The sequence below is a fragment of the Delphinus delphis genome, chromosome 3 (genome assembly GCF_949987515.2).
Source record: "Delphinus delphis chromosome 3, mDelDel1.2, whole genome shotgun sequence".
Taxonomy (NCBI): Eukaryota; Metazoa; Chordata; class Mammalia; order Artiodactyla; family Delphinidae; genus Delphinus; species Delphinus delphis.
The window spans coordinates 92,353,258-92,641,615 of NC_082685.1; the positions used below are offsets into that span (position 1 = coordinate 92,353,258).

The following is a 288,358-nucleotide window of genomic DNA, read 5'->3' on the forward strand; positions in this document are numbered from 1 at the left end:
TGATTTTACTTAAATGAAATAGTATTAATATTTCAGAATTTCAAATAGAACTTGATTAAAACATGGCAGTGGTCCCAAGATCTTATCACTAAAAACCACTCTTTGAATTATTGAGAACCACTTGTAGATACATATCAAGAAATTTCCTCTCTCATAGTTAAATTTATGCGTTCCAAAATAATGTGTCTCTTTATAAATATAAGACCTACATATAAAATTAGAGTGGAAAAAGTACCCTTTACAACTGTACAGTAACTGTTCCTCACTACAAAGTATGTCAGGTTTGTTTGGCTTTTAATGATAAATGTGAATTCTGGAATTATATAGACCAGGATTAATTTATATCTTGTTTGTCTTTTTTTAAAACTTTGGTGCTAGATAACTAGTTATACTTAAAATGTCCCTAAAAGAGTTTAAAATACGAATGGACCTTATTTAAGACAACTAAAAAAGATGGGGAGTATTGCTTTATTCTATGATTATAATTATATACTATGATTATTTCTACATAATCTTGTTTCCGTATGTGATTCTTGTACCATTTGGTTTGATTGATATGTAACCTGAAGAAAACAACACAGATAATAGTATGAAATGAAATTTACTTAATTTTGTGATTCCATTTCTTAGGACCCATGATATATACCTAGCCAATGATGTGGAAATCCCTTAGCCCTAAACAGAAAAGGCTGGGTACAGTAAGGGCTTCCTTCAGACAAGAGACAGACAACCATGGTTTGCACACTGTATTTCCTCCTCTTCAACAGTGAGGCCACTGCCTATCATTAACTGTAAGGTATAAATGGCCAAATGTAACCTCACAGTATTCATATCAAGTGAGCTAAGCATTAGAGATACATTATCTCGTTTTATCTGCATGATTTAAAAAATATAAAGTAGTTATTACTATGTCTTCTGTTGTGCAATGAAGAAATTGAAACTCAAGTGAAAGCCAGTGTTGTTTTTTGAGATTTTTTCCTTCCTGAATCCAAATAGAAGAGCATAAGATGCAAAATATTGCATTCAGGTGTGCTGAGATAAGAATATAGGCCCCATTCTCATAAACTAGATAATTTGATAAAATCTCTTACTGTTGTTTCCTTATCTGTAATATGTACAGTATAAAATCTCCTCACCAGAGTTCCTATCATTTCAGAAGTACTCAAACATTTGAGTTATATTTTCCCACCATGTTCCACTGTTTCTCAAATACTTGCACTAATATTTGGTTAAGATTATTATCCAAGATAGGGGTAAGAGATTAAGCGGTACAAACCATTGTGTATGAAGTAAATAAGCTATGAGGATATATTGTACAACATAGGGAATATAGCCAATATTTGATAATAACTATGAACGGAGTAGAACTTTTAAACATTGTGAATCACTATGTTGTCCACCTGTAACTTACGTAATATTGTACATAAACTATACTTCAATTTAAAAAAAAATTAAAAGATTGTGACCCATTTAACAAACATAATTTAACAGTTAACATATTCCAAACTATGTGATGAGATAGGACACAAAAATAAGTTATATGTCTTATCTTCAAAAAATCCTATTAAGGTAAGAGAAAAGTTTTAAAAACTGTGATAAAAAATTCATAGCCAATACTTACTGAGTACCTTCCATGAGAAAAACACTTAAATTCCAGCATAAAAACCAGAACAGGAAAAAAAAAAAAAAACTATGCAAAAGACACATCTGACACAGGACTATTATCCAAAATATACAAAGAACTCTTAAAACTCAACAATAAAAAAAACAAACAACACACTTAGAAATGGACTGAACAGACACCTCACCAATTAAGGTATACACATATAAATAAGCATATGAAAAGATGCTGCACATCATATGTCATCAGGGGGATGTAAATTAAAACAATGAGATACCACTACATACTTACTAGAATGGCAAAACTTCAAAACATTGATAACGTGAAATGCTGATGAAGACATGAAGCAAAAGGAACTCTCATTCATCACTGATGGGAATACAAAATGATACAACTCCTTTGGAAGACAGTTTGGAGGTATCTTACAAAATGAAACATACTTTTAGTATACAGTCCAATAACTGTGCTCCTTGGTATTTTCCCAAAAAAGTCGAAAACTTATATCCGTATGTAAAACCTTCATATGTATGTTTATAGTAGCTTTATTCATAATTGCCAAAATTTGGAAGCAACCAAGATGTTCTTTAGTAGATGATTAGAGAAATAAACGTGATACATCCAAACAATGAAATACTGTGCAGTGCTAAAAAGAAATGAGCTGTCAAACCATGAAAACACATGAAAGAAACTTAAATTCATATTACTAAGTGAAAGAAGCCAATCTGAAAAGGCTACATACTGTATGATTCCAACTGCATGACATTCTGGAAAAGGCAAAACTATAGTCAGTTAAAAGAACCATGGTTGCCACGGTTTGTGGGAAGAAAAGGATAAATAGCCAGAGCACAGAGGATTTATAGGGCATTGAAAATACTGTATATGTTACCAGCATGATGGATATATGTCACTATGCATTTGTCCAAACCCATAGAATGTAAAATATCAAGAGTGACTGTAATGTAAACTATGGACTTTGAGTGACTATGATTTGTCAGCGTAGGTTCATCAGATGTAACAAATGTACAACTCTGGTGGAAGATGTTGATGGAGAAGACTATGCATGTGTGAGACCAGGAGATATATGTACCTTCCCCTCATTTTTGCTGTGAACCTAAAACTGCTCTGAAATAATTGTCTTCATAAAAGATTCCTGTCTCCATAAGAGTTTACATCGAGTACATGAGACAGTTAAAAAAAAAAAGTGAATAAATACAACAAAGAGATAAATTTAGACACTGAAAAGTATTATGAAGTTTATACTGAGTTAAAGTCAAGGAAAACATCTGTGAGGAGACAAAATCTGAGTTAAGACATGTAGACCAAGGAGAATCCTCCAGGCATACAACTATTTAGAGAATATCACTGGAAGCAGGGAAATTAGGAACTGTAACGATCCTAGTGGAGATGAGCAGAAATAATGATTGATGTGCATCATGGGTGTTCAGGGAGAATGAAGAAAGGCATCATAGGGGAGGTAATACTTAAATAAGATCTTTAAGAAGTTCACCTACAGAAGAAGGGATATGCCCTTCACTTTTAGAACTGATGCAAACTCATGTGGGTACCTGAAATATTCTGGGGTGGGAAGCAGACAACAACAGATGAATATTATTATGCATAAGGGAAAGTAAATTAGGCCATACAGTGAAGTACTACAAATTCTATAAATAAGCTAGTGAATGATTTGACAAAGGGGCTGGTATGAAAAGAACTGTGATTTTGAAGTGTTAATCTGGCAGCGGCAGTGGTAAATATTGGGTATGTGGAAGGCAGGACGGAAAACAAGTATAACAGAAAGGTATTGAATTAGTCTGTGGGAAGATGATGAGTATCCTTTTCTGGAGCAGTGGCAATAGAAATAAAAAGGAAAGAACACATTAGCTAATCTTTTAAAGGAAGAATTAATTACAACTGGCTTTGAGAGTTGCATCTGGTTTTAGAAGACAACTTGGACAAGGCTGTTAGATCACGACAAAAGAAACAAACTGAAAAAAAAGAATGAAGGATCATCAAAGTTAAATATTCTACCAAATAATCTAAGAGCAGAAAAAAAATGCCACTTTTGTCAATTAGGAGGTTATAGATAATCTTTAATGCAGAAAATTCAATTGTATGTTACAAAAGGATTGGGATGATATGGAAAGTATGAAAAGAGATTATTGATTGGTAGTTGTTCCCGTTAGTCAATGATTATGTCACACAACATTTTAATTGGCAGAGTAAAGCAGATTGTACTTCAGAATATGAGCAGGCCTCATCCAATCAGCTGAAAGCCTGAATAGATCAAATAGAATGACCCTTCCCCGAGTTAAGTGAATTCTTCAGCTGACACCTTCAGACTTCATCTACACCATTGGCTCTCCTAGGTCTCAAGTCTGCTGGACCACACTTCAGACTTAAATTTACCAGTCTTCATAATCCTGTGAGCCTATTCCTTATAATAAATAAAACCAATCTTTCTCTCTTTCTCTGTCTTGATAGATAAATGTACATGCCTATGCATATATATGTATATGCCTATGTATATGCATGTGTATATGCATGTGTATATGTATGTGTATATGTATATATATAAAACACACATCTTATTGGTTCTGTTTCTCTGGAGAACCCTGACTGATAGAGATTTAAGCTTATTTTCATATATTGACTCTAAACATTTCTACAGTAAAGTTATAAATATGACCTTGCTAAACCCACTTGTTTTGAAATTTGATTACTAAAAGGTTTATTCACTGAATTCCTATAAAATCACATCCAAGTGGTTTGCCCTTGGGAAATACATACACACACACACACACACACATACACATTCAAAATATGTAAAAGTATAGCTACGGGAACCTTGTCAAGCAGTATCATGTAACCAGTAACCCCTAGTACTGTCTGTGACATGTACAGTTGCTCAGTTGCTACTCAAAAGTCACAACTGCCTGGAAGTATGTATCATCATGGCTCTTCAAGAGACAGGATTCCTGTGTGTCCTGACCAATCCATGCTACATTGATCTATCCTTTCTGACCAATATATGAACCCAAAGTGTAATTTCAATTGATTATATGAGAGATTAGGAATCATGTCCTCCAAAGAACACTCAGAATAATCCAAGAGGTCTAATTTAATGGAGGTGATGACTATGCATGAATTTTGGTTATTTTAACACAGTTAACAGTTGGAAATCTTTGATCAAAATAAGTAATTATATACAAAATTATATGAATGCAAATGACATGAAAAGCCATGTTACTACTCATAAAAATGGTCATTCTAAGTAGTAGTATGCACAAATGATTGAATTTCAATGGTTCCAGAAAAACACATTCAGTTGATGGAAATGGGACTTTTATAGCAGTGATCAAATTGAATAGGTTCTGTATGCTGTCTTTTGAAGCATAAAACCCATTCATAATTATTCTGTTGCTAACTGCCTTTTTCTTTATTGATTCACCACTTCTGTCAGAGTATTTCTGTATTTACTCAAGATTGACTTGTACTATATTTTTATGAACAGACTTAGTAATGCACCATACAAATATATTTACACAGTTTTATAGCATTAACTATTGTGCTTCCTGTTTTTTGTAATTTGCTTTGATTATTCACTGTAAGTGAATATCCTTTTCTTTGGGGAGATTTCTGTTTTGATTTATTTCTTCTTTGGGATATGTCTCTTTCTACTATCACATTAGTACTTTTGATTCAAGAGCTTAATGGGAAGTGTGGATATTCTGACCTAGGAAGAGCAACTATGAAGTAGTTTGGCATTGATTACAAAATCAATCGAGAAACCAACAAATCACTTTAATAATTTTCATCTTCCAAAAGGCTAAGTGTGTAAATCATGAGAAGGTAGTAAGCTTTTGCCCTGATGGAGATTAAAGAGCACATCAGAGGAAAGTGAGTTGCCATCTAGCTGAGACAAGTCCTAAAGAAAAATTAAAGGGAGAGACTTGAAAATGTGAATAAATTATATCATTAAATTTTGGTCTTGTGTACTGTTCTCTTCAATTCTGATATTAAGTTTTGAATTGGACATTAGTTTTAATTTTGTTGATTCTCACCAGTGTATTTCCAAAATGTTCAGATGGATAGAATTATTTTCTAAATTACTTACTTTCAATGACTAAAATTGATTAATTTAATATTGGGTACTTCTTTGTGATCTTCATTGTTGCAGATATTAAGTAATGATTTTGAACCTGTACTTTCTAATGTCCAAGTCTATTGGATAATGAAGTGAGTAGACAGTGTATCTTTAATTATTAAATGCAAGAAAGAAAATATTCAGTGAGCTATAAATTACCTGCCATTGTTATTACTTCAAGGTACTATTCAGTATACAAGCACTCAAGTTTTAATGTATTGTGATACACAATTTTTTGTTTACTAAGAAATTGCAATGGAACAATATTCTTTTTTTATAAAATGTGCAAATATATTTAGGTAATTATTCAAAAATTTTGGTGGTTGTTTAGTACCATCAGAAAGTACTTTCAAAGGTTATTATCACCATTGAGAATACATCAGGAAGCTTTTTTCTCCATTGAATGTTAGGTAGCTAAAGGAAAAACCTTTTTAATTGTAGCAGTTAGAGATATATGGGCATGTTGTACTTTTCACAGTTTGAAATATGAAAGCTTAAGTAATGAAGGAACGAAAGTATAAGAATTTTTGTGAGATAATGCTAATTTGTTTAAAGGTATTCATGTATTGGATTTGAATTATAAGACAACATGATACATAAGAATTGACACAGGAGTGAAGTCAACAGAATGGCAGATGATAAGCTTCCTTTGGCTCTCCCCTTCAATCTACAATGAATAAAACATCCAACATCCACAACTCAACAAAGGTGCCTCTGCCCAATGCACCAGGACACCAGAGAATTCCATACACTTGTACACCTAAAGGCGGGTGACTGGAAAACGCAGAGGAGGTGGAACCGTGGAAAACAGAAGAGATGGTGCCTGCCATCCCAGCCCTCCGCGCAGAGCAGCAGAGCCTGCAGCCCCAGAGAACATGACTCCAGCCTCCTGGCCACAGTGGTGCCCACGGCTTCAGGTAACTGGGCAACAATGGTGGTGGGGCATGGGACTCCGTCCCTCCAGCCACTGAGGTGCCAATGACTCTGGCCCCCTGCCCCCTCCACCCACACTAGCAGAGCCTGTGAACCTTACAAATGCCAGACAAGGCAGAAGGACCCAGGTAATTCCATCTCCCACACTCCCCTGTGGAGGTGGAGCCTGTGAGTCAAGGGATCCCAGACACAGTGGGAGAGCCCACCATTCCAGTGTCCTAGGCAGCGATGCCAGTGACACTGGCAGCAGAAAGGCACCAACAGCTCTGAAGGCACAAAAAGCAATAATGCGGCCATGGCACAACCCCTCCGACAGAGGTGGTGGAGAGTGCTGACTCTCATATATCACCAGAGGCAGCTCAGAAAAGAGAAACCAAACCTTCTGCTATAGCGCCACCTACTGGAAAACAAGAAAAGCCTCTAATTTCTAACCTATTGAATCATTAGAATCAGATAGAAAGGCACTGTTGCATCAGATATGTCAGCAGAGGAACAACTCGTGAACTCATGAAGAATCACAGTAACATTGTACCACAAAAAGAAAACAACAATTCTCCAGAAACCAAACTTAACGTCACGGAATATCGCATCATGGAATATCGAGAACTCAAAATAGCTGTCACGAAGGAACTTAGTGAGCTACAAGAACACTTGGGCAGTTCAATGAGCTCAGGAATAAAATTAATGAACAGAATAAATACTTTACCAAAGAGACTGAAACTCTATAAAAAGAACCAAATAAATTCTGGAGCTGAAGAGCACAATAAATGAGATGAAGAATGCATTAAAAAGCATTGGAGGGACTTCCCTGGTGGCACAGTGGTTAAGAATCTGCCTGCCAATGCAGGGAACACAGGTTCGAGCCCTGGTCCTGGAAGATCCCACAAGATGCAGAGCAGCTAAGCCCATGCGCCACAACCACTGAGCCTGTGATCTGGAGCCCACAAGCCACAACTACTGAAGCCTGTGGGCCATGACTACTGAGCCTGCCCACCTACAGTCCATGCTGCACAACAAGAGAAGCCATCGCAATGAGAAGCACACACACTGCAATGAAGAGTACCCCTGCTCGCCGCAAGGAGAGAGCCCCTGTGCAGCAATGAAGACCCAATGCAGCCAAAAATAAATAAATAAATTAGAAAAAAAAAAAGCATTGGATACAGAACAGAGTATATGGAAGAGAGAATTTGTAAGATCAATGATGGAAATCTAGAAATGATACAAGTAGAAGAGGAAAGAGAAATTAAAAAAATATTTAGGAAATTGTATCAGAAGTATCTAACTCTTTTAGGAAGGGCAACATTAAGGTAAAGGGTATCCCAGAAGGAGAAGAGAAGAAGAAGATAAGCAGAGAGTTTATTTAAAGAAATAATAGTTGAAAACTTCCCAAAACTGGGGAAGGAACTGGATGTACAAATCCATGAAACTAAGAGGACACATAATTACCTCAATGCAAAAAGACCTTCTTGAAGGCATATTATGTTAAAATTGTCCAAAGTCAATGGCAAAGAAAGAAATTTAAAGGCAGCCAGGGGAAAAAGAATGGTAACCTACAAAGGAACCCCCATTAGGCAATCCACAGATTTCTCGGCGGAAACTCTGCAGGACGGGAGAGAGTGGAATGACATTCTCAAAATACTGAATGATAAAACTGTCACCCAAGGTTACTCTGTCCAGAGGAGTTATCATTTAGATATGAACGAGTAATACTTTCCCAGACAAACAAAAGCTGAGGGAGTTCATCAACACTAGACCTTTATAAGAAATGTTGAAATGTGTTCTTATACCAGAAAAAGGAAAAAGTACACAAAACTTTGAGTAAGATGATAAATGACAGAACCAGAAAATTACAACCTTTAATCAGAATAGGTTTTTAAACACATTATTATAGCATAAAGTTTAAAGGGAGAAAAAGGGAAAAAAATCACTATAGCTACTTCAATTTGGTAACAAATTCCAAATATAAAAGGGATAATTTGAGACAACAAAAACGCAAAAGGATAAGAGGAAAAGGATGGAACCTGTATAGGTAAATGAAGATAAGATGCTGTCAGCAGAAAAAGGACTATTTTATCTATGAGTTGTTTTATACAAACATCGTGGTAATCACAGGTCATAAATCTAGAGCAGAGACACAAAACGTAAAAAAAAGAGGAAACAGAAAAACGTGATAGAAAAGCACCAAAGTAAAATGGCAGACAGAAACACAAGGAAAAAGAAACAATGGAGATATAGAACAACCAGAAAACAAAAGATGAAATGGCCATACTAAGTCCTCATCTATTAATAAGCACCCTAAATATAAATGGATTGAGTTCACCAATCAAAAGACAGAGTAGCTGGATTGATTAAAAAACAAAACCAAATTATATGCTGCCTTCGGGAGACTCAACTCAGCTATAAAGGTAAAAATAGGCTCAAAGTGAAGGGATGGAAGATGATCCTCCTAGAAGATGGCAGCCAAAAGAAAGTGGGTATAGCCATACTCATATCAGCCATACTCATATCAGACAAAATAGACTTCCAGCTAAAAGAAGTAACAAGAGACGAAAATGGACACTATATAATGATAAATCAATAAGACAAAGCATAAAAAGACATAACAGTTATTAATATATATGCACCTACCATAGGAGCACCAAAATATATAAAACAATTATTACCAGACCTGAATGGAGAAATTGACAGCAACAAAATAATAGTAGGGGACTTTAATACACCACCTTCATTAATGGATAGATCATCCAGACTGAAATTCAACAAGAGTAGCCTTAAATGAAACATTAGACCAGATGGATTTGATAGATTTGTGTAGACTATTTCATCCAAATAAAGCAAAATACACATTTTTCTTAAGTGCGCATGGAACTTTATCAAGGATAAGCCATATGTTAAGACACAAAACAACCCTCAACAAATTTAAGATTAGAATCATATCAAGCATCTTCTTCAATCACAATGATATGAAAGTAGAAATTGAATACACGAAGAAACCTTGTAAAATCACAAATACGTGGAGACTGAACAACATGCTACTGAGCAGTTGTTCAGTAGGTCAATGAAGAAATCAAAGATACATGGAACAGCACAGTCAACTAGCAAGATCTACATGTTACATATTGAATAGCAACCAATAACAGCAAAATAAACATTTTTCCAAAATGAAATATTCACCAAAATAGCCCATAGCTTATATCATAAATTTGAAGAATTGAAAGTATAGAGAGTGTCTTTTCTGTTCATAAAAGAATCAAATTAAAATAGAAAGACAACAGGAAAATCTCTATAAACACATGGAATATTTGTAAAAATCCAATTAGAAAATGGGCAAGTGGCATGACTGGACATTTCACTGATGAGGATATGCAGTTAACATATAAACATATATAATGTCATTAGACATTAAGGAAATACAAATTAAAATCATAATGAGATATCACTACTTAGCTATCAGAGTGACTAAAATAAAGAAGAGTGAAAATGTCGAATAGTGGAAAGGAGTAAAGAAACTGCGTAACTCTTACACTGCTGGTGAGAATGTAAAATGGCACAGGCACTCTAGAAAATACTTTGGCAGTTTTCTATAAAACTAGAGCTGTAATTACAATTCAACCCAGCAATTGCACTACTGGTTGTTTATTCCATAGAGATGAAAACTTGTGTTCACACAAAACCTCTACATGAATATTCATAAGAGTCAATCTTATTTTTAATAGCCCAAACTGGAAACAGCCCAGGTATCCTTCAAGAGTTAAAGAGCAAAACAACTGTAGTAAATACATACCATGGAATATTACTCTGCAATAATTGAGAATGAACTATTAATATACACGACAACTTGGATGAATCTCCAGAGAATTATGTTGTGTGAAAGCCAATCTCAAAAGTTATATAATGTATGGTTCTATGTATGTAACTTTTGAAATAAACTTTAGAAATGGAGAATGTATTATTGGTTGCCTAGATTTAGGGAGGATAAAGGAAGGGCAAGAGCGTATGGTTACAGAAAGGCAAAACTGGGATCCTTGTGACCAAGGAACTGTTTGGTATCTTGGCTGTGGTGGTTGATTCAGAAATGTACACAGGTGACAAAATTGTATGGAACTAAACATGTGCATGTGTGCACACAAAAGCACAGGCAAATAAGAAGTGAAACTAGGGAAGTGTAAATAAGATTAGTGGATCGTATCAATGTTAGTATCCTATCACGATATTGTACTAATTTTTCAAAGTATTACCAATATGGGAAGCTGGGTAAAGGGTACACAACATTTCTTTGTATTTTTCTTAAGATGGCATATGAATTTCAAATTAACTTAAGAAAAATGTCAACTAAAAATGTATGATGAGATACTTAATATTTTAATATTGTTTTAAGTGGTATCAAAATTAAAATCACAGGACTTCCTTGGTGGCGCAGTGGTTAAGAATCCACCTGCCAATGTAGGGGACACGGGTTCGATCCCTGGCTGGGGAAGATCCCACATGTCGTGGAGCAACTAAGCCCGCGCACCACAACTACTGAGCCTGCATGCCACAACTACTGAAGCCTGCTCGCCTAGAGCCCGTGCTCTGCAACAAGAGAAGCCACTGCGATGAGAAGCCCGCGCACGGCAACGAAGAGTAGCCCCCACTCTCCGCAACTAGAGAAAGTCCATGAGCAGCAATAAAGACCCAACACAGCCATAAATAAATAAATTAATTAATTAAAAAAATTAAAATCACAGAGGCCCACTTAAAATATGAATCTAAATATGCCATTCATCTTTTTACAATTTAATTAGACTCTAGAAAAAAATGCCATACATTTTTATTTAATAAGTCTCCATATCTGTCTGATGCTCTAGCTTCATTGTTGTCACTCAGGTTTTATATTTATGATGTTCTATGCATTTACATCATCCTATGCTTGGCTTTTTTGGATGCATGATCTCTGTTTGAAATGCTTTTCCATCACCTTTTCACCTGCTGAACTCCTTTTTACCTATTTAAATTGATTTTAGACTGTGAAAGCTATCAGTGACTCTTTCACTCTTTCCCCTTATCCCCTTACCCTCTATGTTTTTATAATACCCTTTCCACATCTCTCATTGCACTTATTTCATTGTATTGTAAGTGATCTATTTAAGGAATCTATTTCAGTCCTCCTACTCCACCTCATGGGAACAGAGATTAGACATCCCCAGAACTAAGCAAGTTGACATATCACATATATTCAATAAATATTTATTAAGGAAACAGGAGTTTTAGATTTAATTTTAAAACATTCCTTCTAAAATTTTAGTACTGTGAGATGCAAAACTTCTCTTTGCATACAATTGTTTCTGCATAGTTTCATCTCTTAAAGCAATTTAAATGACTTAAAGATTCATGTTTTACAGTCTTTCCCTTATGGTCTTGATGGTATGTATTGATAATTACTTACATTCGCACCAGGAGATTACAGTAACTAATAATTGCTAGAGTTGTGTTCTTCCTATGAAATTATACCCAAGCATCCCTAAGGAAGAAGAGCCTTTGAAAGTCATATGTTCTAAAGTTAATTTTTAAGTTTACTTTTACAAACCTGTCAACTCTTCATTTCAGTCTATCTCCTAGTACACACGGCAGTTATATTCAATGTATTGATATTAATTTAGATCTATAGCTGCCAGAGTATTTTTAAGTGAGCATAAGGAAGTGTGATATAAAATTTTAAATGTCCCAAATTGGAATCAATAAACTTTGGTCAAATCCAGAAGCAGATTAATAACTGTGTGACCTTGAGAAAATCAATACTTTTGAACCCATTACTTCATTAATAAATTTATGGTGCACCTCAAAGTATGTTTTGAGGATTTAGTAACCTGAAGATATGAAAACCTGTGCTATTTAATAGAAAAATAAATATCATTAGATCCTATAAATTTCACATTTTTTATAACTTATGATGTTATATGTATATGATTTTGTATAAATTAACTGATATGTTGTACATATGTGTATACTGAAGCACTATAGCTCTATAGTACTCTCAAAATAAATGCTTAACCCTTGTAAAGCACACAAATACTTAGAATGTATGCATGATGTAGCTTTACTTTGCCAAGTATTATACATTCATTTGGGGAGATATATTCAAAATATTTTAAATAAGATGTAATGATTAAAATGCAACTTTTTAGTTTTATAAAGTATTCATAACATTTTAATTCTATGTTATGTGCATACTGTATGTTTTTGACAATCCTTTTTTGTAAATTTGTCAATGTGCTGATGCTCTGTTGTTAGGTGCATATATACTAAGGATCATTCTGTCTTCTTGGAGGATTTTCCCCGTTATCATTATGTATGCCCCTTTTTACATACTGCCCCTGATACCTTTCTTTACTTTGAGTTCTGCTTTGTTTGAAATCAATATATCTACTCCCATTTCTTTGGATTACTGTTAGCATGTTATATTTTCCTTTAACCACTTTTAATCTATATTTGTCTTTTTACTTTAAGTAGGACCCTTGTAGACAACATATAGTTGTGTCTGTTGTTTGATTCACTCTGACATCTATCTTCTAATTGGTGCATTTAGACCATTGACATTCAACATGATTATATAGTTGGATTAATATCTACTGTTACAGTTTTCTATTTTTTCCCCTTGTTGTTTGCTCCTATTTTATCTTCCACTCTTTCTCTGCCTTTTGTGGCTTTAATTGAGCATTTTCTATTAATCAATTTTTCTCTTTTCTTAGCCTATCAGTTGTAGTTATATTTCTTTTTCATACTTTAAAAATTTTCTTTCTTTACTTCTTTTTTTTTAGTGATTGCCCTAGAGTTTGCCATACACATTTACAACTAATCCAATTCTACTTTTAAATAACACTATACTGCTTCATAGGTAGTGTATCATAATAAAATAATCCTAATCCCTCCCTCTTTTTCCTTGTCTCATTGCTGTCATACGTTTCTCCTATACATAAACATACAAAAGCATACATATCAAATACAATGTTGCTATTATTATATTAAAAAACTCTTATCTGTTGTGTCAGTCCCAGCCTGTTGATGGTGATGCTCTCAGCTAGGAATGCCTGAGGCACTTGCCTGGGCCCATATTACTCAGAGGGAACACCACACACATTTCCCCCACTGGGGCCAATACTATGGCTGGGCCACCCCTTCTGTTTTCTATTATGATGCATATTATGTCACAGGACACATTTCAGCAAAAACCATCGGAGAACTTTTTGGAAAAAGATTGATTACTCAAAGGTCTTAGAGAATACATGGCATGTCCAAGGGTCACAGAGTGAGGTTGTGAGGAAAAGAGTGGTGGGGGGAAGGGGGGAGAGAGATAACATGGATTTAGGCTCCACTTTTATTAGGATCTGAGGGTGGGTTGTCTGGGTTTCACTGTATCACTCATTACTGGCCAATCTGTAGCATAAGAGGTGGGAATTTGAGCATGGGAGGGTGGAGGTGGGGTCACTGGAGTGGTGGCCCAGGGTTTTCTGAAAAGGAAACTTCCTGGGTGTGGAGGCCTAATTTCTTATCTGGTTGTTTTGCTAGGAGCTGTGTCATACAGCTAGCCATGTATTTATTCAAGACGGATGTCTTTTGAAATGAATGCCTTGGCAATCAAAAGCTTAGTGTCAGGCACTTATACTACATCTTTAGATTAATTAAGAAAAATAATTTTTTTACCTTCACTTATTCCTTCACCTGTGTTTTTTCTTTCTTTATGTAGATCAAAGTTTCTGACCTATATTATTTTCCTTCTCTCTAATGAACTTTTTAATTATTTCTTACAAGGCAACTCTATAGATAACAACTTTCCTCAATTTTTGTTTTGCTGAGAGAGTCTCTATTTCTCCTTCACTTTTCAAAGATAATTTTGCAGAGACCAGAATGCTACATTGTGTTTTTATTTTCTCTTAACACTTTAAATAATTCACTCCACTCTTTTCTTGGTTGCATGGTTTCTGAGAGGCAGTTGGATGTCATTCTTATATTTGCTCTTCTTTAGGTAAGGTTTTTGTCTCTGGCTTGTTTCAGAATCTTTTAATTTATATTTGATTATCTGTAGCTTGAATATGATATGCCTAGGTTTAGGTTTTATGATATCCTGACAGGTGTTCTCTGAGCTTCCTGGATCTGCAGTTTGGTGTCTGACATTAATTTAGGGAAATTCTCAGTCATTATTGTTTCAACTATTTCTTCTGTTCTTTTCTCTCCTCCTTGTGGTATTCCCCCTAAATGTATGTTTACACCTTTTGTAGGTATCTCATAATTCTTAGATACTCAGTTATGTTTCTTTTTCAGTCTTTTTTTTGTTTGCTTTTCAGTTTTGGAGGTTTCTACTGAGAATTCTCAAGCTCAGAGATTCTGTTCTCAGTCATGGTCCAGTCTGCTAAGTTCATCTTCATAAGCATTCTTAAAGTCATTTTCCATTTTTGTTGCAAGGTTTTTGATCTCTAGAATTTCTTCTTGGTTCTTTCTTAGATTTCCATCTATCTGCTTACTTTACCTTTCTGTTCTTGCATGCTGTCTAGTTTATCCATTAGATCCCTTAGTATGTTAATCATTGTTCTTTTTAAATTCCTGGGTTGATGTTTTCAACATCCCTGCCACATCTGAGACTGGTTTTGATGCTTGCTGTGTCTCTTCAAAATGTCTTTTTGCCTTTCAGTATGTCTCTGTCTCTTCAAAATGTGTTTTTTGCCTTTCAGTGTGTCTTGTAATTGTGTGTGTGGTGTGTGTGTGTGAGAGAGAGAGATAGCCAGGAATGATGTAATGGATAAAAAGGAACTATTGTAATTAAGTCTTTAGTAATGTTGTAGTAAGTTGTGGGGAGAGAAGCGTTCTACAGTCCTATGATTAGGTCTCCATCTTTTAGTGTGTCTTTGCCTCTAGAACGTGAACTTCACATGTGCTTCTCAGTCCCTCCCCACCACTTTTAGGATTGGCAGGAAGGCTAGATTTCGCTAGAACTGAGTACTTCACTTTCTCCACATGGAAGAATAGAATCAGCTGGGTTGGATGTTTCCCTTCCCCCATGTCAATTAGATGCTGATGAAACTTCAGCAGTTTTGGCTTTGGTTAAATAGTTTCTCCTGAGTGCAGGCCTTGTTAAGAAAAACAGAATGCTCTGGGATGTATCAAAATGGTTCTCTCTCTCCCGGGACAGAAGCCCGAGGGAATTTTTCTCCAATAATCCCTTTGAGAACCTGTTAGAACTCGAACAGGTGGAACTCATGAAAGTGTGGGTGGGGTCAGTGATGATTGGGTCTCCCTGGAGTTTTTAAGTCTCCCACTGAGCCTTCAGCAAGTCTTCAATCACAGTTCAGGTTTCCCTACCTAGGAGCTGGTTCCCATGGTGTTTTCTGCTCAGTAAGTTGTGATTGTTTTTTTTTCTTTTTATTTTGTATTTGCCTGTTCTCTCCAGTTTGGGGGACAGCAGTTTGGTTAATGACTTTACTTCTCTTATGGATCTAAGAAGAGTTGTTTGTTTTTTAGTTTGTTTAGCATTTACTTGTTGCTAAGCGAGAGTGGCCACTTCTAGGCTTCCTACATGCTGGACTGAAAGCCTTGTTTCTTTTTCAATAGTTTAAACACAATGCTGATATCTAATAATATTTAACAATACTAAAACGTTAGATGTGCAAGCATTGATAGAAATGAAATATAGCATTGATAGATTATGAATTTGAAAAAGTATATTCAGGTTTGATTCAGACTGGTATCCCTGAAGACATCTCCAGTGAAGCACTTTCCCCAGATCCGTGTGACTTTAAGGTTGAAACTTTGGTGAATTAAATTCTCGTTATTGCCTTGTGTTCTGAAGTTATGGTAGTGATTGACAGATGCTTAAATTAGGTCCCCAAACCTGCAGGATACACACAATAATGAAGTAAAAAAAAGCGTACACTTTATGAGCAAAATGATCTCCTATTTATTTAGTATGAGAAAGATATTTAATCACTCTAAAATTTGTTTTCTCCACTTTCAAAATGGAGTTACCTAACTTACAGTATTTTTACGAGGGTTAAATTATTTATGATTTAGAAAGTACCTAGCACTTAATACATTATTTTATTTTCCTTTCTTGTCTTATGTTAATGTAGTGCTTCCCCAAATTTCCTGATTATCTGTAGTACTGATATGGTTGTTAAAATCTAGATTCCTGGGTCTTACCTAAGAGTTACTAAATTAGAATCTTTAGTATATCTGTAGTGAGATTCAGCAGACATGTGTTTCTTACAAAAGTCATTGAAGAGACACATCCTATTAGGTCTCAGCTGAGCACAATCTGACCTATCTAATACAAAGAGCTAGAATATCTTACCAATAAAGAAACTCATCCAAACCTAGATTTGGTGAATGATTTCGGATTCATTTGCTTTTTCCATATGTTGGTTATCATAAGAGTGTACCTTTAGTTTGTTTACTTAGTGGAATTTTGGCTAAAGAAAACGTTTATGTAAAAGTTGAGGACCATCTGATTATTTTCTGGAATACAATATGAGAAGTGATTATACTGAAATGTCTTCTGGGGAAAGTGTTGCTCATCACAACCTTCTTATTCCATAATATGAACCAATGATTGATAGTTTTCAAGTAATAGGTCATGTACTTTTGTGACATAGAAACTAGATTGTTTTTAAAATATTTATGTAATTCTATTCTTATATTCCACTCAAAGGAAGTCTTATTACAGAGACACTCAGATACATACTCACATACAATAATACATATTAAAACCCCAGCTCTGATATTTGCAAATTATGTGACCATGGACCAATTATTTACCCACTTAGAGCATAAAATTTAATATGTCAGAAATGGAAATCAAAATAACTATATTAAAAAGCTATTTTGAGTATTAGATCAGATCTCATTCTTATATACCTGGTATAACATAGATGCAGTTCCTTGCTCCTAGATTTCAAATTAGTTCAAATGCTTGAGGGTAGTTTTGCATGGAATTCTACTGAAATACACCTAAGGGCTTTAAACCTGTACAGCTCTGTAAAACACATTCCAACTTCTGCTCTATTCATATCCAAGCTATTGAACAGCTTTTTCCACAAATTTGTTTATCCCATATCTATGAGAGATAATTCAGAATGGGATTTAAAATAACAAAATAGAATTTAAAACTAAGTTATATAAAATAAAGGAAAACGTAAAATAGGCAAAACTGAAAACTCTTCTGTTTAAGCAAAAATTGCTGAGTACCAAGGAAATTGATTCAAAATAAGCAAATTCAAAGATGGAAAGTAGATTCAAAGGTGGGAAGAGATGCTTTAAGCAATTGAAGTAGCAAAAATTCTTTTTATGTGTGTTTAAAGACAAAAATTGGAGGAGGACCTTCAAGATAGTGGAGGAGTAAGACATGGAGATCACCTTCCTCCCGTCAAATACATCAAAAATACTTCTACATGTGGAACAACTCCTACAGAACACCTACTGAACACTGGCAGAAGACCTCAGACCTCCCCAAAAGCAAGAAACTCCCCACGTACCTGGATAGGGCAAAAGAAAAAAGAATAAACAGACAAAAGAATAGGGACGGGACCCGCACCAGTGGGAGGGAGCTGTGAAGGAGGAAAGATTTCCACACACTAGAAGCCTCTTCGCGGGCGGAGACTGCGGGGGGCGGAGGGGGGGAAGCTTCGGAGCCGCGGAGGAGAGCACAGCAACAGGGGTGCGGAGGGCAAAGCGGAGAGATTCCCGCACAGAGGATCGGTACCGACCGGCACTCACCAGCCCGAGAGGCTTGTCTGCTCACCCGCCAGCGCGGGCGGGGCTGGGAGCTGAGGCTCGGGCTTCGGAGGTCGGATCGCAGGGAGAGGACTGGGGTTGGCGGCGTGAACACAACCTGAAGGGGTTAGTGCACCACGGCTAGCCGGGAGGGAGTCCGGGAAAAAGTCTGGAACTGCCTAAGAGGCAAGAGACCATTGTTTCCTGGTGCGCGAGGAGAGGGGATTCAGAGCACCGCCTAAATGAGCTCCAGAGACGGGCGCGAGCTGCGGCTATCAGCGCGGACGCCAGAGACGGGCATGAAACGCTAAGGCTGCTGCTGCAGCCACCAAGAAGCCTGTGTGCAAGCACAGGTCACTATCCACACCTCCCCTCCCGGGAGCCTGTGCAGCAGCCCGCCACTGCCAGGGTCCCGGGATCCAGGGACAACTTCCCCGGGAGAACACACGTTGGGCCTCAGGCTGCTGCAATGTCACGCCGGCCTCTGCCGCCACAGGCCCGCCCCGCACTCCGTGCCCCTCCCTCCACCCCCCCACCCCCACACCCCCCACCCCACCCCGGCCTGAGTGAGCCAGAGCCCCCGAATCAGCTGCTCCTTTAACCCCGTCCTGTCTGAGTGAAGAACAGACGCCCTCAGGCGACCTTCACGCAGAGGTGGGACCAAATCCAAAGCTGAACCCCAGGAGCTGTGCGAACAAAGAAGAGAAAGGGAAATTTCTCCGTGAAGCCTCAAGAGTAGCAGATTAAATCTCCACAATCAACTTGATGTAGCCTGCATCTGTGGAATACCTCTGTAGACTAGGGGTTTGCTCTATACGACTGATAGTTTCTGATTTATATGTTTATTTTAGTTTACTTTTCACTTGTCACTGGTGGAGTTGTTTATTGGTTTGGTTGCTCTCTTTTTTTCTATTTTAATAATTTTCTTAAATTTTTTTATTTTCATAATTATTTTATGTATGTATGTATTCTTTTTCTTTTTTGTTCCTCCCTTTTCTTCTGAGCCGTGTGGTTGACAGGGTCTTGGTGCTCCAGCCGGGTGTCATGCCTGAGGCTCTGAGGGAGGAAAGCTAGGTTCAGGACACTGGACCACCCCAGACCTCCTGGCCCCACGTAATATCAGTCGGCGAGAGCTCTCCCAGAGATCTCTGTCTCAACACTAGGACCCAGCTCCACTCAATGACCAGCATGCTTCAGTGCTGGACACCCCATGCCAAACAATTACCAAGACAGGAACACAACTCCACCCATTAGCAGAGAGGCTGCCTAAAATCATAATAAGTTCACAGACACCCCAAAACACACCGGATGCAGTCCAACCCACCAAGACAAGATCCAGCCTCATCCACCAGACCACAGGTACCAGTCCCCTCCACCAGGAAGCCTATACAACGCACTGCATCAAACTTACCCACTGGGGGCAGATACCAAAAACAACAGGAATTATGAACCAGCAGCCTGCAAAAAGGAGACCCCCAAACACAGATAAGTTAAGTAACGTGAGAAGACAGAAGTACACAGCAGATGAAGGATGATCAAGTGGGTTTTATCCCAGGAATGCAAAGATTCTTCAGTGTATGCAAATCAATCAATGTGATACACCATATTAACAAATTGAAGGAGAAAAACCGTATGATCATCTCAATAGATGCAGAAAAAGCTTTGACAAAATTCAACACCCATTTATGATAACTCTCCAGAAAGTAGGCATAGAGAGAACTTACCTCAACATAATAAAGGCCATATATGACAAACCCACAGCCAACATTGTTCTCAGTGGTGAAAAACTGAAACCGTTTCCACTAAGATCAGGAACAAGACAAGGTTGCCCACTCTCACCACTATTATTCAACATAGTTTTGGAATTTTTAGCCACAGCAATCAGAGGTGAAAAAGAAATAAAAGCAATCCAAATCGGAAAAGAAGAAGTAAAGTTGTCACTGTTTGCAGGTGACTTGATACTGTACATAGGGAATCCTAAAGATGCTACCTGAAAACTACTACAGCTAGTCAGTGATTTTGGTAAAGTAGCAGGATACAAAGTTAATGCACAGAAATCTCTTGCATTCCTATATACTAATGATGAAAAATCTGAAAGAGAAATTAAGGAAACATTCCCATTTTACTATTGCAACAAAATGAATAAAATACCTAGGAATAAACCTACTCAAGGAGACAAAAGACCTGTTTGACAAAAACTATAAGACACTGCTGAAAGAAATTAAAGATGATACAAACAGAGAAATATACCATGGTCTTGGATTGGAAGAATCAACATTGTGAAAATGACTATACTACCTAAAGCAATCTACAGATTCAATGCAATCCCTATCAAACTACCAATGGCATTTTTCACCAGAACTAGAACAAAAAATTTCACAATTTGTATGGAAACACAAAAGACCTCGAGTAGCTAAAGCAATCTGGCAAAAGAAAAATGGAGCTGGAGGAATCAGGCTTCCTGACTTCAGACTGTACTACAAAGCTACAGTAATCAAGATAGTATGGTACTGGCACAGAAACAGAAATATAGATCAATGGAACAGGATGGCAAGCCCAAAGATAAACCCACGCACATATGGTCACCTTATCTTTCATAAAGGAGGCAAGATCATACAATGGAGAAAAGATAGCCTATTCAGTAAGTGGTGCTGGGAAAACTAGGCAGGTACCTGTAAAAGTACGAAATTAGAACACTCCCTAACACCATACACAAAAATAAACTCAAAATGGATCAAAGACCTAAATGTAAGGCCAGACACTATAAAACTCTTAGAGGAAAACATAGGCAGAACACTCTGTGACATGAACCACAGCAAGATCCTTTTTGACTCACCTCCTAGGGAAATGGAAGTAAAAACAAAAATAAACTAATGGGACCTAATGAAACTTAAAAGCTTTTGCACAACAAAGGATACCATAAACAAGATGAAAAGACAACCCTCAGAATAAGAGAAAATATTTGCAAATGAAGCAACTGACGAAGGATTAATCTCCAAAATATACCAGCAGCTCATGCAGCTCAATATCAAAGAAACAAACAACCCAATCCACAAATGGGCAGAAGACCTAAATAGACATTTCTCCAAAGAAGATATACAGATTGACAACAAACACATGAAAGGATGCTCAACATGACTAATCATTAGAGAAATGCAAATCAAAACTACAATGAGGTATCACCCCACACCAGTCACAATGGCCATCGTCAAAAAATCTACAAAAAATAAATGCTGGAGTGGGTGTGGAGAAAAGGGAACCCTCTTGCACTGTTGGTGGGAATGTGAATTGATACACCCTCTATGGAGAGCAGTATGGAGGTTTCTTAAAAAAACTAAAAATAGAACTACCATATGACCCAGCGATCCCACTACTGGGCATATACCTGAGAAAACCAAAATTCAAAAAGAGTCATGTACCACAATGTTCATTGCAGCTCTATTTACAATAGCCAGGACATGGAAGCAACCTAAATGTCAATCGACAGATGAATGGATAAAAAAGATTTGGCACATATATACAATGGAATAATACTCACCCGTAAGAAAAAATGAAATTGAGTTATTTGTAGTGAGGTGGATGGACCTAGAGTCTGTCATACAGAGTGAAGTAAGTCAGAGAAAAACAAAAAGTGTATGGTAACACGTATATATGGAATCTAAAAAGTAACACATATATATGGAATCTAGGGGCAGAACAGGAATAAAGACTCAGATGTAGAGAATGGACTTTAGGACATGGGGAGGGGAAAGGATAAGCTGGGACAAAGTAAGAGAGTGGTATTGACATATATACACTACCAAATGTAAAACAGCTAGTGGGAAGCAGCTGCATAGCACAGGGAGATCAGCTCGGTTCTTTGTGACCATCTAGAGGGGTGGGATAGGGAGGGTGGGAGGGAGACGCAAGAGGGAGGTGATATGGGGATATATGTATACATATAGCTAGTTCACTTTGTTATACAGCAGCAACTAACACAACAATGTAAAGCAATTATACTCCAATAAAGATGTTAAAAAGGAAAATTGGATCAGTATTCTGGTTATGAATTTATAAACGACTGTAGAAGTTCAAATAATATAGGAGAATATATAAAGAATTTATTAAAAACCACATAAAAGTTACATAGAGCTAATGTCTACTAACTATTTTATATTATGAAGAGTTTAATAGAGGAAAAGCAAGGGTATATTATGTTCTCGGGACTCAGGGCACCAAATGATCAGATGTTAGCTATGGGTGATTTTCAGATTGTGGCTTTGGTTTATTATTACGAACTTGTATTATCAAATATATTAAATAATTAACTAAATAAATAGAAGTGTGCCATTAATAGACAAGGTATAAGCAAGTGGAAAGAACCAAGGATTGTGATTAATAGGATATCCAAGAGAGAATAGTCATACTTTATTATTTTAGTTTATATTTCAATGATTACTTTTTTTAGTATAAAGAAAATTGAATATATTCAATAATGTGTTCACCTCTGTTTTTACATCCATTTTTAAAAAATTGATTTTATTTATTTTTGGCTGCCTTGGGTCTTTGTTGCTGCGCGTGGGCTTTCTCTAAATGCGGCGAGCAGGGGCTACTTTTCATTTCAGTGCACGGGCTTCTCATTGCGGTGGCTTCTCTTGTTGTGGAGCACGGGGTCTAGGCACGCGGGCTTCAGTAGTGTGACACTCAGGCTCAGTAGTTGTGGCTTGCAGGCTCTAGAGTGCAGGCTCAGTAGCTGTGGCCCACGGGCTTAGTTGCTGGGTGGTATGTGGGATCTTCCCGGACTAGGGCTCAAACCCACGTCCCTTGTGTTGGCAGGAGGATTCCCAACCACTGCGCCACCAGGGAAGCCCTATAATCCATTTTTATATACTTGCCTATTATTTGATTCTGTAAATTAACCTCACCCAAGTCCTTAAAATCAGGAATGACATAAACATAAATGAAATGATAGTACATTTGAGAGAGCTGGTAGATTCAGATTCAGAGATCTTTCTGTAGAAACAATTTCTCACCAACTGTGCTTTTGAATCATAGCTTTGTGTTGAATAGATTCACCTTGTGAAATTGATTATTCTTTATGCTATTCACTTCTATCACACTAAGAAAGCAAAGCATTTTATTGCCTCCTCTCTTCATGGACAGACCCCAGGCCCAGGAAATTGTGCCCTTAAGAAGCGTGATAATTTGTGGAGAGCCCATGCCTTTCATAACCATTTTACTAGAACTTGAGGAAATTCACATGGGTGGAGTATAGAGCAAAAGACAGTACATGTTAAACCAATAATGTTGGATTCAAAAACTTTCTAGAAAAGTTACAATCTGAATAAAATAAACCTTAGGAGAGAATTGGCCTCTAAACATCCTTATCCTGGTTTAATGATTACTATTGAGTTTGACATTTTTTCAAATATTACATGGCCCTTTTCATTCTCTCTTGTCTTTTACCTCTCCATTGTTTGGTTGGGTTTTTTGTTAAATGTTTAATAATAACAGATTCTATTTTTTTTCCATGAAGGAGCATTTTCTAATTATATTCAAGTACAGTCTTTTTATTTTTTTTGTCATTTTGGCACACTTTGTGATAAGTGAGATGGATACTATGTTTTCATTTTAAAATCACTGTTGTGGACCTGTTTGTTTCTGTACTAAGGACACATCTATTGTACACCTTTAGAGATGAGACAATTTTAAAGGTACTTCAAGTTAGATATTTTTCTTGGTTACATCAAAAAATATTTAGATACTTGCTTGAATTTGTCTTTTGACTCTGAGTTATTAATATAGGTTAAGCATTTTTCCTCATTTAAAAAAATTATCCCTGCATCCTCAAAATTTTTGGAAAGTGCTAGAACATTTTATTTATAGCTAGCCTTAAGATATCAGTGGAATTTAAACTCATTTAACTGCATTAGCAAATACTAAAAAAGAATGTTGCATTTAGACTAACTAAAAACTATATCACAGTGTTGTTAATTTGTAACATAAGCAGTAATATATGTTCCCATAGATAGAAATCTACAGAGAAAATAAAATAGGACATTTACTGAAATTAGAATATTTATCAAAAACAAATTGCATTTCCTTACGTGTTTAGTGAGATTAAATGTTAATGAAATTCTCCCTTTCAAATTATATCCACAAGGCAAATATTAGATAAGACCATGTTATCAAGGATAAAAAATTATTGAATTTCTGGTTTTACACTTAATCTGGAACAGAGATGTAGGTCAATGGGGAAAAAGGGTATTTAAGATGTTACTGTTGCTTAGATAAAGTGATAGTTCATTCAAAGAAATAACCTTGTGCACACTTGGAAAAAAAGTGATTTCTTTTCATCCCAAATGCCAACTGAACTGTAAAAGGTGACATTTTGAGAGAGAGCTGGTAGATTCTCATGATAAAGGAAAGTAAGAATGAAAATGGATTTTAAAAAAAAACTGTCAAATTGTACTCTTCCATTGCTTAGTCCAAGCTCTCTGGAGGCTGATTTTTCTTATTATATTTTCAAATGTTCTGGTTTACTTTCATTCAAATTGTGTAAATGATTTTCAGTTGAATTAAACATATTTTTAGACAAGGGTTCTTGTTAAGAAACCTTAGTAAAATGGAAACATGGAAACCTTTCCTACCACCAACCACCATCTGCTGTGATCCAAAACTCAGTCTGCAAATTTCTGACAGCAGTAATGGCAAAATTCTAGTCTAGATGAATTTATGTTTCCCTGAGAGAGAGAAGTTTAAACAGTGATGTTGGATATTTTTGCATGTGGATATTTTGCAATATGTTCATTTTTTTTTGATTCGTACAAATGAAGATGAAGGGAATTCACTAAAATCTGAATTGTCAAAGAAATGATATAGATGACAATAGAGAATTATCAAATTAGAAAGTGAAGTTTATCCTACATTTGACTCCTGGGATTTACACCAGTTTCATTCTTAGCCAGATAGACAGCCTACTGGTTTTATTACAATTAAAATAAAATTTGCCTTGAGTCATAATTTATTTTGAGGACAAATATTATTTAAAGCTATATCTATTCTTTTAAAATGTATGCATTGAAATGTAGTTGTTAATATTTGAATCCAGCATAACTGAAACAGGACACAGTTCTAGGGGTAATAAATTATAATGATAGATAAAAAGAAAGACATTTGGCATGATACAGCAAGAAATATAGATACATACATAGATAATTTTCAGACTAAAATACTAAAATAAAAGCATTTATGTTGACACTCACTTTTGGCTTCCCAAGTGGCATTCTAATCTATGTTTGTTTCTCTTAAACAGATGGAATCTCAAAAGTTCCTCTTACCCATTCAGCCATGTGACATTGTGATCACCCATTTTATTGGCAACATAATTGTTAACTCATTATGAATATTCATATAACTTAGTTAAGTAGAATCTTATATAATTTGCAATTAAATTTTATCTATCTTATGTTCAGGGTCCAACCAAGAAAACAGAAGTCACTACAAATATTTAAATGAAAGGAATTTAGTATAAGGCATTGATTGCACAGGTAATAGAACTACTGAGAAGCCAAGCAATGGACTGTGAGTCACACCAGAAAATAGTAGATGGAAACAACAGGAAGCTACTGCAGGAACAAAGGGTCACAGAAGTGTTATTGAAGCTCAGATTAGAATCACCTGGTGAAAACTAGAAATCCAACCACCTGTCTGGCTGGAGGAAGAGCCATAAATGAGATGGGATAGGAAGCAGAGAGAAAGGGGAGCCACTTTGACTTCTGTCAACTTCCACCTTCCAGTTCCCTGGCAGTGTCTCCCACTACCATAGGAGTGAGAAGCCAGCTGACCTGGGAGCCTGTGTCTGCCTTGTGCTGGAATCTCAGGCTCATGCAACTTCCTTATGCCTTCTAAACAGGCTTGAGTCTGAAGTTTTATCAAATATTTCCATTTTATAAAATTCTTTTTTCCTGAACACACACAATATTATGTCTTGGTATGCCAGATGACATCACATAATTGTGACAAGCAGTTCAATTCACATTGTTTAGGTATCCCTTAGTCAAGCATTAATTTTCTCCAGGGCTGATTAGCTGTAAGGTACTGGCTAGTGGCTGATGGCGTGACTGTACCACAAAACCCTATGGATCCCTGAAACAATTTTTATTTAGAATTTTCAAATGCATTTATTTACCACAGCCACTTTAAGCACCATTAGAAGTCTGAGTGTCCTGATATTTTGTAGAATAGCCTGGAATTACTTCAAAGCTTTCCCTTATTCTGTGCCCCTTACATACCTAGCAACATCGTGGGTTCTCTGATAAATGGGTCAGAGCAAACTGTATGAATGTAGAATATATTGACTCTGAAATCCAAAGAATCCAACAGTCAATGCAAAAACCTGTCTTTTATTTTAAAGGGGGACATTCTGACAATACTCAGAACTCTGCTTCCTTAGGAAGTTCACTGATTAGACAGGTACCTGAATTTGTACAGGATGTATCTGACATATATGTGTCTTACTCTCATTCTTGCTACTTCTTATTCACTGTCTATTCAAATTCTATGTCATTTATACTATTGGATTTACTTCAAGGTTGAAGATCAAGGAACAATGGGATTACTGACTAATCCTATACTGAAATTCCTTACTATAGAGTTGGATTATCTTAACTTTCTTTTTTCTCATCAAGAGGAATTGTAAAAAGTCCTCCAGGAGAACATGGAAGTTGAAAAACAGATTGTAACACTTTTAACAGTTATGGAGCTAGTTTCTTAAAACAGGTTATTGAACTATAAGATATCCGAAGGGAGGAAAATGTAATTACCCCGATAGGAGAAAGGATTGGTTTAAAATGAGAGATATTTTAGGCAATGAGTGAGAGAGGTCAATAGACTGCTACACGTGAGACTGCAAATCCCAACATAGATTTTGTAGTTTACAGACTGTTGTAGAGTTTAGATTTCTTTGTCTCTCACCTCTGGACTCAGATTTAAAGGGCTCATGAAATTAGGTCAGTCTTATTTAGGTCATTTCTCTTTTGATTGGCCGAAAGTCGAGGGATCAAATCAGTGCCCTTAATTACTGCTGTAAAATCCCTTTTACCATGTTATGAGTGATATAGCTATAAATTTCACCCACACTTAAGGGGGAGAGATTATATGTATAAGAGTAAGGGTCACTGGGGTCCTTTTAGTAGTATGGCTACCACAGCTTCATTCCCTCTTTGCCATTCCCCCTTGAGATAAAGTTATAGATGTTTCCCTTTCAAATCTGTTTGAAAAGAATCACCACATAATAATTTGTGTTCTCTTATTACCTTACTGTGCTTTTGACCTTCCTCCGTGATTGAATGTAGAGGCTACATGCTAGTATATTCATCTGGACATCAGCATGGCACAAGTTCTGTGACATTTCAAGAAGGTCAGTTCTGCCAGGGATTATGGATGACATGTATTTAAATGTCAAACATTCACAAGGAGATTAGGAAGGGATGTCCCAAAATAAGATTCATTTATTTTCAAACTGATTTATCCAGTTTCTCCTGATTGGCTACTTCTGGTATTGCTTGGGAAGAAGCCTGAAATGAAATGAGGTTTTTAAGAGTGTATATAAGTAAAGTTCTTTTTGAAAGAGATATAAGCCAGGGACAACAATATATACTTAAAAAAATTCATTCCATTTTTATTTTTATTTATTTTTTTATAATTAATTTTTATTGGAGTATAGTTGGTTTACAATGTTGTATTAGTTTCTACTGTACAACAAAGTGAGTCAGCTATACGTATACATATATCCCCTCTTTTTTTGGATTTAGGTCACCATTTAGGTCACCACAGAGCATTGAGTAGAGTTCCCTGAACTACACAATAAGTTCTCATTACTTATCTATTTTTAGACACAGTGTCAATAGTATATATATATATATGTCGGCCCCAATCTCCCAATTCATCCACCCCTTCCTTCCCCATTGGTATCCATACGTTTGTTCTCTATGTCTGTGTCTCTATTTCTGCTCTGCAAATATCCACAAATATCTGCTTTCCACATATATGTGTTAATATACGATATTTGTTTTTCTCTTTCTGACTTACTTCACTCTGTATGACAGTGTCTAGGTCCATCCACGTCTCTACAAATGACCCAATTTCGTTCCTTTTTATGGTTGAATAATATTCCATTGTATATATGTGCCACATCTTCTTTATCCATTCGTCTGTCTATGAGCATTTACATTGCTTCCGTGACCTGGCTATTGTAAATAGTGCTGCAATGAACATTGGGGTGCATGTGTCTTTTTGAATTATGGTTTTCCCTGGGTATATGCCCAGTAGTGGGATTGCTGGGTCATATGGTAGTTCTATTTGTAGTTTATTAAGGAACCTCCATACTGTTCTCCATAGTGGCTGTATCAATTTACATTCCCACCAACAGTGCAAGAGGGTTCCCTTTTCTCCACACCCTCTCCAGCATTGATTGTTGATTTTTTTATGATGACCATTCTGATCAGTGTGAGGTTATACGTCATTGTAGTTTGATTTGCATTTCTCTAATAATTAGTGATGCTGAGCATATTTTCATGTGTTTGTTAGCCATCTGTACGTCTTCTTTGGAGAAATGTCTATTTAGGTCTTTCACTCGTTTTTTGTTTGGGTTGTTTGTTTTTTGATATTGAGCTGCATGAGCAGTTTGTATATTTTGGAAACTAATCCTTTGTCCATTGTTTCATTTGCAAATATTTTCTCCCATTCTGAGGGATGTCTTTTCATCTTGTTTATGGTTTCCTTTGCTGTGCAAAAGTTGTTAAGTTTAATTAGGTCCCATTTGTTTATTTTTGTTTTTATTTTCATTGCTCTAGGAGGTGGGTCAAAAAAGATCTTGCTGCGATTTATGGCAAAGAATGTTCTTCCTATGTTTTCCTCTAAGAGTTTTATAGTGTCTGGCCTTACCTTCAGGTCTTTAATCCATTTTGAGTTTATTTTGGTGTATGGTGTTAAGGAGTGTTCTAATTTCTACTTTTGAACTTTGGGACATTTTTCAGTCTTCTCTATATGACCATTTGCTGCCCCAAATTTGTAAAACCTCTCAAGTTGCTACAGACCAGATTAGTAGTTGTTTTTCTTTAAGATTCCTTAGGATGTCAGAAATCTGCTCAACATAAAAAGGGGAATCCTGACACTGATGTAAAAATATGTTCATAAACTTTCAGGTCATAGTTTCTTGTTACTAAAATAACTTTAGTGCCTTTAAAGGCTTAAGCTAGACAGAATATCCTTTTCTTATTTTTGAGATATGGGGACCTTGGAAAAGACCTAAAAGCACCCAATACCTTGGTTTATTAAGTGTGGAGTTAGAATGGAGATAGGGTAGAGATATTTAGAAAATATATGAAAGGACCTGAAAGAGTGTAGCTGAAGGGAACAAAAAATTTTTTGGAAAAATTTTTGTTTGTCTTACGTAGGTTAGATTAATTGGTTGGCCAGCTCACACATGAGGAGCTCAAGAATAGAACAGCTACATTTTTTAGTCTTAAGTGTCATGAAAGGAAGGAGATGGGCCAGTAGTACTGGTGGGTTTAAAAAGAAATCTCTCTCTCCACAGTCATGTGACCAGTTGCCATCACATTATTTTAAAGTTGTAAGAAGCTGCAGTAGACCACTCTTTCAGTTGGGTAAAATAATCAAGACATTAGTTAATGGGTTTATACTATTGCAATTCATATTCTTATCTCAAGGGTAATAACTTGAGTAGAACAATGTGCACATTTTCCACACATTTAAATATAGACAAACTCATAAACCATATTGTCTGACAAAATACGCATTAAATTTTCCCACTTAGATACTTAGCAGTATTTTTTCAAAGTAGGCATGAATCATTTAAAATAAAACCTTGCTGTTTATTCACTAAAGCTATCAAATTTGCTCCCAGACTTTGCTTTGAATATGTCCTTTTACTCTGCTGGGTGCCAAAACCAAAAGTGGTGAGGATTTTTCAATAAAGCAAAGACAGAGAGAATCAGATGCTTATTCATAAAACAACCAAGCAAAACAATCTGTATGAGCAGAAATACATTGCTGGGCCGGTTCACAGTCCAGCAGAGCTGAGACAAAGCAGCCAGGTATGGCAGAACTCCCACTGAGGTGGTCCTATTTTAAGCAAAGCCCAGAGCTTGTGAAGAGAGCCCATTTTTCTTCCTATTTTGATTCAATAGAAACAGAACAAAGCAGATTCCAGTTCCATCAGCGAATTAGATAGAGCTGAACTGAAGGGATTTTACTCAGGCAAAATATGACAGAGCAGGCAAATGGAATCTTTGAGAGAGGCTGATAGAAAGCAAGAGGGCCAAATTATTTAAAGTTTTATTTTATTTTAATTTCCCATTTGATTAAAATAGATTTCAAAGTATCCAAGAGAAACAAATGAAACATTCTAAGATCAATTTGAAATTTGGTGGAAGCATGCAAGGCAGAAGTTCAAACTGCAAAGCCAGACAAGAACAACTTAGGTTTTATAAAATCATTTAGATTGTCTAAATTCTAGTTGCTAATATATTGTAGAGCTGACTAAACTATGTGTTGCAACTATTTTCATTTTCCAAGTGTTTTTTACTTCACATACAATTGTTATAGAAATTTTTGTTAAGAAAATTTTCTTCCAAATCAGTATTGGTGTGTGTGGGGTTTTTGTTTGTTTGCTTGTAACTTTTTGAGGATTCTCTCTCTAGGCATAGATTAAAAAAATTTTTTTTCCAAAGTTAACACTAGCATGTATGCGTATCTTTTAAAAGTTGGTAACTTCAATTTAATGCAGTTACAACCTTAATTTTTTCTTTTATATATTTTAGATATGAAAAAGGCTGAATATATTCTTAAAACTGAAAGTTTTGACATGACTCCCTTGGGAGAAATAGACAGACCCAGATCTCAGGCATCTCCTGAAATAAGCAGCAAAGAGTCTCTTCAACCCAGCCCTGTTTGTGGCCCAGAGCCTTGAGCACTGGTCCTAGTCAGTGGCCCACACATTCATTTCTCTCTTGCCAAAAGTTTGAGGGTTTGCCATAGTCTCATGGCTCAGAAGGATATCTTCATATAAAAAGCCAGACATAGGCATAAAATCAGGAAAAAGTATATTAGCTTCATTGTATTTTATTATTGGCTTCCTGGGAAATAATAAAACAAAACCAATGCCAGAATAACTGTTGGCCCAACATTCAAGAAATTATTTTTAAAATGTATCTTGGTGAAATCAGTAGCAAAGCTATTGGATTTGGAATTAATTTTGAACATTTGATTAATTTGCTTCTAACTCTCCTGCACACTAGGTGTCCTTGAAGAGATAACAGGTAAACATATAACGTGCTTCACTTGCTACAAAGGGAAATAAGTCTGATTCATGGAGAGTGATTGTAAAAAGACAATATTTTACAGAAAGTGGTCAGAGAAAACCTCAGTAAGAACATGGCATTTGGGCAGAGAGCTGATGAAATCCGAAGCCTGGAGAACGCATTGTAAAATGTCTGGAAGGGAAGATTCCTAGAAAAGACAAAAGCAAGTTCAAGGACCCTGACCTTTAACACTGTTAGTAAAATCAAAGAATGCTTAGTAGGTTGTTAGTGCTGAAGATGAATACATGAGGAGAACAGCACAAGATTTGGTTAAAGGATGACAGTACATGATAAATATTTTTATGTTAATAGATATTTCTTCCTAGCACTGTTATCTCAATTTAAGTTAAAAACATTGGGAAAAAAGGGAAAAGTGAAGTGCTGGAAAATCTAACTTTGAATGTCAGGATATGCTTTCTTATACAAATTATACCTATGTCTCCTGAACTCAGTATACGCAGCTGAAAACTATTCAGAAGTTTAAATGAGGTTTTCTGTCTCTATTTCCTGATTTAAAAAAGTATCAATCCAGCAACATCCCTTCAATTCTTTTTGTAACCCTGTCTTACTTGTGATGTAACTGACTTAGATCAAGATTCTCTGGTCATTCTTTAATAAATTGTCTTTCATGTGATTTAGCACAGAGTATGCATTTCTATAACTTCTTTAGACCACAAACATTTCTGTAAGATTTTATGTGATAATGATAAAGTTTGTTCCAGTGATAGCATTATTAAAGCAAAGAAGTATTTGAAAACTTCTTTAATTAAGGCTGTGTTTCTTATTTTCACTTTTAATTACACTAATATATATTTGGATTTTTAATTTTTTGAAATAATTTCAAAATCAGAGAACATTTACAGGAATAGTACCAAAAAACTCCTATTTACCCTTTACCCAGCTTCCCTAAATGTTATCATTTTACTACATTTTCTTTATCATTTTCTCCCTGTGTGTGTGTGTGTGTATAAACATGACCCATTTCTGCGTAAGTGGCAGACATGATAATTAAATATTTCAGGGCATTTTTCCTATAAAAGGAACATTTTATGCATAAATACAATAGAGTTATCAGTTGCACACAACAATCATTTGGTCAAAGAACAAGGTAGTTATTCTGAAGAATATCTCAACTAGGGTTTCTCTGGTGTTTCCTCATTATTTGACTCATGTGATACGTTTCTTTTTGCAAGGATATCACAAAAGCAATGCTATGTTTCTCAGCAAATAATATCAGGAGACACACAATTTTGGATTGTCCTATTATGGTAGTGTTAATTTTGATTGCTTTGCTTAAGCTTATGTAGGTAGGTTTTTCCAACTGTAGTTTACTATTGTTTCCCTTTGTATTAGAGGGGAGATATTTTAATACAATGTAGATATACTATTTCTCATCAAACTTGCACCCATTCGTTTTAGCATCTATTGATAATACAGTCCCCATGGCTTTTGAGTTTTTTGAGTCTGGCTCGTGGGACAGACACTGTCCATGGCCCTCGTCCCTCTGTGAACCTTGTGTACTGTTACCTCTCATCCTTTTGGAAGGGTTTTCTCCAGACCCTAGTGGTTTCATCACAGGCATGCCCTGATCAGTGCTTAAACAAATACTCAAGTGAGTCTCTCTGAAGACTTCTGGGTTCATTCTCTGCATAGCTCTGTCCTCTCTGATACTCTGTCCCAGGAACTGTGGCCCCCTTAACTTTCCCCGGATTCCCAGCTCAACTCAGGGCATCCACTAGGCTGCAGCCGGGCTCTCACTCCCTGTACCTGGAAACTTCATACACTGGATCAAAATTGTAGCGTTTACCTTATTTCCTCATCTTTCAGGGATTCCTTTTGTTGCCTGGTGTACAATATCTTGCTTACTGTTGTCTCATGTATTTTTTTCCACATTTTGATTGTTTCAGAAGGGAGAGTATATCCACTCTCTATATGCCATCAGTTTATATGCCCTCTGGCGTCACTTGCCTCCAGGAATCCAACGCTTGCCTCCAGGAACCCAACGCTCCAATCCAATCCTCTCTCTCTCCAGATTTCAGGTTAGTTTGTTACCCTGTGATTTCAGATTTCTGATGTTTTCATGAATTTGAAATTTTCCCAGGGGGAAAGACATCCTTTCCAGCTTCCCGCATTTCCTGAGACCAGAAGCCTCTAGGTTTTTTTTAAAAAATAGAAACATTAATACAGCTTTTAAATGGAAGAGAAAGCATAATGGAGACTCAAAGAAGATGAGCGAGTCCTTCTATTTTCTTGGAGATAAACAGGATATCTAACATTGGCTAAGTCCATTCTTTTGCTCTCACATCTTAGAAAATTTCTGTAGAGCTGACAGAAGGATAAGTTACAGCAATAAATCAGGCAAAGCACTTAATTAGCACCCTTTGTAAACAACTCAGAGTGACACAGCCTTTCTATAGCATATCATATTAGCCTTTCAATTTAATGAGCTGCTAGAGTATATTAAAATTTGCAGTATGCCAGTTTATTCCTTTTAATTGAATAATTATTTTAAAGAATGTCAATTTTATTCTCTTGAATAAAAAACAATAGAAACACTGTTAAGTACTGTTTAAAAAATATAATAGTAGTACAAGTACTTCATAGCCAATAAAAAAGGCAAGGGTAAACCTGTTCATAGGTAGGAAAACAGCAATGCCAATTATGCAATTGTCTCTCACTCCTTTTAATTAAATTCCTAGGAAGGTAAAGGCAAACATAAAAGCAAATTTGTAGCATCTTTGGAAAATTAATGGAAGACCATATGAAATTGGGAAGAAATTTATTTAACTTTAGTGTTAATGTGCTTGAGTTAAATTATTTAAATGCTGTTATTCTATAAAGTTAGATTTATGTTTGAATCTATTTTAATAGTCATTGAGAAAAAATAAAACTTACATCATATCCAAGGGAAATTTTTACTTGACCCGTTTAGTATGCTTTTATACACTCAAGGTCAAAATAAAAAGTGAGAAGCATTCAGTTGTGCAAAATTAATGAAAAGTTATTAATAGTTTTCTTCCTATATAATTTGTGAATCATGAAAGTATATATGATGCATAATTATATGGGTTATATATGTGTCTGCTTTATTTTAACTAAATATACACTTATATAGGGTCATTAGTAGTAAATGTGGTTCTTTTTTGTTTTAATTCCTTTTTATGATCCTCTGGTTATCATGTTTTTGCTGCAAATATATTGTTTTAATCATAGTCAACTGTTTTGCAATGATAATTCATCTCATTTTTTTAAAGAAAGTGTTGCTATTTGCTAATTTCTCAAAGATATTTAAGTAGATAGTTCACTGCCATCATCCTTTTTCCTTTACTAATTCATGGTGTTTCTGCACTACAGTTAGGGAGCTGAATCAATGTTACTGAGATAGACAGTAATTAAATAGAGTAAGGTGAAGCTACAACAAAGGCCTCCAGATCTTTCAAATAGTATTTCTGACACCTGTTACAGTAATTTATTGAGCAATATGATGAGGGTTTAAATGGCAAATACCACATTTCACCAGTTTTCCATCTTAATATTTTTATGTGTGATTGGATTTTCTTTCATAATGTGTTCTTATTATAGCCTTTTTTTGAGTTTTCTTTCTATTTTTAAAAAACTGATTCATGCTTATTTCAAAATTCAACTAATAAAAGTGAAAAAAAAAGAGTGCTTCAGAGTCACATAGACCGTAAGGCAAGGAGAGGTAATATTTTGCCTGATAATTCCTCTGTAAGAAAAGAAAATATTGTGAATAAAGTAACTTAGTTAATTTTGAAGATTCTGAAAAAGGCTAGAGTGTATATCAAATTATTATTAAGTGTAAGATTTTTCATGAAATGGAAACTATGTCTTTCCTATTTCCTTGTATCTCTCCATATAAGTTTTCACTGACTAGTTATTGGAATGAATTTCTTTGTCCATAATATCATGACACTTCTCCATTGAATGGCATTTGTAATTAATGACAGTACTTGGTTTGTGTTATTGTATGATTCTAATTTGGAATGCTGATTCAGCTGTGGTCTAGGAGAGTTACCTAGAACAAATGAGTTTACTTACAGAAACGTTAGCATCAGTAGATTCAAAATTCAGATTATGAAATCTATTTCAAAAGATTATGTAAATGAAATGAATTAATGTATTTTAGGGTCCAGCATGATACTTTGAATGGCATGGTTCTCAATAAGAGTTAATTGTTTCTCCTGCTTTCCAAACTTTACTCCATAGCATATGCATAGTGTGAAAATCCAGGCTTATTCTTTTAGTAAAGAGAAAAAAAGTCAGGTTCATTCCTCCTCTTCTCAAGCTCCAGGTGATTCAATCTATTCAAGGTTCTCCATTGCAATACCTTTGTTTCTCCTACACACTTTCGCTGATATGTCTTTACCTTCAATCAAATCTCTGTCTCTGCTTCCAAGTTCATATTTCCTCCATGAATCATTCTGAGTACCTTGAAATGCCTTTCAGCAGATTTGAGCTCATTGCAGCATGGCTTTTAGACATGTAATTCATTTTTCTTTGTATAATAATTATTATTTTTAAAATATTTACATTTTGATATTGAAGACTGCATATCAATAATAGCCTTTGTTCAAAGTGTAGGTTAGTGACTGCATTATTTTAATACTTAGCAGTGAATATCCCCATAAGATACTAGGCAGATAAAGCCTTTATTGCTCATCACAAAACCATTTCTTTACCTCCTGCATTATAGGATGCTCTCATTCCTTAAGATCAATAGTTTGAATTATAGCCATATTTTGTCATCAAATGCAAACTAAATCTTTTGGAAGGGATTCAAGGGGATATGCAGTCAATCCTCCCAGTGTTCCAGACAGAGTGGGACAATAAAGATGTGCTTCCCATCCTCCCTGCCCTCAGAAAATTACAAAGCACGTGGGCTTACACTGTGGTTCTTAGCAAGAGGTGTGGCATGCCACAGTTACTGGGGATCAACCACAGGTTGTTTTCTGCCCATGTTCAATAATGTGCAAGTGAATGGCCAAGTTACCTCATACTGGATTTAGAATTATATATGATTTTGATCAGTAGACATGGATTTGATTATAGCAATGTCTTTTGTCATAATAAGATAATCTGGCTCTATTTTTAATCTATCCCAGTGCTATGGATATATAATATCTATCACTGAAGGTTTTCATTGTTTGTTCTTTTGTGTTACTTTTTACAGTCTCTAGACATTTTGTCCTATCCCAATGGGGCTCCCAAAGACTACTCTGCAGTCAGGTTTTCCAGTGTCTCTATAGTACAACACCTTATATCAGTTTTGTTTCTTGTTTATTTCTCTTTAATTTTTCAATAAATAATGTCTTAGTTTAGGCTACCCAGAAGCAGACCTTGAGATAGAGTTTGAGTAAAATTTATTTTTTGAGAAATGATTCCAGGAAACATCAATAAGGTAGTGGGAAAGAATGATAAGAGAAAGAAGGCAACATAGGGGGACAATTGGAGTTCATCCAGCTGGGGAATTGTGGGAGATAGAGAATGCATCTTAGAGTTATATCAATTAGGTTAGAAGAAACTACTGTATTCAGCCACTCACTCCCATCACTCCTTAGTTGAGCCCTACTTCTAAGGGCAATATCTCTCTGACACTTTCGGCTTGTTGTGATTGAAAGTAATTGTACTCCTATAGCAAGAAAAAAAAAATCAAAAAGTCCCTCAGACAGTTTAGATGTTCTACAGGGGCAGCCTCTATTGAAAAGTTGTAAGTGTGGACAGGATATAGTCAGGGCAACAGTATCTGCCACAGTGTCTATTTGATACTTAGTGATTATGTGGGATTAGAAAACGTTCGGATTATTTAAGTTTTAAATGTCGAACAAGACATGAGCATTAAAGGGTTAACTGATGATATTAAATACTATAAAGAGTTTCTTAAAGAATACATGAATCAGTATAATATAAAAAGTACAGATAAATTATTTAAGTTCAAAGATATGACAATTGTAGGTGGGAAATGAAAGGAATAAAAATAAGAAAATGCAGTATATTTTTTGATTGGCCAATGTGGTGGAAAACAGATGGAAATCTAAACTTTGCAACTTTCACAGCCTAAATCATTGAGTTTTTAATAGCAATATACTTACAAACAAGTTATTTTAACTCATACAAACCCTTTCCTCTTGGGATAGTGAGTACTAAATACACCTTGAATTGTGTGTTGTGATGAGTTTATCTAATTTTATTTCGGTGGGGGAGGAGTGTTGTTCCCGTATGTGTCATATATTCTTATCTTTAAGGGCTGACAGAAAAACTGTTTTTACATACTTAAGAGAATTAAAATTCCATAGCAGAAATGGCCAGAATTATGCTAAAAATACTTGAAATATTCTTCCCTCCTGCTGTTTTTCTTTCTACATGCATATCTTAGAAGTCTTTGTTTTTCATTAGATGAATCTATTTGAAAATTTAGAAAAATGCAAAAGCCACATACCCATGTAACTTTAAAAAATATTGAGATTTGTTTTCATAGTGTAGGCAGGTTAATTAAAACAGCAATACAGAAATATTATACTTGTTATTCCAAAAGTCCTCCTGACTTTGTGTGAGTAGAGGTTTGTTCAAATGACCTGATTATTGACTACACATAAACACATCAAAGCCTTATTAAAATTTAGCTCTGTGCTTCTGGACATACATTTCAGAATCTGTGGCCTTGGAGATCATGGCCTATTCAGCCTTTTATGGCTGAATAATATCTATTATGTAGGTAAACCATACCTCATTGAACCAGTTCCCTACTGACAGACATTTAGATGTCTATGTTTCTAGTATGCTGCCATTATAAAAATGTTTAGTGAATAGCCTTATGCATACAACTTTGTAAAAAAAAAATTACTAGAAGCATTATTGCTGGCCTAAAGTGTAAAATGTATATGTGATTTTGCTAAATATCGGCAAATTTCTTTCTATAAGATTGTACTGTTTGACATTCCATAGTCTTGGCAATGGAGTATGTTATCAAAAGTTTGGATTGTGCCATTTTGATAGCAAAGACTTGACATTTCAATGTAATTTTTTGTATCTTATAAGAAAACTGACCATGTTTTCATATGATTAAGAGCTATTTGCTTTCTTTTCTCTGTAGTCATTATGTTTAAATCTCTAACCAATTCTTCAATAGAGTTGTTGGCCTATTTAGTTTCTATTTTAGAAGATATTTAAGTATTAGATGGAGATATAAATTATGAATTTTTTCCAATTAGTCATTTAAAAACAATTTTTATTTATACTGGTTTGATTTGCCATGTTTTGTTTTATTCTTCATATTTTTAAGTAATTGTGTCAATTTTTCCTTTCTTGTTTCTGAATTTGTAATCATAGTTAAAGTTTTTGTCTATTTTGAGTCATAGAGTTATTTACTCACATAATTTAACTAGTACTTGTATATTTTCCTCTTCTTTTTTTTAACGTTTAAGTTTCTCCTACATTTGACTCTATCTTAGTGTTTACCAAGTGATGTTTCTATATAGCTATTTTCATTCTTCTACGAATAGTTCTCCCAAAACTTTCTATTAAAAAGTCAACATATTTCCCAACTTATTTAAGATGACACCATTTTCATGTATTAAATTTTCATTTTTTTTAATTTCAGGTTTTCTATCCTTTCCAATAACTTATCTGATAATTTACATAATAACAGAGTCTTTGAATGAAGGGCAAAGTTGTCCCCTCACTTTCCTCTACCTTTTTCCTCTTCTTTCTCTACTGTTTTCCTGGCTATTCTTGCTTGCTTTTTTTTTTTTTTTTTTTTTTTTTTTTTTGCCGTACGCGGGCCTCTCACTACTGCGGCTTCTCCCATTGCGGAGCACAGGCTCCGGACGCGCAGGCTCAGCGGCCATGGCTCACGGGCCCAGCCGCTCCACGGCATGTAGGATCTTCCCAGACCAGGGCATGAACCCGTGTCCCCTGCATCGGCAGGCGGACTCTCAACCACTGCGCCACCAGGGAAGCCCCTTGATATGATTTTTAAAAGATTTTTTTTTTTTATTTTACTTTCTCATTCTGATAGTTCATTATTAGGGCATATAAACACAATAGATTTCTGTATATTAATCTTGTATACTGCCACTTTACTGAATGCATTTATTTTTTCTAATAGTTTTTGGATGGAGACTTTAGAGTTTTCTATATAAATTATCATATCATCTGCAAATAGAGACAGTTTTACCTCTTCCCTTCCAATTTGGGTGCCTTTATTTATTTATGTCTGATTGCTGTGGCTAGGACTTCCAATACTATGCTAATTAGAAGTGGTGAGAATGAGCATCCTTGTCTTGTTCCTGAATTTAGTGAGAAGCCTTTCAGCTTTTCATCATTATGATTAGTGTTGGCTATGGATTTTTCATAAATGGCCTTTATTATATTCAGATATTTTCCATCCATACACACTTTTATTTTCATGGATGGATATTGAATTTTGTCAAATGCTTTTTCTTTGTTTATTGAAGATTTTGTGATTTCTAGCCTTCCTTTTGTTCATGCGGTATAGTACATTAATTGACTTGCAAATGTTGAATCTTCCTTGTGACCTTGGAATAAATTGAACTTGACCATGGTTTATGACCCTTTTTATATATTGTTGAATTTGATTTACTAATATTTTGTTGTGAATTTTTGCATCTGTGTTCATCAAAGATATTGACCTGTAGTTTTCTTTTTTTGTAGTGTCTTTGGTTTTGATATCAGGATAATGGTGGCCTTGTAGAATAAATTTGGGAGTGGTCCCTCCTCTTCAGTTTTTTTGCAATAGTTTGAGAAGTGTAGGTATTAGTTCATCTTTATATGTTTGGTAGAATTCCTCTGTGAAGCTATCTGGTTCTGGACTTATGTTTTTTGGGAGTTATTTTTTTAATTACAGATTGAATTTCAATATACATCATCAATCTGGTCAAATTGTTTATTTCTTCTTGATTCAGTCTTGGCAGATTGTATGTTTCTAGAAATATGTCCATTTCTTCTAGGTTGTACAATTTGTTGACATATAACTATTTTAATATTCTCTTATGATTTTTTGTATCTGTGGTATTGTTTATTTCTCCTCTTTCATTTCTTATTTTGTTTATTTGGGTCCTCTCTCTTTTCTCCTTGGTGAACCTGACTAGTGGTTTGTCAATTTTATCTTTTCAAAAAAACCCAGTTCTTGGTTTCATTGATCTTTTCTGGTTATTTTGGCCTCTATTATATTTATTTCCTCTCTGATCTTTAATATTTCCTTTCTTCTGCTGACTCTGGGCTTTGTTTTTTTTCTAATTCTTTTAAATGGTAGGTTAGGTTGTTTATTTGAGATTTTTCTTGTTTCTTGAGGAAAGCCTGTATTACATAAACTTCCCTCTTAGAAATGCTTTTGCTGCATCCCATAAATTTTTGGAGTGTTGGGTTTCTATCCTCATTTGTCTCAAGGTATTTCCTGATTTCCCATTTGATCACCCCCTAAACTCATTGGTTTTTTAGTAGCACATTGTTTAGTCTCAACATATTTGTTCTTTTCCTGTTTTTCTCTGTAGAGTCAATTTCTAGTTTCATACCATTGTGGTCAGAAAAAAAAATACTCACTGTAATTCTATCCTCTTAAATTTATTGAGACTTGTTTTGTGGCCTAGCATGTGGTCTATCCTGGAGAATGTCCCTTGTGCGCTTGAAAAGAATGTGTGTTCTGCTGTTTGGGGATGGAATATCCTGTAGATATTGATTAAGTCCTACTGGTTTACCATGTCATTTAAGATCAAAATTGTGTTATTGATTCTCTGTCTGGATGATGTGTCCATTAATGTAAGTGGGGTGTTAAAGTCCCCTATATTATTGTATTATTTTCAATTTCTCCCTTTATGTCTGTTATCATTTACTTTATATATTTAGGTGCTCCTGTGTTGGCCTGCATATATGTTAACAAGGGTAATAATCTCTTCTTGTATTGATCCCTTTATTATTATATAATGCCCATCTTTGTCTTTTGTTGTAGTCTTTGTTTTAAAACCTATTTCATCTGAAACAAGTATTGCTACCCTTACCCCTTGCTTTCTTGTCATTTCTGTTTGCATGAAATATCTTTTTCATCCCCTCACTTTCAGTCTATGTGTCTTTAGCCCTGAAGTGAGTCTCTTGTAGGCAGTGTACAGATTGGTCTTGTCTTTTTTATCTATCTTTTGATTGGAACACTTAGTCCATTGACATTTAAAGTAATTATTGATAGGTATGTACTTACTGCCATTTTAGTACTTGTTTTCCAATTTTTTGGGTAGCTCTTCCATGTTCATTTATTTTTCTTTTTGTTTCTTCCTTTATATTTTACTTTAGTAGTATGGTTGTGTTCCTTTCTGTTTTTTGTGTATCTGTTGTAGGTTTTTGACTTTTGATTACTGTGGGGTTGATATATGTTGACCCATAATTATATCTACTTATTTTAAACTGGTAGTCATTTAAGTTCAAACACATTCTGAAAGATAAACATTTTTTATTCCCCTCCCCCACATTTTGTGTTTTTAATGCTGTATTTTACATCTTTGTGCTTATCCCTTAACTGTGTATTGTGACTACAGTTGCTTTTATACTTTTGTTATCTTTTAAACTATATACTGCCTTTTAAAAGTGGTCTCTAATCCTTACTATATGGCTGCCTTTCCTAGTGGGATTTTCCCATTCCTGTAGATTCTTCTTTTCCATTTAGAGAATACCCATCAACATTTCCTTTAGGGTAGGTTTAGTACTGATGAATTCTTTTAGGTTTTGCTTGTCTAAGAAGTTCTTTATCTCTCCTTCTATTCTAAATGATAATCTTGCTGAGTTTCCTGGATTGCACATTTTTTCCTTTCAGTACTTTGAATATATCATGTCACTCCCTTCTGGCCTGTGATGTTTCTGCAGAGAAATCAGCTGATAGCCTTATGGGGATTCCCTTGTATATGACTCTTTGTTTTTCTCTTGCTGCCTTTAGAATTCTCTCTTTATCTTTAACTTTTGCTATTTTAATTCTGATACGTCTTGTTGTGGATCTGTTTGGGTTCATCTTGTTTGAGATCCTCTGTGCTTCCTGTACTTGGATATGTTTCCTTTTCAGGTTTAGGAAGTTTTTAGCCATAATTTCTTCAAATATATTTTTGATTTCCTTCTCTCTCTCTTTCCTTCTAGAATCCCTATAATATGGATGTTGAGATGCTTAATGTTATGCCAGAGATATCTTAGATTACTTTCATTTTTAAAAATTTGTCTTTCTTCTTTTCTAATTGGTGATTTCCATTATTCTATCTTCCAGTTCATTTATGCATTTTCTGTATTATTTATTCTGTTATTCATCCTTTCTAGTGTGTTTTTTATTTCAGCTATTGAATTATTCATTTTTGATTGGGTCTTTTTAATATTTTCTAGTCCCTTGCTAAAATGCTCAGAGTTTACGTCAATTCTTTTTCCTAATTCAGTTAACATTTTTATTACCAATGTTTTGAATTCTTTATCTGGTAAATTGTTTATTTCTGTTTCATTATTTTTTCAGGGGTTTTCTCTTGCTCTTTCAGTTGAGAGTCATTCTTCTGCCTTTTCATTTTACTTAACTTTCTGTGCTTCTGTAAATCTAGATGAAACAGTTACCTATTGTGGTCTTGAAGGGGTGTTCTTAAGTGAGAGCATCCATATACAGACTGCATGTGTCCAATGCTTTTGATGGGAGGGGTGGATTTGATGTGGATACTAGTCAAATCTTTCCTTAGAATGTGCTGTTAGCTATCACCTTGGTAAGGGGTGGGGCTGGAGTTGGAGGGGTAAAGCCAGTGCTGGGTGTAAAGTGGGACTTCCTTTTTGCTCAGTGGCCATTAACACCACTGAGTGTGGGTCAAGGGTGGGTTCAGATCCCACATTTGGAGCAGAAACCATGAGGGTCAGGCTTGGGCTGGCTTTGTCTGTTTCAAGTGTGTTTTTTCGCCTCTTCCTGCGCTGGTACTTTTGCCCCAGAAAAGGAGAGTGCTGAAGCAAGTGGGGCCCTTGAACATATAGAGATCTGATGTGCTGCCTGGGTAGACATATGTGACTCTGTTGAAATGCAGCACATGGGTGCATCTATTCTGCAGTTGTGGCTACCTCAGATCCAATGTCATGTGGTGGCATGGTCTGAGGAGAGCTGGAACATTACTCAGTTTGGGCTGGGGTGCCTGGCAAGGTGGTCACAGAAAACCAGGCAGCTGCTACTGCAGATCTCTCACTTCCTTGCCTGGGGGGCTAAACCCCTTTGTCTCTCACAGATGATCACTGTCCCCAGCCTCCAACACTCCTGCCCTGTTGTGGCAATGCTCTGCAGGGGAGGTGGGGCCGGTGTGGTGTTTCTCTGCATATGGGCGCAGGGGTGACCTGTGTATGAGCATCTGCTGTCAGAAATCTAGGCTGCTTCTGGACCACTGCTTGAGTAAGTGCCAACAATAGCCACCATAGCCCCACCTGGGCTCCTCCTCAGGACCGGTTACCTCTGTGTCCCAAGGTTGAGACTTTTCCCAGGTCTTGGCTGCCCCAGATCTAGTGTCACACTGTGGCATAGAGTGAGTGGAGCTGAAGCATTTGCTTGGTTCAGGCTAAGGTGTGTAGTAAGATTGTCATGGGAAACCCAGTAGCTACTAGTGCAAACCTCTCTCTGCCCTGCTATGGGGGTAAGCCAGCGTATGTGCATGTGCTCTTTGTGAATGGAGTCCAGGCTTCTCCAGCCTTTCTGTCTGTCCCAGAGGTCCTTCAGCTAGCTAGGGGGGCTTGTCTCCTCCACCTAGGACCCTGAGAATGGGACACCCAGTCTGGTTCGACCTACTCACTCACAGGGTGGTGACCTACTCACTTCCTTTTCTTTTGAATCCCCTCCCAGGGACACAATTCCTGACCTGATCACTTTTCATCCCTTCCTACCCAATTACATATCTTTCTTACAGTCTTAGTTACACAGAAGAACCTTCTGCCAGTTTCCAGTTAGTTTTCAGTGAGAATTGTTCCACATATAGATGTATTTGTGATGTGCTGATGGAGGGAGGGGTGCTTTATGTCCTTTTGCTCTGCCATCTTGATCTCCTTTTCCTCAGGGTTTTAAAACCTGGACCCTAAGAGTATTTGTAGGTGACTCAGAGGCTCTCAGAACTTCTCTTCCCTCTGATTGAAAGTGGCAAATTTTGACTGAAGTAATCAAAAAGCAAAAAAATTAATTGGAAAATACATTACCCAAAATTCAAATATATGTAAAGAGAGAAAAATAAGCTTTAAATTGATTTTTGTAAGTTTGTAGCATTTGTATGAAATTAATAAACCTTAAAATTTAAAAACATACTAAGACATAGGAAGATTTGTATTAAAAACAAAACAAAATAAGCATGCAGCTAAACTGGACAGATATCATAAATTAACAGCAATAATAAAAAGGCTAAACATGCTAACTTATATATCATGTTTCCTTCATTTTTACTGTAATTTATTAATACAAGTTGGAAATACTGGTTATTGGTGTTTTCTTTTTATTAATAATATTGGAAAATTTGTTAATGCTAAGTTTTAGTAAAGCTTTTTCAAAGCTTGAGATTCATGAGATGTTAATTCAAGATACCCTGATAGTTCAAATGTTGAAATTACTAAAATAGGCAACAAAGAACATTCGCATACTGATGGAGCATAAATTTCTTAAAAGCCTACTTAAAATTATCAGCTTTTTAGCTCACTTTCCTTTTACTTTTAAAGTGCATATTTACCTTGTTAAACACTGTGTCAGCAAATGGTATTTACTAATATGAGTCACGCTATGGACCTAAAGACTGAATCTGATCGATGGTTCATCTGTAAACAAGACAAGGCTATCAGTAATCTTAAGACATGGACATCTTCTATATTGGCTTCTTTTATTACAGTCAGATGTACAGCCTACTAATGGGAGAAAGAGGGCATAAATTATTGGTTAATGTTAGTGTTTGTGAACTACCCAATTTAGAACTGTATATTAAAATTGTATGACACTGAGATTAGATGCTCCCTCTGCAGGTTCTGATTAGAGGAACCGTCATAGCATTTAACTTATTTTGCCTTATGCAGTTACCAGTTTGTTTGGTCTGCAGTTTGTCTTTTGATCTGCTTTTAAAATCCATCTACTTTCTGAAAGCTTTCAAGCTAAGGTGTTTTTTAAAGGATGAATCGTCTTTTGATCTACAGCCCCATGTGCCAGGAACATTTGTTTACATGCCACACAAACTTCTTTGAGATATTAACAATGAGAACTCAGCATCTATCGTAGCTGTCAAAATAAAGGGGTGAGGTGGGGCAAGAGGGATTGTTGAAAACACAATTTGGAAGAAAAGGAACAGGAATAAACTAACACATCTTTATCTTTTTCTTCCTTGACTCCATCAATGTATCTTCACCTACAAAAGCTGATTCATATTGTTTCCTTTGTTCTCAGTTACTTAGTGTACTTTCCTCTCTCCTGCACTCTTCCTCTCATAAAATACTTCATCTTAACCTTAGCATAAACATCCCTCTCTAGCAATTCAAAATAACAAACTTGATATCTAGCTCCATTCATACCTCCTTTTATCCTATTGAGAGAAAGACGTATCTGTTTATTTTTGAGAATGACCCTAAAGGTCTAGGATTTCAAAGGTCTAGGATTTCATACAGCTAATTCAGTAGTACCAAAAACTTTCTGTGAAATTTTAACACAAATACGATTATTCTAATAAATAAGCTATTGTCCTGGGTAGATAACATGAAGCAAAGCACAGAATAGAGTGTTGATTTTTGTTGCATTACTTTTGATTAAAATAAATCATCAGCAATTTTTTTTCTGTTAAAAAAATAACTATTTTTTCAAAGAATAATATTTTCCCTTGAGACCAGATTCTGGAAAGGATTCCTTCTTTCCTATCCCATAGAATAAACTTAGAAAATGATTTTTTATTCTATTCTGAACTACCTCTTTATTGAATTTGGCATATTACTGTGTTTTGATCTATCCATTGTGAATACCAGGATCTCAATACATACTTTAGCTAAATGCAAATATTTAAATTTATCCTACCATTTTCTCACACACACAGATACACACTCATGTACACACATGTGTGTGTTATGTGTGAGTAGCTTTTAAATCTTTTGCAGTCTATACATCATATTGTCTCTTCTGGGATATATACCTCATCATACCTGATAAATGAACAACATATTTGTTGAATGGATATATACATTTATATATCAATTACAGTCATTTCAGTAGAAACCTGATTTATTTGTGATGGTCTCAGTCATTACTGGATAGAACAAAAATAACTTATCCTTTATTTTTTGCCTTACACTTTTTTATAAGATATCAAGAGAAATACATGTTAAACAAAATATAGAGCATACATAGTAATTAGATATTTTCTTAATTTTTCTCATATTCCTTAACTAGTACAGTTTTCTTCAAAATGACTTAAAAAGCAAAAAAAAATCAACTGCATTTTAATAAATATTTTACATAACTCTGTGAGTGAATAAGACATTAAGAGGGTTTTCTTAAAAAATAACACTGCTCATATTAGCCTTTTCTTCTAATGCTGTCAAAGATGACTTAACGTCAATTAACATTGCACTTTTGACTCAGAACTTGTCAAATATTTCATTTTATCATCTCTGAACTTGCCCCTAGACATAGACAGAAAAATAGGCAGCAATAATCATTAAACATAAAAGGCGACACATTTTCTTGTAAAGAGCAGAATGGCATAGGGTAATGGGTCGGGGCAAGCACATAAGTGGTTTAAATATATTGACAGTTTGCTTTTAAGGAATCAACATTCTTCAGCATTTGCCAGCAAGAACCAGGCACTGTGACAGGAGAACAAACTGGCAGATGGACCCTTCTTTCTTTATACAAACCAGAATAGAATGAAGGAAATAAAGAGAAAAATATGTAGAGTTAAAAAGACAGATACTCGACTTTAGAGATTAAATAGATCATGTTTAGCAATTAGGAAAAAGGATATTTGCACAAGGCAAACACTTACTTAGGGAACCTTCAAGTGGGAATCAGAACCCTAAGGATTCCCTTGTACAAGGCCTTGACAATCAAAATCAGTGTTAGTGCTTCTTGTCTGAGGGTAGGTATAGCTAGGGTGAAATTCCCTATCATGGGGAAGACTTCTCCACTATTTGGCCTGTTGGCACTCAGGTTTGTTTGTTTTATGTTATATATTTGGGCTTAAGAAATTTTAAAGAAAATGTAATTCAGGCTTTGAAGACAAACAGAATGTATCCCATCACATTCTGATATTTGCCAGCTGAGATATCTGAGGAACCTCAACCATATAATGGGGATCATGACAGCATTGTAACTGCCCCTCATAGGAAAATATATGAGATGGCATCTGGAATATTCAATAAGTAATTTCTTTAAGTATTTGAATCATTTCTTCTTGCTATCCCTAGTATTCAATTTTGTAATGTATATTTCATGATATTAAGTTAAAAAAATTCTATAACATAAACAATTCATACAGCTTGTCACCAGAGCTTCTGATTCTTCCCAGTATGGATATTTTTCTCCAATAGTCTCTTTAGTTGAAGGCAAGGGTAAGGATAATGATCAATATGCCTAAAAAAGAGTAGGTCAAAAAATTGTGCTATGGTTGTAAGCAAGGAAACTGAGTCACTTAGACTTACACTCTTATATATAAAATATGAGTAACCACTGCTTTACAAACAAAAATAGCCATTTCAGTCACAATGAATAAGCCTTTGTGAGTTCCAATAGAACCTTAGCCCAGTGAATTACAGGTCATTGAATTAATGACATCCATAGTCTACTGTTTAATAAAATGGATGGTAAATAAATGGAAACAGGTAGTTTAGGCCCAAATTTTCAATGTGTCTCATATGTCTAAATTTTCATGTAAAATCTGTCATCTTTCCTTATTAACTTGTTTCCCTTACTGGTACTGAATCCGTTCCAATCCTTACACACCAGTTATAAGCACCTTTCCTTCAGATGAGCTAACTACATCATTCGTTTTGATTTTAAATGACAACAAAAATAAGTTGGCTTATTTTTGTAATATATTGAATATGCTTTTTTAAAAAAACTTAAGTAAAATATTATAGTAGATTTGAACAGACTCTAAGACTCAACCTAGTTAAGTAACCACAATGTACTCAAAGGATCTTACATGTAAGGAGCACTGTAGTAGGTAAGGGCCTCAGTGTTGTAGCCATCTGAGAAAAATTAAGGATTGTTTAATACTCTTTCATATTTCTGATAAATTATAAATGAACTAATGAGCAAAACCAGTCAGAGATTCACCCAGTATTCACATCAGCTGTTAAGATCTTATGTGAACTTAAATGCCATTTCTGAACAACAGTTCTCACACACAAAAATAATGTATTTGAAAGGCCTTTGCCAAATGGAATGCATTAATATATGTTTCTATTGAGTTTTAGAGCTCAGAAGTAGATTAGTCATAATCTTCAGTAAATAACTTACTAGTGTATTCAGTGCATGTATAATGTTCTTTACTGTCTTATTTTAAAATATTTAAGAATATAATGTTGATATCTGCAGGTATTTTACCTGTCATCCAATCTAGAATTAAAAATCATACCAAAAACTGATATCTGACTGTTGGATTCTCCTCTGCTTTTATAGTTGGCTCCTCTGAAACCACTATCCTGAATTTTCTGTTTATCACTCTTTTGTTTCAATATGTGTGCATATATATATATATATAGACACGCATATATATACACACACATATAGTAAAAAAATATGATATATAAATACATAGTTTGTCATGCGATATATGTTATGGTATATAATATATGATGCATATGTCAAATGTATATAAAATATATAATTTCTTTTATAGATATGAAAAAATTGATATGATATAGTATAAGTGATATGAATATATAAAAATTTATATAAATATGCTTTATTGTATATGCACATGTTTTATTATATGTTTATCATAGATCACATATGTCATAAAATTATATATATATGTTTTCTTATATATCTACAAACATGTAAACAGTCATTTCATTTGTTTTGTACTTATAAAGAGGCTGTCATATTGAAACAATCTTCTGGAACTTGATATTTAGACACTAGTCACCTATATTCGACAAGTATTTAGTCTTTTATTTTTTCATTTTCTTTTGATTTATTCTGCTGCTACTTTCTCAACTTCTTAGGTTGGAGACCCAGTGTGCTGATTTTCATCCATATTTCTTTCATAGTATAAACATTCAGGACTATAGATTTCATTCAAATCATTATTTTCTTTGTTACAGAAATTCTGATATAATGCTTTTATTATAATTCATTTCTAGATGGTTTGGAATTCTAATTTCTTATTTAATTCATAAGTTACAGTATTTTTAAATTTCCAGATATACATTTTTACATTAAATTTGATAGTCCATTGCTGGATTTATTTTTAAAATGTAATCTGTTAATCTTTGTGTTTTAAAACTCTTGTTTAATCCATTTTTTTCTTGTTGCCCATGAGTAGCTTCTCAGCAGTCTTCCCAGTTATCTTACTTCCTTCTATTTATGAGAGAATTAAGAAATGAATGCTATATTTTACTGTTTTTATATGTTAAGCATTATCTAAAACAGATTTTTTTCTTAATAGCTAAAATAGTCACTGTTTCAGAGACTATTTTAAAACTAGTTGAAACTCATACTTACAAAACTACATTGACTCCTACATTTTATGAGTAATAGGGCTCAACATTTAGTGGATTTAAGAATTCTTAAGATGTGGTTCTTATCCTCAAGGAGGTTACTATCCAGTTAATGTTCTCAATCCATGCAAATCTCTTCGAAGTCAATCTTTTTTAAAAGAGACCTCAGCAAACTATTATATTGAACATCTGTCAAATCGGTTCTCATACGCATCATCGTCAACATTATCGTCCTCCACAGTATTCTCTGACTTTCTCTGAGCTCCCTGGAGTGTGAATGTGCAGTGCTATTTATGCTATTAGAATATTAATCACAAATATAATATTCAACTTATGGATCCTGGATATCTTACTCATACACTCTTTCTGATTCTTTGCTCTTCTTTAATTATATTTCTATCACCCTAATCAGACTTGGGGAATTGAAATTAATACTAACTGTGCTCTCTGCTCAGTGAGTTAAGTGGCTAGCACACTGTAAGGACAGTAAAGTTAGCTAATTATGTCATGCTTAAAGCACCAGGGAAATTTGTACTGTTTTGAAATCCAAATCTTACCTAGAAGAAGGGACGACTAGAGTGAGGCTGACTCTGAAATTGGCAGGGCAGCAGCAGTGACTGATCTTATCTAGGATGGGGGGTTGTTTGGTCAGTTTTGTGCAAGGAAAGTATTTGTTTTTGTCAGTTTTCAGACCTGGTTAGACAGTGGTTTTGTTTTTGTCTTGATCCATCATGGTCACAGAAGAGCCTTGTCTGATGATGATGTTTTATAAAATTGTTTATGTCCAACAGAAGAACGCCAAGACCTGGTCATGAGTGCCAGACCAGCTCCTTGCAACACCAAGGCCTAGCTGATAGGATGAGGCCAAGTTGTGACTGTCAGTGATGCTTTTGTGACTGTCAGTGATGCTTTATCACCTATCAACTAAAACTTTATACATTCATTCCAAAAGTACTGATTGCTAATCGAGAAGTCTAATACACATTGATCAAAACTGGAAATAAGTTCTTAACAAATGCAACTGTTTTATTTCATTGTGTTCATAGTCAAATAATGGATATAAATAATAATGTTCCAAAGCAAATATGATAATGCAACTGTGTTATTTGCAACAAAAGAGAAGTAAATGATCGTATGGTAACTTATAAAAAGGGACCTAATAAAGTCTGGAAAATTACCAAAGGTTTCCCAGAAGTTTCACTTGATTTGAAATCTAAAGCATGAAAAAGAGTTAAGTAAACAGAGAAGGGGGTAGAGCATATCTAAAAAGGGAGAGGGAACATATCTTAAAGCATTCTGTTTCATGATAGAGTATGCTGCATACAAGGACTGAAATAAAGCTTTTGTAGCATGATTGGAAAGCGTAGAATGTTGATGTGAGATGAAAAAGGAGTCTTAGGTGGGATCAGGTCATTTAGGGACTTGTAAACCACACTCAGGAATTTCATATTCATTGTAAGAGCAATGAGAAGATACTGACATATTCTAGGTGGGATTCTAGGTTAGCTAATGAGATTAACATTTTTGGAGATATCATTCCTAATTCATAATCGACTGCAGTTAGAATAAAAATTTTAAATATGATGTCCTCAAACCATTGGAGAATGATTCCCTAAATCAAATAAAAAATTATTAGCTTTGGCTCAAGGTGTTAATAAGGGTTCTGTGATTAGGGAAGTGCTGGAAAGAGACTGAAGTTCTCCAAGCACATCATAGTTTATGTATATAAAATAATAGATTCTGTGCATTTCAGGTGAAAAGTTTTTCCTAGAGACTAAGACATACCAAAGACAGTCTAAGAAAAAAATGGATGTACATTACTAGCATCACACCTTTCCTAGGTCCTCCTGGCCTTTTTTTTTCTTTTTTTCAAGTAAGACTTACCCCATATTCTTTGTGATTGACTTTATGTGGTTTGTCTTGGTCCCTGCAAACAGGAACCATATTTTGAGTTCAGAATTCTCAGTAAGAATTGAATGTGCCTTCACTTTGGTGTGCCCTCACTGACTCTTCTAAATATGGAAACGTTTATCCCATTTACTGAGGTTGGTTTTAAAGTTATCTCTTATATGAGAATGTATAGAATATTTCTTGATTGAAATACAGGAGGTTCTGTATATGTATCTTGATTACTGGATGCTTCCCTGTTTTCATTTTGATGACACGTCTTGACTTCCTGTGTGATTTCTAACTTACTTTACTTTAAAGCGGGAACCTGGCTACCCTGAATCCAGGCTGTTCACTTTACTTCTGAATGTGAGTACAGCATTGAATGTTGATTTGCGCTGCCACGGATGTTATTTCCAACCCTACACTGGCCCTCTTGAGCTTGCTTCACTCATTTCTCTGTGATCCACCAACTCAGATTTATGGCATTACAGCAACTATTTTTTCTATCAAATGTTGTTCTCTTATTTTTAGGTATTAGTCAGCACTTAATTCAGATCACTTATTATGGACATGGAAACTCCAGACAGTATTATAACGTCGGAGTTTTTAAAAGCACTGGTTTTGGAGTAACTCTGAGATGAGGATTCTGGTTTTTCTACTTTTTCTTGTATTACTTAGATAAGATGATTAGCCTTACTTGACCTTGGTTTTTAAAGTTGGGATAATAAACATAGCAGTAACAATAGTACTGAGGAACATAGTTATAAAAAGAATAAATTATAAAGATAAAAAATGTAAAACAGGGCTTCCCTGGTGGCGCAGTGGTTGAGAGTCCCCCTGCCGATGCAGGGGACACGGGTTCGTGTCCTGGTCCGGGAGGATCCCACATGCCACGGAGCGGCTGGGCCCGTGAGCCATGGCCGCTGAGCCTGCGCATCCGGAGCCTGTGCTCTGCAACGGGAGAGACCACAACAGTGAGAGGCCCGCGTACCGCAAAAAAAAAAAAAAAAAAAAAAAAAAAAAAAATGTAAAACAACATGCCATTTTTAACCACCTGTACTGAAAGTACACCATATTCTAGGTAAAAATCAAATTGAAATTCGATTGAACATAGTTTGTCAAATATTATCTTTACTCTGATTCTGTCACTAACAATTAATCGGATTTCAAAACAAATATCTCCCTTGACCAAAAGAAATACTCTATTAGTAGATGTTTTTCTATTCTACCCCGTTGAGATAGAAAATATTTTTCACAGTTAATAACTGCTCACTTTAAAAAAATACATATTTTGCAATCCAAATAACATGTCAAGCTACAATTCTTCAGTAATAAAAAATAACATTCTCACATTTATTTTTTTGGAAAATGTAAAAAGCTGAGTATTTCATGTGATTTTTTTTAAACCAAACAAACAAACGATGCGTGCATAAGGGCGTCATTTGGACACTCAGTCCAATAAGGCTTCTTGTTTAACTACAACTACAAGGCCTACAGAATGTGTGATAGGCTCTAATCCTGCGGATTTCAGTTAAATCCATCAGGCTATACTTGGGTCCATTCTCCTGTAGGGTGTGTACTGGACTCCCATTTTTGTCTGCTTAGCGCTGTAAGATTGCCAAAAACTCTGCTCTGCTTTTTAGTGGATTTCTGCTTTTTTTTTTTTTTATGTGGGCCTCTCACTGCTGTGGCCTCTCCCGTTGTGGAGCACAGGCTCCGGACGCACAGGCCCACTGGCCATGGCTCACGGGCCCAGCCGCTCCGCGGCATGTGGGATCCTCCCGGACCGGGGCACGAACCCATGTCCCCTGCAACGGCAGGTGGACTCTCAACCACTGTGCCACCAGGGCAGCCCGCTTTCTGCTTATTTGATTATGCCCTTTACATCCACATATTTAAGTCTGGTTCATCGTTCAGTAGGAAAACCAGAGAGTCTGTCCCATTTCTCTGTGCCTCGTCCCTCTGTCTCTAGACTGTTGGACCCTCTATTCAAGGTTTTGGCAGCCCTGAACTCCATTTTGTGACTCCAGTAAGCTAAGGCTGGCCAAAAGATCCATGGCCTCTCTGCTTCACAGTTTGGCTCCTTATTTGGGTTCTCGGCCTCTGGCACTACACCTGTAACAGGCAAATATAGACTTGAGGAAAACAATGGCTCTCTAGTCTTAGGTTTCCCTTTCTGTGGGATCTTAACCCTTCAAGCCCTGGTTTCCATAGAGGCACACGAATGCTTTCATTTATAAGTTATCTGTGCAGTTGAGCCTTTAAATAATGCTGGGGTTAGGGACACCCACCTACCACCACGTCAAAATTCACCTATAACTTGTCATCTGCCCTTTGAACTAGAGGTTCCTCCACATCCGCGGATACAACCAAGCTTAGACCGTGTAGTACCATAGTATTTGCTATTGAAAAAAATCCGCTATTTACTGTTGCAAAAAATATGCTTTAAGTGGACCCAAGCAATGCAAACCAGCGTTGTTCAAGGGTCAACTGTATATTATCCCACTTTCCTTACATGTTTTCAGTGGAGGGGTCAATCATCACAAGTAACTCCATCTTACCCAGGAGCAGCAGTATGGTTTTCTCCTCTTACATTTATCCTGCACCTTCTCTTTTCCCCATTTTCTAAGCATACAATATGGAGCAAGAGCTAAAAATTATGTAAGATTACAAGAGATGTAAATTAACAATTAAAAAAATCTAGTAACTCATGATTCTTTCTGGGATGTTCTGGCCTTAAAATTTTATGAGATTTCCACATTTACAATTCTGTTTTCCAAATGTTTTGAAATTGACAATAATGATCTTAGTGCTTTGGTAAGCTACCCGGTCCCAACTTTTCCTCCAGCTTTCACTCTTTTCTCTACGTTGGTTTTTCATATAAATCTGCATAGACAATGTAATACAAACAGGAGTATGAGAACATTTTTAAAAACTTTCTACTCTGGCATTCATGCAAATTTAGTGAAAATCTATTATCAGCTCTTTTTTCTTTTCTGGTAAGAAAACTCTTTTAGTATACATTTCTGAATTAAAATTGTATAGAAAGGTTAAGATTCAAACAAATTAAAATATTTGGTAATGGTCCCAGATTCCTAAAGTAGGTATATAAAGGGAATACTGCCATGGAAATTTTTAACTTTGCACGCATAAGTAAAAAATACTTGTGGTTATTTTAGCATCAATCCTGTCATGTTTTACATATGGCAATAGAATTTGCAAAAGAATATCCACTTTTACCTAAAAAAAACCCACTATTACTTTGAGAGATAATAATACTAGATTCTGGAAATTGCTCACATAACAATTAGCTAAATTTGCCTTCCGATTTGTGAATAATATTTTATGAAATAAAAGAAAAAACTGAATTACTATTTGATCTAAACAAACTGTACACTAAAGTTAATGTTTACCATCTGAAAAAATACCCTTGATTAACGATTAAGTCATATATAAAAATGTTATTTCTGTTATTCCATGGGATTATATGTGAGATTTTCCATAGAATACTTATTACCAGAACAAAATATTAAAAGTGCTTTGACATTCCAGAGTGTGGGTGGAGGAATGAATTTATAAAGTTAAATGATTTATAAATAATAATCAGAATATTTCACTTAGGCCGTATATTTGACCAAACTTAGTAATATAAAACAGGTATGGGGGACTTCCCTGGTGGCGCAGTGGTTGACAGTCCGCCTGCCGATGCAGGGGACGCGGGTTTGTGCCCTGGTCCAGGAAGATCCCACATGCCGCAGAGCGGCTGGGCCCGTGAGCCACGGCCGCTGAGCCTGTGCGTCCGGAGCCTGTGCTCCGCAACGGGAGAGGCCACAACAGTGAGAGGCCCGCGTACCGCAAACAAAACAAAACAAAACAAAAACAGGTATGGGAATGTGAGTCCTGCTACAATAATTAAAATATCACTAGAAATCACAGGATCAAGAATTTGTTACTTATGAATATAAAGTAAGTTTTGGTTTTTCTTTAATTTTTTTTTTTTTTTTTTTTTTGCGGTGCGCGGGCCTCTCACTGTTGTGGCCTCTCCCGTTGCGGAGCACAGGCTCCAGACGCGCAGGCCCAGCGGCCGTGGCTCACGGGCCCAGCCGCTCCGCGGCATGTGGGATCTTCCCTGATCGCGGCACAAACCCGCGTCCCCTGCATCGGCAGGCAGACTCTCAACCACTGTGCCACCAGGGAAGCCCAAAATAAGTTATTTTTTTAAAAGACTGTCAAACTTTTAAGAAAGCTATTAACTGACACCTTTGTTCATAAAGTGGCATTTGTATGGCTTAAGAGAGGGAATGCACCTGATTTTAAATCATTTATCAGCACAATATTTTAAATTTTCCAGCCTCATTTCTCTTGGTTAAAAAAAATGTATCTAATCCTAAAATGAACACTCTTTTGCATTTCCCATTTATTTGTCCCCTTTAGATGACATTTATAGGCAGCAACTGTGTGCAGTATCTGATTATCCATTTTTAAATGGCAAATTTTATGGCATGCAAATTACATTTTAATAAAAATAGCCTATTAGGACTAAGAGACTGTATTTATCTGTGATAGAGAATAATCCTTATCTTATTTTGAATCAGATGAATTTTATATCATTTTTACTTGAAATATTCCTCAATGTGTGTATTTGATTTCTTTTTATACTCTAAAGAAGGCTTTTTGAAAATTTAGAATACTGTAAATGCCTCTTATTCTGGTACTTAAAAAATTTAGAAGTTTCTTCTTTCTTTACATTGTACTCAACAAACAAGTAGACTAACCAGAAAAACAGTGTCATTTCTTGACTTCATTATTTTTAATTCCCCCTTACTTCAGAAGAAATATAGGTTGATCCACATAGCCTACATATTTTGCTTCATACAAATACATCAGGTCTTTAAAATGTTCTTTGTGTTTTATTTTTACTGGAAAATATTTCAGTGGTTAATTAGGATATTGATATCACACACCCATTTTAATTAGCTGTATCCTTTGAGGTGTTGAGTAATTTTACAAAAGACAGATACAGTCTGTCTACAAAGATTTTAGAAGATTCTCTTGTCATTCAGAAGAGTTGAATGATTCTTGAGAGCTTCATGGAAAAGATTATAATACAATGATCCCTTTTGTGATACCATGCAGCAAAGGCTATGAGTAACTCTAAACTAACTATGCATATGACATTTTGATTAAAAAATAAATGTGAATGAAAAACTGCCTCCATTTGCAGTATGTGACAAATTCCTGCCCAATTTAATCCTGACCTAATACCATAAATTCACTTTTCCTTTAATGATCATATGGGAATGAGTTCAGGAAAATCAGATTTCAACTGTGGCAATCCCATTACTTCAAAAAAAATTGTTTTAATTGCTTTTTATTTTAATTTTAAACTGCCACCACTTTTTAAAAACAAGTATTCTGAATTACAAATGATTCTATACATCTAATTAAAAAGGCAAAATACACCAAGTGGGAGGCAACATGTGTGCTAATGTTTAATTGAGCATACTGTACATATGAATTAAATATATAATTCAAAGGAATTTTACTGTGTATACACAATTGTAGCTATCACCAAGATCAATATATAGAAAATTCCCCTGAGGTAAACATTATGAACACCATATATTAGTGCCAGCAGTTAATGAACTCATACAAGTAAAATCATATCATACATAGGCTTTGATTTTTGACATTGTTCACTCAATGTTTTATCTAGTGATATTCACTCATGTTGCACCAGTAGTTTTTTTTTTTTTTATTGCTGTGTAGTTTTCCCTTATGTGAATATACAATTTGCTTATACCTTTTATCATTGATGGTTATTTCCAGTTTGGTGTTAAGATAAATAATTCTGCTCTGAACGTTCTTGCATAAGTCCTTGGTTAGAATGGTTTGTCATAGGGTATACCTTAGCTTTAGTTGCTACTGCCAAACATGTTTGAAAAGTGATTGTATCAAGTTATACTTTCATCACCAGTGTAACAATGTAATAGTTGATTCACATCCTCTCTACTACTTGTTACTTTCATTTCTATTAATTGTATTCCATTCATTTGGGTGCAGTGGTATCTCAGGAATTTAATTTTCATTTACCTAATGGCTAAAGCACTTTTTCATATCCTTATTGGCTAGTTGGATATCCTCTTTTGCTAGGCATTTGTTCAATTTTTTTTTGCTGCTTTTATTGTTTTTCTATTGGTGTGTTTTTCTTGTTTAAAAAACACAAACAGGGCTTCCCTGGTGGTGCAGTGGTTGAGGGTCCGCCTGCCAATGCAGGGGACATGGGTTCGTGCCCTGGTCTGGGAAGATCCCACATGCCGCGGGGAGGCTGGGCCCGTGAGCCATGGCCGCTGAGCCTGCGCGTCCGGAGCCTATGCTCCGCAGCCGGAGAGGCCACAACAGTGAGAGGCCCGCGTACCGCAAAAAAAAAACACAACAAAAAACCCACAAACATTTCTGTCACAGTCCTTTGATGTATATATGTATATCAAAAATTCTATCTCAGCCTGTGACTTGATTTTTACTTTCTCAAAGATATCTTAGAATGATTTGGTATTCTTAATTTTAGTGACACCTGATTGACCATATTTTTATGATTACTACTTACTGTGTTTTGCTTAAAATAAATATTCCTCAGTATAAAATCATAAAGCTAATTTCTTATATTCTTTTTCTAGAAGGTTTATTATTTTACTTGTATGTCTAGGTCTATGTTCCATCTGAAATTAGAGTTTTATTTGTTTCTTGAACGTGAGGTAATGGTTATACAGCTGACCCTTGAACAAAGCTGGGGGTTAGGGGCAAGGTCCCCCACAAAGTGGAAAATCTGCATACTGCTATCTCTGCCTCAAAAACAAATGAATTGATTAATGATTCACCCAAAAGCAGGAAGCTGGAACTGTTTGGTTAGAATCAGGACTCAAACCCTAGTCCTTTTGATTCTATGTATTGTGACCTCTATTCAAATACAAAAATTTCTCCACACCAGTCAATTTAAAGATCTGTAAAATGAAAGAACAGGTACTAAATTTACTGAAAAATCTCCATGTAAGTGGACCCTTGCTGTTCAAATTCATGTTTAAGGGTCAACTGTATTCATTTTTTCTACATATTGTAGTAGGCAACCTCTAAGGTGGCCCTCAATTATTCCTTCCTACTGATATTCATGTCCGTATGTAATTCATTCCCCATGGAATTAGATGGAGCACTGCAGAAGTAATAGGATGTTGCTTCCAAGATTTAGCTATAAAAAGACTGGCCTCTGTCTTTAATGAGTTCACTCACTCTATTTGGTGCTATTGGTGTGTTTGTAGAGCATTTCACCACTGTCATGCTGTCTTTATAACCACGGCTTTATAAAAAGTCTTGGTATCTGTTATTATAAGTCCTCCAACATTGCTTTCTATTTTAAGATTATTTTGATTATTTTAATTCTAATTTCCATGTTAATTTTAAAATTCAGCTTGTCAGTTTTCACAAAATTCGGGTGGGATTTTGATTGAGATCACATTGAATCTTTCAACCAATTTAGGAGAAGTAATATTTTTTACAATGTTGAATATTCACAAAAATGAACCATAGAGAGTTACCTTCATTTTTAAAGTATTTTTTCAACTTTCTATTAGCCATTATTTAAAAATTGCAGAGGTCTTACACAAATTTCATTAGGTTTGTTCCTTATATTAGCTCTCTTATACTATTATAATGATATTTAACATTTAAAAACATTCACTAGTATATAGCTATACAAATTATTATTTTATATTGAGCTTTCATCCAGTATTCATGGTAAAAATACTTACTGATTCTAAGAATTTCTGTATTTTGCCATTTTGCACATATGCAATAATCTCTACACCTATAATAAAATTTGTGATTATTAGCCATTTAATTTTTTTACTTACCATCTTTAAACTTCTATTTCTTACAGTGTACATCACAGTGTTACTAATATATGTGCATAAAGATTTATATAAAAATATATTGATGGATGTTGCACGTTGAATCATTCCAAATCCATTCCATACACCTTGCTTGAGAGGCTGGGAAATCAAAAAATGTTATTTCAAAGACTCCAGTGCTGCAGGGGCTCTGGAGGCACTCACAGATTTGCCATTTATGGTGGTAACAGCACCAATAGTTGGCAATATCATGACTCAATTTCTTTATCTCTGAAACAAAGCTTTGGGTGTCGCTATTCTAACCGCAGATTTACCTGTAGGATAAGCAACAAGAATAAGTGTTGAGAGCAATGGGTTACTGAATTTGGCATCATTTTAGTCCTGGTCTCACTAGTAGTTGCTATCAGGGTCAGTTCTCCATTTTTTTTTTGGAACTAGGTCAATAATTTCAGTTGAGAGTTATTTTCAACAATTTCAGTATTTGCTGGTACCTATTTTTTGCATCATCATCATTATTATTACTTCAAATTCCTGTAGTAGTTGTTTCTTCTACTCAACCCTGATTAATAAAGTGTTTTATATAAGAGTCACTCAAATAAATTAATCTAGGATTAGTTATCTGGTATGATTATATTTGAAGTTAATGATGACCCCCAAATCATCATAATTGAAATTATCCTAGCAATTCTTAATCCTAGTGGGACAAAATTTTCCTAAAATTTAACGAGTGGGCATTTGCCTGCTTAGTGGATTATTATTGGAATGAGGAATGTAGGAATTCTATGAAGTGGGTGCTACAGATTGAATATTTTTTTGCTTCCCTAAAATTTACATGTTGAATTCCTAATGCACAAGGTGATGGTTTTAGAAGATGGGTCTTTTGGGAGGTAATTAGGTCATGATGGTAGAGTCCTCATGAATGGCATTAGTGCCCTTAAAAGAGGCCACTTATCCATTCCACCATGTTAAAGTTCCCTTGTTCCCTCATGTGAGGTTGCAGGGAAAAGAGAGCCATCTAGGAAGCTGGCCCTCACCAGACACTGAAACTGCTGGTACCTTGGACTTGCCAGCCTCCAGAACTGTAAGAAATAAATTTGTTGTTTATAAGGCACCCAGTCTCTAGGATTTTATTATAGCATCCCAAATGTACTAAAACAGTGAGATAGCTGCTTCTGACTACAGTGAAGAATTTAGATAAAGAAAATAAAAACATTCTGGACTTTATCAATGAAAGTCACAGAGAATTAATGAATTTATATGACTACTATAAAAAAATCTAATAAATTTTGTACCACGGGATCAGTAAAATAATAACAAAGAGTGTCTAAGACAGAGGGTTGCTAAAATGTATTGTAAGCAGACTGTGTTTTCCAAAGGTGACTACAAAGTTATCTTCTATTCCATATGCTCTTTTGAAATGTGACCTTGATCATCCCATCAAAGGAGAAGTTGATTTTTCCATCCCTTTGAAGATAGGTAGGCCTTGAGACTGCTTTGTCCAATAAAGTAATGACAGAAATGATCTTTTGTCAGGTCTAAGTCTCTATAAACAAGAATTCTTTTACATTGCTGTCAGTTACTACAACTTAAAGAGTTGTACGATAGTTCAAAGGCAATAAAAACTAAAATCAGATCACACAGAATTGTGTCACCTTGGTATTGTAAAGTTTTCCACTGAAGTACAAGTAAGAAGCCCAGGCCATTCTGGTGACCTTGTGACATTCTGGGATGGGGGAGAGAGAGAGAGAGAGAAACTACCACATGGAAGAGCAGAAACACCACACATTTTAGTGAAGGTACCAACTTGCATAATCCAGCCCAGTCAAGCCTCAGATGATTGATTCTAGCACCAACTGCTATATGACTAACATTGTATGAGACCCAGTGAGTACAGTGCAGCTGAGCCCAGTGAAGATGCAGAACCACAAAACTACTACCTTTTTTCCTAAGCTGTTAAGTTTTTTGGTGGTTTGTCACCCAGTGATAGAAGAATGAAAATTGTTATGAGGACTGGAGTGTTGGTGAACAAAAACCTAAAATATGTGGCATTGGTTTTGTGACTGGATCACAGGAAGTGGCCAGGAAGACCTTGAGGAAACTGGTGTTAGAAGCTGGATAAATAATGAGGAAATTGTTATTGGAGTCTGGATAGAGAGCTGCCTGCGTTATGGAGTAGTAGAAAGTATAGCAAAATGGTTGCCTTTTGTAGCTTGGAAAATAGAAAATGTACTCAATGAACTGGTGATTCTGGCTAAGGGTAATTCCAGGAAGAGTGTTAAAAATGCCAATTGATGTTTTATCTGTATTTGCTGAGAAACATACAGATGAATTCAAGAAGGAACTACCCAGTTGTTAAGCAGACTTTCTAGGACATATAAGGTAGCCTGGATGCTTTCAAGCCAAAATGTTCTCAAAGTAAGAAATGGCCTCAGAGTAAAAATCAAATTCAGGGAACTTCCAGTAAAATGTAGCCTCAGAGAAGGATTAAATTAAGGATGTTGCTCTAAAATTCTTAGTCAAAACACTGGAAAGGGTTAAGGTGACATCTCTTATGTCATCTCAGCTGGAGAAAAATGACTTTTGAGGAACTTATAGACATGCTTTCTAGACTTTTTCTGCTAGGAAAATTGGCTTCTAAGATCATGAAGCTGTCATGCAATAGTAGTTTAACACTCAGTCCACAGATCTTATTGAGAGGAGTCAATCTTGAAGAAATTTGTGAGTGTGACTTTGGTTTTATAGTAGGAACACCAATAAGATTCATAGGATGATCACAAAGATTTTAAGAGAATTGGGTCAGGGACAGCATCACCAGCTGGGACTGAAAGAGGCAGAGACAATTGAAAATAAAACAGTCCCCTGGGCTCACAAACTTCAAATGTCAGGAAGCAGATTTAGAAAGGTACTCAGCTGCAAACATGAATTGTTGATCAAAACGAAGGTTAACTCAGAGTGCAGAGTTAAAATCAATTTCTGAGAGCAGAAATGATCTTAATCAAGGAACTTGTGACATATACCTAAGCAGAGTCTATAATGTCTATGGGCCAGTGACTACCATGTGCTTCTATGCTCCCTATACCTGCCTTACCAACATATGTTGGCTGAATGTGGGAGTTAGATAACTTAGTTACAGGCCTTCAAATATAAACAGCCAAACCCCCATATTCTGGTCTTGTCATCTAATTTAATTGAAAATGTTATCCATAGGCTTTCTCTTTTATTCTTTTTTAAAAATAAGGGAATTTGTGGAAGTTTACCCTCCCAAACAAACAAAACAAGAAGAAGAAACCTATGCATTTCCATACTTACTAACAGCAATATTCTATGTTGTTTAACATATGAGTTCCAAAGAATTCCTGGATATCCAATTTGATTTTTTTTAAATTGGAGTATAGTTGCCTTACAATATTGTGTTAGTTTATACTGTACAGCAAAGTGAATCAGCTATACTTATACATATATCCCCTCTTTTTTGGATTTCCTTCTCATTCCACTTGGATTTTTTAGGCAATTTTCTTTTAAAAAATATATGTTCATTAGTGTGTAATCAGAACTTAACGTTTTAGACTTTTTTATACCACATAAGAACCTCATGAGAAAGTATTAGAGATGTCACCTTAAATATTTATGATCCTTCCAACATCTTATCAAAGAATTTTATCACACATTTTTGATCTAAACTTTGCCGTAAGTCTGCATTCTACTAGAAACGCTCTGGATTTGATCTTTACCCTGAGGCTATTTCTTACTGGAGATTATTTTGTTGGCTGAAAATACCATTCAGAGGATCATAACTAAATTTCTGAAGCTTTATCTTGGTTTTATGAAGTTAATTTTTGTTAATATGTTTCTCTCAAATGTAGAAAACATACATGGCTAAACATGACCTTCATTCTTTGGCAATTACAGACTCCAAATTTTAGAATCCATTTTCCTCCCTGAGATCTTCATATCCACTTTTCAACTTGTTATTCGTAAGTGGTCAGGTTAAGCTGAGAACAGTATTTCCTATTATGAATGACTTCTTAAATTATATAAGAGGTATACTCTTACCAAATTATATCAGAACTTCTTTTTCAGGTCTACCCTTTTGAAGGCCTGTCACAGAATATATGATAACATGGAATTCATAAGCTTTTAAATAAGATCTAATTGTTAGCTACATGACTTTGGGGAATACATTAATAACTCAGTATCTCTATATCAGAATAATTTAAATATAAATGGTTTCCTTTTGGAATTTTCATAAGATTAATGATATAATGTGTATAGAGTGGCCAACAGAACTTATGACATAGGAGAGGTTTCAGTAAATGAATTCCCTTCTGTATTCTCCTGGTTCCCTTTTAAAGTTTTGATTAGGAAAGCATCATCTGTGCATGCTACGTGGCTGAAAGATCTGTAGTATATTCCCACAATACCCCAGCCATCATTCAGAGATTTTCACTATATTTTAACCCTTAAATTCTCCCTACAAATTATGGCCCCTTCTAATACAATACTATGCATCACCCCTTGCTATGGATGGTAATTCATTTGTCAATTGCTGTACTGGCTTTTGAGCCAAATGAAGAGGTTTAAAAATTAGATCACAAAAAAAAAAATTAGATCACTTTGCCTCACCATAAAGATTCTGATTCGGTATGGATGGAATGAGGCCAAGATTCTGTATTTTTAAAATATTCCCTAAGTGACTCTGATACATAATCAAGCTTTATACATAATAAAGCTCTTTCCTGGAGTCTGAATAATAACATCACTCTAGAAAAAGCATTAATAGGAGATGAACAGAAAGCAATTGTGATTCATAAATTAATAATAAGATACTATTGGCAAAAATATACATTTGAGATCCTGAGATATAGCTCATTTTTCTTAGGCTAATAGTTTAGTATTATTTTAAGAAAAATAAAAACAGGTACCACTGGACTTGAAGACCTGAACATTTATTAAAAGTTATGAAGTATATACTTTATATTCCAGGTCTTTATTTTCCCTGATTTGATTTTCTCTAATTTATTGGTACAATATTCAGCTTTTCCCTTTTTTTCCTTAGATAACAGAGTAACCAGGAAATCTAAGAAAAGACTTAGCAATTCCCAATGAAGTATATTGTGCTAAAGGAGCTATATTGCTAATGGAGAGATTATATTAAATAGATTTGTATGTATAACATCTGTTGAAAGATTAAACTTTTAAAAATGACTTCCCCTTTCTTAGTATTTTTATAGTTTAATTGAATCGTATTCCGAGAATAAAGTTTTAATTTGGGTAGTTTCTGCTAACACAAACATTAGTCATTTACTAACAAGACTTTTTTTTTTTTTTGAACTATGAACATAAAGGGTACCTTAAGCTTTTGAGCTCTGAAAATTTTGGTTTTCATGTGTTGTGGGAAAAAAATGTATGATTGTATTGCTGTTGCTATTCCTTTGGGTAAAATAAACTGGGAATGGTGGCAAATGCTGTTATGTTGTTCCCAGAACTGCAGGGTTTTGATTTGGAAATCGGATCATGGAGATTGCCTTAAATGAAACTAAGTGGTTATTTGGCAACACAGGCTGGCCAAGCAGCTTGTTCTGTCTCTTCTGTCAATAAGTTATTTTGAGAAATGCTTCTAATTTTCTAATCAAAAATTATAAAAATAAATTAGGAAAGCATAGGGAAACCATTGGAGTTATTGGAAAAATTGTATAAACTCAGGATAATTAAGAGAATGATCCCAGTTTTTTTTTCCACTTCAGTTCATTGCATTGTAATCAAAAAGAAGATGGATGGATAGACCACTAACTGTCAATAGATTTTGATCTATAGATATATTAAGAAGATCTTATAACTTGTGATGGAGATAGAATATGTAAACATAAGTAAGGATTCAATAGTTTATCTAAGAGATGCCCAAAGTGTCAGTGGTCATAGAAAATAATACTTTAACTGGGTGTCAAGGAAACTTTCAAGGAGAATAAGTTATCTGTGGAAGTAAGGAATTGGTAAGATTAAGTCAATTGTAATATCATATTCAAGGTAGGTCAGTGGGCTTAAAAAGATGAAGTATGATGATAACCACAATCTTAATTTAGTTCCTTTTATTTTTTTCATTCATGTATCCATGATTGTTATATAATTAATCATCTGTAACCTGTACTATGTGTAGATGATGATCTTTATTCTTTCATCTATAAATAATAATAAAGATACACCAAAAATTTGATCTAATAATGCAATTGCATTTTAGGAAAATATGTAAAAAGATAACCCTCTAGTATTTAGGTAACTATATTTAGGGATGAGATTAAAATCTAAGTGAATTTATTGTACGCAATTGCCAGTATAAAGAAGAATGATCTCCTAACGCCAAGGAGAGGCATTTAATGGCATCACTCAGAGAATCATTGCTGCTCTCATACCAGTTGAAAATCTGTCACATTTCATTTCTCAGCACTAATTAATTTTATTTCAAAAAGATTTACAAATAACATAATTTAACTCAGATGATGTACTGTGAGCATATCAGTTATTGGTGAAGGCAAGGAGTAAATTTGTGGATAATGGATAAGTTCCATCGGTAGGTATTGAAAACTTTTCAAGATTTTAACAGTCTCATTTTGCATGCAGGTGGGCAATTCTGGTGCATACTTAACACCCTTTTCCTAATTTAGTTGAAGTTTTAGACTTTCTTCAGAAGCATTGTTTTTCCAGGAATATTTAGCTTCATAATCATTTCGTGAATTATGAAGCAACATTCTGTACATTTCACAGCTATCAGGTGAAGCAACATGTGACCACAGACAGCAGTCATCAGTCACAGGTAGGGAAAGGAGGCTGTCACAGAGACTCTGGAGTCAAGGCATCCTCAATGGTCCTGTGGACTTCAGCCACATTCATTAGCAATTAATTTTCATATCTAGACATGGCAGATGGCGAATTGTTCATCAAACAGTAAATACAAAAACAATTTTAAAAGTCAGTGAACAATAACAGCAGTAGAAATAGTCTTTAGAAAAGTTTTCCAAGCAAACTGGACTCGTGATTTTGAAGGTCCCATTTTATCCAAACCAGGCTAACCATAATTTTACACAAAAAATACTGTTGTATTGAACACTACTATGTTGCAGGGACTCTGCCTTTTTTATACATCATTTCAATTACTTTGCACAAACAGCAAAGTTGATATGATTTTTAATTTACAAACTTGGTTTGCTGCTATGAAGAGAAATTGATTAGTGCCACATGACTTGGATGTTAATTCAGAATGGTGTTTGTTTCATTCTTCAGGCAATATATTGTTTCTTAATATCAGTATATTAGAAAAACAGTACATCTAGATAAAAGAAATTATTTGGAAAGGAATAAATTACAATTACTTGGCCCATTACTCATTTTATCTGGTTATTTTTCATGAAAGAACACAGTTTAAGGTTTTTATGCTTTATTAAAATCAGTTTTCTACAAATGATAACTTTGAAATGGAATAAGAGTGAATGATTTAAAAATATTGAATCTGCTTTATTCTGGTGCAACATTATTCTAAACATTAAAGGAAATAATCCCCATGTTGTAAACATTTCTGTGGGATTTTTATGTATCACAGAGCACTTCCAAAAATAAATGAGCTTTTCTAAAAGTATATAACATCTTGAAAGGCTAATGCATTTCTTGTTGCTGTTATTTTTTCCCCCACAAAGGAGCTTAGCAGGGGGAATAACTACTTTGGAAGTTAAGTAAGGATCTGGAAAAATAAGTTAGAATAGGTTTTCAAGTCAGAAATTCATCACTGAAAATAATAATTTGGAGATGAGGTCAGAAGCCTGAGTTTTTTGGAACTATATCTTAAGAATATAACTCCTACTACAGGAGTTCCTCCTTTTAAAAGACTGGTAAATCAATAGGTAAAAGGAAAGCAGTGTAGGGAAGATGGATGACATGTCTTTGTACTGGTCCCATAAAAATGTGGCTGGAAGAGGATTTTGTGGGCTGTGTGAAGACAGCCACTTAGCACTGTACCTCCCAATTGTAGAGACTTTGTGAAGGCCTTTATGTATATCACATGTACCAGGGGGATGTAGACTGATATCCTGGCTCCTGTCCTGAATGCACACTTCTGTGGGATGCCCACTCCCATATCACTATGTCTCTTTGTTTGGCTGCACTGTCTTTATCCCTAATCCTAGAAACAAAAGACAGAAATCATGAAACAACATTATAGAATAGAATTTACTCCTGCTGGTTACTAAATTAATGCTAGCAGCAAACTGCATCAGTTAAATCCTAGACCCACCAGTTAAAAACTTGGATCTATGGATAACCCATTTTTTTTTCTCTAAACCTAAGTTCTTTTATCTGTAAAATGAATGTTACAATAAGCCTTGAGTAAAATGAATGTTACAATAAGCTGTGATAAAGTTTATTTGTAAGAATTAAATAAAATTAATGATACAAAGTATTTAACAGAATATAGGATACCCAACAAATGCAACATAAATGTCAGTTTCAATATAATTATTTCTGACTTAAGTTTTCTTTTTACTACATGGCTACCTCGTATAGAATACAAATTTGTAGAACCATTTTGGACCCTGGAATTCTGACGAGGTACAATCTAGATGTGTCCACTAAGTTTAGATATAATTCTCTTAAGTGATGTAGACAAGTTCTTTAAATCATAACTTTAGTAATAGTAAAGGATTAGCTGAGATTGACTAAATCAGTTCTCTAAAATAAGAACTACATGCATTTTACCACACTCTTCATTTGATCATATTTGTATGCTACAAATTCTAAAGTCTATGGAACTTGATTTTTTCCTTGATAACTCACTAAAGCGATTTTAACTGTGAGAAGGGCTTCTCTTATAGAAACCAAACCTACTTTCTTAAACCCTCTGTTGACCCTCTTTCCAATGCTATAGTTTGTTCTTCCCTTAAACTTCTCTGAATCAGTCCCCTTTTACACACCTTTATTTCTGGCTTGGATTGTTATTTTTCACTTAACAGTTCACACTGAATAGTTTTTATCAATTATGTTATTAAAGTATGTCCCCCTCCTCATATTCAGTAAAATGCAGGCTACTTTCTTTATAGTTCTCACTGTATCTAAAATGTCTCTTTTCTTAATTTGGGAAATCTACTTCCTGTGTGTGTGTATATGTGTGGAAGGATTTCCCCCTGTGACCTTACCATGAAACTGATATTCTTTCATTATGATTGCACTAATTTTATTTTCCCATTAGGCAGACAAACCTGGACACTTTGAAACATTTTATCAGATACTAAAATGGAGACAATGTGATGGTGGTTTAATTTTTAACCATTCGATGTTTAGTATAATTTAGAGGACCAAAATTGCAGTTTAAAGGGGGAATTTTTATTATAGCACTTGAGAAATTAGTGATTATTATCAATATTGTTTTGTTCTTGGGTGATTCTAAATTCACATTCATGATCACATTATCAGTTTCCACCAGTTAATGTTGAGAAAAACTCAACATTAATCATAAATATTAAGGGGTCTGTATAACATGAATGTAGATATAGAACAAGAAGAAATGTTGAGGCACATTAACATAAGCTGTCTTTGAAAGTTAAATAGAATAGGGTACTGTTATTAAAATACTTATTTTTCATCCCCTTACTCATTTTACTTTCCTCCTTTTTGCCAAATTTAATGCTACATTTCCTGCGCATTATAATTGAAAAATAAAGTAGCAACTTAATTTGGAGGAGAAAAGTAATGTCACTTAGTCATAATACATTCATCATCAAAATTCCTGTGTAGCAGAATAAACTCTTGAAGTCTACTGTGGGTAGCACATGAAAAGACATGGCTTCTCTGCTATATTAGGTCTATTACCAAAGGAAATTACTCAATTGTTCACTTGAGTGTTAACAAAATTCTAAATAGTTCATATAGGTAAAACGCAGGTTTTTAATCTGCACTATAGGTACAGAGCTGCTGTAGATTCATCTCAACACATTGTAATCTATAAAAAGGATTATCCAGGAAACATTTTAAACAAAAGGAAGATTTGGCAAATATAAAGATATACTGCATGAATGATTTATATACTGAATTACAACTCTTACAGTAATTTAAATTATGTATATCTATACATTCATTCAAATACATATAGCTAATACTGCAATTTCAAATTTATCTGTATACATGCATACAGATATACACATAAAGATATTGATAAATATTTCAAATTACAATACATTGAAATCTGGGGAATTTATTATGAATGTTAGCTGCATCATTGAGGAATGACAGCACAGTCTAAGTGATTTTGCTCATGATATTATAGCAGCCAGAGGTAAAGTTTGAACACAAATCCAGTCTCGTACTCTAAATCCTATGTTCTTTCACCACGGAGTGGCACCTGTGTAATAGAATTAAAGACCTTGAAAGGGTCCTTAGAGATCATCTGAGTTAGACTCGTGCCTTCATGCAAATCTAGCTACTCATAACTGATAGGTCACAGGTATCTTCTTGAATTTTCCTTATGCTTCATCTCCCAGTAGAAATCTTTCCTTCAGTTCCAATTCATTTACTTATTTATGGCTCCCAATGGTTATGAAGTATTGATACAATGAGACAGAAACAGAGACACAGAAAACAAACACTCCTAAGTTTATATTTTCTAATCAGCTTAATTCCTTTCATTAATGTTCCTGGGTCTAACCCTTTTACAGAACAGTCAAAATGTTAAAAATTATTAGTGTGTTTTTTTCTGATCATTAACTATTATACTTTGTTTTTTCTAATGTTATTCAAATTCTTACAGCAATTTTTAATCAAATATAATCTCTAGCTTATAGGTTGTCTTGTTACACCTTTTTCATCATGAGTAAGCATTATAATTTTTTTTTAAATAAGGTTATCATGTTTTCTCTAATAAATTGAATTCTGTTTTATGGGATAGTAATTTTTTGGCTTGCCTTCCCAAATATTTTGCATATTTATTTTGGCAGTGCAATGACAAAATTAAAACAAGAAATTCTCAGGAAAAATTGTTTTATGAAACTAATCAATACCTGTCTAGTTAAATTATGAAAACTATGGGTAAGATCCAAGTGATTTTTCACCTATTTAATATTTTAAGCATTTTATTTCATTGGCATTTTTAGTGAAAATACTAAATGGAAAAATTTGTAAGATTTTGCTGAACTGAATTTTATTTTCCTTCTCCTTTATTCAAGAGATGATAATGACAGTATTTGAGAGATTTATTCTTTATATATTCACATAAACTTTTCAGACGCTCAGTTACATTTTGTGTTGCTGACTAAATTTTTTCCTCCTATTATTTGCTAATTGCAAAGAAAAAAAACGATACAGTGAAGATATCTGGCTGTCATCAACTTAATCATTATGTGAGTGAAATTGGTTTTCTTAATGATGAGACAACCTTAAATTCTTCATCTGCTGTTATGATAAAAAATGAAGCACACAGACTCATGTATGTTTTCTATGTTTTAAACACAGGTCTAAATTCCAAATTACAGAAAATAGAAAGGATAGAGGAACAAAGTAAACTATGCAAGGAGAGATAACCTCAGACAACACTAAAATGTGGAACACTTTAAACAATAACTGCCTGGACAATTCAAAAAGTTCTCATAGAAAAATGGTGGCCACATCATTCATGAACTATAAATATCAATGAAGGGAACGTGTATACCATCACCTATTTTCCATGCCTACAACATAACTATCCAGACTTCAAAGTACATGTAGTGAATGGGGAAATAAAGCACAGAGTAAGTTTCTAAACTTATTTAAACACTTTCAAAGAATGAGTTTAGGATTGAGCATAATAGAGGAGGCTATCAAGGTCCTCCTGGGGAAGACCCACAAATCATATTAACGAGGGTTCACACCAGGAGAAAGTCCAGTCTGAATTAGAATTTAAGTAACAGGTCTGAACTCTGGAGGATCACAGCACTGGCTATTGGATGGACAAAATAAAAGGACTTGGAAAATGTGCAGGAACAAATGCAGCAGTTTGGGGAGGTATCATTTCTGGGGGGCAGAAAACCACATTGTATGGGTAGCTGTCCTTTTGAGGTGTGGTGGTAACAGAAAGGAAGTAAGCCCTACAGAAACTCGGCAAGTGTCACAGAAAAAGAAAGCTTGCTGACTAACCTCCCCACAAGTTTCATTTATGTAAAAACACAATTTAATTAAAAAAAGTGAAAGTTTAAACTACAAAGCAGAGTAGACAACGGGATGTTAAAAGACTTACTGGGGGTAACAACAATCATTCAGTGTTAAGTTGGGTGAAGACATTTTTTACTTCTGTCTCTTTATCCACGGTTCTGTGTTATGAGTTTTATGTTGTGCTGTCACAAAAAAATGAAGCCAGAAGTTTGAACTATTCTTAGGGTCTCATTCACTAATAAAAATTCTCTACAGCATCTCTTCAAATCAAGGGGTCTTTATTTTCCCCATTTATTTTCCCAGGTTTTTTATACAACTTCTTTAAAATTTAAACCTCCTCTCCTTTGGAGGGGAAACTCTCCTAACATAGTTAGAATAGTAGATAACGAGGTAAAAGTCAAGTGTCTATACCAAATTCGAATCAAACGATTGCTGTTATACCTTCCGTGAGTCTTTTAATATCCTATTGTCTACTTTATAGTTTAAACTTGCCTTCTTTTTTTTCCCATTAAATTTTGTTTTTGGAGATGTTTTGTTTAGTACCTTAGTGGTGATGATATCATGAGTTCATGCATATGTCCAAACTCATCAAGATGTATACATTAAATGTGTGAGGTTTTTTGTTTGTCAGTTATAGCCCAATAAAGGCTTACCTAACAACCACCCTGTACGGTAATTGAGGATTGATTCTGTTGGCCACACTAGATGGTAAACTTCTTGATAAGTAGAAGAAGCTTTAATTCTTTCAAAACCTTTGAAGCAATTTGTAAGTATACTATACTGTGGAAGACACAATACCCAATATCCTTACATACGGCTTCATAAGAATTTTTATTTAGAGAAAAGGGAAGGGCTATAACAGATCTTTTAATTCTTTAAAATAACATTTGGGGGTGGTGAATACAATTTATTCTGGATTTTTGTGCAGCTGAACATTCATTAATTATGCTTTGTGCTTCATCAGAATGGAATGATTATGGGTTCTTAAAATTATTCTAGAGGAATAGTTAAAAATGGGCTAAAATTTTATGCCAAAATCTTCTTCAAAGAGATTTACAATCAGTATTTAAATTAGTGCTTATCAAGTTTTTAAGTGTCAGAATTTTATAACATTTAAATTTTAGTAATTATTTTAAAATGTACTGAATGTTACCTTATGGTAACTTTGTTAGAAAATATGGTTGGTAATATATAATCATAGATAAACTTCAGATTTGTAAAGCTACATTTTATTACTTCATCCATATTTTTAATTAGTTGACAAAACCTTATTTGGGCCTAAACGTTCTCATTCCTATATTATGCTAAACAAGGTTTTCTTGGTAACCATTTAAATTGTGAATTTCTGAATTTGAGTATTTGAAACGCAAAGATCTCTTCATTTTATTTAATTCTCTACCCAAACTTTTAAACAGTTTGGGAACTAACTGGAAAAATACAGTTTATTTCTTATAAAAGGGAATTATGAGATTTTGGGGTCATTTCTAAGATAACGTATAATAAAGTCCTTGAAAACTTTATTTGAATTGATTAGGTTATGGAGGCAGCAAACCTGCTTAGAAATCTCCTTGTCTCTGACTTAGTGATTTATGCTGAATATACATATTTCAAATTAAGGCAATTTAAAACAATAGATTGAAGCTCACAGTATTTTTTCTTGAAAGCATTTAAGAATCAAAGTTTCCTTTTTATCTCTAAAACAGCATTTTCCTGTTTTGTGTGTGTGTGTCTGTGTTATCTCTTGTATCTTAGATCCTTGACCATTTTTTCTTTTTCCTTAACATCCTTTAGATATTGCTCTAATAGGAACCTTTTAATGGTCAACTCTCAGTATTTGCTTATGCAAAAATGTCTTTTTCTTCTTCCTTGAAAGATATTTGTGAAGCTGTCATTTCTGCCAAGCTACCATTAAGAGCTTCTCTTAATCTTTAATATTACAAAATGTCACTACAATGTGTTGAGGTATGGATTTATTATGTTTTAAACCATGGTTGGGATATGTTGAGTTTCCTAAATTGAAGGTTCATTTCTTTCAACAATTGTTAACATTTACCCCTTCAAACATTGTCTCTTCTCTGTTTTAAATATTACCTTTTTTCAGAAGTCAAATACGCCTTCAGACCTCTCACTGTAATTTTGATGTTTCATAACCTCTCATATTTGACACCTTTTTATCATTCTGACATCCAAAAAAACAATCTTTTGTTGCTGATCTTTTCTTCTGTGTCTGCTTCATTGTTTAACATTCATTGAGCTTCTAGTTTATAGTCCCTTTTTTGTTTCTTTGAAGATATTAAGTGTTCTTACTTTATGTCCCATAATTGCTAATTTTAGTACCTGTTGACTTGCTGGTTCTGATTGTGAAATTCATTTTTTTCCCTCTGATTTTTACTTACAGTGCTTTGTTTCCACGTGAATTTACGTCTGTGTCTGTATGAGAAAAAGGGTGGGAGGGAAGGGGAGAGGATAGGAATTCATAGTTTTTACATTTTATAGGAATGTAATAAGGCCTGGATTGAAAGTCATACTTACTTAGGTGATTTGCATTTGTTTCCATAAATATACACCTTAAGAAAGGAAGATCAATTTAGACCAAGTCCTTGGCTTGCAGTGGGGAAGGAAGGGGTTTTTCAGATCTGACAGGTCATATGAATCATAGCTAGGTACCCATTTGAAGGCTGATTTATAGATTCTGAGAGAGAGTCTCTGGTATTCCCATCTCAAGTATGATGGTCAAAATGGGCACATTTCTTCACCTTCCACCCCCTTTTGGTGGATCTTCTCCTAGTTTATATTTGCTGGAATTGGCTTTCTGGGAGGACCCAGCTTTATGCAAATTCTCTTGGTTCTGTCTTCCTGTTTTGATTGGGGCTTAGGCTTGCCTCCTCTTCCCTGTGTCCTATTAAAGAGGAAAATCTAGGCAAGTGGAATTTAATACGGGTTCCCTGGGCAGCCACCCAGTACACTTGTTCAATTTCTTCTCTACTTGAGTGTAATTTTTGGCCTCTGGATATTTCTCTAACTTTTTGTTGTTGTTGTACAGGATAACTAGATGAGAGATTGCCAAACACTGAAGGCTCCGTTGTGTTTTTACATTTATATGATTCTAGAAGACCAGTTCAGCTGAAATTGGTGAACAAAACGAATAGCAATTAAAGCAGCTGATTCAGTATTTATGTTCACTAACTTAACAGCTGAAATTATATTTGTCATCCATTCCTGCTTTTTAAACTATTTTTGAAAGAATATATTTTTATAGCATTTTATTGTTTTCATACCCAAGGATAAAGCACATATGATAATCATTATTCTGAGAGGGGCTAACATTTAAATGTGGTTGCAGATTTTTCCATTTATATTTTTATCATTAAGAAGCATACTTTACCCTCAAGTAAAGTCCGCTTCCCTTGATATGGGAACTTTGCCATTTATAATCAGACTCTGGAAACTTCAGTTGCCTCAGAGGTAATTGTTTAATGAGACTAATCCATGATCCTTTGACAATGTGTAATTCAAATTACTTTAAATACTTTTTAATTTAATGGTACAATTGTGCAAACATAAGGAATGCTACTATGCAGTTTTCATGAAAAAGAATTTGCCTTTTTTTTCTTCATTTGTTTTCTTTGCTTTTGAGTAAAACTGAGGAAGAATTCTGTAGAATTTTTCAGGGTTTGTCACATATGTTTCCCATATTTTTAAGGTATTTCTCACCACTCTTGCCCTCAAATACCTGACAAACCTAATGCTAATTATTTTTGTCATTTTTTTTTGCTGCAAACAAGAGTCATTATTGAAATTCCAAATGATAGGAATTTGGGTATGTTAAAATAAATACTATAATTACCGTCAGGAATGTGAATTGATCTTTTTGTAATAGATACATTATTTAGACGCCCAAAGAGAATACAATAAAGTAGCTAAAGAATAGAAAAAAAGTCAGATCTTTGTCTCCAATACCAGGTCTTTTTCTACTTAAGAAAGGCTGCTTCTCTAAATTCAGTGATGTCAGTTATACATAAATTAATGTTAAAATAATCAATGCTGCTAAACTGGAAAAGTAGGTTTTTTTTCCTGTCTAGTATATTATATTTTTAGCTGTGTCTCATTTAAGGGGGATAGGCATAAAAGTGAAAAAAGGAAAACTTCAGCATTTTCTTCTAAGACATTTTTCCCCAAGTCAGATCTATATTGAAGAAATACTTTGCCTTATATTATAAAATAGCCATTTTTATCTTTAAAATCTTTACAAACTTCATAGAGGTATTCTTTCAGATATTTCTATATATTACATGCAATTTAATTTCCAAAATAGTTTTGAATTTTAAGCATGAGGTGATCTTAATTATTTAATGTAAGTAAACTCTTAAATCTTAAATAAACAATTTAGTATAACATTGTTCAAAGGAGTTACTCTCTTTGAGTCTCAATCTTCTCATTTGTAAAATGGTAAAATATCTAATTGAAAAGTACCTATTAACATTCCTGAAAATAATTGTAGTCTTTATTTTTAACCTGCCTGAATTCCTATCATTTAAAATTTTGACAGTTAGTCTTGCAGTCAGTAAAATAACACGCAAAAATAATAAGTTAATCAGTAGTTTTGGGCAAAGGGTGGTGGGAGAGGCCTTAGGGAAATGTGTATAAAATATGTCCTAAAAATCATACAGCACAGGAAGATTCTAACTACATACAGCTTACTCTAATCATTGAAGTTTAATCAAAAAGAAATCATGAAGTTCAATTTCCACTTTATTTACTTAATTTTTTTTCTTGGATTATTTGATAAGAAACATTTTAGAGAGAAGTTGAACAGAGATATGACTACAGTTGTTTACTTTTTGTTGATCACATACTGTACAGCTTTTTGAACTGTTTTCTGAAATTGCAAAAATAAAAGCAGTTTTCTATTACTTACTGGTTCAGATGAGATTTTTAGCCTGTACAATCTTGCATAATTTTCTTATAACCAGATGAGGAAAATTTAAAAGTTTGATCAGTTACAAAATTCTCATTGCAGAAACTATGCTTTCACTTAGGGAATGAAATGGCTAATTTAATTGTGTGAAACCTGTCTTTCTTTTTCTATATTCAATTTGCACATTAACATAAATTGTCTCCTATACTTTCACAATTCTCATAAAATCCTTGACGATTTGAGCATATCCACCTTGTTTTGAAAATGAAGTGGCCAGGCACTTTAATATCGATGGGTTTGCTTCATATTCCACAGTGTCCCATTTTCGCAGCATTAGATTACATTTCAACATATGAATCTAACCACACAGTGATTACAGTTAACATTTAAACTGAATCTTCTACGGACTTCCCTGGCGGTCCAGTGGTTAAGACTTCTTCCACTGCAGGGGGTCTGTGTTCGATTCCTGGTGGTGGAACTAAGATCCCACATGCCACGGGGCCAAAAAATGAAAAAAAAAAAAAAAAAAAAAAAACCCAAAACCCCAAAAATCTTAAACTGAATTTTCTCATGTTAGTAGGGGGAAAAAAAGAAGTCAGGTAATCTCCAAACTAAAAACTGGCAGCAGTGTTATCTGTCATTAAAGTCTCAAATCCATCTCACTGGTAGTCACAATGTTTACCATGACAAAGAAGTGTACTCAGCAGTTGTCTGTATTTTCATAGTACTGATGCTTAATTTATTGCATCCAAATCTTTTTATGTAACATAAAAATGTGAACTATGGAAATACAGGCCAAGAATCCTAGAATTCAGCAAAGAAGCAGAAGGTGTTTCTACGATATAGAGATAGATGGTACATGAGAGTTACTGAAAGGAGGATGAGAATAATTAAGTTTCACTGCTCCTGAGGGACTTGGAAAGGCACAAAAGGAAAATCTTTTTCTCTTTTAATTCCTCTGAATATTTAAAAGCAGGTATATCCAATTTTAGAAATTTACCCTTGTCAGCTAATTTGAAACCACCCAGACTCTTTGGTATGATGTACTTGTTATTTGTGAAGAAGTTTGATGGATTGCAATTTTTCATTGTTGGTATAATTGTTGTTTTGAAGTCATTGTGTTTTTTTGTGGGATTTTATCCTTTGCTGAGGAAAGTACTCCTGGATTAAATCATTAGTCTTTATCTTGCTTTATCATTAGAGAAAAACAGACAAAAATTAAATTTAGGAATATCTGAAATCCAAGCTCCTTATTGTTGAATATCTATATAATACATATATTTGTATCTATATCTGTATCCATATATATATAACCATATTCCTATCTAATATATCTATATAGTGCATGGGTGCCCAGTATGACACTGAAAATTGTTACCTTGACTGGCATCTACCCTGACCTTCTCACTCAGAATTAGCTATTTTGTGATATTTTCCTTACATCATGAGGTAGTAAGAAGCAGTCACTCATGTGATTAAATTTTGGACTCCAGGGCTTCCCTGGTGGCACAGTGGTTGAGCGTCCGCCTGCCAATGCAGGGGACACAGGTTCGTGCCCCGGTCCAGGAAGATCCCACATGCCGTGGAGCGGCTGGGCCCGTGAGCCATGGCCGCTGAGCCTGCGCATCCAGAGCCTGTGCTCTGCAGCGGGAGAGGCCACAACAGTGAGAGGCCCGCGTACCGCAAAAAAAAAATAAAAAAATAAAAAATAAATAAATTTTGGACTCCAGGTCCAGACTACCTGAATATGAAAACGGAATCTTCCACTGACAAGCTTAAACCCTCTGTACCTTTTTATTCTCATCAGTGGCAGTAACAGTATATATATATATATATATATATATATATACACACACATACACTGTCAGGTATATATATATATATACGGTTTTATATATGGTTAGAAATAATTCTTAAATATAGATAATAACACGTATATCACTGCAAAATCAGGAAGAAATATTCAAGAATATTGTGATATTAGAAGTCAAGGCCAACACCTATCCTGCTCAATGATTATTGAAACTTAGTTCATTTGAAAAAAGTGTGTTATTAATGGGAGTATAAGACCCTTCATGGGGCTGAATACCAGCTTATGCCAGCCAGTCACACCAGTAGGCCTGTGTAGTTCAAGGAATGCTTTTGGTTCAATATGTGGCATTTTTAGTGAGTTCTTTTTAGATGTTTTGTTGAACACAGGGTTACTTAAAAATTGAAAGGCATTTCATTTAGAGAATTTATTATGTACCAATTTTTTGAAACAGATTTAAGCATATTTTGTTAAAGGGTAGAAAAGGAAAAAGAAAATTAACACATTAAAGATTGCAATTTCATTACATTCAATTTATTAGACCATCTTTCCATTTTGTTCTAAAAAGTAATTAATATGCCCTTAATGAAGGGATTTAGACAAGATGCATTTGGTAATGTGTACCATCATAAGCCTAATTTTCATGAGGTAATATATTCATGTTTATTCTGAAGTTTCATGCTATCTCCTATATCTGACTTTTAATAAACTACATATATCAAGCTCTAAAGAAGTTATTTATGACCTATAAACTAAAACTAATTTGTTAATCTTTCTAGCCTCAAAATCTCCTTTATGACAAGTATCTCATTTATATGGTGAGTACACATTACCAATAGCATCATATTCTAACAATAATATATTATTAAAGTCACATAGGATTTTAGTCAGAATTAAATATTTTGCATACAATAAAATATAATACATTAACCATAAGTAAAATATTTTGTATGTGTATGAATTCAAAGAAATAAAATAACATATATTAAGAAATGAAGTCCAGACAGCCGTTCTTAGGGTTGCTATCAAAATAATACAATCCTGGGAGTTAGTATAGCTGGGGGTAGGGAGGGAAGGATGAAAGAGACTATATGATGAGTATCTGAGGCTCATAATATTTGATGTTAAGAAAAGTACTCAAAAATCAAAAGGGGAATTAGGAAATATATTGAATTTGTGGTTAAAACCAAGAGTTTCCCCTAATAAAATCTTATAAGTTACAATTTCTCTAAGCTCACTATTTCAGTCAGTTTTTAAAATCTGGTTTTAAACTGTATGAGAAATTATTTACTATTAAATTCACTTACACTTAATTTGGGCATTATATGCTAATGATCACTTAAGTGTCGAGAGATTCTTTCTCTCTCTCTCTTTCATTTTCTTTTCCTACACTGAAAAATCGAAATACAGTACCGAAGTCTTGACTATGGCAATCATTTTGGATAAAGATACATCTAACCTGAAAATTAATAACTAAAACTTAATTACCTGGGAATAACTGAATTCATCCTATGTAGTGGGAAAATATTCTTTGTTTACTAAACACATACGTCCAGAGAAAAAATATATGTGAAATCTAATAGTTCTGTTTAGGGTTTTCATATCTTTGAGTCTTTCTTACTAAGCAGCAGATTAAATTCTTCAGCCAAATGATACCTGAGAGAACTGCCTAGGCTACTAATATCTGATCAGGTTTGGTCTTGCTTTCCCACTTTTATGTAAGTGATGCTGCTTTTTTTCACAAACTACTCTAATTATTATTATTATTTTTTTAACATCTTTATTGGAGTATAATTTCTTTACAATGGTGTGTTAGTTTCTGCTTTATAACAAAGTGAATCAGCTATACATATACATATATCCCCGTATCTCCTCCCTCTTGCATCTTCCTCCCACCCTCCCTATCTCACCCCTCTAGGTGGTCACAAAGCACCAAGCTGATCTCCCTGTGCTATGTGGCTGCTTCCCACTAGCTATCTATTTTACTCTAATTATTATATTTGTCTCAGTGTGCTAAACTGGTCTGAGCAAGAATGCTCCTCTAGTCCCCCATACCATCTACTGACTCATGGTTATGTTCCTAGAATTCTTATATTAGTGGCTTATTTAGGCTTGGGGTATTTGGCAAGAAATTTCTCTAATCTTATGCAAAATTAATGCCATGAAGGTTTCAGAATGCTCCTAATTCATTAAAGACACAATTACCAGTCACCTTCTATACAACACTGTTAATCTGTAGTATAACAACCATAGAGTTCCTACTTTCAAGGAGTTCACTACCTAGTGATCTTTCAGAATGTGCTGTCTGCTGGCTGTTTTGCAAGCAGAGGATGAAGATAGATAAGATAGAAGCTGAGCCTAATTGATGAAGGATTAGAAGGGCTGTAGTGGGGACTTTCCAGGCAAAATGTATGAATGCATAAACACATGAGATTTCATGATGTTTCAGAGAAGGTGAAGTTTGACAGCATTGTCAAAGAGAATCATATGTAAGGATATATATATCAAGCAGGAACGTAGAGGTGATTCAGAAAAGTTCTATTTGTGTTGACCTCATCTGGACAGATGAAGAGAAATAAATCAGGCAGCTGCCTGTGCAAGTGGCATTATCCAAAAAGTACTGTGTTAAACAGAGGCTAGTTACATAAATAGACAATAAGCAAACAATAATAAATGTGTACATATAATGAAAACTGTGGTAAATGAAATAAACAAAAATAATAGAGGATAATAGTCTGGAAAGAGATTGAAATGATCAAAAGGAATAGAATTCAAAGAATCGGGTCTGGGGTTGTGGGAATGAGGACATAGTCGTGGAGAACAAGAAGTAAAACTGCTCTCAGGTAAGAGTGGTTGATACACTCTAGGAACCGTTAGAATGTTGCTAGAGGCTTGTAGGATGGTGAGTAATAAGGAAAGTGGCATGAGTTGGAATTGGTTACCAAGATTGGGACTGGAAAAAACAGGGTAAGGAGCTGGATATGATTGTTAAGTGCAATATATGAAAACATTTTCAAACTTATTAGTTACCAGGGGCTACCAGAGTATAACTAAATAAGATCCAATGTTTTGTCCTAAGAAAGTAACAAATAGGGCTTCCCTTGTGGCGCAGTGGTTGAGAGTCCGCCTGCCGATGCAGGGGACACGGGTTCGTGCCCCGGTCTGGGAAGATCCCACATGCCGCGGAGCGGCTGGGCCCATGAGCCATGGCCGCTGAGCCTGCGCATCCGGAGCCTGTGCTCCGCAACGGGAGAGGCCACAGCGGGGAGAGGCCCGCGTACAGCAAAAAAAAATTTTAAAAAGTAACAAATAGTATTATTCAGTGTCATTAATACTGTGAGATAAAACGTGCATTCTCAGCCAGTTAGTGTACATGTAACTGGTAAAGTATTTTGAAGGGAAAATTGGTTGTAGTTATCAAGTGTACATTCTTTTCAGTCAGTTTAAAAAGTTTATGGAAACTAATTAAGAATAATTGTCACAGCTTATCTATTTCACCTATTAGTATAATTGAAAAGTATTTTTAAATGTATTCACCTGTGTGGAAATATGTCTAACTCATTTCTCTTTACTATTTAGATTATTTCCATATGTATAGACTAAATATATTCATTATTTAACTTTGTTTAAAAAAGTATGTATTTCTGCATCTCCAAGTTATATAAACAGTATCCTCAGAAAGCAGTCACAGTAAGCTTAAAATGTGTCCTGCTTCTATCAATACACCTACTGAATTAGTGTCTTTACAGTAGTGACCTGACAAGAGCAATGTTAGGATACTTCTCATTTGTTAATTACTTTATATTTCTTATAATTTATTTCTCCTTGTGTTTTTCTAACTTTTCTTCAGACATTAGAGTTTATGATATAATAAACTATTTTTTTAATATAACTAAATTAATCAGATTAGAGAAATGAGATTTGACTGATGTGTTATAAAATCTAAGGATTTTTTTGGCTGGCAGTGTCAGTAAAACATACTGACACTCACACAGATGAAAGGCAGAACTATTTGTTACTTACAGCTCTAAACCAGAGAAGGCTGCCAGACACAATACATAGTGGGTAGATCCAGGGACAGGGTAAAAGGTAAACTTGAGCTTTAGAAATCAGCTTATATATGGTAGGGGGTGGGTTGATAAGGTTTCCTGGGCTCCCTGTTAAATGGCTAATTTGAAAATTTGGCAGGCTCCTGGGCATAGGAGTTGTCCCTGGCGCAATTAGGGCTGGTGAGTAATGGCTCCCTGAGTATAAAAGCCTGTTAAGGTAAGTATTTGGGGTGTGGATTTTGCTGTTCAAGAAAGGAAACTGACTAGCTTTCAGCCATGGCCCCAAAATTGCATAAGATGATGAAAAAACATACACAGAAACAGAGAAAACAAAAGATAATGTTATCTGTGGAGTTTAACCCAAGTGCAGACTATTCATTCTCGAGGAAATGAGATTCTAGTTTCTGTCTTTCCTTTTGGAATCAGTGATGAATGACCCATCTAAACTACAAGCCTCCCTAAGTAAAGGTTCTGTGGTGAAATATAGTCACCATTCATTACAAAACACTATAACTATTAAGCCTAAAGGAATTATGTCCAGCTGTTCTACGGCTTATCCTGAGGTTGTATGGAAGCATAGACTGGTTCAACGGAGGGAGGAAAATGGTGAATGAAGTTTAATAAAACACCAACTGGAGACTATATGAACAAAAGGTGGGCTTTACTGATACTCATAGTATTCTCATAGTATTCTCTCTTACTAATGCTTTATTTCAGAAGGAAAGGATTTAGAAGGTTACTGAACATTCTTCATAAAAAAGAGTATTCCTATTATTTTTAGAAGAGAACAGCCATTTTTGGCTATTCCACTCAAGCCATGTCTATTTGTTTTGCAATGATATAGTTTAATAAGTGTCTTAGAGGTAACAAGTTTTTACCTGCCTATTTTGGAAGAACTCAGCATAAACAATGAATTAGACTTGATTCTGACATACAGAAGACAGGGTAATATGCTAAACTACACCTTAAAGAGACATTAAGCAAAAATCTACACAGAGGGACTTTCTACAGAACAAATGACCTGATTTCTGTATCGAGTTAAGTGTAAGGAAAAAAAAAAGATGGTAGAAAAGTATAGACTAAAGTAAATATAAGATATATGTCAATCAGTCATGTGTGAAGTTATTTAGATCCTGATTAAAATGAACTGTAAAAAAAATCAAAAGGACTTCCTTTGGAATTGGACACTTGAGCACACTAAATAGATATTTGATGATGTTAAGTTGCGCATGCATGTGTGTGTGTGTTGAAACCATTGCTTTGTGGTCATGTTGAAAAACAGTCCTTATCTTTTGGTGATATAAACTGAAATATTTGAAGATGTGGTACAAGTAGATCAGCATTGGCTTTTGAGTTGATAGTTACTGTATCAGTGATGGGGTTTCATTATGCCATTAGGTTTACATGATATATGCTTTTGAAATTCTCCATAATAAAAGTCTTTATTGTATTTCTAGTGTAAAAGATCAGCATAGATGGGTAAAACTTTGTCAATTTCATGAGAGGAACAAGTGACTAGTAAAGCATTGATAAAGTGAACCAAACGTAGCTGTCTAGGTAGAAGCTGGCCCCAAACCTCAAATGTAGCCTTAATGTAGAGTCAGGGAGACTCTATATGGCAAGAGAAATGTGTTTCCTTTCCATGGAATATTTTATTTTATAAATAAAATATTTTATAATTTGCTTCGCTTTAGAAGGGCAAAGCATCTTGTGAAGTTTTTTTAAGGACTTGAACAGAATCACTAGTTACCCAAGAAAACAAAAAGTATGTAGGAGACTTCCTAGAACCTGTGAAATTACTCTATCTTTTTGTACAGCTCTGAAGATTGGCATAATGTTTACTTAGGCTCTTCAGATGCTAGCTAGATATTCTGACTTTGTATTTCTCTTGTCATGTGATAATTTAAAAATTTTAAATAAACAATTCTATTAAAATAATGCAAAGCTAAGAAATAGTAGTCAGGTTATACAAAACAATTGAAAAGATAAATATATTAAATTGTTTCAGTTAAAGTTAAAATTCTGGTCTAGCCTGTCAACAACTAAAAGTTACTGCATTTTACTACTACTCATTGTATTTGGAAGACTTCTGACAGCCTTCAGTGTTACCTGCACATGCTGACAGCACACTGCTTTGCTTGGTGTCATTAAATTAACAGAATCAAAAATAGTATCTATCTTTAGTACAAATCAATACTTTAACTATCCTCCTCTAGTTGTAATTTTTGAATCCATAACTCCAGTTTGACTTTGATGGCAGGTCCTTGGTAACTTATAAAAAAACTTTAAAACTTTTATAGTGTTGGTATATACACTTTATTGAATTTTCACCTTATTACAATACCATATTCACATCCATTTTTATATTAACAAAAATATAAGCCTGTAATTAATTTTCAGAAGTTAAGATGTCTGTTTCAAAGAAAACTAAAATGAACAATTGTCATTATGAGGAACAATAAGGATAAATTATTCTTATTTGGGATAGGGTTAAAATTCTGCCTTCTACTTTTGTTGATAGGGTAAAATGCCTCCAAAATAATAACAGAGGAGAGTAAACCCCACCTGATTTCTAGAAAAAAAATAAGAGGATAAAAATATAAGATGTATGGTAGAAAATTGCCAGGGAAAGCTGTCACAAATCCTTACAGACCAATATGGATAAAATTGCATGAACTCTTCCGGCTTCAAAGTACCTTGAAATCTCCAACAGCCAATTTAAAAACTACCTTCGGTCTTCCCTGGTGGCGCAGTGGTGGAGAGTCCGCCTGCCGATGCAGGGGACACGGGTTCGTGCCCCGATCCGGGAAGATCCCGCATGCCGCGGAGTGGCTGGGCCCGTGAGCCATGGCCGCTGAGCCTGCGCATCCGGAGCCTGTGCTCCACAACGGGAGAGGCCACAACAGTGAGAGGCCCGCGTACCACAAAAAAAAAAAAAAAAAAACAACAAAAAAATTACCTTCATACAATCACCTTCTTTATTTATAGTAAAGACTGATGTATTGTATAACTCTTATGGACTTGACATCAAATCATTCAAAATCCTGTTAACTGTTATAAGGGCACATACAAACTAAAAGGCTAATTCTCCCTGTTGAAAATAAGGAAAGAGATTTCAGCCCCCTTCCTTTTCTAAGAGCTTTACATTAGAAAACATAATTTCTTTCTCTGTATCATTGAAATGTATGTAAATCTTTTTAGAGCTAAATAAGCCTCTTGCCATTTTTTTGTTTTGTTTTTGTATTTTTGCATTCTCAGACCATGCTGTTTTATTGCCCAAAATACATATATACACAGGTACAGAGTTTGCAACTCTTTCCTTTTTACTTCAAAGAATAAAATTTCTTCTAAAATCCAAAAGATGCATAGATTAAAATACTTCTGTAATACTTTAAACATTCAATGAAATTCTTTCAAAATTATCTTATGTACCAGTGGTATGATGGCCAAGATGCAGAACAGCAAGTGAAAACAATGTGCAACTCTTGTAAATAAAACTCTGTGTGAAGGGCACTCTAATATTATAACCTTTTAAAATTACAAGTGAGGGGTGCTTTTAAGGTAAGCACCAAGACTATTTCTGTTTAAGGACTGAGGATAATACATTACCAGAATCCTTGACAGAATACCGTACACCACCAACTATCTTTTTTGCCACAGTTATTTGTAAAGAGTCTAAAATATTCCTCCTTACCATACTGTCGCCAGCCTAAAGAAATCTGTCATGTAACAGAATTTATTCTGCATGTATTTAGAATCTAAATAGTTTGGGTTTGGGCTAACCATATGTAAAGTGTGTGAGATTTTAAATGTAGACTTTTGACTTATTTTGGCTGCCTACGTGTGAGTGCTGTTTCCTGGTTCTAGATAAATACAAACCATCTGGTATTAAGAGATGAATGATATCAAGATTAAAGTTGTGTTTTCAGTAGTATTTGCATCAAATTTGCATAATTCATATTCTGAACATAACTGTGAATATGACGTGGCATGGTCAGACTGAGAAAGTCTTTGAATGGGGCATTTTATAAGTACTTTTTTTGAAACATAAATGTTTCCCTTTTAAAAGTATATGACAGGAACTTAGTAGTGAGGAGGTTAAACTAATTTTGTATTTTAAGTAACAGGATCTAAAACCAGATTGACTTATAACATACTTTGTTAGTGAAAGCAGAGTCAATGTGATAAGAATATTAGGTAACTTCTTCCCTGATGTTTTGTAATTTCTGTAATTTTTTAGGTCAGCATTTTCTTTTTTCTACTACAAACTTCCAACTTTTGGGGGAAGCATGGTGAATGGCTTAAAATCGGAATAGTAAATAAATTACTCATACTCAATAAATATTATTGCTCTATACATTTTTCAGTTTCAAAAATTTTGATGACAGTGACTGTCAACTTCATGGAACATTCTGGAGGCTGCTTTCTTGTTTTTTTCCTTTTGAGTTGTTCCTTGGTGATTTCCTGGATTTTAGTGTTTTTTATTTTCCTGGTTTTATTGAGATATAAATGACATATAGTACCATAGAAGTTTGAGGTGTTCAGCATAATGATTTGATGCACATCTATTATGAAATGATTACCACAAGAAGTTTAGTTAACAACCACCATCTCATACAGATACAAAAAGATAAAGAATAAAAAGGTTTTTCCCTGTGATGAGAATGCTTAAGATATATTCTTAACAACTTAGATATATGCTATAAAGCAGCATTAACTATAGTCAACTAGTCAACTTGTTGTATATTACATCCCCAGTACTTACTCATTTTGTAACTGGAAGTTTGTACCTTTTGACAGTTTTCCTCCTATTACCCCCCCACCTCTGGTAACCACAGATCTGATCTCTTTTTCTATAAGATTACTTTTCTTCTTTTTTAAAAAATATTCCACATATCACTTAGGTCATACAGTATTTGTCGTTATCTCACTTATTTCACTTAACATTATGCCCTCAATCTGCACCTCATGTTTATGCAAATAGCAAGATTTCCTCCTTTTTAATGACTGAATAGTATTCCAGTATGTGTGTGTGTGTATATATATATATATATATATATATACACAAAACTTCTTTATCCATTCATCTTTTAGTGGACACTTAGTTTCTATCCATGTTTTAATTTTTGTAAATAATGCTGCTATGAATATGGGGGTGCAGGTATCTCTTTGACTTGGTGTTTTGTTTCCTTTGGATATATACCCAGAAGTGGAATTGCTGGATCATATGGTAGTTCTATTTTCAGTTTGTGGTGGTGAGGGGAACCTCCATACTCTTGTCCTAACTGGCTGTACCAATTTACAATCCCACCAACAGTGCACATGAATTCCCTTTTCTCCACATCCTTGCTAGCATTTATTCTCTTGTCTTTTTTTTTTTTTTTAATGATAGCCTTTCTGACAGACGTGAGGTGATACCTCATTGTGGTTCTGATTTGCATTTCCCTAATGACTAGTGATGTTGAGCACCTTTTCAAGTACCTGTTGGCCATTCATTTTTGTTCTTTAGGAAAATGTGTATTCAGTCCCTCTACCTATTTTTAACTGAATTGTTTGGTTTTTTGCTATTGAGTTATATGAGTTCTTTATGTATGTCAGATATTATCCCTTACCAGATACATGTGGTTTGCAATTTTTTTTCCATTCCATAGTTTGTCTTTCCATTTTGTTGATTCTTTGCTGTGCAGAAACTATTTACTTTGATGTAGTCCCACTTGTTTATTTTTTATTTTGTTGCTTGTGCTTTAGGTGTCATATTCTGAAGGTGGCTTTCTTGATTGTTTGTAATAGCTTCTGTTGTTTCATTTAGAACCTTATACTACATGCTACAACAATACTGAACAGAGTTACATAGATACTGACAAGAGTATTCTATAAATTCTTTTTTTGCATGTTCCTTTTAAATTAAATATTTATAAAAAGATGTTATCTACTTTGTTAGTAAGTCTTTACATATTGCCACAATACTCAAGAGAGATAAAGAGATGCTGTTTTGCATGTTCTTTTAAAAACATTTTTAATACTCCTAAAAAGATTCTCTTTCATGTTGGGGGGAGTAGTTTATATTTCATTAGTTGTATAAAGATTCCTATGGGGGTAACAATTATACAGCACATCTTTCTAATTTATTGCAGGGACTTGGCTGGCCAGCTCTATAACCTACCTCTATTGCTTTGTAACAATTATAGATTTTAATGTTTCATGTTTGTTGCTCAAACTCCAGTCCCATACCTTTCCTTCTTGTTAAATGAAAAAAAATCTGGAATAGTTCTGATCCATAGTCAGGTAAATACTTTATTACTTTGTACAGAAAAGTAATCATCTTCAACTTGTTTAATTCTTGAGATGTTTTTGTTAATAGTGGAAATGGGGTTATCATTCAAATATTTTAAGAGCAATTTTTTCAGATAAAATGATAAATTTTTGAAAACATGGCTTTTCAAAGACAAAGATTTATTTAACAAAACTACACTATCACTTGCATTGTAAGAACTTCTATTACAAGTCACGTTTTGTAATGACAACAATTTCAAAGAGTACGAGAACATAAATAAAAGCTATATAGGGCTTCCCTGGTGGTGCAGTAGTTGAGAGTCCACCTGCCGATGCAGGGAACACAGGTTCATGCCCCGGTCCAGGAGCATCCCACATGCCGCGGAGCAGCTGGGCCCGTGAGCCATGGCTGCTGAGCCTGCGTATCTGGAGCCTGTGCTCTGCAGCTGGAGAGGCCACAACAGTGAGAGGCCTGCTTACCGGAAAAAAAAAAAAAAGCTATATATTGTAATTCTAATATAAATGTCATTGAAATGTTACTACAGATAAGTTTGTAATCAGAGGTGTATGTAGGCATTTCACCTTCTTTTATGGACACTGTATCAATTCAATGAATTCTTTTTTAATGAAATAATTATGCAAAATAAATTGTATAGGATAATGAATATATAAAACAGATGGTCCTGCCTGTCATCTTATATTTTATATCTTTAAATGGCTTCATGCACTATCAATCCATTTAAAGCACAGAGAGGGGTAACCATTAAACAGTTTTCCATTCTTCTTCACTAATGATACTTAAAGGCATTTAATAACATTTGCTAATTATGTAATGCCAATCCTTCAAAAATAATGTATCAGTTGGGAGTATTTCTACTTCATTCCTTTTGTTTCCGGACAGCATTTATTGAACTGGAATGATCATAATTGGCAAGTACAATGCATTGGCAAACGCGTTGCTAGGGAATTTCTTTAAATGTCAAAAAATTTACCTTCTGCCTGGGGAAATCAAGGAAGTCAGTGGAACTTGTGTTAAAATTGAAGTAGTTAAAACTTTCTGTAATCTTGCTTTTGCCACATTGTGCAAAGCGTGATAGCCTTGTCAGAATGATAAAACTTTGTGTCATTCTATTACGTAACTACTTGTGTTATTCCTTTAATCACAGTGATGTTTTAAATATAGCATCACGTGTACATGTCAAGGACAGAGCACAGGGAACTCTGCCCAATGTTATGCAGCTGCCGGGATGGGAGGGGAGTTTGTGGGAGAATGGATACATGTAATATGTATGGCTGAGTTGCTTTGTTGTGCACCTGAAACTATCACAACATTGTTAATCAGCTATACTCCAATATAAATTTAAAAGTTTTAAAAAAGTGATGTTTTACTAGACAAACAAAATTTCTAAATGAAAACCTTAAATGTTATGAATAAAGAGGCCAATAATAAAAACATAAAATAATTGAGGATATCAAGTTGGCTTTAAATAATCAAAATAATAAATATAATATTATGTATTTTACTTTGTACCTATTCTGTATTTTTCTACTTAAAAATCAGAAAACAAATTTTAAAATATCCACAATAGAGTAGAGTAACAATCAAATCTTTGCAATAAACCCTTTAAATATATTTTGTCAAAATGTGCCCAAGAATTTCTCATTTTCACAGAATAGAATTTGATTTAATGATAGTTCACCCTAGTAAAACATTTTTTTTGACTTTGAGAAAATATTCTTTTTTTTATTAATGTATTAACTAACAAATAAAAGGATTCCTACCATTGAGTTAATTAACACATTTCTCACCTCATATATTTACCTTTTTTGTTATTGTTGAGAACACTTAAGTCTACTCTCTTAGCAAATTTCAATTATACAATACAGTATTATCAACTATAGTCATATTATACATTAGATCCTCAGAACTTATATCTCTTATAACTTAAAGTTTGTATCCTTTTACCAACCTCTCCTTATTTCCCCCTCCCCCAGCCCCTGGCAACCACTAATATGCTCTCTGATTCTATAAGTTCAGTTTTTCAGATTCCATATATATGTGAGAACATACAGTATTTGTCTCTCTCTGTCTGGCTTATTTCACTTAGCATAATGCCCTCCAGTTTTACCCATATTGCAAACAGTAGGATTTCCTTCTTTTGTAAGGAATAATATTCCATTATATATGTGTTTTGTGTGTGTGTGTATATATATATGTGTGTGTGTGTATCACATAAAACAATTATTTTTGGTGAGAGCAACTCTCTGGGCAAAATTACAGTCTTCTCTTTTTAAATATTAGTATTTTGTCAAATGTTAAAGCACATTAGTACCTGTTACCATGGCAAGTTAAAGCAGCACTGAGTAAGGTCCTAGGTGCCTCTTGAATATTCTCATCTGCTTCATATATTAAGATATCCCTCATTTGCAGATTCATTCTTCAGCATTATTTTTGTAGAAATAGTAGTAATCAGTTACCTACTACTCCTTCCATAGTAATACAATTTTAAAGGAATGGCTATCTAAAATTAAAATGTAAATATATAAATACACAAACATAAAAAGTATACACCATAGAGGACCACATAATTGTTTTACTTTCCTAGGCTTACGAGTTCATTTAATTCAGGTTAGCACAACATTTTTCATTACCAGTGAAACATACAATAACTGATTAAAATGATATAAATTGTTTGAGGTATTTTAATTAGAACTTAGTTTTAGAGGCATATGCCACACTTGATGTGGAATTCTGTATAGACACATGTACAGGTAGGCCCACTCATGCACAATTGCCTCACCATTTAAAATCTCCTTCCATTAATGTGAATTAAAAAAAATAATAAAATCACCTTAAATGGTATGATTTCAGAGAAATTTGAAAAAGTGGATTAGTTTTCTATTGCTCTGTAGCGCATTGTACTAAACAAAGCAACTTAAAACAACATATTTGTCTCCGTTTTCTGGCACAGCTTTTTTTTTTTTTAAACATCCTTATTGGATTATAATTGCTTTACAATGGTGTGTTAGTTTCTGCTGTGTAACAAAGTGAAACAGCTATACATATACATAGATCCCCATATCTCCTCCCTCTTGCATCTACCTCCAACCCTCCCTATCTCACCCCTCTACCTGGTCACAAAGCACCTAGCTGATCTCCCTGTGCTATGCAGCTGCTTCCCACTAGCTATCTTTTTTACATTTGGTAGTGTATATATGTCCATGTGACTCTCACTTCGTCCCAGTTTACCCTTCCCTGTTCCCGTGTCCTGAAGTCCATTCTCTACATCTGCGTCATTATTCCTGTCCTGCCCCTAGGTTCATCAGAACCATTTTTTTCCTTTTTTTTAGATTTCATATATATGTGTTAGCATACGGTATTTGTTTTTCACTTTCTGACGTACTTCACTCTGTATGACAGACTCTAGGTCCATCCACCTCACTACAAATAACTCAATTTTGCTTCCCTTTATGGATGAATAATATTCCACTGTATATATGTGACACATCTTCTTTATCCATTCATCAGTCGATGGACACTTAGGTTGCTTCCATGTCCTAACTATTGTAAATAGTGCTGCAATGAACATTGTGGTACATGACTCTTTTTGAATTATGGTTTTCTCAGCGTATATGCCCAGCAGTGGGATTGCTGGGTCATATGGTAGTTCTATTTGTAGATTTTTAAGGAACCTCCATACTGTTCTCCATAGTGGCTGTATCAATTTACATTCCTAGCAAAAGTGCAAGAGGGTTCCCTTTTCTCCACACCCTCTCCAGCATTTATTGTTTGTACAGTTTTTGATGATGGCCATTCTGACTGGAGTGAGGTGATACCTCATTGTAGTTTTGATTTGCATTTCTCTAATGATTAGTGATGTTGAACATCCTTTCACGTGTTTGTTCACAATCTGTATATCTTTTTTGGAGAAATGGCTATTTAGGGCTTCTGCCCATTTTTGGATTGTGTTGTTTGTTTTTTTGATATTATGCTGCATGAGCTGCTTGTAAATTTTGGAGATAAATCCTTTGTCAGTTGCTTCACTTGCAAATATTTTCTCCCGTTCTGAGAGTTGTCTTTTCGTCTTAAGTTTTCCTTTGTTGTGCAAAAGCTTTTAAGTTTCATTAGGTCCCATTTGTTTATTTATTTTTTATTTCCATTTCTCTAGGAGGTGAGTCAAAAAGGATCTTTCTGTGATTTATGTCATCGCGTGTTCTGCCTATGTTTTCCACTAAGAGTTTTATAGTGTCTGGCTTTACATTTAGCTCTTTAATCCATTTTGAGTTTATTTTTGTGTATGCTGTTAGGGAGTGTTCTAATTTCATTCTTTTACATGTAGCTGTCGTTTTCCCAGCACCAGTTATTGAAAAGGCTGTCTTTTCTCCATTGTATATTCTTCCCTACTTTATCAAAAATAAGGTGACCAAATGTGCATAGGTTTATCTCTGGGCTTTCTATCCTATTCCATTGATCTATATTTCTATTTCTTCTTTTGTGCCAGTACCATACTGTCTTGATTACTGTAGCTTTGTAGAACAGTCTGAAGTCTAGGAGCCTGATTCCTCCACCTCTGTTCTCCTTTCTCAAGATTGTTTTGACTCTTCGGGGTCTTTTGTGTTTACATACAAGTTGTGAAATTTTTTGTTCTAGTTCTGGTGAAAAATGCCATTGGTAGTTTGATAGGGAGTGCATTGAATCTGTAGATTGCTTTGGGTAGTAGAGTCATTTTCACAATGTTGATTCTTCCAGTCCAAGAACACGGTATATCTCTCCATCTGTTTGTATCATCTTTAGTTTCTTTCATCAGTGTCTTATAGTTTTCTTCATACAGGTCTTCTGTCACCTTAGGTAGGTTTATTCCTAGTTACTTTATTCTTTTTGTTGAAATGGTAAATGGGAGTGTTTCCATAATTTCATTTTCAGATTTTTCATCATTAGTGTATAGGAATGCAAGAGATTTCTGTGCATGAATTTTGTATCCTGCTACTTTACCAAATTCATTAATTAACTCTAGTAGTTTTCTGGTACAGTCTTTAGGAATCTCTACGTATAGTATCATGTCATGTGCAAACAGTGACAGTTTTACTTCTTCTTTTCTGAATTGGATTCCTTTTATTTCTTTTCTTCTCTCATTGCTGTAGCTAAAACTTCCAAATCAATGTTGAATAATAGTGGTGAGAGTGAGCAACCTTGTCTTGTTCCTGATCTTAGTGGAAATGGTTTCAGTTTTTCACCATTGAGAATGATGTTAGCTGTGGGTTTGTCATATATGGCCTTCATTATGTTGAGGTAAGTTCCCTCTATGTCAACTTTCTGGAGAGTTTTTATCATAAATTGTTGTTGAATTTAGTCTAAAGCTTTTTCTGCATTTATTGAGATGATCATATGGTTTTTATCCTTCAATTTGTTACAGACAATTGTGTATCACGTTGATTGATTTGCATATATTGAAGAATCCTTGCATTCCTGAGATAAACCCCACTTGATCATGGTGTATGATCCTTTTAATGTGCTGTTTGATTCTGTTTGCTACTGTTTTGTTGAGGATTTTTACATCTATGTTCATCAGTGATATTGGCCTGTAGTTTTCTTTCTTTATGATATCTTTGTCTGGTTTTGGTCTCAGGGTGATGGTGGTCTCATAGAATGAGTTTGGGAGTGTTCCTCCCTCTGCTATATTTGGAAGAGTTTGAGAAGGATAGGTGTTAGCTGTTCTCTCAATATTTGATAGAATTCGCCTGTGAAGCCATCTGATCCTGGGCTTTTGTTTGTTGGAAGATTTTTAATCACAGCCTCAATTTCGGTGATTGTGATTGGTCTGTTTATATTTTTTATTTCTTCCTGGTTCCGTCTCAGAAGGTTGTGCTTTTCTAATTTGTCCATTTCTTCCAGGTTGTCCATTGTATTGGCATAGGGTTGCTTGTAGTAATCTGTCATGATCCTTTGTATTTCTGCAGTGTCAGTTGTTACTTCTCCTTTTTCATTTCTAATTCTATTGATTTGAGTTTTCTCCCTTTTTTTCTTGAGAAGTCTGGATAATGGTTTATCAATTTTGTTTATCTTCTCAAAGAACCAGCTTTTAGTTTTATTGATCTTTACTCTTGTTTCTTTCATTTCTTTTTCACTTTTTTCTGATCTTATCTTTATGATTTCTTTCCTTCTGCTAACTTTGGGGGTTTTTTGTTCTTCTTTCTCTAATTGCTTTAGATGTAAGGTTAGGTTGTTTATTTGAGATGTTTTTTGTTTCCTGAGGTAGGATTGTATTGCTATAAACTTCCTTCTTACAACTGCTTTTGCTGCATCCCATAGGTTTTGGGTCGTCGTGTTTTCATTGTCATTTGTTTCTAGGTATTTTTTGCTTTCCTCTTTGAGTTCCTCAGTGATCCCTTGGTTATTAAGTATTGTATTGTTTAGCCTCCATGTGTTTGTATATTTTACAGATTTTTTCCTGTAATTGATACCTAGTCTCATAGCGTTGTGGTCAGAAAAGATAGTTGTTACAATTTCAATTTTCTTAAATTTTCCAGGGCTTGATTTGTGACCCAAGGTATGATCTGTCCTGGAGAATGTTCCATGAGCACTTGAGAATAAAGTGTATTCTGTTGTTTTTGGATGGAAATCCTATAAATATCAAATCCATCTTGTTTAATGTATCATTTAAAGCTTATCCTTATTTATTTTCATTTTGGATGATCTGTCCATTGGTGAAAGTGGGGTGTTAAAGTCCCCTACTATGATTGTGTTACTGTTGATTTCCCCTTTTATGACTGTTAGCATTTGCCTTATGTATTGAGGTGCTCCTATGTTGGGTGCATAAATATGTACAATTATTATATTTTCTTCTTGGATTGATCCCTTGATCATTATGTAGTGTCCTTCTTTGTCCTTTGTAATAGTCTTTATTTTAAAGTATATTTTGTCTGATATGAGAATTGCTACTCTAAATTTCTGTTGATTTCCATTTGGATGGAATATCTTTTTCCATTGCCTCACCTCAGTATGTGTCCCTAGGTCTGGCATGGGTCTCTTGTACACAGCATGTCTACAGGTCTTGTTTCTGTATTTTTTCAGCCAGTCTATGTCTTTTGGTTGGAGCATTTAATCCATTTACATTTAAGGTAATTATCAATATGTTGTTCCTATTACCATTTTCTTAATTGTTTTGGGTTTGTTATTGTAGGTCTTTTCCTTCTGTTGTGTTTCCTGTCTAGAGAAGTTCCTTTACATTTGCTGTAAAGCTGGTTTGGTGGTGCTGAAATCTCTTAGCTTTAGATTGTCTGTAAAAGTTTTAATTTCTCCATTGAATCTGAATGAGATCTTTGCTGGGTAGAGTAATCTTGGGTGTAGGTTTTTCCCTTTCATCACTTTAAATATATCCTGCCACTCTCTTGTGGCTTTCAGACTTCTGCTGAAAGATCAGCTGTCAACCTTCTCTTGTATGTTTTTTGTTATTTTTCCCTTGCAGTTTTAATATATTTTCTTTGTATTTAATTTTTGATAGTTTGATTAATATGTGTCCTGGCCTGTTTCTCCTTGGATTTTTATTGTGTAGGACTCTCTGTGCTTCCTGGACGTGATAGACTATTTCCTTTCCCATATTAGGGAAATTTTCAACTATAATCTGTTCAAATACTTTTTTCAGTCCCTTTCTTTTTCTCTTCTTCGGGGACCCCTATAATTCAAATATTGGTGTGTTTAATGTTGTACCAGATGTCCCTGAAACTGTCCTCAATTCTTTTCATTGTGTTTTGTTTATTCTGCTCTGCAGTGGTTATTTCCACTATTTCATCTTCCAGGTCACTTCTCCATTCTTCTGCCTCAGTTTTTCTGCTATTGATTCCTTCTAGCAAATTTTTAATTTCACTTATTGTGTTGCTCATGATTGTTTGTTTGCTCTTTAGTTCTTCTAGGTCCTTGTTAAAAGTTTTTTGTATTTTCTCCATTCTATTTCCAAGATATTGGATCATCTTTACTATCATTACTCTGAATTCTTTTTCAGGTAGACTGCCTATTTCCTCTTCATTTGTTTGGTCTGATGGGTTTTTACCTTGCTCTTTCATCTACTGTGTGTTTCTCTGTCTTCTCATTTTGTTTAACTTACTGTGTTTGGGGTGTCTCCTTTTCGTAGGCTGCAGGTTCATAGTTCCTGTTGTTTTTGGTGTCTGCCCCCAGTGGCTAAGTTTGGTTCAGTGGGTTGTGTTGCCTTCCTGGTGGAGGGGAGTAGTGCCTGTGTTCTGGTGGATGAGGCTGTATCTTGTCTTTCTGGTGGGAAGGACTGCATGCGGTGTTGTGTTTTGCAGTGACTTTTTTATGATTTTAGGCAACCTCTCTGCTAATGGGTCAGGTTGTGTTCCTGTCTTGCTAGTTGTTTGGCATAGGGTGTCAAGCACGGTAGCTTGCTGGTCGTTGAGTTGAGCTGGGTCTTAGCATTGAGATGGAGATCTCTGGTTGTGCTTTTGCCGTTTGATATTACATGGAGCTGGGAGGTCTCTGGTGGACCAGTGTCCTGAACTTGGCTGTTCCACCTCAGAGGCACAGGCCTGACACCTGGCCTGAGCACCATGACCCTGTCAGCCCCACGGCTCAGAAGAAAATGGAGAAAGAAAGAAAGAAAGAAAAAATAAAATAAAGTAAAAAAGTTATTAAAATAAAAATAATTATTAAAAGTAAAAAAAATTAAAAAGTAAAATTAAAAAAGAAAGAAGAGAGCAACCAAACCAAAAACAAATCCACCAATGATAACAAGCGCTATAAATTATACTAAAAGGAAAAACAAACAAAGCAAAAGAACAGACAGACATAACCTGAGGACAAATGGTAAAAGCAAGCTCTACAAACAAAGTCACACAAAGAAGCATACACATACATACTGACAAAAGAGAAAAAGGAAAAAAATGTATATGTCGTTGCTCCCGAAGTCCACTGCCTCAATTTTGTGATGACTCATTGTCTATTCATGTATTCCAGAGATGCAGAGTACATCAAGTGATTCTGGAGATTTAATCTTCTCTGAGGCTGCTGGGATAAATATCCCTTGTCTTCTTTGTTCACACAGCCTCTGGGGTTCAGCTTTCAGCTTTGGATTTGGCCCCGCCTCTGTGTGTAGGTTGCCTAAGAGCGTCTGTTCTTTGCTCAGACAGGACGGGGTTAAAGGAGCAGCTGATTAAGGGGCTCTGGCTCATCAGGCCGTGTTGAGGGAGGGTTACAGAATGCAGGGCAAGCCTGTGGCAACAGAGGCCGGTGTGACATTGAAACAGCCTGAGGCACACCGTGTATTCTTCTGGGGAAGTTGTCCCTGGATCACGGCACCCTGGCAGTGGCGGGCTGCTGCACAGGCTCCCGGGAGGGGAGGTGTGGATAGTGACCTGTGCTTGCACACAGGCTTCTTGGTGGCTGCAGCAGCAGCCTTAGCGTTTCATGCCCGTGTCTGGGGTCCGCGCCGATAGCTGCGACTCATGCCCGTCTCTGGAGCTCGTTTAGGTGGTGCTCTGAATCCCCTCTCCTCACGCAACCCGAAACAATGGTCTCTTACCTCTTAGGTCCAGACTTTTTCCTGCACTCCCTCCCGGCTAGACATGGTGCACTAGCCCCCTTCAGGCTGTGTTCACGCCACCAACCCCAGTGCTCTCCCTGCGATCCTACCTCTGAAGCCTGAGCCTCAGCTCCCAGCCCCCACCCGCCCCGGCGGGTGAGCAGACAAGCCTCTCGGGCTGGTGAGTGCTGGTCGGCACCGATCCTCTGTGCAGGAATCTCTCCGATTTGCCCTCTGAACCCCTGTTGCTGCGCTCTCCTCCGTGGCTCCGAAGTTGCCCCCTGCCCACCCCCTCTCTCCATCAGTGAAGGGGCTTCCTAGTGTGTGGAAACCTTTCCTCCTTCACAGCTCCCTCCCAGAGGTGCAGGTCCCTTCCCTATTCTTTTGCCTCTGTTTTTTCTTTTGCCCTATCCAGGTACGTGGGGAAGTTTCTTGCCTTTTGAGAAGTCTGAGGTCTTCTGCCAGCATTCAGTAGGTGTTCTGTAGGAGTTGTTCCACATGTAGATGTATTTCTGATGTATTTTTTGGGAGGAAGTTGATCTCCATGTCTTACTCTTCCGCCATCTTGAAGGTCTCTCTCAGGCACAACTTTATTGGATCCTCTGGTCAGGGCCTCTGGAAGCAACCCTGAAGTTGTCTGCAGGGCTGTATTCCATTTTGGAGGCCAAGATTCTTTTTCAGGTTCACATGGTTGTTGGTAGAACGGAGTTCCTTTCAGTTGTTAAAAAAAAAAAAAGAAAGAGAAAAAAAAAACAGTGTTCCCCTTTTGTTGGTGGCTGTCAACTGGAAGTCCTTCTCTCTTCTCAGGGATACTCACAGATCCTTGTCACATGATCCTCTCCCTTGGGGGACATTCTCACAACAGAGCAGCTCCCTTCTTCAAGCCCAGGAGGATATGTCAGTTGGCTAAGATAGAGTTTTATGTAATGTAACATAATCAGTGGAGTGACTGGCTGTCCTATCACTTTTACCTTATTCTGTTGGCTAGAAGTGATTGACTGGTAATCCTTAAGCCAAGGGACAGGTATTATAGAAAGGTGTGACACACTGGAGTTGACATTTTATTGTGTCCTCCAGATGAATGAAGGGATATGTTTATTAAGTACTTAGTATGCATTAATTATTTGAAATGAATTATTTCATAGATATACACCTGATGAATAATGGCTTCTGTTCTGCATCATTAGTATGGTCACAGTTTTTGTAAATTTTCCTTTTTTCTCATCCAGATAATTGTCAGTTTCCTTATAAGTTAAATGCTACTCAAAGAGCATTTATGGTAGAGGAAAAACAAACTTCGATTTTGCTCTACAGTATTTAAAAATGATGGGAAAGTTAGTGAATATAAAAATGCATTTAAAAGATTCGTCATGACCTTGTTAAAAATATTTGTTTTCTTTTATACTCCATTTATAATTATTATCAAATATTGGTTATTTTCCCTGTGTTGTACAATATATCCCTGTAGCTTCTTTTATACATAATAGTTTGTACCTCTTTTTTTATTTTTAATTTTTATTTTATATTGGAATATATTTGATTTACAGTGTTGTGTTAGTTTCAGGTGTATGGCAAAGTGATTCAGTTATATGTATACATACATCCTTTCTTTTTCAGATTCTCTTCCCATATAGGTTATACAGAATATTGAGTAGAGTTCTTGTGCTATACAATAGGTCATTGTTTATTATCTATTTTATATGTAGTAGTATTGTATTTGTTAATCCCCAACTCCTAATTTATCCCTCCACACCATGTTTCCACTTTGGTAACCGTAAGTTTGTTTTTGAAGTCTGTGAGTCTACTTCTGTTTTGTAAATAAGTTGATTTGTATCATCTTTTTAGATTCCACATATAAGTGATTTTATATGGCATCTGTTTTTCTCTGACTTCATTTAGTATGATAATCTCTACATCCACCCATTTTGCTGCAAATGACATTATTTCATTCTTTTTAATGGCTGAGTAATATTCCATTGCATATATACTATATCTTCTTTATCCATTCATCTGCCGATGGACATTTAGGTTGCTTCCGTGTCTTGGCTATTGTAGACAGTGCTACAATGAACATTGGGGTGCATATATCTTTTCAAAGTATGGTTTACTCCAGATATATGCCCAGGAGTGGGATTTCTGGATCATATGATAGTTCTATTTTTACTTTTTTAAGGAACCTCCATACTGTCCTCCATAGTGGTTGTACCAATATACATTCCAACCAACAGTGCAAGAGGGTTCCCTTTTCTCCACACCGTCTCCAGCATTTATTGTTTGTAGACATTTGATGGTGGCCATTCTGACCGATGTGAGGTAATACCTCATTGTATGTTTGATTTGCATTTCTCTGATAATTAGTGATGTTGAGCATCTTTTCATGTACTTTTTGGCCATCTGTGTGTCTTCTTTGGAGAAATGTCTACTTAGACCTTCTGCCCATTTTTTTGATTGGGTTGTTTGTTTTTTTGATATTGAGCTGCATGAGCTGTTTGTATATTTTGGAGATTAATCCCTTGTCAGATGCTTCATTTGCAAATATTTTCTCCCACTCTGTGGGTTGTCTTTTCATTTTATTTATGGTTTCCTTTGCTGTACAAAAGCTTTTAAGTTTTATTAGGTCCCATTTGTTTACTTTTTCTTTTATTTTCATAATTCTAGGATGCGGATCTGAAAAGATATTACTGCAATTTATGTCAAAGAGTGTTCTGCCTATGTTTCCTCTAAGAATTTTATAGTATTCATTCTTACATTTAGATCTTTAATCCATTTTGAGTTTATTTTTGTGTATGGTGTTATAGAATGTTCTAACTTCATTCTTTTACATGTAGCTGTCTAGTTTTCTCAGCACCACTTATTGAAGAGAATATCTTTTCTCCATTGTATAGTCTTGCCTCCTTTGTTGTAGATTAATTGACCTTATGTATGTAGGTTTATTTCTGGGCTTTTTATCCTATTCCATTGTTCTATATGTCTGTTTTTGTGCCAGTACCACACTTATTTAGCTTTGTAGTATAGTCTGAAGTGAGGGCTCCTTGTTCCTCCAGCTCTGTTTTTCTTTCTCAGGATGGCTTGGGCTATTCAGGGTCTTTTGTGTCTCCATACAAATTTAAAAATTTTTTGTTCTAATTCTGTGAAAAATGCCATTGGTAATTTGATAGGGCTGCATTGAATCTGTAAATTGACTTGGGTAGTATAGTCATTTTGACAATATTGATTCTTCCAATCCAAGAACATAGTATATCTTTCCCTCTGTTTGTGTCTTTTACAATTTCTTTCATCAGTATCTTATTGTTTTCTGAGTACAGGTCTTTTGCCTACTTAGGTAGGTTTATTCCTAGGTATTTTATTCTTTTTGATGCCATGGTGAATGGGATTGTTTTCTTAATTTCTCTTTTTGCTCTTTCATTGTTAGTGTGTAGAAGTGCAACAGATTTCTATGTATTAATTTTGTGTCCTTCAACTTTACTGAATTCATTGATGAGCCTTAGTAGTTTCCTGGTAACATCTTTAGGATTTTCTATGTATAGTATCATGTCATTTGCAAACAGTGACAGTTTTACTTCTTCTTTTCCAATTTGGATTCCTCTTACTTCTTTTTCTTCTCTGATTGCCATGGCTAGGACTTCTAAACTATATTGAATAAAAGTGGTGAGAGTGCACATCCTTGTCTTCTTCCTGATCTTAGAGGAAATGATTTTAGCTTTTCACCATTGAGTATGATATTATCTGTGGGTTTGTTATATATGGCCTTTATTGTGTTGAGTTAGTTTTCCTCTGTGCCCACTTTCTGGAGAGTTTTTATCATAAATAGGTGCTGAATTTTATCAAAAGCTTTTTCTGCATCACTTTAAATGATCATATGGTTTTTATTCTTCAGTTTGTTAATGTGGTGTATCATACTTTTGATTTGTGGATATTGAGGAATCCTTGTATTGGATAATACAAGGATTGGATAAATCCCACTTGATAATGGTGTATGATACTTTTAATGTATTGTGTGATAAAAATATTAATATTATTCCACGGAGGAGAAGTGTCAAGAAAAATTTATGCCTTTAAAAATACTATATTTTGTCAAAGTTATGTGTTTATTAAATAAATTTGAATTTATTTTAAATATACTTGAATATTCCTTTTTAAAGTAAAATTTGAAAATAACTTTAATCCTCTCTAAGCAAGACAAGGAAAGAATTTACTTCTATCTTTATCTTTTAAAAGATGTAAGTTGATGAAATTTGTTTTATTGCAAGATCTCTGATGGCTTTTCAATATATGAGCAGTTTTACATGCAATCCTCTATGGATCCCGAATTAGTAATGATTGCTTACTGTGGTCTGAAAGTCTGTGTTCCCCCAGATTTTATCAGTTGAAACCTAATCCTCCACATGTTGGTGTTTGGAGGTAGGGTCTTTGGGAAATGACTAGTTTATAGGACAGAGTCCTCCTGAATGGGATTCATGCCCTTATAAAAAATGCCTGGGAGAGATCCCGCCCCTCTTCCACCAACTGATGTTCCAATGAAAAGACAGCAGCCAGTGAGGAAGCAGGGTCTCACCAGATATGGAATCTGCCTGCGTAATGATCTTGGACTTCCCAGTCTTTATTTATGTGAGAAATAAATGTTAGTTGTTTGTAAGCCACACAGTCTCTGGTATTTTTGTGACAGCAGCCCAAAGGATGAAGATATTTCTTGAAACTATTTGATGTATATTAATTCATGAATATATAGATGGTAGTTCCCTAAGATATCAGAGTAACTACACATAAATCCTGCTTGGAAAGGAGGATACCATGAATTTGTCATATAGTTGCATTTATTGATTCATTTTATGTGGGATAAGGAAGAGACTCTTATGAGGAAACTTGTAGAAAACAATACAGAGATATCTCTTTGATTAAAGCAGACTTAAAATCACTTCAGTATAAGGAGCAGGAAAATTATTGTCCTTAATTGATTTTGTTCTTTGATTACTTTTCTAAAATATTATGCACTCTTCAAACTATATAGCTTTATCTTAATTATGTATGTTTCTAAATTCCTGTTTTAAACCAAACAAGAATATAGTTGCAAAGCATCCTTAACTCACTCACAATAAATTTTATTGTATATACCATCAGAAGAGAGGTATATTCTGACATGAGAAACCTAGTTGAAATCCTCCAACCACCCATTAGTAACACATAGTAACTGTAGTTAACACATATAGAAAAGAATAACCTATTAAATGTTTAAAGTGACAAAGGACACTGAAGAGGAAAAGAAGTTGAATTATTTCTAATTTATGTTACTTGTAGCAGTTCTTGATACGGTGGTGAGAGATATACAAGATTATAATGAGATTTTTATATTACTATAATTTTTGTTTAAGCTTTAGAATCTTTTGTGAATCAATAATGGAATTTTGGTTGTAGTATTAAGCATTAGCATGCTTTCCTTGAAAGCAAGTTATTATAAATTCAACTGAAGTTTAATTGTCCAAAATTGAGCAGCTTTCTTGTCACCAGATACGAAGATATAACCTTAGATTCAAAGAGTTTAAGAGTAAGAAGAAAATTCTGATTGTTTCAGATTTTATAAATATATTTATATGATTTCTTTTAAATTCTGTATTCTAATATCCAGATATGTATGTCATTTTGTGTAAAAATTGAAATGAAAAGTAATAACATTTTATTCAAATCATTTTGTGTATTATAAGAAAGGAAAGTTATAAAATAATAAGAAAAAACATAGTTTGATTAAAATATTGGGAAGAAAGCACTTTAAAATGTTGACTTAAACATTATTTGACAATATAAATAGCTTTCATTTTAAAATTTGACTACTTAAATTTGACTACTAAAAGGAGTTCTTTGTCAGAGAACTTAAAAAATTAAAAGGCTTTGCCAAAGGAATATTCTAAGAATTGTGTTATTCACCTTTTCTTCTATAATACAAGGTCTGTTTTTACTCCTTTTATGTTTGCTTGAACTCTAGGTAAAGGAAAATAGCTTTATTCTGACAAAAATATCAGTGTTGAGTTTTTCAGTAGATAGCTACACTGGTGTAATTAACTGTAATGTGTAAAAAATTACTGCATTCATCACAGATTCATTAGTATAGTTTTACACATATTTAATGGGTTTCTTTACAGTATTATCTTAGAAGATGATAAAAGAATGCCAAAACCATTTAAAAACATCTATGTAGTTATACTATTTAGAAGCTTTGAAATACAGAAATGTAAATAAAGAAAAGATTGGTATCTTTAACAGTCAGTAACTGCCAATTCAAGTTTTTGGGGCTATATTTAAAAGATAATAAATTTTAGAAATAGAAAATTTTATCTAGAAAAATAAAAAGGGACCACCACTCAGAAATTATAATAAATATTTTAGTGAACATATTTCTAGATCTTTTTCAATAAATAATATAAATTTATATAAATTAGATATAAAATGTCCTTAGGCAACCATATATAATGGAAATCCTTTCCAGATAGGGTGTGTTTATTTTGCATCAATTAATATAGATTCATGTCATTCTTTCTCTTTTCTAGATAGTCTTCTTTGGTATGGAGATACATAATTTATTTTATCAATATATTATTGATTTATTTTTAGGTCCCTTCCAAGATTCTACTCTAAAACACTACTGCAGAGTGCATCTTTACATACAAAATACTACTTAGGCTTCAGATTTTTACCTGTAGCCAAAGAAAATATGCAGACTAGTATAAGCAACAGAAAACTGTAAGGCAAATAGATTGAATTGAAACATTATAAATTACCGCACTTCCCCTTAAGGAGTGTTTCTGTGTTGTTCTGGCACGTGATAAAGGTAATAAAAAAAAGTAAACATATAAGTTTTTCTGCAGGTTCTGTGAATACTGAAGGGTGAAATTATAGAGAAGGACTGGAATTTCTTTTAAAATGACATTGTGGGAAGCAAGCCCTTGTAACTTGTTAATTAAACGATCATCTTAGCTTTGGGGGAGGAGTAAGTGTTTTTTGTTTGTTTTGTTTACATTACTGGCTAGTGGAGCTGAAGCATAGAGATGCTCACAGGTGCTGAAATAAGTGTGTAGAGTTGGTATTGAATGGCCATAAGACAAAGCGGAAGCGATGCTCCTGGTGGAGCTGTCAGTGGAAGTGTTTGGGGAAAGTAATTGAATATCGTTGTCTCCTGGACTTGTTCTCTATTTACTTCTATTTTTAATGTTATGCTCTAGTTCTCCATGTTTCTACTGTAGTTTTTAGGAAATTTCCTCAACTTTAGTTTCCTCTTTTTTTTTTTTTTTTGCTGATTTTTTAAAAAGTCTGTTCTATTAATTTATTTTTCAAAAGCTCTTTTTTAGGTTGAACATATTCCACCTCTTTGCTCTTTGTAAAAATTGACTGGCTCTTTGTAAAAAAAAGCAAAAGCTTTGAATATTCAGGTTTGTTTTTAATAAGTATATGCTGCAGCTTTAACACACAACATGTTTTTAGAAAGTTAACAGTCAGTCAGAGATAAAAATGTAGTTCATATCACAGAAGATTCAAACATTGTGAGTTTAATTTCCTCCCCTCATTCAAGAGTTAAATTCTCTAGTTGAAAAGCAAAGTGATTGAAAACCAATACAATATTCTGGTTCTGAATATTTTTGAGGAACCTTGGTTCAAGAGTGGTGGAGAAAAGTGAAGACAGAGAAAACTGACATTTTTTCTCATTCCCCAAAGGTATTTTGTAAACCCAGCAGCTACAGATAATTTAAAGTTTAATATTTTTGACTATAGATTTAAAAATGTAATTACTTGTTTTTCTCTCTTCTCCCTCGGAATTGTTTTGGCAATCGACATTTTCTTCAGTACTACAAGTTTTGTATTACCCTTTAGGGCAGCTATGTGGAATTGTTACAGGTTTTGTAATTAGCTGTGGTTGTAAAAGTCAGATATTCAGAAGTCAGAACTCACTGTCAGAGTGCACAACTGATGAAAGTACAAATGCACGGAGAGAACAAATCTGTTGCTGTAGCAACCAGTCCTCATTCTCTACCAAAAGAAGAAGAACAAACAGGAAACAAGTAAAATCTCTCAAGTTTCGAGTTAAAAAGATAGCTATTCCATATGGAATTATGGATACAATCTTTAAATTCAACATTTTAACCAATAATAAGTGACAGCAATGGTTGTATTTTTAAACCAACCCATCAGAAAAAGGACATAGAAAATAACTTCTAAGCTTCTGAAATTGTATGTTTTAGGACAATAGAGATTTGCTTACTTTCAACAACAGGTTTATTTTGTTTGAATTCCATTAAAATGTATTGAGAATGTGCGTGAAATCATTTTTCTCTGAGGGTATCTGATGCCTCCTTGGAGGTTCAAAAGCAGTCTCCACTGATGTAGTATATTGATACATTTTCTTCAACCTCAAAAGACATTTCATGAACATCTTTGTGAGGACTAGAGAGAAATAGACCTTTCTTGAGTTACAGATAAGACTCCTGGCTTCCAGTAATCCAATAAATCTAAGGAAGAAACCATACATACAAACAAATAAAAATGTTCAAAAAGCAGAATCAAATATGATAAAAATACAGAGACAGTAAAATAAGTAAGCTTTATGTCAAACTGCATTTCAGAGGGTAGCACCTAAAAAGTACATACAGTCATGGTTGGGTGTCCATAGAGGATTGGTGCCAGGACACCCGTGGATACCATATCTCGAAGATGCTCAAGTGCCTTATATAAGATGGCATAGTACAATCAGTCCTCTGTATCCATGGGTTCTGCATCCTTTGATTCATCCAACCCTCTTCCATCTACAGTTGGTTGAATCTGTGGATGCAGAACTGTGGGTACAGAGGGCTGACTGTATTTGGAATGAAGTTCCAGGGAACCACTGTATGAAATCTTCCTTCAGACAAGATTGATTTAGAGGTAGCTGATTTCTCTCTTCTGATTAAACTAGGAAATGTCCAGAACAATATGAAAGTTTAGTGTACATCGGATGAAGAAGTAATGGCCTGATGGAAAGAGAAAATAAGTATTTCCAAGCATATTATCTGGTTTGGCAAAGGGCTTGGAAGTGAGAAAGGAAAAATTATCTGGGTGGTTATTTGAACAAGTATATTTGTTAAAAGTTGAGAGGCTGGAAAAGACAGGTGGGATCACAGGAGTCCTTCAGTTGAAAGCTCTTCAATAAGCAGTTGTGAAACTATCAAAATTCCTTGTTTTCTTTAGAAAAATAGCTTTTCTAATTTTCCAAGTATCTTAGCAGGATCTGTATCATTGCTATCTATATAGAGAACACTATTAATCCGAAATTGTTTTGAAAATTCACAACTCATTAGAAAATGACTTCTAAATTGCTGTGGTAGAGTTTTAATACAGAGAAAAAGTTAAAATATAAAAATTTCTACAGTGTGTGTTTGTTACCTGTTAGCACTGCCTCAGTATCTTTTATCTAGGAATACCTGACAGAACAGCATTTAATGTTTAAATCCTATTTTGTTTGTGTACCTTAATAACTTATGAAAATAGGAGGGTGCTATACTGGATACTTAGTCATATGGAAAAAAATTTAAGTGATAATTTCAAACATGCGTATTTATGTGGATTTCTTTAACGCACATACATGGTACCTATTATGGTGATCACAGTTAACACCTCTTGCTGTCAGCCTATTTTTCTTTATATTAATCTGTTGTGTAATAATCTTTCCACATGTTTCTTCTGTCAGAGCTTGTTGACTTCCTATGAACGGGAACTCAATTCCTTCTGGAACATCCCATCGCATATTTCCAAATTTTACTGTAACACACATTTAGTCCTCAACTATTCTGTATCTTTTATAAAACATTGACTTCTACCATAAGCATGATTTGAATGGACATTTTTTGTAAGTCAGCCTATAATCAGCTTTGTTATTTAAGGCTGGATAGATCATTTTTATATCGATTCATTTCCCATAAAATTTTACTTTGCACACTATCCTGTAATATTATGATCTAATTCCTTCCTGTCTTCTGCAAGTCTTCACTCACCAAGTGATTTCTAAGTTATTTTCATCCATTATTTCTTCTTGATTTTTGAATCATGTCTGGGAACAGTTCTATGTATACATAGACTAATGACAATGATAGAAGAAAACAATTTATGTGACATTTATTATGGTCTAGGCACATTGTTATAATTATATAAACTGATATATACAGGACCCTGTAAGAGAGGTAATCTTATTGTTCCCATTTTACAGATAAGAAAACAGATGTATAACTGGGGGGTTTACACAATTTGCATAGTGTCACACAACTAGTAAGTGGCAGAACCACGATTCAAAATCAGGCATTTTTGTCTACAAAGTCCTTTCTTTCACCACAATTGTATGTTACCTCTCATGTGTGAAGTCTCTTTCAAATAATAAAAAAAAAGCCAAGTCATAGTTACCACAGATAGAAATTAATGTTTTTCAAATAGTAGTTTATGGCAAATAGTAATAGTAGCAAATAGTTCAAAAAGTGCAGTTAAAGGTACTAAAATATAAAACATTTTCCTTTCAACTGTGAGCTCTCTTTAACTGCCATGTTGTATTTTATTTGGTATTTGATGTCATTTTAAGTAAAGAAAAATTAAAATTTTAAGACATTAGCATTAATTTTTAGTGTTCATTTTTATATTGTGCAATGACAGTTTCAGTGCAAATATAAGAGTAATTTGTATGTGAAATAACTAAAATTATATGATTTTTTTTAGCTCATCATACATGTACCTATTTCACTGTTACTATAAAAAATGAAAGTGCACAAGAATAACAAAGCTTTTTATTTCACTTTTGCTACAAGTTAGCATATTTTATTAAGACTCTACTTTTGTCTTACTGATGAGTAAGGAAGGACTGAAAGAAAGAGTAACTCTGGGATGCCCAATCTTTATTTTTCATTCTGTTATCATTCTTCAGTCTAAGTGGTTATTTAGCTAATACAAGGGAATTGCAAGTAAGAAAGAATGTAAGTTCCATTGGCTGTTTGTGTCTGTTAGAATGCCTTTGCCTTCTTTCTGTGTTTAAAGCAAGTGCTGGTTGGAACAGGAAGCATGGCCTCTTGAGGCTGTCATTGTCTGTGCTTGCTCAGTTGTGGAGGTAAAACGCTTCCTTTATTCTTGTTTTGATCTTCCTGTACCCCACACATCACTGTTGTACCGCAGTTGTGTTCATTCTTGTAGGGCATTGGGATTGCTATATGTGAATGGGGTAGCAAGGATGAGCAGACAAATGCACTGTACGTTATCTCCTCTGCTTATAAACTTGTTCCATTTTCTTACCTGATTTCATTTTCGAAACACACATTCAAAGATAACATTGTCAATAATTGCAAAAGGTGACAGCAGAGAATTAAACTGAATGTGAATCCCAAAGAATGTGAGCCCTATAAGATTGTACCAGTCATGCCTAGATCCTCTGTTTACTCAGTTTAATTTAACTTTCTTAGTTCTTGCATATTGTACCTCTTACAATTTTTATATATAGCTTTTGAATCATGGTATACACATAGACTTGTACATTAAATTATTAATAGTGCTTATATTTTGAGGTGATAGAGATGCCAGGATCTTTATGTTTATATGTATGATCATATCCATTTATGTGTCCATATATATATATACACCCCTACACATATACATATATATATTCACATACTATAGCATTATATCATACATATATGGGCTTGATCATTTGCTTATTGTGATTGAGGAGCATGGTAAACCCACTTCTAAAACACTTCGTTATATGGTCTCAAAAGCAGATTTTAAACAACAAAAGAAATACTGTGTCAATGTTTCAAAACAGTCTTGCAATTTAAGTAAGGTAATATCTATTTGACAATTGCCTGCACATCATTAAGATCCAGCTTACATATAGCCTCAAAAACATTTATGCTGCTGATCCTATTATTCAGGTACTTTTGTTTTTTCCTGGAACAAATAGTTACTTGACCATGTTCAAATGCACTATTTATGGCAAAAATTTAATTATTCATTTATCTTTCTAAATTTAGACTGTATACTCAATGAGGCAGGTTCTGCTTCTTATTTATGGTTCAATTTTTAGAAGCTAATGTGCTTGCTATTCCAAAAAGGTGATCAGTGCAATTTAATATTGAATTAATGAGTTTTCTAAACATGAACCCTAATTTTTAGATTTTTTTCTTAAATACTATGATAGATATCTGCACATTCAACTGTATGTGGTTGGGTTTCAAAAAGCGTTAACGAAGAATTTTGCAGAAAAACAGCAGCCAAAGAGTATTCAGAAGATTTCTGCTCTGTTGGAAATAGGTAGAGTTAGACATCTGTACCTCCTCAGGCCAATGTAAGGAAACATCTGTGAAGCACATATTAAATTGTTTTCTAGGAGAACCAACCAACAAACAAAATCTACCATATTTTCAGCCAGAGAGAAATGGTGTAGAGCCAGAAGAGAAAAAAAAAATAAATTTACAGAGTCAGAGAATTCTAGAAATGAAGTTGTGATGTATTAGTCTATCAACACCATTGATGTCATGGTGATCTTTTTGGATACCAGAATTTACCAAAGTGTATTGCTTACCAAGATCCAAGTGCAGATTGGACTATTCAATAGAATTGCAAAGTTTGCCAATTTTTCATCTTAAACTTTAATCAGTTAAACACAATTTTGAATAGAAAAATCCAAAAGTATATAAAGTCTCCTGTGTAAAATAGGAATGATTCAGAAAGGACTATGAAAAATTAATTTTTTTTAACCTGTTGTCAAAAACCTGGCCATCTCTGTTCTGACAAGGAGGATGAGATCAGCAAAGGCAACACTGACTGAAGAAAGAAATGAGCTGGATGGTACTTGAAATTAGATCTCTTATTGTTTTTTAATCTTTATTTTCTATATGACTTATTTCCAACAAACCCCACCCCAGCTATAAGCACCATAACCCTCTCTGTTCTACTTTTGTTTAAAAAAAAAAAAGTTTAACCTCTCCAATTTCTCTCTCTTAGACTTCATTCCAACATGGGCTAGAACATTCATCATAAACCTTTTAATTCATTTAGTTATTTTATTTCCACTATTCTTACTAGTCAGGTGGTAATTATCTTTTATAATTTTAGTTGATTATATAATAATTTTAGGTTTAGAGAAATATTGTAAAGGTAGAACAGAGAACTAATTCCCATATACCATTCACTCAAGTTTCCCCTAATGTTAACAGAGCCATGGTATTGAGAGATTTGTCAAAACTAGGAAATTAACACTGGTACATTACTATTATCTAAAATTACAGAATTCATATTTCACTAGTTTCCACCAATGTCATTTTTCTGTTCTAGAATCCAATCCAGGATATTACATTTCAGGTAGTCATCATTTCCTTAGTCTTCTCTGTGACAGTTTTTAATGCTTGTTTTTCATGATCTCGAGAGTTTTGAAGAGTGTACTGGTCAGGTACTCAGTTTGGGTTTGTTTGATGTTTTTATCATGATAAGGCTGGAGGTAAGGTGTTTTGGAAAAAATCCCACAGAGATGACTTGTATGTCTTATTTTCTCATATGACTTATTATTGTGACATTAAACTTGATCACTTGGTTTAGCTCTTCCAACTTTCTCTACTGTAAGGTTCCTATTTTTGCTTTTACTCACTGTATACTGTGGAAGCAAGTCACTAAATCCAGACAGTTATTAAAGGGGAAAAGAATTAAGTTCCATCTCCTAGAGAGTAATTTTCTTCAAAAATTATAATTTTTCTGTAAGAAAGATTTGTCATTTCTGCCCCATTTATTTATTTATTCAATAATTTATATAAGCATGAAATTACATACAGGTATCTTATACTTTGGGTTACAATCTATTATTCCATGACTTTTTGCTCAACTTTTCCAGCTTTGGCCGTTGAGAACTATTTCAGGTTGCCTCCTGCTTCCCTTTGACCTGCCTCCCAAACTTTCTTTGGCACTACAAAATGTGGGTTCATAATGGTCTTGTCTTGCTCAAGTCTAGGAATCAGCCAGGTTCTGAAGGGCTTTCATGCCTTTTATTGAAGAATGGCTTTAGAAACCCAAATCTGGGCTCTCAGTGTGGTTGATGCTACTGGGCTATCACTGCTTCTAGGCCCTCTCAGCAGGCAGTGCTCAAATTATATGCATAGCTCCTAACCTATGTATACACACATATCTATATTATCTGTATCTCTCTATGTATATTAAGCTAAATATGACTTTATACTGCTATCTCAGATTCTAATCCAGCACCAGTGGGTTCACTGTGACTTATTTATAACTTCCTTATCTGATAGTGAGATACCTGTCCCTCATTAGCTACAATTTATTGATTTTGTTCAGCCCTAATATACTCATAACATAGTTTTAGAATTGAAAATCCATACCCCTAGGAGAAGTAAGGTTATGAAATAGAGTAATGTTTATGTACAGTTACTTTTTTCTTTGGTCTCACAGTTTCCACTCCAAATACCATCCTGCAAAATTACTTAGGTCAGCTCTTTTTTTCCCCCACCACCTTCAGTGAAGTTGCCATACATTTGCAATAAAATTATATTCATTTGCCCTAATGTGCATTCTATTCTTGGACTCTCAAATTTAGTTGATCTTGTTTTTTTTTTATTTGCATATATTAAATTTAACTCTTTGTGATGTACAGTTTCTAAGGGTTTTGATAAATGCATACCATCAAGTATCTACTACTCCAGTAACATACAGAACAGTTACATCTCCCTAAAATCTTCTCTGCACAGCTCTTTTGTAGTCGCCACTGTGTCCTCTACCCCCAAACACAGGCAACTGTTGATCTATTTTCTGTCAACATACCTGCCTTTTCCTCTTGGATCTGGCTTCTTTCACTTAGTAAAATCTACTTAAGATTTATTCATGTCATTGAACCAATTAGCAGTTTTTCCCTCTTACTGTTTAGTAGTATTCCACTATTGTTGGTGTATAGTAATGCCAGAGATTTCTGTGCATTAATTTTGTATCCTGTAGCATTACAAACTTCATTGATTAGTTCTAGTAGTTTTCTGGTAGCATCTTTAGGATTTTCTATGTACAGTATCATGTCATCGGCAAATAGTGACAGTTTTACTTCTTTTCTGATTTGGATTCCTTTTATTTCTTTTTCTTCTCTGATTACTGTGGCTAGGACTTCCAAAACTATGTTGAATAAGAGAGGTGAGAGTGGACATCCTTGTCTTGTTCCTGATCCTAGTGGAAATGCTTTCATTTTTTCACCATTAAGTATGATGCTTGCTGTGGGTTTGTCATATATGGCCTTTATTATCTTGCAGTAGGTTATCCCTATGCCCATTTTCTGGAGAGTTTTTATCATAAATGGGTATTGAAATTTGTCAAAAGCTTTTTCTGCATCTTTTGAGATGATCATATGGTTTTTATTCCTTAATTAGTTAATGTGGTGTATTACATTGATTGATTTGTATGTCTTGAAGAATCCTTTCATCCCTGGGATAAATCCCACTTGAGCATGGTGTATGATCCTTTTAATGTGCTGTTGGACTCTGGTTGCTAGTATTTTGTTCAGAATTTTTGCATCTATGTTCATCAGTGATATTGGTCTATAATTTTTGAGATATCATTTTCTGATTTTGGTATCATGGTGATGGTGACTTTGTAGAATGAATTTGGGAGTACTTCTCCCCATGCAATTTTCTGGAAGAGTTTGAGAAAGATTGGTGTTATCTCTTCTCTAAATATTTCATAGAATTCCCCTCTGAAGCCATCTGGTCCTGGACTTTTGTTTGTTGGAAGATTTTTTTTTTTTTTGCGGTACGCGAGCCTCTCACTGTTGTGGCCTCTCCCGTTGCGGAGCACAGGCTCCGGATGTGCAGGCTCAGCGGCCATGGCTCATGGGCCCAGCTGCTCTGCAGCATGTGGGATCTTCCCAGACCGGGGCACGAACCCGTGTCCCCTGCATCGGCAGGTGGACTGTCAACCACTGCGCCACCAGGGAAGTGGAAGTCTGTCATGTGTGCAATAATAGCATATGTCTGAAAAAACAATGTACATACCTTAGTTAAAAATGCTTTATTGCTTAAAAAAAAAGAAAGGCTAACCATCATCTAAGCCTTCAGAATCTTTTTGCTGACAGAGAGTCTTGCCTCAATGTTGATAATTGCTGATTGTTCAGGGTGATAGTTCCTGAAGGTTGAGTGACTGTGGCAGTTTCTTAAAAGAAGATGACAATGAAGTTCGCCACATCAATTGACTCTTACTTTCATGAACAGTTTTTCTGTAGCATGCAATGTTGTTTGATAGTGTTTTCACTCAAAGTAGAACTTCTTTCAAAATTGGAGTCAGTCCTCATAAATCCTGCCACTGTCTTATCAACTAAGTTTATGTAATGTTCTAAATCCTTTGTTGTCATTTCAACAATCTTCACAGCATGTTCACCAGCAGTATTTTCCATCTCAAGAAACCACTTTCTTTGCTCATCTATCAGAAGCAACTCCTCATATGTTCAAATTTCATCATGAGATTGCAACAATTCAGTTACATCTTCAGGGTCCACTTCTAATTTTAGTGCTCTTGCTGTTTCTGACACATATGCAGTTATTTCCTCCACTGAAGTCTCTTACCCCTCAAAGTCATCCATGAGCATTGGAATCAACTTCTTTCAAACTCTTGTTAATGTTGATATTCTGATCTCTTCCCATGAAACTTGAATGTTCTTAATGGCATGTAGAATGCTGAATCCTTTCTGAAGGTTTTCAATTGATTTTTCCCAGATCCATCAAAGGAATCACTATCTATGGCAGCTATAGCATTATGAATTGTATTTCTTAAAGAATAAGACTTGAAATTCAAAATTACTCCTTGATCCATGGCTGCAGAATGAGTATTATATTAGCAGGCATGAAAAAAAATGAATTTTGTGGTACATCTCCATCAGAACTCTTGGGTGACCAGGTGCATTGTCAATGAACAGTAATATTTTGAAAGGGATCTTTTTTCCAAGCAGCAGGTATCAACCGTGGGCTTAAAATATTCAGTTATCAACAGATAAGTTGTCATCCAGGCTTTGTTTTTCTATTATAGAGCATGACAGGGTAGATTTAGCATGATTCTTAAGGTCCCTAAGATTTTCAGAATGGCAAATGAGCATTGGCTTCAACTCAAGTCACCAGCTGCTTTAGCCCCTAACAAAAGAATCAACCTGTCCTTTGAGGGTTTGGAGCCAGATGTTGTCTTCTCCCTAGCTATGAAAGGCCTAGGTGGCATCTTCTTCCAAAAATAGAATATTTTGTCCACAATGCAAATCTGTTGTTTAGCATAGCCACCTTCATTATCTTAAGTGGATCTTCTGGATAATCTTCCACAGCTTCTACATCAGAACTTGCTACTTCACCTTGCACTCTTAAGTTATAAAGATGGCTTCTTTCCTTAAACCTATGTACCAACCTCTGCTAGCTTTAAACTTTTCTTTTGCAGCTTCCTCAACTCTCTCAGCTTTTAAAGAATAGAAGAGAGTTAGGGCCTTTCTCTGGAGTAGGCTTTGACTTAAGGGATTGTTGTGGCTGGTTTGATCTTCTATTCAGACCATAGAAACTTTCTCCATAAAAGCTGTTTCACTTTCTTATTATTCTTATGGTCACTGGAGTAGCACTTTTTTTTTTTTTTTACATCTTTATTAGAGTATAATTGCTTTACAATGGTGTGTTAGTTTCTGCTTTATAACAAAGCGAATCAGTTATACATATACATATGTTCCCTTATCTCTTCCCTCTTGTGTCTCCCTTCCTCCCACCCTCCCTATCCCACCCATCCAGGCGATCACAAAGCACCAAGCTGATTGGAGTAGCACTTTTAATTTCCTACAAGAACTTTCCCTTTGCATTCACAACTTGGCTAACTCTTTAGTGCAAGAGGCATAGCTTTTGGCCTGTCTTGGCTTTCAACATTCCTTCCTCACAAAGTTTAATCATTTCTAGCTTTTGATTTAAAGTGAGAGGCACTTCCTTTCACTTGAACATTTAGAGGCCATTGTAGGGTTGATAATTAGCCAAATTTCAGTATTGCTGTGTCTCAGAGAATAGAGATACCCCAAGAGAGACAGTAGAACAGCTGACTGGTGGAGCAGGCAGAACACACTCAACATTTATTAAGTTTGCTGTTTTATGTGGGCATGGTTTGTAGAGCTCAGAAACAATTAAAATAGTAATATCAAGTATCACTGATGACAGATCAGAATAACAATATAATAATGAAAAAGTTTGAAATAGTTCAAGAATTTCCAAAATGTGACAGAGGCATGAAGTGAACAAATGTTGGAAAAATGGCTCCAGTAGACTTGCTTGATGCAGGGTTGCCACAGACTTTTAATTTGTAAAAAATAACGCAATGTCTGCAAAATGCAATAAAATGAAGCACAATAAAACAAGGTATGTCTGTATATCAACTCATTTTCCTTCAAAATTATTGTATGGATTAAGTACTGTTTTAATCCTAGTTTTACAGATGGAGAAAGTGAGACAGAAAAGGTTGAGAGAACTTGCCCAGGGTCACACAGATGGAGAATAGAGGAACTCAGCAATCTGGCTCCAGAGTACATACTCTGAATCACTGTGCCCCTGGGTTCTCTATCATATTTTCTTAAGTGCTCTTTCATGCCCATCATAGTACATATACAAGAAAATTCATAGCAGCTTTTCTAAAGCCCACAACAACTTTAATTTCCATCAGCACTACAATGGATAAATAAATTGTGGTATACTAATATATCATTCATATATATTAATGAAAAAGAATGAATTAATGAAACACTTAAAATAGATAAATTCATTAGTATTGTGAGCAAAAGAAGGCAGAAAACAGAGTACATACTGTGAGATTCTGTTTATACAGAGTTAAAACGAGCCTCTCTAACTGATGATGATTGAAGCCATACTGTTTTCCTATTTGGGTATGAGGCATTGACTTGAATGCATCACATGCATACTGAAAAAAAAAAATCTGATGTAATGAGAAGTTCTGTGTTTTGATCTAGGTGGTAGGGAAACATTCACCAAAATACATACTTAAAATGTTTCACTTCATATGTCTTCCTGTATTTATTGTATAATTCTATTAGCACAACATTGTAAGTCACCTATACTTTAATAAAATTTTTAAAAAAGATAATTAGCCACCTCTTGTAATTCATTTACTGAGCAACTCTTCTGTCATCATCTTTACACTGGTTGAGTAATTATTGAAATATCTCCTAAAAGTTTAGGGTATATATCTAAATATAGTAATCATTCCCTTATAAAATTACAAGTGCATTTTAATCTTTTCTGACATTTTCTCATTACCAACCAATCAATTCTTGTATGTTAGAAGAGTACAGGGTTCCACTTACCACCTCCTCAGCTTCTAAGAGATAAAATTGTTAACATTCAAATGAACAATGCAATTTCTGTTCTCTTTGGAGCAAAATGTAAATTAGAATTACTCTGCATTATTGCATTTTTTTTCCTTCAAAGTACTCATTTGTCTTTTCCTCTCTTATCAAAATTTCATTTTAAAGTTTTTTTTTTTTTTGGTTTGTTTTGTTTTATCACTTAACCTGCTATCTTTGAATGAATTCTTTCCAGTTTTTCCAATACTCAGTTCTGCATCAAGAAAATGTCAACCTTTTGTTAGAAACTGTTGTTGAGAAGAATTAATATTTATCATCTGTATAGTCTTCTAATCACTTTCAGTATAATTCTTTCTCTTCCAATATCACATTCTTCCAATGAGACAATCATCAAAAACACTGCCTATCTGCCTATTCTATTCAACATTTTAGTTTGAAGTTGGAAATTTCTTTGGCCATATCAATCTTTCATGGTTAAATTAGCAACAGTGAACATGAGTTGTTAGATTTTCCCAGCATTTCTAATCAGAACATACTCAGAGAGAATTGTTCAGTTGGCTCTGCCTTAGACTACTTCCATAGTTCTCTCAGCTTAAAGTCTGCAGCTCAAAATTCATATTTTTTTCTTTCTGAGTTTTGTAACTTATTTTTTTCACCATCTAGCATAAGCAAACAATCTTTATTTGTCCATAATAGAATGCCACTGCTTTAGCAGGAAGTCTAAATTTATCCTCTTACTTGTTAAACAATTACTGGTAATGGATACAGTTTTTATGGGTTTTGTTTTTCATTATTTACCTCTGTAGTGTTTTGCAACTCTCTCAACCTTCTAAAAAAAACCCCTGCCAGCTCAACTATCCTTTTGAATTATTTTTCATCTCTAATAATTCAGAGATATAAAGATTTCTGAAGTTCTTTCTCTTTAGACGTTGTTACATAAAGGCCAAGCCATTGGGAAAATACCTTGAATTGATAACACAAACATAGAATGTCTTTTGGAGCTCCCTGAAAAGTTTTCCCTAGTGTGTGCCTATTGTGGATCTCATAATCATTAGAATCCACTGTAGTAATTCATGAACCTGTCTTTGCCATACCTGCTCACCACTAGATTCTTTGTCCTTAAATCATTTTCTTCCTATTTCTTAAATTGTTTTAGCAAAACTAGAAAATCTGCTGCAAAACCATAGCCTATTTCAAATACTTCTCTAACATACTTATAGTTAAACTTGGTGTGCTGATAGATTACTTCTGTTGAAAAAATAGGTAATACAGGTTTACATACACACAAAAAATGTTAGTGTGTATATAGGCAATCTACAAGTACATAATGGCTTATGAAATAATGTTTATGAATTCTAAGTCTTTAGGACGAATGCTATGTTTGTTTAGAAGGATGTCTTGATTAGTGCTTAAGGTAGAAGGTGGGACACCCAACACTACTAGGGAGAAATTCATCTGCATTATGGAGGTGAAAGAAATTGGAGATCCGGAGAGCAAACAGGAGGCTGAAAGGAGGAGTAGAGATTAAGGAAATATAGAGCAAGGGAACCAATTAAGATATTTTCATGTCACAGATACTTATTAAGAACCAGCTGTGATTCAGGCATTATTCTAGTTACTGCGAACACAAGATTGAACTAGAAACCCATTTCTAATTCTCAGTGGCCTGACATCTTTGTAGGCAATAAAAGACATCAAATAAGTAATTGAACAGAACAAATTCAGAAAGTAACAGGTATAGCGAAGAAAATAGGGCAATGCTGTGGGGAGTGAAAGTAGGAAGCTCTTTAGAATAGGGTGTCCTGAGGTATCTCTCCATGGAGCTACCCTGTGAAGCACTAGGAAGAGTGTTAGAGGACAGGGAACAGCTCTGTGATGCATGCAAGGTTCTAGACCAAGACCCTCCAGCCCAGTGTTTCAGTGACTCCAATGAACTCATAAATGTTTCATTTAAGTAATTTTTAAATATGGAAATAAAAGCATGTATCTAGATTTCATGGTGAGATCCAGACGGTGAGGGGAGCACAGAATACGTGGAACTCGCAGCTTCAGAGGCACAGAAAGCTCTGGAGTTGCTGCCTAATGGGGCATTTGGCTCCAGAGGTGCTCTATCCATATGTAGTACTTCTTTCTCAGTTAATTACGTATGTTAACACACTTATAATGGTAGCTAAATAATGAAGGAGAAAGTAAAGAAAGTCCAAAAAAATGTGTGTATAAGAATGTATATCTTGGGACTTCCCTGGCAGTCCAGTGGTTAAGACTCTGCACTCCCAATGCAGGGGGCATAGGTTCGATCCCTGGTCTGGGAACTAAGATCCTGCATGCGATGAGGCCAAAAAAAAAAAAAAAGTGTGTATCTTAATCTAGCAACACAAAATATGTATGTTCTCCAAAGCACTAAAAACCTTACTATACTAATGATAACATATAAGATATTCCAAACAGTAATAAATGTGTGAGTATGCCTGTGTATATTTATATTTATATATGCCCCTATCTTTTATCTTCAGCTAAATAAAAGGAAATTGAAGCAGTGGCAGATAGAAAAATTAATCGCCCCAAACAGAATGGAATACAGGAGGGATACTGGCCTTGATATCTGAGTCACTGCACCATTTGCTACCTCTAGAAGAGCTGTGAAATTAGTTAAGCTCCCTATGATAGCTTCATCATATCTAAAATGAATCTAAGTCACATAGAGTTTGGGTGAAGAATATATGAAACTGTATAGCAGCAAATGTAACAGCGATAAAGAGAGCCACTAAAGTAATGTCATTACTGAGAACATATAGTTTGGACTTAAACTATTTGTGTCTAAGTTCCAGCTTTGCCACTTAGTAGTATTACTGCTAATGCTTAGAGGAAGCCATGTCACTTCTCCAAAATTCACAGTTTTCAGAATTAACAAGGAGTGATCATAATAGTTCATATACTTATATATATAGCATATATTCATTATTTCTGTAAAAGCATAAATTGGAGCCACTCTTATTTTCAAGGTGATTATTAGTTTATTGGTTATTGTTACTACTTTCCCTTATGCCACTTCTTTTTTGAACATTTGATTTTAAATCATCAGTGAGAGAGTAAGGAATTTAAATTTATTTACTAGGTGGTTTTGGATAGCTGTTATAAGTTTGTTATCAAAGTTTGTTACTTGTGGACAAATGAGTTTCAAGGACTTTGTGAAGATTTTAACTTAAAAAAAAATGCTTCTTCATATGAAGTGAGTTGGCTCTATTATACCCTCCTCTATTCTCACAATTTTAGGAAATAATAAGGTCCCAGAAGCAGCCACAAATAGTACTATTTCTGTAGTTCAAATGTTGACATTCTCAACCTAGCCATGTCTTTCATCTGTTTTAAATGGAGAGGTTAGATGTCTGGTTTATTTTACCAGCTGTATTTAGAGTAATTAGAAGGGAAGCTGTTTAGGACCAGGACTTCTGGAAAGACCATGCATTTCTGTTAGATACCTTCCTCTTATCTGCCCTTATAAGGCCTGTTCATTCCCACTCTAGTCCAGTGGGCTCCACAATCTGAATTTATAGGAAAAAGATCCTTCTTTTAGCAACATCATATCCTCTTGAGAAATCATCTGGTAACATGCCTTGAACTTTTGGGTTTGCACAGAGAATACAGGAGCACATCTGAGGTTCTCTTGTAGTGTAGTATTTTGTTCTTACAACTCTCACATTGACCCTGAAACTAATCCAAAGGTTGCTTAAATGTAGGACATCTGTAGCATAGGAAATTCAGTATTCTATCATATTTTATCACTATTATCAAGGAGAGCTCACATCCCAGTATATATTCCAGCTAGTAGGTTACAGGGTGACACTGGCTCACTAGTACCATAGTGAATCTCCCAATGTGTAATGGCTAGTATCAAAATGGGAAGGTAATAGTTTTGTCTTTGTTTAGTTTTCTCATTTGAGCCTATGGTAGCATGTGACTGAATTCACAGAGAAGATGCAGCTCAAGACATCCGTGAAATCTGTTAATGAATATTAAATTTAAATATAGCTATTAGTGTGGAATTCTGATATACGTTACACATGTAAACACTTCTACCTTAGTTGTTGTAATATAAGCAAAATGGTAAGATGGTCTAAATCCATGAAATCATCTATGTAAATTTAATGTCCATAGTACAAATCTGAAGTAATAGCCCGGAATATAAACATGGAAGACACATGTATTATTTGCTCCCTCCAAGAAGAGACTGTATAACGAGCAGTGTCAGTAGCTCTGCATTATGAAAAGGTGAAAAGATACTGCTCTTACAGACATTTAGAACTGCTAGTTACTAGCCTAGGCAAAAATAGGTGGCTCAAGCTATGAGTTTTGAATCTGAATTAAGATATCCTTGAGTATCCTACATAAACAAGGCAGGAAATAACTAAACTATAAAATCCCATTTTCTTGCATTAACAAAGCCTGTTTAAGAGCACACAAAGAAAATGCAGGAGTCCACATATCAGTGTGTGAGGAAAAACTTTTGAGCTGACAATAATCCTTGAAGAAAGGAGCCAGCCAGCCAGTCTATGATATCACAGTTCTCACAATAAAGAGTCAATCATGAGGCGGTGGTTGGGGGACCTTCAAGATGGCAGAGGAGTAAGACGTGTAGATCACCTTCCTCCCAACAAATACATCAGAAATACATCTACCTGTGGAAAAACTCCTACAGAACACCTACTGAACACTGGCAGAAGACCTCAGACCTCCCAAAAGGCAAGAAACTCCCCACGTACCTGGGTAGGGCAGAAGAAAAAAAGAAAAAAATGGGACAAAATAATAGGGACAGGACCTGCACCTCTGTGAGGGAGCTGTGAAGGAGGAAAAGTTTCCACACACTAGGAAGCCCCTTCACTGATGGAGACGGGATGTGGGTGGGGGGGAAGCTTCGGAGCCATGGAGGAGAGTGCAGCAACAGGGGTGCAGAGGGCAAAGCAAAGAGATTCCTGCACAGAGGATCGGTGCCGACCGGCACTCACCAACCCGAGAGGCTTGTCTGCTCACCCGCTGGGGTGGGGTGGGGGCTGGGAGCTGAGGCTCAGGCCTTGGAGGTCAGACCCCAGGGAGAGGACTGGGGTTGGCTGCGTGAACACAGCCTGAAGGGGGCTAGTGCACCACAGCTAGCCGGAAGGGAGTCCAGGAAAAAGTCTGGACCTGCCGAAGAGGCGAGAGACCGTTGTTTCAGGGTGCACGAGAAGGCAGAGCACCACCCACCACCCACAGAAGGCAGAGCACTGTGTAAACGAGCTGCAGAGACGGGCTTGTGGGCATGACCCGCGGCTATCAGCTAAACCTCAGAGATGGGCCTGAAATGCTAATGCTACTGCTGCAGCCACCAAGAATCCTATGTGCAAGCACAGGTCACTATCCAGGGTCCAGTGATCCAAGGACAACTTCCCTGGGAGAACACATGGTGCACCTCAGGCTGTTGCAACGTCACAGTGGCTTCTGCCACTGCAGGCTCCCCCGCATTCCAATTAGGACTACTGTACCCCTCCCTCCCCCTGGCCTGAGTGAGTGAGAGCACCCTAATCAGCTGCTGCTTTAACTCCCTCCTCTCTGGGCGGGGAACAGATGCCTGAGGGCGACCTACATGCAGAGGTGGGGCAAAAAACAAAGGTGAACACCAGGAGCTATGGGAACAAAGAATAGAATGGGAAATTTCTCTGTGCAGCCTCAGGAGCAGCGGATTAAATCACCACAATCAACTTGATGTACCCTGCATCTGAGGGATACCTGAATAGAAAACAAATCATCCCAAAATTGAGGAGGTGGACTTTGGGAACAACTGTAGACTTGGGGATTGCCGTCTGCGACTGCTTTGTTTCTGATTTTTATTTTTAACTTAGTTTAGATTTTAGTGCTTGTTATCATTGGTGGATTTGTTTATTGGTTTGGTTGCTCTCTTCTTTTTTTTAATATTATTTTTTAAAATTAAAAAATATTCTTTTTTCTCCCTTTTCTTCTGAGCCGTGTGGCTGACAGAGTCTTGGTGCTCTGGCCTGGTGTCAGGCCTGAGCCTCTCAGGTGGGAGAGCTGAGTTCAGGATGTTGGGACACCTGAGAACTCCCAGCCCCACATAATATCAACTGGAAAGAACTCTCCTCAAGATCTACATCTCAATGCTAAGACCCAGCTCCACGCAAGGGCCAGCAAATTCCAGCACTGGATGCCCCATGCCTGAACAACTAGCAAGACAGGAAAACAATGACACCCATTAGCAGAGAGGCTGCCTAAAATCATACTAAGTTCACAGACACCCCAAAACACATGACCAGACACGGCCCTGCCCACCAGAAAGACAAGATCCGGCCCTAGCAACCAGAACACAGGCACCTGTTCCCTCCAACAGGGAGCCTACACAAGCCACTGAACCAATCTCACCCACTGGGGGCAGACACCAAAAACAATGGAACTGTGAACCTAAAAACCTGTGAACAGGAGACCCCAAACACAGTAAGTTAAACAAAATGAGAAGACAGAGAAATATGCAGCAGATGTAGGAACAAGGTAAAAACCCACCAGACCAAACAAATGAAGAGGAAATAGGCAGTCTACCTGCAAAAGAATTCAGAGTAATGATAGTAAAGATGATCCAAAATCTTGGAAATAGAATGGAGAAAATACAAGAAACATTTAACAAGGACCTAGAAGAACTAAAGAGCAAACAGTGATGAACAGCACATTGAATGAAATTAAACATTCTCTAGAAGGAATCACTAGCTGAATAACTGAGGCAGAAGAACAGCTAAATGACCTGGAAGATAAAATAGTGGAAATAGCTACCACAGAGCAGAATAAAGAAAAAAAAACAGAAGAAAAGAATTAAAGACAGTCTCAGAGACCTCTGGAACAACATTAGATGCACCAACATTCGAATTATAGGGGTCCCAGAAGAAGAAGAGAAAAAGAAAGGGACTGAAAAAATATTTGAAGAGATTATAGTTGAAAACTTCCCTAACATGGGAAAGGAAATCGTCAATTGAGTCCAGGAAGCACAGAGAGTCCCATACAGGATAAATCCAAGGAGAGACATGCCAAGACATATATTAATCAAACTATCAAAAATTAAATACAAAGAAAAAATATTAAAAGCAGCAAGGGAAAAGCAACAAATAATATACAAGGGGATCCCCATAAGGTTGACAGCTGATCTTTCAGCAGAAACTCTGAAAACCAGAAGGGAGTGGGAGGACATATTTAAAGTGATGAAATGGAAAAACCTACAACCAAGATCACTCTACCCAGCAGGGATTCATTCAGATTCGAGGGAGAAATCAAAACATTTACAAACAAGCAAAAGCTAAGAGAATTCAGCACCACCAAATCAGATTTACAACAAATGCTCTAGGAATTTTTCTACACAGGAAACAGAAGAGAAGGAAAAACCTACAAAAACAAACCCAAAACAATTAAGAAAATGGACATAGGAACATAAATATCAATAATTACCTTAAATGTAAATGGATAAAGTGCTCCAAACAAAAGACATGGACTGGCTGAATGGATACAAAAGCAACACCCATATATATGTTGTCTACAAGAGATGCACTTCAGACCTAGGGACACATACAGAATGAAAGTGATGGGATGCAAAAAGATATTCCATGCAAATGGAAACCAAAAGAAACCTGGAGTAACAATTCTCATATCAGACAAAATAGACTTTAAAATAAGACTATTACAAGAGACAAAGAAGGACACTACATAATGATCAAGGGATCAATCCAAGAAGAAGATATAACAATTGTAAATATTTATACACCCAACCTAGGAGCACCTCAATACATAAGGCAAATGCTAACACCCATAAAAGGGGAAAGCGACAGGAACAAAATAATAGTAGAGGAGTTTAACACCCCTCTTTCACCAATGGACAGATCAACCAAAATGAAAATAAATAAGGAAACACAAGCTTTAAATGGCACATTAGACAAGATAGACTTAGTTGATATTTATAGGACATTCCATCCAAAAACAACAGAATACACTTTCTTCTCAAGTGCTCATGGAACATTCTCCAGGATAGATCATATCTTGGGTCACATATCAAGCCTTGGTAAATTAAAGAAAATTGAAATCGTTTCAAGTATTGTTTCCAAGCACAATGCTATGAGACTAGATATCAATTACAGGGGAAAAAAACCCTGTAAAAATACAAACACATGGAGGCTAAACAGTACACTACAAAATAAATGAGATCACAGAAGAAATCAAAGAGGAAATTAAAAAATACCTAGAAACAAATGACAAGGTAAACACAATGACCCAAAACCTATGGGATGCAGCAAAAGCAGTTCTAAGATGGAAGTTAATAGCAATACAATCCTACCTCAAGAAACAAGAAAAATCTCAAATAAACAACCTAACCTTACACCTAAAGAATTAGAGAAAGAACTAAAAACCGCCAAAGTTAGCAGAGGGAAAGAAATCATAAAGATCAGGTAAGAAGTAAATGAAGAAGAAGGAAAAAATAGCAAAGATCAATAAAACTAAAAGCTGTTTCTTTAAGAAGATAAACAACATTGATAAACCATTAGCCAGACTCATCAAGAAAAAAAGGGAGAAGACTCAAATCAACAGAATTAGAAACGAAAAAGGAGAAGTAACAACTGATACTGCAGAAATACAAAGGATCTTGAGAGATTACTACAAGCAACTATATGCCAATAAAATGGACAACCTGGAAGAAATGGACAAATTCTTAGAAAAGCACAACCTTCTGAGACTGAATCAGGACGAAATAGAAAATATAAACAGATGAATCACAAGCACTGAAATTAAAACTGTGATTAAAAATCTTTCAACAAACAAAGATAGCTTCACAGGTGAATTCTAGCAAACATTTAGAGAAGAGCTAACACCTATCCTTCTCAAACACTTCAAAAATATAGCAGAGGGAGGAACACTCCCAAACTCATTCTATGAGTTCACCATCACCCTGATACCAAAACCAGACAAAGATGTCACAAAAAAACCCACTACAGGCCAATATCGCTAAAGAACAAGGATGGAAAAATCCTCAAGAAAATACTAGCAAACAGAATCCAATAGCACACTAAAAGGATCATACACGATGAAGAAGTATGGTTATCCCAGGAATGCAAGAATTCTTCAATATATGCAAATCAATCAATGTGATACACCATATGAAGGATAAAAACCTTATGATCATCTCAGTAGATGCTGAAAAAACTTTAGGCAAAATTCAACACCCATTTATGATAACCCTCCAGAAAATAGACACGGGGCAACCTACCTCAACATAATAAGGGCCATATATGGCAAACCCACAATAAACATCGTTCTCAATGATGAAAAATTGAAACCATTTCCTCTCACCACTATTATTCAACATTGTTTTGGAAGTCCTAGCCACAGCAATCAGAGAAGAAAAAGAAAATTAACCCAAATTGGAAAAGAAGTAAAACTGTCGCTGTTTGCACATGACATGATACTATATTTAGAGAATCCTAAAGATGCAACCAGAAAACTACTTGAGCTAATCAATGAATTTGGTAAAGTACCAGGATACAAAATTAATGCGCAGAAATCTCTTGCATTCCTATACAGTAACAACAAAAAATATGAAAGAGAAATTAAGGAAACACTCCTATTTACCATTCCAACTAAAAGAATAAAATATCAGGAATAAACCTACCTAAAGAGACAAAAGTCCTGTAGGCAGAAAACTATAAGACACTGATGAAAGAAATTGAAGATGATACAAACAGATGGAGAGATATACCATGTTCTTGGACTGGAAGAATCAACATTGTGAAAATGACTATAGTACTGAAAGCAATCTACAGATTCAATGCTCCCTATGAAACTACCAATGGCATTTTTCACAGAACTAGAACAAAAAATTTCACAATTTGTGTGGAAACACAAAAGACCCTGAATAGCCAAAGCAATCTTGAGAAAGAAAAATGGAACTGGAGGAATCAGGCTCCCAGACTTCAGAAAATACTACAAAGCTACAGTCATCAAGACAGTATGGTACCAGCACAAAAACAGACATATTGATCAATGGAACAGGACAGAAAGCCCAGAGATAAACCCACGCATATATGGTCACCTTATTTTTGATAAAGGAGGCAAGAATATACAATGGAAAAAAGATAGCCTCTTCCATAAGTGCTTCTGGGGAAACTGGACAGCTACCTGTAAATGAATGAAATTAGAACACTCCCTAACACCATACACAAAAATAAACTCAAAATGGATTAAAGACCTAAATGTAAGTTCCGACACTATAAAACCCTTAGAGGAAAACATAGGCAGAACACTCTATGATATAAATCAAAGAAAGATCCTTTTTGAACCACCTCCTAGAGAAATGGAAATAAAAACAGAAATAAACAAATGGGACCTAATGAAACTTAAAAGCTTTTGCACAGCAAAGGAACCCATAAGCAAGACTAAAAGATGACCTTCTGAATGGGAGAAAATATTTGCAAATGGAAGAACAGACAACAGATTAATCTCCAAAATATACAAACAGCTCATGGAGCTCAATATCAAAAAAACAAACAATCCAGTTAAAAAATGGGTGGAAGACCTAAATAGACATTTCACCAAGGAAGACATACAGATGGCCAAGAGGCACATGAAAAGATGCTCAACATCACTAATTATTAGATAAATTCAAATCAAAACTACAATGAGTTATCACCTTATGCCAGTCAGAATGGCCATTATCAAGAAATCTAGAAATATTAAGTGCTGGAAAGGGTGTGGAGAAAAGGGAACCCCCTCCTGTACTGTTGGTGGGAATGTAAATTGATACAGCCACTATGGAAAACAGTATGGGGGTTCCCTAAAAAAACTAAAAATTGAACAACCATATGACCCAGCAATCCCACTACTGGGCATATACCTTGAGTAAGCTATAATTCAGAAAGAGACATGTACCACAATGTTCATTGCAGCACTATTTTTGCAATAACCAAGACTTGGAAGCAACCTAAGTGTTCATTGACAGATGAATGGATAAAGAAGATGTGGCATATATATACAATGGAATATTACTCAGCTGTAAAAAGAAATGAAATTGAGTTATTTGTAGTGAGGTGGATGGACATAGGTTCTGCCATACAGAGTGAAGTAAGTCAGAAAGAGAAAAACAAATGCCATATGCTAAAACATATATATGGAATCTAAAAAAAAAAAAAAAGCTTCTGATGTATCTAGGGGCAGGAATAAAGATGCAGTTGTAGAGAATGGACTTGAGGACACGGGGAGGGGGAAGGGTAAGCTGGGATGAAGGGAGAGACTGGCATGGACATACATACACTACAAAATATTAAATAGATAGCTAGTGGGAAACAGCTGCATGGCACAGGGAGATTAGCTCGGTGCTTTCTGACCACCTAGAGTGGTGAGATTGGGAGGGTGGGAGGGAGATGCAAGAGGGAGGGGATATGGGAATATGTGTATACATATAGCTAATTCACTTTGTTATGCAGCAGAAACTAACACAATATTGTAAAGCAATTATACTCCAATAAAGATGTTTTTTTAAAAAAAGAGTCAATCATGAAACAGGATTTAATGCTTTGCAAATACTGATAATAACAATTCCTAAGTCTGAATTTGCATTTAAATTATAAATTATATGATAACATAAATTAAATGGCAAGGATTCTGTTGTTTATTATCACACTTTGAAAAACCTAGAGAAGCAAATGCTGTACAGTTTTTAATAAATTGTGCAAATACACTCAAATGACCGTTTTATTGTGCAATGATGTGGTGTACCAGAAAAAGATTATCAGAACCTCATAATGAAAGTACAAAAATCAGAAAAAATTACATGTTTTCGAGTAAAACAGCAGTCAACTTAAAGACTTCACTAATTTCTATAGAAGAATAGTGGATGTAAACATCTTCGTTATTTATAGTGTTTATGAACATTCTGGAAACTTACAAACATTTTAGATTTAAAGTTATTTAACATTATTCTAAATGGCCTTTATTGTGTATAAAATTTCGAGCATCATTATCTCTCAAACTATTGCAATATTGGTATTAAAATAGGGGAAATCTTCTATACTCATGTATAAAGTAATGTTCGACTAAGTAGCCAAGGAAATTAGCCTTCCAGAGAGGAAAGGAATTTTATAAAAGTATTTCATCCTGTTCATTTTTATTCTAAATTGTCATGTTTGCAGCTTACAGCACACGTATGTTCAAAGTGGTCAAATGTGTTCACTCAAACAAATGACACAGATGGCTGACTGTCTTTGTAAACATTATTTGCTTCATGCATTTAAGAAATAAATCTTAGAATTCTGTTTATAATAGCAGCTGAAGTCATGTCTTAATATTTATCTTAGTATTTTTATAAAACGAAGAATGAGTTAATATTGTCCTCTGATTATTTTTAGAAAACATAATTTGCACAATTTGTATAAAGTGAAACATTGTATCTGCATTTACCAAACTATATTCCTGGAAAAAATGGTCTTATTATTGGCATACCAGTATGAAAATTAAATGAAGGGGAAATTTTGATACAGTGGTTAATTTTCAGTAGTGTTTTTTATATTTTTAGAAGTATAGAGAGTTACCTTAAATATGTTCTTTCAACTTGTTTTTAGACTCAGTGGGTAATAAAACAAAATAGTAATTTTGTTGGGTTAAAGAGAAATCAGTTGGATGCATTAACTAGCTTGTATGCTGTGAATTGAAAGACTTGCTTGAAATAATGCCTTTTTCACAATGCTGATTTTCAGGTTCACTGTTCCTATACTTAGTCATTTAAAATAAAACTTCAAGTTATATACATGTATTGAAAGGGTAAATTGTATTTATTTAGGTGCAGTATACTAATCTCAGGATGGATCTAAATCCAATTTAAAGATGATTTGATTTTTATAAACACCTAGGTAATAGAAATGGATAAATCAATATGTGTACCAGTTGTCCTGGAAATCAGCGATGAAAAAAAGCATTTTGCTCCTGAACTGATTTTTGGTTCTCTTATCAGTTCTCATGATCTACTTTCAGTGTTTACAGAAAATGGACTTTAGGTAGCACTTCCATACATTTTTATGGTTTGAAGTGGCCATAGTGGCAAGTGTAATTACCATTCTTATATTCAATCAGAGACTGTCTTCTCATATGGCTGTATTATGTATTAAATGTTATTAAATGTTTTAACTCAGAGGAAAACAATCTATTCTAAAGTATAGGAAGGCAGACAAGATTGGCTTGGGCTATTACACGTGATACTTTAGTATTTACTCCATACACATTGAAAAATCTATTTACGCTCAGAAAAAACAAAAGCCAAGCATAGTCTGAAAGCAAATTTGCTTTTTTTTTTTCTGGTACGTTGAGGAATAGTGTCTATTTACCAAGAGCTAATCACTCCCTTTAATATGTCATTCAAATTTTTGGTCCCTAGGTAGATCATATAGGACTCTAAACAATGCATTTATTAATACTCATGACCATAAACTGTTAGAAAAGTTATATAAAGTATCCAAAAGTTTGTCTCAAAATTGTTGGTCTAGGGTATCCAAAAAAAAGTAAGGTCCTAGTTAAGCCATAGAATATACATTTGTTTGAAAGAAGGGAAGGACTTATATAATTCATACAGCAATTTTGATACAGAAAAATGCTGTTTAAGTAAGGATGTAATGCAGGGAGAAAAATGAGAGGAGTGGAGGCATGGAAAATACATGAGAACTGGAGAGAATATCTGTGGACCATGAAGCAGGAGATGTTAGTTATATTTCAGAAATAAATGATTTAAGAGCAGTTGTTTCAAATGAAATAACAAACAGTAATTCTGTGACAGGAAGAGTAATTCGTGAGATGTAATAAACTGATAGCATAGCTGGCATCTCCTGAGCTGTAAAACGTACTGAGTACTAGGGTGGAGCCTTAAACTGATTATCTCAATCCTCACAGCGACTCTGAGAATTAGGTGTTTATTACCATTTTCTCGATAAGGATATTGAATCTATACGCATTGTCATTGCATCATAAATCATGTGACTATATGTACATGTGTGTCTGTTACTGGACTTTCTATTTTCCATTAATCAGTTTGTCTACTTTTATGTCAATACCACACTATTTCAGCTATTCTAGCTTCACAATCAGTCTTATATTTGACATGTAAATCTTACAAAGCAGCTTTCTTCTCCTCCTCCTCCTTTTTCTTCAAGACTTTTACCATTATCCTCAATCCTGTAGAGGTACATATTCCATACACATTTAGAATCAGCTTGTCAATTTGAATGAAAAGTCTTGCTGGCATTTTCATCTATTTTTCCATAAATTTAAAAATTATCATCGAGGAAAATTGGTATCTTCAAACATTTTCTTCCAATTTGTAGATTTAACACATTTCCCCATTTATGTTGGTGTTTACTAATTTCTCTCCCTTTCTCTCTCTCTCTCTCTTTTACTGTGGTTACCTTAATATACTTTGTTAGATTTATTGTTAAATATTTAAATTTTGAAGCTATTGTACCTGATACCATTTTAAACTTCATTTCTCATTTATTTGTTGCTGGTATATATAAATTCAATAGATTTTTGTTTCTTTCCCTTATAATCAATTAATATACTAAATCCACTTAACAAGTCTAATAATTTATTTGTATATAATTTTGGATTTTCTTGGTGCATAATGGTTTCAATGACAAACAATAACAACATTCTTTCCAGTCATCATGTATTTATTTTTTCTTATCACACAGGCTAAGACTTCTAATATGTTGTGGAAAAGTATTGTTAATGAGCACCTTTGTCTCCTTCTAGCTCTCAGAGATCAATATTTCACCATTTTGTAAGATATTTCCTACATGATGTCAGACATATTCTTTATCAGATTAAGGAAGTTCCATTTTATTCTTAGATTGCAAAACTGAGGTAAAATGTTTCTGTGGTCCACTCTAACTTGGAATTATTCAGGGAACTAAATCCTGAAAAAGCTAGTCCAGCTGGGCTAAACTAATACAATATATACCCAACATGGTATCTGTCTCTCTATTAAATTATGGGTCCTATGAGACAGAAATAGTATTTTCTGCCCATTGTTTAATCCTCACTGACTATTATAGAGCTTACTACACAGGAAACACTAAAAAATGTTGCATTAATAAATAAATTTGAAAAATTTTGTAGTAAAAATTGGTGTGCAGTGATATCAAACACATTCATAAAAAGCAAGTCATGACATACTTTGTTGCAGGTTATTGCATTGTAAAGACCATGTACATATATGGACATAATACATAAATAACTAAAATGACTATCTCTATGTGATACTTGTGTGTGTTTTATTTTACTTGGTATATATGTGTATGTATGTATATATATACACATACACACACATATATATACATACATATTATATATATAATGTAGATTTACTTCCTAAAGGAGATAAAGGTTATGTTTAACTCAAAATATCGCATAGACACCTTTACCACTTCACATTTCCCAAACTTAATTCACCAGATCCTTAACTCATTAGTGTCATGAGTCATTCAATTTGGAAAGAGTTTTTATTCCCATCATTTTGTGATTCACCAAAAGTGTGTATTCTACCTCTTGATTATTACCTTATTCCTCAACTGCTATTCCAGTTCCTCATAACTTCACCAGTTTCTCACTGAGTTGAAAACATATCAAACTATCTTTGAAAACATCATACATACCAAAACATGTGTTGAGGGTAGCATATGATGGTGGGAAAAGTGAAGAAAGATGGAGGAGAAGAAGCATTAATCACTCAGGTGAACAGGTAAAGTGTGTACATTTTGGTAAGCTCAGTGAGAAATAGGCACTCTTACTTCTGCCAAATTTGGTGCTTATTACAGCTTTGTTAGGGAGGATTTCAAGGAGCTTTCTTTTAGGGGGCTTCATTGGAACAACATTGGTAATTTTTCAAAATAAAATAGCTTTTTTACTCTGATGGAAATTATAATTAAACTTTATCTTTCTGGGTCCACACAGAAAAATAGAGAAAACTCACACCAGTTATTATAATGAGCAAAATTTAATATAGAGAATCATACAGAATAGGACTGAGGAACCAAAAAGGCAAAAAGAAACACAATGATAATAATGTATGAAGGAGCAACCAAACCTTGGACTAGGAGAACAATGGAAAGGATTACATAGTTACTAGACTCTAGAAGCTTAGGAAATCCTTAAGGGGTAGGTATCCAGATTTCTGAGGAAGGGATGCCTGTCAGTCATCTCTGAGGGGGACAACATGAACTCAATTCCATGATTATGTGAAAACACCGGAAACTGCCACCAAGGAGAAACGTGGTTTTCAGAGTCTCAATTCTAGCATCACCAAGCAGAATACAGAGTATAGGTTTTTAGTTGAGAAACAATAGCTTAATAATCAGTGCACTACTCAAATTGTTCTGAGGAGTAAATTAAAAAAATAACAAAAATAATATTCATTGAAATCCTACTACTCAAAGAAAATAATTGCTAATATTTTGGTAAATATTTCTAATATTAAGCTATACACATATAATCTTGCAAATGTAGCATAATTTTTTTTTTTTTCTGTACACGGGCCTCTCACTATTGTGGTCTCTCCTGTTGTGGAGCACAGGCTCCGGACACGCAGGCTCAGTGGCCATGGCTCACGGGCCCATAGCATTTGCAGGCGGACTCTCAACCACTGTGCCACCAGGGAAGCCCATAGCATAAATTTTTAATTTAACAAGATCTTACCGTTATGGACCCTGCTTTACTTAGGGACCATTTATTTCTTCCCACATCAATAACTTAAATGTACATTATCATTTTAGTGGCTACGTAGGACTCTGTTACATAAATGTACCCTAATTATTAATCTACTCTCCTGATTATGATCTTTTAGGGAAATTTCATTTTCTCACCATTATATGAGCAATAACGTAATAAATATCCGTGAGGACAAAAGCTGGCTGACGTGTACAGTTATCTTCCTAGTATGAATTTCTATTGGAAGGATAGCTAGAAAACCAATATGCAAGTTTTATATGATATATATTGTTAAATTACCCTTCAGAAACTTGGAAACAATTTACATTTCCACAAATATGGCTTCAAAACATCTATTTTTTCCATCTTAACCAAATATGAGTTTCTCAGTGTTAGTAATTTTTAAGAATGCAATAATTCAAAGGATCAAATATTTTCAAATTGCAAGTAAAGCTAAGTATACTTTTTACATTTAATTTTTAATACGAGGTATGCTTTTTCATCAACTTTGCCCATTCTCCTGATGAATGACTAATTTTACCTATGGATTTGTGAGAACTTTTGAAGAATTAGCAATATATGTTGCTGTAAATCTTTTACCCAGTTTATCATTTGTCTTTAGAATTTGTTTATATTTTGTTTATAGTTTATCTTTAGAATTTCTTTGCCATGCCTATGATTTTTATTTTTTATTTTTACAGGACCACATCTGTCAATCATTTTCTCTATTATCTTTTTTTTTTTTTTTTTTTTTTTTTTTTTTTTTTTTGCGGTACGCGGGCTTCTCACTGTTGTGGCCTCTCCCGTTGCGGAGCACAGGCTCCGGATGCTCAGGCTCAGCGGCCATGGCTCACGGGCCTAGCCGCTCCACGGCATGTGGGATCCTCCCAGACCGGGGCACGAAACCATGTCCCCTACATTGGCAGGCGAACTCTCAACCACTGCGCCACCAGGGAAACCCTCTATTATCTATTTGATTTTGGGGTTTTTTTGTTCTGTTTAGACATATCTTTTTTTTAACCACAAGACAAATATAAATATAATTACAAATGATAAATAAATCTTTCCAAAAGATTTACATTTTTTGCCAACTTTCTCTGATTATATTATTTGATAAACCATCATAAATTGCTTCCAAATGAGATTTAGTTAAAACCAACTGAACCAGCTATTATTTTGATAATTATTTTATACATTTGAACCCAAAGGCAAAATAATCTATACCAGGAAGATGTGAAGAAATGATTGAAGAGGGAAATATTAAAGTATTAAATGATAAATATATAAAAATTATTTAAAAAAATTTTATTGGGGTATAGTTGATTTACAATTTTTTAAATAAATTTATTTATTTTATTTTTGGCTACATTGGGTCTTCACTGCTGCACGCAGGCTTTCTCTAGTTGCGGCAAGCAGGGGTTACTCTTCATTGCGGTGCACAGGCTTCTCATTGCGATGTCTTCTCTTGTTGTGGAGCACGGGCTTTAGCCGCGCAGGCTTCAGTAGTTGTGGCACGTGGGCTCAGTAGTTGTGGCTTGCAGGCTCTATAGTGCAGGCTCAGTAGTTGTGGTGTATGCATGGGCTTAGTTGCTCCACAGCATGTGGGATCTTCCTGGACCAGGGCTTGAACCCATGTCCCCTGCACTGGCAGATGGGTTCTTAACCACTGCGTCACCAGGGAAGTCCCCTGATTTACAGTGTTGTGTTTCAGGTGTACAGCAAAGTGAATCTGTTATACATATACACATATCCACTCTTTTTTAGATTCTTTTTCCCATATAGATCATTACAGAGTATTGAGTAGAGCTCCCTGTGCTATACGTAGATCCTTATTAGTCATCTATTTTATACAGTAGTGTGTATATGTTAATCCCAATCTTCCAATTTATCCCTCTCCCCCTTACCCCATGGTAACCATAAGTTTATTTTCTACATCTGTAACTCTATTTCTGTTTCGTAGATAAGTTCATTTGTACCCTTTTTTTAGATTCCACATATAAGTGATATCATATGATATTTGCCTTTCTCTGTCTGACTTTCTTCACTCAGTATGGCAATCTCTAGGTCCATCCATGTTGCTGCAAATGGCATTATTTCATAAAAATTATATTTTTAAATACCATTTTTATTTTAAATGTAATTAACTTGTATTCTGTATAGAATAAAATATATTTTATAATAACAAATCATGTATTATATCACTAGTATTATATTATTTGATTTCTAATAGGATATTATATGAAAAATTCTCATCAATCCATGCAAATAAAAGATAAATCTTAAAGATGACATAAATGTATTAACATGTAATACTTCTGTGCATTTAATTAAGAAACGATTTGTTTTACCATTGAATATAAGAGGCAATTGAGGAGCTCAAATATTGGACCAAGCAAGTGAGCATGCTTCATTTCTACAGAAAACAAAAATTTAAATAATTATATTTTACATAAATATAAAGCATATGCATTATTTCCCAGTTAAAGGAAAGAAAAAATGATAGTGTAAGCTTAATAAAAATACAATCTTATGCAGAAATATTTTTGTTAGTAGTTAAAATTATATGTTAAAAATAATGTAGTATTTGAAATATTTCTCCAAGATTCTTTAATATATACATATGTAACCTATTTTTTAGAAGATCAAAAAAATATCCAATGGAAATGCAGGGGAAATAGTACATTTACATTTATGTTTGAAGATACCTATGTATCAATGTTTAGGAATCAAAAAAATCAGACTTGGTGACCCATAGTGAGAATTAAAGTTTACTTACTATACTTCATACAAGTGTTAGAAAATAAATGGCCTATAAGCATCTTAAAAATGCTTGATTTACAATAATCTGTTCTAGAAAGAGTAAAATATTAGTGTTAGAGAATAAATAAGGTATTTTAAGAAAAATATATGTAGTTCTATGAACTTTACTTCTCTGGCTTTCTCCTCCCTACACCTAAGCCTTTATAACCTAAATATAGCTTGATTTTACATTTTTTAAAAAGCACTTTTATCTTCCTGTATGTCAATTTGATACCAGGCACTTTTACACCTGGGGCTAAATGTTCCAGAAGAAAATTAATGTAGTTTGACATGCTGTTAAAAGCAACCTTTTTTCTTCCCCCTAATGAGAGCAGCAACTTTGGAAATGAATCTAAGTAAAATGAAAAATTTTATGTTATTTTAAAAGATAAGTTAAATGCCTAGACATAAAAATATATTTTTATATTTTATAGTTGACTAGTCTGGAGAAGCAATTTTCTCAAGAAATTTATTTTGAAAATTAATATACAATGACCCAAATGATGACTACCCCATTGCCCCAAGGGATTTGTGTAGCATAAACTAAGTGAAGTCCCTTGTTATTGTCACTGAGTGTGGAAAGAATAAACTGCCATTATTTGTCCATGTCAACCTCATCTTTTGTTTTCATTTGTATTATGAAATAATTAACTACAAAATGTATATAAGCAATGTAAAATAAAAACTAATGAACAAAACAGTTTATATGAAATGCCTGTGTATATAAGCATGTATATATATATATATATATATACAAATATATGTAATAATACAGTACGCAAAATATATGTAAATCAGAATACAGTGAACAATCTCCTACTCACCACAGAATATATATATATAATTGAACATTTAATGCATTGGTTACCTTTAATTTGGTTCTTTTTCCTGACACTGCTATTTGTCTTTGGACTACGTTGTTAGAGAAGTTATTTTTTCTTCTTTTTAAATTGAGGTATAAGTGACATATAACATTATATCAGTTTCAAGTGTAAAACATAATGATTCAATATTTGTATATACTGCAAAAAAATGATAACCACAATAACCCTAGTTAATATCCGTCTTGAAACATAGTTGTAAATTTTTTGTGATGAGAACTTTTAAGATATACTCTCTTAGCAACTTTCAAAAATGCAATACTGTATTATTAACTATAGTCAGCGTGCTGTACCATAAGTCATCCCCATGACTGACTGATGTATTTTATAACTGGGAGTTTGTACCTTTTGATCTCTTTAACTCATTTTGTCAATGCCACCACCGCCCACCTCTGGCAACCACCAATTTTTGTTCTGTATCTATGAGTTCATTTTTGGGTTTTTTTTGTCTTTTTAGATTCTACATGTAAGTGAAATCATACAGTATTTGTCTTTCTCTCCCTGACTTATTTCACTTAGCATAATGCCCTCGAGTTTCATCCATATTGTCCCAAATGACAAGAAAACCTTCTCTTTTATGGCTGAATAATATTCCATTGTACATACATACCACATCTTCTTATTGATTCATGCCTTGATGAACACTTAGCTTATTTCCATATCTTGGCTATTATAAATAAAACTTCAAAGAACATGAGGGTGCTTGTCTGTTTTCAAGTTAGTCTTTTCATTTTCTTTGGATAAATACCCAGAAGTGGAATTGGTGAATCATATTGTACTTCTATTTTTAATTTTTTGGAGAACCTCCATACTGTTTTCTTCAGTGCCTGCACCAATTTACATTCTCAACAGTGTACAAGGACTCCCTTTTCACCACATCCTGGGAAACACTTGTTATTTCTTGTCTTTTTAATAATAGCCATTGAGGTGATACCTTATTGTGGTTTTGATTTGCATTTCCCTGCTGATGAATGATGTTGATTACCCTTTCTTGTACCTGTTAGTGCTCTGTATGTCTTCTTTGGAAAATGTCCATTCAGATGTTTTTGCTCTTTTGTTTTTGCCATTGAGTTGTATGAGTTCTTTATTTATTTTGGATATTAACCCCATATCAGATATATGATTTATAAATATTTCTCCCATTTAATAGGTTGCCTTTCATTTTGTTGTTGGTTTCCTTTGCTGTATAGAAGCATTTTTGTTTAATGTAGTCCCACTTGTTAAATTTGTATTATGCCTAGTGAAATAAGTCAGAGAATGATAAACTGTATGTTATCACTTACATGTGAAATCTGAAAAATAAACGAATACATAATAAAACAGAAGCAGACTCACAGATATAGAAAACAAACTAGTGGATACCAGTGGGGAGAGGGAAGGAGGGGGAGAGGTAAGATAGGGGTATGGGATTAAGAGGTACAAACTGTTAGTATAAAATAGATAAGCAGCAAGGACATATTGCACAGCACAGGGAAATATAGCCATTATTTTGTAATAACTTTAAATGGAGTATAATCCATAAAAATATTGAATCATTATGCTATAAACTTGAAGCTAATATAATAATATAAATCAACTATACATCAATAAAAAATACTATATTCATGAAGTTAGTTATCTTCAGATACTTTAAAGATCCGGGCAGGTAGCATGAATGTGCACAGTGACTTGGTTTATAAAAAATGCACAGGGTGAAAAATGTGGTCCCGTGGACAAGCATGTTTCTTTCAGAAGCGCTTAAAGTATTTAAATAGTCATGGCTAAACAAAACTGCCAATTACAGAAGTCTGCAAAAGGGATTCAACCTTGATTTATACCAAAATAGGTATTAATATCTCTAGATTCTTGCCTTTGGTGATTTTTTGCAAGTTGTACATAGCTTTGTAGAGAAGATTCCATACACTTTGTAAATTCCAGTTAATTGTAATTTAGACTATGTTGTCTAACCTTTCTGAATCTTTTGTTCTTCTATATCTGCATCTCTAAAAATAATTCTAAATTTAGTTACTGTACAAATTGTTTTACTTATTTTAATTTTCTCTTTTTTAGATGTTACTAAATCAAATGCAACTTAGGTATAAAAATATTAGACCATCTGTTTGGTAATCTTAAGTATACCCCCATTTTTGTCCTGTAAGAAGCTGAAAGTTTCTTTTTCATTAGAGCATATAGAATATTTTTCCAAGGTTTAATAATTGAGCAACTTAATGGGCATAAACTTATTACTTCTATTACTTCTTGTAATATGTTCAGATAATACATGATGCTGTGATAAGTGTGCTTATTAAAGAAACATAGAGCATGATTTCTATCTTAATTCCTTATAATATCTTGAGGGAGAAAAGTGAAAAAAAAGATGCATGAGTTAAAATAAAAGGAATATAGATTATGTAGAAGTTATTAAATATCTCATGCAGATCCAGAGGATCAAAAATCTATTAGAAAAACAAGGAAATAATACAAGGTGAAGTGAAACTTTTAACAAATGAATAGAAGTAGAGTCCTAGGAGACAAGGAAGAAAGGTTAACCCTAGTATAGAAAACAAAGTAAGGGAAAAGGCAGTGACACAGAAAAAAACAAACAAACATATTTCTAGGTCAATGAGGAAACTGCACTTACAGATCATGCATGCTGCAAAATAATGGTGATTTCTAATGTGAGTCAAAGAAATAACTTTCACATGCCATTAATTGAACAATTACTGTGCAGTAGGACCCCAGTGTATGTAAGATTACGCACAGTATCTCATTTAATCTACAGAAAAATATTTTGAAATGCCTACTTTTTATCTCAGTTTTTACAAATACAGAACCCCAGGTTCAGATAACTAGGTGACATTGCAAAAGTGGAACAGCTATAGACAGAGGGTAAGGTTTGAACCAAGTTCGATATGATTCCAAAGATTATGCTTTTAGTTATTGACCATTATAAACAGAAACAACATCCTAAACTGCTTTCCTTAACCTCCAATCACACTGTGGGTTGACAAACTGAATTTCATCTGGAGAGTTAGCAAGGAGAATGAGCGGGTTTATTTATTTTTAGTTAAGTAAAATTTATACTACATTCTTTTATTTACCTCTTATTTTTATGTTGATTTGTGGTTGTGCCTAATTGTCATCAGTGCCAGGTTTTGTAAAACAAACGGTAGGATCACATGGACATTTTTAATGATCCTTTTGAAAAGCTCAAATCAGCATAGAGTAAAAATTCAGTATTATTACCTATAGAGTTACACCTGCTTCCTCCAATTATTTCAGTATCATCGAATTACATAAATGATAGTATAATGAAAACAGAAAGATGTGTTATATATTTTCATCATTATAATCATTTAGACTAAAATATTTTTTATTGCAGGAAATAAATGAAACTATTATCCATAGAAGTGCTACTGAACAGAATTTATGCAAAATTAGACCGAGCAATAATTATCACATTGACAGTAAAAAGCTTAAAAAACTCTTTTTTGTGCTTCTACATAGCTGTCCAAAAGGCACTGTATTTTTGTTTTTTAACCAATTTATTGCCTGTTGGAGAAACAGCTGTCTAAACCCATAGGCAGCACAGAGAAAACAATAGCATCTTTCAATTATGCAGTGCAGGTGAATAATTCTACAGAACAACTTTACCATCCTGAGAACCTGGCAGAGAAAGGCTGTTAAGGCAGTAGCATGGAAGTCAGGCAGTGTTTTGTGAATTTAGCCCTAAAAAGGGTCTCTGTGAGGCTAAACTGTTTAGGATGTAAGAAGAAAAATTTATCTTTAAAGAAAAGAATGAGGTAAAATCTTCCCAAATTGAGAACTTTCTCTTCTAGCTAGAGTTACTTCATTATTAACGTGTGAGGAATAAACCCTTCTGATTATGAATGACAGTTAGGCAAACATTGTAACAGTGAGAAAACACCAGAGACCAAAGATCTTCAACTATCCCGCTACTTTACCAAATTCATTGATTAGCTCTAGTAGTTTTCTGGTAGCATCTCAGAAATCGCTGGCATTCCTATACAATAATGATGAAAAACCTGAAACTGATATCAAGAAAACACTCCCATTTACAATTGCAACAAAAAGAATAAAATATCTAGGAATAAACCTACCTAAGGAGACAAAAGACCTGTATGCAGAAAATTATAAGACACTGATGAAAGAAATTAAAGATGATACAAATAGATGGAGAGATATACCATGTTTTTGGATTGGAAGAATCAACATTGTGAAAATGACTCTACTACCCAAAGCAATCTACAGATTCAATGCAATCCCTATCAAACTACCACTGGCATTTGTCACAGAACTAGAACAAAAAATTTCACAATTTGTATGGAAACACAAAAGACCCCAAATAGCCAAAGCAATCTTGAGAACGAAAAATGGAGCTGGAGGAATCAGGCTCCCAGACTTCAGACTATACTACGAAGCTACAGTAATCAAGACAGTATGGTACTGGCACAAAAACAGAAAGATCGATAAATGGAACAGGATAGAAAGCCCAGAGATAAACCCACATACATATGGTCACCTTATCTTTGATAAAGGAGGCAGGAATGTACAGTGGAGAAAGGACAGCCTCTTCAATAAGTGGTGCTGGGAAAACTGGACAGGTACATGTAAAAGTATGAGATTAGATCACTCCCTAACATCATACACAAAAATAAGCTCAAAATGGATTAAAGACCAGATTAAGGCCAGAAACTATCAAACTCTTAGAGGAAAACATAGGCAGAACACTCTATGACAAATCACAGCAAGATCCTTTTTGACCCACCTCCTAGTGAAATGGAAATAAAAACAAAAATAAACAAATGGGACCTAATGAAACTTAAAAGCTTTCGTACAGCAAAGGAAACCATAAACAAGACCAAAAGAAAACCCTCAGAATGGGAGAAAATATTTGCAAACGAAGCAACTGACAAAGGATTAATCTCCAAAATTTATAAGCAGCTCATGCAGCTCAATAACAAAAAAAACAAACAACCCAATCCAAAAATAGGCAGAAGACCTAAATAGACATTTCTCCAAAGAAGATATACAGACTGACAACAAACACCTGAAAGAATGCTCAACATCATTAATCATTAGAGAAATGCAAATCAAAACTACAATGAGATATCATCTCACACCAGTCAGAATGGCCATCATCAAAAAATCTAGAAACAATAAATGCTGGAGAGGGTGTGGAAAAAAGGGAACCCTCTTGCACTGTTGGTGGGAATGTGAATTGGTACAGCCACTATGGAGAACAGTATGGAGGTTCCTTAAAAATCTACAAATAGAACTACCATATGACCCAGCAACCCCACTACTGGACATATACCCTGAGAAAACCATAATTCAAAAAGAGTCATGTACCAAAATGTTCATTGCAGCTCTATTTACAATAGCCAGGAGATGGAAACAACCTAAGTGTCCATCATCGGATGAATGGATAAAGAAGATGTGGCACATATATACAATGGAATATTACTCAGCCATAAAAAGAAATGAAATTGAGCTATTTGTAATGAGGTGGATAGACCTAGAGTCTGTCATACAGAGTGAAGTAAATCAGAAAGAGAAAGACAAATACCATATGCTAACACATATATATGGAATTTAAGGAAAAAAATGTATGAAGAACCTAGGGGTAAGACAGGAATAAAGACACAGACCTACTAGAGAATGGACTTGAGGATATGGGGAGGGGGAAGGGAAGCTGTGACAAAGTGAGAGAGTTACGTGGACATATATACACTACCAAACATAAGGTAGATAGCTAGTGGGAAGCAGCCGCATAGCACAGGGAGATCAACTCGGTGCTTTGTGACCATCTGGAGGGGTAGAATAGGGAGGGTGGGAGAGAAGATGCAAGCAGGAAGAGATATGGGAACATATGTATATGTATAACTGATTCACTTTGTTATAAAGCAGAAACTAACACACCATTGTAAAGCAATTATACTCCAATAAAGATGTAAATAAATAAATAAAAAAGACCTTCAACTAGGGTAGGCTGTTACAGTCATCATTTAGCACACCTCAGAACAGTTTCCTTCTATTTGTACAGTAAGAATTTTTAATGTACATTATTCTCCAGAAGTGTTTTACATAAGGGGATTCTGTTGATTGATTTCATCATCAAGTATGTGATTTATTTAATAGCACATCACAATGTATTTGTCCTATTATTGGAAAAAAAAAAGAAAACCTTACCAAAGGTTAAGAGCAGTAAAAGTAGCAAACAGAGAAAAGAACTAACTAAGCAGTTTAGGGTATGCAGTTCCATATAAAACAAATAGAGTCAATTTACATTGTTCATATAGACTGAAAAACCACCTAGGAATTTCCCATTTCATTTATTGTATCAAACCAGGATGAAAATATTAATTCTAAGTAGAGTTAAAAACAAAAGGTATTTCTGATTTCCTGCAATAAACAAAATGATGGTTTCAGTAATTTGAAATATCCCTAAACTTCCTTAAATTTGTTACAGTATCAAATGTTATAAAAATCCTTCTCAATATTGGTGAAAGATAATGAAAATCAGATACTCTAATTTGCATGGGAGAGCTCATTAGAGTGATATTAACAAAATTAGTATTCTCAAATAAAGACCTAATGATATGTGGTAAGCACAGTAATAATAACAGAAAGATACTGTTTAATTTTTTATGAAATTTGTAGAACAAAATTCTATCTGTAATTAATAATCTCATTTTATTCAATTGTACCAATCAAGCTACACTTTAATATGGCATAAATTTAATTATGTCGCAAGCACCCCCTGAAGCCTCTGTAAATTGCCTGAGAATGTAAAAGGGTGCTAGGGAGAAAAAAAAATTTTTTTTTAATATTTCAATTCTATTTTAATGGGGAAAACATTGCTTTTTCCTGATGACATTATGATATAGTTATTTTTCAATAAAATTGGGATTGTTTTAAACAGCTATAAAAATATTTGTCACTGGACACATCTCCAAAATCAAAGATATGCTAAAATTATGGAAATGCATTATACTCACAGTATTTAGGTTAGAAGAAAACTTACTTTATAATTAAAGCTAATCCATCGACAGTTGCAATCAAATTAACCCTAATCATTTAAAAATTCAGCATTCTACAACTAAATGAATACCACAAATATAAGGGAATATTTATGTAATAGTATTTTCATCATCGTGAATTGATGACCCAACTTTTCATATTTGAAAGACATCATATATAGATGACATTTAAACAATGGGACGGATGAGATTTTTTAGGAGAAAAACTAGAGGAGAAAAGAAAGCACAGGACTGATGCTGGGGACAGTCATTCATAGGTGGCATAGAGAATGAAGACTTAGGGGACTGAATGGTAGCAGAAAAGTAGGCTACAGAAAGAAGATACCTCCCATTCCCACTCAGTGATGGAATGATAGATATGTTGCTTAGTGCTGAGTGGTAGAGTAATATGGGGATGGTCAAGTGACCACTGCATATTTAGCAATAAAAAGATTGGCAATGATAGGGCTTCCTTCGTGGTGCAGTGGTTAAGATCTGCCTGCCAATGCAGGGGACATGGGTTCGAGCCCTGGTCCGGGAAGATGCCACATGCTGCGGGCAAAGTGTACCACAACTATTGAGCCTGTGCTCTACAGCCAGCGAGCCACAGCTACTGAGCCCACGTGCCACAACTACTGAAGCCCGTGTGCCTAGAGCCCATGCTACATAACAGGAGAAGCCACCGCAATGAGAAGCCCGTGCACCACAACAAAGAGTGGCCCCCGCTCACTGCAACTAGAGAAAACTGAGCACAGCAACAAAGAACCAAAGCAGCCAAAAATAAATAAATAAATTTATTAAAAAAAAAAAAAAGATTGGCAGTGGTAGACCAGAACACTACCAGAGAGTAGAAGGGAATAAATCAGATTGGACTGCTTTGAGGTGAAATAGGAGATGAAGAGGAATGAATTTTTGAAAATAAACCATGTGAGTTGTGGTAATCATCTAGGTGCTCTCCTGAAAAAGTAAAAAATAATAGAAATTAATCACTAGGCCATGAAATCTCTGAGATACAAAAGATAAACTTTTTTTTTCTTTATTTTTGGCTGTGTTGGGTCTTCCTTACTGCAAACGGGCTTTCTCTAGTTGCAGCGAGTGGGGGTTACTCTTCATTGTGGTGCGTGGTCTTCTCATTGCGGTGGTTTCTTTTGTTGCGGAGCACAAGCTCTAGGCACACGGGTTTCAGCAGTTGTGGCTCGCAGGCTCAGTAGTTGTGGCTCATGGGCTCTAGAGCACAGGCTCAGTAGTTGTAGCGCATGGGCTTAGTTGCTCCACGGCATGTGGGATCTTCCTGGACTAGGGCTTGAACCTGTGTCCCCTGCATTGGCAAGTGGATTCTTAACCACTGCACCACCAGGGAAGCCTACAAAGGACAAACTTTATAATAAACACTAGCACTACCACTAGCCCTAGGTTGCTATGTATCTCTAGTAAGCAGGGATAGAAAAATGGCACACTTATATAACTCATGAGTTAAAACTGTGAAATATGCAGTTCACTTACCTTCCTTAGTCATTCAAATCAATATAGTAAGTAGAAAGTAGAATGGGTCTGAATTAATGCAAAATAAAATAAAAGAATACTCTCCCAAGCACTTCAAATTTTTAACTCCTGCTAGCTCTATATCCTAAGAAGTTTTCATTGCCTCTCCTTTCCATGTGCTTACTTAGACTATTTTTGTCCTAATGTGGTTGTAAGTAGGAGGATTTTTTGTTTGGATAGCTTCAAATAAGTACTGGAAGAAAACATGAAAAGAGAAAGATATGGAACCAAAACAGGGTTTTGTTGTTACTCCTGTTTTATAGCAATTTAGCTAGAGTGCATGCATGTTTGAGATGCACTGAAACTGTAAACTTCTTCCTTCTCTGACAATCTGGGCAAGTAATTGAGATAACGAAGATTTTATTTACCGGAATAATCATGATAGCTAGTGGTTGCTTTTATTGTTAAGCATTTAGCAAATATTGTCCCACATAATCCTTACTCTAATAAAGAGTTTGACTCCATGTTTTGATATTCTACTACAAACACCTTTAAATTTCATTCCTCCCTCTTCCCCTTCTGCCCCACGTTTGTGCAAGTTGATAAGAAAGCCAGGGTGCTCCTGCCTTGGTCACTGGTGGGAAGTTCAATCCAAATGTGGTAAACTTCACCTCAGCTCCATCCTGAATAAAAACCCCAAGCCAGTTTCTTTTCTCTGCTCTCTCATGCCCTTTTTGGACCTGCTTGGGAGCTGCCCTGTTTTCCACAGGAAGAATTATATGAGTAATAAAAGTCTTCATATTCTTTTGCTATGTGTGTGCCATGATCAGTCTCAACATTGAAACTAAATTTTCGGTGTGTGGGAGGAGCTTTCCTGGATCTGCAGAGTGATTACAATAATAACTGGGTAAAAAAATTTACTATTTCCACTTTACAGAACAGTAAACTGAAATATGGAACAGTTAAATTACTTGCCTTTAAAGAGTCTGAGCCTTAGGGTTTGAATTTGGCTATAATTGCAGGTCTGCCAATTAATTGTAGATCTGATATTGACATTTTAAAATTTTATTTATATAATACATTTTTCCTCATAAAATAAACCTCAGCTTAACTCATTCTGAATTAACCAAGCTAAAATGAAGGAAGAGGCAACATTTTCCAAAGAAAGCAGTATGAAAATCAACCTGTGTCAAACATAAAAACAACTCATTAACTACAATTCTGAACTTATGCAGGCCACTGTATTTGATAGCAATATAAAAAAAACAAAACAAAAAAAGATTAATCCTCTTTCCCCCAGAAATCTCAAATCTTACATATTAAAAAAATGCCATCTTTTTCCACCAATAAAAACCATAGGTAAAAAGTTACAACTCTACAAAAGGATGAAATAGCTGTGGCAAAATATCTCAAAAAATGATAAAGAGAAAGATAAGCTTTCTAATCAATAGGAATCAAATAAAATATAAAAGAATGTCATATAGGCATTAAAAAAGAGAAGTAGAAATACATGGGTAGAAAGCAGAAAACAACCTTTGGTAAATAAGCAGAATTGAAAGTGCAGGGTCAAGGATAAATTATAAGCAGGCATCGGTGAGATGGGCACATCTATGTCCAGTACTACAGACATAATGAGAAAAGACTTTATAGATAAGAATCTAATGTGGTCCTAGATAGAAGGCTCCATGGCATCACTTAGAAAGGTACTACATAAAAACAAGAATGGATCAAAGTGAGGTTACAAAGAAAGAAGGATTTTTTTTTTTACTGAAACTTATTTGACATGTAACACATAAATTTAAGGTATACAACATGTTAATTTGATACATTTACATATTATAATATGATTGCCATTGTAGCAATAATTAGCACCTCATTACATAATTATCATTTCTTTTTAGTGGTTGGTATAATTAATTTCTAGTTTCTTAGCAAGTTTGATGATTATAACACAAGATTGTTGTCTGTATTTAACTATACTGTGCATTAGATCTTTATGGTTTGTTTACTACTCTTTGCAAGTTTATACTCTTAAACAACATCTGTCCTATCCCCCATCCCCTGGTAACCACAATTTATTCTCTGTTTTTATGAGTTTGGCTTTTTTAGAGTCCATGTATAAGTGATACCATACAGTAGTTGTCTCTCTCTATCTGATTTATTTCACTCAGCATAGTGTGCTCAAGTTCCATCCATGTTGTTGCCAATGGCAGGGTGTCTTTCTTTCTCATGGTTGAATAATATTCCATATATACTACATCTTCTTTATCCATTCATTCTTTGATATGCACTTAGACTGTTTCCCTATTAGTGCTGAAATAAACATGGGAGTGCATATATCTCTCTGATATCCTGTTTTCATGTCCTTTGAATATATACCCAGATGTGGAATTACTGTATTGTACAGTAGTTCTATTTTTAATTGTTTGATGAATCTCCCTATTGTTTTCCATAGTGGCTGAACCAATTGACATGCTCACCAACAGTGTATAAGGTTCACTTTTATCCACATTCTCACCAACACTTGTTATCTCTTGTCTTACTGGGATAGCCATTCTAACAGATGTGATGTAATATCTCATTGTGGTTTTGATTTGCATTCCCTCAATCATTGGTGATGTTGATTATCTTTTCCTGAACCTGTTGGTCAGTTGGCTCTATTCTTTGGAAAAAATGTCTATTGAGTTCCTCTGTTTGTTTCTTTGTTAATGGGTTGTAAGAGCTCTTTTTATGTTTTGGATATTAACCCTTATTTGGTATATGGTTTGCTAAAATTTCTCTCATTCTGTAGGTTGCCTTTTTATTTATTTATTTATTTGCTATGCAGAAGCTTTCATGTTTCATTAATCACAGTTGTTGATTTTTGCTTTTGTTGTTTGTTGCCATATCCAAAAAATCATTGATCATTGCCAAGAGCAAAGTCAAGTGTTTTCTTCCCTATATTTTTGAACTAGGAGTTTCATGGTAGCAGGTCTTATGTTTAATTTTTAAATCTATTTCAAGATAATTCTTAATTGGTGCAAGAGAAGGGTCCAATTTCATTGTTCTGCCTGTATTTATGCAATTTTCTCAACAGCATTTGTTGTAGAGACTATTCTTTCCCCTTTGGGTGTCTTGGTTTCCTTGTCAAATATTAGTTGGTTGTATATGTGGGGGTTTAATCCATGCTTTCTGTTCTATTCCTTTGGTCTGTGTGTCTATTTTTATGCCTGCACCATGCTGTTTTCATCACTATCATTTTGTAGTACACTTTGAAATCAGGAAGTGTAATATATCTGGCTTTGTACTTCTTCCTCAGGATTGCTTTGGCTATTTGGATCTTTTGTGCTTCCACACAAATTTTAAGATTTTTTTGCATTTATGTGACAAATGCCATTGGAATTTTGGTGAGGATTGTGTTGTATCTATAGATGGCTTTGGGAATTGTTAATATAACTATTAAATATTTAAATATGTTTAAATCCAAAATTTTGTATTTGAGAATGATATTAAAACTGCAGTCTCTGTATAGTGTAGCACCTGTCCTATTAGTCATTTTCAACATGGAAAAGAAACTGTAGACTGGGAGAAGTGAAAGCAGTGTTCTCCTGGGGCAAAGAGTGAAGTGGCTGACAGTAGAAGCAGACTAGGCAGATCTTGCAATTTACCAGAAGGATCATATGCAGCCAGAGAGGAAAGTAGAAGAGTGAATTCTTACCAGGGTTGAAAGGAAAATAGAATAGCAATTCACAATTATGTTAATACTAAGACTAGAAAGAAAATTCTCCTTTCTAGTAGTAATAAAAAATATAGACAGATGAATATAGCAATATAAATACAGGAGATACTTTTGGTCTGGATATAGAGTCCTGAGTCATTAGGGTACAGATGTTATTACCTTGTGAAGGGAAGAGGTTGACTAGGGAATGATATTAGAATAGAAGATTAATAAAGACTGAACCTTAATCCCTCAAATATGTATAGGAAGAGGATCCAGCTAGAGACCAAGAATCATCAACCCGTGAGGTAGGAAGAGAACAAAGAAGATGGTTGTTTGGAAGGAGTGTATGATCCACAGTGCCAAAAATCCTAAGGAGCAGAATAAAGAGATAACTGAGAATTGACCATTGATAGATATAGGGACTAATACATTAGTCTGGCTAGAGCTTATTGCCTAGTACAAAAAATTCCTCTTAGACATTGGCTGAAAATCCCATACATTTCAATTTTTAAGTTTATAATATCAAATTGTTAATCCATTAATAATTTAAACTTTTCTCAATCCTAAAATATTCTTCAAGAAAAATTTTTAAGACAGACTGCCAGTCTCCTTTTTGAGTTTCTCAAGATAAGAATTTAAAAAGACTACTATGTGTGATATTTGCTCACAATGTCAATATTTACCTGAATGCACACAGTTATAAATAATTTTAGAGTCTCTAAAATGAAAGGGCCCCTACATGTATACAATACAGTATATAATATGTAAAGCTAGAAAAATGAAAACATCAAAATTGACACTTACATAGAATTAAAATATGCTGCAACTACCTAAATCATCCAGTGCTGTGACCAGTCTGATTTTCTCCCTCTTTTGAATTAATTATTGCTTTGAAATATAGTAAAAATTATAGCCCATTCTTTGAAGGAAATGAGAAAGCCACCAGCAAAATAATTTTATCAGATAAACAGTTATAATGGAGTTTCTTTTTCATTTTTCATGAATAAACTCAGATATTAAAATACAAATTTTTAAGTTTTTATTATAATTAGTGGGTTTTTACATTGAATATCTTCACAGACTTCATAAGTACCAAATTATATTTTTTCTTTTTCTTTTTTTCCAACTTTATTGAGATATAATTGACATATAGCATTGTGTAAGTTTAAGGTGTACATGGTGTTGATTTGCTATATTTATATATCAATTACCAACATAGCATTAGCTAACACCTCCATCCTGTCACATAATTAGCATTTCTTTTTGTGGTGAGAATATTTAAGGTCTACTCTCTCATCAGCCTTCAAGTATATAATACAGTGTTATTAGCTGTAATCACCACACTGTATTATCCCCAGAACTTAATCCTATAACTAGAAGTTTGTATACTTTGGCCAGTATCATTGACCCTGCAGCCCCTGGTAACTACCTCTCTACTCTTCTATTTCTCTGCTTTTTTAGATTCCACATATAAGTGATATTATATAGTCTGTCTGACTTATTTCACTTAGCATAATGCCCTCAAGTGCCATCCAAGTTGGCACAAATGGTAGGATTTCCTTCCTTATTCTCATGATTGAATAATATTTCTCTGTGTGTGTGTGTATGTATGTGTGTGTTATATCTATTTATGCACACTTACGTTGTTCCCATATCTAGGCTATTGTGAACGATACTGCAATGAACACAGGAACACACAGATACCTCTTTGATATTCTGCCTTTATTTCCTTTAGGTACCCAGAAATGGGATGCTGGATCATATGGTAGCTCTACTGTTAATTTCTTGAGGAGCCTCCATACTGTTTTCCATAGTAGCTATGCCAATTTACATTCCCATCAACAGTGCACAAGGATTCCCTTTTTTCCACACCTTTGCCAATACTTGTTATCTCTTGTCTTTTGGATGACAGCCATTCTGACAGGTGTGAAATGATATCTCATTGTGGTTTTGATTTGCATTCCCTGATGGTTAGTGATGTCAAACACCTTTTCATATACCTGTTTGCCATTTCTATGTCTTCTTTGGAAAATTGTCTGTTCAGTTCCTCTGCCCATTTTTATTTGTTTTTTTGTTTGTTTTGCTATTTAGTTGTGTGAGTTCTTTATATATTTTGGATATTAACCCTTTATCAGATATATAACTTGAAATTTTTTTTCCTTTCATTTTGTAGACTGTTTATTTTGGTGTCCAGAAGCTTTTTGGTTTTAGTCTCACTTACTAATTTTTGCTTTTGTTGCTTGTGATAAATATCAAATTCTTAATTTTTAGACTGAAAAATTATTTGATAGTTAATAGACTTGAAACATGTAGTGATCAATTTTTGTGGTCTTTGAAGTAAAAATAACAAAGGAAAGCACAATTATAATGGAAATTCTTCTTTTTAATAATTCACTAAGTGAATATACTTTTAAATTTATAGGAAAATTTTTCCTTTCTTTTCTTTCTCTTTTTCTAGATTAAGAGTTCTTTGAGGGCAAGAGAGTATGTTAGGCAATGCCAAATCTTGAACTATTACAGAGCAAGATAGTTAAAATTAAAAAAATAAAAAGATGGTAGATCAGCTACTCTGGAAAGCAAGTCTGAGATGTATATACAGGAAGATAACTAGGGAGTGCTCATATAATCAACACCTGCCACAAAGATTAAAGCTGAAATGTAAGGCCTTCTCAACAAAGGCCTCAGTCTATCCTACAAGGAGCTCTATAGTTAATATGGACACTTCAAATTTATTCATCATTTGGGTATGGGACCTGGGTCTTTATACCCAATATTGACTTGATATGGGTTACAGGCTGCCCTTAGAAAGGAGGAATGATTTTGGGTGAAGCAACTTTTCACAGTTAAGGGAAAGTTGTGGAAAGGGATTCAGGTAGGAGCTGTAAACCACCAAAATCCCAGCAGCCAGGGTAATGAGTGCTTCTGTGCTGAAGGAGCTACCTGGGTCACTCGCCGAGACATCTACTACAATCCATTTCTTAAGGCACTTAGATACACTTGAGTCATATAATATGGAGATTGCTTTTTCGGATTCTGTCGTGCCTTGTTTCCTGGGATGAAGTTGTAAGAGGAAGGTTAGTTTGATAAATTACAACCCCTGATTCTCCAGCTTATCCTGATGGCTAACTGTATATCATCACCATCTCCTCTCCCATCCATTCTAGATTCTCTATATAATCAACTAGCACCTGATTAAGGTAACAGAAAACTGCATCCTTCTTGGACGGTGAGGGTGGGGGATTACTACGTTTTTCCATTCACAGTTAAAATTGGTCAGGGGGGTACCAAATGACAACAAGGTGAATCGACTGTCTTTCCAACCTATTCTTCTCTACTGTCTTCGTTATGCAACAAAAGTCTTACCCGCTCCTGATAATCAGGGTCAATTTACCCCTGCCAGGATTGACTCCTTTCCTTGCCTGTTAGACTGTAATCATAAGTACAATGTGATTGGGAGGTTACCATAACTGGAGGCTTAATTGGAATATTGCTGTGTTACCTTCTCTGGGGCACAGAGAAATATTGCTGAAAGTATACCTTCTCTGGGGCACAGGATCATTAAACCCAAGGAGACCAGAGTAACAGAGATGGAAAGCACACATTTTCTAAGTAGATTACTAAGAGTCAAGGTAAACAGAGCCACTGCTAATTTCACTTCTTGATTTTCAAACTAGTGTAATTTACCAATTGGAGACACCTCACAATATAATGGCAATTGGTTTATGGTGTCTAGAAGAATTACTCCTTATCATCACTGGGAATTATCTTCAAGATGACACTTCAACTGTATCTTCAACAGGCCCTTCCATTACTCTATCAAACTTGCAGCTTCAGGGTGGCATGATATGCAATATGACTGGTGGATCCTATAGTTAATCCTATAGCTCACTCCTGCCATGTATCCTTTGATCTTATGTTTGTCCCTCAGTCTGATGGAATATCAGCAGATCAAATACACTGTATTACTTAAATAACACTGCTACTCTAACAAGCAGAAAAGGAAACTCCATACAAGAATATGGGTCTATCCTAGTGAAGATAAAATGCTTCCCTTTTCAGGATGAAAGGAGTCCAGTGTAATAAGCTTGTCACCAGATGGCTTCCTAGTTTCTTCAGTAAATGGTGCTATATCAGGGGCGGAGGGTTTGTTTCTGTTGCTGTGAGATTAAGCAATAGAAGGAAGGCAGCAAAAGCTACATAGTCTCCACCCTTGCCAGGGTAGCAACTGTTGTGCCAATACTGGGATGGCCATGAAAGTGACTTGTTGACATCAACTGTCTAAGTTATTCTGGATACTTCGTTGTTTAGTACTCTTTCTCTAATGCATGCTTTGTAGTAGGTGTTAACCTCCAGTAAAAAAGTTTTCAGACTTAGAACCACTCCTATCCATCCTTGAACACACCTATTCTCAGATCTCCATGTCTCTAATCTTCCATTCCTTCTCCTCCTAGACTTCTTTCTAAATAGCCAAATAAGTTGCCATTTGTATTAGTTTTTTGGGGCTGCTGTAATACCACAGACTGAGTGGCTTAAACAACAGAAATTTATTTTCTCACTGTTCTCATAGTCCAAGATCAAAGTGTTGGTAGATTGAGTTTCTCCTGAGGCATCTTTCCTTGGTTTGCAGATGGCCACCTTCTTGCTGTGTCCTCACATGACCTTTTCTCTGTGTGCCCATCTCTGTTGTCTCTTCCTCTTCTTATAAGGATGTAAGTCATATCAGATTAGGACCCTACTCTAAAGGCCTCATTTTAACTAAATGACATTTTTACAGACTTCACCTCCAAATATGGTTACATTCTGAGGTACTGGGGATTGAAATTTCAACAAGTGCATTTTGGGAGGACAGAATTCAGCCCATAACACCAGTGCCCATGATATTATGTACAGTCTATTGACAGGCTACTTTTCTATCCACACAAAGTGGATAACCACGTGTAAAATATAAATTTTTTTCCCTCAGGACATTTATTCACCAGTCTCTTTTAGGCCACCCTTAAAGGGTGCTTTAGCACAGCCATTAACCAATTTCAGTTTGCACTCACAGGTCAACTTGAACCAAACCTTGAACCTACCTTGAACCAAACTTGGACTTTTACCTCCTTTATCAGCTGTCCATGTGGCATTCTTGTGGCCATAGATGTGAGATGAGGAAGAGGATGAGTTAAAACACTTGTGGATGACTTGGGAATCTGGGCCATCTGTACATGCAGTTTACATTTACCTTCTTGCTTTGCTTGTTCCTGATCCCAGATGTGTGAGCCATCTTATGATGGATTGCTCTTAGGTCCACCCAAACTTATGATTTGGTGGGTCTGACATCACCGGGTTCATGATGAGCAGTTACGGCCACATGGACAGCTGACATTCCATGGTCAGAGAATTATTCCTAACAAGTTCATCCAAAGTCATTTATCTGTCATATTGCTCTTAGCCAATGCAATTTTCTGTTTTCTTGTGCTTCATTATGTCTGTGACTATTCCTCTAAACACAGCCATCATTTGAACAAGTGTGCTTCCTTGGGGTTAATTCACCTTTTAAAACACACTGGAAGAGGCCATGACTTATTTCCTTTTGCTTTTCCAGAAATGATTTATAATGTGATTCATACTGCTTTAAAAACAAAAGTAATGATATGTTTTCCTAAGGTTTCTTTCTAATTTGTTGAGTCATGTCTGTCATGATTTTGTTTTATGATTGATTTACTAGTTATAGTATGAGAAAATGGCAAGGATCCTCTTAAATTATTAAGTCACAAATAAACTCATAACTCTTGGCATGATTGCAAGCCTAAATCAACCTCAGGTTGATTCATTAGACTATGAAGCTAAGAATCCTTGTATGAAGAAATAAACTGAACAGCTGCTTGGTGTTGACTTACAACATTGTTGTAAATAGCTGAATAGATGTTGGCCACTTGGGAGATTAGGATTTAATCTTTAACAGGAAATTCCAGTGCATGTGTTCCTTCGGGACGAGTCAACAGCTGTAAAATATGAAAGGTAGAGTACCACCCATGGATAAATAGTTCTGATAAGAAGCATTTATCCTACTTAAGACTTTGAGAATTTGAATGTATTTATTTGGTTATGCTTCATCGGGGTCTGTCTGCAGCAGGGGACTGAAAGTTCAGATCAGCTGAGTTATGGAGGAGGGCTAGATAAAAACTGCCAGCAACAACAAGAAAATCTGATTAAATTCTATTATCAAAGAAAGATGCTTAAAATAAAGCAAAGTGCATTTCATACTGGAATAAAAGTCATTTTCACTCTTTCAGTAAAGAGTACTTTGTCATGGAGGATAAACACGCTCTCGACCTGACCAGAGGTAACTGGTCCCTGGATGTTCATAACCAGGCGGCAGCATCTGCATACCGTCTAACCACATTTCCCGGTACCTTTAAAAGTTTGTGTCTAATTAAAAAAGAAAAAAAAAGTAGGATAAATCAGTTAAATTGTAATTTGGAATAGTAAAATTAGAAGCAAGAAAGAGAAAGAGGTACCTTAGATTTGGGAAACCATGTTCCCAATTATGGTGAATTCATTTCAAAAGTGTTAAATTTAGAAAGTTATAATCAAGTTAAGACCATTTCAGAATACACATTTCCATCACTGTAAAGATATAATTACTTATTCTCACATTACAATTTCCTTTTGCAAAGCAATAGCTGCAAAGGAACATGATTTTCACTATCTACCTTTTCTTACCTAAGTTAAGAGTTCTCCTCAAAGTTGGCAAGGAAAAATGTTAAAGGAAAGGGACCAGCTGCAGCCCTGTGAATACATGGAGTATAGGCCAGTTATATGGGAAAAAAATTGTGGAAAACTATCGGTAGGCACTGCCACTGATGTTCAACAAAGGAAAAAAAAAGACAGTAAATATCTTTAGCAGAATCTATTAATGGTTCTAGCTTTCATCATTTTGTGTATAATGTAAACCTGGATATAAGTGATATTTAATATTCAAAAATCAACTGACTGGTTTATGCATAGAAGGAGAGATTGTTACAAAAAAATCTTAAAAATATAAAATGTTTAGTTTCAGTTTCCCTGATGGACACAAGAGTTGACGATATATTTCTAGGATTTTTTTTTCTTTTTTTTTTTTTTTTTGGTACGCGGGCCTCTTACTGTTGTGGCCTCTCCCGTTGCGGAGCACAGGCTCCAGACGCACAGGCTCAGTGACCATGGCTCACCGGCCTAGCCGCTCCGCGGCATGTGGGATCTTCCCAGACCGGGGCACGAACCCGCGTCCCCTGCATCAGCAGGCGGACCCTCAACCACTGTGCCACCAGGGAAGCCCTCTAGGATTTTTTTTTTTAACATCTTTATTGGGGTATAATTGCTTTACAATGGTGTGTTAGTTTCTGTTTTATAACAAAGTGAATCAGTTATACATATACATATGTTCCCATATCTCTTCCCTCTTGCGTCTCCCTCCCTCCCACCCTCCCTATCCCACCCCTCCAGGCTGTCACAAAGCACCAAGCCAATATCCCTGTGCCATGCGGCTGCTTCCAACTAGCTATCTACCTTACTACGTTTGTTAGTGTGTATATGTCCATGACTCTCTCTCGCCCTGTCACAGCTCACTCTTCCCCCTCCCCATAACCTCCTTCTAGGATTTTTAATACAGAGTATTTAATTTTGTTCTTTTTACTTATAATTGTATGCTTTTCTAAGAGACATCTAATGTATATTCAGTGATTTGATTCCATTAGCAGGTCTTATTACTTCCAATATCCACTTAATTATATTAAGTGTATAAGACATATGCATTTAACTATTTTCATCACTGTAACTTTTATAACATTTTATAAAATAAGAAGAATTTAAACATTTTAAATAATTATGTAAATTATTATGTAGACAAGAGGCTATGATTATGAAAATAAAGTGATCTGTCCCACAGTACCACATATAACAGCTAAACTCATTTGCTGATCAGTTGAGATAGAGATGTCTGAATTCACCTGGTGGATTGATGTCCTTAGTGTATAATGAAGGGAAGTGGGAGTTTTCAAAAGATAGTAACTTGAAACCTAAATAACAATGGGAATCTCTAACTCATTTTCTTAGGGGAGAATTCACCAGGTTTAAGAAAGTAAAAATAAATCAACTAAATAGCACCTAGTATAACTATTATAAGCAAAATTCTCCAACATAAAAAAGGAGATTGACTTCTATGCACATATTTGATGAATATTGCAGGAAACAGAAGAAATTTGAACCATAATATACTTCAACATATTTATACTTTCAAGATTTTTTTAATGGATTCAGACTAAAAAATAAAAGCAATTTAGAAGAGTTAATTCAGGAATTATTAACAGTTATTGACAATGCCATTGGAGATGTTTAAACATGATTTTAAACAGTAAAAGACTAAACTATCTTTTGCCAAAAAAAAAAATTTAATTTCTAGTGATGTTCTTTGCCTTAAAGTCAATCTGGTCTATATCAATGTAGCTGTGACATTTTAGTATTTTTTTGTTGAATCATAAGACTCTTACAGAAAAGTATAATCAATGTAGATGAAGATCTCAATAAATTACTTCAAAATATACATACTTACCAGATCAAGATATGCAACATTGCCAGCACCTCAGAAGTCCACATAAAGCTCCTCCTGATTATTACTTTCCTTTTCTTCCAAGGGCAATCACTGTCCTGACTTCTAATACCAAACTTTAGTTTTGCCTGTTTTTAAACTCTATATAAATTTAATCATACCAAATGCATAATGCTGTGTTATGCTCTTATTCATTTTAACTGTAGTTTGTCCATTTCAAGTATTTTATAGTATTTCATCCTATACTAAAATTTCTTTTTTCTACCTATTATGGACACTTAGTTGTATCAGTTTTGGAACTCTGACAAATAATATTGTTATGAACATTATTGTAGTTCTTTTGGTGCCTATATGCAGTTTTTTCTGTTATATATTTACCTAGAAATAGAGTTGTCAGATAAAAAACACTATACCCAGTTAAACGTAAATTTCATATAAGCAACAAAAATACTTTAGTATATGTATGCACCAAATATTGCATGCATGCACTTACACTAAAAAAGGTTACTCAGTGTTTATCTGAAATTCACATTTAGCCAGGTGTGACATATCTTTCTTTGCTAAGTTTGGCAATCCTACATAGAAATAAAAATAAAGCAAAAATAAAAAATAACCTTCTTTCTAGTCAAGAAAGTATTCTACTATGTTATCTTTTAGCTTTTTTTGTTAAGTCTTTCACTTTTGCATATATGTATATCCTCTTGGATTAGAATTCTGTTTGTATTGTGAAGTTTAACTTGTGGATTTCCATTTTTTTTTCCAAATGGCAATCCAATTATATTAAAACAATTTATAGGAAAAACATTTTTTTCTCCACTATGATCCCACCTTGGGTTTCATCAAAATTGATTAAAATATGTGGGGATATTAAATGAGCTGACATTAAATCTACAGATCAATTTGGGAAGAAATGATTGCTTCAATGTATTCAGTATTCAAACTTTGAACTTGGTATACCTGTCCATTCATTTAGGTCTTTACTTTTTCTAAATATATGTTAGTCTAGATCTAGAACATATTTTCTTAGGTTTATTCCTAACCATTTGATACTTCATTGCTATTTAGGTAGTTAACAGCTTTTTGAACATTTCCATGATTAGTATGGAGCTATCTACCATTATATACTACTCTTTCCCTGTACTTTTTTAAAAAAATTATTTATTTATTTATTTATTTTATTTTTGGCTGCACTGGGTCTTCGTTGCTGCGTGTAGGCTTCCTCTAGTTGCGGTGAGTGGGGCCACTCTTCGTTGCGGTGTGCAAGCTTCTCATTGTGGTGGTTTCTCTTGCTGTGGAACACAGGCTCTAGGCACGTGGGCTTCAGTAGTTGTGGCATGTGGGCTCAGTAGTTGTGGCTCGTGGGATCTAGAGCACAGGCTCAGTAGTTGTGGCGCACAGGCTTAGTTGCTCCGTGGCATGTGGGATCTTCCCAGGCCAAGGATCGAACCCATGTCCCCTGCATTGGCAGGCAGATTCTTAACCACTGTGCCACCAGGGAAGTCCCCCATGTACTTTTAACAGTTGTGATTTTTGTGATTAATTTATAAAGTTATTCCCTGTCACTTGACTGTAAGATCTATTAAGGCAAGAATCATGAATAGCTTATTAATCATGATATCCATGTGCCTAACTCAATGTATGGCACATAGTAGGCAGTCAATAAATATTTGTTGCAATCACTGGAGGAAGTGTCTAACCCCTATGATTTGACAATTAGTCCTTGGTTCCCTTTACATAGACTATTTGGCTGGTACGCATGCTTCAGAAGCACAAATACCAACCTTGACCACGTGCTTAGTAATCTTCTAACAATTTCCTTATGCTGGAAAAATTTGGGACTATTTAATTTGAATTTAGGAGATGAGGAAGAGAAAGGAAATAATTATCTCCATGACTAGATAAGGGAAAATTGGTAAAATAGTCTTTCAATTTTGTTACCAAATATTTAAAATACAGGGTTGTATGGATCCAGAAAAATTACTTAGGTTTGTTCTGCATTATCAGAATCCAGAATAAAGGATGGATTCATTTCATAGACTTGGTCAGACGCTTGTAGCATTTAGTTAAGAAATCCAGATTTCATGAGGGACAGTAGTCGGAATACTTTCAAACAAAACAAACAGGATAGGAAACCTCTAAAGAAACCACATTTGAAAGTTTTTTGAATCAAATAAGGGATTGTTATACCTATTCTCAAATGTCTTATGAGCTGATAGGAACATTTGCCTTACTCTGTGGTGCTCCATAGAGCAACAAGGACAAAGGATTAAACATGACAGAAGATCAGCAATTGGTTAGATATATGACAAACATTCTTATATTTAGATTTGCCCAAAGATGAAAATGTCTTATCACTCTATCAAAGATGAATTGTTTCTCCCTGGCCAGAGCACACCCTCCATTTGTGAGCATCTCTATCATCCTTCCAATTATTGGTCTTCCTCCACTGAAAGCAGTTAGAAAGGCATAATACTACTGTTAAGTCTCCTTAGTAACTGTCATCCTTTAAGGAATAATCAGCCAAAGATCAATTATTTTTATAATATGAAAAAGTTATGCAATTTTCTATTCTAATATATAAAGAATACCTTATATATATTCTACCATATAGCCTAGGCATGCATCTTCTTTTAAGGAGGTTATGGTTCATGAAAAAAAAAAAATAACCAGCAGTGTGGTAGATACATGAACCAAAGGAAAATAGACATATGGACTAAAAAGATATTTTCTTGTTTCTAAAGAGATTAATTAGTCTCTTCCTTTTTATTTTTCTTTGAATAAAATGATGATTGGCCTAAGTTACATTGTAAAGTAATTTTTAATTTTTAAATATAGGGCAACAATAATAACTGCTTCTAGTGTTGCCTACCCTGCCACTTTCTTTTTATTTGCAGGCATAAAATCATATATCAGTAGCCTTGTGAGTAAATGCAGATACAAGTAATGTAATGCACTATTTTAATTTAAATGCAAAATATTTATTGTTCTTACATAAAGTCAATAACACCCATACTGGTGAAAAAGGGTCTCTGATCCAAATCAATTTTTTAAATTACATAGAAATTTATTATTGCTCATAACTTTATATTTCTCTACATACTATGTAAATCTTTAAAAAACAATAGCAAATCCAACTGGACTTTGTAGATCTTTGAATTTTTAATGCACCTTTATATGCCATCTTTCTTCCAAGTTGGAAAAATAATTCCTTTAAATGTTCCCTACTGGAGGGTTTCTACAGGCGTGTGCTCTGTTTTTGATGTTTCTGTTTGGCTGAAGACTTCCCTAAGCCATTGAAAGGGTTTTGGTGCTCTGGCCTGGCATTGGGCCCAAGCCTTGGAAGTGACAGGGCCGAGTTCAGGAAATTGGACCACCAGACATCTCCCTGCCCCATGTAATATCAATCAGCAAGAGCTCTCCAAGAGATCTCCGTCTCAACCCTAAGACCTAGCTCCAAGCAACGGCCAACAAACTCCAGTGCTGGATGCCCCATGCCAAACAACTAGCAAGACAGGAACACTACCATACCCATTAGTAGAGAGGCTGCCTAAAATCATACTAACTTCACATACACCCCAAAACACACCACCAGATGCAGCCCTGCCCACCCAAAAGACAAGATCCAGACACACACACCAGAACACAGGCACCGGTACCTTCCACAAGAAAGCCTACACAACCCAATGAACCAACCTCACCCACTGGGGGCAGACACCAAAAACAGTGGGTCATACGAACCTACAGCCTGTGAACAGGAGACCCCAAACACAGTAAGTTAAGCAAAATGAGAAGACAGAGAAATATGCAGCAGAAGAAGGAGCAAGGTAAAACCTCACTGCCAAACAAATGAAGAGGAAATAGACAGTCTACCTGAAAAAGAATTCAGAGAAATGATAATAAAGGTGATCCAAGACCTTGGAAATAGAATGGAAAAAAACAAGAAAAGATTAACAAGGACCAAGAAGAACTAAACAGGAAACAAACTGATGAACAGCACAATAAATGAAATTTAAAATTCTCTAGAAGGAATTGATAGAAGAATAACTGAGGCAGAAGAATGGCTAAGTGACCTGGAAGATAAAATAGTGGAAATAACTACTGCAGAGCAGAATAAAGAAAAAAGAAAGAAAAGAATTGAGGGCAGTCTCAGAGACCTCTGGGACAACGTTAAATGCATCAACATTCGAATTATAGGGGTCCCAGAAGAAGAAGGGAAAAAGAATGGGATTGAGAAGATATTTGAAGATATTATAGTTGAAAACTACCCTAATATGAGGAAGGAAATAGTCAACCAAGTCGAGGAAGTGCAGAGTCCCATGCAGGATAAATCCAAGGAGAAACACACCAGTACACATATTAATCAAACTATCAGAAGTTAAGTAGAAAGAAAAAATATAAAAGCAGCAAGGGAAAAGCAACAAATAACATACAAGGGAATCCCCATAAGGTTAACAGCTGATTTTTCAGCAGAAACCCTGCAAGCCAAAAGGGAGTAGCAAGACATATTCAAAGTGATGAAAGGGGAAAACCTACAACCAAGATTACTCTACCCAGTAAGGATCTCATTCAGATACGACAGAGAAATTAAAACCTTTAGAGACAAGCAAAAGCTAAGACAATTCAGCACCACCAAACCAGCTTTACAACAAATGCTAAAGGAACTTCTCTAGGCAGGAAACAAAAGAGAAGGAAAAAACCTACAATAACAAACCAAAAACAATTAAGAAAGTGGTAATAGGAATATACATATCAATAACTACCTTAAATGTAAATGGATTAAATGCTCCAACCAAAAGACATAGACTGGCTGAATGGTTACAAAAACAAGAACTATATATATGCTGTCTACAAGAGACCCACTTCAGACCTAGGGACACAAACAGACTGAAAGTGAGGGAATGGAAAAAGGTATTCCATGCAAATGGAAATAAAAAGAAAGCTGGAGTAGCAATTCTCATATCAGACAAAATAGACTTTAAAATAAAAACTATTACAACAGGCAAAGAAGGACACTACATAATGATCAACAGATAAATCCAAGAAGAAGAAATAACAATTGTAACTATTTATACACCCAATATAGGAGCACCTCAATACATAACGCAAATGCTAACAGCCATAAAAAGGGAAGTCAACAGTAACACAAACATAGTAAGGGACTTTAACATCCCACTTTCACCAACGGACAGATCATCCAAAATGAAGTTAAATAAGGAAACACAAGCTTTAAATGATACATTAAACAAGATGGACTTAATTGATATTTACAGGACATTCCATCCAAAAACAACAGAATAAACTTTCTTCTCAAGTGCTCATGGAACAGTCTCCAGGAGAGATCAGATCTTGGGTCACAAATCAAGCCTTGGTAAATTTAAGAAAATTGAAATCATATCATGTATCTTTTCTGACCACAATGCTATGATAGTAGATATCAATTACAGGGAAAAATCTGGAAAATATACAAACACATGGAGTCTAAAAAATACAATACTTAATAACCAAGAGAGCACTGATGAAATCAAAGAGGAAATCAAAAAATACTTAGAAAAAATGACAATGAAAACACGACGAGCCAAAACCTATGGGATGCAGCAAGAGCAGTTCTAAGAGGGAAGTTTATAACAATAAAATCCTACCTCAAGAAACAAGAAAAATCTCAAATAAACAACCTAACCTTACACCAAAGCAATTAGAGAAAGAAGAACAAAAAAACCCCAAAGTTAGCAGAAGGAAAGAAATAATACAGATCAGATCATAAATAAATGAAAAAGAAATGAAGGAAAAAATAGCAATGAACAATAAAACTAAAAGCTGGTTCTTTGAAAAGATAAACAAAATAAATAAACCATTAGCCAGACTCATCAAGAAAAAAAGCGAGAAGACTCAAATCAATAGAATTAGAAATGGAAAAGGAGAAGTAACAACTGACACAGCAGAAATACAAAGGATCATGAGAGGTTACTACAAGGAACTGTATGCCTATAAAATGAACAAACTGGAAGAAATGGACAAAATCTTAGAAAAGCACAACCTTCTGAGACTGAAAAAGGAAGATATAGAAAATATAAACAGACCAATCACAAGCAGTGAAATTGAGACTGTGATTAAAATTCTTCCAACAAACAAAAGCCCAGGACCTGATGGCTTCATAGGTGAATACTATCAAACATTGAGAGGGGCTTCCCTGGTGGTGCAGTGGTTGAGAGTCCGCCTGCTGATGCAGGGGACACAGGTTCATGCTCCAGTCTGGGAAGACCCCACATGCTGCGGAGCGGCTAGGCCTGTGAGCCATGGACGCTGAGCCTGCGCATCTGGAGCCTGTGCTCCACAACGGGAGAGGCCACAACAGTGAGAGTCCCGCGTACCGCACAAAAGACAAAACAAAACAAACAAAAAAATAAAACATTGAGAGAAGAACTAACACCTATCCTTCTCAAACTCTTCCAATAAATACAGAGGGAAGAACACTCCCAAACTCATTCTACGAGGCCACCATCACCCTGATACCCAAACCAGACACAGATGTCACAAAGAAAGAAAACTATAGGTCAATATAACTGAGGAACAAGGATTCAAAAATCTTCAACAAAATACTAGCCAACAGAATCCAACAACACATTAAAAGGATCATACACCATGATCAAGTGGGGTTTATCCCAGAAACCCAAGGATTCTTCAATATATGCAAATCAATCAATGTGTTAAACCATATTAATAAATTGAAGGATAAAAACCATATGATCACCTCAATAGATGCAGAAAAAGCTTTCAACAAATTTCAAAACCCATTTATGATAAAGACCCTCCAGAAAGTAGGCCTAGAGGGAACTTACCTCAACATAATAAAGGCCATATATGACAAACCCACAGCCAACATCATTATCAATGGTGAAAACTGAAACCATTTCCTCTAAGATCAGGAAAAAGACAAGGTTGCCCACTCTCACCACTCTCATTCAACATAGTTTTGGAAGTTTTAGCCACAGCAATCAGAAAAGAAAAAGAAATAAAAGGAATCCAATTCAGAAAAGAAGAAGTAAAGCTGTCACTGTTTGCAGATGACATGATACTATACATAAAGCATTCTTAAGATGCTAAGAGAAAAGTATTAGAGCTAATCAATGAATTTGGTAAAGTAGCAGGATACAAAATTAATGCACAGAAATCTGTTTCATTCCTATACCCTAATGATGAAAAATCTGGAAGGGAAATTAAGGAAACACTCCCATTTACCAATGTAACAAAAAGAATAAAATACCTAGGAATAAACCTACCTAAGGAGACAAAAGACCTGTATGCAGAAAACTGTAAGACACTGATGAAAGAAATCAAAGATGATACAAACAGATGGAGAGATATACCACGTTCTTAGATTGGAAGAATCAACATTGTGAAAATGACTATATTACCCAAAGCAATCTACAGATTCAGTGCAATCCTTATAAAACTACCAATGGCATTTTTCACAGAACTAGAACAAAAAATTTCACAATTTATATGGAAACACAAAAGACCCTGAATAGCCAAAGCAATCTTGAGAAAGAAAAATGGAGCTGGAGGAATCAGGCTCCCAGACTTCAGACCATACTACAAAGCTACAGTAATCAAGAGAGTATGGTACTGGCACAAAAATAGAAATATAGATCAATGGAACAGGATAGAAAGCCCAGAGATAAACCCACACACATATGATCACATTATTTTTGATAAAGGAGGCAAGAATACACAATGGAGAAAAGACAACCTCTTCAATATGTGGTGTTGGGAAAACTGGACAGCTACATGTAAAAGAATGAAATTAGAACACTCCCTAACACCAAACACATAAATAAACTCAAAATGGATTAAAGACCTAAATATAAGGCCAGAAACTATCAAACTCTTAGAGGAAAACAAGGCAGAACACTCCAAGACATAAATTACAGCAAGATCCTTTTTGACCCACCTCCTAGAGAAATGGAAATAAAAACAAAAATAAACAAATGAGACCTAATGATACTTAAAAGCTTTTTCACAGCAAAGGAAACCATAAACAAGATGAAAAGACAACCCTCAGAATGGGATAAAATCTTTGCAAATGAAGCAACTGACAAAGGATTAATCTCCAAAATTTACAAGCAGCTCATGCAGCTCAATATCAAAAAACACAACCCAATCCAAAAATGGGCAGAAGACCTAAATAGACATTTTTTTCCGAAGAAGTTATACAGATTGCCAGCAAACACATGAATGGTTGCTGAACATCACTAATCATTAGAGAAATGCATATCAAAAGTGCAATGAGGTATCACCTCACACCAGTCAAAATGGCCATTATCAAAAACTCTACCAACAATAAATGCTGTAGAGGGTGTGGAGAAAAGGGAACCCTCTTGCCCTGTTGGTTGGAATGTAAATTGATACATCCACAGTGGAAAACAGTATGGAGGTTCCTTAATAAACTAAAAATAGGACTACCATATGACCCAGCAATCCCACTACTGGGCATATACCCTGAGAATACCGTAATTCAAAAGGAGTCATGTACCACAGTGTTCTTTGCAGCACTATTTACAATAGCCAGGACAGGGAAGGTACCTATGTGTCCACTGACAGATGAATGGATAAAGAAGATGTGGCACATATACACAATGGACTATTACTCAGCCATAAAAAGAAACGAAATTGAGTTATGTGTAGTGAGGTGGATGGACCTAGAGTCTGTCATACAGAGTGAAGTAAGTCAGAAAGAGAAAAACAAATACCATATGCTAACACATATATATGGAATCTAAAAAAAAAAAAAAGTTTCTGATGAACCTAGGGCAGGACAGGAATAAAGACGCAGACATAAAGAATGGAGTTGAGGGGTGGGATGGGGAGGGTGGGAGGGAGGGAGACGCAACAGGGAAGACATATGGGAACATATGTTTATGTATGACTGATTCACTTTGTTATAAAGCAGAAACTAACACACCATTGTAAAGCAATTATACCCCAATAAAGATGTTAAAAAAAAAAAAAAAAAAGAATGGAGTTGAGGACATGGGGATTGGGAAGGGTAAGCTGAGATGAAGCGAGGGAGTAGCGTGGACATATGTACACTACCAAATGTAAAATAGATAGCTAGTTGGAAGCAGCTAAATAACACAGGGAGATCAGCTTGGTGCTTTGTGACCACCTAGAGGCATGGGTTAGGGAGGATGGGAGGAGACGCAAAAGGGAAGGGATATGGGGATATATGTATACATATAGTTGATTTACTTTGTTATACAACAGAAACTAACAGAATATTGTAAAGTAATTACACTGCAATAAAGATGTTTAAAAAAAATATTCCCTTCCTCTTCAAACACTTTAACTTCTAATAATAAGGCAGCTAAATAGACATAAATAACATTTTAACTTTTTGGCCTATGAATCAGAGAACTCTGTGAATGGATTTTTAACTGTTTTAAAGGGCTCTCGATCACATCTGACTCCCATACTGCATTGGCTGAACATGTGGGAAACACACATTTTAGATGGCTTGAGGTCGTAGAAGGAAATATTCTATCATCCTGAGCCTAAGGGGTTAATCATTAAAGAATATGAGAGGTGATTAATATTGGATGGAAGCAGAAAATGGTGGTAATGAAACTATTGTTCCACATGGTGAAAAATTTTATATATTCTTCAGATTCACATGTATTTATAGGGAAGTGTCTTTATTAGAGCCCAAGTATTTATTAGCAAGGCTTTATAGCATGAGTTACATTTGTTTCAGAGATGGGTTGTAAATGCAGATTTCTCATTAGTTAAGGAAAGTAATGAATACAACTCCATCAGATAACCTATTCTTTTTATTTATTTATTTTTTATAAATTTATTTATTTTTGGCTGTGTTGGGTCTTTGTTTCTGTGCGAGGGTTTTCTCTAGTTGTGGCAAGCGGGGGCCACTCTTCATCACGGTGCGCTGGTCTCTCACTGTCACGGCCTCTCCCGTTGCAGAGCACAGGCTCCAGACGCGCAGGCTCAGTAGTTGTGGCTCACGGGCCCAGTCTCTCTGCGGCATGCGGGATCCTCCCAGACCAGGGCTCGAACCCATATCCCCTGCATTGGCAGGCAGATTCTCAACCACTGTGCCACCAGGGAAGCCCAGATAACCTATTCTTAATCTTCTATCTTCATCATTCTTAAATAATCAGTTATTTTTATTTTTAATAGGTATCTTTCTTGAATCAAAGGACTGTGCTCACCATTGCTTTGTAATGATAATGAGAAGAATTCTGTGTCTACCTATGGGGAATTAGACTTGCTGGTGATATTTGACTAATTGGTGAGCTTAAGAGACAGGCAAATATTAGCTTTCATATGTTGATTTTCATTTACTTTTGGCAGAAGGAATTACATGTGCAAATTAGTGGAGTTGTTATAAGTTAGGAATGGAAATAAATGATAGGATGGTTTGAGTCCCAAATGATGCCATAAAATGGAGTTTGAATCATATGGAAAGAGAGGTTACAACACTTTTTTCCCTAAGGAATTTTATGTGTCACAGCTTCTGAGAGTGGGTGACAGAAAACTACCCAGAATGGGGAAGATGGGCAAAAAGGCTGACTCTCAACCAAAATGATAATCAGAGAAGATAGATGCATATCATTCCTTTGATCTCCAGGTTGGGGAGCACCAAGTGATGTCACTGAATCCAAATCAGAATCAGCCCAACGAATAGAGCCAGGACCTTCAGGCAGTCTCTCAGAAGAAGGTACCTTGTCCAAGACCTGGCTTGGAGAAGAAGAACATAGCAGGTACCTTTATATGTTGGTGTCTTTTTGTTTTAAATTTGTATTTTGTGGTAATTCTAGATTTACAGAAAAGTTGCAAAGATAACAGAGAATCTCCACATGCCCTCATCCAGATTTCGCCAATGTTAAAATTTTACATAATAATGGTCTATTTGTCCAAACAAAGAACCACATATGTGTATTACTATCAACTAAACTCGACTTGATTCAGATTTCCTCAGATTTTTTCTGGTAGTGCTCTTTGTCTGCTACATGCTGGATTCCACATTGCGTTTAATCATCATGTCTCCTTTGTCTCTTCCCATATGTGACTGTGTCTAAGTTTTGCTTTGTTTTATTATGACCTTGATAATTTTGAAAAATACTTAAGAATTTAAGGATTATTTTCTCTATTACACATACTACAAAAAAAGACAACTGTGAATATGATCTGTCCCCTCATTTTATCAGGTAAAACTGTGGCTAAGAGAAAATAGTTAGAGAAGTCTGGCAATACTAAAAACGGAGCCAGTGCCTTGCTGGGTGCTGTGGATGTCACTAGGACAAGGAAATCTTTTAAAATGAAAGATAAACTATGGGCAGTATATGTGGGTCCAATTATCTGAAGGAAAGCTCAGAAGTTGCAAAAATAAAAAAAGACAAAGTGAACAATGAGGTAAACAGAATATATATATATATGTATTTCAGATTGTAAATGATTTAATACTAGAATTTTTTCAGTCCAATTATGTCTCTCTAAATTTAGTATTGCCCTTTCTGTACTTTCTTGGATTCCACATCATACTGAGAGTTTGGCAAATTCTGTATCTCTTCTATTTACTAGATATACTTAAAAATAGTAGTAATAAAATAGAGCAGATTGTGCAGAATAGACTTGTTTAGAGAAGAAAATTGAAGATTATATAGCAGTCAAGAAAAGGTAAGTGTTTTACTTTATTTCTGTATGCAAAAAAAATTCTCTCTAGAAATGAATCCTCTATGCACCATTTGTTGACACTGATCTTCTGAAATAGTTCAAACTCTTATGCTTATAAGGTTTTAATGTAGAATCTTATATTATCTATCTGTCAAGTTATGATAGACAATGAAAAATGTGTTTTGGATTCATCTGTTTCTTGCATATTGTTTTCATTTTTTAAGTCACTTGCCTCAATTTAAATGCTGTTACCAATTCTTTTATCTATCTGTTTAGAATTATTGATGTAGATGTACGGTACTGTCAAAGGCAAAACTCACCAGACAATTAAGAAGATGATTTTATTTAGGCTATTGCAATAGGGAGAACAGACCATATCTGAAGATCAGCATCTCAGCAGAGATTTTGCCTTGACCATTTTTACAGGGAGGGGTAAACAAGTTATCAACAGGGTATTTTACACTCAGGGTTATTTATTCATTTTTAAAATTTTTATTGAAATATAGTTGATTTACAGTATTGTGTTAGTTTCAGGTGTACAGAAAAGTGATCCATATATATATGTATATATACATACATATATGTATTCTTTTTTAGATTCTTTTCCATTATAGGTTATTACAAGAGATTGAGTATAGTTCTCTGTATAAGGAGGGGAAGTCTCAGTCAGTTATCTGAACAGGAAATGTTTATCTCTGTGTCTAGCTACTTTCAGGAGGATAAACAATTCTAATTTTAGTTAATTACATGTGTTTTCATAAGTATAACAGGAAAAAATATTAGGTGATGTATACTCATTCAGATCATTCCACTTTTCTCCTTTCTACATGGTTCTGTTCTGTTGTCATTTGATATAGAGATGTTAACATGGAATAATCAGGTAAAAGCAAATTTGTTTTACATCAGAAGAAGACTTTATCAAAGAAAAGAGGATATCTGCACAGTGAAAGGGCAGAATTAATTAAAGACAGAATGAAGTTTGGGGTGGACAGCATGTTATAGGAAGTAGCCCTTGGGATGGTAGGAACTTTGAGGGAAAAGCTGTTCAAAGATGGATAGTAGAACATTGGTGCTGTGCATCAGGATGAAATTCCACTGTTTCCAGACTTCCGTTTCAAGTAAGCTGCATAAAGATCACACCACTTTCAACCCTTTTAGACTTGAATTTATGTTCCTTTGAATATGATGCACTGTTAAAATTGGTCTTACAGAGAAAACAAGAAGACTAGAATAAGTTATAAAAATAAAGCCATTTTGAGGAATTATACCTCCCACCACCACAAGGGTGTAAGCCAGTTTCTTGAGTTAAGAGTCTCTCCTGCAGCAGTACACACGCCCTGTGGAATTCATGCTTGTGTAGAATGTAAAGGTGGCTATAATTACTTCAGCTTGGGGCCTTCCAAAAATGATGACAATTCATTTATTTCTTCATCTGCATCACTTTATCCAAAAATCTAAGCTGAGACTGAAGAAATTAAAATTGAAAAGTGGAAGAAGTTCAAGAAAGATTTTCCACTTCCTAATAGAGGCAAGCTCTAATTTGGTGGATGTGATTGGAGAGACTGTATTAACATCACTGCTGCAGGAATCTTAAAGGTCACTAAGGATGACCAGGACTCAAAAAAAAAGTTATGTAAAATGCAGTGTTGAATTTGACACAACGGAGTTCTGAACTCACTTTTACATATCAAATAATGTTTTAATTTTGATAAAAAATATTTGGGGTAGTGATGGGTAAACTAAGCACCTCTGCTGCAGCACATCTGAGAGGTTTACCAAAAGCTATGGGAAGATGGTGAATAGAAAGGGATAAATGACTATAATTCAGCATTCTTTACCACTGAAGAACCTAAGGGTAAATCTGATTCCTATAAATGGAAAAAATAGATAGTTAAAAAACACAAAGAAATGAAGCCAAAATTCTCATTGAAAGTGAAAAAAAAAGTTAATATTTTTAAACTACAATGGTATCTACTCTGACAGTATTAAAATGGAAATGACAGCCAACATGAAAAAGGTTTCCTCTCTTCAGAGTACATTAGAAAGCAATTATCAAGTAGTCCTTTAAATAAAAACAAGAAACCTGGGGCTTCCCTGGTGGTGCAGTGGTTGAGAGTCCGCCTGCCGATGCAGGGGACACGGGTTCGTGCCCCGGACCGGGAAGATCCCACATGCCGCAGAGTGGCTGGGCCCATGAGCCATGGCCGCTGAGCCTGCCCGTCCGGAGGAGCCTGTGCTCCGCAACGGGAGAGGCCACAACAGTGAGAGGCCCGCGTACTGCAAAAAAAAATAAAATAAAATAAAATAAAAAAACAAGAAACCTGAATTGGGTTATGCTAGATTCACTAGAAAATAACAAAATCTAGAGAAGAAAGAGGAAAGAAATTCAATAAAACAGAAGAAAAAATTCAGATATAGACTCAGAGTAGGATTTTGTTCACAGTAAATATTAGTGATTTAAGAAAAAAAAAAGATTCAATCATTCTCCTCAAGAGTCACAAAGGGGGCAGGGGAATAAAAACATTTCTTTTTTTTCCCCAAAATAATGACAGCAAGCAAAAAAAAAAAAAAAAGAAATAAAAAGAAAAAATAGAAAAAAAACCACACTTTTTTACAATTAAATTTATTAATGTATAAAAGGCTCATGGAAGATTTAAAAATAGACAAATTATGAAAGGATATAAATCAGCAATTTAGAGCAAAATAACAGAACAATTAGAGATACTAATAAATAGACATAAAACCTCATTTGTAATTATAAAAATACAAACAAGATAGCATTTTTTCCACTGTTGACACCTGGTAATTGAGAGAGAAATGAGAGAGAGAAAACAAAGACTCAGGGAATAAATTCATGGCAACTGCTAACCTCTTTGGAACAAAATTGATGATATCTGTATGAATTAAAATTGCACTTACTTAATGAACAATAGATTCCACGTGTAGGGTTATACTTTAAACATACTCTTACATACACCAAAATATGGTTTGCAAGATTGCATATAATATCAAAATAAGTATAACAATGTGACATTTAATTAGCAGAACTTATACATATATAGAATACAGTGCACGTATATAGAATACAGATATATACAATGAACAAGGTAGATCTTTTGTGCTGATATGGAAATACATCCAAAATATGAAAAAAAGAAATAGATGGAATGTTTATAGTACTATATATTGATAGGATAAATTGTATTAAAAAACTATGTGTTCATATCAAAAGATAAGACTGACATGCATTTATTTATCTAGCTATATGTTTACTTTTATGAAATGCAAAAAAATGTTAGCGGGAGGTACATTTGACAGGAAAGATAGAGAAATGCGGAAGGGAATATGGAATTTTCCTTTTCATTTTATACATTTGAATTTTATACATATATTTTTATTTATATTTTCAAAATTATCACTGCTGACTATCTGGAGAGTGGGGCCGTTTTTTTCTCTTTATAATCTTATATCTAAAAAACTTTAGTAGTATAAATATTTATAAAACTTCCTGTGAATTTTTTTGGTGAAAATTAATAATGTTGCCAGTTTATTAATAACCTTATGATTTGTCTTTTAATCTCTTTTAAAACATATACCATTATTTCCTTGTATCATACAAAATAGGATCATTTTGTGTGTGCTTGTGTTCTAATTATATTGTCTTACCTTTAGCAAAATCCAATGTTACCTGCTTTATGCCAGTCTACTTGTGTAGAATTTAAAAGACAAAATAAATATTCACCATTCTCGTGCTCTTCAAATCCAGTGATATTTTAAAAATATATTTTTGTGATGAAGCAGAATTTTTAGGATATATTACAAAGACTGTTTTACTATACTTAGCACAATAGGTTTGTAATACCAATTAAAACATATTCCATACATCTCGAATTGTTGTGTGATTGCCTCCATTTAAAGATAACTAAATAGAAATTGTAGAGAAAATGGAATTTCATAATATTTATGAGGTCTTAAAACCAGTTTTTCAAAAAGATTTATAAATAGCTAAGAAAACATTAAACATTTGCAAAAATATGATATGCTCAGGTTTTTCAGTGGAGTGTAAATATCAGCAATTACTTCCTGAGTTATTAATTTAAGTAATATGTACTAAGGTATTATTACAACCTGATGGACACAAAAGGAGTTCTTTTAATAATAGTCTGTAAATTAAAAATGTTTTAAATATTGAAATGGTTAATAGAATCTTAATAGAATGAGGTCTAAACATTGAACCAAATATAAAGAGAAGAGAGTTTGAATGGAAATCTGTTTATGATTAAAGTTATAACTCAGTGATTAAATCATTGAAAGTACATAGACTGAAAGGTGCAAAAGCAGGGGGTAAAATATACATTTAATCAGTATTAATGAAAAAGAAATAATAGAATCTATCAAAAGAGCAGGATCATAGATTCTGTAAAATATCTTAAAATAGCTTTGCAGCAATATAAAATGGGAAATTGAATTTATTTTCTAACAATAATATCAGTGTGGCATAAAAGTAGAAGTGGGCAATCCAAATTTAATAACATGAATAGCATTATTATTGAGACAATAATACTAAATCATGCTAGTTTCTGCTTTTATTATCACTGTTCAGGCACAGATATTTTTAATGTGTTGTGAATTCAGGGAACTTTTATTCTTGTCTAGGTTTTAAAGAAAATAGAATTAAAAAAAGGTTTGTTTCCCGAGTTGAATCATGCTTAATTTGATACTTCTGTTTTTGCATTACACTTACTAACAGCTGAATCCAACCAGATGATATCTGTTTATAAATTCATTCATTAAAATGCGCCTTTCCCTGCAGTCACTGCAATAAAAACAATGTAATCCATTGCACAGCTAAATTGGTGTATGAAAAACAGAACTGCTACTTTTATATACATTTTCTTTCCCTTTACCTCAGAAGCCAGATCAAAGCCTTTTACGTTATGTGATGCTGCTGCTCCTCAGGGCAGAGCAATAAACCTAAACTTTCATCCCTGCTAAGTTAGTAATATAAATGTCAATTTACTTTAGCTGAAGCCGACTTTTGAAATCAATAGGAAGGATTACTGTCAGTAGAAAGCATATCTTGCTAGCACTTGGAAGTAAGTGGTCGGTAGTAGAAAGAATTAAGTGAATTGAATGCATTGTTCTCAAAATGTTGTCAGTGAAATTTTATAATTTCCTATGGACTGCTTTCTAGTTGGTGTTGCTGATATTAAATTATAAAACTCAGAGTCTGTTCACAGCTCCTATTGTGTTTGATTATCTATCCTGAACACAGAACCTCAATTTTCCTGGCTTGAATCTTTCCACTTACTCACAGTCATCTTTGGAGGAGAAAAAATAAAATAAAAACCAGTAAGCATACAAGATTTAGGAGCCATGCCCTCAAAGGATTTCCATGCATGCATGTGACTATCAATCTCTGAAATTTGTAGTAGAGGTTGAACAAATATTTCCATGAAGACATAATTTAAAATCTGTTCAATAATGTGCATTTCAGGAAAGAGAATAGCAAAGATTGACTTATAAAGGTATTTAAAAGTTATTAATGACATTTAAATAATGGATTTTTAATATACGACAATTTTTATGAAATTATATTTCAAGTTAAGTTTCAGAACTGGAGTACTACAAAAGTAGTAATTAGGGTTACCTACAACCTTATCCTACTCTATTTAATTGAACAGGTGAAACAGTTTTTGTTGTAGTCTTTCTTAGTAGTGTTTTGTTTTTTGTTTGTTTGTTGTCTACTTCCTTCTGTCATTGAGGCAGCTGACATACAGAAACCCTAGTAGAGTAAGCTATCAACAGAGAATCTGTTAGGTAAAATAGAGAAATATTCAATGTCACAAAGGATTAGGTAAATAATTCAAGACCTTTGAATACTTGAGAGGATTACTGTTAATTATTGTTCAATATAGAAAGGTAAGGATATGGGAAGCAAAAGTCTTATCTTCTCCTAAAATTCCCTACCACTTTTTTTTGTTGTTGTTAGCTTTTTCATTATATGAGGTGAAGAAAATATCTGACCTGGATAAACAATTTATTGAACAATTATTCAGCACCCAACACTAAATGGATACAGAAAACACACATTCCATTTGCAGTCCTCCAGGAACTACAATCCAATATCAGTCTGGATTCAGGAATGAAAACAGAAGCTACTCTGCACTGAATATTTTTTTTAAAGATTTTTTTGATGTGGACCATTTTTAAAGTCTTTATTGAATTTATTACAATATTGTTTCTGTTTTATGTTTCGGTTTTTTGGCCATGAGGCATGTGGGATCTTAGCTCCCCGACCAGGGATTGAACCTGCACCCCCTGCATTGGAAGGCAAAGTCTTAACCACTGGACCGCCAGGGAAGTCCTTGAATGGAATATTGAATTAGATCTTCACATGACTTTGAAATTGCTTGGGGGGCGAAATTCAGGGAAAGTTTATACCAGTTGTTTGGGGAGCAGCCACTGAAGGTCATAGACACTGACACTGAAGTTTTTTTTTCTCCTGAAGAACTGAACCAGATATCCTCAAGTGTCTGCCTGTAAACTGCTACATTCTTTGAGGACTTTTGAGGAGCACCCAACAAATTGTCCAGTCTGTTACAGTGAAGAGGGTAGTCCTTAAGAGTTTGCCAGGGTGCTACTGTGAACTTCATTTCTACATGGAAATAATGGCTTCCCCTTCACTCCAGCCTTTGAAAAGTCCTGAATTCCTGTCATAGGAAAATCTTATCCAATGACCATACAGTGAAGGTGATTCTGGAAAATGTAGTTCCGACTTCACAGTTGGAAGTGATGCCTAATTGACCTCAGACAGTCCTGTATAGTGCATATATAATGTTTGTGGACTTAGCATCTATGCATACTCCTTTTATACATATTAAAGTTCTGACCAAAGGTAATAGCATCATGCTTTGCTTATCTTGTCAGAAATATCCTTGTAAGGTCAAGGGAATAAATTGTCTTCTCCCCAAAAGGGGAGATACAAAATCCCATATGCCATTCTATTCATCTTGATAGTGTTCATATCTTTTCTAGCTCAGTCACTTTCCCTCTTAGGTATCTTGAAACTTAAAGATATAAAATATAAATTCAATATCTAGTGACCCCATTTACATTAAATAATAAGAGAACCAAGAGAGAAAGATGAAAAACTGATTTTTAATATCTACAAATATATATATATATAAGCAAAAAAGAAAATATGAATACTCACTACAATCCTTGCTTTTTGTATAAGGTCACATTGTCATAGTTGGTATTTGTAACTTCCCTTATCACTACCCCTTCCACATTCCCTTCATACTCAGCCAGCATGACAGCTAATCATAGTTTTTTGTCTGGTGAGTTCTCAGATTTATTGCCAGAAGAACCTGTGTCCTAAGTAATGACCATGTGTGAAGTAGTTCTATTTTTCTATTACTTTTTACCAGAAAACACAGATGTAGTAACAGAATCTCCTGAATTCCAGGCCTACTTCTCTATGCTACCACTGAGTAGTAGAAAGCTGATCAAGACAAATCAGCCCCACTAATGCAACAAACCTCTTCTTTTTACCTAGTGCTTCAGTAGCAGAAGAAGCACAAAATGCTCAACTTCTGGTTTAATGGAATCAATCTTGAGTCCCTTGGTGAAAACATCCTTCCCTTAGGAAACATGACCTCCAGATCATCAGAGCCAAATACTGTGAAAATACAAAATGAAAGTTTTTCTAATAGGAAATTAAGAACCATATTATGAACAACTACTCTCATGTCCACACCTTGGTCCTTGGACCTATGTATCTGGCTATAAGAGAAGGAGTGCTATTAAGCTGATCACTAGTGCAGAGCATATAACACATCCTACAGGACGTTGTCCACACACTGTTTACTCTGCAGATACTGTTTTCCAAATATTTCGCAGCTCTTTAACAGCTTTAAGGTTGTTGCATGTATAACAAAGCTTTATGGTAAATGACGGCACATGATTATGAATAGAGCATTATGTAAGGCAGGAAAATCAGGTCTATCTTCAGAATATCTATTCTTAGGAAACACAGATGCTGCTATTTCCAATATGAAGATATGCAAGATAATCAACCTGTTACCAGGTAACATGTTTGTCCCAGGGGAGTGTTGTCATATTGGGAGCTCACTGCTTATCATTGCCACTAGCAAGTAGCTCTAGCCAAAGCAAAACTTGGATAGAGGAAGTACTATGTATTAAAGTCTACAACTAACCTCTATTCGTATCACCATGGTCAATTAATTCAAGAGGCCATTGAGAAAGATATTGGTTTTCTGGGCAGAGAGGCTGTAAGACATACACAGAACTGATCATCTTTCCTACCAGGATATTAAGAACTTTCTCTGTTGTGGTTATACTTTTTGCCCCTCCTAAATGTCCTTTGACCTATCTCCTCCCTTCACATCTTGTCATCAATTTATGGATCATGTCTTTTCCTGCTTCATGCCATCCAGCCAACATGTGAGTCATGGATCATGAATCACTGTAGATGACTCTGGTCATCTATACAACCAGAAGAAGTGAGCAATCGCACATTTTACTTGAACTTCCCTTTACTGAGAATTTCCTTTACCACTATCATTTAAGAACCCCCTGATTGGGACTGCAAGGTTGATATTTTCTACCAGCAGGTGGTGCAAAGTTCAACTTTTTCTGCAGTCAGCTAATTATAGGAAACTCCTCATGAGGTCATGTATATGGGTTGAAAAGGGAGCTGTATATCAGGAGGAGATGCCATAAGAATTTGGCCTACTTAGTAGGGCTTGGAACATAATGGAACTTACTTGTTCCTTATAGAGTTCCTTGAGCTTGATCTCATATATCAAATTTGTTTGATATGGAAAGCTGCTGTGAATGCCAAAATTTATGACTTGGTAAGTCAGAAAATACCCATTTCAGAATGGGAATCTTAGGTCACAAATAACTTGATGGCTCACAGTCAAGCATTCAATCATCTTCTAGGACATAGTATTAAGTCAAAAGTGTTTCTCAAAAGGAGAGGCATTGTATGTAGAAAATGCACAGGGCTTAGCTATAAAGTCTTAAGGATTAATGCCATGGTTACCAAAGTACCTTACATTGTATCTATCTGTTACAGACACATCCCGACAACATCCATGTTGATCTAACCATTACGTCTTGTACCTATTCTTCGTCTGTTTTTAATGTACTAATACTGTGTAACTGTGCCTTTGTGTCACCAACAAATATTTTTTTATGTTTATGGGTGTGCAGGCCAACTATGGTTTGAGTACATCTGAGCTCAGTTTGTTGGCTTTGCTTGAATCTGTAAGAAGAGTGGGCTTGTCTCCAGGTAGCTAATAGGGTTCACTTCTATTCTTCAAGGCTTCAGGATAGATTTTGTTGGAAGGCTCTTCTCCAGACTTGGGCTGAGCTCCAGGGTGCTGACTGGCTTTAGGTTACAGTAGAATAATGCTTCCCCAAAGACGTCCACATTTTCATCACCAGACCTGGAACTGTGTTACGTTACATGGCAAAAGGAACTTTGCAGATACATTATAGTTATGAACATTAAGATGGGGATATTATCTTGGATTAAATGGGTGGGTGCTGTATAATGTCATAAATCATTAATAACAGAGAAACCAATGAAAGAAGTGATTAGGGTGTGGCCTTAATCAGGTGCTCAGAGGGAAACTTGGCCAGCCTTTAGCCAGGGCTTCAAAATTGTCAAGACAGCACTGAAAAAACCCCCAAAAAACAACAAACCTCTAAAAGGTATATTACATCATGAAGCAAATATTAAGTGAATTTTTCTAAGAATGAGTCTAGAAAAATAAATTTCACAAGATTGTACGGTAAATGACAAATGGTGGATGAGTGCTACTGATAATAAGTATTTTAATACTGAACAGAAGAGACTATGAATTAGTTGGTAGAAAAGCTTTTCCAAAGCAAGAAAAGGTTAAATTATTAAATAGCTATAATTGAGTTACCTTTAGAGGAGGTGAAGTCCAAGCCAAGATAACATACATATATGTGGTGTGTGTGTGTAAGATATATATTATATATAATATATATTATATGTGTATTTAATATTATATAACAATAATATATATTATGTGATATTATAGTATATATCATATATATAATATATATCATATAATATATACTACATATGTATCATATATGTAACATTGTATATCATATCTATTTATGAATATTGTTATATATCATATATTTTATATACTATATACTATATAACATTTGTATTATATATGATACATGCAATATATATTAAATAAATTATACTAACTATATAATATATAGTAGTAGATACTATATATTATATATATCATATATAATACATATGTAGATTATATATTATGTATATTTTACATTATTATATAATGAATCATATGTTTATAATGTGTATATAATGTAATATATATTTTATATTAAACATATATGATATTAATACATAGTATAAATTTTATTATATAAAATATATGTATATTATATTTGTATATAATATATACTATATATACTATATATTTATTATATATGTAATTTATTTTATATTATATTACATATATAATACATACAGTATATTGTATTATACATCATATATATGTATATTATATATAATATATACTACACTATATATGCTATATAATATATGTATTAATTTGTATTGTATATTACATATATGATATAATACTATATATTTTATTATACAATATCATTGTATAATATATAAGATGTATATAATATATATTATATGCTATACTATATATACTATGTATGTAATTTATATTACATATCAGATATATATTTTATTATACAATATATCTTATATATAATATATGTATATTATATATGTATGTAAAATAAAATATATACTATACTATACAATATATGTAATTTATATTACCTGTTATATTACGTATACTATATATGATAATACCTACTATATATTGTATTATAAAATATATCTTATTATATATAATATATAAAATGTATAGTATATATATAATATATACTATATATTATAGTATATATTATATATATACTATACTATATATACTATACTATAATACTATATACTGTATACTATACTATATACTATACTATATATACTATATAATATATGTATTAATTTATATTATGTTATATTACATATATATAATACAAATAAATTTCATTATACACTATAGCTTATATAATATGTAACATGTATATTATATGTATATAATATGTAATTTATTGTATGCTATACTATATATTATTATATGTAATCTATATTAAAATATATGTTATATTACATATATTATATATTATATTATTCCATAAGATATATTGTATAATAAACTGTCATGTATTATATCATATATATGTAATATAACATAAATTAATACATATATAGCATATATAGTATAGTATTTAATCTATTTTATATTATATATACTACACACATTATATCAAAGATATATAATATACAATATGTATATTATATGTAATTTATTATATACTATATGTATTGTATGTAACATATTAAAATATATGTTGTATTACATATATTATATATATTTATTATATAAGCTATACTGTATAATAAACTATCTTCTATGTATTATATCACATATATGTAATATAACATATATAATATATTATATAGCATATATAGTATAGTGTATAATCTGTTATATATTATGTATATAATACATATTATATATTATATATAAGCTATATTGCATAACAAAATATATAGTATGTATTATATGTATGTTATATATGTATATAATATGTCATTTATTATATACTATATAATACGTATGTAGTTTATATTACATGTTATATTACATGTATTATATATGATACAATACAAATAAATTTTACTATACAATATATCCTATATATAATATATATTTATATTATATACGTATGTAATATATAACATATATTACACTGTGCTATGTAATATATGTAATTCATGTTACATTAAATGTTATATTACATATATTATACATATAATATACACTTTATTATACAATATATCTTATATATGATATATAATATGTATAATATATACTATATTATATATGCTATATATTAATTTATATAATATATGTAATTTATATTACATCATGTTATATTGCATACATATGCTATAATACATATGAGATAGTTTATTGTACAATATATCTTATTATATAATATATAATATGTGTATTACATGTATATAATATGTAATTTATTATATACCATGCTATACATACTCTATGTTTTATGTAATGTATAGTATATGTTATATTACATATATTATATATGATACATACTATATATTTTATTGTACAATATCTTATATATAATATGTATTATAGGCATATAATATATATTATATACTATACTATATATACTATAAAATATATGTATTATATTTGTGATTTATATATTATATGTTATATTACATATATAATACATACAATATATTTTATCATACAATAAGCTTATGTTTATTATATATGAATATATATTATATTATATATGTATTATATGTTAAATATATTATATCACATATATTATATATGATATATAATATATACTATATTTTATTATATAATATATATGTAATATAATGTATATTATATAGTATATGATATATTATATATAATATAGTATATAACATTATATTATACATATAATTATATATAATTATATTATACATGTTATATATAATATTATATAAATTATATTATATATTGTTATATATTATATAATATATATTATATAACATATTATATAATAAATTATATTATATAATTATGTAATATATGATCATCTATAATATATAATAATATATATTATATAATTTGTATAATTTTTATTATATAATATACTATATGTTATATATAATATAATAAATTATATATGCAATTATTATTTATGATATAATATATACTTTATACTATATTATATAGTTATATATTATATAATATATGATATTATATAATGTATTATATAATATATGTTATACATTATATAATATATTATTATATAGTATATAAAAATAATATTATATATTATAATATATAGTAGTATATAATATATAATATATTATATATAATATTATTATATAGTATATTATATATACTCTATTATACAATATATTGTATAATAATATGTATATTATATACTATATAATAATTATATAATATTTATATTATATAATATAATATAATATAACATGTATTATAGTATATAATTATATAATATATAATATAACATATGTATTATATATTTTATATAACATATTATATAACATATAATTATATAATATATTATTATATAATATATAATATGTATATTATATATACTATATATAATGTATGTAATATAATATAATATAATATAGTACATATATATGATATATAATAGATACTATATATTTTATTCATATATATCATATATATGTACTCATATTTATTATATATGTTATATAAAATGTTATGTATTAAATATATAAGAAAATCATATATAATAGATAACATATATCATATATCCTATATATATTATATTCAGTATTATATAAATTACATATATTATATAAATGTTATTCATTATATATTATATAATATATGTTATATTATTATATATAATATATAATATGTATATTATTTTATATATTATTATAATATATATATTTTACAATAGTATATTATATAATTATTTTATTATCTATACCATAGTTTATTATATAGAATATAATATATATTATATATACTATATAATATATTTAATAATATATGCTATATATAGTATATAATATAAGTAATATATTATATAACTAATGTATATTATATATTATATTGTATATTTTTATATTATTATAATATACATATATGTGTGTTTGTGTTTGTGTATATATATATATATTGTAGCTGGTCATTTGAGTTGTTTACTATCTCTCTCTCTCACTCTCTCTCTCTCTATATATATAGTAACCATCTCAAATATATATATATATATATGTATATATAGTATGCCTCTCAAATACCCCACTAGAAAATAACAAAATTAAAATAAAAAGGGGAAAGGGTAAACACAAATTAATGAAGAAACACAGAAAATCATACCACCAATGATGAACAATAAAATAAATATATTCTGTCAAGAAGGTTTTTAAGAGAAAACAAATAGCACCATCAGATTTGGGTAATTAAGGGAGGAACAGGAGACGAACAGATAAGGATACCTTCAGAGGAGCTATGACAGATGCAGTTAGCCTGATGTTATCCACGTAGAGCACTTCGTGGGATAATAAACATCATTCTCATTCTCCCTCAGATCCAGGGCCAGGGATCCTGTTGCTTGAACACAACAGTAACACAAGAAAGTGTTCTCATTGATTAATCCATCCTGGTCTGCTTCTTGGAGAGAATTGTTGTAGAGAATGGATATAATGACACAAATGGAAAATACCTTTGGAAGGACACAGTAGTGAATGTCAGATGATTTCTGTTTTTATCTCTCTCTGCCTGGGGGAAATACACACCATGGAATTTATATTAAATTCATGCCCTGAATTAGTAGTACCACCAATTTTCTTTGCCTAATGGTTTCTATGAAAGACCACAACAATTATTCTTCATATCTTCAATTGAATTATGGCCTGTTGTCTATTTGGAAATCAGAGAGCATATTAATGAGACTGGAGTACATAAAACTGTCTTTTATAAATATTTATCAGCTATTCCTTAGGTTTTTCTGTAAAGTTTTATAAAAATTAAAACAATTTCTGTCCAAGCTAGCCACCTGTAATCTGAAAAGAAATAAAATACAGGTTTTTAGACAGAACTTTTTCTGTGGTCAACAATCATATTAAGAGATTAGGTAATCACATTATCTTTGTATCTAGAAAAACTTAATCCTCTGCTACTGAAGAACTTTTCCCCCTCCACTTCAATATCAACCAGACAACAAGCTTTCTGTTTCCCTCAACTGGTGAGTGGTGTTTATTTGGTAGTGTTAATTTCTGGCACCTGAGGATTTTATTTAGAACTTATGTCTGTATTTTAAAATTTTTAATTTCATTATCTTTTTATTTTTAGAAGCAAAAAGTAGTCCATACAGCCACAACTACCACATTACCTAAGAGGGTTGTTTTTTCTTGTTGAATGTTCCATTTTGCTTTACTTCTACCTGTTAACTACATCAAATGCTTTTGGAGGTAGGGGTGAGGGAAAGAAATATAAATAAATATATGACAGCCTTTTCTGTATACTAGTCATAGGCACTTATAGCAGTGTCCTGCTTATAAAGTTATTTCAACATCATTAATGTAGGAAAAAATCAGAAAAATTCCTAAATAAGTAGGCTTGTTATTTCTCCCCAAGAACTGAGACATGAAGCTGTGTGTGTGGAAATGCTTTCACTGTTACCTGGAAAAATATAAAATATTACCTTTTTAAAGAAAAAGAATGCTTCAATCTGACTATCAGATAGAGTTGTCAGATGAGATGAGTCACAGTAGCAACCTTAGCCAATAGATTATTCCCAGACTTAAGCTCATCCCTATTATGGAGCCAACACTGGTTCTTTCAGCCGATGATAATAATTATAGCTTCAATGTTTAGATAAACCCTATTGTAGCGATAAACAAACAGACTCAAGTCAGGCTCTCTTAGAACTGATGTCATTGTACATTCATTTGATTCATATCAATAACCTTCTGATTATGATTTGGCATTCCAGGTAAGTCTGCCTATTTGAATAGTCTGGTTCATGTCCTATGGCAAAGGATGGGTAGTATTCTGTTTTTATATACTAATCTTTAGATTTCTTTATATAACCATTCCTCTCATAGAAGGTCCATTCTTGTATTGATGAAATTGTGTTTCTGACATGAGGACCATAACTTGAATTATAGTACCATGATAAAATCACCAGGGCAAATGTGTCTTGAATGAGAGCCTTTCATCACCTCCTGCTTCTCAATACAAAACTAATATGCACTGCCCTCTTGCCTTCCTCTAATTAACCTCTCACCACATTCAGGGAAGACATGTCTTGGTAAATCTAAGTATATATAGGAGCTCTTATAAGGGAAAAATTACTTCCCCTGAAGGTGATTCATGTAAACTATGTTTGCAGGCTTTTCTACTTAAATGTTATTTGGAAACAGATTTACTACAGCTGCTTCAATAATTTCTCCCAATTCAGTTATATTTATAGTTGGATATATAACATATAAGCTGTATGTATAGGCTCTATAAGCAATATACGCCAGCCTTACTCCTAGAGTGATCATTAGAGTCTTTAAGAAAATAACCAAGATTTTGGCTAGTAAGCTACAACTTATTTGTACAATTTCAATTTATTTGCAATCAGAATTTGACAGGGTGTCTGAAAATACTAGGCAAGTTTTCAAAAATCACAGCCAAATTCTATGATAGTAAATTGTATTGCCAGAAGAACTGATATACCTAATATATGATAGATCTATGTCCTAATATACCTTTGCCATTTATGAAATAGTCTATAAAATCATTTTTCCATGAAGTAAAAATATCTATTATTGAGGAGCATAAGCGTCTGCTAAATGATTAACAACCAGCTTGGGAAAAGGGAAAGGTAAGAAAAAAAGAGATCCAATTTGCAACATTTGACAATTTTTATTGGGCAAATACTCCTATTCCAGCTGAATCCAAGCAACTAACATGTCATCAGTGAATGTGGAGTTAGGAAGAGATGTGCACAAAATGCTCTCATGAACCAGAGGCATTTGCCTCCAACACACAAGTGAATAAGATAATTTTAAAATGGAATTGAATTATTTTTTATCAGGAAAAATATAAATGATCCAAGCTTAACGTGCCATAGAGAGGTTATAAAGATGAAAATATGAGGATTTTAGATTTATTTAAATTGAATTTTAAATAAATGATTTTGCTTGGAAGTAATATAGTAGAATATTTTGCCCTGGTTCATTCATTTTACTGCTGAAGAAAGCAATTTCCAAGGTATATAGAGATTTGCCTCAGTTGTAGGACTGGTTAGTTGACAAAGCTTGAACTATGACTAATTTTCCACATTCCAACTGTGGAAAAAATGGACCAGAAAAAATGAATAAAGGTTCAGTAGATCAAGTTTTAAAAGGTTTTTAAAAATATGTTATTCTGAGTTCTAAATTCAATGACCTCTTTCTTTTAGGACTAATGCCTGTACTTTTTGGTAGAATAAAAAAAAAGGTTCAATAAATTATAAGTAAAGTGAAAAGTTCTGGTTCCATGTAATGTGAAGTAAACACGTTTCATTGTGTCTTCCACTGAATTCAGCTATAAAATCTGAACAGAATGCATGGAAGAGTTATTTGAGAAGTAAGTAGTAGCAAGTACATTGGGGAATAAAACCAGAACTCAAAATATTACTAAAACAGTAGTAAGTTTGCCATTTTCCCCTGCTGGTATACACTGACTTGGACTTAGTGAAGCTTGAAACCTGGAAATGGGCGTGGACCCTGACCAAGTGCACTCAAGGATAAGCCTTCTAGTTCTGGCTTGAAAAAAAAGAGTCTCTTAACATTCAGAGAGAATAGGAGGAATCCTCAAGGGTTTACTTCTCTCTCTCCTCTTATATCTCAACACCCAAACAAGAATATGGTGTAGCAGTAGCAGCAGCAGTGAAAATAGGCAGCTGCAGTACCTAGAAGTCTAAGATAGGGAAACTTCCTCTGATCGAAGGACCATGGTTCCAAGAGGATAAAGCAAATCTCTATTGTTCCTAGTTTTTGTTTTCCTTTCTCTGTCCTCTCGTCTCTTGAATCACAGGTACAGATGTGGGAATTTCATGGCAACTGCAGGTAAATAAAGGCCCAGACTCGTGCCAAAGCATGTAAAAAAGAAGCCCTAGAGTACCACAAAGTATGGAGGGGATTACAGAGAAATACAGACTTTGGAAAGCAACCCCATAGTTGTTTATGAACTCCCGAGCTCACCTCTAAGATGTGTTTGTATGAACCTGATCTGAACAGGATGAGCAGACACTGGAAACTGAACCGTGAGATAGACCACTGCCAAGATCCCAGACTAGACAGTAGGTAGGGCACAGATGAGACAGCTCTGAATAGCCCTTCAAAGATTTGAAAACAACGCTTACATTGAAGCCATGACCCACAGAACTTAACAGCCTTAACCAACTTAGATTTTCTGTCAGAACAACAAAAATGCCAACAATGTGCTCTATAGGATTTAAGTTAAGATAGTCTCATAATATTCAAAATGAGCAGACAATTTAAATTTTCTTAGCATAAAGAGAATCAGAAAAATGTCAACTCATGTGAGGAAAAAACCACCAATGGATATCAAATTTGAGACAACAGATATTACATTTATTTCAGAAAAACTTTAAAGCAGCACTTTGCAAAAATATTCCAACAAATAAGGACATACACCCTTGAAATGAATGGAAAAATAAAAATTCTCAGCAAAGCAATCAATGAAATAAATAATGGAAAAAGTATTGATAAATCAAATGGAAATTATCTACTTTTAAATCCTAAATAGAAAATAGCCAATCTGACCAAAAATGAACAGTATATCAAGTTCCTTTGAGAGATTACCCCTCATAGAAGTTGAGAAAGATTTCAATAGAAAAATACAAAAAGGTTGAGCAAAAGAAAGGCTAGAAAATCCTCAATTTGGCAAAATACATAAATGTATAGATTCAAGAAGTTCAGTGAACCTCAAACAGTATATACATGTTAGTTTGCCACCTCAGGAACTTCCTGGGTGGTCTGAAAGTGACACCTGTACATGGAGGGAAATGAGAGACCAAAGAGAGAGGCAGACCCCTCCAGAGTGGAAGGTGGCAGGTAATAAGCAAGGGAGCTTACAAAAGAGGCTTGTCTTGGGTGCCACAAGATGGAGTAGATCTCCACACCTGCTGGCCAAAATCTTAAAAGTTTATATGGAGGCCTTAAAGGGGTACAGGTCACATACACAGTCCAGATAGTCTCAACAACATACTACTCTCTCTAGGTTGTATTCTTGAAACTGGCTCCTACTGTGGAAACGGTGGGCAAAAGGTACATTTCAAAGACAGGGGTGGGGTGAGGAGCCTCTGACCAGGTGGTCATGTCGCCTCCATGACCTCCTCCGACAATATGCAAAGAAACTGATAATGAGATACATCATAATCAACTGCTGAAAATTAAAGACAAAGAAAAAATACTGAAAACAGCTGGAGAAACATGACAAACTAGTTACAAGGCAACAATTCAAATGACAGTATATTTCTCTTCCAAGACTACAGAGGTGAGAAGGAAGTAGCACAACCTGATTAAACACCTGAAATAAACTGTTAACCCAGAAGTCTATATGCAAGGAAAATATCCTTTAAGAAATAAGCTGAAATAAATATATTCTCAGATGAAAGAAAATTAAGAGAATCCTTTGCAAGAAAACCTTATTTTTGCTTTTTTAAATTGCTATACAAAGTTCTTCAGTCAGGAATATGATTGTATCAAATGAGAAAATAGACTATAGATCAAAGAAAACTATCAAAATAGGAGGGATATTACATCATAAAAAAGAAGTCAGTTCACTAAAAATATGCACACCTGACAAAGGTACCTCAAAATACTGAAGAAAATATGGACTTTTTAAAATTGAAGTATAATTTACAAAATTATATTAATTTTCAGGTGTAGAGCATAGTGACTCAATATTTTTATACTCCATTATAAAAATACTACAAGATAATGGCTATAATTCCCTATGCTATACAATATATATTTGTTGCTTATGTATTCTATACATAGCAGTTCGTATCTCTTAGTCCCCTACCTCTAATTTACCACTCCCCACTTCCCTCTTCCCTTTGGTAACCACTAGTTTGCTTTCAATATCTGTGAGTTTGATTCTGTTTTGCATATACAATCATTCATATTACTTTTTAGATTCCGTATATAAGTGATATCATACAGTACTTTTTTTTCTCTGACTTAATTCACTAAGCATAATATTCACTAAGTCCATCCATATTGCTACAAGTGGCAGTATTTCATTTTTATGGCTGAGTAATATTCTGTTGTATATACATGCCACATCTTCTTTACCTACTCATCTGTTGATGGGCATTTGTGTTGCCTCTATATCTTGACTATTTTAAATAGTTCTCCTATGAACATTGGGGTGCATGTATCTTCTTGAATTAGTGTTTTCATTTTTTCTGGATATATACCCAGGAGTGAAATTGCTGGATCAGATGGTAGTTCTATTTTTACTTTTCTGAGGAACCTCCATACTGTTTAACATAGACGTTGCACCAATTTAGCAAATACGGACTTAATAGAAAGGAGGGATAAATCCACCATGTTAATTGAGACTTCAACACTCTTCTTGCAGTAACTGACAGAATTACTAGAGAAAAAATGAACAGTATAGAAGAACTGACAACATGGTAAGCCACCCGGATCTAATCGACATTTGTAGAGAATCTCACCCAACAGCAGAAAATATATATTTTTTCTAGTGTACATAGAACATTCAGTAAAATAGACCATATCTTGAGTCAATATAAAGGTAAAAGTAAACATAAAGAGATTGGGGGAAGCATGCTGATTTTAAGTACGCATTTTCCTTACAGCTATCAATTTCTCTTCTCCCTTTCCACCTCCTGTCATGCAATTATATTCATTTTATTTTTCAAGAGTTATGTGTATTTAACATTTTTTTTTAATAATAGCTGTTTGGCTCTAACTTATGTGATCATTATAAGTTGTCTATTTGTTTTATTTACCACAGCTTCTCCATTTCTGGTTATTTATTTGGTTTTATTTTATTGTTGACTGAAATCCAGTCAAGGCCTTTCTTCAAGGTCAAGGCCTTTCTTCAAGAATTTATCACCTTTTTTTTTTGGAATTGTTTCATCTTTGTCTCATCACTACTATTTTAATAGTTGATAACAGTTTGGCTGATTATAATATTTGGGTCAAAATCTTTCTGAAAAATTTGCAATTTTTAGCTCCATTGTTATATATTTATGCTATTTATGTGGAAGACACCATCCTGTTTGCTTTCATACAAGGCATTTGCTTTTTATACCTATTTTCTCATGAATCACTTTTTTAGCCTTTAATTTAATAGCAAAATATACTAGACAATATCTAGTATTAGCTCTTGCCATGGTAATAGCTTATAATCACCCACATGAGACAGTGACATACAATGATAAGCATTGTTCAGATGTCTGAGTTTTGGCTGTGGCAACTGCTTCAGATTGCTGATTGCTGGTCAGCTGGGAGGATCTGCTTTGTGCATCCCATTTTGGGATGCAGCTAACGGGGCAGTGTGTATTGGTCATGAATTTCTAAAGGCAGTGATTAAAGGCTTACAAAGGGCATGCAGAATCTCTCAAATCACTCAGAGCCTAGGTTCTGAACAGACCCATTGCATGTCTACCCATATTGCTTCAGCCAAAGCAGTTACTTGGCCAAGACAAATATCAGTGGAGCAGGAAGTGGTTCTCTAATATAGGTAGCAGGGAAGGGAATGATTTGCTGAATAATAATCTGATCTACTATATGTATCTCAATGTTGATTTTTCAACATCAATTTTTCTTATTATACAGTGTGCATTTTTAAATCTACAGATTTTTTTCACAGAAATATCATTTCTGTAACTATCATCTTGTATCTAATTTCTTAAATCTCAACCACTCCCTGCCTTTAGGATTGAAAGCTGAAAAGTTTGTTCATGGCAGTATTTTGATTGTTATCTGAGTTAATTCAGTCACTTGGAGGTCATCACGTATTTTTTGAATGTGTACTGATGATTTTTCTTTATCAATTTGTTGATATTACCTGAGTCATCCTTTTTACCTTATATACTTCTTTATTCATTTAACACATATGTTTTAAGTACTTACTATGTGCCAGGTATCCTTATGGATACAATGGTAAAAATGATAAAATCATGAATATCATGTACAGTTTAGTTTGGGTACTAAGCAAATGAACAAAATAATGTCATTGATGACTGAAGGCTCCAAATAAAAAGTGACTTTAGGGATTAAACTCCAAATCATCACCTGTTCGTTAAGCTCACTCTCTCTCTCTTCTGCATATATATACATATACAGACATATATACATATATATATTCTCTGCATATATACATGTTCTCTACATACATACAAATACATATCTATTCTCTACAGACTTTTTTGGTGATAACATTTAAGTTCTACTCTCGTAGCAAATTCCAATTATACAATACAGTGTTATCAACTATAGTCACCATGTTATACAGTTTGTACCCTTTCACCAACCTCTCCCTATCCACTCCCTGCAGCCCCTGGAAACCACTTTTCTACCTCATGGCTGAATAACATTCAAATATATATATATATATATATATATATATATATATATATAAATTTATATTTATATATTTATATATATAATGGAATATATATATTTATATATATAATGGAATATACATATATATTCCATTTAATATATATATGTATATAATCTCACATCTTCTTTATCCATTCATCTGTTAATGAACACAGATAATTAGGTTGTTTCCACCTCTTGGCTATTATGAATAATGCTACAATGAACACAGGAGCACACAGATACCTCTTTGATATCCTGTTTTCATTTCCTTTAGATACCCAGAAATGGGATGCTGGATCATATGGTAGTTCTATTGTTAATTTCCTAAGGAGACTCCATACTGTTTTCCACAGTGGTTGCACCAATTCACATTCCCACCAAGAGTGCACAAGCGTTCCCTTTCTTCGCACCCTCCCCAACATTGTTATCTCTTGTCTTTTGGATGACAGCCATTCAAAGCGGTGTGAGGTGATACCTCCTTGTGGTTTTGATTTGCATTTCTCTGATAATTAGTAATGTTGAGCACCTTTTGATTGCCCTGTTGGACATGTGCATGTCTTCTTTGGAAAAATGTCTATTCACTTCCTCTGCCTATTTTTTAATAATATATTCTTACTACAGCTCTCTTCACTAGCAAAAGGAAAGGGCCTGTTCCTTGTTTTAGCTTACGATTTTTAACATTCTATTTCTTCATCATTTGTATGTTATACATTCCGTTTTTCTTCTTTCCCTTTTTATCTTTTTTGGGGGGGCATTTTGCCGTATGCTTTATTTTTTAACAGGTCTATGGAGGTATAGTTGACATACAACAAACTGCGTATATTTAAACTATACAATTTGTAGGGTTTTATATATGAAAATACCTGTGAAACAATTACTGCAATCAAGATGTGAACATATTCATAATTTTTAAAGTTTTACCCCTTTGTAATTTTTTATGCTGCTGTTATCCCTACTCTTTACCAAGTCTGCAGACAAAAACCAATCTTCTTTCAGTCACCATGACTGGCATTTTATAGAATTTATATTAATGGAATCATACTGTATGTACTCTTTTTTTTTTTGGTCCTTTTGCCTATAGATATTTGACTTTCTAGGAATTAAACATTCTCTATTCTCAGCGAATATAACATTTTTATTTTTAGATTCAGACAAAATCATGTTATATCATTTCTCTGTCAGTAGCATCCCACAGTCCACAAAAGAAGAGATCAATTCCTTGCCCCAAGAATTTTTTTTTTCCTTTATAATCTGGCATTGACCTGTTGTTTGGTTTCATTTATATGCCTCTGTCCTCCATCTCTACTTACTTTACATAAACCTACTAACTCTATATTAATTAATCTGTTCTTTTCTTCTTTTTCTTACTATCCTTGAGCTGCCTTTCCTTTCTTTTTCTGCCTGTTAAACTCAGTGTTCACATTTGCTATAATATCTATCTCTAAACTCACTTTGTAGGTACTTTAGTCAATATACTTTAAAAACAAGACACACATAATTTTATTCTACTTATAATTTTTTTTTTTTTGCGGTACGCAGGCCTCTCACTGTTGTGGCCTCTCCCGTTGCGGAGCACAGGCTCCGGATGCGCAGGCCCAGTGGCCATGGCTCACGGGCCCAGCCGCTCCGCGGCATGTGGGATCTTCCCGGACCGCGGCACAAACCCGCGTCCCCTGCATCGGCAGGCGGACTCTCAACCACTGCGCCACCAGGGAAGCCCTACCTATAAATTTTGATTTATCAATTCCATTACTAAATGATTAACTTATTAAGAGTAGATGTTGTTTATTTATGATGTATTTCCAGGTGACCAGTATAGGGCCTAGAACAGGTGATTCTCCGTAAGTGTATACTGAATGAATAAGTGAAGGAAGAAACATAAATGTAAAGATAAATCTTTTTGCTCTTTCTACATCAGATATGTGGGCATTGGCAACAGCACAGCAATGAAATTTCTGCATCAGGCCATTTCTGTGATGGATGAGGTTCACAGTGTCATACGTGAAACTCAGCTGCCATCCTCTTAATGCCACTTTCACAATGCTTTTTTAAAAACAACTTTATGTGATATAATTTACATACCATATAATTCACCCATTTAAGACATACAGTTCAATGGCTTTTAGCATTGATATATTCAGAGTTGTGCAACCATCACCAAAGTCAATTTTATAACTTTTTTATCACCACAAAGAAAAGCCTTGTACAATTTAGATGCCATTTCCATACTCTTCTATCCCCTCTCAACCCTAAGCAACAACTAATCTACTTTTTATCTCTATAAATTTACCTATTCTGTACATTTCATGTAAATGGTAACTTAAATATGTGCTCTTTTGTGATTGGCTTCTTTCACTTAGCATAATGTTTTCAAGGCTCATCCATTTTGTAGTATGTATCAGTACTTCATTCTTTTTATGACCAATATTCCATGGAAAATGGATATAGTACTTTATCCATTCATCAGTTGATGGATATTTCTGCCTTTTGGCTATTGTGAATGATGCTGTGATAAACATTCCTATATAAGATTTCATTTCTCTTGAGTATATACCTAAGAGTATAACTGTTTGGGTCATATGGTAATGCTATATTTAACTATTTGTGAAACTGCCAGACCATCTTTCAAAGTGACTGAAACCATTTTATTTCCTATCTGTAATATACAAAATCTCCATTTCTCCACATCCTTGCCAATACTTATTATCTGATTTTTTATTCCAGCCATGCTAGTTGGTATGAAGCGAATGGTTTAAACTTTGAGGGAATCTTTAGGGAAGTTAGAGTTACTATAGGAAATTGGTGCATTAGGACTTAAGAAGAAAAATTTATAATTAGTCTTTTGCAACAACCTAGCTCTAATCCTGATATGAGAATAATTCCAGATGTTACATTTGGCCAAAAATCTGAACTCAGTTTTAGAAACCTATGTCCTTGAAGGCAAGTCATCCCTTTTAAGAAGCAGCTTTTTCATTTGAACTTTAGCACAATCTGAGAGCATATATTTGTTATTTGTGGCTTCATAACACTTTGAGAATTAAGGTAATTCCCCAGATTCTGTATCCTATTTTTCCATTGCAAAGGCCAGAAAACCTACAATCCCAGACTCTACTATATCTAAGGTGCAGGTTCATGACCTTGGTTTCATAAGTCACATGCAGCTGAAGAATTGAATTGGAATCAGTCAGTGTGATAATGAAGATTTGATTCTTTAGGGACTTTAGTAGCAGAAATGCTAGCGCCCAGATGCAGGTGTCATTGGTGTTAAATGGTGTGTTTGGGCATTGTTCCTACCCTCTAGCCCTCCCCAAGAATCTGTGAGCAACCTAACATATTTTAATAATCTACCCAGAATGGATTTTGTTATTTGTATTCCCGACTGATATTGTTCTAAAGTACTTTTCCAATTTACTTCAAGTTATATATAAACCAATAAAAGATACAAATATACACATATATAAAGTCCTTTCTTATTACCATTACATTCCCTTTCTATAATTTTAAAATGATAACATTAGAGAAATATTAAAATGAATTTAAGTACAGCAAAAAGTCAAGTTTATTTTAAATTTAATTCCAAGGGCATAATATTAAAAATTCTTATTTTATTTCTACCAGCACATGAAATTCATATTACAGTGTTTTCAACAGTTAGTCTACTGTATATGCTTTTATGTATCTTTTATTATGTTTGGAGTATGGCTTTCTAGCAAGTAAAAATTATATTTATTACAAATCTGTTTACACATTTTTGTTTTTGCATTCACTTCTCTTTAGACCTTTAGGGAGACTTTTTGCTATAATTTTGTACAAAATGATTTGCTTTTTTTTTTTTTATGTTCTTTTCCTTGATGCCTGCATTAAAAAGAGGATCTGTGGCCATATAACCAGTTAATACAGATATCAAAAGGCCATGCCACTATGCTAATAAGACTTTATCTTGGCTGTGCGCAAATACATTTTCAGGAAACTTTTCCTGTATAAACTAGTTCCATAAATTATAGCTTACCTTGGAAATCACACAGTGAGGTAAAGAGATATCAAATTTTGATTCTGCTGGTTAACAGAGTGAACTAGAATGAATAAAATAATACTTTATGTTTTTAAAACTGAATATTTAAAATAATGTTAACATTTTCTAAGTAAAAATATGAAGTTTTAATTTATATTTCATTTTTTTTGTACCTCCCTCCAATTCTACTTTTTACTTTTTTAAGTCTTTACTATATATACATGATATACAATTCTAGGTGTGTTTCAACCAATAGTGTCAAGTAAAATAAATGATAACTCTGTCTCAATTTTTTCTATAGAAAAATCTAATATCTGTCTATCTACCTACCTACCTCCTACCTACCTACCTCTTTATTTATTTTGTGAAATTTGAGGTTTCCTTGTCCAGTAAACTGTCATCATGTTGAGAGCTGTGGGAACTTCAAAAGGAAACAGATCTCTCTAGATTTCAGAAAATTAAAGAATGCTACTTTTTTTTTTTTTCAGGTTGCTTGGAACATAGAGTCTAGGTTGTTTTGGGCTAGAGCATCACCACAGTGATTTGTGAAGTATTCCTCCTCCAGAGTTTTGGGGCTTTGAGAGAACCCAACAGTCTTGAAAACCAAATGGCCAATAAAACCTCTGCACAATGAATATATGTAAGTCTTGTTTCAGGAAATTTTAAAAATATATGACATTTTTTGGGGCTTCCCTGGTGGCGCAGTGGTTGAGAATCTGCCTGCTAATCCTGGGGACATGGGTTCGAGCCCTGGTCTGGGAAGATCCCACATGCCACGGAGCAACTAGGCCCGTGAGCCACAACTACTGAGCCTGCGCGTCTGGAGCCTGTGCTCCTCAACAAGAGAGGCCATGATAGTGAGAGGCCCGCACATGCGATGAAGACTGGCCCCCACCTGCCACAACAAGAGAAAGCCCTCACACAGAAACAAAGACCCAACACAGCCAAAAATAAATAAATAAATAAATAAATAAATAAATAAATAAATATATATATATATATATATATATATATATATATATGACATTTTCATATATTATATTTTGGGGAGCATTTGTTAGGACCACTTTTTATACTTGTGTAGTGCCAAGGAGTTTGCCATACTTTATCTGGCTGAGGGGATTTTGTTCTAAACAAATAAACTATTTATGTATTCAAAATAATCTAACAGGCACCTGCCCTGTCCTAGCCAATGTGTGGTGCTAGTGACTGAGTGTGATGAAGCCGACATAGCCCAGACCTTGATGGTGCTCATATTCCAATATGACAACAAACAGAAAAATAAAGCAATTTTAGACAGTGATGCATAATATGGAGAAAATAAAACACAGTAATTGAATAGAGAGTGACCTTAGATGGTTGGCCAGGGAAAGTCTCATGCTTTAGGATGTATATTTAAGGTGGGTTGTGAATTATTAGATGGGACCAATTATGAAAATATCAAGAAACCGAGTGTTCTCAGCAAAGAAAAAGACAAAACCAAAGATCCAGGGAAGGGACATGTTTGCTGATTTCAGATAGAAAGACATATGATTGAAATGCAGTGATTAAAATGTTCAGGGGTATATTAGAGGTATAGCAGGACAAAGTGACATATTTTATACATAAATTTTATATTATATACATTACATATATATGTATTTTAAAGATGTGTGTGTGTGTGTGTGTATATATATATATATATATATATTTTTTTTTTAATTGGAAGAGTATTTCTTCCTTGAAAGGCTGAATAAAAGGCTCTGTCCTTGCAAACTGCTGATTGGGCATGGAATGGATATCTGGCCCAAAGTCATCAAACAGCAATCTAATACTTATGCTGGTGAATATCCTCTGCTAAGCAAACTAATCAGTCCTTCTGTTTTGAAGAGTTTTGTATAAAACATGCAGGGATAGAGTGCAGTTAATGGCAAGATGAGAAGCTGAACAACACAAATAGAGAATGCAGGAGAAGCCATTATGGTGCAATGAAGTACGTACTAGACTAGCAAATAATGTGTAGCTACTGTATCCTAAATGATCATACAGTTTCTTAATAGAATGACAGTCTCTATGAGATCTGACTGAGCTGAAGCTGAGAATGCACTATTTAATGAATTGCTCATGTATTCTTTTAATACCATATCATTAGTGTATCTGCACATAGTGTTCAGTTCCTTATATTCTGACAGAATTTTCATAATACATATGCTATTTCATTCTCCTGGAAAATCATATGATGAGATAAATGTTAAAAGGTCTTAATAGTAAAAATCCAAAGGTCACACATTTAGTAAGTAGAAAATGTGGGATTAGAATTAAACCATATCTGACACTAGAGTTAATATTCTAGAATGAACAGACATTTAGACAAGTGCTTTGTATAACACTGATTCACATGTGGCCCCAGTTTGCTGTTTTAACTAAGGTCAAAATTGGATACAAGTCAAGAGAATGAGAAGTCAAGCCACAGGTTCAGAGGAGATATTTGCAAAGGCTATATTTAACGAAGGACTGTTATCCAAAATATGCAAAGAACACTTAAAACTAAATAATAAAAAATGAACAAACCAATTAAAAGATGAGCAAAAGATCTGAATAGATGTCTCGGCAAAGAAGATATACAGATGAAGATTAAGCATGTGAAGAGAGACTCAACATCATATGCATGACTGTATATCAAAACAGTCATGAGATAACACTACATACCTGGCAAAAACACTTACAACACTAAATATTGGCTAAGATGGGCAGCAACAGGAACTCTCATTCATTGCTGGTGGGAAATCAAAATGGTACAGCCACTTCGGAAGATAGTTTAGCAGTTTCTTAAAGACTAAGCATACTCTTAACCATATCCAACAGTCGTGCTTCTTGGCATTTACCCAAATGGGTTGAAAACTTACTTATTTCTCCCCAAGAACCTGCCCACAGATGTTTATAGCAGCTTTATTCATGATTGCTAAAACTAGGAAGCAAGAAAAATGTCCAATAGGTGAATGGATAAATAAACTGTGGTACACTCAGACAGTGGAACATCATTTGGCACTAAAAAGGAATGAGATATCAAGCCATGAAAAGACATGAGATACCAAGGAATGAGATACCAAGCCATGAAAAGACAATATGTAAATCATATTATTAAATGAAAAGTCAATCAGAAAAGGCAATATAATGTATGATTTCACCTATTTGACATTCTAGATAAGGCAGAACTATGAACATAGTAAAAGGATCAGTGGTTGCCACAGGTTGTGGGGAGAGATAGATAAATAGGTGGAGCACAGAGGACTTTTAGGTCAGTGAAACCATTCTGTATGACATTATAGTAATCGATACATGTTTTATACATTTGTCAAATCCAAAGACATACAACACCAAGAGTGAAATCTAATGTAAACTATAGACTTTGGGTGATAATGCTGTCAGTGTAGGTTTATTGATTGTAGCCAACATGCCCCTCTGGTAGGGGATGTTCATGATGCAGGAGGCCATGTGTGCATAGGAGCAGGAGGTATGAGGGAACTCTCTATACTTTCTGCTCAGTTTTTCTGTGAAACTAAAACTGCTCTAAAAAATTTGTCTATTAAAAAATGAATACAAGATCTCTGAGAGAAACAGAGATTTATCTATAGCTAAATAATTCTACCTCACGAGAAAAGTTTTTGTTTGTTTAATTGGGGGTTTGAAGTGAAAGCCAATTTGAAACAGCACAGTTTATTTGTGTACTTTGGTGTTACCTCTTCCAGTACACCTATTTAAATCTCTTCATTTTAATGGTTTGAAGGTGGTCCTGTAAAAAGCACAATTATACGTCTATTAGTTTCATATACTGTCACAAGTAGCAATTTAGGATATTTTATTGATAATAACACAATGCATTCATTAAAAATTGATAGTTCTTCAATTCTTAATTAGATTGACATATATACACTACTGTGCATGAAATAGATAACTGATGAGAACTTGCTGTATAGCACAGGGAACTCTATTCAGTGCTCTGTGGTGACCTAAATGGGAAGGAAAGCCAAAAAAGCGGGGATATATGTATATGTATAGCTGATTCACTCTGCTGTACAGCAGAAACTAACCCAACATTGTAAAGCAACTATACACCAATTTAAAAAAAACAGGTGATGGTAAAAGACATAAGGCCACATATTTGTCTCAAAACTGTATTCTTGAAAAAAACATTGTCGTTTCTAATTGGTGCCTAAATACAGTGAATACATTTCTCCAACAGAGATTTTGTGTTCTCATGGGAACATATCTATATGGAAAAAATTTGAGATATTTTAGTTTTAGACCTATTAGGATGGCTATTATAAAAAGAAAAGAAATAACAAGCTTTGGAAAGTATGTGGAGAAAAGGAAATGCTTGTGCACTGTTGGTGGGAATGTAAATGGTGCAGCCACTGTGAAAAATGGTATTAATCAAAAAATTTAAACTAGAACTAATATATGATCCAGCAACCTCAGTTCTGTGAATATATCCAAAAGAATGAAATCAGGATCTCAAAGTGATACGCACACATTCATGTTCATTGCAGCATTATCCACAATACCCAAGATGTGGAGACAACCTAAAGGTCTTTCAACAGATTTATGAATAACGATTATTTGGTATATACATACAATCAAATATTATTCTTAATTTTCTTATTATTCTTAATTGGTCTTAAAAAAGAAGGAAATCCTGGGCTTTTCTGGTGGCACAGTGGTTGAGAGTCCGCCTGCTGATGCAGGGGACACGGGTTCGTGCCCCGGTCTGGGATGATCCTACATGCCGCGGAGCAGCTGGGCCCGTGAGCCATGGCCGCTGGGCCTGCGCGTTCGGAGCCTGTGCTCCGCAACGGGAGAGGCCACAACAGTGAGAGGCCCGCGTACCACAAAAAAAAAAAAAGAAGGAAATCCTGCCGCATGCAACAACATGTATTAAATGGAGGATATTACGCTGCATGAAATTAGCCAGTCATAGAAGGCTGCAGGGTTCGGGTTACAGGACGAAACTAAAGTAGTCACTCATGGAAACAGAGACTAGAATGGTGGTTACCAGGGCTTGGGGGGAGGGGGAACTGGGGACTTGCTGTTCAATGGATATAAAGTTTCACTTTTGCAAGATGAATAAGCTGTAGACATCTGCTGTACAACATTGTGCCTCTAGTTAACAATACTGTATTACACACTTAAAAAATTGTTAAGAAGGTAGATCTCATGTTACATGTTCCTACTATAATAAAAAAATAAATAAAAATAAATTTTAACAAAGAAAAAAATAGTTAAAACATAGGAAAGAACATAATAAACTATTGCATAAAACCCCTAAACATTTGTTCTCTCTACTTTAGGAATTTTTTTTTTAAGTTTTCTTTTTAATTAAAAATATTCAGTAAGATCTTCCAAGTTTTCAAAGCCAAATAGAAATCTCAGAAATTAGGTGTAAGTCATCCTTAAAGAACAATTCATTTATTGTTGATATAAAAACCATCCTACAAAATATGTCATTTGGTGTAAGAAATTTCATTAGAGAATCTCTGTAGTTTAGTATAAGTTGTACAATGTCTGAAGCTACCAGAATAATCCATTTTATGAAGACATGGATATTGTAATGCAATTTATTTGGGTGCATAATTTACATTCTTCATTGTTAATGTAATCTTATGTTAATCTTTAACATCTATGAAAGTAAAGTAGCCTAAGGCCAGTAAACTTATTATAGAGAGTTAGGAAGTTTTGATTAATTATGTTTTCTACAAGACAGTAAAGCAAGTATTGTACTAACTAGATTAGTACAATACATTTTAGTACATAGTATAAAAATGTAATACCTACATTTTTATACTATGACAAAACCAGGGCAAAATCTTATTATCAAAATAGTCTAATTTAAATGATTCACTTTACTTGAAATATCATATACAAATTTTCCCATTTTTATATTTGTAAAACAATATCAACACTTTATTTAAAAACATGAAAAAGCTTCATTCCTTTTAATTTTGTAAGCAAATAATGATAAACTTCTTTTTTTAGAATTGTTGTCTAAATAGCTTTCCCTCAGAAAAGCGAAACATTATTCTAAAAATATCTAAGTATTCAGAAGTGTCTATAAACCAATTAACCTTGGAGTTTCTGAAGAATTTGAGAAACTTTATAATCTGATGTATTAATTCACTCCCATTTTGTGTTGAATCTTTCCTATTGACTAGATATTCCCACAATATATATATAATGATAAATTTTATAAGCAACTGAAAAGGCTAACCATTGTGAAATTAAAATGGTTTCCATTGAGGGAGGAGGGCAGTACCAGGGTTCACATAGAATAGACACAAAAAGGTTTTATTTTACAGCTGAAAAACAGAATTAAATAAATCCTGAAAAAGACAGCAATAGCTTGTCTTCTCTCCCCAAATCTAAAATAGACAACTAATCAAAACAAAGTTTAGAGAAAGTAAAAAATTTCTTAGAGAGTTAAAACAAAATCTCACAGGAGGCTGCAGTTTCCTCTGTGAGACTCACACATAGTATGGGACAACCAGAAGACCAACCTGAGCACAAAAAGGCCAGATGAAAGCTAGCTTTGTTCATTTCTGTGGGCAGGTGGCACACCACTTGTGAGGGAGGCTCATGAAGGAAATCTAGGTGGAAACTTCAGATTGTTAAAGTGTAAAAGACTACTGAAGCTCAAAACAAAACAACAAAACATATACACAGAGCTAAGTCTATTAATTATCAAGGGAAGGAAACCCATGACAAGGAGAAAAGTGACTGAATAGTTTGATGAGAGGTATAATTAGGAATTTTTAAGTGCAAGAAAGGGGAGTTCATCTTTGGTATGCTAATTAGTATCAAAAATGAATCTTCCTAATAGGCCTGTACTCAATTTATTAAAATAAGTTCCATTGCTCATTGTTTAGGAAAGAGTCTTTATTTAAGTTCAGTTCAGTAAGGGTCTGGTGAGGGTCCCTTATCTCCTTCCTCTGTTAGAGTCAATTGTAAAAAAAAAAAAAAAAAATACTACATTCAGTTTTGATACCTTCTAGGTAAGTGCCACATCACACTGGGTATAAAATGTTCCTTCTAACAACAGATCAGAGAAACCTGAAAATAGTGAACTATATCACTTTGATAAATGATGATCTTTCAACTTGAAAATGTTTATGGACTATTTCAATTAGTCTTGACCAGAGAAATGGAAAAGTTACCAGGTTTTTTATTTTTTAGCACTGTAGAAAGTAGAAAGGAAACCATGTAGTCAAGTTTAAAGTTTACAGTATCTTAGATATCACCTAGTCCAAGAGCTTCATTTTATATATAAACCCTCTTTGCTGCAAGAATAAGTCCCTTGCACATTAAAAAGCATGTTAAAAGGAGAAGCATGACTGGTGTCCCTGTTGGAAAACACCAGGTGATTTCTTTTCCATCACACTCACTGACTAGCTTGTAATTTTCTAAGCTATTCAAATGTTTAAATGTAACAGAAAGAAAACTGAATTTTCAAAACAAAAGTCTAGTCTAAATGTTTATTAGTTTAACCAACAATGTCATGGGTATATTTATAAAATAAAAGGAGAAAATTCAATTTTCTATCAAAAAATAGTATTATCTGTGTATCTGCATTTCTTCCTTTTATTTCCTAAGTAAAATTAGGACTGCAAAACTTTTTAGGGCTTATTATCTAACAGCAGTCACTCTTTCTGTCATAATTAACATTTCTGTTTGTTCTTCTTGGCTGGTGGTAAAATCATTTCAAAGACTATATTTTCTCCCTCTAGTGATATATCTACAGCAGCCCAAACACTGTTATAAATTCAATCTGACCTTTTCTGAAACTGAGTAGATAAATAGGAAAATGTTACTGTATATTGGCAACCATCGACATTGTTAGGCTTTCCACTGAGATAATGAAAGAAACTAAAACTTTTACAAACAAGCGAAAGCTAAGAGAGTTCAGCACAACAAAACCAGCCTTACAACAAATGCTAAAGCAACTTCCCTAGGCAGGAAACACAAGAGAAGTAAAAGACCTATAGTAACAAACCCAAAACAATTAAGAAAATGGTAATAGGAACATACATATCAATAATTACCTTAAATGTAAATGGATTACATGCACCAACCAAAAGACTTGAACTGGCTGAATGGATACAAAAACAAGACCCATATATATGCTGTCTACAAGAGACTCACTTCAGACCTAGGGACACAAACAGACTGAAAGTGAGGGGCTGGAAAAAGATATTCCATGCAAATGGAAATCAAAAGAAAGCTGGAGTAGCAATTCTCATATCAGACAAAACAGACTTTAAAATATAGACTATTACAAGAGACAAAGAAGGACACTACATAATGATCAAGGGATCAATCCAAGAAGAAGATATAACAATTGTAAATATTTATGCACCCAAAATAGCATCTGTCTTATGTACTCATGTGCTCCTAACAACCATAAAAGGGGAAATTGATGGTAACAAAGTCATAGTAGGGGACTTTAACACCCTACTTTCACCAATGGGCAGATCATCCAAAATGAAAAGAAATAAGGAAACACAAGCTTTAAATGATACATTAAACAAGATGGACTTAATTGATATTTATAGGACATTCCATCCAAAAACAACAGAATACACTTTCTTCTCAAGTGCTCATGGAACATTTTCCAGTATAGATCATATCTTGGGTCACAAATCAAACCTTGGTAAATTTAATAAAATTGAAATTGTATCAGGTATCTTTTCAGACCACAACACTGAGAGACTAGATATCAATTACAGCAAAAAATCTGTAAAAAATACAAACACATGGAGGCTAAAAAATACACTACATAATAACCAAGAGATCACTAAGGAAATCAAGAAACACCTAGAAACAAATGACAATGAAAACACAACAACCCAAAACCTATGGAATGTAGCAAAAGCAGTTCTAAGACAGAAGTTTGTAACAATACAATCCTATCTCAAGAAACAAGAAACATCTCAAATAAAAAACCTAACCTTGCATCTAAAGCAATTAGAGAAAGAAGAAAAAAATAACCCCAAAGATAGCTGAAGGAAAGAAATCATAAAAATCAGAAATAAATGAAAAAGAAATGAAGGAAACAATAGCAAAGATCAACAAAAATAAAAGCTGGTTCTTTGAGAAGATAAACAACATTTATAAACCATCAGCCAGACTCATCAAGAAAAAAGGGAGGAAGAGCTTCAAGATGGCGGAAGAGTAAGATGCGGAGATCACCTTCCTCCCCACAAATACATCAGAAAGACATCTACACGTGGAGGAACTCAAACAGAACACCTACTGAATGCTGGTAGAAGACCTCAGACCTCCCAAAAGGCAAGAAACTCCCTACGTACCTGGGTAGGGCAAAAGAAAAAAGAAAAAACAGAGACAAAACAATAGGGACAGGACCTGCACCAGTGGGAGGGAGCTGTGAAGGAGGAAAGGTTTCCACACACTAGGAAGTCTCTTCCCAGGTAGAGACTGTGGGTGGCAGAGGGGGGAAGCTCCGTGAGCCACGGAGGAGAGCACAGCAACAGGGGTGCAGAGAGCAAAGCGGAGAGATTCCCACACAGAGGATCAGTGCCGACCAGCACTCACCAGCCTGAGAGGCTTGTCTGCTCACCTGCCGAGACGAGAAGGGGCTGTGAGCTGAGGCTCAGGCTTCGGAGGTTGGATCCCAGGGAGAGGACTGGGGTTGGCGGTGAGAACACAGCCTGAAGGGGGCTAGTGTGCCACAGCTAGCCAGGAGGGAGTTCAGAAAAAAGGCTGGAGCTGCCAAAGTGGCAAGAGACTTTTTCTTGCCTCTTTGTTTCCTGGTGCGCGAGGAGAGGGGATTAAGAGCACCACTTAAAGGAGATCCGGAGATGGGCACGAGCCATGGCTATCAGTGCGGACCCCAGAGACGGGCATGAGACGCTAAGGCTGCTGCTACAGCCACCAAGAAGCCTGTGTGCAAGCACAGGTCACTATCCACACCTCCCCTCCCAGGAGCCTGTGCAGCCTGCCGTGATCCAGGGACAACTTCCGCAGGAGAACGCAGGGTGCGCCTAAGGCTGGTGCAACGTCATGCTGGCCTCTGCTGCCTCAGGCTCACATGACACTCAGTACACCTCCTTCCCCCAGGCTTGAGCGAGCCAGACCCCCCAATCAGCTGCTCCTTTAACCCAGTCCTGTCTAAGCAAAGAACAGATGCCCTCAGACGACCTAAACTTAGCTGCGGGTCCAAATCCAAAGCTGAACCACGGGAGCTGTGTGAACAAAGAAGAGAAAGGGAAATCTCTCCCAGCAGCCTCAGGAGCAGTGGATTAAATCTCCACAATCAACTTCATGTACCCTGCATCTGTGGAATGCCTGAATAGATAATGGATCATCCCAAATTGAGGAGGTGGACTTTGGGAGCAATGATATATATATATATTTTTTTTCCCCTTTTTCTCCTTTAGCGAGTGTTTATGTGTATGCTTCTGTGTGTGATTTTGTCTGTATAGCTTTGGTTTTATCATTTGTCCTAGGGTTCTGTCTGTCCGTTTTTTCTTTTTTTTTACTTAAATTTTTTTCTTAATAATTATTTTAAGGACTTTATTTATTTTATCTCTTCATTATTTCCTTCTTTTTTTCCTCCCTTTTATTCTGAGCCGTATGGAAGACAGGCTCTTGGTGCTCCAGCCAGGAGTCAGGGCTGTGCCACTGAGGTGGGAGAGCCAAGTTCAGGACATTGGTCCACAAGAGACCTCCCAGCTCCTCATAATAGCAAACGGCAAAAATCTCCCAGAGATCTCCATCTCAACGCCAAGACCCAGCTTCACTCAACGACCAGCAAGCTACAGTGCTGGACCCCCTATGCCAGTCAAATAGCAAGGCAGGAACACAATCCCATCCATTAGCACCGAGGCTGCCTAAAATCATAATAAGGCCACAGACACTGCAAAACACACCACCAGACCTGGACCTCATCCACCAGAACACAGGCACCAGTCCCCTCCACCAGGAAGCCTACACAACACACTGAACCAACCTTAGCCACTGGGGACAGACACCAAAAACAACGGGAATTACGAACCTGCAGTCTGCGAAAAAGGAGACCCCAAACACAGTAAGTTAAGCAAAATGAGAAGACAGAGAAACACACAACAGATGAAGGAGCAAGGCAAAAACCCACCAGACCTAACAAACGAAGAGGAAATAGGCAGTCTACCTGAAAAAGAATTCAGAATAATGATAGGAAAGATGATCCAAAATCTTGGAAATAGAATGGAGAAAATACAAGAAACATTTAACAAGGACCTAGAAGAACTAAAGAGCAAACAAACAGTGATGAACAACAACAAAAAAAATGAAATTAAAAATTCTCTAGAAGGGATCAATAGGAGAAAAACTGAGGCAGAAGAACGGATAAGTGACCTGGAAGATAAAATAGTGGAAAAAACTACTGCAGAGCAGAACAAAGAAAAAAGAATGAAAAGAATTGAGGACAGTCTCAGAGAACTCTGGGACAAAATTAAATGCACCAATATTCAAATTATAGGGGTCCCAGAAGAAGAAGAGAAAAAGAAAGTGACTGTGAAATTATATGAAGAGATTATAGTTGAAAACTTCCCTAATATGGGAAAGTAAATAGTTAATCAAGTCTAGGAAGCAGAGAGAGTCCCATACAGGATAAAACCAAGGAGAAACATGCCAAGACACATATTAATCAAACAATCAAAAATTAAATACAAAGAAAAAATATGAAAAGCAGCAATGGAAAAACAAGAAATAACCCATAAGGAAATCCCCATAAGGTTATCAGCTGATATTTCAGTGGAAATTCTGCAAGCCAGAAGGGAGTGGCAGGACATATTTAAAGTGATGAAGGAGAAAAACCTACAACCAAGATTACTCTACCCATCAATAATCACATTCAGATTTGATGGAGAAATTAAAAAATTTACAGAAGAGCAAAAGCTAAGAGAATTCAGCACCACCAACCCATCTCCACAACAAATGCTAAAGGAACTTATTTAGGCAGGAAACACAAGAGAAGGAAAAGACCTACAATAATAAACCCAGAACAATGAAGAAAATGGTAATAGGAACATACATATCGATAATTACCTTAAATGTAAATGGATTAAATGCTCCAACCAAAAGACATAGATTGGCTGAATGGATACAAAAACAAGACCCATATATATGCTGTCTACAAGAGACCCACTTCAGACCTAGGGACACATACAGACTGAATGTGAGAGGATGGAAAAAGATATTTCATGCAAATGGAAATCAAAAGAAAGCTGGAGTACCAATTCTCATATCAGACAAAATAGACTTTAAAACAAAGACTATTACAAGAGACAAAGAAGGACATTACATAATGATCAAGGGATCAATCCAAGAAGAAGATATAACAATTGTAAATATTTATGCACCCAACATAGGAGCACATCAATTCGTAAGGCAATTACTAACAGCCATAAAAGGGGAAACTGACAGTAACAGAATCATGTAGGGGACTTTAACACCCCACTTTCACAATGGACAGATCATCCAAAATGAAAATAAATAAGATAACACAAGCTTTAAATGATACATTAAACAAGAGGGACTTAATTGATATTTATAGGACATTCCATCCAAAAACAACAGAATACACATTCTTCTCAAGTGCTCATGGGACATTCTCCAGGATAGATCATATCTTGGGTCACAGATCATATCCTGGGACACAAATCAAGCCTTGGTAAATTAAAGCAAATTGAAATCATATCAAGTATCTTTTCTGACCACAATGCTATGAGACTAGATATCAATTACAGGAAAATATCTGTAAGAAATAAAAACACATAGAGGCTAAACAACACACTACTTAATAACGAAGAGTTCATTGAAGAAACCAAAGAGGATATCAAAAAATACTTAGAAACAAATGACAATGAAAACGCGACAACCCAAAACCTATGGGATGCAACAAAAGCAGTTCTAAGAGGGAAGTTTATAGTAATACAATCCTACTTTAAGAAACAGGAAACACCTCAAATAAACAACCTAACCTTACATTTAAAGCAATTAGAGAAAGAAGAACAAAAAAAACCCAAATTTAGCAGAAGGAAAGAAATCATAAAGATCATATCAGAAATTAATGAAAAAGAAATGAAGGAAATGATAGATAAGATCAATAAAACTAAAACCTGGTTCTTTGAGAAAATAAAAAAAATTGATAAACCATTAGCCAGACTTATCAAGAAAAAAAGGAGAAGACTCAAATCAATAGAATTAGAAATGAAAAAGGAGAAGTAACAACTGACACTGCAGAAATACAAAGGATCATGAGAGATTACTACAAGCAACTCTATGCCAATAAAATGGAAAACCTGTAAGAAATGGACAAATTCTTAGAAATGCACAACGTTCCAAGACTGAGTCATAAAGAAATAGTAGATATGCACAGACAAATCACAAGCACTGAAATTGAAACTGTGATTAAAAATTTTCCAACAAACAAAAGCCCAGGACCAGTTGGCTTCAAAGACGAATTCTACCAAACATTAAGAGAACAGCTAACACCTATCCTTCTCAAACTCTTCCAAAATATATCACAGGGAGCAACACTCCCAAACTCATTCTATGAGGCCACCATCACTCTGAAACCAAAACCAGAGAAAGATGTTACAAAGAAAGAAAACTACAGGCCAATATCACTGATGAACCTTGATGCAAAAATCCTCAACAAAATACTAGCAAACAGAATCCAACAGCACATGAAAATGATCACAAACCATGATCAGGTGGGGTTTATCCCAGGAATCCAAGGATTCTTCAGTATACGCAAATCAATCAATGTGATACACCATATTAACAAACTGAAGGAGAAAAAACATATGATTATCTCAATAGATGCAGAGAAAGCTTTCTCTGCATTTATGATAAACACCCTCCAGAAAGTAGGCATAGAGGGAACTTTCCTCAACATAATAAAGGCCATATATGACAAACCCACAGCCAACATCTTCCACAATGGTGAAAAACTGAAACCATTTCCACTAGGAGCAGGAATAAGACAAGGTTGCCCACTCTCACCACTATTATTCAACATAGTTTTGGAAGTTTTAGCCACAGCAATCAGAGAAGAAAAAGAAATAAAAGGAATCCAAATTGGAAAAGAAGAAGTAAAGCTGTCACTGTTTGCAGATGACATGATACTATACATAGAGAAGCCTAAAGATGCCACCAGAAAACTACTAGAGCTAACCAATGAATCTGGTGAAGTAGCAGGATACAAAATAAATGCACAGAAATCTCTTGCATTCCTACAAACTAATGATGAAAAATCTGAAAGTGAAATTAAGAAAATACTCCCATTTACCATTGTAACAAAAAAGAATAAAGTATCTAGGAATTAACCTACCTAAGGAGACAAAAGACCTGTATGCAGAAAATTGTAAGACAGTGATGAAAGAAATTAAAGACGATACAAACAGATGGAGAGATATACCATGTTCTTGGATTGAAGGATCAACATTGTGAAAATGACTCTACTACCCAAAGCAATCTACAGATTCAATGCAATCCCTGTCAAACTTCCAATGGCATCTTTCACAGAACTAGAACAAAAAAATTCACAATTTGTATGGAAACACAAAAGACCCTGAATACCACAAGCAATCTTGAGCAAGAAAGTCAGAGCTGGAGCAATCAGGCTCCCTGACTTCAGACTATACTACAAACTTACAGTAATCAAGAGAGTATAGTACTGGCACAGAAACAGATATATAGATTAATGGAACAGGATAGAAATCCCAGAGATAAACCCACACACATATGGTCACCTTTATCTTTGATAAATGAGGCAAAAATATACAGTGGAGAAAAGACAGCCTGTTCAATAAGTGGTGCTGGGAAAACTGGACAGCTACATGTAAAAGAATGATATTAGAACACTCCCTAACACCATACACAAGAACAAACTCAAAATGGATTAAAGACCTAAATGTAAGGCCAGACACCATCAAACTCTTAGAGGAAAACATAGGCAGAACACTCTATGACATAAATCACAGCAAGATCCTTTTTGACCCACCTCCTAGAGAAATGGAAATAAAAACAAAAATAAAAAAAAATGACCTAATGAAACTTAAAAGCTTTTGCACAGCAAAGGAAACAAGAAGAGCAAAAGCTAAACGAAAAGACAACCCTCAGAATGGGAGAAAATCTTTGCAAATGAAGCAACTGACAAAGGATTAATCTCCAAAATTTACAAGCAGCTCATGCAGCTCAATATGAAAAATACAAACAACCCAATCCAAAAATGAGCAGAAGACCCAAATAGACATTTCTCCAAAGAAGAATACAGATTGCCAACAGACATATGAAAGAATGCTCAACATCATTAATCATTAGAGAAATGCAAATCAAAACTACAATGAGATATCATGTCACATCCGTCAGAATGGCCATCATCCCAAAATCTACAAACAATGAATGCTGGAGAGGGTGTGGAGAAAAGGGAACCCTGTCTCACTGTTTGTGGGAATGTAGATTGGTACAGACACTATGGAAAACAGTATGGAGATTCCTTAACAAACTAAACCTAGAACTACCATATGACCCAGGAATCCCACTACTGGGCATATACCCTGAGAAAACCATAATTCAAAAAGAGTCATGTACCACAATGTTCACTGCAGCTCTATTTACAGTAGCCAGGACATGGAAGCAACTTGAGTGTCCATCGACAGATGAATGGATAAAGAAGATGTGGCACATATATACAATGGAATATTACTCGCTGTAAAAGGACATGAAATTGAGTTATTTGTAGTGAGGTGGATGGACCTAGAGTCTGTCATACAGAGTGAAGTAAGTCAAAAGGAGGAAAACAAATACTGTATGCTAACACATATATATGGAATCTAAAAAAAAAATGTTCTGAAGAACCTAGGGCAGGACAGGATTAAAGATGTAGATGTAGAGAATGGACTTGAAGGTATGGGGAGGGGGAAGGGTACGTTGGGATGAAGTGAGAGAGTGGCATGGACATATATTCACTACCAAATGTAAAATAGATAGCTAGTGGGAAGCAGCCACATAGCACAGGGAGATCAGCTCGGTGCTATGTGACCACCTAGAAGGGTGGGATAGGGAGGGTGGGAGGGAGACTCAAGAGGGAGGAGACATGGTGATATATGTATATATATAGCTGATTCACTTTGTTATACAGCAGAAACTAACACAACATTGTAAAGCAATTATACTCCCATAAAGATGTTAAAAAACAAAAAAAAGAAATGTCCCTTCATCTCCACTGTTTTTTGTAACTATTAACTCTTTAAATCTTTGGTTCAGTTCACTAGTGAAGTCATCTGGTCCTAATCAATTCTAAGTGCAAAATTTTTTTATTACTAATTCAGTCTGTTTACTTCTTATTTATTCAGATTCTTTTTTTCAACTTGAGTTTGGTAGTGTGTGTCTTTCTAGAAATGCACTCACTGTTATCTAATTACTGGCCCTATATCTGTTCAAAGTATTTCCTTATAATCCACTTTTATTTCTGTAAAGTCTGTAGTAATTGTCCATCTTTCATTCGTAATTTTAGCAATTTGAAACTTTTTTCTTGGTCAGTGTAGTTAAAAAGTTATTAATTTTGTGGATCTTTTCAAAGAATCAGCTTTTGTTTTTGTTGATTTTCTCTACATTCTTTCTATTTTATTTTTTTGTTCTCTAATTTTTACTCCTTACATCTTCTGCTTGCTTTGGATTTAAAGTTCTTTTTCTAATTTCTTAAGGTTGAAGATTAGGTTATTGATTTGAGATCTTTCTTCTGTTTTATTGTAGGCAATTAACAGCTATAAATTTTCATGTGAGCACTTCTTTCATTGTATGCAATTATTATTGACATTACAAAGTAGTTTGTAATTGCTTTGTGATTTAATCCTGGACTCTGGTTAATCAGGAGTGTGTTATTTAATTACCACATATTTGTGAATGTCTTAAATTTCCTTCTGTTATTGATTTGTAATTTCATTTTACATGGCTGGAGAACATACTTTATATGATTTCAATCCTTTAAAGTTTATTGAGGCTTGTTTTTTGAACAAACATATACAGTTGACTTGTGAACAATGTGGGGGGCTAGGGGCACCAATCCTAACCAATTCCTGTGTCAAAAATCCAAGTATAACTTATCGTCCTTTGTGTCTACTGTTCTCTGTATCTATGTTTCCTCCATAGTTGCAGTTCCACATCTGTGGATTCAACCAATCACACATTGTGTAGTACTGTGTAATATTTACTATTGAAAAAATCTGCATAAACGTGGACCTGCACAGTTCAAACCCATACATTCAAGGAGCAACTGTAGTCTGTCCTAGAAAATATTCCATAAGCACATGAGAGGAACGTATACTCTCTTTTTGGGTGGAGTGTCTGTTATTTCTAGTTGGCTTATAAAGTTGTTCAAGTCTTCTATTGACATTTTCTTGATATCTTCTGTCTAGTTGTTCTATTTATTATTGAAACTATGGTATTGAAGTCTCCAAATATTATTGTTAAAATGTCTCTGCCTTCAGCTCTGTTACTTGGTACACTTGATATTGGTAAATTTGTTGGTGTCCCACAGGTCTATGAGGCACCATTCACTGTTTTTCATTTTTTTCCTGTTCGTCAGATGGGATAATCTAAATTGATCTTTTCTCAAGTTTACCAATTCATTCTCTGCCTGCACAAATATGCTGTTGATCCTTTTACTGAATTTGTCATTTTAATTTTCAACCACAGGATTTTTATTCAATCCCTTTTTATTATTTCTATCTCTGTTGATATTCTATATTTGTTGAGACAGCATTCTTATATGTTCCTTTAGTTATTTAGACATAGTCTACTTTAGCTCTTTGCACATATTTAAAATAGCTAATTTAAAGTCTAAGTCTAGAATCTCCTACATCTGGGCTTTCTCACATTTGTCAAAAAACCAACAAATTCTATCAGTTTTTTTTTTCCTTTGTGGGGGTCATACTTCCATTTTTTGTGTGTGAGTTTATCATAATGTTTTGATGAAAAATGAACAATATAATCAGATACTCCTTCTCCCAGAGTTTTTTGTTGTTGCTACTTGCTTGTGTTGTTCTTATTGGGTTACTGACATTTCTGAACTAATTTTTAAAATCTGTTTCTTTGTGATGTAGGGCCACAAAACTCTATACTGGTTTTGCTTAGTGGTCAGAAAATGACTAAATAACGATTTCCTTAAATTTCTGGAATTAGTCTCCCAACTGTGCTGAGAGGCTCTATGTGAGTGTTGGGACACACGTTCAACACTCAACCAGGAATTGTAAACTGTGACTTAGCCTCTATATTCTGCTTGTGCAGAGCCTCAAGATTCATCAGAGATGAGAATTTAAGACCTTCTCATGTTTTTCTCAAAACATGTGTGACTATGAATGCATGTTGCTTCCCAGGAATATGTCAGAGTTTTCAAAGCACCTATGGACATCTTTTTCTTCAGCTTTCCCTTTTAGGATTTTTGGTTAACCTAGTGTCTGCCCCAACTCTTATAAATCTCCTTAGCCAGTCATGATGTCAGACAAATACCTCTTGGGTATTGTTCTTAGCACTGAGCAAGTTCAAGTGAGGTCAAATAAAAATAAGCCATCTGAGTAGAGCCTTCCAGAGAACCACTAGGCAGGTCAAGTAATCACTGTTCTTTGGAAATACAGTTTTTTTCCTTCCTCTGATACCAAGAATATGGCTTACTATCTTTTCAAGGCCACTGAAGGATATTAACTACCAGGGTTTCATCTTCCTCTCTCTAGCAGTCATTTTCACTTCCTATAAGCTAGGACGTATCATAGAAAGATCATATGGGTGATAGGAACTACGAGAATGAATAAAATGTAAATGCTAGAAATTTTTTAAAAAGTGATGACAGAAATGGAAAATATCTCTGACTGCCTCAATAGAGCCAATAAGCAGAGGAAAGAATAAGTCAAAATGGAAATATATCAGTAGGAATTATTAAAACTGAAATGCAAAGATCAAAAAAGAAAACAATGAAACAAACACAACTAGAGACCATCCCAGAGCAAGTGAGAATATTAGAGTCAATATATGTGTATTAGAACCTCAGAAGCAGAATAAAAAGAAAACAGTACAGAAAAAAGGAAGGCTGAGAATGTTGTAAAGTTAGTCAAAGACACTAAACTACAAATCCAAGAAACTCAGAGAACACTGAGCAGGATAAATACCAAGAAAAAACAAACCTATGCATATTGTATTCAAACTGTTGAAAACCAATGACAAAGAAAAAATCTTGAAAGCAGCAAGAGCAAAAAAATATTACTTACAGGAGAAGGATAAGAATAGAACAGTCCTTTCCATCAGAAATTGTGCAAAGAAGAAGACAAGAGAGGGCTTCCCTGGTGGTGCAGTGGTTGAGAGTCCGCCTGCCGATGCAGGGGACACGGGTTCATGCTCCAGTCCAGGAGGATCCCACATGCCGTGGAGCAGCTGGGCCCATGAGCCATGGCCGCTGGGCCTGCGCGTCCGGAGCCTGTGCTCCACAACGGGAGAGGCCACAACAGTGGGAGGCCCGCGTACCACAAAAAAAAAAAGAGAGTGACATCTTTAATGTGCTGAAAGAAAAAACATGTCGATGTAGGAGTCTATATTCAGTGAAAACATCCTTCAGAGTGAAAGGAGAAATAAACACTTTCTCAGTGAAACAAAAACTGAATTAATTTGTTACCATTAGACCTACTCTTCTTTCTAGATTCCTGTTAAGATACAGTGATATGTTTTGGATTTCTGCTAGTGTCTTTCCCCCTTATTCTTATTTGTTTTGGTAGGATTTTATTAAAGGAGGTTCAGTCACCTCTCTACCCTTTTACTCAGAAATTTTTTCCCCAGTATTTCTAGTTTTTTTTTTTAAGTCATGCCATATTTTGTTTACAGTGAGAGGTTTTTCATTCAACAATAAGTTTACAGCATTTTGTAACAAGATTTCAACTTAACTTGATTCATGACCATGGGGCGAATCTGAGGATGAATTATCAATTTCAAAAGTAACTTGGTTGAGAAAAGAATTTTGTGTGAAGTGAAAAGTCATGGTCAGAGTTGTGAGTAATTTCTAAGCCCACTATGAGATACTGTTAGTCTAATCACAGGAAAAAAAAAATTCTAAGACATTCACTCAGCCTCTTACTTGAAGAGAGAAGATGGATTTTTAAAAGCATTATGCTAGGAGTGACATCTGATATTAACAGCAATTTCTTAATTTGGTCCATTAGATTTTCCTTTTATTACATTTCATCTTATCTTGCAACAAACCTTTGAAGATATAGCTTTTGACATACCTTTCAGATAATATTCTTCATGTAGGATACAGATGCCCAGTTAAATCCCTAAATATTACTCATAGTACCTTTCATCATTATTTTCTCCCCAAATCCCTAATAGATTTTATGGTCTCATCTAATTTAAAGAACAAACATTAACTTCAGTTAGTGTAGAGATCCAAAAACTTGTTTCTCATTTTATTATTCCTTTTCTACCTTATAAATCTCTGCTAGCATTTTTCCCCTCCTATTTTCCTTTCTCCTCAGGCATTAAGGAAGCATCAAGCGTGGTAAGAAACTTTTAATTTACTTATCACTTGAAATATAAGTATGTTGCTTTAGCTTGAAACTTTGAAGTCTGGGTTTGCTTAAAGGCTCTTCTATGTTATGATAGTTTTAATTATATATATATAACATGTATATTATATATTATATATTTTATATTTATAAAGAGAAAGAGAGAGAATATTAACATTCATTGTGGTAACTTATGGATCAAAAAGTAACATAATCCCATTAGGTATACCAATGGGGGAAAAATTATATTTATATATACAGAGAAAGGCATTTCCTATGTGTTCAAAATAGTCCTGATTTAGTAGAAGGATCTTTCTTTCATCGGGTGTAATGACTTAGATCAAACAAGGAAATATTCTTTGTGGGAGCCCCCTAATGCTGCTAATGATTAGTTATTATCCCTACATTTGTTTGTCTTTAATTTGTTTTTATGAGGTAATTTTAAGATTGAAAGTTGGTTTGCAAAGATTTTACAGAACATTACAGCCAAGCTGCCAGTTGAACAGTTTATCACTGTGTGGCTGAACCACACTGACTCCATCTTGTCAGCTCCATCTTAGGCTCACATTCCCACCCCTTCTCCTTTCTGCTTTGACTGAGCTTTAGCCTACTCACAAGGAATGTGCCCAAGCCAGCTAAGTCCCCTATAAATGTTCACCCTTGCTTTCATCTGGTATGAAAACTGGAAGAATGCCTTTTTCTAAAGCAGATGGTTAATGGTCTGTGAGAAATAATGGTCATGAGACCCCAGGGGGAGGAAAAAACCCCAGTTCCCATTGGCGCTTCTCCCCTAGTAGTCAGATTCTATCTTTAGCTTTGGCCCCTTTAAATTCCCCTGTACCCCTTTAGGCAGTGTGTAGTGCAGCTGCCAAAGCCTCTGGATCATCATCCACCAATCCTGCCTGTATGTAAATTACCCAAAATAAACTTCATAATTGCACTTTAGGGAGTTGCCTGCTTTGTTTTTTAGTCTCAGAGTTCCTTCTCAGTTCGGAGGATATTATTCAATATCCCTGCAGCCCAACCATCATTTTCTCAGAAAGTTCCCATGTACTGCCTCACAACTGTCCTTTCAAGCAAATGTCATTGCATTTAATAGATTGGAAAAAAAAAAAAAGTGAGGATCTCTCATCCAGCAAGTGTCAAGATTATATGTTCATCTACCCAACTCCAAAGTGTTTACTCCTTTACTGCATCAGTAAAACATGATACCCCATTATTCCTCTTTCTATTGCTCCTTCTTAAGGTGTAGAGTAGTATATTTAAAAAAATAATAATAGTAACAGACTGTGACTTCAGGCATGTAACTGAACTTCTCTGGACCTTAATTCCTTCATCTTTAGTAGAAAGGAATTGAAGTAGCTGAACCATAAAGTTCCACTAAGCTCAAGTTTTATGGTTATTTTGGATCCATTCTTCCTGTGCTCATGAGCACAAGACATTTGCTAGAGGCATATAAAACTTTTGTGGGGCTTAATGCCTATTTAATCTGAGAGACTATCTTAAAGAATGAGAACAGAAAAATATTATTGCAAATTGTCAAAAACATTTGTCAGTGTGAACACATTTGTAGGGCCCCATCCAGAGCCTTAGAAGGGGTGCTTGCAAAGGAGAGGCCCTAAAGTTTAAGCTTCACTATAAATTTGCCTTTAGTGACACCCATCAAAATGGCTTTTGTGGCCTATTTTATTGGTGGGTGGTAAAGAAAAAAGAAATGATGGAACGTTTAATGGTGTTACTCAGGAATTCTCCTGATCCTCTTCTTTTCTGTCCAAAGTACTGGGGGGTGGGGTGAGTAGAGCGGTGGTCTATTTTTAGTGGAGACTATAAGAAGAAAGGAATTTCTTATTCCCAGGAAAGTTCAAAAAGCCTCTTCCAGAACCACACCAGAGAGGTAAGGCCAAGTTGCTTTGGTTATGAAGACAAAAATATGAAGTATCAAGCACCTACTTACTTTCATTTCAAAATTTGGTACTCAACAATGCATCTAGTACACTGGAAAAAGCAAGGACTCCCCAAAACTGTTGCAAAAAAATACATTAGCTTATGATTGTGTTATGAACAATTTGGTAATCAAAGACTAATGTAATTAGTGCATATCATATGATAAATATATTTAACAGCATGAAAGTTCGGGGATAACATCTACATGTAATTGTAAAAATAAATGTGGATAAATAAACATTAAGTCTTTTGCTATCCTGCCTTAGCTTCATAGACCATTAGGCATTCGATCTCACAAGAATTCCATCTCTCAAAATCCCACTGGATGGAAAAAGAATCTAGCCTATCTTGCTGCAGTCTAAAATATTATGCAGACTAAAAAACTCATGGTTTTCATTTTTTCAGATCTAGCTAATGCAACATTTGTTTTTGTTTTTAAGGAGGATACAGCTCTCAAGTAACAATGAGGACATTTCTTGCACTGACATCTCGCCAAGACAGGAAAATGGGGTTCATTATTTTCCACATTTTGGGCAAGGTCACTGAGGAAAAAAATAATATGAAAACTTGATATTGCAGGAAAGACAATATCAACAATGAAATAATATTTGAGATTGAAAAGATGTATTATCCCCATAGCTTTTCCAAATTCAGTGTCTACACAAAATATTGTCTTTTAAGTGTCAGTAAATTATTTAAGTGACAGTTCTCCAAGAGCAGCTTTAACTGCTTTCTGTTAGTTACAAAGTCCCACTTTGTTATGTCTCTCAGTCAAAACAACTCCATTTATTACAATTTCATTTCCTTTTCTTTCAGAATTGTGTGCCATGTTGTAAATTTTCTAAGTGAATATACCTGTTCTCTTTCTCTCTACAAAATATATAGATATTAAATGAATATCTAGTACATAACTGGCTAAAAAAAGAGGATGTTACACTTCATTTGCTCATGGATACCAATATTTCTTGTATTAAAATATTAACACATACCTTCCTTTGAGAATTATCTAAGTTTGTTAAATGCAAGAAAAGTTTACTCTGATGTTGATAATGTTAACTACTAATAACTCAAGTATTAACACTAAGCAAGCTTTTATTCCTAAAATAAAAGAGAAATATATTATGACTCCTCTATCAACTCTGTGGAAGTTGCCTAAAAAATGTTTTGTATATGAAGTCAGCCCATTAATTATGGTGGTATTGTTGCAATTATACTGTCAACTTTCCTGAACCTAGTTTCTTTGCTTACAGCTGTGCTTAGAAGTAATTTTCTAGAATACACATATCCACTATGTTCCCTAAACTTACTAAAGAACTGATAAAGTTATATACCTCATTATATGTTTATAATATGTCTATTATCTAGGTAATATATCCGATAAAAAAGTAGACCTTAATCTGTAAAAGTTTAATGGCAGGAATATGATGGCGAGCAGCTAGTTTGAGAAACCAGTGAACATGCCTTCCCTAGCTCCAAGATAAAAGCAGGTGGCAACCATGGAACCAGAAGTAGGCATTGAGAGCCTTCAGACCATGATACAACTCTAACCACTCTCAAAGGAAGGACTGAGTAGGAAGAGTATTGGTTCACAGCCCAGTTCTGAGAAAGATTCAACCTGGTCAATGGACTGCCCTTTGATGGAGTCCTGAAATAGACATAAATCAGATGGATCTCCTTCTCCATACCAGACTCAGTCTTTGGGAACAGCTCTGGGGAAGCAGACCTTTGTCTGAATGCTGTGATAGAACAAATGGGGCAGCAGCAGATGGAAGCTGATAGTCAGTTATGCTCCCCATAACAGGGTCCAAAAGAGATCTGAGCAGAGCACCTCTATGGCTGCCATCGTCCACCCATTACAACTCATACATCCACTTTTCTAAACTGTTGCATTGTTCTCTTGGACCTCTTTTTTTCATGAAGCTTGCTGACATTAACCACAGCTCCTTTTTCCTCACATTGGCCTTGGGGCCACAACGAACTAGGAATTTCAAGAAAACTTTTAGAAAAGATACAACATGTATGTGAGGCTGGATATTAAGCATCTGTCTTATGACCATGAGGTGAAAAGTGATAAAAGAATGAAGAAAATACATAAGGGACAAAGAGAACATTATAAAAATTAAAATAGGTATATCTGATGAAGCTAAACACAGAAACTCCAGTATCTATAATTCCAAAAATCATAGTCTTTGAAATAAGAAATATAATTAATGAAGTATTAAAAGTTCAAACTAGACAAATGAAATGAAAACTGAACTCAAACATTTACCCAAGTATATATATTATAATTCTGCAAAGAAAGGATAGAAAATGTGGAATGGAATTTGAAATATAGAAGATAAAAAAAGGTCTATTAAACTTCTAATAAAGACTTCAGAAAGTTAGAGTTAATTTAAGGGAAACATTCATTAATAAGACAATATCAGTAATTTTCCTGAACTGACCTAAGATACATGCCATTCAACCAAACAATCAAACTATAATGTGTCTCAAACATGATAAATAAAAGCTAATCCATACTAATATACATAGTATCAAAATTACTGACTTAGCGAGTAAAAAAGATGATGCTGTTGGAGATAAACAACAGATTACCTATCAAGGAATAACAAATAACTGATCACAGAGAGCAACAATAGGTCTTAGAAGATACTGAAATAAGCTCTTCCAAGTGCTGAAGGAAATTACTATGAATATAATTTTATACCAACCATACTATTAAAGAATGTACATGAAATAAAAACATTTTAGACAATAAAAGGCAGAGAATTTGCCATTCATCTGCCTTCACTGAAAGAGCTACTAATGGATGTACCTCAGCAAGAAGGAATGAAGACCCAGAAAAAGGTAAGGGATATAAGAAGTAAAGAAAATGGTAAAACATATGGCTAAATATATATAACTACTTTGTGTAAATGCTGACAAAAACTCAGTATGGGCTGATTAAAAATCTGATAGAACTAAAATTTTAAAACAATGTAAAAAATGATAGAAGTAGCTGGATCAATTTAAATCTTTCTAAATGCCTTTACTGGCACCACAGAAGAAAGATACCTATTAATTTAACCTTTTCTGAAAATTTTTTTAAGGTAACAACTAATATAATATAAATAAAAAGTTGACTCTAACTTTACAAAATAAAAATGAATAGAATAAAGAACATGTAGTTTGGAACAGACATTCTTAATATGGACATTTTGGTCCAACTATTGCTGTGCTGTGTGGAGTTGTCCTAACGCAATTGTAGGATGTTTAGTAGCATTCTTAGACTTACCCACTTGATGCCGGCTGTGACCACTGTGACAACCAAAAATAGCCTTGCTTGGGTATCATTGATCTAATGTGAGGCAGAAAAGGAGAAAAGTAAAAGAAAAACATAGTTGATAGAAGACACAACATACATGAAAAATACTTCAATAAAAATATTGAATAAACATATCAATAAAAATACTGATAAAAATCAGTGTAAAGTTTTAAAAATCACTTATTTAAACAGACTCTTAAACTGAATTTTAAAAATCACAGCTACATACTCTTTCAAAAATTCTCACCTAAATAATAATGATTCAGAAGGGCAGAAAATTAAGAAATGGCCAAAACAAATTATGAGACAATTCTGTAAAATAAAGGTGATAAAGTAATATTATGAGATTTTAAACGGAATTGTATAAACAGAAAAAAAGGACAGTATCTAAAATATAAAGAATAATTCACCAAGGTATAAAAAGCATGCACTTCTATAAACCTTTTACAGTATGCCAAAAATATATAAAGCATGAATTGTTAGAATTCAACTAATAAAAGTATATTTAATATATTTTACTTTTTTCAGAATGAATCAGCCAATAGAAAATTATGAAAACTGATTAATGAGTAGTTTATATACAGAATATATATATATTAATATTTCATAATTACAATATTGCATATTATGTCATATAATATGGATATATGAAATATGTATAATATATGAAATAAATGTATATATGTATATCAATATTTATATTGATAGATAAATCAACCTCTATGTATTAGTAATAACCCCATGACCACCACCAAACACATGAATGCTTTCTAAAATTTGATCATGTTTCAGGACACAAAATAGCAAATTTATTAAAAGTAGTAATCACCACCATAAAAATCATCTTATTTATAAACAATAATAAAAGAAAGCCCTTCACCATCCCTTTACATTTCTGGAACTTTAAAATAAACACTTCTAAAAAGCTCTTCCACTCAAAATGAAATCACAATAGAGTTGACAAAATAATTGGAAATACACAAAAATGGAAATAAGACCATGTTTCTTCCTCAGAGCCCTCCAACCCTATCTTCAAGGTTGAGAAAGAGGCCCACACGTTGGTGGAACACCCACCAGCTCCCCCACAGGTCACTTGGTCACTGACAGGTATCAAAGGAGAGCATACACACTCAGAGCTGGTGCAACCTCTCTCCAAGGGGAGCAACAACAACCCTCCTATTAAAACCACTGGGATTAAGCCCACCTGTTCCACAAACTTCTAACCCTGTTTTCTAGGAGAGGCCTGAGCACTGTGACTAAGACTTCCCTCTCCCTTGGACTTCTACCTACATAGGCAAGTAGAGAAAATTCCAGAAACTCACCTTGTTATAGCCCACACTACTCAAACCTTGCTACCACTTATGTACAATGAATCCATTGAGACTAATCTCCTTATGTCTGTTTATGTCAGTCACCAAAAAACTCCCTGAACTGCCAGATTACCTTCCTATTATTTCCATACCTTAATCCAGTAAAGCTCTTTATATCCCTATTATTTCTCCTTTTGCAGTCTTACCTTAACTCCTTAAATTCTTTTACTCTATCCTCTAAAATTCACTATTATGCATAGAAGTTATACATATTATTCCCTTTACTGTTGACATATTATCTGCATAGTACTTTCATTTGTTTTGCTCAAATTGCAATCCAGCTGTCACCTGGATACATGAATTAGTGCATGAATTCCCTTGTAGGGTCTCTCAATAGTGGCTTTATTTTTCTCACTGGTGGTTTTATTTTTCTTTTTCCCAGAGTCCTTATATGACTATTGTTGTACGTTAACTAGGAATTCTTTTATTTCTAAAGGCACGTTTAGAACATAGCTCCATTGTTTTGGTAGCCATCTTCAAGGACATCCCCCATAATCCTTACCTCCTCCTATTGACACTTCCCTGTAGTCCTCTCCCATGCAGAGTAGGGCTGCTCTGAATAAACAATAGGTTGTTGTGGGAAATGAGAGTGCGACTTCAAGGCTAGGTCATAAAAGACATAGAAGCTTCTGTCTTTCTTCTTCGTGAATCATTTGCTCTGAATCTGGCTGCCATGTCTTGAGGACCTTTTGTCAGTCCTGTGGAGAAATCCATATTTTCAGTAACTGCAACCTCCTTCCAACCACTAGCAGTGAATTGCCAACAATATGAATGAGCAATTTTTGAAGTAAATCTTCCAGGCTCAGTAAAGAAACTCTGATGATCCCAATCACAGCTGACATATCAAAATAGCCACATCATAAGAGAGATCCCAAGGCTGAAGCATGCAGCAAAGCTGCTTCTAAATTCCTCAACAACAAAAACTCTGAAATAGTATTTGTTATATTATTACACCTCCAAATTTTGAATTAGTTTTGCAGAAAGTGTAAGTAATACAACCATTTTTTTCTAAAATCCCTAGCTTTGAATCTGAGGTCAACAGACTGTATCAACCACATTTCATTATTGACATCATCGGCCTAACACCAGGACAGCATCCTTAATTTTCTAATGATTTAAGCTACTGTCTTGCTGTAACTCTTTCCAGTATTATTCCATTCATAATTCTTGGAAGTTTCAATATATGTAAAAATTACCCTTCCAACACTCTAGCCATTCAGTTCCTTGAATTATGCTCCTCCAATTGTCTTGTCTATGTTCCTACTTCAGCCATTTACAATTATCAATTATTGTAATTTTTCAATAATTTCAATTGTATGTATCCTACTTTGTTATCACCAGCTTCTCTCTGCTAGCTCACTCACTCTAGCGCCCTAGTGCCCACAATAGTTTAATCATTTTTAGCTCTTTAATCTATGATTTCCCCTGCCCTTCAATCTCATGGGCCTAGGTTCTAGCTTGTACCAGGGTACTACTCCAAAAAATAAGTCCTTGTAAAGTCAACAATGATCTCTCATTGCTTAATCCAATGGTCATTTTTCACATTTCCACATCTCACCTTTCAAACTTGTTATGACTATTGACAAAATTGATCACTCCTTCCCTTATGCACTTTCTTCATTTTATTTCCAGAACACCAGACTCTCTTGGTTTTCCTTTTATCTTTCCAAGTCTTTTTTTGGTAGTTTCTTCTCTTTTGCCTAAACCTCCACTGTTGAAATTCTTTAGGGCTCTTTCATTGGTATTCTTTTTCATCTGTACTTTTTCTTTGATGATTCTACCCATTCTAGTGGTTTTAATACCATTTCTGTGTTGATAAATTCCAAATTTGTTTCTCCAGCTCATATGTATCCTGAACTCTAAACAAATATGGTCTACCTACTCCATGTTTCAAGTTAGAGGTGTAAAACTTTTCTCATTCATAAAAAAAAAGAATTCAAAATATTTTCTTGGTCAGCTTACAGCTCACTTCTTTGCCACTGATAGAAAATCACTGCTCCATTTATCTGGCCAAATATTTTGAAGTCATAATTGTGTATCATATCCAATATGTTAGCATATCATATCTTCTCTACTTTAAACATTTATACAAGGTATGCCCAATACTGTTATTCCTACCAGCTGTTCATAGCCACCATTATCTCTCAGAGCATCTCTGATTCTTCTCTGTATCCCTTTAATCTGTACTTCACATCAGCCAGTTATTATCCATACATGTAAGTCACATATCCCTTGGCTAACTCTTTTGCCTTCTTAAGTCTTTGCTCATATTTCTCCTTTTCATTGAGGCATATGCTAACTTTCCTATTTGACATTGCATTGTGCCACCACTTCCCTACCAATCTCTCTTAACCTGATCTGGATTTTATATTTTCCGTGGTACTTATCATTTTCCAACATAATCATGCAATTTTCTTATTTATGTCCTCCTTTTCTCCCCCCCACCCCCACCACCTGCCAATAGGTAAGCTCCAAAGGGACAGGGACTGTTTTTGTTGTTTAATATTGAAATATCCCAAGTATCAAGAATGGTTGCTGCCCAAAAGTAGATAATATATAACTATTTTGAAATAATAAAAGTATTGCAAGTCAAATTGAAGAATATTGCTAACACTGTAGAATGTAATCTTGCTATGTAAATACATATAACAGAAATAGTTGAAAGGCTGAAAATATATGTTAATCATTAAAAACAATCTAGAAAATAGGACAGTTAAGTAAGTAAAAAAGAAAAAGTTAACAGAATCTAAACTCCTTCTCTGAAAATGTTAATAAAATAGGTAAACTTACAATTGAAATGAATAAAATTGAGGAGGTGTCCAGATATGTTAGGAATGAAATGGAAATTAGAGATACAATATAAATTACCAAAAAAGAGGAATACTTGCACAATTTTTTGCCAATAGCTTTTTGAAAACTGAGATGAGACAGACATAACAAAAGTTATTAATTTATTAAAGATAAGAAAAACTGACTGTACCTGACTGACAGAAAAGAGAATGAACAAATAGTCCAAAAGCTTTGACAAACACCAACAAAAAGTTGACTCAGACATTGAAAAGCTGAATTTACTAAATACTTATAAAAATAAGTATCCCTGATAATGTTACTAAGAAAGGACTTGTATGCCCACAGTGCAGTAAGCCAAACTCGGACAAGTGGGTGTTTGCAGCAAAGTAAGTGTTTATTTGCAGGGGCAAAGCAAGGAGAACAGGCAGCTCATGTTTGTAAGACTCTAGCTCCCCAATGGCTCTCAGGTAAGGGTTTTTAAAGACTCCATTAGTACTGTATAGTTCAGGGAACTCTACTCAATAAACTCTAATGGCCTATAGGGGAAAAGAATCTAAAAAAGAGTGGATATATGTATATGTATAACTGATTCACTTTGCTGTACACCTGAAACTAACACAACATTGTAAATCAACTACACTCCAATAAAATTTTTTTAAAAATAAAATAAAGACTGTGTTAGAAGAGAGGGTTGTAGGATGCATGATCAGCTCATGGACCTTCTTCTGACTGGATGGTGGTTAGGTAACAGGGTGATGTTTCAGGAATCTCAATGTTCTGGTTCCAACCAGTCTGGGGTCTAGTGCTTGTGGTCAGCCTGAAGTCACCATTCAAAACCTGGTGTGGGGGGTCTTAATTTCTACAGAGCAATTCAAAGATATACTTCAGATTGTTATCTATATCCCTTCAGGAGGAAATAGGAGTCTTATGACTCTATTGTCCTAATCATTAACTGCTTGAGTCTGCTCTTTGGAACTTGGGAAAGGCCTAGGAGGTTAAGCCTTTTTTTCCACAAACAAGAAACGGGGGCCATAGAGGGGCCTTTGTACCTGGGAAGGCCCCACAGGGTCCTGCTTGACTTCAAGCCCCCCCTTTTCTTTGATACTTCTTACTCCTAAGGAGAACTGAGATGGGACAAGAAAGGGAATAAAGTTTTAGACAGAGAGATTAATTGTAAACTGAGTAAGGCAACTCGATTTTAGGGGGACTCAGTTTCAGTAAGACAAAATAGAAATAGATATAAAGGCACCCAAGTCATTTTCTGAGGCTGATATGACTGTCATAAACTACTAGCTTCCAATATAAGAAAAAATATAGGGCTCATTTAATACTATTGATTTTAAAATAAAAACAAAATAATAGCCCCCCCCAAATCCTAGCCACTTGGAACACAAATAATCCATTCCAAGTGGAGGTTAGTTCAGAAATGCAAGAATGCTTCAATCTTTGGAAAAAAAATGTTTACAAAAAAAATTTTTATTCAATCAGAAAAGAAACCTAGAAAAAGTTCATCATTCACTCATGAGAGAAATTTTTAGGAAACTAGAAATGGAAGGGAATATCTTAATCTTCCTATAAAAAAAAACTGTCAAAAACTTCAGCAAATATGATACCTAATTTAGAAATTTTAAAAGCAAATTAATTAATGTCCAAGTCAGGACAAGAATAGCAGCTCCTGAGAAACTTTTGCACGTTAGTGCAAAGATAAATAGACTAAATATTCTTCCATAAGGAAACAAATGACTAATATACAGCATAGGAAGAATAATGTATGTATTTGATAAAATTCAATTAATTGGTATACTGTAATAAGAATAGATGCTAAAAGTATAATAATCACAAAAATACTTAAAATATATATATATATTATGAATCACTATAACAAATCAATGAAATTATGTAGATTATGTTCATTCTTTTTTGAATTAACTTTTACCCATAGTTTGTTGCTTAATTGAAAAAAAGAGCATCATTAAAAAATTATATGTATTTTTACATTTTTCTTTCAAAATATATAAATGTTTATTCATTTATAAATCGTTGCTTTCAGACTTAGCATTATAGACAATGTTTGTTTTCTTTCTTTAGAGCAAGAATTTGAAAATATTGCCACATCAATTCAGATATAAAATTCTTCTAGAATTACATATGTTCCCCTAAATTTATGCAGTTGTCTTTCTCATGCTAATGTTTGAGGGTTGTTTTTTTGGGGGGGGAGGATTTTTCAATTCCAAACTTAGCTGTAGAAAAATTATTTATTTGTATTTCCTGCATTGCATAATACCTAATTAAATTACATACGTTAAATGAAGTACATATGGCATAAATAGATTCAGGATAAAATCTTCAGAGTCTTAATAATCCTACAACCCATTATCAGAGAGTACATTATGATCTATGAAAATTCAATATCCTATGGAAATCAAATATTTTACAGAGGTGAGGAAAACCATCTGCTAAACTGGTGACCAGTTAATAGAGCTCCTGCTATATGCTGCTGATGGATAGATATAAAAGTAGTAAAACTATGACTACATAAACTGGAGATACAGGTAAAATTCAGCAGAGTGATTTCTTCTTTAGAAGACAAATTGATGTGTTTAAGGAGGGGAACAATGAGAAAGTTCCTCTGCATTACTAATATTTGGTTTCCAAAAGGAAAATTATAAAGCAAATATGGTAAAATGTCAATATTTTAAAGTTACAGTTGGTGAGGACATGAATTTCTTTTTAATTCTATATATGTTTCATCAAAAAGAAAAAAAAATCTTAATCACTCATACCTCCTATTTTGGGATTGTACATGATTAAAATGTTAGAATATATTCTTTTTATATTAGATAGTTTTAAAAATATGTATATTTTATTATTTATACCTTGTATCATATTTTCTACCTTGTATTATATTTTCTCTTGCCATCTCAGATTACAGAAAACTTACCTGAGGAGGAATCAAGATGGCAGAGTAGAAGGACGTAAAACTTACCTCCTCCCACAAAAATACATCAAAAATCCATCTGCAAATGGAACAATTCTCATAGAATACCTACTGAACACTAGCATAAGACCTCAAACACCTGAAAGGACAAGAAAGATCTCCATGTAATTGAGTAGAAAAAAAAAAAAAAAGAGGAAGTGGAACTGGATCTGCACCCCTGGGAGGCAGCTGTAAAAAAGCAAAGGTTCCTGCACCCTCAGAAGCCCCTTCACTGGTGGGGAGATCAGCCGGGACAGAAAGGAGCTTCAGAGGCTCAGAGGAGAGTCGAACAACTGGTTTGTGGCAGGCAGAACAGAGAGAGACCTGCACAGATGGTCCATGCCATTGCCCTGTGGGCTCTGGGAACGCACACCCCAGCCACTGCCTCAGTGGGCTCCTGCTCTCCAGCCACCACCTCGGTGGGCTTCTGCTTTGGCAGGCTTGCATGCCCTAGCTGCCACCTCAGCAGGCTCCCACCTCAGTGGGCTCCCATGCCCCAGGCATCACCTTAGCAGGCTCCTGTGCCCCAGATGCCACCTCAGTAGGCACGGCCTCAGTGGGCTCTGAGAGCAGGTGCCAGTGAGTTGCCCACTCACAGATGTGGGGCTGAAATCATAGCTGAGCCCCGGGGTCCACATGACTTAGGAATCAGGGCTGAAATCTCTCCCCATGGTTGCACGAGCCACAGACTTATACCTCCACCACCAGCTTTGTAAATTCAGCACCTGCAGGACATCCAAGCAGACAACGGGTGTTCTTGTGGCTGGGACAGGCTTGGCCTTGGCAGCTGTGGGTTTTGTGGGTGTGTGCACATGTGGGCTGGGATGGGCCAGGGCCTGAGCTTCCTCCATAGGTCCCACAGTGGGTCCAGGTATGTGACTACTACAGTCTTTGGACATGACTGAGTGGATCTTCACTAGGGGCCTTGTGAAAACAATGCCTGAGAGATTCCAGGGCCAATTACCAGCACTCCCACAGTTGAAGCAGGCCTGAGGGGAGGGGCCAACAACAGTGTACTTTGTGAGCCTGCACAATGGCTGAAAGGTGACACAACAGAGCACACTCACCAGTGAACAGCTCTGGTGGATGAATATTCAGTGGCTGCTCTCCCAGTGGGAGCATTCTAATTCCACCTACCTTGCACTGCAGCTCAGAAACACAGCTCAGAAAAGGATCTGGGGGCTTCTACTCCAACAACTATGGAGCAGACCCTGTCTTGAACAGGGCAGTGACAACCACAGAGCAAAGGGGACACCCCGCTCAATATCCAGTGCAGGCTCTGGTCACCACAAAACCAGTCATACCTCCTATCAAGGGGATAATGGCCAGCATATGCTGAGAAAAGAAGCAGCAGGCATCCATACTATAAAAAAGCCCTCACACCAAAAATATTAAACCTACGCAGGCTACACAGGGATACTCCCACATAAAAATAGTCCTCCAAGACCAGAGTAGATAACAGTTTGTCCTAAACTCATAAAGCAAGAGAAATATAAGTAAAATGAAGAAGCAGAGGAACCACTCCTAATTAAAAATTAAGAGAATTCCCCTGAAGGAACAAACAATGAAACAGACCTCTTCAGTCTAATAGACAGAGAGTTCAAAAAGGAGATAATAAAAATACTGAAGGAATTAAGAAAGATAGAGATAGAAATACAGATCACTGTAAAAAGGAACCAAGAAAAATTAGAGAACTCATTCACTGAGACAAAAGCTGAGCTAAAGGCAAAGGATAGCAGAATGAATAATGCAGAAGAATGAATAAGCGATCTGGAAGAAGATAAAATAATGGAAATCATCCAATCAGAAGAGCAGACAGAAAGCCAAACTGAAAAAAAAAATAGTGTAAGAGACCTATAGGATAGTAGAAAGCATGCCAATCTATGCATAATAGGGATCCCAAAAGGAGAAGAAAGAGAAAAGGGGATTGAAAATGTATTTGAATAAATTAAGGCTGGAAATTTCCCAAACCTAAAGAAAGAAACAAATATCCAGGTACAGGAAGCACAGAAAGTCCCAAACAAGATGAACCCAAACAGACCTACACCAAGACATATTATATTAAAATGGCAAAAGTTAAAGAGAGGATTCTAAAGGCAGCAAGAGAAAAACAAACAGTTAATCACAAGGGAACCCCCATAAGTCTATCAACTGATTTCTCTACACAAATGTTGCAGGCCAGAAGGGAGTGCCAAAATACATTCAAAGTCCTGAAAGGGAAAAATCTGCAACCTAGGATACTCTACCCAGCAAGATTATCATTTAGAATAAAAGGAGAGATACAGAATTTCTCAGACAAGCAAAAACTAAAAGAATACAGCAATACTAAACCTATCCTAAAGGAAATACTGAAAAGTCTTCTCTAAATAGAAAAGAAGTAAGAATCTATAAGCAAGAGAAAATCACAGCTGGAAAGTAAATCACTTAAATAAGCCAGTACACAGATTAAAAAAAAAAAATCTGTGAAAGTGGTAATAACCACAATGAACAGCAAAAGGCTGAACATGAAGATGTAAAAGAGGACATCAAAATCATAAAATGTGGGGGAGGGGGAAGTAAGAAAATGTAGATTTTTTTTTTCCAGAATGTATTTGAGCCTATATGACTACCAGTCTAAAGCAAGTAGATATAGGAAGGAGTTAACATACTTGAGAAACAGGGTAACCACAAATCAAAAAAACAGAATAGATGCACAAAAACTGAAAAGAACGCAAGCATAATACAAAAGAAAATAATCAAACCACAAAAGGAAAAGCAAAAAGAAAAAGGGACAAAGAAAAATATAAAATCAATGGTTTAAAATGGCAATAAGCACGTATCTATCAGTAATTACCTTAAATGTCAATGGACTAAATGCCCCAATCAAAAGACACAGAGTGGTATATTGGATAAAAAACAAGAGCCTACAATATGCTGCCTACAAGAGACCTACTTTAGGGCAAAGCACATATGTAGACTGAAAGTCAGGGGATGGAAAAAGATATTTCATGCAAATGGAAATGACAAAGTGGGGTTTGCAATACTCATGTCAGTCAAATAGACTTTCAAACAAAGGCTATAAAGAAAAATAAAGAAGGACACTATATAATGATAAAAGGATCAATACAAGAAGAGGATATTATACTTATCAACATATATGCACCCAGTATAGGAACACCCAAATAAATAAAACAATACTAACAGACATAAAGGGAGAAATTGACAGGAATACAATAAGAGTAGGAGACTTTAACACCCTACTCACATCAACGGACAGATCTTCTAGACAGAAAATAAGGCAATAGAGATCCTAAATGATACAATAGAATAGTTAGACTTAATTGATATTTTCAGGACATTATATCCAAAAAAAAGCAAAATACACATTCTTTTCAAATGCATATGGAATATTCTCTAGGATTGACCATATATTAGGGCACAAAACAAACCTCAACAAATTTAAGAGTATAGAAATTATTTCAAGTATCTCTTCTGATCACAATGGCATAAAACTAAAAATCAAACACATAAAAAGAAATAAGAAAAAAAATTTCACGGAGACTAAACAACATGGTACTAAAAATCCAGTGGGTCAATGATGAATTCAAAGAAGCAATTAAAAAATACCTTGAGGCAAATGACAACGAAAAGAAAACCATACAAAATCTATGGGATACAGCAAAAACAGTTCTTAGAGGGAAATTCACAGTGATAAAGGCCTTCTTTAAGAAACAAGAAAAATCTCAAATAAACAACCTAACCCAACACCTAAAAGACTCAGAAAAAGAATAACAAACAAAACCTAAAGTCAGTAGAAAAAAGGAGATAATAAATATCAAAGAGGAAATAAAGAGTTTCAAAAACAATATTAATCAATAAAACCAAGAGTTTGTTCTTTGAAAGGGTAAACAAAATAGACAAAGCTCTGGCCAGGCTCACCAAGAAGAAAAGAGAGAGAACCCAAACAAACAAAATAAGAAATTAAAGAGGAGAAATCACAACTGATACTGCAGAAATACAAATAAAATCTATAAGAGAATACTATGAACAATTATATGCCAACATATTTGACAACCTAGAAGAAATGGACAACTCTGTAGAAGCATACAGCCCACCAAAAGGGAATCAAGAAGAAACAGATAACTTGAACAGACCAATCACTAGACATGAAACAGAATCTCTAATTTAAAATGAAACAAAAACTCCCTACAAACAAAAGTCCAGGACCAGATGGCTTCACAGGTGAATTCCACCAAACATACAAAGAAGAACTAATACCAATCCTTCTCAAACTCTTCCAAAAGATTGAAGAGGAGGGAACACTCCCAAAGCCACCATCACACTGATACCAAAACCAAAGACACTACCCAAAAGAAAAATTACAGGCCAATATCTTTGATGAATATAGATGCAAAAATTCTCAACAAAATCTTAGCAAACCAAATCCAAAAACACATAAAAAAGATCATACACCATAACCAAGCTGGATTCATCCCAGGATCACAGGATGGTTCAACATACGCAAATCAATCAATGTGATATACCACATCAACAAAAGAAAAGACAAAAAACACATGATTATCTCAATAGATGCAGAAAAAGCATTTGACAAAATTCAACATCCATTCATGATTAAAACTCTTACCAAAACGGGTATAGAGGGAACACATCTCAACATAATAAAAGCTATTTAGGATAAACCCACAGCCAATATACTACTCACTGGTGAAAAGCTAAAAGCCTTCCCACTAAAATCTGGAACAAGACAAGGATGCCCACTCTCACCACTTCTATTCAATATAGTATTGGAAGTCCTAGCCACAGCGATCAGACAAGAAAAAGAAATAAAAGTTTTTAAAATTAGTAGGGAAGAAATAAAATTATCATTATATAAAGATAACATCATACTCTATATAGAAAACCCTAAAGACTCCACACAAAAACTACCAGAACTGATAAATGAATTCAGCAAGGTAGCAGGATACAAGATTAACATAGAGAAATTGGTTGCATTTCTTTACACCAACAATGAAATATCAGAAAGGGAATGTAAACAAACAATCCCCCTTAAAATTTCATCAAAAAAAGAATATACTTAGGAATAAACCTCACCAAGGAGGTGAAAGACTTATATGCTGAGAACTACAAAACATTAATAAAGGAAATTGAAGATGATTCAAAGAAATGGAAGGATACCCCATGCTCTTGGATTGGAAGAATTAATATTGTTAAAATGGCCATACTACCCACAGAAATCTACAGATTTAATGTGATCTCTATCAAATTACCCATGACATTTTTCACAGAACTAGAACAAATAATCCTAAAATTTATATGGAACCATAAAAGACCCAGAATTGCCAAAGCAATCCTGAGGAAAAAGAACAAAGTAGGAGGCATAACCCTCCCAGATTTCAGACAATATTACAAAGCTACAGTAATCAAAACAGCATGGTATTTGCACAAAAACAGACATATGGATCAATGGAACAGAATAAAAAGAAAAAAACCTACACACCTATGGTCAATTAATCTTCAATGAAAGAAGCAAGAATATACAATAGAGAAAAGACAATCTCTTCAGTGGTATTGGGAAAGCTGGAGAGCCACATGTAAATCAATGAAGTTAGAACACTTCCTCACACCATACACAAAAATAAACTCAAAATGGCTTAAAGACAAATATAAGACATGATACCATAAAACTCCTAGAAGAGATCATAGGCAAAACATTATATGACCTAAATCATACCATATGTTTTCTTAGGTCAGTCTCCCAAGGCAATAGGGATAAAAAAAATAAATAAACAAATGGGACCTAATTAAACTTACAAGCTTTTGTACAGCAAAGGAAACCATAAATAAAATGAAAAGACAACTGATGGACTGGGAGAAAATATTTGCAAATGATGTGACTGACATGGGCTTAATTTCCAAAATATACAAAGAGCTCATGCGGTTCAATAACAACAACAAAAAAAACAACCCAAGCAAAAAGTGGGCAGAAGACCTAAATTGACACATCTCCAAAGAAGACATACAAATGGCCAATAGGCAAATGAAAAGATCTCATCATCGTCAATTATTAGAGAAATGCAAATCAAAACTAAAATGACATATCACCTCACACCAGTCAGAATGTTTATCATTAAAATGTCTACAAATAGTAAATGCTGGAGAGGGTATGGAGAAAGGGGAACCCTCTTACACTGTTGGTGGGAATGTAAATTAGTACAGCCACTATGGAAAACAGTATGGGTGTTCCTCAAAAAACTAAAAATAGAACTACCATATGATCCAGCAATCCCACTCCTGGGCATATACCTGGACAAAACTATAATTCAAAAAGATACATGCACCCCTATGTTCATAGAAACACTATTTACAATAGCCAAGACATGGAAACAATCTAAATGTCCATTGACAGATGGATAAAGAAGATGTGGGGTGTGTGTGTGTGTGTGTGTGTGTGTGTGTGTGTGTGTATGAATATTACTCAGCCATAAAAAAGAATGAAATAATGCTATTTGCAGCAAATGGATGGACCTAGAGATTATCATACTAAGTGAAGTAAGTCAGAAAGAGAAAGGCATTTACCATATGATATCACTTATGTGTGGAATCTAACATACGACACAAATGAACATGTCTACGAAACAGAAACAGACTTCCAGACATAGTGAACAGACTTGTGGTTGCCAAGGGGGAGTATGAGTGGGGGAGAGATGGATTGGATATTTGGATTACCAGATGCAAACTATTACATATAGAATGGATAAACAACAAGGTCATATTGTATAACACAGCATACCATATTCAATATTCTGTGATAAACCATAATGGAAAAGAATATATATATAACTGAACCGCTTAGCTGTACAGCAGAAATTAACACATTTTAAATCAACTATACTTCAATAAAATTAAAAAGAAAAATCTTACATGCTTTCTAGCTCAGGGAAGTTTCACTTAAAGCAGAAATGACACAGTAACAGAGACCAGATTCTACTTCCTTATAACTGACATTAGAAAAGGAATGTCCTAGGAAACCCATGGCTAAACAGTCATTTAGGAATCAAAATTCAGGTGCCATCTCTAGGCAGCAGGACTGCAAATCTCACAGGATTCATATTACCCATCCAGGTGTTTGTAAGGACTATTTTCAAAATATAAAAGGTGATATTTTTATTTTTAAATTTTTTTATAAATTTATTTTATATTTTTGGCTGCGTTGGGTCTTCGTTGCTGCATGCAGGCTTTCTCTAGTTGTGGCAAGTGGGGGCTACTCTATGCGGTGTGAGGGCTTCTCATTGCAGTGACTTCTCTTGTTGTGGAGCATGGGCTCTAGGTGTGTGGGTTTCAGTAGTTGTGGCTCACGGGTTCTAGAGCACAGGGTCAGTAGTCGTGGCACATGGGCTTAGCTGCTCCGCAGCATGTGGGATCTTCCCAGACCAGGACTTGAACCCATGTCCCCAGCACTGGCAGGCAGATTCTTAACCACTGCGCCACCAGGAAAGTCCCTAAAAGGTGGTATTTTTAAAAGACGTCACTAAATCTTTACATCCTTTTCATGCAAAAGTCCAGACTGTTTCCAAAAAGCCCACTCTCACCCCCATCACTATAGCAACAAGTCACAGTTTTCACTAAATGTAACACACTTATATCACTTACGATTTTAATTATAAGGCTTATAATGTTGATTGAGATGTAAATAAAACTATTGCCAGAGCCATTCCTCAAGTGAGGACATTTCACATAGTATGAATTATTAGTTTGGGCATGTGACAGTCCCTAGATTGAAAGCTTTAACTACCATAAACTACCGTAGTTTATTTGGCTTTTTTTCTATTTAGGCATTATGTTATTTCCAATATTGGCAATTATAAATAATGCTACAGAGATAACCTTGTTCAAATGTATTCTTATCATGTAAGAGATTCATCTTCAGGGTAGATTCCTAAATGTAGGATTTCTGGGTCAAAGTTAAGTTCACGTACAGTTTTGTTAGGTATTGTCAAATTCCTTCCAGAAGGAGTATACCCGTTTGTATTTCCACCAGCAATGATGAGAATGCCTGATAGCACAGCCTCACCAACAGACTCTTTTTTTCATATTTATGGTTTTTTCCAGTTTCACTAGTAAGAAATAGTATCTCATTGTTCTTTGATTGTATTTCTTCAAATATGAGTTTGAAAATGTTGTCACATTTTCAAAATCCATTATGTATCTTTTTGTTGTATTGCCTGTTCATATATTTTTCTCTCATTTTCAGTCAGAGTTTTGCTCCTTAATGCATCAATTTTAAGTTTTTCTGTACTAGAAATATTAGTTCTTTGTTTTATATATTGCAAACGTTTCTTCCCATTTTGACGGTTTTGTTGATTATTTTATGTTGATTGTCCCAATACAAAAGCTTTAAATAATTTTTACATGTTTAAATTCATTAATCTTTTCATTTATTGCCTCTGTATTTGAGTTATAGTTAGAAAGCCTTTTCCTACACCAGGATTTAAGAGAATTTCACCCATGTTTCTTAGTAATACTTGTATGTTTTAATTTTTTTTACATTTGTATCCCTAATCTAACTGGATTTTTTTTTCTTTGCACAAGATGTAAGATATGGATTATTCTTTTTCTAGTTACAAATGACAACCAAGTTGTCCAAGCATTTTAATTAAAAGTCTATTGTTGGGCTTCCCTGGTGGCACAGTGGTTGAGAATCTGCCTGCCAGTGCAGGGGACACGGGTTCGAGCCCTGGCCTGGTAAGATCCCACATGCCGTGGAGCAACTAGGCCCGTGGGCCACAACTACTGAGCCTGCGCGTCTGGAACCTGTGCTCCGCAACGAGAGGCCGCGATAGTGAGAGGCCCGTGCACCGCGATGAAGAGTGGCCCCCGCTTGCTGCAACTAGAGAAAGCCGTCGCACAGAAAAGAAGACCCATTAAAGACCCAAATTAAAAATTAAAAAAAAAGTCCATTGTTGACATCTGGCTTCTATTCAGGGACGAGCCACCTAAAATGAGTGTTGCTTCCAAGCTTATAAAGGAAAAAAAGCCAGAGAAGCTACAAGTTCAGAACTTTCTTGAACTTACCTAAGCACTGAGGTTGCAGGGTAACAAACTAATCCCAAATCTAAGGAGATGCCTCCAGGGAGAGACTGAACACAGGCAATAGCTTATGAGGCACTTGGATACCAGGAAAAATTTATTTAGCCTGGTGTGTGATGTGGTGGTCATCAAGAGCATGCTGGGGAGGATGCGTGAAGCCCATGGGGACCCACAGAAACTGGGGGAGTCCATATCCTTTTCACAACTTTCTCCTTGAACCCCAGTGGGTGTCACAGATATTACTGGATGAAGTTAAAAGAAAATATCCTTTTAATGTCTCAGACCTAGAAAAGAAGACCAGTGGCTGTGGTATGAAGGGCATGCAATTCCACTTGGTCCCTTCTCCACTCTCTCCCCTAAGGAATCAAAGTCTTGATATGTGGAGGTAAGAACAACACTGTCGCCGTTGGACACTGAGATGAACACACTGCACCTGAAGGAAAAGAACAGAAAATAAAAAAGAAACTGTCCCTGGAGAAGGGAAAGAAATGTAAGGTAGGCCCAGAAATATATCCAGGGAGGGGCAGGGACCCTAAGAAGAATAAACAGCTGAGACTCAGGGATTTGGTGCTTGTCTAAGACTAAGACTAAATCAGAAAAATAAATTACATCCTTCCGTCAACACCAGGCTAACAAGAGATGACTGTCAGTCAGGGTTCTTCAGAGAAACAGAACCAGTGGAGTATGTTTAAAGTACCTCAATATTGCAGAATTGTCCGATTAACTTTTCAGCCATAGAACAGCTGCTTTTTGCTTTGTTTGTCTATTTCTTGCGTCCTGTACTTGCCCATTAGGGGTTGTTCAATGCCTTATGAGCATATTGCATATAAAATATTAGATGCATGTATGTTTTTATGTTTCTTCTCTTTTTTTTTTAATCAGGATTTTAATGTCTCAATTCCTGGCAGCTTCATTGTGCTTAACTGTATGTAATTATTTTCTCCCTTGCCTGTGGAGAACTTAGGAGGCTCTTGGTTACTGCTTTCTTTTTAAATATTTTCCAGAAGTCAGCAAGTGATCAAATTCTCTGAGGAGTATTAGCAGTGGTGAATCTGGGGCTTCTTTAGCCTCCTTACCTCTTCTCTGAGATCTCAGCCCCTTGAGTTCTGGCTGTCTTTGATGTTTTCTGATGCCTTCAAAGAGTCAATTATTTATGTTTAATTTTTTAACCTAAGTTTTATAATTATTAGTGGTAGAGGTTTAGTCTCACATTTTGCTGAGGTCATTAATAATGTTTATTCTAACTTTTTTTTTTTCTTTTGGCAGTACGCGGGCCTCTCACTGTTGTGGCCTCTCCCATCGCGGAGCACAGGCTCTGGACGCGCAGGCTCAGCAGCCATGGCTCACGGGCCCAGCCGTTCCACAGCATGTGGACCGGGGCACAAACCCGTGTCCCCTGCATCGGCAGGCAGACTCTCAACCACTGCGCCACCAGGGAAGCCCTATTCTAACTTTTTAAAATTCTGTTTTCTCTATTAAATCTTTATTCTTGGATATGAGATAATTTATTGGTTAAGATTGTTATATTATTGTTCTCTCATGCTGTTCACTATTCTTAACTTTTGGTGATTCTCAAATGAGTGTGTATTTCATATCTTTTAACCTGTTTGTAGATATTTATTGATTTACAGTATAGTTTTCCTTTAATGATTGCTACTGTTGGTAGTGTATGTCAATGTGGACACACAGCTGAAGATGATACATTTGATCTTACCTCCAATGAATGTGAATTTATTGCTGAAGAGTAGACTTCAGTATTTGATAATTTAGAATCTTGATTTCCTCATGCCTGCTGTACTGGATATAACCAAACCTAGGCACATTTTCTTGGTCTTCTAACCACAATTCTAAAATAATTACTTATAACTAAAAGAATAAATGTCCTTTTATTAAATCCTTGTTCTGGGAGGAGTTGAACAGTGAGAAAGTGTTTATGATTATTTTTTGTTAGTAATTCTAAAGCAAGATTACAAAACGTAGCTGTTAGTTACTGTACTGAACTGAATACTGGTCGTCCCCCACCCCCCTCAAATATATCCAAGTCCTAATCCCTGGAATCTATGAATATTATATTATCCGGAAAAAAAGGTGTTTAAAGATCTGATTAATTTGAAGATTTTGAGATGAGGGTATCATTCTGAATTATCCAAGTAGACACTAAATCCAATGACAAGTACTCTAATAGAAGAAAGACACAGACAGAAGAAAAAAAGACACAAACGCTGAGAAGAAGGCAACATAAAGACAAAGGCAGAGATTAGAATAATGTGACTACAGCTAAGGAATGCTGACAGCCACCAGAAGCTTGAAGAGGCAAAATGTGGATTCTCCCCTTTATAGGGAGTACAGCCCTGACAATCCTTGATTTTGGACTTTCAGCATCCAGAACTATGAAAGAATAAATTTCTGTAGTTTAAGCCCTAAAGCTTAGGTTAATTTGTTATGGCATCTCTAGGAAACAGTTACCTTCCTCTTTCTGGGAAATACCTATTCTAGTTTTGGAATTTCTGTGAAACCAGTCATAGTTTTTTCAGTATACTGCCCTATACATTTTATAATTTGGTTAACTTCTTTAATATTATCCAATCCACTTGCCATTTTTCAGAGATGCCTCATGAAATTTGGCTTGCTAAGTGTTTTCATCACCTAGAAGCAGAGGAGAAGGTTGTCTACCACAATGTTTAATTTACTAACTTGAATCAATCATCATATTCTGAATGTACTAATTCTAATCTATTTAATTAACATAGTTAATATATGAAAACAAAATTATTTAGGAGGAATTTTAATTTTGATTTCTAATACTTGTTCAAGTTAATTTTATTGTTTATTTTCATTTTACATAATCGCTTGAATCAAAAAATGATTATAAAACACATAAAATGGACATCCTGACTATTCTATTCTAGAGTATCTTCCTTTTTATTTGATATTCATGTTCAAGTTACTCCAGATATATATGAAAGGATGAAGGATGTAGAAATTAAATAATATTGTGGATATAGGATGTGGATATCAGGCTATTCAACTTCAAGAAATTTGGGAAGAGATTTCTAACAGATTTGATATGAAAGTGATAGCAAATTTCACTAAGTTTCACTTAAGTTGCTTTAATTGCTGATGAAAAAATAAGGGGTAAAATTTAAAGTTGTAAATTATTTTCACAAGTTCCAAGGGGATTTGCATAATTTAGACCTTTTGTAAAGTTTCATTTCACACACGAGTTTTGAGAGCTTTGATTTTTAAATACATGACAGATAGGATTCAGCCTTAGAAGACTGTGCTTTGATACTATAAATCGGTCACATTGCACACACTGAGATTTACCATCATTTACAGGCATTTTACACTCCTGTTAGAGGTTTAAAGCATGGTTATTAACACTTGTGTTATAGACTTTGAAGAAGTCCCTAGGGTTCGTCAGTCAGTTATGCAAGTTGAAACAGTAAATAACTAACACATTTGCTGAGATAGAACAGACAGGTTATTTTTGCAGAGTTTAACAATCAAGACAAAATTATTGGTCTTATGATAGAAGTTTAAGTCTTATAATTAAGCTTATCACCCTGTGACCTTGGATGTGGGCTGTTGAGTTGATGTTGAAAGTAGCTGCTGATTCCTAAATTCCAAGTGGCACAGAGTAGACTGATACAGTGGAAACTGCTAAAGGACTCTGCCTGTTTCAGGGTTTTAAAAACCACACACTAACATGAATGATTTATGGCTATTCTAAATGGTTAAATGTGTGAAAAGAAAGAATTTTAGTAAGAAAAATGATTATGATTAGACTATTATCTGGACCCATTTCTTAACCCTTGGGGATTGCCAGAAAATGCTGAAGTGATATGAAGTGAAAGTTTACAATCACTTCAGCAGAGATGGAGAATTAAACTCCATTACCCTTATTTCAAAAAAAGCTTTATATCATATTAAGGAGTAAGTGAACATACTTTAAAATTATACTTTAAATAAGTGTTTTATTTTAAAGAAGCATAAGATCATTAAACAAACACTTGGCAATCTGATCTGTAAACACTTTCTTGATGAACTTTAGTCTCTTTGGAAGGAGATGTTTACAGACCATTTTTCTAAGAGCCTAGAGCCTGTGATGTACGGTTGAAAAATATCAGGAAAATGAACCTCTTTTGGAAGCTGGTATAAATGATGGATATCAATTGCTAAACACTGAACATGAAAATCTATACACATAGATCATCAAATTTTACATATATCATTTGATTACAAAAATAAATAACTTAATTAAATCCTTGCTGAACTAAATCCTTGCTGGAGGGATATTATTTGTACCTGAAAAACTACTTCGACAGAACAACTCCTGAACTTTATCCATCATCAAGTCTTAATGTGACAGGTCACATACATGATTTTGCCTCTGACACTCCATTTTCCTTGCCAGTTAGAGGTAATATAGGTTAGCAGCTTAACTCTGGCTAAGTCCATAATGAGGCAGGTAATAAAGTCCCAGCAGGCAAGGCGGACTCTGTGGGCTGTCACGTGCTTGAACCAGCCACACAGATCAACACTAGTATTTTGCTACTCCCAGTGCCTCTCGCCACCTGCTGTTTCAGCAGCTCATAATGTGAGGGGATTGCCACAGCAAAAGTTCTTCATACTTTATATTGCCCTATTCCCCCGACTGACTGTTACTCATATGAGTACTTTAACCTGAAACATATTTTGCAGCTTCCTATGGGTTATAGACATATAAGGTGAAGCTCAGAGTGGGAACATTGCCAATATACCCTAATATAAAGTTTTCATGTTTTGTTTTTCATATATAAAAGGGCCATTTATAGACTTGCATATAAACTATAAACCATATGTCAAAAAATATATACTAGGGCTTCCCTGGTGACGCAGTGGTTGAGAGTCCACCTGACGATGCAGGGGACACGGGTTCATGCCCCGGTCCAGGAAGATCCCACATGCCGCGGAGCAGCTGGGCCCGTGAGCCATGGCCACTGATCCTGCGCGTCCGGAGCCCGTGCTCTTCAATGGGAAAGGCCACAACAGTGAGAGGCTCGCGTATCCCCCAAAACAACAACAACAACAACAACAAAATATATATATACTAGTTATATATAGTAAATGATGGTGTTGTTAACTGTTTTTGTCACAGTTATTATTTTTTTATTATTCCATGGTGGTTTAGCAATATTTAGAGATCTAATATTTAGAAGTCTTTGCATATTACTTAATGCTATTTTAATAAGTGATTATTACTAGAAATTTCTGATAAAATAAGTACTTATCATAGACTTTAAAGTTTATAAATCACTTTTCATTAACATTTTTATATTTAATAGAATTGGGGAGATTATTTTATCACAAATTGGTTAAAATAATTGCATTTTTAAAAATTTATTTATTTATTTATTTTTTTGCGGTACGAGGGCCTCTCACTGTTGTGGCCTCTCCTGTTGTGCAGCACAGGCTCCGGACGCACAGGCTCAGCGGCCATGGCTCACGGGCCCAGCCGCTCAGCGGCACGTGGGATCCTCCCGGACCGGGGCACGAACCCGTGTCCCCTGCATCGGCAGGCGGACTCTCAACCACTGCACCACCAGGTAAGCCCAATAATTGCATTTTTAAATGATAAAAGTTTTTTTTTTAAAGTGGTAAAAATAATGTATGTCCCATCTAAACTTTTCTTCATTCTTCATTACATGAGATCAGTGTAGATTTTATTCTTGATTTTCATTTCTTCCCCTCTAACCACCCCCAAAACATACCTGTTTCAACCTTATTTAAAAATTTCTTTAACAATTTATTTAATTTCTTTAATTTAATAATTAATTGTTCAATTACTTTAGTGCTTTAATTGTGAAATTGCTTTTATGTTCTAGGTTTTCTACTACATTAAGTACTTTGTATAATCAATTAATTTGAAAACCTATGTCATCAAAGCATAAAGTGCAGAAAATTCAAACAAATAATTTTAAAAAATAGAATTATGTCATTAAATCTGAAGTTGATTACAGGATGAGAAATTACACAAAAGAAACTGACCTGGATGTTAGAGAAAAACTTTGAATGGCATAAACCACAAAAATAAATTTTATTTCACATACAAAGTCATATTTGGAATTACACAGCAGAGCTTATTTTCATTTGCTATATCACATTGCAGAGAAAATTTTTTCACACCTATTTCCATTGCTTCTTTCATTCTTTTTTACATCCTTTTCAGACTCATCAGTGCACAGACTCAAAGAATCTGTTTCTAGTCTCATCTAAAATTCTAATGTTGCTTGGAATAAAGTGGAAAAAATAGAGTAGCAGAACAACTCTGTGTTCACTCTTTAAATTGTGTTTTAAAGTCCATCCAAGAGCTAGTTGTTACACATTGTAATTGACAAGTTTTGCTTCAGAGGCTGATTACTTTTACTGATTAACACTACAGCTGATTTACTAGCTTTTGCCTGTGTAGAGAACACTTGATTCCTTGAGAAATAAGGTGAAGCTTGTTGAAAAACACTTGCCAAAGTGTGCCCATTAGAGCAGAAGAGAGAGGAAGTTGCTTCTCTTCTAGTTGAATAAGACTGAATGAGCAGGCACATGAACAAATAAAATTTTCTGCTCTGGAAATACTGAATATAAGCAAAAGCTTAAATACTGTGTAATTATAAAAGAAGAGCTGTGGTAGTGATGCTTATAGAATCCAAAAAAATTCAGTATACAAAAAAGGCTGGGAAAATCATCATGTAGATAAATTACAGTTATTTTGTCTTTTTTAGGTTGGCAAATTTGCAGTTTTTTCTGACATTCTTTACATTCTTACATATTTTTCAGAATATATATTTAGAAAGATAATTACGTATAAAGATAATGGCATAAAAAACTGTTTTGTTCTAATGCACAATTCAAATTTTCAACTCTGTAATTACTATTTAAAAAATCCTATGTCTGTATCTAAAATAAATTCAAAAATGGATATAAATTGAGTTTCAGAAATATTAGAGCAATGTGGGCAAGGTTATAAAGTCAATAAGAATCATGAATAGAGCTCCTGACACACACGTGGTGCTGATTCTAGCTCAATGGGTCATCTTTATAAGTAAAGATGTATAAGTATCAATACCCAACAGTATCACTAGTTAGTGGATTAAAATGTACACTATTACAATTTTTTCCTATTCTATTAGTGATTGTCTATCTCATTGCATTTAGGACAATTATAATCCCTAAAAAAATATTAACAGTATAAAAACAACACAACAACAATTAAATATCCAAGTACAAGTAAAACAACAACAAAAAACTTTTCAATGTGCCTTAACAGGTAGAAGAAAATGACTAACTGGGTTTATAATGAAAAGGAATCAAGGAAGACACTGATCCAAAATTATGTGAAAGGTAAAATTTTGGTAATGAATTATTGGTAAACAGTACAGAAAAAAAGACAGATGTCAAGATCTCTCTCACTAGTCTCTAAATATAACTATAAAAAGTTAGGAAAAACCCACAAAACAAGCTAATATACATATTCACGGTATCAAGAAGAAAATTATAAGTAGAATTTAATACTATGACCCTTAAAAACAAGACAGCAAGAACATTTCCACTTCTAGCTACATATGACTGCCTTATAGGACAGGACCAACCCTTATGCTATGTAAGGGAACATCTTGATAAAATTTAAATGGAATTAGGTATTGATATCCCAGTGATAAGGAGGAAAGGAAATGAAATGAACTTCAAATTTTTGCTACTTTTTCCAAGAGATATTTGTCATATCATAGGTGGCGCAGCTAAAGAGGCTGAAGAGCTGAGTAGAAAGCTATAATTAAGAGGGTGAGAAATATAACAGGGTTTATGCAGTCATAGCTGAAGAGATAAATATAGGCATTTAGGAATTAATTAGATCTCAGGAAAAAAAATGCAAATCACTACCTTTTTCCTTTCAACGTAGTTTTGTTATTTGAATGCAGCAGCGAAAAAGGCCGACAATGAAACAAAAAATAGTGGCTAAGAGTCTCAGAAACTAAACATGGCTTTTGGCAGCTTGTTGTCAAGATTGTTATGCAAAAAAGGAGGATGCTCCCTAGACAAAACAGTAGGGTTTTAGTACAGATCCTAAAGGGAGACAGTCTGGAAATCAACCAATCAAAATAAAATACAAAACAGCTTAGAATCACCTCAATCCAAGACTGATTCAGATCATCTACCCTTTCTCTAATCATGTCCAGAACCAAAACATACACTTTTGCCAGGAAGATGACATCATTCAGAGCTTCATACACAATGTCTGCATTCAATGCAACATTAGAGTTATATCAAAAGAACAAGACCAAGAGAAACACCAAAAAAATAGAAAGAGACTCCTAGGTGATCCAGATATCAGTGTTATCAAAAATTGTTTTAACTATTTATAGCAAATTCAGAAACATAAATGAGAAGAAGCAAAATTTCAGAAATGAAATTTATAAAAAGAATAAGTGGCACTTCTAAAACTGAGAAGTATAATAGCTGAAATTATGTATTCAACAGATGGAAATAAGAGCAAATTAGACACAAATGAAGAGGTAATATTTGAACAGAATGACAGGTCAGTAGAAAAAATGCAGACTGAATCAGAGAGACAAAAAATAGTTTGAAAATACATAAAACAGAATAAGAGGTATAGTGGTCATAGATGAAAATATCTAATGTTTGATCCAGAAGAAAATGAAAGAGAGAATGTGGCAAAGCCTCTATTAGAAGACATAATGGATAAAAAAAAGTTTATAAAACTGAAAAAAGTGGGGCTTCACTGGTGGTGCAGTGGGTGAGGGTCCACCTGTCGATGCAGGGGACACGGGTTCGTGCCCCGGTCTGGGAAGATCCCACATGCCGCAGAGCGGCTAGGCCTGTGAGCCATAGGCACTGAGCTTGTGCATCCAGAGCCCGTGCTCCACAAGGGGAGAGGCCACAACAGTGAGAGGCCCGCGTACCGCAAAAAAACAAAACAAAACAAAAAACTGAAAAAGGTGGACAAAATACATCCATTTACACGATTTTAGAAGTTCTACAAAACCCAACAGGATAGAGCTGAGAAAACCACACTTAGCATCACGATGAAACTGTTAAGAAAAAAGTCAAAAGTCTTAAAAGTAACAAAAAACTATAATTCACATTGAAAGGAGCAACAAAATATGAGTTGTATTCACAAGAGAAATAATGGACTCGCATCTTCTAAGTGCTGAAATAACTGCCAACACAGTATTTTATTTCCAGTGGGAAATAGCCTTCAGGATATTGATCAATGAAAGACATTTTCAGACAAACAGAAACTGGGGAAACCCTCTACACAGAACCAACACTAGGAGAAAGTGGCTGGGCATTTCTGACTTGAATCTTTCATGAGGTTACATTCAGATATCAGCCAGGGCTGCAGTTATCTGAAGGCTGAATGATTTCATTCTGGGTGACTCACTCCCATGGGCTTGGAATTTAGTATTAATTATTGATGAGAGACCTCAGTTGGTCTTGATATAGGGTTCTCCACAAGACAATTTGAGTGTTCTCCTAGCAAGGTAGTTGGATTCTCCCAGAGTGAACAGAGCAGGGATTCAAGATAGAAGCTAGCACGCCTTTTATGGCTTATTTTCAGAACTACAACACAGCCCAATATCTAGTATTCTTTTGGTCACAAGGGTAAGCCCTGTTTCAATGTGGAAGGGCACTATATAAGGACAAAATAACAAAAGGCGAAATCATTGGAGTTCATCTTTCAGGCTGACTCCAAAAGGTATTTGTAAAAGAAAAACAAAACAAGGAGAGGGGGAAGATGGCGGAAGAGTAAGACGTGGAGATCACCTTCCTCCCCACAGGTACACCAGAAATACATCTACACGTGGAACAACTCCTACAGAACACCTACTGAACGCTGGCAGAAGACCTCAGACCTCCCAAAAGGCAAGAAACTCCCCACGTACCTGGGTAGGCAAAAGATAAAAGAATAAACAGAGACAAAAGAATAGGGATGGGACCCGCACCAGTGCGGGGGAGCTGTGAGGGAGGAAAGGTTTCCACACAATAGGAAGCCCCTTCACGGGTGGAGACTGCAGGTGGCGGAAGGGTGAAGCTTCGCAGCTGTGGAGGAGAGCACAATAACCGGGGTGCCGAGGGCAAAGCAAAGAGATTTACGCCCAGAGGATTGGTGCCGACCAGCACTCACCAGCCGGAGAGGCTTGTCTGCACACCCTCCGGGTTGGGCGGAGCCAGGAGCTGAGGCTCGGGCTATGGCTGGAGTGCAGGGAGAGGACTGGGGTTGGCGGCGTGAATACAGCCTGAAGGGGTTACTGCACCACAGTTAGCCGGGAGGGAGTCCAGGAAAAAGTCTGGACCTGCCGAAGAGGCAAGAGACTTTTTCTTCCCTCTTTGTTTCCTGGTGCGTGAGGAGAGGGGATTAAGAGTGCTGCTTAAAGGAGCTCCAGAGATGGGCGCGAGCTGCGGCTAACAGCGCAGACCCCACAGACAGGCATGAGATGCTAAGGCTGCTGCTGCCGCCACCAAGAAGCCTGTGTGCGAGCACAGGTCACTATCCACACCTCCCTTATGGGGAGCCTGTGCAGCCCGCCACTGCCAGGTTCCTGGGATCCAGGGACAACTTCCCCGGGAGAACGCACAGCGCGCCTCAGGCTGGTGCAATGTCATGCTGGCCTCTGCCGCCGCAGGCTCGCCCCACACTCCGTAACCCTCCCTTCCCCCGGCCTGAGTGAGCCGGAGCCCCCGAATCAGCGGCTCCTTTAACCCAGTCCTGTCTGAGCAAAGAAAAGACGCCCTCCGGCGACCTACATGCAGAGGCGGGGCCAAATCCAAAGCTGAACCCCGGGAGCTGTGTGAACAAAGAAGAGAAAGGGAAATCTCTCCCAGCAGCCCCAGACGCAGCGGATTAAATCTCCACAATCAACTTGATGTACCCTGCATCTGTGGAATACATGAATAGACAACGAATCATCCCAAATTGAGGAGGTGGACTTTGAGAGCAAGATTTATTATTATTTCCCCTTTTCCTCTTTTTGTGAGTGTGTATGTGTATGCTTCTGTCTGAGCTTTTGTCTGTATAGCTTTACTTTCACCATTTGTCCTAGGGTTCTATCTGTCCGTTGTTTTTTTTTTTTTACTTTTCAAAAATAATTTATTTCTTAATTATTATTATTATTATTTTATTTTGCGGTACGCGGGCCTCTCACTGCTGTGGCCTCTCCCACTGCAGAGCACAGGCACCAGACGTGCAGGCCCAGTGGCCATGGCTCTCGGTCCCAGCCACTCCGTAGCACACGGGATCCTCCTGGACCAGGGCACGAACCTGCGTCCCCTGCATCGGCAGGCGGACCCTCAACCACTGTGACACCAGGGAAGCCCTATTTTTTTATTTTAATAACTTTATTTTATTTTACCTTACTTTATTTTCTTTTCTTTTATCCCCTTCCTCCCTTTCTCCCTTCCTCCCTTTCTCCCTTCCTCCCTTTCTCTCTTTCTTTCTTTCTTTCTCTTTCCTTCTACTTTTTCTCCCTTTTATTCTGAGCCATGTGGATGAAAGGCTCTTGGTGCTGCAGCCAGCAGTCAGTACCGTGCCTCTGAGGTGGGAGAGCCAACTTCAGGACACTGGTCCACAAGAGAGCTCCACATAATATCAAATGGAGAAAATCTCCCAGAGATCTCCATCTCAACACAAACACCCAGCTTCACTCAATGACCAGCAAGCTACAATGCTGGACATCCTATGCCAAACAATTAGCAAGACAGGAACACAACCCCACCCATTAGCAGAGAGGCTGCCTAAAATCATAATAAATCCACAGACACCCCAAAAGACACCACCAGACGTGGACCTGCCCACCAGAAAGACAAGATCCAGCCTCATCCACCAGAACACAGGCACTAGTCCCCTCCACCAGGAAGCCTACACAACACACTGAACCGACATTAGCCACTGGGGACAGACACCAAAAACAACGGGAACTATGAACCTGCAGCCTGCAAATAGGAGACCCCAAACACAGTAAGATAAGCAAAATGAGAAAACAGAAAAACACACAGCAGATGAAGGAGCAAGATGAAAACTCACCAGACCTAACAAATGAAGAGGAAATAGGCAGTCTACCTGAAAAAGAATTCAGAATAATGATAGGAAAGATGATACAAAATCTTGGAAACAGAATAGAGAAAATGCAAGAAACATTTAACAAGGACCTAGAAGAACTAAAGATGAAACAAACAATGATGAACAACACAATAAATGAAATTAAAAATACTCTAGAAGGGATCAATAGCAGAATAACTGAGGCAGAAGAACGGATAAGTGACCTTGAAGATAATAGTGGAAATAACTACTGCAGAGCAGAATAAAGAAAAAAGAATGGAAAGAACTGAGGACAGTCTCAGAGACCTCTGGGACAACATTAAATGCACCAACATTCAAATTATAGGGGTTCCAGAAGAAGAAGAGAAAAAGAAAGGGACTGAGAAAATATTTAGATTATAGTTGAAAACTTCCCTAATATGGGAAAGGAAATAGTTAATCAAATCCAGGAAGCACAGAGAGTCCCATACAGGATAAATCCAAGGAGAAACACGCAAAGACACATATTAATCAAACTGTCAAAAAGTAAATACAAAGAAAACATATTAAAAGCAGCAAGGGAAAAACAACAAATAACACACAAGGGAATCCCCATAAGGTTAACAGCTGATCTTTCAGCAGAAACTCTGCAAGACAGAAGGGACTGGCAGGACATATTTAAAGTGATGAAGGAGAAAAACCTACAACCAAGATTACTCTACCCAGCAAGGATCTCCTTCAGATTTGATGGAGAAATTAAAACCTTTACAGACAAGCAAAAGCTGAGAGAGTTCAGCACCACCAAACCAGCTTTACAGCAAATACTAAAGGATCTTCTCTAGGCAAGAAACACAAGAGAAGGAAAAGACCTGCAATAACAAACCCAAAAATATTAAGAAAATGGGAATAGGAACATACATATCAATAATTACCTGCTCCCACCAAAATACACAGACTGGCTGAATGGAAACAAAAACAAGGCCCATATATATGCTGTCTACAAGAGACCCACTTCAGACCTAGAGACACATAAAGACTGAAAGTAAGGGGATGGAAAAAGATATTCCATGCAAATGGAAACCAAAAGAAAGCTGGAGTAGCAATTCTCATATCAGACAAAATAGAATTTAAAATAAAGACTATTAGAAGAGACAAAGAAGGACACTACATAATGATCAAGGGATCGATCCAAGAAGAAGATATAACAATTGTAAATATTTATGCACCCAACATAGGAGCACCTCAATACATAAGGCAAATACTAACCACCATAAAAGGGGAAATCGACAGTAACACATTCATACTAGGGGACTTTAACACCCCACTTTCACCAATGGACAGATCATCCAAAATGAAAATAAATAAGGAAACACAAGCTTTAAATGATACATTAAACAAGATGGACTTAATTGATATTTATAGGACATTCCATCCAAAAACAACAGAATACATATTTTTCTCAAGTGCTCATGGAACATTCTCCAGGATAGATATCTTGGGTCACAAAACAAGCCTTGGTAAATTTAAGAAAATTGAAATTGTATCAAGTATCTTTTCTGACCACAACTATATGAGACTAGATATCAATTACAGGGAAAGATCTGTAAAAAATACAAACACATGGAGGCTAAACAATACACTACTTAATAACGAAGTGATCACTGAAGAAATCAAAGAGGAAATCAAAAAATACCTAATAACAAATGACAGTGGAGACACGACGAGCCAAAACCTATGGGATGCAGCAAAAGCAGTTCTAAGAGGGAAGTTTATCGCAATACAATCCTACCTTAAGAAACAGGAAACATCTCGATTAAACAACCTAACCTTACACCTAAAGCAATTAGAGAAAGAAGAACAAAAAAACCTCAAAGTTAGCAGAAGGAAAGAAATCATAAAAATCAGATCAGAAATAAATGAAAAAGATATGAAGGAAATGATAGCAAAGATCAATAAAACTAAAAGCTGGATCTTTGAGAAGATAAATAAAATTGATAAACCATTAGCCAGACTCATCAAGAAAAAAAGGGAGAAGACTCAAATCAACAGAATTAGAAAGGAAAAGGAAAACTAACAACTGACACTGCAGAAATACAAAAGATCATGAGAGATTACTACAGGCAACTCTATGCCGATAAAATGGACAACCTGGAAGAAATGGACAAGTTCTTAGAAATGCACAACCTTCCAAGACTTAATCAGGAAGAAATAGAAAATATGAACCGACCAATCACAAGCACTGAAATAGAAACTCTGATTTAAAATCTTCCAACAAACAAAAGCCCAGGACCAGATGGTTTCACAGGCGAATTCTATCAAACATTTAGAGAAGAGCTAACACCTATCCTTCTTAAACTCTTCCAAAATATAGCAGAGGGAGGAACACTCCCAAACTCATTCTATGAGGCCACCATCACCCTGATACCAAAACCAGACAAGGATGTCACAAAGACAGAAAACTACAGGCCAATATCACTGATGAATATAGATGCAAAAATCCTCAACAAAATACTAGCAAACAGAATCCAACAGCACATTAAAAGGATCATACACCATGATCAAGTGGGGTTTATTCCAGGAATGCAAGGATTCTTCAATATCCTTAAAAAACTACAAATAGAACTGCTATATGACTCAGCAATCCCACTACTGGGCATATTCCCTGAGAAAACCATAATTCCAAAAGAGTCATGTACCCAAATGTTCATTGCAGCTCTATTTACAATAGCCTGGAGATGGAAGCAACCTAAGTGTCCATCATCAGATGAATGGATAAAGAAGATGTGGCACATATATACAATGGAATATTACTCAGCCATAAAAAGAAATGAAATTGAGCTATTTGTAATGAGGTGGATGGACCTAGAGTCTGTCATATAGAGTGAAGTAAGTCAGAAAGTGAAAGACAAATACCTTATGCTAACACATATATATGGAATTTAAGAAAAAAAATGTCATGAAGAACCTAGTGGTAAGACAGGAATAAAGACACAGACTTACTAGAGAATGGACTTGAGGATATGGGGAGAGGGAAGGGTAAGCTGTGACAATGTGAGAGAGTGGCATGGACATATATATACTACCAAACTTAAAATAGATAGCTAGTGGGAAGCAGCCGCATAGCACAGGGAGATCAGCTTGGTGCTTTGTGACCACCTAGAGGGGTTCAATAGGGAGTGTGGGAGGGAGGTAGATGCAAGAGGGAAGACATATGGGAACATATGTATATGTATAACTGATTCACTTTGTTATAAAGCAGAAACTAACACACCATTGTAAAGCAATTATACTCCAATAAAGATTAAGAAAAGAAAAAAGAAAAAAAAAACAACAAAAGCTAGTACTATAATTCAGCAGTAGAGTTATAATTCATAGTTAGAGAAATGCAATTAAAACTACACTTGTGATTCAATTTTTCACCTTCTACCTCCCAGATTGCTAAAAATTAGACTGTATGAAAGTACATTCTGAGTGTGAATTTGTGGATAATGGATGCTCATACACATTTCAAACTAGAGAGGAGTTTGGCAATTTCTAACAATAGGACATTAGCATTTAACTTTTGACACAGCAGATTCACCTCTATGAATTTAGGCTGAAGAAACATCAACAACTTGAAAATACATATTTGCATTATTATCCATGCAATATTATATGTAATTAAAAACATAAAAAGGAAAAAATGAAACACAATGCCCACATATCGGAAAGCGATTGAATAAAGATAGCACAACGAACCTGTGTAATGAAGTATTATATAGCTGTAAAAAATGGTGATGAATTTTATGACATATGGAGCGATTTCAAGGATATATTTTTAAGTAAAAGAAGCAAAGTACAAAAGAATATAATGAGTCCCTTTTTTCACTTAATAAAAAGTTTGGCAAAAAATAAATGTATTTGCTCTTTGTTTTCAAAAACAAAAAGAGAGAAGACAAACCAAATACTAATGATATTGATTACCTATGGAGAGTATGTAGAAGAGGGTTGAAAAGATAGAAGTGTGGAGATGACATTCTGATTTCCTTTCGGCACAATTTTCACCTTTGGACCCATATTACTATTTTATACAGTAAAACAGACAAATTAAAACACGCTGATTCCACAGCTGGAGTTTGGAGAATAAAAGATGTGTCTGAAATAGCTTTTTTTGTGTGCTAGAAAGTTACTAAAATATTGATACACAAATTGATACACAGCACATATTTACGGGCATAAGTGTACCTATACATACACACGTGTTTACATGCATGTGTAATGTTTATGTATATTTCATAGCTAAGAGAGTATTATAAGAAGATAGTTCTAGAAGAATGAGCACACTGACCTAAGAGATTTGAGGTTTTGGTAATAATTTCTGAAAATAAAAATTTTGTCTCCTCTCTCAATAGATTACTTAAAACATAATTTTATTCTATTTATCAAATTGGCTTGGATGTCTTGTACATTTTTAAACAGTAACAGAAATGGCTATAGGTGTTACATTTTATTAAGGGTTTGGGGGGAATATCTCTTAAATTGGTCATGAGATTTTTCTTCTATTATCCATTAATGCAGTTAATTAAATTAATATATTTTAGATTATCAAATCAAATTTCTATTCCTTTGGCTAAAAAGTTATGGCCCTAATTCATTTTTCTATAGCACAGTTTACATTTTTAATGTTTTATTTAGGATATTTACATTTATATGTGGAAGTGACATTGACTTGTGGTAGTTTTATTATCCAGTTTGGTAATAAGACTTTTAGTCTTTTAAAATAGCTTACAGAGCTTTTTATTATTGCCTATGCTTCAAAACAACTCTGTCTCTTATAGGTTGACAAGAATGAATATTATAACTATCTGGGGATTTTTAGATTTGTATTTCTCTTCTCACCCAAGTCATTTTTTAATAAAAGGTTTTTTTTTTAATTTTCTTGTGGAAGGAACTTTTATTTTACTTATGCTTTCCGTTTTACTGCTTTGTGATCAAGAATATCTATTTCATGAAAATTACTAATGTTTCCTCTCTCATAATCAGTTTTAAATGTTGATACTGATTTGAAAAGGTGACCTATCCTCTATTATCACTCTGTAAATCTAATATGTATCTATAAATCTATCTCATTGATCATATTGTTTAACTCTTCTGTCTCCTCTTTTAAAAATTCCCTAATTCTATTCTTCTTCCACCCCAGAAGTAGCCACAATTTTTTCAATTGGTGAATTTCTTTCTCATCCATATTTTATAATTTCACAACACATTTATTAGTCTATAATAAATAAATAGGCTTATCCAAATCCTCATATATTGGTGAATATGTCTCTAGGTTTTTCAAGTATATACCTGAATGTAGAATGGCTGAAATATACAAATCTAAAATTTTACTAGGTGTAATAAACTTTTTTTGTGTATCTGTTTATTCCTATATTGTTTGCTGGTGTAAAAGAACATTGATAATTTTTGTAGAGTGACCTTTCAGCATGTGTACACTTTTAGAATTTCATTATAATAAGTTTCTATGGAGACAATAGTTTTATTGATATACAATTCTTTCTTCTGTAAATTATTTTCTGGCTTTCTAACCTTTATATCCTATTGTTTTCTTCTTTTATTGTGTTGACTAGAACCACTAATAAAATACTGAATAGAAGCTCTGATAGCATTCTCAATCCCAGTTTTTTAATCAGAATGAAAATGGTTTTAATGTTTCAACAAATAACAAAATTACTAGAGTTTTAGGTGAACATTTTGGTTAGTTACCAAAAAAATCCCTTCTATTTGCATGTATTAAATGTTTATAACATAGACAAAATAATACTCTCTTAATATTCAAATGTATATGAACAGTTTTCTTAATATTTGATCATCCATGATCTTTTGGTTTAAAACTTACTTGGTCACAATATACTATTTTATTTATACATTGATGAATTAAATATACTTATGTTTTAATAAAGACATGAACATTTTGGGCAGATAGTTTTGGATATTGCTATAACATGACAAAAAATGTGAGAGGTTTTCCCTATTTCCTATCTATTTCCCTATCTATTATTGTCAGAAAAAAAATGGTATTAGATATGGCATCTCATTTCCTTGAAAGTCTGGTAAAATTCAGTGTAAAACCTTGTGGCTTTACACTTCTATTTCCCTATCTATTTCCTATCTATTTCCCTATCTATTTCCCTATCTATTATTGTCAGAAAAAAAATGGTATTAGATATGGCATCTCATTTCCTTGAAAGTCTGGTAAAATTCAGTGTAAAACCTTGTGGCTGGTGCTTTCTTTGTGCACAGATTTTTGAGTGCTGGATAGATTTCTTGGTAAGATGGTTAAAATTATAGTTATATTTGTTTACAATTTTGTATTAATTTTGGTAATTTTATTTTCTTTGCAAAATGTGTAATTTTGTTAAATTTTCTAATGGAGCTACTGTACCTACTCTTTTTTTTCTTCCAGTTTTTTTGTTTGTTTGTTTTTGTGCCTGCACTGCACAGCTTGCACGACCAGGGATTGAACCCAGCCATGGCAAGTGAAAGCCCGGAATCCTAACCACGAGGCCCCCAGGGAACTCCCTCTTCCAGTTTTCTTGAGATGTAATTGACATACAGCACTGTCTAAGTTTAAGGTGAGCAGCATAAAGATTTGACTTATATAATCATGAAATGATTTCCACAATAAATTTAGTGAACACCCATCATCCCATGTAGACACAAAATAAAAGACAAAGAAAAAAAATTGCTTTCCTTCTGATGAGAATTTTTAGGATTGACTCTATTGACAACTTTCATGTACAACATAGAGCAGTGCTCATTATGTTTATCATGTTGTACATTATATCCCTAGTACTTTTTAATCTTATAATGAAAAGTGTGTACTTTTGCCTACCTTTATCCAATTCCCCCTCCCCCAGTCCCCACCTTTGGTAACCTCAAATCTGATCTCTTTTTCTATGAATTTCTTTGTTTGTTTTTGAAGTATAATCGACCTACAACAGTATGTTAGTTCCTGGTATACAACATTGTGACTGAATGTTTCTATACAGTTCAAAATGATCACCATAAGAAGTCTAGTTACAACCTCTCACCATACAAAGATATTACATAGTTATTGACTATATTCCCCAAACTGTACATTTCATACGCATGACTCCATTCATTTTAATATTACAGTCAAGATGTATCAGCGAGTCACTGTGCCCCTCCTTTGCCACACACACAAAAGTGTCAACATGACCTTGAAAAAGTTATCACCTATTTGGGAAATATAATTATGTCTTAACAAAAAGACATCAGAAAGAGACTCTTGGAAATGATATTTTAGCCAATTTCTCGCTGGGATATCATAGCAATACAATGAAAAAAATGCTATAAATACAATGAAGATACAGCAAATAAGAGAATATTTTCCCCCATAGCTCTTACTCATTAACTTTAGAGATTGCATGTTTCAGTGTTCAAGTCTCTAAAACTTTTCTTTCTGAATCTAATATATAGTAAAAATATTTATTTGTTCTTTTTTACATTTCCAGGTTTAAAAGATGATATGTTTTATTTTCCACTAAAAGTTGTTTTTCTCAAAATGTCTTTGGATTCCACTAAGAGTTAAAGCATGTCTGGCTGTGTTTCCATTTTATATTTTACAACACAATTAACAGAAAATAAATAAGCCTCACATCTTTTTAAAATTTGTAAACATTTTTAAAAAGGTAATATTAATCAAATAATTAAATGTTCCTTTTCTGCAAATATTTATTCATTCTAAAATAATTTTAAGTCTTTATATTTTTGGATTAAAAGAATGGGAAGAATAAAGAGAATATAATATGCTATAGTGTAAAGGAAATATATTTGACCATATTATAAAAAGTTTTTGATAAACTTCAACAAATCATATCAAATAAATTTTATGAGCATTTGGAATGTACCAGATCTCAGATTAGATGCTGCAAGGACTGGAACATATGTTTCTAACCTGAAGATACTTACAAGAGCCAACCCATAGTTCCATCAAAATAATTTAAAAAGAAAATAAAATATTAAAAAATATAGTTGTAAGAGTTTAAGTGTTTATTTCTTTTTTGATTGTGGCAGTACCTCAAAAAATTGCTAAGCAAAACATTCTTAGAAGCAAAATATAATTTGTACATGAACATTTAAATTTGCTAGAGACATAATTAGAGAGCATTCAAAGAGTTATTATTTTTCCTTATCCCATCACTCTAGCCTCGTTAAGGGTAAGTTGTTATACATCACATTTCAATTTTTGTCACCACTAATTGATACAAAGATATGGAGTATTTATCTTGAAAACAGAGAAATAAAGTTTTACTTCTCATTCATAAAACTATATATATATATATAAACTGATAAATAACTGCTGCAAATAATCTTTATAAGGGCTATTTGAGTGAAAATTAGACAATATTACTTCTTTTAAACTGACAGCTAAACATCTCATTAATTGCAGAGTATTTTTGACTGCAAAGATTCCTCATCATAATCACTAAAATTGTATAATAAAGACTGGAAATAAATTTAATAACATTAAACTTGTATTATGAAATTTATATTTACTGTTTATAAAACCAAAATGAAATGAGATATACTTCTATACCATAATGTTTAATGTAATGGAAAAACAGGAGGGTAATTATTCTAGGAAAAAAATAGCTATCTAAATCTGCAATCCAAGTGACAGCTGCTATCTTTTTAAATTTAATTAAAATTACTTTCTGTTTAGGAAAGCAAAAAGGTAAACAGTCTTCTATTGACTCTCGCAATCAAATGTCCCTCAGATACTGATGATGGAGATTAATATACCTTCTTCTCTCACTGGACTGAGATGCCTACCTTCATATTCTAAAGCTTGATTATCTCTCTGAGGTTTCAAAGACTCTCCTTGATAATAGAAAGCAGTTACTGATGTTCTAGTATATACGGAATGTGCTCAGAGATTGTGTACATTATCTCCTCTGAGTTTTTCAACAACCCCTTGAGATAGATATTATTTGAATTAATTAATACCTATGTATAACTACTGTGTTCTAGTCACTTTTAAATTCTGACAATATAGCACTTTTTTAAAAAAGCATAAAGTTCCCACCCTCGTGGATCTTATATTCTGGTGTTGATAGGGAGAGGGGAGCAGCAGAAAATAAGCATAACAAATTATTCAAATGCAAAATGTTATGTGGAGATAGATGTTATTTTTTAAAAGCAAGGAAAGGGAATGGAAAGTGTGTGGTTGGGAGAAGGCACTAATTTAGATTGGATAGTCAGAGCAGGTCTCCCTTAGAAGATGGTATTTTAATAAAAATGTAAAGTATATGAGAGATTGAGCAATGCAAACATCTGGAGAAGAGCATCCCAGATAGAAGGAAGGACAAGGGCAAATCTCTTGGTGGAGGCTTGCCTGGCGTGTTTGGAAGCAGCAAGAAAGACAGTATGGCCTAAAGGAGGAAGTACTGGGAAGTTTTAGCTCATAAAGAGAGGATGGAGATGAGGTTTCAGATACCAAAAGATTTTGGCTATTTGTAAGGACTTTGGTTTTTACTATGAGTGAGATAAAAATTATTTGAATTAATTTCAGCAGAAGAGTGACATATATCTACTGAGAAACACTTCAGCTCCATGATGAGAATTATTGAAAAGAGAGGGAAGCAGGGAGATAAGATAGGAAGCTATTGTGATAACTCATCTGAGGGCTGATGATGGCTTGGACCAGTGGCTTTATAACTGCAGGGATTATGGGGGTGTTGAGACTTGGTCACTTACTGGATGGAAAGCAAAGACAGTAAGATTTTGATGAGCTTTTGAATATCAGATGTGAGGGAAGGAAAGGAGCTGAAGAATTTAGCTTGAGCATCTGGAAAGAGGGAATGAAAATTTATTGAAATGCAAAGACTACAGTGAGACTATCGGAAGTTTATTTTTTGATCTGTTGAGTTTGAGATTAAACAGCCAAGTGTAATATCAAGTAAGCAGCTGCAGACATAAGCCTGGATTTCAGGGGTAGATCAAGGCTGAAGATGTAAATTTGGAAGGTGTTAGTAAATAGATGATGCTTAATGAACCATGAAACTGGATGAGTGCAAAAGGGATTGTATATATATAGAAAAGGGGAAAGGTCCAAGGATTGTACCTCAGCCAATGTTTGGTGTATAGACAGATAGAGACGAATGAACAGAATACTCATCAAAGGAAGCCAATGGAGTAGGGAGAAAACCCGAGAATTAAGAATGCTAGTGAATATTTTAAGAAGAAGAAATTTACTAATGGTTTTCTTAATGCAAAGGTTATTGCTGACTTTGAGAGAATAATTTTGATAGAGTGGCTCAGTAAACAGGAGATGATTTATGGAGAGAGCAAATATAGAAAACTCTTTTAAGAAGGAAAGAGAAGGAAAGAAACAGGGTAGTAGCTGGAGAGAGACAATGGTTCAGGAGAGGATTTTATTACGGTAGAAGAAATAGAGCCTGTGTATTTATTGATGTGAAAGTTCCAGTGGATTGGGGAGAAATAAATACCTAATTATGCCAAACAGAAGGGAAAAATCTGAAATGATGTCCTTAAGTAGGAAGGGAGGGGATGGATCTGGTGCACAAAAGCAGCTGGCCTCTGTAAAGAGCAGAGAAGTCATACTTACTCTGAGGCAAGAAGGCAAAGTACAAGAGCACAGACACAAGTTAGTGAGGCTATATGTGATAGTGGGAGGGTGTTGATATTTTTTCATTGTTTTTTCTTTCTTAGCAAAGTAGGAAGCAAGGTTGATGGTTGATAATGTAGATGAGGGGAAAGGTGCTGTATTTTTGACAAAAGAAATAAAAGAATGAAACAGTCATCTAGAAGAGTGGAAAATTGAATGAGCCAGAGAAATGTAGTGTGATTGGTAGACAGAATTAAGGAACTGGTGGAGATTAATGATCTTTTCTATAAAATGAGATCAGTCATAATTATGCTCATTTTGGAGATGAGGAAATTGAGGCAGAGAAAAAAGTAACATGTCAATTGTCACACAGCTAGTAAGTGCCAGAATTAAAATATATATTAAGTCTGAACATAAAGGTTAACATAAACATTGATCATGTTACCTGCCTAATTAATCTTTATGGCTTTACCAACATTTCCTGTGGATACCAATAGAGTGTTGTCAAAATTTGAAGTAAATCATTCTCCATCTGCTTGTGAAACATTACATTCACAAATGGGGTTTAGGAGGCAGAAACTCCATTAGCTAAAATAGACCCAAAGAAAACCTATATTTACAACTTTAGAGGAACTCAGAACCGTAAGCAAATATGGAAAGGAAGAAGTACATGGGGACTGTGGAATAGTCACACCTACCTATACAGGCCGTAAGATTTGGGTGATAGTAAGAAAAAAATGTACAGAAAGAAAAAAGAGTGCTGAAAAACCGACCCACTTAATTGCAAAGATTCTTCTTTTGGAAACTGCTGACTATGAGATACAGGGAATTATAAGATGATTCACCCTCCCCTAAGTTCCTGTCACAAGTATCCCTTAAAAATATTGTTTGCTATGCTGAAAAATGATTGAAATGGTAAATTTTATATTATGTATACTTTACTACAATACAATTAAAACACACAGATTGGAAAAACATATCATGGGATTCATTCTCGCTGAAAAAAAAAAGATTATATGTGTTTAAATCTGGAGGTAATTGAGTTGCAAAGTATAGTTTGTTGGGTGTAATACAAAAACAAAAAGGAGAATAATTTATTGGGTATGAGCAAGGGAAGTTTCCCTATCTTCCTAAATTAGGAGAAAATGAACATTAATCAAATAAGCTCATTTTTATCTCAGAACTTCCAGAGCAGGTGGTATTAGGAGAATGAATAGTGGGGATTAGAAAGCTTAATCAGAGATAGAGATACAGCAGGAGGAAAGCCTGAGGTGGGGTGACTCTGTCCGCATGTCTACTGTGAAAGATGTTTCACGTGGGACCACTGATTTACACTAGAATTGTTGACACCCTCATCTGTACTCTTTCCATATTGACACATGACCAATGGTAAATAAAGCTCTCCTGCAAGATAGACAAAGATTCAGTATTTTCCAGACAGAAATATCAGCCATAACATATGAAGTATGGAGACTTGGCATGATGGCTTCAAAATATAAAGACAGATGGACAAGGGGTTATGAAGGGAGGTCCAGTCATTTGAAACTAATGAAAGGCAAGAAGCTGGTATTGTTAGTCAAAATCTTAGTTATTTTCCTCAATTAATTATGGTTGTAACATGAAATGTTAAGCAAAAATAATCTAGACAGTCTTATATGTCAAAGCTTCAAAAATTCTTGTCCCTTGTCATAGACTCCAGACCTCATGTGGTAATTCTCTTACCTTACTGTATAGTATACATCCTTGCTTTTGGACAGCTACTAGTTAAAAAAAAAATTCAGGAGGTCTACAATTTTTACTTTTTATTTAAAATATAAAATTATAGAAATGCAGTGTTTGCTTTTCATTCTCTTTCCAGTAATATTTTGTCATAAAATGAGAAATGCAAACTGCAAGTTGAATAGAAACTGGCCATTAGCTGATTCTGCTCAATTTCTATTTCCCAAACAATCATTATTTGTAATTACAATTTGCTTCCGTAATGATGGTTATTAAACTGACTCACTAAGAATGAGAACCTAACAAAATAATTCTAGACAACCTTACCTTGACAACAGTACCTGCAGAAACATAATTATTTCATGACAGCTGGAAGTACTTCCCATTGTTTGTCTTTTAAGGATGAGACAGTGCACGGATTCTGGTCATCAAGGATATGAAACTTTTTGTGTTTTTGCCAGTTATACTATGAAACAATGCTAATTTTTAAAGCAGTATTAAATCAATTAAAGTTATAAAATTACACTGTAGAAAATAGAATTTGTTAATGTCAAGTAAAATCTAAAGTAGGGAAGTAATAGTTTCCAATAGTTTTGCTACAGTAAAAGCATGGATTTAATCAGTGAAGTGTGCGTTTCTTAGAACATGTGTGCTAGCCTACCCATTGCATGTTTTCTGTGCACTTACTTTATCATTCCCCCAAGTCAAACTTTAGACATGTAGAAGATGGGCATCATGTGAATTGGTTCAGACACAAGAAAGTTTTGTAAAGCTCAGGTCACTTCAATAGTTTAGAGGCCATCAGAAGTCTTTGCTAGGGCATTCATGTTTCATTCTTTATCTTTCCAGGTTTATTTTCACTGTACCCCAGAAAAATCTAAATTCTTGCCAAACAAGTTTCTAGCTTCTATGTTTTGATCACCTGTTTTCCTTTATTAAAAAAAAAAATCTTCCACAGCCCGTTTGTCTATTTCCCAAATATAAATTTATTCTATCCTCAACTTCCAGTTCAATCCTACCCCCTCCATAAAGCCATTTTTGATCCATGAACTCTTTACTTCAAGCAAAAACACATGCTATCTACTATGAAAACTTGTATGACTTTATGGTACCTCTATGATATTACATACTTTTAATACTTTATGGGAGTTATGTGTGCACATGTCTACTTTTCTGTAATAAGCACATGCACAAGTACAGGAATCAGGTCTTACGTGTCATGATAGTAGGGCTTCCACAGAGAAGTACTTAACTCCTGTAGAATATTCAGTATTGAATCATCAGAGGAATACTTAATACTATATAGATTTAAGAAACACTTGACAGTAAACTTGTGTTCTACTATTATGGCCTACCTGTACTGAAACCTGAGTGACAGTAAAGATAGAGGGCTATCTAAGTAGTTGGCTATTTAAATTTTCCAGACACAGGCCAAGTTACATATTGAACAAAGAGAATGAGCCTCCTCTATTTCTCAGTTCAAGGATTTTATTTTAGGAAGACTTGCCAATAAATAAAACAGGAAAGACAATGAATATGTGCAATCATATCTATAGTAACTGGACCAGAATTTGTGGGAGAAAGAATAGATTCTCACAGTGCAGAAATGCTCATAGGCATAAAGACTTAAAGTAAGTCTTACATTCTTTACTCAAATTAATTTCATTTAATTCAAATAAATTATTTATTAAGGCCAATTTGTCTTTATCCTAACAATTTCTCAAAATTTTCTATAGACCTTTCACAGAGTTAGAGAGATGAAAAGTGATTCTGACTATATATTCTGGTTACTTTATTTACCTGTCATGATCATGAAGTGAGGAGGAAGGCAAGGGTACATAGCATGTTAAACTTTTACTTATTTCTTAGCTCCAATATTGTAGTAATTAAATTTCTATTCTCTTATTGCCTTGCCTCACTTCTTTGGTCAAAAGAATGCAAACCATTTCATGATTCTATCAATTTCTCTACATGTTTATTCTCTCTTTTCATGTAAGTCCTAGTGACCTGAATATATTCAATCTCAACTATATTGAACTAAATGTGATTTTAATATTAATTTTATTTCCCTCCCCATAAACCAGATGTCCATCTCTGAAAAATCCAGCCATCTAAACAACAAATAACTAGTCTTATCTATAATGTTAAAGTTATTTTGGATATTTATAACTACCATAGATATAGATACTATAGATATAGATATGCCTTGCCTAAGTAATGAGAGACTGAATATACAAAGGGATAACACCTGGACCATATAAAAAATAGAACTGACCCACAATTTGGAGAAACCAATCCAGGAAGCCAAACCACAAACAGTGAAGCGATTGGTGCAAAACAGTTAGTACTTAATCACTAACCAACAGCTTACCTAATTTTTGCCCCTACTTCCAACGTAGGACCAGCTGAAGAAAGCCAAAAACAAGCACACAGCTTTCAGACTCCCAAGTGCTTCTTCTCAATTAGCACGTGAGCCTGTGCTTTGGACCAGAACTTTTGGTTAAGTACGGTACATGAGCACGTAATTGCTAGTCTTTTCTAATCTTGTGTACTGCATACATTTACTATTTTAATATTTTATAGTGTTTCATACATGCTTTTTATATCTTTGATTACTTTCCAGGATCTATCGCTTGATTTTTAAGTATTAGGTACTTAGTAAATATAATGAACTAATGTATTGTTTGTATTATTCATCATTTATTTTGTGATTCACATGATAGCTATGGTAATGTCCTAATAAAAACTAAATTGCAAGCTACCATTTGTTTATAAAAGAGATTTTTTTAATGATTTAATATTTTTAATTGGAAGTTATCTGTTTCACTGACTTCACTGAGGTAGGTAATTTGTAAATTACCTTATCAAATATATAAATTGAGTCATTTTCTAAAATTAATTAACCACCTGCCAGTATATTTGATAAGATGATCAGTACAACTGGGGTTACCCTCAATTTTAACTTTAATGCTTTAACTTTCCAAATGTTTCCAAGTACCTACTCTTGGTTTCTTTGGGGTATTTTTGCATGCTTGTATTTAAAAAAATTTTTTTTTCATTGCCTTGAAGTACTTGTAAATAAAGCTAACTGAATCAACATATCTTCACAATATTCATGTGTTTGATACTTTGTACAAACAGAAATTGTTATGCTTATTGGGTCTTTTCTTAAGATGGCTTTCAATTTTATGGTGGTTTTATTTTCTTTTTAATAATAAATATATCTCCTGCTTTATTTCTCTGCTAATATCCTCTTTAATTTTGTACATCTCCTTCAAGTATATATATCAATAAAAGGTAAGGGAATATGAGAAGGAATGAAATTTAAAAATTAAAATATAGTTTTCATTTGGTGTATAGTAAGAATATCAAAAACTTTGAATTTTCACCTTATAGTATATTTAAATCTTTCACTTTTAGTTTGTTAGTTTACATGTTTTCTGTTTTAATGCTAGTATATCCTTGTTAGAAGTTTAAAATGAGTCTCTTTTAAAAAGTCTTAATTTTTGAAATAAGTCCAAGAATCTAGTATATATTTAGTTTATAAGCTTTGCTTTTGTTGAAGTCACAAATGCTGCTGCTGCTGCTGATGACAATGATGCAAGAACAATGGAAGTTTACCTAATAATTCTACTTTTTGTCTTGGAATACACAACAACAACAACAAAAAACACCTTACATTACAGCATTTATAATGCTTAGGTAGATTTTTTTCCCTCTCAGAGTTCTCCAGTACAGTATATTCACTTATTTTGAGAAAGAGAATTGTCCTTGTAAGCAAAACTAAACTATCATTTGCTATATATCAGCATTTTCTTTAATTCTCCTTCAGGAGACCTTTCTTTCTTATTTCATAATAAGGCAGGAAATAGAATGAGCCCAAGGGTATTATTTAATTACTTGCTTTCTCAGCTAGAAATCAAATAGGTCACTCCTCTCTGAGTGAAACCTTAATGATAAAGGAAGAAGCCTTGGAAGTATTATTAGAATAATGATAGTCAAAAGCTGATCCTGATACAGGACAAATCAAGATAATTTCTAGGTCGCTACCAATAGTGACCAGTAGGAGACACCTTTAGGTTTACTGCCCAGCCCAAGCCGATAATGCCATTTTTTTCTATCAAATCCATGCTTCTCCCCTCCAATTCACAGGGTTGGACCTACAGTGGTGTTGTCAATACAATGGTCCCACGCCCACAGACGTAAATACCTACACAAGAAATGGTGACCTAACCCAAGACAAGCATAATCTATTTCCCAGGATTTGAAATTCGTATTAGGCGACTGGTTTCTAAGAGATTATAACTTAATATGTGCAGAAAAATGGGGGGGATTTTGAAATTTGGGCACTGAAGTACAATTTGCCTCCAGTACTTGGACAAATTTGCTGATTGAAAACAAACCAACAAAACAAAAAAGATTACAAAAAGATTACAAAAGAAGAATAAAGGAGATAAACTCTGAGAACCAGAAATGAGAACTTCTTAAATTCTTAGTGTATTTCTATTTCCTATTCTAGTTGTTAAGTCCTGGCTACATTTTTGGCTTTTGCTTCCTTGAATTCTCAAAATAAAGCCTTTCTTTTTCTCAAACTCAATTTGTATTCTATCATTTACAAATACAGTTGACTCTTGAACATGTCAGTCAGGGGCGCTGACCCTCTGCAAAGTCAAAAATCTACAGTTAGGGGCCATATATACAATCGTGGTTCCTCCATATTCACAGTTTCACATCCTCAAATTCAACCAACATGGGATCGTGTAGTACTGTAGTATTTACTATTGAAAAAACCCACCTATAATCGGACGCGTGCAGTTCAAACTTGCGTTGTTTAATGATCAGCCGTAATGTTAATATAGAATTGATGGCACATATGCCAGCATAGTCTTGGCCAGAGATTAACTCACTTTGCAAATTTGGCCGTGCAAATTTCTGTCATTGTAGACTACATAGCATAGCATTCTAAAATACATTATACCCGTGTGTTCTCAAGGTCACAAACTGGCCAAAGAAAATAACTCTGGGGTATATATGAAAACTTAAAAATGTGAATTTTAAGTCAGAAACTTCTAGGATCCTGTCCAAAAGGCAAACATTTTCCAGTGTCTATTTTTCCCCTAAATTTTAATTCTTATCTGGATAATTTTTTAATTCAGGTAATACCATCCCTCCCTAATTGTGTAAATTGTCTGGAAGATCAGCAGAGAGAGGAACAAAAACATCACTGGTGATCCCAATCCAGTAGGCATCATTCCAATCAGCCTTGGTGGTCAAGTTCTTAGCATGTGATCTGTGTCAAAACTGCCACTGCAATGCCTCAAAGTGCCCTATTTGTCCCGACCTGTTTTTTCATGGAGAGAATGTTTCAAATTTTGTAATGGTAAACGTTGGGAAAGGAATGACATTCCTTTTTATACAACTGAGTGAATGGAGCCAGAACAACTACCCAATCCCAAAGCATCCTGTATCCTCCTAGGCTGCCTTCCCATGACCACACCCCAGCTCCACTGAGAGGACAGATGAGGCTGCACAGAGCACTAACATGTGAGTCAGGATTGTGCTGCCCTCAAAAGCATCCTAACCACTGTTTCTGAGGTGTCGAAGACCCCTTGATAGACTCACTGCTGTAAAACTTTGTCATTAGAACTTAGTACTGAGGTAATAAATGGCAGGTAGTGGCTGATCATTTTCATTTATGCTTCAATTATAACACTAGACTGTTTCCAATTTTTAAAATTTAAACATTACTCTTTAAGCTGGTAACCTAAAAAATGGAGTAATAAGATTCCTGAGAAAGAGTGTTATACATGTATCAATATAAACCTGAAGTGACATGTATGCTGACAGAATGGCCTAGAATACAGTTGTACTGACCCAGGTATTTGAAATATGGAAGGAAGCAAAAAGAAAATATAAGAAGGAAGATAAAGTTTCCAGAGAGAATCTTAAAGACTATTGGTTTGATTTAGAATTTTATCAAGGTCTTTAATGTAAAGGATTTGTACAGATTTTTACACAACAGATGAGGTATACACATACACATGCAACACACAACATATAGTCATCATTTTGGGGCAATACACTTAACTTCCCCCCCCCATAGTATTTTTTATTGTTATTCATTCTCTTAGTTTCTATTCCCAATATGAAAATGTTTGATAAAAGTAAATGAAGTACCATTTTCTGTATACTAAAAGAACCATACTATGTTTGCAGTTTTATTTTTACATATATACTCATAAAAATATATGCTCAGAAATATGTACTAATATATATATATATGCATGTTCACTAGTTAGTTAATCTTCAGAATATCAAGTAGGTAGAGGACATATTCTCCTCACTTCTGAGTTAGCATGCTAAGTGACTTGTGCAGGATCATGCAGATGAATGGCCTCTTCACAGCATGGTGGTGTCAAAGTAGTCAGACATGTTCCATGTGGCTGTCATCTAAGAGAGAACATGTCAGGTGGCAAAGGCAGAGCAGCTAATCTTTTAAGCGGCAACCTCAGCAGTTGTACAAGGTCACCTCACCACACTTTATTGGCCAAATCAGGTTACAAGGCAAGACCAGTTTCAAAGGGAGAGAAAAATAGACTCTACTTCTCTCTGTTGGAAAGAAAAAAAGTTTTGCATTCATATTTCATCCATCACTCTAACAGTCTGGCTGAGTCCAGCCACCCTAGGATCCTCAAGGCCTCAAGAAGTGAGGCTCTCTCCAGGACATGGAAGCAACATAGTGTCCATTGACAGATGAATGGATAAAGAAGATGTGGCACATATATACAATGGAATATTACTCAGCCATATAAAGAAATAAAACTGAGTTATTTGTAGTGAGGTGGATGGACATAGAGACTGTCATACAGAGTGAAGTAAGTCAGAAAGAGAAAAATAAATATCGTATGCTAACACATATCTATGGAATCTAAAACAAAAAAAATAGTTCTGATGAACCTAGGGGCAGTACAGGAGTAAAGATGCAGACGTAGAGAATGGACTTGAGGACATGGGGTGGGGGAAGGGTAAGCTGGGACAAAGTGAGAGAGTGGCATGGACATATATACACTACCAAATGTAAAACAGATAGCTAGTGGGAAGCAGCCTCATAGCACAGGGAGATCAGCTCGGTGCTCTGTGATCACCTGGAGGGGTGGGATAGAGAGGGTGGGAGGGAGGGAGACGCAAGAGGGAAGAGATATGGGAACATATGTATGTATATAACTGAGTCATTTTGTTGCAAAGCAGAAACTAACACACCATTGTAAAGCAATTATACTCTAATAAAGATGTAAAAAAAAAAAAAAGAAATGAGGCTCTCAACTTTAAAGATGATGATAGACAAAAAGGGCCTCCCTGGTCCACAACAGGCTATAAAATAGTTTCAATCTGATTCAGCTCCTTGAGCAAGATAAAGCTTTTGTACAGTTCTGGATATATCCAGTTATCACTGATATTTAATATTAATAATCTTAATACATATTACAATTTATAAGACAAAAGAATATAAAATAACCATAGTTCCCTTCAGCATTTTAGAGTTTATAAATCTTAAATCTAAATGAGATATATCCGATTATAGGTTGACTTGTTCTTTACTATTTTAAAAGCGCTCTAAGTAATAGTATGTACACCTACTTCTGTTCTAAGGACTGAGTAAGTATGTAATAATGGGATATTTAGCAGGAAATGAGAGACTGAAAGATTTGTCTTGATCACGTGTCATGTGTGAGTAATGAGGTACTTATGGAAAATACTTTTTAATAATCAATGGAAAAACATAAAGGACATGAATCATATGTGATATTGAGATAAGTGCTCCAAAAGAGAAAACACATCCCTGTCACATAGGAATGTATCACTTCAAATGGGAACTCATAAAATCCTACTGCTAGTCCCATGTCAGCAGATTTTGCACTGATGATTATGAATTTGTGAACTATGCCATGTATTTCCCCCAGCAGCTGGAATCCAGGAAAGCCTTTGGAATCTAGCTTTTGGCCAGGGAAAATCAATTTTCCTCAATACGAACATTCATGAAAGATTTAGCACTGCAGGAACTTCACTGGTAATTACTAAGTGAGCTTTGCTCTCAATATTGCATACACACCACAAAGGTCAACTCTAAAACCTTTGTCCCTGGCTTTTAATCTTCTTGGATTCCAATCCTATATCTAAAATAATTAGATACAAGAGATATTCTGAGACACTCCATTTTCATCTCAAATTTGGCATTTTGAAAACTGAATTCATAATTTCCCTGACAAAACCCATTTCAGGCTTACCTTAATTACCTGATCTTTAGTTTCTATGTAACTTCTTTCTCAGCCATTCCTTTCTTTCTATTCTTACAGCTAACACTGTGGTGGGCTCCTGTGTATCCCCTGGAACACTAAAATGATATAATCTCTTCTCTTCCTGCTTCCAACTTGCATCCTACCTACTAGCTTTTAGAATTCACTTGCATGCTACCTACTAGTTTTTCTGAAATAATATTTTATCATAGTCCTCTTTACCTGGTATAAAATACTCTCAGTTTCAGAACACAAACTTTTCATCTGGTTTTACCTCCTATTGTATACACAAACTGTCACTACTGAGCAAAATGGTATAATGACATTTTTTTCCCACAAATTTCATTTGCTTTCCTGCTTCTATGCTTTTTTGCATAGCCTTCCAAGCTTCCACCCCTAAGGATCAAACTATTCATGTTCTAGCTCCTCAAACTGCCAATATAAACGAACCCATTCTTTAAGGTTCAGTTGCATCTATCTTCAATCTTGGCATTCCACCTCTATTTTCACTTCTGACTTCTCTCCACAGAGATCTGTTCTCTGTAACTTCTGGTATTTGTTTCCATCTCCCTTTAATCAATCTATAATTTGTCCTCTGTTGATTCTTTTGTTGACTCCTTTTATTCATGCCTTGTCACCTTCAATAGACTGTAAGAATACTGAAGGCAAGGAAACCTACTTATACTTATCTGTGGGTCACATGGTGCTCAGATTTGTTGGTTGACTAAGTTGATTCACATAGTTCACTAAAATATTGATAATACCACTTGGGTTCATAAGAGCAGTGGGGTATTTAGGGATTATGAAATAAATTTCCTGCTAGATATAGACCTAATTCCAAGTGTCACAATAAAGTAAAAGTTTGGTAGTTTATAAAAAGATTAGATGCCAAACAGAGAATTAAGATATATATTAATTTATAGAAGTAAATAGTAATGAGTGACTAACTAAAAGACTTCAACAACCTGATAGGAAAATACTTACTAGCTGTAAATCATACACTGAGAAAACCATGGCAATCTATATACAATAGCAAACAAGCAAGAAAGCTTAGAATATGTCCTGATGAACAGTATAAAAAGGGAAAAATAGTCTCAGAAACATTCTTTATAAAAGAAAAATATATTAAGGGAACTAAATCCCTGTTTTGTGCTATTTTATAGACAGCACTGTGCAATAAAGTGTGACACAATGTTGGGGAAAGAGAAATCAAAATTATTAAGATTTTTGTGGTTCTACACATCCTGCTTTTACATTGCAAACCTTAAATTATACTCATGCCCATTGCAATATGAAACAGGATACAAAGGATCTTCCATGAACCAACAGTATAGACGAAATTAAAATAAAATGTAAACATACCCAGGCAAAAATCGACAATGGAATTTTATGTCTAAGCGGTTATGGGTCATTATCTATCGTGTAGTGATGAGATAAATACTCTTTGTCTAAAAGAGATATGCCTTAGAAAAAGTTGCTCATAAAGTCACAGGGGTTGATTACCACAGCAGACTGGTAAAGGAAAGCAACTCAATTTGAGAAATAGTGAATGAAATATCACTTACCCATATTGTTTATCAAGCATTGGATGGTAACTACCTTTTGAATATCAGCCAGCACATCTGGGACTTACTAAATAGGCATCTAACAGAAATTATGGTATTCAAAGAACACAGCACGATATGAAAGTTCAGCTATAAAAATTTATTTTTATTTTCTCAATCTGCTTGTGGTTTCTGTCAGATGCCATGAGTGATGTGGTGTCTGAGTCCCAAAGACAGAACGAAAGGAACGCAAGTCAGAGATGAGACAAGATGGCTGACAGATGATGGACACTTGTACCCTTGTAAGTCCTGTACATGATCCCTTTGGGATGCCTTTCTAGTGTCAGTTGGAGCAAGTCCACACTGCCCAAACTGTCAAGAAAAATTCTCTGATGTGTATTTCCATGGAGTCCGTACAACTATGGATGGAGATAGATGCCCTGTGCTCTGAGGATTCTGATCTTTAAATTATTTCAGCTCAGTTTTTTAAAATTTCTAAAGGCACTCATGCAAAATAAGAAGAGCACAATTCCCCCAATTATATGCCCATAATGCCAACATGCTTTATAAATATTTAATCTTTCATGATATCACTGATTTTTCACAGTGTATCTTCTGTAAGCCAAACACCTTTTGTGTTAAATTTGTGAGATTTGCAAGCAGACACTATTCAACATTCAGTGAGATATGAGATATTTCGATTATGTAATAAAATGGGCTAGAATTAGGAATGGAAAATATATGAAGGCTATAGATGGGACTAAATTGAAAAACATAAAAACACAAGTAGGCTCCAAAAATCAATCCAAACAAACCACACAAAATAAAAAAAGAAATATACCTTTCAAAGAAGTTTTGAAATTGAAAAAAATTAAAATAAAGCCTTATTTTGTAGACTAATGAAAGAGGATGACACTGAAGAGGATGTCAAATATTACTAATTGTCTAAACTAGGAATAAAACATACAAAGAAATGAAACAAAACCTGCCCCAATCCATCCAAATATAAAATAAAATGATTCTTTGATGGATTCTCAAAAATTAAAAAATCATCAAAACCCTTTAATATGACTTTCTATGCAAGAAATATGTTGAAAGGCAGATGAGACAAGTTACTGACAGTAATAGAGCAAGCAAGTGGTGGGGCCAATTCTGTAATCTTGGTTTTTAGTTTCAGTTGTTGTGGTTCCTTTATGTACAGTGAACTTCCAAAAGCACAAATACAATTGTGATAAGAATTTTCCAGCCTTTATCAGAAATTACAGGGGATAATGATACCTATGAAAATGAATGAATGATAAGAAAATTTCACACACACTGTTGAACTAGCCTCCAAAAAAAAAGTTGTAGTTATATTCACTCAAAACACATACATTGAAACTGCTGAAGATTTGCAAATTAGGAATACTTCCACATTGCCAAAGTGGAGCCAAATGTTTAACAAGCAATATGGTAGCATGGACTATTTCTGTCTTAGTCATCATTGTATCTCAGCATCTGTAAGAGTACCTGGTATATAGTAAAGGCTTAATAGATATTTGTTAAATTAATGAACTGATGAATATGTGCCATTTTCCTTTTCTGAGTTGCAAGATCATATGTATCTCTTGTAGCCAGTATTCACTTGATAGAGGTTTTGTAGATTACTTATAGACTTTTATGGGCTATCTAAAATGGTGAACTCAAAAAACAGTTCACATTCTCTAATGTGGGGTCTTGAGGAGGGAAAAGGGTAAACCATCTTATAAATATAACTGCTTTGCATTACAATTTATACTAGAAAGAATATCAATCAGAAAAATACATTTGGTTAAAAAAATCTATGTACATTTATAACAGAAGAACTTGACATACTTTCTAACCAAGTCTTTGACATTTTTCATATTTGTACTCCTTATAGTCTATCAGGACTTATATTGCCTGTATGATGCAACTGAAGCTAAAATGTTTGTCCAAATGTGAACAGCATCTTTATGTAGTGTGTTTGTCTCTGCTACTGGTGTCCTACAGTCTTTACAGTTTAAGGAGCCCAGGAAGCAGTCAGCAATGGGATGTGAAAGAAGGGATTCTAATATTGGAGTTGTTCACACAGGTGGATGAGTACCCAGGATTAGAGAGGAGGTGATACTGAAGGCAAGTAAGTAACAATTAAAAAATCTGCCATCTGCTAGAAAGGACTAGGGATCATGGTTAGGACTCTAATCTGCAAGTAACTGAGAGAGAATTTCTATCAATAAGAATGAGCTTTACCTCTTTTTCACCTTATCTACTACACTCCATAATCAATTTCCTTAGGAAGAAAGAGAAAGAGAAAAAGAGAAAGAGTGAGAGGAAGGGATATGAGAGATTGATAAATGTATTCTTAGGACATGTGACTACCCCTTGTCAGAGGAGGGCAGAGAAACTGATTGACAGTCATTCAGACAATCAACAAATATTTAATGATTGCCTACTCTGTATGGAGCAGTGTTTAAATATTTGTATAAATACTTGAAGAAAGAAAGGGAGCAATTCATGAATATATCTAGGTGAAGTTTTTTAGGCAGAAGAAACAGAAAGTGCAAACTCTCAGTGTGACTGGTGTGGAGTGATGGTGGGGTGGTGTATTAAGAGATGAGCTTGAAGAAATAACAGGGGACCTGACCATGTAAGTCCCAGCAGGGACTTTGATTTTCACTGTGAGTAGGATGGGAAAAGAATGGAGAATTTTGAAGAGGAGTAATATGGTTTTGTTTACTTTTTAATAAAGTCATGTTGACTGTTATGTTGAGAAAAGATTGTAGAGAGCTAAACTAGGGAAGCCCAAAGACCAGTTGAGAGGTTCTTGAAATAATGTATGTAAGAGGCAATGGTAACTGTGGAGATAATAAGAGGGGATCAGTTCTGGACATAACTTGAACATTAGGCCAAAAGAATTTGCTGATGGATTGGATATAAGTGATCAGTGTAGTATACTAAGACTGCAAACAACAGGGAAAGGTATTCTTTCGAAAGTAAGAAGGATGTTTCTACCTGAAGGAAAAATGATACTTAGTAGACTAAAGCAAGAAATATCCATAACAGTAACCACCAAGACATGTCAGACATAATAGAAAAAGAGAGGTGGACAATTATCATCACTACAGCACAGGTTAGACACAGATCATCAGTGACAACAATTTCAAGCTGATATCCAGAGTTTTATACTACAGTTCCTTAAATTTCTCATATCCAAGATCTGGGTTGAATGTACCATCTGAGACAGGACTAACTACAAGTTTTTGCCAAGTGGTCCTTTTTGTTGGTAAAAGAAGAATTAAAAGGCTAAGAACTAGTACAGAAAAATTTAGAATATACATATTTTAGCATTTAAAAGAAAATGAGAAAAAGTAATGACTAGGCTAGTATCAGTTTTATCACAGTGTCTACATACTTGATGTTAGTAACTGACTCCTAGGCAACAAGAATCCCCAGTATCCACAGTATGGTTTTGCCCACTGGTACCAAGAAACAAGAATCCCATTAGGTATTTTTCTAGTTGTACAATAGAAAAAGACATAAGCACAGGCATTGTTTCCATTCCAAGTGTTCTAGCCTGGAGCAACTCTAAAGTATTTCAATTGAGATCTAATCAAAGAGACTAAAATGAATGCAATAAATGTGAACTGGGAGACCTTCAAGATGGCAGGGGCATAAGACTTGGAGATCACCTTCCTCCCCACAAATACATAAGAAATACATCAACATGTGGAAAAACTCCTATAGAACACCTACTGAATGCTGGCATAAGACCTCAGACTTCCCAAAAGGCAAGAAACTCCCCACGTACCTGGGTAGGGCAAAAGAAGAAAGAAAAAAGAATAGGGACAGGATCTGCACCTCTGGGAGGGAGCTGTGAAGGAGGAAAAGTTTCCACACACTAGGAAGCCCCTTCACTGGTGGAGACTGGGGGTGGCGCAGGGGAAGCTTTGGAGCCATGGAAGACAGCGCAGCAATAGGGATGCAAAGGGCAAAGCGAAGAGATTCCCACACAGAGGATCGGTGCCGACCAGCACTTACCAGCCCGAGAGACTTCTCTGCTCACCCGCCAGGACGGGTGGGGTATGGGAGCTGAGGCTCGGGCTTCAGAAGTCAGATCCCAGGGAATGCACTGGGGTTGGCTGCGTGAACACAGCATGAAGAGGGCTAGTGCACCACAGCTAGCCAGGAGGGACTCCGGGGGGAAGTCTGGTCCTGTATAAGAGGCAAGAGACCATTGTTTCGAGGTGTGCGAGGAGAGGGGATTCAGAGCACCACCTAAACGAGCCCCAGGGACGGGTGCAAGCAGCAGCTATCAGTGCAGATACCACAGACGGGCATGAAACGTGAAGGCTGCTGCTGCAGCCACCAAAAAGCATGTGTGCAAGCAGAGATCACTATCCACACCTCCCCTCCTGGGAGACTGTGCAGCCCGCCACTGCCAGGGTCCCGTAATCCAGGGACAACTTCCCTGGGAGAACACACGGCGTGCCTCTGGCTGGTGCAATTTCATGCTGGCCTCTGCCTCTGCAGGCTTGCCCCCATTGAGGACCCCTCCCTCCCACTGGCCTGAGTGAGCCAGAGCCCCCTAATTAGCTGCTACTTTAACCCCATTCTGTCTGAGCAAAGAACAGATGCCCTCAGGTGACCTATACCCAGAGACAGGGCCAAATCCAAAGCTGAACCCCAGGAGCTGTGCGAACAAAGAAGAGAAAGGGAAATATCTCCCAGCAGCCTCAGGAGCAGCAGATTAAATCTCCACAATCAACTTGATGTACCCTGCATCTCTGGAATACCTGAATAGACAATGAATCAACCCAAAATTATTGAGGCAGTGGTATTTGGGAACAACTATAGACTTGGGGTTTGCTTTCTACATCTAATTTGTTTCTGGTTTTATGTATATCTTAGTTTAATATTTAGAGTTTATTATCATTGGTAGATTTGTTGATTGATTTAATTGCTCTCTTCCTTTATATATATATATATATATATATTTTTTTTTCCTTTTTCTCTTTTTGTGAGTGTGTATGTGTATGCTTCTTTGGGTGATTTTGTCTGTATACCTTTGCTTTCACCATTTGTCCCAGGGTTCTGTCTGTATTTTATTTATATTTTTTTTAATAATTTAATTTTTTTTTATTTTTAATATTTTTTTTATTTTTTATTTTAATAATTTTCTTTTCTTTCTTCCTTTCCTTCTTTCTTTTTTTCTCCCTTTTCTTCTGAGTCATGTGGCTGACAGGGTCTTGGTGTTCCAGCCGGGTGTCAGGGCTGTGCTTCTGAGGTGGGAGAGCTGAGATCAGAACACTGGTCCACCAGAGACCTCCCAGACCCAAGAAATATCAGATGGTGAAAGCTCTCCAAGAGATCTCCACCTCAATGCCAAGATCCAGCTCCACTCAAAGACCAGCAAGCTACAGGGCTGGACACCCTATGCCAAGCAACTAGCAAGACAGGAACACAACCCCACCTATTAGCAGAGAGGCTGCCTAAAATCTTAATAAGGTCACAGACACCTCAAAACACATCACCGAATGTGGGCCTGCTCACCAGAAACACAAGATCCAGCCTCATACACCAGAACACAGGCATCAATCTCCTCCACTAGGAAGCCTTCACAACCCACTGAACCATTTAGTCACTGGGGGCAGACACCAAAAACAACACCAGGAACTACGAACCTACAGCCTATGAAAAGGAGACCCCAAACACAATAAGTTTAGCAAAATGAGAAGACAGAGAAACACATAGCAGATGAAGTAGCAAGATGAAAACTCACCAGATCAAATGAAGAGGAAATAGGCAGTCTACCTGAAAAAGAATTCAAAGTAATGATAGTAAAGATGACTCAAAACCTTGGAAATACAAAGGAGAAAATACAAGAAATGTTTAACAAGGAACTTGAAGAACTAAAGAGCAAACAAACAATGCTGAACAAGACAATACATGAAATTAAAAATTCTCTAGAAGGAATCAATAGCAGAATAACTGAGGCAGAAGAACGGATAAATGACCTGGAAGATAAAAACCTGGAAATAACTACCCCAGAGCAGAATAACAAAAAAAGAATGAAAAGAATTGAGGACAGTCTCAGAGACCTCTGGGACATTAAACACACCAACATTTGAATTAGAGGGGTCCCAGAAGAAGAAGAGAAAAAGAAAGGGACTGTGAAATTATTTGAAGAGATTATAGTTGAAAACGTCCCTAATATGGGAAAGGAAAGAGTCAATCAAGTCCAGGAAGCACAGAGAGGCCCATACAGGATAAATCCAAGGAGAAACATGCCAAGACACATATTAATCAAACTAACAAAAATTAAATACAAAGAAAAAATATTAAAAGCAGCAAGGAAAAAACAAAAAATAATATACAAGGGAATCCCCATAAGGTTAACAGCTGAACATTCAGCAGGAAATCTGCAAGCCAGAAGGGAGTGACAGGACATATTTAAAGTGATGAAAGTGAGAAACCTACAACCCAGATTACTCTACCCAGCAAAGATCTCATTCAGATTTGACAGAGAAATTAAAACCTTTGCAAACAAGAAAAGCTAAGAAAATTCAGCGCCACCAAAACAGCTTTACAACAAATGCTAAAGGAACATCTCTAGGCAGGAAACACAAGAGAAGGAAAAGACCTACAATAACAATGCAAAACAATTAAGAAAATGGTAATAGGAGCATACATATTGATAACTAACTTAAATGTAAATGAATTAAATGCTCCCACCAAAAGACATAGGCTGGCTGAATGGATACAAAAACAAGACCCATATATATGCTGTCTACAAGAGACCCACTTCAGACCTAGGGGCACATACAGACTGAAAGTGAGGGGATGGAAAAAGATATTCCATGCAAATGGAAATCAAAAGAAAGCTGGAGTAGCAATTCTCATATCAGACAAAATAGACTTTAAAACAAAGGCTGTTACAAGAGACAAAGAATGACACTACATAATGATCAAGGGATCAATCCAAGAAGAAGATATAACAATTGTAAATATTTATGCACCCAACAGAGGAGCACCTCAGTAGATAAGGCAAATGTTAATAGTGGTAAGAGGGGAAATTGACAGTAACACAATCATAATAGGGGACTTTAACACCCACCTCACCGATGGACAGATCATCCAAAATGAAAATAAATAAGGAAACACAAGTTTTAAATGATACATTAAACAAGATAGACATAATTGATATTTATAGGACATTCCATCCAAAAGCAACAGAATACACTTTCTCCTCAAGTGCTCCTGGAACATTTTCCACGATAGAATATCTTGGGTCACAAGTTAAGCCTTGGTAAATTTAAGAATATTGAAATTGTACCGTGTCTTTTCTGACCACAACGCTATGAGACTAGATATCAATTACAGGAAAAAATGTGGAAAAAATACAAACACATGGAAGCTAAACAATACATTACTAAATGAACAAGAGATCACAGGAGAAATCAAAGAGGAAATTAAAAAATACCTAGAAACCTATGACAATGAAAACACAGCGACCCATAACCTATGGGATGCAGCAAAAGCAGTTCTAAGAGGGAAGGTTATAGAAATAGAATCCTACCTCAAGAAACAAGAAACATCTCAAATAAACAACCAAACCTTACACCTAAAGCAATTAGAGAATGAAGAACAAAAAACCCCAGAGTTAGAGAAGGAAAGAAATGATAAAGATCAGATCAGAAATAAATGAAAAAGAAATGAAGGAAACAATAGCAAGATCAATAAAACTAAAAGCTGTTTCTTTGAAAAGATAAACAACATGGATAACCCATTAGCCAGACTCATCAAGAAAAAAAGGGAGAAGACTCACATCAATAGAATTAGAAATGAAAAAGGAGAAGTAACAACTGACAAAGCAGAAATACAAAGGATCATGACAGATTACTACAAGCAACTCTAGGCCAATAAAATGGGCAACCTGGAAGAAATGGAAAAATTATTAGAAAAAGCACAACCTTCTGAGACTGAACCAGGAAGAAATAGAAAATATAAACAGACCAATCACAAGCACTGAAATTGAGACTGTGACTAAAAATCTTCCAAGAAACAAAAGCCCAGGACCAGACGGCTTCACAGGCGAATTTTATCCAACATTTAGAGAACAGATAACACCTATCCTTCTCAAACTCTTCCAAAATATAGCAGAGGGAGGAACACTCCCAAACTCATTCTATGAGGCCACCATCACTCTGACACCAAAACCAGACAAAGATGTCACAAAGAAAGAAAACTATAGGGCAATATAACTGATGAACATAGATGCAAAAATCCTCAACAAAATACTAGCAAACAGAATCCAACAGCACATTAAAAGGAGCATACAGCATGATCAAGTGGGGTTTATCCCCAGAATGCAAGGATTCTTCAATATATGCAAATCAATCAATGTGTTAAACCATATTAACAAATTGAAGTATAAAAACCATATGATCATCTCAATAGATGCAGAAAAAGCTTACGACAAAAGTTGACACCCATTTATGATAAAAATCCTCCAGAAAGTAGACATAGAGGGAACTTACTTCAACATAATAAAGACTATATATGACAAACCCACAGCCAACACGTTCTCAATGGTGAAAAACTGAAACCATTTCCTGTAAGATCAGGAAAAAACAAGGCTGCCCACTCTCACCACTATTATTCAACATAGTTTTGGAAGTTTTAGCCACAGCAATCAGAGAAGAAAAAGAAATAAAAGGAATCCAAATCAGAAAAGAAGAAGTAAAGCTGTCACTGTTTGCAGATGACATGATACTACACATAGAGAATCCTAAAGAAGCTACCAGAAAACTACTAGAGCTAATCAATGAATTTATTGAAGTAGCAGGATACAAAATTAATGCACAGAAATTTCTTGCATTCCTATACACTAATGATGAAAAATCTGAAAGAGAAATTAAGGAAGCACTCCCATTTACCATCACAACAAAAAGAATAAAATATCTAGGAATAAACCTACCTAAGGAGATAAAAGACCTATATGCAGAAAATTATAAGACACTGATGAAAGTAATTAAAGATGTTACAAACAGATGGAGAGATATACAATGTTCTTGGATTGGAAGAATCAACATTGTGAAAATGACTCTACTACCCAAAGCAATCTACAGATTCAATGCAATCCCTATCAAACTACCAATGGCATTTTTCACAGAAGTAGAACAAAAAATTTCACAATTTGTTTGGAAACACCAAAGACCCTGAATAGCCAAAGCAATCTTGAGAAAGAAAAACGGAGCTGGAGGAATCAGGCTCCCAGACTTCAGATTATAGTACAAAGGTACAGTAATCAAGAAGTACGGTATGGCACAAAAGAGAAATATAGATCAATGGAACAGGATAGAAAGTCCAGAGATAAACCCATGCATGTATGAGCACCTTATTTTTGTTAAAGGAGGCAAGAATATACAATGGAGAAAAGACAGCCTCTTCAATACGTGGTGCTGGGAAAACTGGACAGCTACCAGTAAAAGAAAGAAATTAGAACACTATACACAAAAATAAACTCAAAATCGATTAAAGACCTAAATGTACGGCCAGCCACTATAAAACTCTTAGAGGAAAGCATAGGCAGAACACTCTATGACATAAATTACAGCAAGATCCTTTTTGACCCACGTCCTAGAGAAATGGAAAGAAAAAAAAATAAACAAATACAACCTAATGAAACGCAAAAGCTTTTGCACAGCAAAGGAAACCATAAACGAGATGAAAAGACAACTCTCAGAATGGGAGAAAATATTTGCAAATGACACAACTGAGAAAGGATTAATCTCCAAAATTTACGAGCAGCTCATGCAGCTCTATATAAAAAAAAACAAAAATCCAGTCCAAAAATGGGCAGAAGACCTAAATAGACATCTCTCCAAAGAAGATATACAGATTGCCAACAAATACATGAAAGGATGCTGAATATCACTAATCATTAGAGAATTGCAAATCAAAACTACAACAAGGTATCAGCTCACACCAGTTAGAATGTCCATCATCCAAAAATCTACAAACAATAAATGCTGGAGAGGGTGTGGAGAAAAGGGACCCCTCTTGCACTGTTACTGGGAATGTAAATTGATACAGCCACTATGAATAAAAGTATGGAGGTTCCTTAAAAAACTAAAATAGAACTACCATAGGACCCAGCCATCCCACCACTGGGCATGTACCCTGAGAAAACCATAATTGAAAAAGAGTCATGTACCACAGTGTTCATTGCAGCTCTATTTACAATAGCCAGGACATGGAACCAACCTAAGTGTCCATCGACAGATGAATGGATAAAGAACTGCGGCATATATATACAATGGAATATTAGCCATAAAAAAAACCGAAATTGAGTTATTTGTAGTGAGGTGGATGGACATAGAGACTGTCATACAGACTGAAGTAAGTCAGAAAGAGAAAAATAAATATCGTATGCTAACACATATTTATGGAATCTAAAAAAAAAAAAGAGTTCTGATGAATCTAGGGGCAGGACAGGATAAAGATGCAGATGTAGAGAATGGACTTGAAGACACGGGGAGGGGGAAGGGTAAGATGAGACAAAGTGAGAGAGTGGCATGGACTTATATACACTGCCAAATATAAAATAGATAGCTAGTGAGAAGTAGCCGCATAACACAGGGAGATCAGATGGGCGCTTTGTGACCACCTAGAGGGGTGGGATAGGGAGGGTGGGAGGGAGATGCAAGAGGGAGGGGGTATGGGGATATATGTATACATATAGCTGATTCTCATTTTTATACAGCAGAAACTAATACAACATTATATAGCAATTATAGTCCAATAAAGACGTGGGAAAAAAAAGGAAGAGATAAGAGAAAGGAGGATGTATGTCAAAGCTCAATGAAAAAAATAAATAAAATATATGTGAATTGACTTTTCTAACTAAAGGACATTATTACTATGTGAGTAATTTTAACACACTATACTTTAACACACATATATTTGAACTTTTAAAATACTTTATTATGGTATAGAATGAAATAAAATTATTGTCTGAACATATGGATAAAAATAATTTTAGATGAACTATACTTGGGTGAAAGAGTTTTCTCGTTGGTCAATCAGGAATGTTAACAAATTAAGATAACATTAAGTATTTAAGTTAAATATGACTTCAAATCCTGATTAATATGAAGAAGTTTGCCTCCAGCTTAAACCCAGTAACATGTGAAGACAATAATTGGATAAGTATGTGTTTGCTACACAAACCCTGGTAAGCAAAGCAGTGCTGGATACACAGTGCAAACCACTATTTATTGACTAATTGACACTAAGCCTAGTTTGATTATGCTCATATTTTTCCTAAAATTACTTTCCATTTTGATTCTTTGTTACTAATCACACAATGCAAAAGGGTACTTTTCATGATGGTCTTGCCTTTGATATATTAATAATTCATTCAAATAATTTCCTATAACCGACCCCATCCTTCATTCCCTTTAGACACCTCTGACATATGCTACTTAGTTTTAAAAGTGGATATATGTGATATAGTAAATGGGAAGCCAATCCCAACTTAGTAAAACTGTAAAGCGACAACTAGTAAGTAAACAATGCACTTGTCAGTCAATCAGACAGTCTTCAAATAGACAACTCCCTCCTCCTTTTTGACATGCATGATTAACACTGAGGTAATTCTATATAAAACCAATCCACACATACTCTAAATCTTCGGATAAGTTCCAGAAGCATAGAAAGTAATACTTATTCTGAGCAACAAACTAAGATGTGACCAAATGGATCCAGACTCCTGGTACTTAACTAACAAAATTCCAGAGCCAACAATATCTGTAAAATGAGTTTTGAAGACTCTTCCCATAGAAGGTGTGTAATCAATAGTTTTAGAATCTGTTTTCCAGAAGGTAAACTATTTAAGTGGCTAATCCATTTACCTTTGTTTTGAAAGTGTGTATGTGTGTAAAATGGTGGCTGTATAAAACAATCATATAAAGCAAAGAAGTATGAGGAAGAATAAGCAAAGAAAGACAAAGTGAAATACTGCTGTTAATATTTGAATAATATAGGTATGTATTATTATTTTTTCTTCCTGAAGTCTTGTGTGTGATGTGTATGTGTCCCCTGATATAGACCTTCATCATATCTTTTGGTGTATTGTCAGCTGCTGACTTGTTAAGACTCATTCCAACTACCAGTGAAGCTTCAGGCATGAACAAAGGAAGAGAAAAAGGAATGTTGGAGGAATAAAAAGATTCCAAAACTCTGGGTAAATAAATGACTGTAATTAGCTAATGGACATCCACAGTTCTCCTATGTAAATGTAATACTTCATTGTATATCTGGAGTTTTTCCTCCATTCTCTTATGGAGCACAGTGCTCTAAAATCTTACCATGGAATTCTCAGATGTATTAATATTTTGTAGTATTTATCCAGTATTTAATTTGAATCATTAATCTCCCTCTGGACTCACCTGATCCTGCTTTCTTGGCTTCTAGTTGTTCCCATTTACCTGACCTTGTATCCCTTCCCTTAACTTTCTTCAAGGTACAGCTCAAATTGAAACCATCCATTTTTTCCCCCTAGCCCATTAGGTCACCTTCCTTATTACACTGTTGCTAAATGTTTCTTCAATAAGCCTGTAAACACCTAACAATACATGTCCAATGTTTTGCCCTCTTTTACGTTGCACGCAGCCTGGGAACTATTTGCTTAAAATTAATATTTGATGATTCCGTGATCAATTTTCTAGCATTATCCAAAGTTTATGATTCAGAGATATTTTTATAATCTAGGGTGGATTATATAGACTTCTAAATTTTGGTGATCTAGTAATAAATAGTGATAGCTAATTTTGTTTCAATTTGCATTGGTCTGAATGTAGAATGAGATTTTTCTCCCTATGTTTGTTAGCCCTCTGATTTTCTTCTCTAAATTGCTCATCTCTCTTGCCAACTTCTTTTGTGATATTTCTACTTTCCACATGAAATCACAAGTGTTTTTGGATTTTCCCTATATTATTCTGCTGTCAGTTTTAGACATTGCAAATTTTTTTCTCAGTCTATATTTACACAGCTTGTACATACTCATTAGAACAAATCCAAACAATAGAGCAATGTGAGAAGAAGCAATTGCCTCTTCCCAACTATTTATTCAAAAATAGGGTTATTTATTTTTGGCTGTTGAATACTCAGCATATTATACAAAGTCAGGCACAATATGTAATCTATACTACTTGTTTTGAATATATTAATATGAATTACAAACAGAATCACCTTAGAGGCAGGCAAGAGTTTTCAGGCCCTGGGCTCTGTGCTCTGTTTTAGCTGAATCCTTCCTAGAGTGAGGGGTCCATGTGATGAAGTTAACTATTGACGTGAGCCTGAGATCCCCTTGTAGACCCTACTCTGAGCATCTGTGATCTCTGTGTTCTCTGTCCAAATTGTCCCAAGCTCACTTTCTAGGCCTAAGTCCCTCTCTCCTCTGGACAATACTAAAGACAGGCTATGCCACAGATAAGGGCACATCTATTTTTGAGAGGTGGCCACATAGAGAAATATGGATAAAGCTTGGATGTGAGAACTTCACAACGTAAATGGAGCTGGGAACATAAAGAAAAGGGTATGAGCCTGGGCTCTGCTGCCACCGTGGAGACTCTAGAGTACTCTTTCTGGAACTGCAGGCTTTCAGGAAGTTTTTCAGGAAAAAAAAAAAATTTATGCATAGCCCGTCTCACCTTGCAGTCTTCCTCTTGTGCACCCTATTGGCAGAGCTAAACAGGGACATAGCTGGCAAAGGAGAAAGGTAGTTCACAGAACCAAATCTTCAGCATCACAAAAAGGATAGAGGAGGATTAGTATTTAATTAAAAGGCAAGAACTCAATAACTGACACAGCATGCTGAGGAACTAGAAGGGCCACAACAATGTTGAAGGAAGAAGAACAAAATTGGAAGATTTAAGCTAACTGAGTAAAAGATTTATTATAAAACTATATGATCAAGAAAGTGTGATATTGGCATAAGGCTAGATATTTTGATAAACTGAACAGAATGCAGAGTCTAGATAAAAACAAAAAAGCAAAACAAAACATTAGCTACATTGTTTGGATAAATGTGTGGAAAAAGTTAAATCTCAACCCCTATCTCCCACCTTACATCAAAACTAATTTAAGATGGATTATACAACTGAACTTAAAATTTTTAAAAATAAAGCCTCCAGAAGAAAACACAGAAGAATATTTTCAGGAGCTTGAATAGGCAAATATTTCTTGAGAGGATTTAAAAAAAAGCATTAACTATAAAATTTAAAAGATAATTATACATTAGACTTCTTCAAATTTAAAACTTCTACTCATCAGAAGGCTCTGTTACAAATCCCAGACTGGGAACACTTTT

General features: G+C 34.9%; 1 long non-coding RNA gene across 1 annotated transcript; it reads left to right on the forward strand.

Moving 5' to 3' along the window:
* Positions 1–33,738: 33,738 nt before the first annotated feature.
* Positions 33,739–198,271, forward strand: LOC132422157 (uncharacterized). The gene is made up of 3 exons (XR_009518818.1): positions 33,739–33,840; positions 170,235–170,367; positions 198,153–198,271. It is a non-coding gene; the product is annotated as an uncharacterized lncRNA (long non-coding RNA).
* Positions 198,272–288,358: the final 90,087 nt, after the last annotated feature.